Source organism: Phocoena sinus, chromosome 2 (assembly GCF_008692025.1).
Source record: "Phocoena sinus isolate mPhoSin1 chromosome 2, mPhoSin1.pri, whole genome shotgun sequence".
In the NCBI taxonomy this organism is placed as follows: domain Eukaryota; kingdom Metazoa; phylum Chordata; class Mammalia; order Artiodactyla; family Phocoenidae; genus Phocoena; species Phocoena sinus.
In genome coordinates, this window is record NC_045764.1 from 134917603 (window position 1) to 135143996 (window position 226394).

At 41.4% G+C, this 226394-nt stretch overlaps 1 protein-coding gene across 2 annotated transcripts; it reads right to left on the minus strand.

Moving 5' to 3' along the window:
* Positions 1 to 53029: 53029 nt before the first annotated feature.
* Positions 53030 to 189615, minus strand: ARMH4 (armadillo like helical domain containing 4). Of its 2 annotated transcripts, XM_032623828.1 has the most exons (10): positions 178867 to 180202; positions 170008 to 170262; positions 167835 to 168044; positions 156052 to 156064; positions 152610 to 152624; positions 143448 to 143463; positions 142933 to 143146; positions 60963 to 60994; positions 54001 to 54135; positions 53030 to 53757 (listed from the first exon to the last, which is right to left on the minus strand). In XM_032623828.1, the coding sequence occupies exons 1-10, from the start codon at positions 180200 to 180202 to the stop codon at positions 53689 to 53691; spliced, it is 2295 nt and encodes a 764-aa protein (XP_032479719.1). In that variant the 3' UTR covers positions 53030 to 53688. The 2 variants fall into 2 exon arrangements, with proteins under 2 accessions (XP_032479719.1, XP_032479718.1); XM_032623827.1 differs by lacking the exons at positions 143448 to 143463; positions 152610 to 152624; positions 156052 to 156064 and adding an exon at positions 189521 to 189615 and having other exon boundaries at positions 142933 to 143148; positions 178867 to 180259.
* Between the last annotated feature and the right edge of the window lie 36779 nt (positions 189616 to 226394).

The window sequence follows — 226394 nt, forward strand, 5'->3', positions numbered from 1 at the left end:
TAAAGCTCCACAATCAACTTGATGTACCTGCATCTGTGGAATACATGAATAGACAACGAATCATCCCAAATTGAGGAGGTGGACTTTGGGAGGAAGATTTATGATTTTTTCCCCTTTTCCTGTTTTCATGAGTGTGCATGTGTATGCCTCTGTGTGAGATTTTGTCTGTATAGCTTTGCTTCCACCATTTGTCCTAGGGTTCTATCCGTCCGTTTTTTGTTTGTTGGGTTTTTTTCCTTAATAATTATTTTTTTATTTTAATAACTTTATTATATTTTATCTTACTTTATTTTATTTTACTTTATCTCCTTTCTTTTTTCCTTCCTTCCCTCCTTCCTTCCTTCCTCCCTCCCTCACTCCGTCCCTCCCTCCCTCCTTTCTTTCTTTCTTTCTTTCTTTCTACTTCTACTAATTCTTTTTTCTACTTTTTCTGCCTTTTACCCTGAGCCGTGTGGATGAAAGGCTCTTGGTGCTGCAGCCAGGAGTCAGTGCTGTGCCTCTGAGGTGGGAGAGCCAACTTCAGGGCACTGCTCCACAAGAGACCTCCCAGCTACACATAATATCACACGGTGAAAATCTCCCAGAGATCTCCTTCTCAACACCAACACCCAGCTTCACTCAACGACCAGCAAGCTACAGTGCTGGACATCCTATGCCAAACAACTAGCAAGACAGGAACACAACCCCACCCATTAGCAGAGAGGCTGCCTAAAATCATAATAAGTCCACAGACACCCCAAAACACACCACCAGACATGGTCCTGCCCACCACACCAGAGAGACAAGATCCAGCCTCATCCACCAGAACACAGGCACTAGTCCCCTACACCAGGAAGCCTACACAACCCACTGAAACAAACAGCCACTGGGGACAGACACCAAAAACAACGGGAACTACGAACCTGCAGCCTGCAAAAAGGAGACCCCAAACACAGTAAGATAAGCAAAATGAGAAAACAGAGAAACACACAGCAGATGAAGGAGCAAGGCAAAAACCCACCAGACCTAACAAATGAAGAGGAAATAGGCAGTCTACCTGAAAAAGAATTCAGAATAATGATAGTAAAGATGATCCAAAATCTTGGAAACAGAATGGACAAAATGCAAGAAACATTTAACAAGGACCTAGAAGAGCTAAAGATAAAACAAACAATGATGAACAACACAATAAATGAAATTAAAAATACTCTAGATGGGATCAATAGCAGAATAACTGAGGCAGAAGAACGGTTAAGTGACCTGGGAGATAAAATAGTGGAAATAACTACTGCAGAGCAGAATAAAGAAAAAAGAATGAAAAGAACTGAAGACACTCTCAGAGACATCTGGGACAACATTAAATGCACCAACATTCAAATTATAGGGGTTCCAGAAGAAGAAGAGAAAAAGAAACGGACTGAGAAAATATTTGAACAGATTATAGTTGAAAACTTCCCTAATATGGGAAAGGAAATAGTTAACCAAGTCCAGGAAGCACAGAGAGTCCCATACAGGATAAATCCAAGGAAAAATACACCAAGACACATATTAATCAAACTGTCAAAAATTAAATACAAAGAAAATATATTAAAAGCAGCCAGGGAAAAACAACAAATAACACACAAGGGAATCCCCATAAGGTTAACAGCTGATCTTTCAGCAGAAACTCTGCAAACCAGAAGGGACTGGCAGGACATATTTAAAGTGATGAAGGAGAAAAACCTGCAACCAAGATTACTCTACCAGGCAAGGATCTCATTCAGATTTGATGGAGAAATTAAAACATTTACAGACAAGCAAAAGCTGAGAGAGTTCAGCACCACCAAACCAGCTTTACAACAACTGCTAAAGGAACTTCTCTAGGCAAGAAATACAAGAGAAGGAAAACACCTACAACAATGAACCCAAAACAATCAACGAAAATGGGAAAAGGAACATACATATCGATAATTACCTTAAATGTAAGTGGACTAAATGCTCCAACCAAAAGACACAGATTGGCTGAACGGATGCAAAAACAAGACCCATATATTTGCTGTCTACAACAGACCCACTTCAAACCTAGAAACACATACAAACTGAAAGTAAGGGGATGGAAAATGATATTTCATGCAAATGGAAACCAAAAGAAAGCTGGAGTAGCAATTCTCATATCAGACAAAATAGACTTTAAAATAAGGACTATTAAAAGAGACAAAGAAGGACACTACATAATGATCAAGGGACTGATCCAAGAAGATATAACAATTGTAAATATTTATGCACCCAACATAGGAGCACCTCAATACATAAGGCAAATACTAACAGCCATAAAAGGGGAAATCGACAGTAACACATTCATAGTAGGGGACTTTAACACCCCACTTTCACCAATGGACAGATCATCCAAAATGAAAATAAATAAGGAAACACAAGCTTTAAATGATACATTAAACAAGATGGACTTAATTGATATTTATAGGACACTCCATCCAAAAACAACAGAATACACATTTTTCTCAAGTGCTCATGGAACATTCTCCAGGATAGATCATATCTTGGGTCACAAGTCAAGCCTTTGTAAATTTAACAAAATTGAAATTGTTTCCAGTATCTATTCCGACCACAATGCTATGAGACTAGATATCAATTACAGGAAAAGATGTGTAAAAAATACAAACACATGGAGGCTAAACAATACACTACTTAATAATGAAGTGATCACTGAAGAAATCAAAGAGGAAATCAAAAAATACCTAGAAACAAATGACAATGGAGACACAACGACCCAAAATCTATGGGATGGAGCAAAAGCAGTTCTAAGAGGGAAGTTTATAGCAATACAATCCTACCTTAAGAAACAGGAAACATATCAAATAAACAACCTAACCTTGCACCTAAAGCAATTAGAGAAAGAAGTACAAAAAAACCCCAAAGTTAGCAGAAGGAAAGAAATCACAAAAATCAGATCAGAAATAAATGAAAAAGAAATGAAGGAAACAATATCAAAGATCAATAAAACTAAAAGCTGGTTCTTTGAGAAGATAAACAAAATTGATAAACCATTAGCAGATTCATCAAGAAAAAAGGGAGAAGATTCAAATCAATAGAAATGAAAAAGGAGAAGTAACAAATGACACTGCAGAAATACAAAAGAGCATGAGAGATTACTGCAAGCAACTCTATGCCAATAAAATGGACAACCTGGAAGAAATGGACAAATTCTTAGAAATGCACAACCTGCCAAGACTGAATCAGGAAGACATAGAAAATATGAACAGACCAATCACAAGCACTGAAATTGAAACTATGATTAAAAATCTTCCAACAAACAAAAGCCCAGGACCACATGGCTTCACAGGCGAATTCTATCAAACATTTAGAGAAGAGCTAACACCTATCCTTCTCAAACTCTTCCAAAATATAGCAGAGGGAGGAACACTCCCAAATTCTTTCTACGAGGCCACCATCACCTTGATACCAAAACCAGACAAGGATGTCACAAAGAAAGAAAACTACAGGCCAATATCACTGATGAACATAGATGCAAAAATCCTCAACAAAATACTAGCAAACAGAATCCAACAGCACATTAAAAGGATCATACACCATGATCAAGTGGGGTTTGTTCCAGGAATGCAAGGATTCTTCAATATACGCAAAACAATCAATGTGATAAACCATATTAACAAATTGAAGGAGAAAAACCATATGATCATCTCAATAGATGCAGAGAAAGCTTTCTACAAAATTCAACACCCATTTATGATAAAAAAAAAACCCTGCAGAAAGTAGACATAGAGGGAACTTTCCTCAACATAATAAAAGCCATATATAACAAACCCACAGGAAACATCATCCTCAATGGTGAACAACTGAAAGCATTTCCACTAAGATCAGGAACAAGACAAGGTTGCCCACTGTCACCACTCTTATTCAACATAGTTTTGGAAGTTTTAGCCACAGCAATCAGAGAAGAAAAGGAAATAAAAGGAACCCAGATCGGAAAAGAAGAAGTAAAGCAGTCACTATTTGCAGATGACAGGATACTATACAGAGAGAATCCTAAAGATGCTACCAGAAAACTACTAGAGCTAATCAATGAATTTGGTAAAGTAGCAGGATACAAAATTAATGCACAGAAATCTCTAGCATTCCTATATACTAATGATAAAAAATCTGAAAGTGAAATCAAGAAAACACTCCCATTTACCATTAAGAATAAACTATCTAGGAATAAGCCTACCTAAGGAGACAAAAGACCTGTATGCAGAAAATTATAAGAAACTGATGAAAAAAATTAAACATGATACAAACAGATGGAGAGAGATACCATATTCTTGGATTGGAAGAATCAACATTGTGAAAAAGACTCTACTACCCAAAGCAATCTACAGATTCAATGCAATCCCTATCAAAGTACCACGGGTATTTTTCACAGAACTAGAACAAAAAATTTCACAATTTGTATGGAAACACAAAAGACCCCGAATACCCAAAACAATCCTGAGAACGAAAAATGTAGCTGGGGGAATCGGGCTCCGTGACTTCATACTATACTACAAAGCTACAGTAATCAAGACAGTATGGTACCAGCACAAAAACAAAAAGATAGATCAATGGAACAGGATAGAAAGCCCAGAGATAAACCCACGCACATATGGTCACCTTATCTTTGATAAAGGAGGCAGGGATGTACAGTGGAGAAAGGACAGCCTCTTCAATAAGTGGTGCTGGGAAAACTGAACAGGTACATGTAAAAGTATGAGATTAGATCACTCCCTAACACCATACACAAAAATAAGCTCAAAATGGATTAAAGACCTAAATGTAAGGCCAGAAACTATCAAACTCTTAGAGGAAAACATAGGCAGAACACTCTATGACATAAATCACAGCAAGATCCTTTCTGACCCACCTCCTAGAGTAATGGAAATAAAAACAAAAATAAACAAATGGGACCTAATGAAACTTCAAAGCTTTTGCACAGCAAAGGAAACCATAAACAAGACCAAAAAACAAACCTCAGAATGGGAGAAAATATTTGCAAATGAAGCAACTGACAAAGGATTAATCTCCAAAATTTATAAGCAGCTCATGCAGCTCAAAAACAAACAACCCAATCCAAAAATGGGCAGAAGACCTAAACAGACATTTCTCCAAAGAAGATATACAGACTGCCAACAAACACATGAAAGAATGCTCAACTTCATTAATCATTAGAGAAATGCAAATCAAAACTACAATAATATATCATCTCACACCAGTCAGAATGGCCATCATCAAAAAATCTAGAAACAATAAATGCTGGAGAGGGTGTAGAGAAAAGGGAAACCTCTTGCACTGTTGGTGGGAATGTAAATTGATACAGCCACTATGGAGAACAGTATGGAGGTTCCTTAAAAACTACAAATAGAACGACCATATGACCCAGCAATCCCACTACTGGGCATATACCCTGAGAAAACCAAAATTCAAAAAGAGTCATGTACCAAAATGTTCATTGCAGCTCTATTTACAATAGCCCGGAGATGGAAACAACCTAAGTGTCCATCATCGGATGAATGGATAAAGAAGATGTGGCACATATATACAATGGAATATTACTCAGCCATAAAAAGAAACGAAATTGAGCTATTTGTAATGAGGTGGATAGACCTAGAGTCTGTCATACAGAGTGAAGTAGGTCAGAAAGAGAAAGACAAATACCGTATGTTAACACTTATATATGGAATTTAAGAAAAAACAATGTCATGAAGAACCTGGGGTAAGACAGGAATAAAGACACAGACCTACTAGAGGATATGGGGAGGCGGAAAGTTAAGCTGTGACAAAGCGAGAGAGAGGCATGGACATATATGCCCTACCAAACGTAAGGTAGATAGCTAGTGGGAAGCAGCCGCATAGCACAGGGAGATCAGCTCGGTGCTTTGTGACCGCCTGGGGGGATGGGATAGGGAGGGTGGGAGGGAGGGAGACTCAAGAGGGAAGAGATATGGGAACATATGTGTATGTATAACTGATTCACTTTGTTATAAAGCAGAAACTAACACACCATTGTAAAGCAATTATACTCCAATAAGATGTAAAAAAAAAAAAAACACCTTGAGTAGCCCTACCAGCCACCCGAAACAGGAAGTGAGAAAAGGATGAAAGACACTGGCAGGAGAAGTAACTTTATTTAGGGTGGCCTGATTCCTAGAGGGAACTGGGAGATTTACCCTCTTCTAATTCTAGCAGTTCTCCCGGTTGGTAGGCAGATGATCTACAATAGAAGAAATGTAGGAACACCTTGGTTGAAGATAGGGAGTGCTGGGAAGAATTAGGTCGACCATCAAGGAGATGGTCCAGGGTCGCCCACAGCTCCTGACGTGAGCTCAGTCTCACCTCTGCCCTCCTGGTCCTCCACCGTGAACAAGTATATTAATGAACTGGGGGGTCCCTGGAGACATACTGCAGGCCTTTCTGTAGGACCCTGGGCAAGCGCGAAGAGTGGGTCTTCCCTTCAGCTGGCAACTAGTGGGGGTGGAGACGAGGTGGGGCTGCAGTCCCGACACAGACTCAGCTGTGAGACGCCTTGAGCAGATGAGTCAGCTGCATCTCTCTCCCATTCGGAAACACACTCGATTTGCTGGCTGCTGGCACTTGGGCTGGGCCCTGGGCCCCATACTTAGTGAGCTGTGTGTACCAGTCTGGTTTCTCTGTAACTCATAAAAATCTGCATCAAGACTAAATACCATCTCTAGGAAAGCAAATGATTTTTCATAATTCATTGGCTTACTGGTGGGGCATTGAGTCCCAGAAGAACACCAAAGACATCCAGAGGAGAAAGAGGAAATTCCTGGCAGGCTGCATTGTAGAGAACAGAGAAGAGCCACAGAGTAAACAAGTCCCAAGGAGAGAGTCCTGAAATTAACTGGCTGTTCCGTGACACCTCAGGGCAACTGACACTCCTTGGGACTTTTCCTCTCTCCATCAATTCTTCTCCCCGCTCTAGTCTGGCCTCCTCATGTCAGCCAGAGACATGGTTTAAACACGAAAACTAGATTTGATCATGTCCCTTACCTACTTAAACCTCTCAGGGCTCTTGGATAAGAGTACAAGGCTCTCACCGTGTCTATCAGCCCCAATCTCCAGCCTCGGCTTCCAGTGTGCTCCTCTTGCCCATCACTCTTTGTCTAACCACACTGGCCTTCTCCCACAGAAGGTGCTGCCCCAGGATCTTTGCACGTACATCCTGCTCTCTCCAGTTGGGATGCTTCCGCATGTTTGTCAGGTTAATTCCTTTGCCTTGGATATTAGCTCGGTGCTTTGTGACAGCCTGGAAGGGTGGGATGGGGAGAGTGGGAGGGAGGGAGACGCAAGAGGGAAGACATATGGGAACATATGTATATGTATAGCTGATTCACTTTGTTATAAAGCAGAAACTAACACACCATTGTAAAGCAATTATACCCCAATAAAGATGTTTAAAAAAAAAAAAAAAATTCCTTTGCCTTCTTCCTATCTCAGTTCTCCCTGCCTCACATTCTCCTGTTCAAATACCCTCATCCCTCCCTGTGTGTTTCTTTCTCAGCTCTTACCGGTGTTGTACATAATTATCAGTGTATCTGTTTAACATCCGCCTTCCTCCAGGGCCCTGTAAGTTCCATTGGAGCAGAGACTTGAACACAGATGCCTGAACAGCAGATGCCCAGCACAGGTAGATGCTTAAGAAATATTTCTGAGGAAATAATAAAGGAATGAATGGATTGATCGATCCACCAAAAGAGATGGCAGGACTTGTTTCTGGTTGTACAGCTGGAATCCAAACTCAGTCCTGTTTAAGCCAAAGCTCATGCCCTGAACAACTATAGTTTTACTAGCAGTTTAAAAATTCTTTGAGTTTATGACTTCGTTCTCACATTCCAAGGTTCTCCAACAAGAAGAAAAATTATATCATAGAGTTAGTAGAAAAGCATCAAGTGGGCCAAGTGTCCAGGGTTACAAGAGGCTGGAGGTCTGGGTGGCCTATTGGGATGACAAGGAAGGGAGGAGAACCAAATGGAGACCACTTCCTGAGGATGTGGCCTGACTTAGGGCTCTGGGGGTGGCTCTAAGCCCAGGTCAGTCCATGTGGAAGGCCCTGTGGGGCTCTGGTCAGCACAGGAGTGGCTGGGCCCCAGTCTCCCGTCTATAGGAAAGGGAGCCCATTCCTGCCACCTGACCAAACTGTCTAACCTTATCTGACTCCTGGATGCCTGTGATGTACTGGGCATCCCCTGGAGGAAAGCAAAATGTACACAGTCCTAGGCAGCAGCCCCAAGGAACTAGAGAGTCATTAGATCAGTTGTTGATTAAAAAGCAAGAGGAAACTTGGGAATTACCTAGCAGTGCTTCTCTGTAAAAAGAAACCTTCTGTGCTGGTCTGTCTCCCAGGAGAAATTTTAGAAAAAGCTCCACCCATTCCTTCTAGATACACACCTCCCTACCCTCCCTCTGCTGCTGCAACCTGCGTAAAATCTCAGTTTCGATTGCTCTTCTGTTCTTGTTTATATGTTGCAATCCTGCAGCAGGCTACATGCCGGAGGCTGAGGGAACAGAAACACACGGGGCAGTCTTTTTTGCCCACTAAGTAGGAAGAAAAAGGGAAAGAACACATATACTTTCCAGTGCTGTGTGGACTGCTGGATGCTGCTGGGTGATCCAAGTTGCATGAATCCCAAAGGAGAACAGGAGGGAGTTGCTCTGAGTCCACTCCTTGCTCTGGACCTTCTCACTTGGGTGAACGATGTTCTGCAGAAGCCCTGCCATCTTTCTAAGTTAAAACTCAGGATTAACTCCTAGCCTTGTTTGCTTTGGGCGGTATGGATTCTTCCAGCCCCTCCATGGGGATGATGGCTGCTGGACAAGGGAGCCAGTCCAGCCTACAGCTGGTCAGCTGTTCAACTCTTCTCTTGCTCCCCACACGTGGCTTGCTGGCCTCTGACACTGATTTACCCGGGGCAAGACTGGCCAACGCGGATGGAGCACGGATGGAGCCTTGAGCGCCAGTACAGGGCAGGGGGCGTGCCCTCCTCTGGAGCCTTTTGCTCACAGCTCCTCCGCTCAGTGGTCCAGCAGCATCTTCTTGAGAGCAGCCCCTGAGGCTGGAGACTCACTGGACAAAGGGAATGAAGGGACACAGGCTCAGTAGCGCGTCCCTCAGTGCTGCTTCCTAAAAGGCAGAAAAAAGCAAGCTGTCACCAAACAGAAATAAGCCATCTGACTTCTACCAAGCGAGTCAGCCTGTCAGTAGTCAGCATTCACAGAGGACTCACAGCAGACACACAACCCCTGGGCACAACCCGGAAAAAGATAGGCGGCCCATGGCCCATCTTGAGGGTAGTGGGCTGCCCACCCGCTCAACCCCTAGAATTTTCATTCTAGCTCCTCCTTAATAAACAGCATTGTTGTGCAGGAGCCATTGTACTTGAGTATTTACTAGGACAGGCAGATTTGGGGGGAGATCTGTTCTCCTCACTTGGAAGAGTTGAGTCACTTACTTGGTATATGTAAATCTCGGAGACAGAGCCTTGGGAGGAGAGAGGAAGTGAAGGGGTCCCGGTGGGTGGATGGGTCCCACTTTTAACAATCTACTAACCTCCCACAGCCACCAGTGTGTCCAGCTTCTCTGTAAAAGTAACGAGGAGGAGAAGAGCAGAGGGGGACAGAGGCGAGCAAAAGATACACCTTGATTGTGGCTTGAATCTCTCCCCCAGGAAGAGAGATTCTAGAACTTTGGGAAAATCAAAGAAAAATGAAGTAGAAAACAAACTAGAGGAGCAAAACTTTGTACAAACATATTCATCAAAAATGACAATGAAGGGCTTCCCTGGTGGCACAGTGGTTAAGAATCTGCTTGCCAGTGCAGGGAACACGGGTTCGAGCCCTTGTACGGGAAGATCCCACATGCCGCCGAGCAACTAAGCCCGTGTGCCACAACTACTGAGCCTGTGCTCTAGAGCCCGCAAGCCACAACTACTGAGCCCGCTTGCCACAACTACTGAAACCTGCGCACCTAGAGCCCGTGCTCCACAACAAGAGAAGCCACCGCAATGAGAAGCCCGCGCACCACAACGAAGAGTAGCCCCCACTCTCTGCAACTAGAGGAAGCCCGCCCGCAGCAACAAAGACCCAACACAGCCAAAAATAAATAAAATAAATTTTTTTAAAAACGGCAATGAAAATGCAAGACCCCAGTTTAGGAAAAATGAGTTACTGCTATAAGCACAGTGAAGGATTTGAATATGTTTCTCATACTGTGACTATCTCTCATTCCATCTGGACAAATATATTCTTTATATTTGACAGATGATGTTTTCCTATAATTAATTTTTTCACTGACCATCAACAAGTCAAACAAATTTAGACTGTTTTAAAGGTATCATGTTGGTCAGATGTAGTTCGTGATAGAGTTTGAATGTTAGATATTTGATCACAATGCTATTAACTTTTTTTATTAAAATAAGTGAATAAATGCATTAACAATTTATTAATAAAAAAGAAAAGCTCTTGCAGAAAAACTAGAACCTATACTTTTTTTTAATAGATCTTTATTGGAGTATAATTGCTTCACAATACTGTGTTAGTTTCTGTTGCACAGCAAAACGAATCAGTCATATACATGCATATATCCCCATATCCCCTCCCTCTTGAGCCTCCCTCCCACCCTCCCTATCCCACCTCTCTAGGACATCGCAAAGCACCGAGCTGATCCCCCTGTGCTATGCTGCTGCTTCCCATTAGCTAGCTGTTTTACATTTGGTGGAGGACCTATACTTCTACACATGTGAAAACAAATTTTCTAAGTAGCCTAATCAACTTGGAAGTTTGTCATGGAGTCAAGAAGGTTAAAATGGTGATTTTCAAGTTCTTTTCTTCCTATATCTGACCTCACTATACCTAGCCTACCATTTTCCTAGGGGAAAGGAGCCTTCTCTATTCTCACTGGAGGAAGCACTTGTACAGAATTCCACATGTTGGTGCAGAAACACAGCACTGGATGCGTGTGAAAGGCTGCTGGGTTGGGAAGGCAGAGGGGTCTAGAATCACAGGCAACCACAGAAATGAAATTACAGGCCAGGGAGCAGGTCAGGGTTACTGTCTTTGGAGAGGGGTCTTTGTATAGACATTCTCAGCAGGTATGTTGGGATACGAGGGAATCACCAGGCTTCCATGGGTCTCCAGGTATCTCTTAAACTTGTCTTCCATAATGAATAATGTTTCCTGGGGAAAAAAATCACTATTTTAGATTAAGGTGCTATGGCCCCAAGAGGCCTCATCTAGTGCATTAGTTTCCTTTTGCTGATGTAACAAATTATCACAAACCCAGTGGCTTATACCAATATAAACTTATTATTTTACAGTTCTATGTGTCAGGAGTTTGACAAGGATCTCACTGGATTAAAATCAAGATGCCAGCAGAGTTGCATTCCCATCTGGAGGCACCAGGAGAGAATCCATTCCCTTGCTTTTTCCAGCTTCTAGAAGCTGCCCACGCTCCTTGGCTAGTGGTCCCCTCCCTCCATCTTCAAAGCCAGCAATGGCAGTTTGAGTCCTTCTTACATTGCATCACTCTGATCTCCTCTTCCACCTCACTCTTCTACTTTTAAGGACCCTTGTGATTACACTGAGGCCACATGGAAATCCAGGATAATCTCCCTGTCTTAAGGTTCGTTGATGAGCAACCTTAATTCCACCCACAACCTTAACTCCCACTTGCCATGAAACATAACATAACAGGTTTTAGAGATTGAGACATAGGTGTCTTTGGCAGGAAGGAGGGCATTATTCTGGCGACCACACCTAACACGCAGATTTGTTCCCTAGGATAGATAATAATAAATTAAATTACAAAATAAGTTAGCTGTCACCCAGAAGAATGCATGAACTTGAGCTTCTGAAGATGAAGCCAGGTACATTTTAATGAAAAAGTTCATCTCATTGAGTACATAAAGGGCTGCAAGTTCTAATGGGGACCTTATGCTTAGTGTGAGGATGTGAGAAATAAAACAGAGTCAGTCTATAGACCTACTTGCCCTGTTCTTTATTTCATTTTTTAAGGATGCACAAAGATTCTTAACCTGGAGACACTTGAACCACCCACTCCAAAGGCTCTCAGTACCTTGGCAGCCTGGTTTCCTTCCCCCCGGAATGGTATCCTTTTATTTCCTAATCTCTGGGCAGATGAAGAAGAAAAAGGATATAGGACCCGGGCAGGCCTTGAAACTAACATTTGGCAGCAGCAGTAACTATCAATGGGGCTCCAGCAATGCTTCTCAATGTATAGCCCATAGTCTACTTGCATCAGAATCCTCTGACCCTCGGTCTGGGAATGGGATCCAGGGATCTGCATTGTATTTATTTTTTTTTTCATGGAAAGGCATTTTATTTTAGATACAGCAGAGTGTATATATCAATCCAAAACTCCTAATCTATCCCTCCCCCCACCTTCCCCTCTGGTAACCTTAAATTCATTTTCTAAGTCTGTGAGTCTGTTTCTGTTTTGTAAATAAGTTCATTTGTATCATAGGAATCTGCATTTTAAAGAGACCTTTGGAGGTTCTGATGCAAACTAAAGCTTGACAGCCACTATTTTAAAAGTTCCCAGATCTATGTGTAGCCTCTCCCAAACTCTTAGCAGCATCCATAAATTATTTGCCTAATCAATGTTCTATCCCTACTGTGATTCTCAGACATATATTTTCATCAGTTTGTTCTCCCGCCTGGAGAGAAAAGCAGAGAGAGCATAATATTTCAGTGCAGGTCTATGGTCTATAACTGAGAATTTGCCAATATATCTTAAATGTTAACCAAGATGAAAACTGATTGATGCATAATTCATTAGTGGAACCAGCAGACCAAAATGTTTTTCATAATTTAACAAATGACATAAACTATTAAAAATTGTAAAAGAGACAGTGTTGATTTATGCAGATTGATCCTGGCTGTGAATAAATATAGTACAAAAGGAAAATAATATTGTATCTCTCTGCCAAACTACTAATAACAAGCAACTTATCTGGGGAATGGAAAACACATTTCCTCGAAATTGAAAAAATTTAAAACAGTTCTAAAGGGGAAAACAAAGCAGAAGTCTGAGAGCAAATTTCAGATTGGTGTTTTCATTAACAATTAAAATAAATAAATGTTAACAGCAGTCTGAATTATTACCCTAAATTAAAAAGAAGAAAATTTCAGTTTTATTAAGATAATATTTTCATATGTAACAATCTTTTCCTTTCTTCACTTTGAATTTAAAATGTGAATTATTTTTGTAATCCATAATCAACCCACTAGGTGACTTTCTCTGAGAGAAGACAAATAAGTTGTCTTAGTAATTTTTAACTATGTAAGTATTACCAAGTAAATCTATCATGTAAAAATTAAAATAACATTACTACCCACCTCCTAGAGTAATGGAAATAAAAACAAAAATAAACAAATGGGACCTAATGAAACTTCAAAGCTTTTGCACAGCAAAGGAAACCATAAACAAGACGAAAAGACAACCCTCAGAATGGGAGAAAATATTTGCAAATGAATCAATGGACAAAGGACTAATCTCCAAAATATATAAACAGCTCATGCAGCTCAATATTAAAAAGACAAAAAACCCTATCAAAAAATGGGCAGAAGACCTAAATAGACATTTCTCCAAAGAAGACATACAGGTGGCCGAGAGGCACATGAAAAGCTGCTCAGCATCACTAATTATTAGAGAAATGCAAATCAAAACTACAATGATGTATCACCTCAGACAGGTTAGAATGGGCATCATCAGAAAGTCTACAAACAAATGCTGGAGAGGGTGTGGGGAAAAGGGAACCCTCTTGCACTGTTGGTGGGAATGTAAATTGATACAGCCACTATGGAGAACAGTACGGAGGTTCCTTAAAAAACTAAAAATAGAACTACCATATGACCCAGCAATCCCACTACTGGGCATACACCTGGAGAAAACCACACTTCGAAAAGATACCTGTACTCCAATGCTCATTGCAGTATTATTTACGATCGCCAAGACATAGAAGCAGCCTAAATGTCCATCCACAGGTGAATGGATAAAGAAGATGTGGTACATATATACAATGGAATATTACTCAGCCATAGAAAAGAATGAAATAATGCCACTTGCAACAACATGGGTGGACTTAGAGATTATCATACTAACTAAAGTAAGCCAGAGAAAGACAAATATTATATGATATCACTTACATGTGGAATCTAAAAAAAATGATACAAATGAACTTATTTACAAAACAGAAACAGAATCACAGACTTAGAAAACAAACCTGTGGTTACCAAAGGGAAAAGGTAGGGGAGGGGGATAAATTAGGTTGTTGGGATTAACATATACACACTCTATATATAAAACAGATAATCAACAAGGACCTACTGTATAGCACAGGAAACTATACTCAATACTCTGTAATAACCTATATGGGAAAAGAATCTGAAAAAGAATAGAAATATGAATATGTGTAACTATATCACTTTGCTGTACACCAGAAACTAACACAATATTGTAAATCAACTCTACTCCAATATAAAATAAAAAGTTTTTTTAAAAAAGACGACATCAGCTTCAATACCAGGAGCATTCAGATGAAAGCGCTTTCTGAATATAATGCAATGAATTAACAATTAGACTTTTTTTTGCTAGGTAGGAAGGAAGGTTAGTAAATATTTAAATTCCAGTCATCATAAAGGTGAAATAAATCTATAATTATTTTCAATATTGACAGCATGCATTTTAAATTGTTAGTCTGTTTGTTATAAAAGGCAAAGAGCTTTAATAAAGCCAAGGACTTTGACTTATAACCTTGAGATCATGAATGCTTATTAAATATAAAAATACACATTTGTCAGAACGTTTATTATAGAAACTGTCACCCTGACTTCATGATGATTTTCCCACTGACTCTGACTCCATTGATCTGGTTCTAATGAACTCAATGAGTGCAGACCCACTTTAAATTAGGAGCATAGCTACAGGCATCCTTCCATTTAAAATTTTATTTTATGAGTAAAATAAAATGACTCCAACATATTAAATTCAAATCATAATGCAGAGTCTTCATTGTCTTCAACGTTGAAGAGCTCTTTCCAAACACAGACAATCTGACTCCAGAGCTAAAACTCTTAACCACTACACAATGACACAATGATATCTACCTCACTCTTTTTACTTGTTGTGTAATATACCACGGAATGAATTACCAGTTTATTTGACCACTCACCTACTAGTAGTCATTGAAGTGGTTTCTAATACTTTGTAATTCATAATAGTGCTGGAAGTACAGTGTGCCCTTTTTTTTTGCGCTACACGGGCCTCTCACTGCTGTGGTCTCTCCTGCTGCGGAGCACAGGCTCCAGACGCGCAGGCCCAGCGGCCATGGCTCACGGGCCCAGCCACTCCACGGCACGTGGGATCTTCCCGGACCGGGACACGAACCCGTGTCCCCTGCATCGGCAGGCGGACTCTCAACCACGCCACCAGGGAAGCCCCAGTGTGCCCATTTTTCTACATACCTCCTTGTGCTGCTACACAAGTATTTCTCCAGAGCAGTGGTCCTCCAAGTGTGGTCCCCAGACCAGTGTAATTGCCATCAGCTGGAATTTATTAGAACTGCAGTCTCAGGTGTGACCCCATGCATTCTGAATCAGAAACTCTGGGGCTGAAGCCTGGTAATCTGTGTTTTACACTTAAAATTGAGAATCGTCTCACTAGAGATACAGATAGTACAACTGCTGGAACACAGGAAACCCCTTATTTGAATGTCAAAAATTAAACCTCCCCAAAGAAGCAAATGTAAAGATGAAATGTCAAAAACATTAGGATTTTAATCTGACTTTTTGGGAATCTCTTCCCAGAGTTAGGACTCCATTAAACTTATCTTAAAAAGAAAAAAATCAAGACTGGGGCTTCCCTGGTGGCGCAGTGGTTGGGAGTCTGCCTGCCAATGCAGGGGACACGGGTTCAAGCCCTGGTTCGGGAAGATCCCACATGCCATGGAGCAACTAAGCCCATGCACCACAACTACTGAGCCTGCATGCTACAACTACTGAAGCCCACGCCCCTAGAGCCCGTGCTTCGCAGCAAGAGAGGCCACCGCAATGAGAAGCCCATACACGGCAGCAAAGAGTAGCCCCCGCTCACCACAACTGGAGAAAGCCCAAGCACAGCAACGAAGACCCAACACAGCCAAAAATTAATTAATTAATTAATTTTACAAAAATAAATAAATGTAGCGTGGTATCCTGGATGGAATCCTGGAACAGAAAAAGGACATTAGGTAAAAACTAAGGAAACCCGAATGAACGGGTGGAGTTTAGTTAATAGTACTGTACCTGTGTTGGTTCCTTAGTTGTGAAAAACATATCGTGGAAATGTCAGATGTGAAAAATAGGAGAAACTGGATCAGGGGCACATGACAACTCTGTACTACCTTCACAACTTCTCTGTAAATTTAAAACTATTCTAAAATAAAAGTTTATATTTAAAAATAAAAAAATTTTTTAAATCAAGACTAATTTCAGAACTCAAATATGTTATCTAACAAAGCATGGAATTAGAAAAGTAAATTTGAAATTAAAATTTATATTCAAAAATTCATATAATGATAAGAAGATCTAGAAAGATCATATTCTGAGAAGGTCTGACACATGAAGAGACCTAGCCCACAAAAGTTAAACATCTTTTCCAAGTTCACTGGACTGGTTAGAAGCACAGTGATGGTGAGAGCTTTGAACCTTAGCCCTAGACCAGCACACCAGACATTGTGTCACTCAGTATCATGCTTTAATCAAAGAGTCTCCTTAAGAAAGATTTTACCAAAAACTTAGAAAAACTTAATATGTAGATTATCCTGAAAATAATTTAGAAAGGAATAAAAACTGGTGCTTATTCTAGAAGAATGACACCAAAACCAAATGATTCCCATATAAGGAAGATGTTACCCAAAAAGTACCCAAGTAAAGCTAATCATGAACCTCCTCAATGAGATTCTCGCTGTCTTACAATTTTGACAGTTTTTATTGCAAAATTAAATGTTTATTGATGTGTAATATTATAAACTAAAGGAAAATTCTAAAATGTACCTACATCTCTAATACACTTTCTTCACATTTCTGTGCAATCTATCTATTCCCTATACATATACATTTATTTTTATCAAGTTGCAATTCAGGGCACACAAGTGTTCTGCATTTTTTTATCTTAAAATATTTGGTAAGCATTCTTCCATATGTCAATGTTACTACATAATATTCATAGTTGATTTATAGCTGTCCAGTAGCCTATGACATATGCCATAATTTACTTGGACATATTTTTGGATCTGTAACTGGTCTCATATTTGTTTTATATTGTAAACAATGCTACAATAAAGTTCTTACATATATTTTCCTTTCCACTTTTGAATTATTTCCTTTGGCTAAATTCCAAAAAGCAGATTATAGAGTTCTGAGCATGGATATATTTATGGTTCTTGACCTGAAATACCAAAGCCACTCCTCAATGTTCCAGCAGAATTTTCACTGGAACCCCAACAAAAGTTTCACACCAAGTACTCATTCCGGGGGGGTAGGGGGAAATTAAATCAGGTTAGTGTTATGGGTCTAATTTAAATGGGCTAATATTTATAGTTTTCCTTATTTGAAGCCTGGTTTCTTTTAAACTAAAAGAAACTTTTAGACTAAAATGCCAAGTAATATTATAATTTTAGACTAAAAGAAACCAGACTTCAAATAAGGAAAATTACCACTATTAGCCCATTTAAACTAAGCCCCAAACACTAACCTGGATTCACGCTCTCAATTATTTACATTTCACTGGAGCTCAATACCAAGACTCCTTCTTAGCAACGTAAGAAAATATAAATATAAAATGGATATACAATATCTGACTTTAAGAGCTTATAAACTAGTATAAAATTTGATTAATTTACTTGGAAAACCTTCATTTCTCAATTTTTCCACCTGCTAAATGGGAGGAAACATATTTACCTATCTTGGAGAGGGAATGTAAATAAAAATGAGATGAGAGTAAATACTCTTTTACTTTAGAGTAAATTGGTGAGTAAATACTCTTACTTTATTAAAATGCAGACTGATAAGAAGTTCAAGTCTAATTTCTACAAAGAAGACATACAGATGGCCAATAGGCACATGAAAAGATGCTCAACATCAAATTATTAGAGAAATGCAAATCAAAACTACAATGAGGTATCACCTCACTCTGGTCAGAATGGCCATCATTAAAAAGTCTACAAATAGGGCTTCCCTGGTGGCGCAGTGGTTGAGGGTCCGCCTGCCGATGCAGGGGACACGGGTTCGTGCCCCGGTCCGGGAAGATCCCACATGCTGCGGAGCGGCTGGGCCCGTGAGCCATGGCCGCTGAGCCTGAGCGTCTGGAGCCTGTGCTCTGCAACGGGAGAGGCCACAACAGTGAGAGGCCTGTGTACCACAAAAAAAAAAAAAAAAAAAAGTCTACAAATAATAAATGCTGGAGAGGATGTGGAGAAAAGGGAACCCTCCTACACTGTTGGTGGGAATGTAAATTGGTACAACCACTATGGAGAATAGTATGGAGGTTTCTCAGAAAACTAAAAATAAAACTACCATATGATCCAGCAATCTCACTCCTGGGCATATATCCTGAGAAAATTCTAGTTCGAAAAGATACATACACCCCAATATTCATAGAAGCACTATTTACAATAGTCAAGGCCTAGAAGTAACCTAATGTCCATTAACAGATGAATTGATAAAGATGTGGTATATATATATATATATATATATATATATATATATATATATCCAATGGAATACTACTCAGCCATAAAAAAGAATGAAATAATGCAATTTGCAGCAACATGGATGGACCTATAGATTATCATGTTAAGTGAAGTCAGACAGAGAAAGACAAATATCATATGATATCGCTTAAATGCAGAATCTAAAATATGATACAAATGAACTTATTTACAAAACAGAAACAGACCACAGACATAGAAAACAAATTTATGGTTACCAAATGGGAAAGACAGGGACGGATAAATTAGGAGTTTGGGATTGACAGATACACACCACTATATATAAAATAGATAAGCAGGGGCTTCCCTGGTGGCGCAGTGGTTGCGAGTCCGCCTGCCGATGCAGGGGACATGGGTTCGTGCCCCGGTCTGGAAAGATCCCACATGCCGCGGAGTGGCTGGGCCCGTGAGCCATGGCCGCTGAGCCTGCGCGTCCGGAGCCTGTGCTCTGCAATGGGAGAGGCCGCAACAGTGAGAGGCCCGCGTACCATAAATAAATAAATAAATAAAATACAGTATTAAAATAGATAAGCAACAAGGAACTATTGTATAGCACAGGGAACTCTATTCAATATCTTGTAATAACCTATAATGGAAAAGAATGTATATATATATAACTGAATCACTTTGCTATACACCAGAAACTAACACAACATTGTAAATCAACTATACTTCAACGGGGACTTCCCTGGCGGTCCAGTGGTAAAGAATCCACCTTACAATGCAGGGAATATGGGTTCGATCCCTGGTCAGGGAACTAAGATCCTACATGCCACGGGGCAACTAAGCACACGAGTAGCAACTACTGAGCTCACACGCCTCAACTAGAGCCCGCGTGCTGCAAACTACAGAGCCCATGTGCTCTGGAGCCCATGCACCACAACTAGAGAGAGAAAACCCGCATGCCACAACTAGAGAGAAGCCTGCGACCCACAACAGAACATCCCACGTGCCGCAACTAAGACCCGACGCAGCCTAAAATTTTAAAAAGAAGATCAAATATAACCGGAAGCCATGGAATTGCCATCAGTGACAAGATGGTGGTCAGGTTCTGAGGTCAGGTTGCTTCTTTTTTTTTTTTTTTCCCCATAGGAAAAGCCCATTTTTATTACAGAATAACATAAATTTAATGCATATCCAATTTTATAGGGGCTCCTGGTGAGTCAAAATCTTTCATCTGAGAAGAAAGATATGTTTTACACTATGACTCTTGCTTTCTCTTCAAGGAGCCCCCAAAGTATGTTGTCCAGCTTGCGCGAATACTAAAATAAGTCCTGAACTGACTTAAGGAACCATTGCGTAAAATGTATTCTGTATCTTACATCATTGCCTCCATGTTCAAAGCTTAAAAGACGGACTCTTACAACGGATTCACAGACATAGAGAACAGACTTGTGGTTCCCAAGGGAGGCCTATATGGGAGGAATGGAGTGGGAGGTTGGGGCCAGCAGATGCAAACTAGTGTATAAAGAATGGATAAACAGCAAGGTCCTACTGTATTACACAGGGAACTGTATTCAATATCCTAGGATAAACCATATGGAAAAGAATATTTTTTAAAAAACGAATGTATATACATATATGTATAACTGCATCACTTTGCTGCACACATGAAACTAACACAACATTGTAAAATCAACTACACTTCAATAAGAATTAGAAAATGTAAAATTAAACAAGAGGGAATCCTAGGGAAGCTAAGGCTTACGCCCCTGGGAGTTAGGACACCCTGTTTTGCTCTCTTGCTACAGCTCCTGTCCCCACTGTCCTGAGCAGCCAGTTTGGACAGCGTCTGGTGGTGGTGGCAGAGGTGCTGATGGTCAGCGTGGGCATGGATAGCCTCCTTCTCACAGAAGGTCTACCACGTGTATGTCGCCATTGGTATCGTCTCCGGTAAGTGTTTCTCCTGGGCTCACACGTTCTCCAGAGACTTAGTTTCTAGAACAACGGAGGGGAAGGAGGGCATCAACTCCAAAGTGTATTTCTTTCTCCTTTTCTCTTTTTTCTTTAAAATTAATAATGTCCAAGATCAGCGGTTAGGTTGTTTCTTTTTAAAATAGCTGAAGCTGGTTCATATTACTTGCAATCCAAAGAGTCTTAAGTTAGAAAAGGTCTAAATGTAGAAGTCTATCATTAGGGATCATGAAACTATTCCAGCAGTTCTCACAGACTGCAAGGCCAGGAAATGAGTATGGTCCAGCTGGCTGTCAAAAGCTGGGACTTCAAATAGCCAACAGGTGTTACAAATTGAAATGCTGACCTAGACCAAGTTCAGGCCTCCCTCAGAAACAATCTTCCAGAACCAGAAAGGGCCTGGGTTCAGGCTGACAGTCATATATTCTGAAGGGATTTATCTCCAGAGTGAAGTTCATCATTTACTTATTCAACAAATATTTTTTTATGTACCTTGTATGAATCAGACCCTGTGTTAGGTGCTGGTAGTAAAATGGTGAACAAGACAGAAAAACAGCCTCTGTGTTCGTGGAGCCTGTATTCTAGTGAAGGAAACAAAAAAAAATAAGTAGTTGGGAGGGATAAATTGGGAGACTGGGATTGACATATACACACTACTATATGTAAAATAGATAACTAATAAGGACCTACTGTATAGCACAGGGAACTCTACTCAATACTCGGTAGTGGCCTACATGGGAAAGAAGAGTGGATATATGTATATGTAAAACTGAATCACTTTGCTGTATACCTGAGACTAACACAACATTGTAAATCAACTACACTCCAATAAAAATTTTTAAAAATAAGGAAACAAATAAAGAAAGTAAAATTGTGGTTAAGTGCTAAGAAAAAATAAACAAGAAGCTAGGATGGAAAAACAATGGGAGAATCTGTTTTAACTATGATGGTTAGGGAGGCCCTGGCTGAGAAGCTGGAAGTTAAACTAAGAACTGAAGGTTATGAAGGAACAATCCTGTGAAGGTCAGCAAGGAACATTTCAGGCAAAGGGAACAGCATGAGGTAGAAAAGAGCTCGATGTATTCCAGAAACTGGTGCAAGGCCCTGGTTGGATTATAATGAAAGATGGGGTCAAGGTGCATCAGACATAACGAGATAGGCAGAAGCCAGATCATGTAGCAGTTTGTAGATCATGGAAGGAATTTATATTTTATTCTAAATATAAAGAAAGGATATTGAGGGTGTTTAGCTAAAGAGTGACATTTTTAAGCAGATTGGTGTTACATGGAAAGAGATTGGAAGGAAATAGAAGCAGGGAGTTCCGTTAGGAGGCTATAGCAGTGGTCCAGATAAGAGATAATGGTTTGGACAAAGAATGTGGCAGCAGAGATGGAAAGATGTGGAGAGATTCAAGTCAAATTTTGGAGACAAACTATAAGAATATTCTGTAATTAAATAGTAAGTAGCTTTAAAAGCGTGGAGAAGAGAGGATCACCTCAAAGCATTGTGTTGAAGTAGAAAGGAGGCTTAACACCTTCTCATTTTACAGAAAAGGAACAGAGGCCCAAAGGATTGCAATGATTTGTTCCCAGGTACTTGGCTGATCAATAGCAGAGCCAGGGGGCTTCCCTGGTGGCGCAGTGGTTGGGAGTCTGCCTGCCGATGCAGGGGACACGGGTTTGTGCCCCAGTCCGGGAAGATCCCACATGCCGCGGAGCGGCTGGGCCCGTGAGCCATGGCCACTGGGCCTGCACGTCCAGAGCCTGTGCTCCGCGACGGGAGAGGCCACAGCAGAGCCAGGATCCAATCGCAGTGTCGCGGCCTTCAGCCTAGTGGTCTCATTTCCCTCCCTTCTCCCAGAGCAGCCAAAGCACCCTCGGGGCCCCAAGCAGGGGAGTCAGAGCAGGGTGCTTGCAGAATGCCACATTCATGGCACGTATCATCCTCTCCATCCTCATACCTCTGGATGCTCTGGTCGTGGGGAGGCCTAATGGGTCCCTGCCCACCACTGTAGACAAAATCAGATCACTCAGTCTTTGACATGGACATGGAATACAATGATGATGGTGATGACCAACTTTAGTTCCTTTAACTTAACGCTTTGCACATACCAGGTCATTTAAATGCTTACAACCACAATTTGAGATAGATACTATCATTACACTTATTCCCACATCAGTAAAACAAGACACAAAGAAGCTAAATGAGCTGTTCCCTAAGCCCAAGCAGATCACTCATTGTCCCTCGGGCTGTCCAGCTCCCACACCCAGCCCTGAGCTGGGGAGGCTTCAGGCTCCTTGTTGCTCTCACAGCATCTGTTGTGTTTTACTCATATTACCTGCTGTGTAGTGGTGATATTTTCCTTTTTAGCTACATGCCAGGAAGTTTTCAGTGGGTGATTATATGGGAATAATTAGTCTTTATGTAAGCACTGCCTTGCAGGATATGAAGGACATAACTTTCAGGCAGCCAGAGAACCCAGGAGGATGCTTGTAATCACCAGGTTTCATTCTCTCCAGGAGTCATTATGGATTTCAACCACAAATCACTACTTCAATAGGGTTTACACACCTTAGCTTCTTCCCAAAATTATAATAGCAATTTTCTAGGGAAAGATTATGGACGAAGGGGCAGACATCCTGTGGTTCTTTTTCCATGCTGGAGGTTTCTCATCAGGAGTGGAAGGCAGATGTCATTTCCTGGGGAATCAAGGTCGTGGTCTAGCCAGAGCCCTCAGAGCCACGGGACACGGGCTGGGAGGGACCTTACAGAGTCTTAATTTCTTAATTCAGGCTCTTTTGTTTATGTGTAACAGGAGCTGACTTCAAACCACCTAAAGCAGAAAAGGAGATTGGGGTATTTCATGGCCGCAAGAAAGGAAGTGCAAGCAGGCCTCAAGTAGGACTAATGCCTGGAAATGAAAGTTATCAGCATTCTCTCCTCTTGTTCACCAGAAGCTCAGTGGTGAACGTAATTACAAAGGTAACAGCAAATCTTCAACATATGTGTGCACAAACTTCCCCAAAACCCACACTAGCTCACCATCCCCCACTATCACCTCTGCCACTCTTCAAGCCTGGAGAGTGCTCTGGTTGCCTACTGCTGTGTAACAACTACTCCCAAAAGTTAGTGGCTTAAAACATCAATCATCTTATTAAATTTCATGATTTCATGGGTTGGGAGTCCAGGCAGGACTCAGATGAGTAATTCTTCCTTTCCATGTGGTTTCAGTGGAGGTCACTGGTGGTAGCCAGCCAACAGGTGGGCTTGTGTAGGGGCCCGAGTCAGCTCCACTCAAAGGTCTGGCGTCATGGTAGGGTTGGCTGGAAGGCCGACCTCAGCTGAGACTGTCAGCCGAGCACCTACCCATGGCCTCTCTGGCATGGTAAACTTGGAGAAGTCAAATTTCTTACGTGGCAGCTCAGGGCTCCCCAGAAACCCAGGTGAAAGCTGCAAGGCTTCTTTTGATCCAGTCTCAGAAGTCTCCAAACAACACTACTGCCACATTGTATAGTGAAACAAGCCGGCTTGAATTCAAGGAGGAGCGAATTAGACTCCACCTCTCAATAGGATTATTAATTAATTTGTGGCCTTCTTTAATCTCCCACAGACAGGTGGCTAGACAAGCATCCACAATACTTAAATAGTTACTGCTTGCTTAGATCCAAGGGGTAAGATGAATGAGAAGTGGAAACAAACATCTGATCAGTGGTTTAGGGGTACTCAGCAGATGTGCTGTGATGTGTCTTCTCCTCTAGGTGGCTCAGGTGAGAGAACTGGCGCCCATCAATCCTGCTCATTTCACCAGCGGGAAGCAGGTTTGAAGAAATGATGAGGAGGGGCTTCCCTGGTGGCGCAGTGATTAAGAATCTTCCTGCCAATGCAGGGGACATGGGTTCAAACCCTGGTCCAGGAAGATCCCACGTGCCGTGGAACAACTAAGCCCGTGCACCACAACTACTGAGCCCCCATGCTACAACTACTGAAGCCTGTGTGCCTAGAGCCCATGCTCTGCAACAAGAGAAGCCACTGCAATGAGAAGCCCACACACCGCAACGAAGAGTAGCCCCCGCTCGCCGCAACTAGAGAAAGCCTGTGCACAGCAACGAAGACCCGATGCAGCCAAAAATAAATAAATAAAATAAATTTTAAAAAAAGAAGTGATGAGGAAAGGATTATATGTAAAGAGAAGATAAGAATATTATACCTACTTCCTAGGGCTGTGAAGACTGAATAGATTTATATATGCAAAGTGCATAGAACAGTACCTGGCACGTAGTACACTCCCTATTAAAATTCTTCATCATCATCGTCATTATGCTTGATGAGCCACAGGAAAACACTTCCTCACCTTAGCTGGACATCAAAATTTAAGTCCTCAGCGGCTAATTTTTCAGGATTATAATAGAAAGCAAAGGAAGAGAAAGAAATGTGGTTTACAACATTTGACTCTATTTGTATGCAAATTATCAATGGTCATTCATCCAGGATTCTCAAAGTTATTGTTTTATTTTAATGTGTTATCTAAGCTCTCAGGTGCCTGTCCCTACATGAATCACAGAAATGATCATATCACATAAAAAGTTGGTGATGACTGTGACCATTTTGAGACACTGACCACTTTTCTTGCAGTTCCCAGAATCCAGGCTTCCCCTCTACCAGCCATCAACAGCTAGGGCCGGCCTGATGTCAAACCTTATCTCCTTCAGTAAGATGAAGTTTCTGCTTCTAAGAAAGTGAACTTACTGGGCTCCATCTTTAGGTTTTCAAGGCCTCACAACCTCCCAGGTGCCTTGGCATCGATATTCATTTCTATTAAAAAGACCACTGGGGCTTCCCTGGTGGCGCAGTGGTTGAGAGTTCGCCTGCCGATGCAGGGGACACAGGTTCGTGCCCCGGTCTGGGAAGATCGCACATGCCGTGGAGCGGCTGGGCTGAGCCTGCGCGTCCGGAGCCTGTGCTCTGCAATGGGAGAGGCCACAACAGTGAGAGGCCCGCATACCGCAAAAAAAAAAAAAAAAAAAAGGAAAAGAGAAGGAAGAGCAGTACACATTCACTCTTTCTTACCCCTAAGGGCTCTCTTCTGCAGACTCTTCAATGGTCCTGATATTCTGCAGACACCACGTTTGCCCACCATATTGATAGTAACAATCCAATTTTACCTGGGGAGCAAGAAATCAACTAGATGCCCTAGTAAGAAACATGTTTGCCAGGAGGTAGGAGAAAACTTCCACAAAGATTGAGGAGCCTGCCACTCCAATGAAATTTTTAAAGGTGCAATAATCTAGGATATGCTGGCAAATCCTCCTTAAGGTAAGGAAAAACTGTAGCACCTTGTAACCTCTACCACTAAGAAAGAGATAGATTTTTTGGATTTTAGGGGCAACGGATATGGCTCTTGGAAATAATGTTCCAATTCATATACCAAGTGATTAAGAAGCTGCAAATTTTGAGTGGCACCCTGAGTAAAAGAAGACTGCACAAATCCAGAGTGTGGTGTACACTGCCCTGCCACATGGGCCATTTGACCCAATGGGTACAATGGACTGGGGATATCCTTAGAGGATAAGGATGGGGCCTGGAGTCTGACAAGACCCAATAGGAGAATCTACGGTTCTGGAGCAATGCTATTCCTTCTGTGACACAGAAATATTTATCTTTCGAGAAAAAAACAACAACTCCTGGAGAGCTACTGGGCACTGGTAGAAACTGAGTCAGTATGTGACCAGAGTCGCCCCTAATGAACTGGGTGTGATTAGATCCACCGAATCATATGGTCAGCAGTACAGCAACAACCCACTGCTATAGAAACTATACATTCAGGATTGTAGATTCTGAAGGGAAAAATAAATTACATTACAGTTGACCCAGACTCTCAGGGCACCTAACCTTTGTTTTACTGACATCTCTCCCCAGTTCACACCAATAGAAGAGGAAGATTCTCAGGCCGGCTCAGTATATGGGGACAAGCTGTAAATGGGCTACTTCTGCCTAAACCACCCCCCTGAGGAGCGGCCCTGCAAGACAGTGGTGAAAGGAAATCCTCTTGACTAGCAGAATTAGGAATCCAACTCTTGGTGGGTCCCTGTGTGTGGAGGAAGAAGTGGTCTGAAGTAGGCATGTATCTGATATACTTTTGAACAGTGGCAAATAGCTTAGCCAGTTGTTCAGAAACTAGGAAGGGGTGAGACTGAGAGATCAGAGACAAGCAAGTCCAGAGAAAAGGCATGTGGATAAACCTATGGAAGTGTACAGATCTTTGTATTTCTCATTAAGGCCCATTGGAGAGCACCATTTCTGGAGATCCATGCTGGCAGGGATGAGTTCTCTGTGGGGTCAAAAAGACAGCTTCCCTCACCAAGGCTGGTCTGCTATTCACCATTAGAAGCTGACCTGTTGGCAAAAATGCCTGACACAGAGCCCTCTATAAGGCACCATCCACTTAGGAGACTTGAGAGCCTCTTGGTTGCATGGGACCACCTCTACCCTAAAAGTGGCTGTGATTTGCCCATAGTAGAATTGACACATACTCTGGATAAGGGTTTGCCCTCCTACCCACAGTGCCTTTGCTAACCCTACCAACCAAATATTTACAGTATGTCTGATCTATCTGCATGGTATCCTGCACAACATTGCCTCAGATCAAGAACCCCAAACTTATGATAAAGAAGTCAGGCTGGGACTTCCCTGGTGGTGCAGTGGTTAAGAATCCGCCTGCCAATGCAGGGGACACAGGTTCGGTCCCTGGCTCGGGAAGATCCCACATGCTGCGGAGCAACTAAGCCTGTGAGCCACAACTACCGAGCCCACGTGCCACAACTACTGAAGCCCATGTGCCTAGAGCCTGCGCTCCACAGCAAGAGAAGCCACAGCAATGAGAAGCCCGTGCACCGCAACGAAGAGTAGCCCCCGCTCGCTGCAACTAGAGAAAGCCTGCGCACAGCAACGAAGACTTAACACAGCCAAAAATAAATAAATAAATAAGTAAAATTTAAAAAAAAAAGAAGTCAGGCTAATGTGTACATGGCCATGGGATCTTCTGGTCTTACCACCACCTATGACAACGATATAATGGCTTGTTTGAGCTGAGCTAAGGCATCAGCTCAGGGGCACTCTCTTGTGGGGTGGGAGCAATGCCATCCAACATGCTGCTTATGTGTCAAACCGATGGTTGACGTAACAGCTAGAATACACAGGTAGAGGAATTAAGAAATAGAAATCGTGTGGCCTCTTTTATCACATTTGTAACCGAGCAGGACGCTATGAGGCCTTCCCAGAATAGACCCTCACCCATGTCCTCTGCTGGCCTTTTTTTTTTTTTTTTTTTTTTTTTTTTTTTTTGGGTTACGCGGGCCTCTCACTGCTGTGGCCTCTCCCGCCGCGGAGGACAGGCTCCGGACGCGCAGGCCCAGCGGCCATGGCTCACGGGCCCAGCCGCTCCGCGGCACGCGGGATCCCCCCAGACCGGGGCACGAACCCGCGTCCCCCGCATCGGCAGGCGGACTCCCAACCACTGCGCCACCAGGGAAGCCCTCTGCTGGCCTTTTGTCTGTGGAAAAATTTAGCCAAAGAATAAATTTAATCAGAGAAGTGAAAAATGCAGAAAGAAAGGAAAACAGTCAAGCAAGACAAAAGAATAATACTTTAGCCATTAAACAAAGTCAAGGACCTTTAGTTCTTCCTCAAGGACTATAGATAATATTCTAAGCCATGTCCGTTGAGCTGATTTGCAGATACTGAAATCCCCACCAGGTGGAAGAAGTTAACTTCTTCCACAAGCTGCCCACAAGCACCCAGACCCCAGATGGGTTGAAACAGAGGTTGATGAAGCTGATTCCCACTTACCTCACCCCCAGCCCACCAGAAGAATGTCCTCGAGCTGATCACACCCTGCTCCTTGAACACTGTAAGACCCCTCACTACCCCCTCCAGGCTGGGACACAGTTTTGAGGGCATTAGCCCGCTGTGGCCCCCTTTGCCTGGCAAAGCAATAACACTCTTCTTTTCTACTTTACCCAGAACTCTCTCTCTCCATGATTCTATCGACACTGGTGAACAGAGGCTGAGTTTCGGCAACATATTCACAGTGACCCATTTATAGAATTTGCATTTCCTCACCCTGTAAACCTAGGTTCTTCTAAAATGTACATCCTGATTTCCTTCGTTGGAAATGAGGAGATACAGTCAAGTTCCTCTGACTTTGAACCTGAGACTACCTCTTGGTCATTTTAGGCTCCTCCTGCCTGTGGATTAACAGACGAAGAAAGGAGATACTGTACTGGTGGAGATAATTAACCCTGATTACCGTGAAGAGCAAGGATTTCTACCATACTATGGGAGCATGTAGGAGTATGTCTGAAATCTAGAAGATTCACCAGGGAATCTCCTGTAGCGTTAATCAACTATGATATTGTGAATGGACAATTACAAAAACCATGGCTGGACAAGGGTAAATCAGATAAGAGCTCAATTCCTCAGGGATGAATGTCTGGGTTATCCCACCAGGTAAGCAACCTATACCAAAAAAAAAAAAATGATACAAATGAACTTATATACAAAACAGAAATAGACACACAGACATAGAAAACAAAGTTATGGTTACCAAAGAAGAAAGCGGGGTAAGGGATAAATTAGGAGTTTGGGATTAACATATATACACTACAATATATAAAGTAGATAACCAACAAGGGCCTACTGTATAGCAAAGGGACTATACTCAATATTTTATAATAATCTATCAGAGAAAAGAATCTGAAAAAAAATAGGTATATATGTATGTATAACCGAATCAATTTGCTATACACCTGAAACTAACACAGCATTGTAAATCAACTATACTTCAATTAAAAAATAAAAATAAAATAGAAAAAGAAAGAAAATAGTAAATGTCACAAGTCAGGGTTGTAGTTGTTTTTCCAGAGAGCTGGCTGATAAATGTTTATCAACACACTAATGCTTTCTTTCTGTCCTTCTTCACTCTCTCTGTGCCTTACATCTGCTTCCTCCAATTCCATTACCAAATAATCTACTTGCACATGAGCCTTTGTATCAGGCTCTGCTTTCACAAGCGTCTCGGCTAAGACAAATATCTACCTCATAGTGCTGTTAGGAGGTTTAAATAGGATCGTATTATAATAATATGACAATGGCCAAGACTGAACAGCCTAGACCTAGAAAAATGTGCCCACCTTAGATGGTTTTACTTTTCTTATTGTCTCTTAAGGACCATGAGACAAAAATACTTGGAAATTCAACTGCCAGACAGACTGAGGCAAGACAGGTGGGTGTTAGGATAGAAGCAAGAAGGGCTTCCTCCAGTCTGGTGCTTGGACAGGGTGACTTGGAGAGTTTGAGAGACAAATGTTCTGGCAGTGTCCTACAGAGGAAGGCTGGGCTTGCAGCATCTCTGGGCTGTTAGACTGTTCTATCCTTCTGGCTCCTCTGTTAAGTATTATGAAGCTTGAACTCCACCCCGACCCAGGAGTGGCCCAAAGAACCTGAGCTGATTCTTTGGTCCTGATAGAGGGCTAATTTTCAAGCATAGCATGTGACTGACTTTGAAACCCCTTCTGACTCTTTTTCCCTGTTACGTAGGCATATGCCTCAGGAAAATGGCTAGATGCGTATGTGTATATGCATGTGTTTTTAGGCTGAGTAGGCAAGCTATATCCCTAAAGTTTCATTGTCCAAAATGGTAGCCACTAGCCACATGTGACAATTTAAATTTAAACTAATTAAAATGAAATAAAATGTTAAATTCAGTTCCATAGTCAACTAGCCACATTTTAAGGGCTCAGTAGGAAGTAATTACAGGAGAAGTGACATCAAATCATCAAAATGGTGAAGATGATGTGAGTTGATGGATATTTTAACAATCCTTATTAAACCTAGCAGTAATCATCTTTGATATGTATGTGTATTAAATCATAACATTGCACACCTTAAATTCACAAAATGTTGTGCATCAATTATCTCTCAAAGCCAGGGAGAAAAAGAAAAAGAAGTAATCAAGTGCTCAATAACCACACAGAGAGAGAATACTTCCATCATCACAAAATTACCTTGTACGGTGCTATGAAAGAGCTGTAGCACTTGGAACCCAGGTGTAGGGCATCAGGGAACAAACAAAGCTGAATGTATCAATGCGGAAGAGGTCTCTCCTCTCTATTCCCTGCACTTGGAACGCTGTTAACCAACCTCTGAACCCTCTTCTCCCACTGAAGCCCGGGAGAACTGCCCTGGCCCTCGGGACCACCAGCGACACCTTGTGGCAGCAAAAGCAACAACCGTTAAAAAAGATACCCTCTCCCTGGGGACCTGAACTGAGTTTCTGGTTTTCCGTCCTCTGAGCACACATACCCAGAACCAGCCCATTGTGCCTGAGAGAGATTATACATGTATTATCACTTCCCATGAGTGGTGACTATGCTAAATTTTTCACATGTATCTTCTCATCTAATCAGAACAAGAACCTTATGAGGTGAATGTTTTTGGTATTATTCCCATTTTAGAGATGAGGTAGCTGAGGCTCAGGGAGACTGATTAATCTGAAGTCATTAGTGGTGGGACTGGGAAGAAGGCCGCTCTTGTGCTAGTTGATTGGGTTTTCTAGTCATGTAATTTGAGTATTAAAAGGAATGTGAAGGAACAAAAAAGGAATGTGACCATTTTTATCCCCCAAATGGTGCCATTGGATATAGCGTGTACAAATACAGGGCACAGGAGGGATATTGCACGTGTTAATTTTCTTTCTCCAAGCCTTCGTCTTCCGGGGGGTCTGCTTTCTCATTAAACTTTTATTATCCTCAGCAGTAAATCAGTCTTCCCTGTTCACAGATTCCTATCCCCAAATGAATACATTCAAAGACTATACTTCAGCAAGACTGTACATTATAGGAAATAAATTCCATTAAATTTGAAATCATAAATTTGCTACCAAGTTATATTACACCGTATTTATGAGAGTCAAAGCATATCAGTGCTAGGTTCATATGGCAGCCATTTCAGAGCCTTTTTACAAATGTATAACAAAGGAACAAAATTATAGCATTACCTGCAAAGGTTTTTCAAGGTCTCCAACTGACAATTTTTTTTTTTTTTTTTTTTTTTTGCAACTCAGACATTGACTTCTGTTGCATGTCAAGTGTGCTTTTTGTAAGTTTCCACCACCTGTCAATCATTGAGTCCTTAATTAGGGCTCTTCCAAGGAGACTCTGACATCCCAGAGAGTGATGCTTCCACATGGCTCCTTGCCCTCTTTCCCAAATCAAACACCGCGTCAGCAGACACGGTCAAAAGAGAAGCTTGCTACTTCTTGGGAGATATTTTAAAGGGCAGATTTTTTAAGTGTGGGCGGGGGAAGTGGAGTGTGCGTTGGGAATGTTGAGTCGTTGGAAGCAGGGCAGTAGAAGCACGCTGCGCCTGAGAAAATGGCTTCCAGAGCCCCACTCCAGCCAGCAGCCGCTAAATGTTGTTCTGATGATTTTGTGAGGAAAAAATGATAGGTGTTGCCTCCTGGGAAGTTGATGCTCAGCAAAAACAGCCGGACACTGCTGAAAGGGCTTCCAGGCACCAGCTGGGTCTACAGCTACTCAGCTTCCCAACTTTCCTGACGAACCAGCATTTTTGTTTTGGGCAAGGACTGTTCCAAGCAGCCTCTGACTCAGAAAAGCCAATGAGAGCCAAGGGGAGGGATGTGAACAGAAGCAGAGGGCAGGTGGAGCTAGCCAGATCGTGAGAGAGAATTGTCTGTAGTGGGAAGGACGTGGTGCTAGGACTCGATGCAGCCTGCTTTCTTATTTGAATGATTCCCTTGTTTCTGGAGGACACAGTGGTTACTGGAAAAGTCAAAGCAGTGGGTACCACCCCAGAGATGTGTGATCCTCACCCCAACAAGTCTTTTTAGAACGTTAACTCAACCAGCCCTTTCTCTCTCTCTCTCTCTCTCTCTCTCTCCATTTGTGGGAAATAGATGAGTGCCAACCTTCATCCCAGCGCTGTTCAACAACTCCATTTCCTGCATTGCTGTGGCCCTGCTGCTCCCAGGATTGGGAGGGGAGGGACAGGAGTCTTCCTGTCTCGGCATCACTGTGGCTACCACCTCTTTGCCACTGCCTCTGATCTTCAGGCTCACAGATATTTCTCCCCTTGACAGGCTTTTTCCCACCAAATGTGACAATTCTCTCAGTCATTTTAGATGTCCTAGAATCTTATTGGGGTCCTCAAAAAACTAGGGTAACCATATCATTTGTGCCAAATTATTTATGCTTTTGAGGGTGAGGGGCACTATTAATTAGTATGCCAGGACAACAGGCATAAACTGGGAATGTCTCAGACAAACCGACATACATTCATCCTTGACTTAAAAAGTCACTTTGAAGTGTGAGGTTTATAACCACCTCTGTGGGGACGCTAGGAGGGACAATGTATGGGGCACCGCTTTGGGGTGCACACTTTGTCCGCTTTGGTGAGCTTCATTCTGAGCCCAGAAGCTGAGCCTGGTTCATCCGGGTGGCAGGGTGATTCCCTACCTTCCTGGAAATGTCTTCCTCTCCTCCGAGGAAATAGGAGGCCTTCGCCTTCCTGCCTTTGTCCAAGAGCCTATCCCTATCTGGGACCTTTCACCCCAGGGTCCCCTCTCCTTTCTCAGTAGGTCCAGCATCCCCCAGGCAGGTAGCTGTCTGGTGGGCACGATTTCTACTGCTAGAACCGCTGCCCCAGCTGCAGGGTCGCCCTGATTTCCAGATCCAGAAGGGGGCTACAAGATTTGTCACTTCTCGGTGGGAGAGTCAGGCTGGGAGACACAGTACGAGAGAATGGATTTCCAGGAGAGCTTGATGTTTTAAAGAGATGACAGGATCTGATTTTTTAAAACTTATTTTACTGAATTATAGTTATTTGCAACTTAATTAAATTTCCTAATTTCTGCTCTACAGCAAAGTGATTCAGTTATACATATATATTCTTTTTCATATTCTTTTCCATTATGGTCTATCACAGGATATTAAATGTACTTCCCCGTGCTATACCATAGGACTTTGTTGTTTATCCAAGGATCTGATATTTAGATCGGAAGCTTCTGGGTCCTATTTCTGGGAAAGGCAAAGAGCAAGAAGACTGAGTAGAAGAGAGTAAAATTAAAGTTTATACATAAAACAAAACAGCAATTTCTAAAATGAGGGAAATGCCAATCAGTGAAGCACCCGCCCCTAGAAATATACAGGTTTCTTTTCAACTTTTCTGATAATGGAGATGAGAGAGGGTGGGGGTCTAGCAGAGGACTTACCAATTTTTCTTGACATGGGGAATTAAGTCTACAAGCGTTTTTTCCAAAACTTAATGAAGCAAGAATTCAAAATGGAATTTCTTGCCGTGGTTTCAGCTATATAAAAACCATCTAGTCATAGGAGCAAGAACCAGAAGGGAACAAGAAAAGTGAAATATTCAGATTATAGGAGTGAGGGGAGGGTGAAGGTGGCTTTCTCTATTTCCTTTCTTCCTATTATAGCAGCTATAACATTAAGAATAATTCAACTGAATGCAGCGGTCACAGGCCTTACAGCAGACGCTCCTGGCTCCTCCTGGGTAGGAGCTCAGCTGCAGAAGCATATTTCCCAGCCAAGTGAGAGCCAGAGGGTAGGGCTGGGTCTTGGCGAGACACCCTGGCAGTGTGATAGGAACACAACCAGAGCATCCCCAGTATGCGACCAGACACAGACCCACCCACTCCTGCCCACCAAAGCCGAACCAGCTTCCTGTCTCTCTCGGGCCATCACACCAGCCAGGAAGGACTGAACCCGCAGTGACCTATTTCCTTCCAGGACCCAGGCAGAGCCAGAGTGACTTCATCTTACATCGGGAGACAAGGTTGATCAGTCAAAGCCTTCTCTGGCTGAATCTTACCGACGTTGACAAATCTATTTCTTGATCATGCTACATCTTGAGTCAAACTCTAGTCACTATCGGAACGCTGGCCTTGATTCTATTTTGAGGGTGAAGACAGTAGCTGAAATTTCGGTGACCTTTTCCATGTAAACCCAAGTAGAATTTGTGGGCTCGGAAAGGTTTTGTGCACTTCACAGACATCTATGTACTTTAGGTTCTTCAAAAATACAGATAATAAGTAATAGCTAACATTTTTAAGTACTTACTCTGTACCAGGGACCATGCTAAGCAATTCCTTACATGGTCTTATTTACTGGCTCCCTAGGATGTCATGCCCTCCCTGCTTCATCTGCTCCAACTCCTACACAACTACCAACTGATGAGCTCTGGGAAGAAGGGACAATAATTATCCCCACTTTGCAGATGAGGAAAGAGAAGCTTAGATTAAGAAATTTGCCCAGGGTCACATTCAGTACTGGGAACCAGGCCTTTGGACTCCAAAACCTGCACTCATAACCAACATACTTATATGCCTTGAGGGAAATAAATGACCTGTGGTCAATCACCGGCATGTTTAAAGTTTTCTTTTTTAATTGTTTATTCTAAATCTGAAAGGAACCAAGAGATGACTGTTGTACATCTCCTTTCTTTAAAGAGAAAACTGTTGGAACTTCTCTGGTGGTCTAGTGGGTAAGAATCCATGCTCCCACTGCAGGGGGCCTGGGTTCGATCCCTGGTTGGGGAGCTAGATCCCACATGCATGCCACAACTAAGAGCCCGCATGCTGCAACTAAGACCTGGTGCAGCTTAAATAATTTTTTTTTTTTTTAATGTGGAAACTGTCATCTCTGGATCCCTGAATCAGTTCAGGACCAAAAGAATAAGGTATTGTGATTGGATGGGCGAGGTTCTGGGTCTGCTGGTGGCGGGGGTGGAGGAAGATTCCACAGACCCACAGTTTGTCTTATGTTTGTCCATGAGACAAACGTGCTGGGCATCCCCAAGCCATAGCCACCTGAATCTGCAGTTTGGGCCAGTCCCAGACTCTCCATGAACACACCACTTCATCCTTCCTTGGGGAAGCAAAGTGATTGTCTATCCCCACCCCCGGGACTGCTCACCCCAGAGAGCTCGAGTCTATAAATAAAGCTGGTCACCTCCACCAGACAGGCTAAGCCTTCATCTAGCTTGACATATTGAATGTCAGCAAGGATGAAAGAAGGGTGAGGAAGAAGAGAGGGCTGCTGCCACTCCTCTGACTCAGTGCATTACTCACCAACAGTGACTAAGCGGCTACCTGTGCTCTGACAGAAGCCTACCTAGATTATTCTGCAACCAGGAGCCTTCTTGACCTAGAGGGTGAAGCCTCTTGGAATGAGGATTACAGTCCCCAAAAGCAGTGTCCCTTCCTTGCAGCCTAAGTGGTTACCTTTAATGGAATAATAACAATAGCTAACAACAATGGAGCATGTGCTGTGGGCCAGACACCATGCTCCGAGTTTAACCAAGCAGGAACCTATGGGACCTTCCTGGGACAGATCCCACCCCCATATCCTCTGCTGTAGTCCCTCTCTGAAGCACCTAGATAAGAGTATCTCATGCATGTTTCCTGAGTTTTTCAGATGCTAAAAAATACCACCAAATGGAAGAAATTAACTACTTGATGATCATGACCTTCTGGGGCCTAAGGACGGATCATGTGAACCACCGTTACCTCAACGCCAGCCAGTCAGAGAAGTGTGCAGTGCTGATCACGCAACCTGCGACCTCCCTCCCTCACCTCGCCTTTAAAGATGCTTTGCTGAAACCCTTCGAAGAGTTTGGGGTTTGGGGGGGCCATGAGCCACCCATGCTCCTTGCGTGGCCCTGTAATAAACCTTTCTCTGCTCCAAACTCCAACGTTTCAGTATTTTTTGGCCTCATGTGCACCAGGCACGTGAATTTGTGTTCAGTAACACAAGCCCTACATGTACCATCTCATGTAATATTTACAATGACCCTGTGAGGTAAGTGCCCTCACTATTAGCATCCCCATTCTGCAGATGAGAACATTAAGGCTTACTGAAGCTGGACCTGTAATACTGTTTGACTCTCCATACCTGTTCTGCTCCCTGCTCTGCACTGATTTGTCTGGCCTCTGTGACTGCATCAACAGGGCCTTTTCCCCCGTGGTTCCAGTTGAGTTGGACCAATGGCAGGCACTGAACCGAGACAGGAGACCAGCAGAAGGGAGGTATGGGCATTTATCCCCCCTCCTCATTCCTGCTGGACTAGCTTTGGCAGTGGCCCCTGGACCACAGCTCTGGTCCGGTAGTGTGGGCCCCACCCTACTATGCCCCCCCCACCCCAGGTTCAGGTAACTCTGTTCCTTCCTCTTCTCCCTTCTGGCAGGAAGTTGACCATGGCTCCCCCTGCTGTTAGCCCCTGGGGGCTTCACCATCCATCCCTGGTTACCTGAACCTTCCTCAACCTGGGGTTGGTGGAGGGGCAGAGAGGAGGGTGGCTCTCCTTGTTAAACTCTCTTCAGTTCAGTTCTTTGAGTGTACCAGCCGCTTCCTGCCAGGACCCTAGCTGAAGCAGACACTGAATTTCTTGCTCAAGTTAGCACAGCTCAATATGGTAAAGCTGGGATTAGGAATCCTGGCAGTCTGACTCCAGAACCCACATGGTAAATCACTATCTACATTGGTGAAAGCACCAAATAAGGCTACCAATGACAGGAGAAAGAGAGTCCAGATCCTGATTTCAAATCCTTTAGTCCTTTGCCAGATGCTGCCATTTAGACAAATATGGTTCATAGTCAGAGCTATGTACTGGGCCTTGCTTTCTCCCCAGACTATCAAGGTTACCTCAATTTCTCAGAATGGTCAGGGCCACTGAGAACGACCTGTCCAGAGGCCTAAGAACCTAACAGCGGAAGCCTTTCTCTCACCCAGGCCAGGCCCATCCTCCCACTTGTCACCCAGCCGTTAGCCAAACTCGATCACCCCTGTGGGAGCTGGATGAGTTACAGCATACCACCTGCCCCTCTGCGGTCCTCCCCCTGTTCCACACCCTGTGGAAGTCAAGTCCAAATCACCTCCAAGGCTCTGGTGAGTCCCATTGTCTCCCTAGCTCTGAACTCTGCCTGCAGCTGAAATAACTCACTTTATGCCTCCAAGCTCCATCATAGAGCCCAGTTGGTGTTCTGGGTCATGCTAACCTAAACATGAAACTTGTTATAGCTAAAACTGGCCAGACCAGCTAGGTCTCCATCACCTTATGCTTCACTTGCACGACTTCTTTCCATATGTTTTTCTTTTCTTTCATTAATGATTCCTTTGCACCTTATTGCTTAAAGTAAATCACTTGTTAGTTAAAGCTATGTCAGGCACCTGGTGTTTTTCCCCTTTGAATCACTCCCTAACACTCCTTTTCTTTGTAAGCACTGTTCATTCCACAGAGAAGATCACAGTACGATAACGCCGGAGACCACCAGAGCCCATCTCTGAACCTCCCGACACCAGCCTTGATGGTTTTGAAATGTTCCAGGAGCAGAGAAGAATGTACAGCCCACCCCTGCCCCGATCCTTATCAAGAACCCTGTTTTGAGCTTGTAACACTATAAGTTTTACTCACTGAACCCTTTCAGGGAGGACACAGTCTTGAGGGCACTAGCCTGCTGTGGCCTCCTTTGCTTGTCAAAGAGATAAAGCCCCTCTTGTCTCCGTGACTTTGATCTGGTGCCGTTGTACAGGGTCCGAGATTTCGGTAGCACACTTAGTCCTGGGTTTGATTTTCACAAACACTTTTCAAAAGGCATGTGTATATTTAATAGACTTTCCACTGAAGGAACAAACAACTGCAACTAAGCGTTAAACATCCTTGTCTTTAAAAGAACTTTGGACACTCTCCCGCCATGGATTTGTCACTGGCTGCTTCTCCCCACACGGAACCCAACTGTCTAGTGTCCTGCCCTCTTCTCACTGCCTTTTCCTCGTCTTTTCAAGAATAAAAAGCAGGGCAGTTTGATTTTCTTCTTTGCTGCTTTGGTGCCTGCACCCGCTTCAACAGAGAGTAGATTTTCAACGCATTTCCTTTAACAAAGCTCTCTCTCCCTGCATAAGAAAAATTCTAGGAACAGCTGCTAACTCAATAGTCACTGTGTCACACATCAAGGTAGATGGTCACCTCCACAATGCAGCTAGAAACTGCCTCACCTGCACTGTGCAGACAAGAAGTCTGGGGGAAAGATACATATGGTTTCACTTCCAGCAAAGAGAGTCAGTTGTGAAGCATCTAAAGGCACAAAGCACCGTAGGGGGTAAAGAGCCCAGAATTCAGCCTAAAGACTTTTGCAGGGGCCTCTCTTTTCCACTAACTGGGTGTAATCAGGCCAGTGATGTCATCTTTCTGAGCTTTCATTCCTACTAAATTTGAGAACCATCTACTAAAGCAGTGGTTCTCAGAGTGAGGTTCCTAGACCAGCAGCATCACCTGGAAACCTGTTAGACATGCAAATACTCAGACCCCACCCAGACCTACTGAATGAGAAAGTCTGGGAGTGGGGGCCCCTGTGCTTTAAGAAGTCCCCCGGTGATTCTGATACAGGCTCAAGTTTGAGAACTCGTGTTAAATCAACTTTCTACCATCTGATGTAAAAGCATTTTTCTGGACCATAGATTCCTAGCCCTGGATGCACTGTAGAATCTTCAAGAAAGTTTTAAAGATACTGGTGGACAGCACCTAACCCAGACCAATTAAAGCAGAACCTCCGAGGATAGGGCTGGGGCGGGTTAGCTCTAAAAGCTCCGATGTGCAGCCAAGTTTAGAAACACAATGCTAAACTCCAGGTAGCTATTCAAATATGAAGTGTTGTTATTCTGATGTTTTCCGCCCAAGCCTGTGGCCTTTACAGCTAATGGTCTTGTCTTCTAGTCAGGAAGAGGGTCGGGGGAGAGGGAAACAGTCATGTTTGAAAGTGATGGAATACTTTATAGTATCTGAAACTGATCCATGACTGACCACTTCTAAGGCATGTGCCTTAGGCATGAAATAGCAGTTGGCATTTTCTACACGATAATTTTAAAGAAACATGGAGAGGTTTAAATCAGCTGAGTCAAGCATATACTTACCTCAGCATCGTGTTCTTGATTAATAAATCTGGAGGAAAAGAAGCTCCTTTGAAATGAGCCATATTGAAAGAAATATCCTTATAGACCACGCCAAGGTGAGCTCCTGCTTGCCTGTCGTTACAACCATGTCAAAATTGCTGAGTGCAGCTTCTGTCTGTCCCCTCCCACTGCAAGCAAACAAGACGTGTTTGAGAGCTATCTCAAACTTTCCACTCTCTGGCCCTCTTCTCTCTTCCCTCCACTGCCTTTTCTTTCTGGTCACCAACTGGCTGGGGGGCTCAGGCTAGCCACGTCATCTTTCTGAGCTTTCACGTCTTCATCTACTAAATCAGTGAGTCTCAAACTGCAGGCCCCAGACCAACAGAATCAGCATCACCTGGAAACTTGTTAGAAGTGCAGAGGCTCAGGCCCCAGCAGACCTACTGAATCTGAAACTCAGGGGGCGGGACTCAGCTGTCTGTGATTTAAGAAGCCCTCAGGTGATTCTCAAGCATAGATTAAGAACTATTGTTCCCTAACTTCCAGTTATAATTCCTGCTGATAGCTTGTACAGCACTGTGACTCTAGTTAACAATACTACATTGTGTATTTGAAAGTTGCTAAGAGAGTAGATCTGAAAAGTTCTTATCACAAGAAAAAATTGTAACTATGTGTGGTGATGGTTATTAACCAAACTTATTGTGGTGATCATTTTGCAATATGTACATATTGCAAATCATTACCTTGTACAGCTAAAACTAATACAATGTTATTTGTCAATTATAAAAAAAAGAACTATTGTTCTCTACTGGCGGTTGCCAAGGGGGAGGGTGTTGGGGGAGGGGGGGAGTGGTAGGTTGGAGTTAGCAGATGTAAGCTTTTATATATGGAATAGATAAACAACAAGGTCCTACTGTGTAGCACGGAGAACTATATTCAATATCCTATGATAAACCATAATGAAAAAGAATATTTAGAAAAGAATGTATATATATATATATATATATATAACTGAATCACTTTGTTGTACAGCAGTAATTAACACAACATTGTAAATCAACTATACTTCAATTTAAAATTTTTTAACTTTTAAAAAAAAATTATTGTTCTCAAATACTGTTATGACGTTCTTCTCTCACAAACTTCCTTGTATGATATCATTTGATGGCCAGTTTTCTTGCCAGATGTCCAAAGCCCTCACACTCTCTTTACTCCCTTTCCCTGAAACATGCAAAGTTCTTAAGATGTTTGCACCTCTTCCCTCTGCCATGATTGCTCTTCCCAGTGGCTTCTTCACATCTCTCAGGTGACAGCACTCTACAAAATAAGGGCATTATTACCATATATTATTATTATTTTATTTGCATATTTTAATCTCTCTCTTCCCTAAAATGGGAGCTCATGAAGTAGGGACCATATCTATTCGATTTGCTGTATCCCCAGAATTTATCTTACTGTGGCCAGCATGGCCAGAACTGTCCAATAGAACGTTCTGTGATGATGAAAATGTTCTACATCCACTCTGGCCAATTCGGTAGCCACTAGATACATGTGGCTACTTGGGCACTTGAAGAAGGCTAGTATGCCTGAGAAACTGAATTTTAATTTAATTTTTATTAATTTAAATTTAAATAGCCATGTGTGGCTACTCCTGAACATAGTAAACAGCACAGTTCTAGGCACTCAAAAAAAGTGAAAGTGTATTTCTTTTTTTTTTTTTTTTTGTGGTACGCAGGCCTCTCACTGTTATGGTCTCTCCCGTTGCGGAGCACAGGCTCCGGACGCACAGGCTCAGCGGCCATGGCTCAAGGGGCCAGCCACTCCACGGCATGTAGGATCTTCCCAGACCGGGGCACGAACCCGTGTCCCCCGCATCGGCAGGCGGACTCTCAACCACTGCGCCACCAGGGAAGCCCTCATTTTCATTTTTGAATGAATGAATGAAAATGTATTTCATTCATTCATGGATGAATGAATCCCGTATCAAAAGCACTAAGAATGCTATTTTTTTAAATTTGCCACTATTGGTAAAAATATATTCATTGACTTTGACTCATACAACTACCTTGCCTGCCAAAAACTTGCTTTTTACTCTAGGTAAGAACTATCCTTTCCATTCCAATGAAATTATTCTCAAGTTATCACCAGCGATCTAGTAAATACTTTTAGCTGGGAATGGGAAGAAAAAGGTAGAAGCTAGGCATGTTAAATTGGCCTTGAATGTAAGATTGAATTATTCCTTTCATAGGCGCTTTGGGGTGTAGAGACCAAAAGAAATAATCAGTGGTCTCTTTCTACCTCTGATGGACTCTGCGTAGAGCCCTCACAAGGCTGCCTATAAACTCGAGTACAGCTGAGGACAGAGGAAATTGGGTCTGTCCTCTGTCAGAGGAGATATGAATGGAAGGAATACAATCAAAAGTATTTGTATTACAACTCATCTTACAAAGTCACTTAACCTCTCTGAGTCTCAGCTTCCTGCTGTATAAAATGGAGATAATAAAGCCCAACTCACATGACTGTGTCAAACACTTGGCATGCAGAATGCATTTGTTCCCTTCTTTCATGGCCAAAACTTTAACAAGTCCAAGAGAGTTCTCTCTGCTGGAAAGGTTTGTTCTCTCTCAAATATCCCCGCCTTCTGTACTTTTTGAACATGGCCTTCAATGAAGCTTATCCTGACCCTGTTTTTACTGTTCCTTTGTCTTCAAGACTCTTAGGTACATAATTTTACACTTTGGGGAATATTCATCATTATTTTGGTTAGTACTGGATGGTTTGACATACTGTAAAATCCCCTTTATCAGATGTACTGGAATATACCCACAGCCTAAATAAACTTCCTTTTCTTTAAAATAAAGGAGTTAAGCTAAAAATGAGATTCAAGGACTCTTCCAGCTCTAAAATCACTATATCCTCTGGTTACAGAGTTTCTGACAAGGATGCATGTGGCCTAAATATGTCATCTTCATTATTAGAGATATCATAATACTAAATTGGGTTCTGATGTCCTGAAATACTCCTGCAGTTTAATACCAGATCACAGTGTGTTTTCTTGCTTTGTACCCCCAACTCATCTACTCTCTCTCTCACTGTCTTTTTTTAAAATAAATTTATTTATTTATTTATTTTTGGCTGCTTTGGGTCTTTGTTGCTGCACGCAGTCTTTCTCTAGTTGTGGTGAGCAGGGGCTACTCTTCGTTGCAGTTGCGGACTTCTCATTTTGGTGGCTTCTCTTGTTGTGGAGCATGGGCTCTAGGGTGCATGGGCTTCAGTAGTTGTGGCATGCAGGCTCAGTAGTTGTGGCACATGGTCTTAGTTGCTTAGTTGCTCCGCAGCATGTGGGATCTTCCTGGACCAAGGCTCGAACCCATGTCCCCTGCATTGGCAGGCGGATTCTTAACTACTGGGCCATCAGGGAAGTCCCTCTCTCTCACTGTCTTAATCTGGGTTTTCCCCAAAACAGAAACTGAGACAAAGTCCTCGATGAAGTAGTTAGTTTGAAAATGTGATCTCGGGGAACAGGAGTATAGGTGGAGGATAGAAGAGTGAGGGAGGGAAAGGATTAGCCAGGACGCATCATCAGGTTGGCCACTGTTACGGGTGACTAGCTCCCACTCCCACCAGATTTCTGAGGAGCCTTATAAATTGCAACTCCAAACTGTCTGCCTGTGAGAGGAAAAGGAAAGCGTTTTTCCATCCATCCCCATTCGACTGGCCAAGGGTGGCCTCACACGTGTCAACTCCCTCCTACCTGTGAGTTGCACAGGCCTGAGCACTGATCTGGTTCCCATGGTGTGGTGTCAGGACACTCTGGTGTGAGATAAATGAGAGGCTCACAGCACGAGGCTGCTCTCTGTCAGGCTGCACCACACAAAGCTGCCTGAAGCCTGCACAGAACTGGTGACCACAGTGGTGGCATGAGCAAGAGGAGCTGGAGCGTTGCCCAGGAGGTGTCTGACGCCATCCATTTCTTGCACTTTGTTGTGCCCCCCTCCTTTTATATTCCCTGTGTCATAGATAGTCCCCTTCAAGCTGGCCGCCAGCCACAATCTCTGCAAAAACATCGCTGCTGTTGCATCGGATCCCAAGACCATAATAATCTTCTTCCTCTTCCCTCTCCATCACCCATTCAGACTTCTCTCACCCTTGGCCAGCATCTTGGAGGGTCTAGGTTGCTCGCTTGGAGGGTGACCTTGAGTATCAGAATTTCAGCAGAATACACAGGTGAGAGACTCCTGAAACACTCCCATAGAGGCATCTCTTAATCTTTCACAACATTTCCTGTGTTGATAATGGACTGACCTGAGCCTGTCATTTTCTTCATTTTCTTTTTCTAAAGCTTCCAAAGTAGTCTAAAATCCCAGCCACCTCAATTCTTAAAGTTACCAGAGCTCCCATACTGCTTAAGGACCACAACTACCACACAACTCAATACTTTGCCTCTGCCTTCACCCCATCCCAATCCACCATGGGTCTTAATAATTGAGACGCTGCTGGCCAGGTATCACCACTCCACCTCCCACCAACAATGGGGTCCTTATTACCTCCGACCAGTGAGCCCGCTTCAAAATTCCTGTCCCAACTATGGCAGCCTGGGTTCCCCGAAAGCAGAGCCTGAGACAAAGTATTGCGTGCAGATCGAGTGAAACAGGGAAGGAAGAAAGCCAGTACAAGGATGAGTTTTCAAGGTGCACTGCAATGGACAATGGGTGATCCCTCCTAAGGAACATTCTGAGGAGTTTCATGAAATGAGCCTGAGAACCTGCTACATGAACAACAAATGGTGAGAGCATTTATCCATTGGCTTCCATCCCCATTGGTTAAGACCTACCAGGTTAGCCCTCCTGCATTTCCAGGCTGTACATGTGTGAATGCCAAGCAAGGCCCCAGAGTAATCCATTCCATGACATCAGAGCAAACCTGAGGTGCTGGCAGGTTGCACCTGCTCACACTGGTGGACATCTCTGCAGAACTGATGCTGCTGCAGTGGCTGGAATAAGAGCTGGGATTTGGAGTGGTACCAAGGGTGTCTGATACACTCTCTCCAGGATGTCCTTAGGTCCCAGTTTGCCCAGGACCAGCCCAGTTTATGTCTGTTGTCCCATCATAACTATTAATAGTTTCCCCTTTCAGTCTCATATGTGTCCCAGTTTAGACATAAGGATATGCTCACTTAGAGCTCCTTCCCTCCTCTCTCTCCCTCCCTCTCTCTCTCTCTCTCTCTCTCTCTCTCTCTCTCTCACACACACACACACACACACACACACACACACACACACTTTGAAAAACCCAAGGAAGTAATTTCCACTATAATAATAATTGATATAAAAATACTAATTAAATTCAAAAGATTTGACCTGAATGAGCCTTTAATCAATAAGTGTGTTTTTTTCCCAATATTTCTCACAATACTACATATCATCTACACTCATGGGCTTACTGTCTAATTATAAAAGCTTACAATTCTGCTTCAGTGGCAAAGGCAAAGAGAGAAAAGCCTTCTCTAATCCCTTTGGGCACAAGAATATGACATTTGCCCACCAGCATTTGTTTATGGAGGTTTTTCTTCTTTCAACTATGTTTTCATTTATATCATATGGAAGTGTCTTGAGGTAACTGGGCAGTCATTGATAATGACATGCCAAATAAATGTTAAATAAATGTTAATGAGAAAAAAAACCAGCTTGTTCCTTCACATACAACAGGAGGATTTTCACGAGCTCTTTTCTTTGTCTTTAGTCCTTTTAAAACAACCGTGAGAAATTGTAGCTATAGGGAGGCAATAGATAGCATGTAAATTATAAAATTAAAAGTATGTCTATATAACATATCATAACTACATATAAAAAAATATTGGAAAAATATAGACTAAAATGTTAACAATGGTTATCTCTGGTGGTGAGACTGAAGTGATAATTATTTTCTTCTTATGCTTTTCTGCATTTCCTCAATTCTACATTGTTGCCTTGAGCGCTCCAGAACCGAGCCTTGTGTTAATATGGCAACCATGAAAAACTTGCTTTATTTTTCCTATGCTAAAGAAGATATACTACTTGATGATCATCCATGACAACTGTCAAAAGGTCACAGAAACACTCAGCAAGGGACATGGAACCTGCATTGTTCATGAGATTCTTCAGGCTGCATATCCAAATCCCAGCATCATCTTCACATGGTCCAGCCTTGAGAGAAGCTTCTTGGTTTTGTTTTCAAGAAAAACAAGATCCTAGGGGAGCAAGGCAGGGGCGGGTGGGGAATTGGATAAAGGTGGTGGAAATGTACAAACTTCAGTTATAAGATAAATAAATACTGGAGATGTATTGTATAATATAACTATAGTTAACCCTGCTGTGTGGTATATGTGAAAGTTGCTAAGAGAGTAGAGCCTAAAATTTCTCATCCCAAGGAAAAAAAAATTTTGTTAACTATATGAGGAAATGGACGTTAACCGAACTTGGGGTAATCATTTGGCAGTATATGTATGTCAAGTCATTATACTGTACCCCTTAAACATATACAGAGCTGTATGTCAACTATATGTCAATAAAAGTAGAAAAAAAAGATTAGAAAGCAGTTCCATAAGTGTATAAAATTAGTTCTTATGAATAATAAATGATTTCATTGCCTAAAAAAAAGAGAGGGGCTTCCCTGGTGGCGCAGTGGTTGGGAGTCCGCCTGCCGATGCAGGGGACGTGGGTTCGTGCCCCGGTCCGGGAGGATACCACATGCCGCAGAGCGGCTGGGCCCGTGAGCCATGGCTGCTGAGCCTGCGCATCCGGAGCCTGTGCTCCGCAACGGGAGAGGCCACAACAGTGAGAGGCCCGCGTACTGCAAAAAAAAAAAGAGAGAGAGAGAGAGAAAAACAAGATCCTGAGTTTTGGTTTTCATATCAAAGAATAAGAAACTCTCATGTTAGTCTTTACAAGGAAAGGGAGTCAGTCAGATCCCAGATAATAACCATACCTGGGGCGCACCCAAAGTAATGTAATCACCTAAAGGGATTTGGAGGGTTTTCCCAAATGTTTAATTAAGTTTTATTAAATTCAAAGTTCTTTACTTGGAACCTACTATTAAAAGTTACAAAGAATGACCACATATGTACACACATTCTGTAGAAAGTTAAAGCTGCCTACACATTTTTTGCAGCTTGTAGGTTATTTTTCTCAGGTTGCATCTGCTGGGATAACACAGGGTCCGTTTCTCTGGAAGGTGCGACACTGCACTCCAGGATATCTACAGGGCCTCAGAAATGCCAGGACCCTGGTCAGCTTCAACCATTGTCTTTTCTCTCATCCCTAAAATTCTAACAAACCCCCAAGTTCCACTGCTTCCCCACCCTGAACACCTCTGGAACCCATCCTCCCCCTTCCACGTTCACTCCTGCAGCCTTGGTCCAGGACACGGTCATCTCTCACCTGCATTGGTTCACCAGCCCTTGACTCTAACCTTGCCAGTCTAGCCTTCCCAGGAACTCAACCCTGATCATATCACTTCTCAGCAAAATAGCCTTCCATGGGCTTCACTGGTGGTGCAGTGGTTGAGAATCCGCCTGCTGGTGCAGGGGACACGGGTTCAAGCCCTGGTCCGGGAAGATCCCACACCTACTGAGCCCACGTGCCACAACTACTGAAGCCCGCGTGCCTGGAGCCCGTGAGCCGCAACAAGAGAAGCCACCGCGGTGAGAGGCCCGCGCGCCACAGCAAAGAGTAGCCCCCGCTTGCCGCAACTAGGGAAAGCCCGCGTGTAGCAGCGGAGACCCAACAGAGCCCTAAATAAATAAATTAATTAATTAAAAAATACCCTTCCATGACTTTCTAAATACCCTCAGAATAAAGTCCTAATTCCTTGGCATGACCTAGCAGACCCTTCAGGATCAACCTCATATTTTACAGTGTATGTTCCCACACCACCAACCCCAGCCCTCACCTCCCTAGTGTCCCCAGCACTCCAGCCATACTTAACTACTCCATCTCTCACTGCTGGCTTTTGCACACATGGTTCCCCTGGCTGGAGCATTCATCCCATTTTCCCCTTTACCTGACTAACCTCCACTCCACCCTCTAGCCTCAAGTTTGATGCTACCGGCTCTGGAGAAACATCTCTAACCTTGGCAGGGTTAGATGCTACTTTTCTGGATCCCATGTGTCTCTCTGATGAAATGGCCCATTTACTTCCTCTCCCACTAGTCCATAACTCTTTCTGGACTTTTCATGGACTGTGTCTTACTATCCTTGTTCCCCCAGCTCTTCACACACTGCCAGACACAAATAAAGGCATTCAGTAAATACTGATTCCATAAGAAGCAATAACATCACAGGGCTCTTGGTTTACCAAAGATAGACTCTAACCATCCTCACTCCCCTTGACACAGACCTTTGGGATTTGATCAGTTCCATTACAGAACCATTTCAGATCTCTTCTCCTTTCCTTTATCTCTTACACAAAGAAAGAAATAAGGAAAACTGATCATTGGAGATTTTGTTATCAAGATTCCTTTTTGGAAAAGGCTTGAATCAGCTGGTATCCAAATATCTTTCTGTTTTGGAAGACTGTGCTTATATTTTCCAACATGTATATTTTGGTCTATCTGTTCATGAAAATGTCTGAAACTTTACAAACTCTATGGCTGTGCTGTGAGGCATAAAATTGGAGAAACATCTCAACGCAACTGGTTCCTTCATATCACTGTGAATTAGGAAGAAAATATTGAGATGCACAGGACACTGGTTAATAAAAACCCAGTTTTCTGACCTGAAACCAGGTTCAGATTTTTAAGACCAGAGCAACTGACCTCTCTGCCCACCTCAAAGGCAATAAAATCATCCAAGAGAGTGTTCCATTTGCCTTCCATTCTGTTTGCTCTCTGTTCCCTTACCTGTGAAACATGAGAAAAAAAGAGGATTTCCCCCCTGCAGTTAATTCTTCTGTTTCGACTCCTCAGTTCCTCCATCCTTATCCCACAAAAGATTCACTTCTCAGCAAAATCTGTCTTGAACTTTGGACCTGGAGACTACAATCTTAGGGGGAGGATTTATACACTATATTGCAAATTATTAATGGTTATTTGTTTAGTGCTCCTGCTGCTTTTTGAGGAGGGAAAGTTATTAAGATCTTTGCTTTACTCAGTGGACTATTTGAGAGGTTTTTAACCCTAATATTTCATGTGTGTTTTTAAGCAAAGTAAACAAAGGAGTATGTGATCTGTTTCTTTGTTCTTTTGCTGCTTTTGACTGGGGAAAATTTCTTTCTTCCTTCCTTTCTTCTTTTTTCCTTCCTCCTTTTCTCTCTTATCCTACATACACATAATAGAAAGTTGAGCTAATTAATAGGGAGTTAGATACCCAAAATAGGATAATGCCAATGCATTTATACAGCTAACAGTGGCTTACACAATAAATGCCGATGATTCTTTCTACGTGTAGAATTTAAGCCACAGAATTATGTCTCCAGCTATGCTGACTGCCAAAGTTGATAATTATCAAAGCAAATAATTAGATGTCTCTCCTCGGTCCACCCCCAGCTTATCAGTCTAATGGCTGCCTCCCCAAAAGAGGTATGTATGTTATGGGAGGTGCTAAGTGTACAAATAAGGGGCTTTTAGTAAAAGTCAACACTATTATTTTGTTTTCAAATTACTTCCTATTCCTAGAAATTCATATTCAGTCATTCAAACTTGGCATAATTAAGAAAGATACTTAACTGAGCTTAAGCTTATTGAAAGTAACCAAGCTCCTTTCATCTCGCTGAACTTGGATTTCAATTCCCTCCCATCCATGTCCGCTCTACCTAGGGCATGGAGAGGATGGAGACCTATAGCTTCATGTAGATTTATGGCCCCTTCCCCTGCTAATGGTCTACCTCATTTGCATTCTTCTCCTCACTTGTCTTTATCATTTTCCCAGGCAACGGTGCATTCAGAACTTCAGCCTCCTCTAGCACTTTCTAATGTTTTGTGCCATTTTTATGCCTGGTTTGTATTATGATTTTTCTTCCATCTTCTTCTGCCCCTAGTTATTCACTTGTAACTGTACCTTCACATACTCTAAAAAGCAGAGTGGTTCGGTTTCTTTCTTTTGGCCGTGCCGCACAGCTTACGGGATCTTAGGTCCCCATCTAGGGATAAGACCCATGCCCCCAGCAGCGGAAGAGCAGAGTCCTAACCACTGGACCTCCGGGGAACTCCTGAGATTTTTTTCCTTCAGTTTTAAACCTACCTTTGCAGATTTCCTTGTAGTCAGAACAAAGCCTATGTTGCCAAAGGCCACGCAGCTGAAACCTTGTGCCAAATAATATATCCTGTTCCCAAAAGCTGCTTTTTTGGCATCTGGTAGAAACATTATTATTTATATCCACAGAAATCACGATGCCTGTGGATGATTTGATGCTTCTCCCCCACCTTGTGGATGTGACCTCCCTAAGGGGTTTCATTTGGGCTCCACGTGAAGACGGTATCTTCATGGAGAGAAGCACCCGGCATCTCCCTATGACATTTTGACTTTGAAGTCTTAGCCTTTTTTAAAAAAATAAATAATGAAATAACCAGAGTTTCAGTTTAGGAAGGTGAAAAATTCGGGAGATGGATGATGGTGAGAGCTGCACAACGATGTGAATGTACTTAGTGCCACTGAACTGTAAATAGGGTTAAAATAGCATGTTTTATATTATGTGACTTTTACCACAACAAAAAATTTTTTTTAAAAAAAGAAACAGCTTTGATTGACCGTGCTAAAACTACTTTCAATATGTTCTAAAACTGTGCTTTAAAATTTTTCCCCACATTTTTGACCCGTGTAAGAGATACAGGTACTTTAAGAAAATGTTTCTGCAAGACTGCATCTGAGGCAGTTTATGAGCTGAAGCCAAGGCTAAAGCACTGCTAAGGGAATCTGTTTCCCTGGGATACTAATTAACTCCAAATATTGCATATAAATTAAGCCAGCAGCTACTGAAAGAAGCAACTTACAGGAGAGGAAAAACTGAAGAGGCTTAAAAGAAAGGTACTGTCTTCTGATTAGCGAAAGACATCGGGGCACAGAAGGAACCCTTCTCTAGCTGTCCCGGCATTCCACCCTTTCTCTAGAAGCTTCTGCCGTTTTCTCTTTCCTCTTGTTTTCCTTTCTCCACTATGGCAGCTGTGATGGATTGGAGAGCTGACTAGGAAAAGGGTCTCTCCCCAGGGGCCTGCCCTCCCTGTCTCCCTAAATAAGGAAAAGCTGTTCTCTGCATAGAGCTCTCCTAGCTGTGTTCTCAAACTTGCCTGGACAGGAGAATCCCAAGCCCCTGCCCTGGAGATTCTGATTCTGTGGGTCTGAGAAGGGGCCTTGGAATATGTATGCTTAACAAGTATCCCAAGCAATGCTTTGGGGCCACAGAGTTTGGGAAATACTGCCTACACCCCTGAGAATAAGATAACAGACCCTGCCCCTGCAGTGGGACACCTGCCGTTCTGATGGGATCAATTCAGTTCAGAGCAGAAGGTGTTAGCAGTTGAAGCTGCAGCTATCAGCACAGCCAGCTTAAATATTTAAGGTTAGTTGTTAGAACAGAGTTGACTGTACGTCTGTCATCGGTGACTTTATTATACTATAGTTTGAAGGTTCAACCTATTAACCATGGTCTAGTTAAAACTACAGACTAAGAGTAGCCCGAGGTGTTAGTGGCCATGAGTATCATCCACGTGATGCTGCATGAAGCGGCCTTTTGTGTTTTCCCTGCAAACAGCTTGTCAAGAACACAAAGGCAGTAATGCTACGTTGTGCTCACCTCCTCCTAACCTTAGAAACACTTACAGCAAGGAGATGCTCTTGGAAAGGGCAAACGTACCCTATGCAGTATCAGGATGTCTCTACTCATGAAATTACAAATTTCTGCAGAGTCATGATTCTGAGTTCTATTTTTAAAAGCTGACTCTGAGCTTGTGTGTCAATTGCTAATGTCTATTTGACTGTACAGAGCTTTTCATTTCTCTTGATCAATTTCACCCATTTGCTTATATCTCTTGGCAAAAAGAATTAAAATTATTTGATGAAAACATTCCTGTAAGCCAGCTATCCTTCAAGAATGAATTCAAGAAACAGTTCTCTATTAGTTCCCTAGAGGTGATACTTAAATTTATGTGATTATAAGGAAACAGCTGATGTGGGAGAGGAAAAGAATTTGTGTGCATAAGAGAGAAATTAGTAACACATCGTTCATTTACCAAAGACAGAAACTTGTATGACATGTTTCTGGACCAAGAAGCTATTTCCTTAGAACCCTGGTTTTCAAGAAAGACTCTGAAATGTTATTGGTTCCTCCAAAGTATGTGGAGAGGGCATTGAACTGAAGATAGGGGTGTGTGGTTTTGAGTCCATGGGTCTAGTCCTCATTCTTCCTGGGTATAATTTTGGATAATCATTTCACTTCTCTGCTTCAGCTCTGTCTTCAGTCAAATGGGAGAATAAAAACATACCTCCTGGGCTTCCCTGGTGGCGCAGTGGTTGAGAGTCCGCTTGCCGATGCAGGGGACACGGGTTCATGCCCCGGTCCGGGAAGATCCCACATGCCGCGGAGCGGCTGGGCCCGTGAGCCATGGCCGCTGAGCCTGCGCGTCCGGAGCCTGTGCTCCGCAACGGGAGAGGCCACAACAGTGAAAGGCCCGCGTACCGCAAAAAAAAAAAAACAAAAACATACCTCCTACGTCACACAGTGGCTATTAGAAACAACTGTGCAGCTTGCCTTGAACACAGCAGAGCAGGTTCCAATAAATGGGAACAAGTTCTCCATAGTGTAAAGCACCATGGACAGTATTATTAGTAACCTTTATTCTTCCATGCAAACGAGCCAAGTCTTTACCCAAAAACTCTACTTCCTGAAAGTCCCAAAATACCTAGATGCAAAAGACAGGGCAAGGAATTACATTCCAAGGGAAATGAGAAATGATCTAACACAGTCCAGCATCGCCCAAAGTGAGATGCCCTGAGACAGGCTGGTTTTTTCATAAGTTCCGTCATGTGCCAGGACTCTAGCCCCCGAGTCTGCTCCTACCACAGAGTGTGTTTTTCTAATAAAGCCAAATGAGGACCAATGGCAGCCCAATCATTGCACGGCAAAGACCACAGATGCAGAAAAGCAACATCTTGAATAATTCAGAATGGTAGCCACACAAGCACGGAGCCAAATGGCAGAGATAAATGCTCTGGGAGCTTATCTACCCTCCTTTTCCTCTTGATTTCTTTCTCATTTCTTCTTGACAAAGTGAATGATACACAAAAAGGACGTCTCTTAATGATAAACATGTAAGAATCTACTGATAGGTCTTTTGGACTCAATTACACTATTTAAGAAAGCAAGCTTACATTAAGACCGAGAGTCAATTTAATGCATTATTTCTAGTGCATTTTTTCTTTGCCAAGAATAAGAATAAGAGGGGAGGGGAAAAATAATAAAAACCAGGAGACAAGTACACAATGTAAGGTACAAACAAGTCTATATATATCCTAATGTGCTGAGAGGTCTTCTTGAAAAAGATTTCACTCTGAGTTGCAAATGTAGTATGTGCCATGGCCCACAAGCCTAGGGATTCAAGTAGGTAGAGCAATCATCACAAGTTCTTCTTTGTTAAGATTTCTATTTCAGAGTCGAGTGTGCCTTGGCAGCAATACCTGTTATACTTCAGCGCACGTAGCCCAAACCAAGGACAAGACAATGTCGAAAAATACAAAATATTTACCTAACCTAGCAACTCCTACTGAACAACATGTATGCTGCATATTTACGAGTTGTAGCCCGTGGTTGTGGAAAGTTCACTACAGAATAAAAACAAATACTGCATATTACAGCTCATATACAGCATGCCTTTTCTGCTCAGTACACGAAAAATCTACTCCCCAGCAGATAATGAAACTGATGGCCTGACAGCCCCAGCATGGCAGAATGTTGTCCTCTTTTTTTTTTGCCCCCAAATAAAAAATAAAATAATAAGATCGTTGACTCTTCCAATTAAATTCCAGTCCAATTCAAAATTCATCTTCAGAGCTGTCAGCTAAGAGCATTACTCGATCTTGCATGCTGTTGAATTCTCTCTGCTGGGGAAAGAAAACAGAGAAGCATTAAACTCCTTCTGCCGCAGAGCAAAGCTGAGGAACAGGCCCCCTTTAAAAGACACGTGAACAAACCAAGCAGAGGCAGCAGCTGCAGCAGCTAATCAGAACCACTGGGCACATCAGTACCATTCATGCATCATTAGGCCCCGTGTGCTTTATTAAGCAAATTAGAAAAGCGAAGAATGTTCGGAAACTGATTAGGTTTTGCTGTTGTTGATTCCATACCTTTCTTTTATGCCTTTTGAAGCCATTTCGCCTTCGGCGATTCATAACCTTAATGCTGTAGAGCGCTCCCAAGATGAACAAGGCTCCAGCTATCCCAACCCCCACGGGCACCAGCATCCCAGACATATAGCCAGCCTGCACAGGAAAAGAAACACACATTAGGATGCTAAACAGACTGCTGCCCTGGGTTTCTCAGTTCTGCTGGAGGGCAGCAGGTTTTTAGACACTTTGAAATCTCCTGTCTGCTTTGTTATAAAATAGCACCTGGAATAAAGTTACTTTTTAGAGAGAAGGCAACAGAGAGAGAGATGTGACTATTTGGGGATATTTCAAATACGTAGAAGAAGTACTGAATAAATCAGCCAGACCTAGTGGCACCTCCAGCCACTTGCTTATGCACATTTGTCAACACCAGGTTTTGGTGACAGAAATATAATTTGTTTTAAAGATGGATGAAGTAAGCCTCTGAGAATGCCAGGACTATTAAAATGCTATAAATTGGAAATAGCAGCCTGAGTCAAGCTCCAGGGGGAGTTGAAGTGCCCAATGGAACACTGTGCTTCTTAAAGGGCAGAAGGAGGGCCTTGACTTTGGTAGTCCCTCCCTCACAATCTTAGCTGTGTCACAGTAAGAAAGGAAAAAGGAATGTGCTTGTATGGGAGTGAAAAGTGAGAGTTTCTGGAGACAGCAGGGAAGAGAAGGACCTGCAAAGGAAAGAGGAAGTATGTTAGGTGTTGGAGCCCAGGCAAAAAAGACAAGGATGAGGAGAGAGTTGCACATAATGTGGATGGCTTTGTTTATATGAAAGAAAATATCTGCCCAGTGGACAAGGCCAAAGTTGAAGGTTGGGAGGGAATTCTGAGTGTCCCCAGCCCCAAAGAAATAAAGTGGCAGAGAGGGGCACAAAGATCACTGCTAACAACACTGGTACTTCCAAAAGAGCCTGGAGGTTTCAAACGCGTGTGGGTCTCCAACATCCCCAAGGTGTTACTATGGATACTTCAGTCCTAAGAGAGCAGCGTGATCTCCACACATCCCTGGGCTTGAGTAAGTAGCTCAGGACCAGTCCAAGTTCAAGGTAAGGCCATCACCCTAAGGATGCTCCCTGCATCTTGGCCAATAAGACACCTAAGGGATAGAGGTGGATGAATAACCAGAGCCTTTCATAGAGGAACACGACACTGGTTTACCTTCCACGATGGCCCCTTCTAGAAGCCTACCCAGAAAAAAACCATAAACAATTAAAAATTTTAAAAGAAGTGCTGTAATAAGTACTTTTGATAGACATTATTTTATGGGGGAAAAACCATGAGTCTGTTCACTTATTGGACTATTTCTAAAAATTTTAATATAGCAAAAACTATTTCCAGTATCTTTCAGAATGAGGCCCAAACAGAGAAGGACCAAAAATAAAAGTTTTCTAACAAGTGCCGAAGTAAGCAGGCTATGATGCTTTCCCAACATTTCTAGAATTAATCAAAGGGACAAGACCTTACAAAACTGCAGCATCCTCTTGTACAAAGCCAGCTCGTTCACTGGTTTTGTTTTCCAGAATCTTGATTTAGAGCAGAATGTGGAATTTTTTCCATTAATTTGAGAACATAGCATTGTTCCTCAGCATACTAAGTGTTTTTCCCCAAGAAACAAAGCTCAGTCATTTTCCAACAAATTAATATGCTTTACAGAAACCCAAACTTTCTTCTAGATCTACAAAAGGCTTATAAAAGTCTGTAATTTTCCATTGCTCTCACCAGAGCTATGAATTTCTTTTTATATCACCATTCCCAGTGCATGGAAATATACATATATGTTGATGTATGATTATTTTAAGCACAGTAGATTAGATTTTACAGAGCTGTACATTCAAAGCATGATATTTGAACTTTTGGAAGCTCAACTTGATCAACCTCTGAGTGGGTCTCCTCACACTATGTAACTCAACCCCACACCAAAAATATGAATATTACAAAATGTGTCACTTTTTGCATGTTTCTTATTTACACATTGAGGCTTCTCGTTTCGAGAGCTTTAAATCATGTAGACTTCACAAAAATTCAATTAATCTCTCTCCTCTCTTTATTCCTCGTGTGTGTGTGTGCGATCTGCCTGTGCTTTGAAATTACAAGTAAATTACAAGATGGGAATAAAGCAACCTACCCTCTTCTAATATAATTTAACCATCCCTCATACAAAACTGACTAATTGAAAATAAGCTCTGTTTTTAGAATTGCCCATGACTTGTTTCCTGTAGAAATGAAAGCAAATAAGACACGTACATATTAAGTTATAAATTCTGCCTAGCACCTTTTCTCTGTTCAGAATTATTGGACGTGCACATTCCTCCACACGTAACTTGCCGAGAAGAACACAACTGCATCTGTGCATATTCCAACCGAGAATGTATAACCTGAATCTGATCATGAGGAAACGTCCAATAAACCTAAACTGAATATTCTATTTTTTTTAAAGCACTGTATTCTTAAAAAAATATCAGTCATGGAAGACAAAAGATGGTTATGCAAATGGTCCACATTAAAGAAAACCAAAGAATCCTGACAACTAAATGTGTTACATGACCCTAGACTAGATCCTGTAACAGAGGAGAAAAATGAATTTATAAAGGAGATTTGGGGTCTGTTAACCAAAAGACTGAAATCTAGGTGCGAGAACAAAGTATGATATCAATGTTAAATGTACTCAAGCTGATAACTGTATTATGGTTTGCTAACAGAATATTCCCATTCATAGGAAATACACACTGAAGTATTTGATGTAAAAGGACCATGATGTATGCGGCTTTCCTCAAACGGCTCAGAAAAAAGGAGCAGAGGTAGAAATGGGGTAACGTGGGAAGAATAGGTGCGTCTGGAGAAAAGGAACAGGGGTATTCTTTGTACTATCCTTATTCTTGTATCTTTTCTGTAACTTTGAAATTATTTCCAAATAAACAGTTTGAAAATTAAAAAATGGATTGTTAAGATAAAATTTACTAGATATAGCTGTTTTTTTTTTTTTTTTTGGTTGGTTGGTTTTGGTTTGTTTGTTTTGCTTTATATTTATGAGAAAGGTATCCTTCCTTCTCAGGATACTGTATTTGTTCAGAAACACTGGTTTTCAAGAAAACGATAAGAAAACTGTATGGTACACTGTACTGCCTAAAGTCTGCTGAATTCAGTACCCTTATGATGTCTATTCAACAGTGGTTCTCACACCTGAACATGCATCAGAATCACCTTCAAGACTTGTCAAAACACAGATTGTTGGACCCCTTTCCCCGAGTTTCTGATTCAGTAGGTCTAGTGAGGGACCTGAGATTTTGTATTTCTAACAAGCTCCCAGGTAATGCAATGCTACTGGTGCAGACTATACATGAGAATCGCTGTTATGGAGTATAGGCTGGATCATCCATTTTCTGCATTATTTCCTAAAGCTAGAAGAAATAGAACGACCTTGGTGATATAACAACAGGGCTGGCCGTTATTAGACAACTAAAATTTTGATGCATCTTCAATTTTGAGAAACAATATAGATGTTGAAAAAATACATCAATAGGTAGCCAGGTAAGGATTTGTCAAACAAGCATCACTAACTTGGACATTTAAACAGGAAGAAGGTTAATGATGGAATGAGTATAGGGACTGTCCCTTGATAGCCATTCGCCCCTTCTTCTAGAGCAATAGAACCTTCCATCTGGGCTGGGCACAGAATAACGATTACTTCTCCCTTCCTTCTATGCAGCTGGATGTGACCATGTGATAAGCCTCACTAAGGAGACGATACATTAGTGACACGTGCAACTTCCAGAGCATGCTCTTCAAGGGGGGAGCAGAGCCTTTACCCACCGCCCCCCCGTTTAAGAATGGCAGAGTGCCTTTATCTTCCCTCTTAAACAGGGAGGGATATCTTAGCCTCCCTTTTTCTTCCTTCCTTCTGGCTAGAGTATAGACCTAATTGCTATCCAGGACCACGAGATGACCTTGAGAATAAAGGTCACAAATCATGGAGCATCCAACAGAAGGAGCCTGAGCCTTCAATGTTGCTCCTCACTAACCCCTGATTGCTACCTCCAGACTCACAAATGAGAGACAAACAAAGTTCTCTCTTGGTTAAGCCATTGTCGCGGGGGGGGGGGGGGGGGGTGGTTGTCTGTCACTCACAGCTGATCTTAATCCTAACTAATATAGGAAGACTAAACAATAACAAGAAAGAGAACAATTCAGAACTTTTTAGAACACCTACCACCCCTTCTAGAGTCCAGCTAACTAACAGGGAAACCAATATCAGGACCAATCAAATGAAGCTAAACTGAGAAGATGTTCTGGGTTGACTGAAGAGCCAGTTTAATATGTAGTTTAGCTTTCAGTTCTAAGGGACTCTGTGACTTTCAACAAAACGGCAGTAGTTTCACTCTCAAATAGTTTCTGAAGATAATGACTCACGAAACTTTTATAGATGATCGCTAGCTAGCTAGACATATGAAGAGAAAGAGGGAGAGGGGGAAGAGAGGAAGAGAAAGGAAGGAGGGAGAGAGAGAGAGGAAGATATGTGTACATATATTATATATATATATGTGTGTGTGTGTGTGTGTACACATATGACTGTATGTATCAAGTAAGTGTATAATATTTCACTCCCAGAGGGAGGGGACTGATTAGACTGAGTCCCTCCAAGAAAAAATCAAAATATGAAGGCAAGTACAGCAACATGGATGGACCTAGAGATTATCATATTAAGTGAAGTAAGTCAGAGAAAGACGAATAACATATAATATCACTTATATGTGGAATCTAAAAAAAAATGATACAAATGAACTTATTTACAAAACAGAAATAGACTCACAGACGTAGAAAACAAATTTATAGTTACCAAAGGAGGTAGCGGGGGGGAGGGGGAAGGATAAATTAGGAGTTTGGGATTAACATATACATACTACTATATATAAAATAGATAATCAACAAGAACCTACTGTATAGCACAGGGAACTCTACTCAGCATTCTGTAATAACCTATATGGGAAAAGAATCTGAAAAAGAATAGAGATCTACATATATGTATAACTGAATCATTTTGCTGTATTCCTGAAACTAATACAACATTGTAAATTAACTGCAATTTAAAAAATGGTTAAATTTTTTTAAAAAATGAAGACAAGGCATAAAGCAAGTCAACCCGGTGGGAGTTTCAACTATTTTTCTTCCAATTTTTTAAAACTAAGACATAACTGAAAAAATACTACAGAATAAAATGAAAAGAGGGCTGGAAAAACTTCACAATAGTCCAGAAAACTGAGGCCATACATAAAATTATTTCTCTTGGTGAAATGGAGCAGGGAGAGGGTGCCAGGTCTTTGAGACAAGAAGGAATGGTCCACAAGAAGAGAAAATACAGCCTTTCTCCAAAGCTACACAGATTTCTAAATGGAGTGGTGAAGCTATATATACATACAGGTAAGAAACTTTGCAACAGCCAACTTCAAAACAGGCTACATGCCAACATTTGTTTTCTTAAGTCTATTTTTTGTCCATTTTTGTAATTCAGAAGGATATTTTCTATAGAAACAATGATATACGGACTCCTATATAAAACTACCAGAGCCTGTTTACTTTTCATTGCATTATATTTTCCCCTGAAAAATAACAAGTAGGACTATGAATGTAAATATATTCAGTTCTAAACTTTTGCGCTTCTCTTACCCCAAATCTTGCTCAGTCCTCTGATTACAACTCCCTTAGACAACTGGATCCATTGCAGATACCAAAATGGCCTCCACTGATGTCAACAGGCTTAAAATTCTTCAACGTCACTTTTAATATATATGAACATAAAATAATCTCATTCTCAAAAACTATATAGGCTAAATTTTACTGAGAAGCAGAAAAATAATAGTGAGAAGAATTAATATAATTATACAATTTTAATTGCAGTTGAATGTTTTCTTTTATCCTTTAACATTAAACTGTAGCAAAATAAATATTAATCATTCAAATATTGGGGAAATTGACCTCAAATAATAAAAAAAGACATGAGATACCATCAACAGATGTATATTCTAAGAAAGGCGAATTGGAAGTAACTCCTATCTGGCAGTTGAAACGATTTCCATTTAACTAAACCCCCAGTGAAATCTGAGCTGGCTTATAGTAATTGGATCTGACACAGACTACAGCAAGGAGTTCAGAATTCCACCAATATTTTTATGAGTAATTCCAGTTTGAAATTACAAGGTACCAAAAATGAAACCTTAGAGAGTATTGAAAGTTAAAAGAAAATGAAAAATATAAACCTGGAAGGAAGTTAATATTGTCAGTCACAAATGTTGATGGCAGAATTAATGCAAGAGAGGAAAATATTTCTCTATAGTTGGCCATTCCACATAGGTCAGCTCATCACTCAGCAGTGGCACTATGATAGACTACATAAAAGTGGGCCTAAGGAGAGTGCTTAGGTGTTCAGGTGTTTTTAATTCCACCCCCCACTACGGTTTAAGGATGCCCTTTCCGTCACAAAGTTTTATTCTTAAATCAAGTCCATCAATTTATGTCCTTGGGTCACAAAAATCAATGCCTTCCAAAATCCAAGGTATTTCTTCCTCATATAGGAAGATCAGGTTTAAAAGATCCTTGCATTGGGACATGAACTGCGCACTAGAATGGGATTACACTCCTGCAATTCCCTAAAAGGAACTCCACCTTGATATGTAAATGGGGTTACTCAGTTGTACATACCAGGAATTACATTCCATAAGTATGAGTGGCACTCCAAAGAATAAGGCATCCCTTGTATTATACAGACCTTAAAGGGAAGACCTCCTTTCTTGCTGGGCACCTGGAAGTGGCCCTGTATCTTTGCATAGATTACCATAATCAGAATAATGAAATAAAGCTCCATTACTCTCAAGATCTTTTACTTGACAAAGCCATGCCCTCTAGGATAAATCCAAAGGAAGAAAATATTTCTCTTACCTTGTCTTTTAGTTTTTCCATCCAGCTTCTCACTACAGAAAATAAGAAAAGAAAATGTAAATAGCCATCTTTCTACTTATAGTTCATTGTGTTAAACTCATTTGGTAACTTACTTATATTTCATATATTAAGTTAATTTGATACAATGAAGGTATTATTGTATGAAATACAGTGAATGGGTCAACAGTATTAACATAATGACAGCAATAGTCTTATTTTTAGTCTCATTCATTTAAAATACAAAAAAAAAAAAGAGCACAAACATATCCCTCACATATCATTAAAGGAACAGAAAATATTTTTGTTTGCTAAATGTATTTTCTATTATTTTGGGGGAGGTCTGGGAGAAGAGAGAGGAAAACACCTTCAGAATACCAAGTTTACTTCTAACCTGACATTTTCTCCTATTTATTTATTTATATATTTATTTATTTTTTGACCCACTGGGCCCTTGGCAGTGAACGCGTAGAGTCCTCACCAGTGGACTGCCAGGAAATTCACATTTTTCTCCTTACCTTTATTTCTCATCTTTCTCAGTTTTTAAGCTCAGTGGGAATTCTGCACTTGAATCAGTGTCAGAGAGCAAAGGTAGGAATGTGCACTGGGCAGGCCAAGGCTACTCAGCTCTTACTAAAAGTAGTCAATATTTTAGGCTCTGCAGGCTGTACAATCTCTGTCACAACCACTCAACTCTGCTGTTGCACTGAGAAAGCAGCCATAGACAGTAGCACATAAGTAAGTGGGTTTGGCTCTGTTCCAATACACTTTATGTATGGACACCAACATCTGAATTTCATGTGATTTTTTTATGTCACAAATATTTTTCTTTTGATTTTTTTCAACCAAACAAAAAATTGGAAACATTCCAATGGGCCGTATAAGAACAGGCAGCAGGCCAGATGTGGTCACAGCCTGTTGACCCCAGGCATAGACATATTTTACTCAAGAAGCTGGTGTCTCCATTTACTATCTGACTTTAGTAATAACATATCTGACAACAGTGATGACAGCTAACGTGTGTACGGCTTTACTCCTTACAAAGCATGTTCGTATGTACTGCATTATTTGATAGGCAAACCAATGACAAACATGAGAGTCAGGTAAGATGATGCTCAGGGGAAAGAAGAGGAAACTGAGACTCAGAAAAACTAATAGCATTGCCACGGTTAACCAGGGAGGAAAGAGCCACTGGAACTCCAACCACCATCTGATTAACAACCTACAGGAATAAGGCTTCCCAATTACCCATTTCTTTTGGTGATACCACTGCTGTTTTGCTCTCTCAGGTTGAAGATGTGGAGATACCTTTGGCTCTTCTATCTCCTTCAGTCCCCAGCCTCAATCTCTCATGTCAAGACCTTGGCAAGACCTCTCAGATTTGTCCTCCCCTCATCACTCCTTCTGTCTCAAGTGGGATTCAGCCAAAGGCGGTGGTGCTCAATCAGAATAAAATAAGAGTCAAGGGAAGGGCAAAGTCAGAAAGTGCAGGCACCTCAAGAACTAAGCCATGGATCAGTGATTCTGGGAGTGGTTCCATGGAGAAGTAAGGTCAACCACTGATTCACTGAGTGACTCTGGAGAAATTAGCAAACCTCTTGGATGCTCAGTTTCCTCATATGTGAAATGAAGATGGTTATACTTGTCTTACGAGATGGCTGTGAAGATTAGAAATAACATGTGCAAAGTGTCTAGTACAGAACTTAGTGTAGAAAACCAAAATAAGAAATCTGGGATAGGAAGGGGAAAAGAAAGACACGTGAAATATGAGTACTGTGTTAACATGGCTCAACTAAGCCCAAGATATAAAGTTAAAGTCAAGCAAGAGAATGCTTCCAACTCATTCATTCATTCAACAATATTTACAAGGCACAGTGTGTTGGCCAGTCACTGTGCTCAACACCGTATCAGTAGAAGATATGGGGACCTAATTCCAGTGAGAAAAGGTTAGGACATCAGGTCTATGAGACATGGATGACAAGCAGCAACATAGGGACTGAGAGAGTGAGGGACAGAGCAGGAGAGCCAATTACTGGGGCACACAGCAGAACACCAACCTCGGAAGCAAGATGTCTGGAATCAGGGAATCAGCTGGATATTACGTAAAGAGCAAAGCAAAAGAGAGGTGGGAGCAGGAATGCTGGTGTGAGGACATCATGGAGGAGGAGAGCAGGGGCCGGCTGACTACCTGTCGACGGCAGCCCAGGGGTAGATTGGAGAAGAGGGAAAGGAGGCACAGATGGCGCCAAGGTCTGAGGCACTGATAGGTTTTCCAACTGTAGAAAATTCATTGCCAAGAGAAACGTTTTAGCTTAAGCCTTATCGAGCCAGATCTCATTGACAATCTGTCCAGATCTTAGGTGCTTAAAGTAAATTTCCAAGTCCTGCTTTGGGTGCTTCTTAAGGCAGTCATTCTTCACTGGGGGAGGGAAGGCATATTAGCATGGGATGTGCATATGTGCACAGGTAATCTGAAAGAGCACATTCGATGGATCTAGTTCTGTAGTTTATAATAGGAGCTACAGAAAGAGAGCTGGGCAAACTCTACTTGGCTAGTGAGAGGGGTGATACACTAGAGATAGTGAGACAGTGTTTGGGGGGACATGGGTCTAAACAAGGTTGAGAAAAAACTGCTCTTCAGAGTATGTGAGCTTGGCTGTGTTTCTCCAATTAAGAACGTGCGTCCCCAATAAAGATGTTAAAAAAAAAAGAACGTGCGACCACTAAGGATCACACCTTGTGCTTCTCAGGCAACCACCATGGTTCTTGACACGGTATTAAGCAATAAATATTTTTTCCTTCTTTCAGCAAATATATATTGCTTTTCAATGAGTTCACAACTTTTGAGTAAACACGATTTTCTTTCATGAAGATTCTATAAACTATTTTCAGCAAAATGTTCAAGGCGGTGTAAAAATAAATCTAACACAATGATGGTTTTGAAACTTAATAGAAATCAATAAGGGAATACAAAAGCTAGAAGAAAGAATATTGAAAAGATATTTAATAAAAAGAAAAGATGATTCTTTATGAAGAGGAGAACCAAAAACTGCAGTTTCTTTTTTTTTTTAATAGAGAGACATCACACTGATGAAAGGGGTATGAATTGACACAACTTTTTGGAACTGCATGGAGAATTTGCAATTGATATCAAAAGCTTTTTAAAAAGTTTAAATTTTTTATCAAAAGTTCCAGTTGTAGAAGCAATGTACCTTAAACAATTAATCATGGATACACATAAAAAATTTTATTTAAATGCTGTTCACTGAATGGAACAGCAGGAATGGTTTAAACACTTTCAAAAGGAAACAAAACCTTAGGCTCTGCCTACAGAGTGAAATATTATACAAAAATGTAAATTATTTAAAGAAAAATAATGACATGGTGTTCGCATAATATATTACAAATGGAAAAAACATAAAGTATGTATAATGTGAGTCCATTTGTGGATAAAAATGTTATGTGTGTAATTGAAATGATGTACTTCAAAATGTTAACTGAAGTCATCAATGGGTTGTAGAATTATGGATGACTTTTATTCCCTATACAGTACTTTTAGGATTTTCCAAATTATTTCTAATTTTTAGTACTTGTAAAATTTAAAAAACATATCTTACCCCCCAAAACCCCTAAAAAATTCTGTAAACATTTGCAACTGGAGGTTAATGGTAGACTGCCATAGTGGGGAACAGGAGAATGTGAGGCCCTTCCACTTGGTTAATTCCTCAGCCCACAGCTACAGATTCATTCTAATCCTACTGGTTCTGGTTTGTTTTCTTTCTTGAAATTTTACTGATGCAAGGCTGAAAGTGTAGCAATATAATCATGCCTGTGGTCTCCTTCTGTACAGAGAGAGGTAAATGTGGGCAAAAAAGTAGACAGGGATTATTAAAAGCAAAAAAAGTAGACAAGGATCATTAAAAGCAAGTTCTCCATTATGCTCACCAGTGTCCTCTTCTGTACAGGAGTTCCAGGAGCAGAAATTAGCCCTCTCCTAGCTTATCTACTAGAAAACAGGGAGGAGGGGGAGAGTAAAAAAGAAATTGTAGATAAAAGAACATTTCCATGTATCTTGTCAATTATAAGTATGGTTGGTTTTCAAATATACTGTGGATGAAAAGACTCCTAAACTGCTAATTTACAAGGGTATTCTTAATTTTCATTTATTTCCAATAATAAAGTTTTATTAGCTATATTTATCCCAGACACATATAAATTCCCTTTCACAAAAGGGGGAAGGTGTACACCTGACACGGTCCTGCCCACCAGAAAGAAAAGATCAAGCCTCACCCACCAGAACACAGGCACTAGTCCCCTCCACCAGGAAGCCTACACAACCCACTGAACCAACCTTAGCCAATGGGGGCAGACACCAAAACCAACAGGAACTACGAACCTGCAGCCCGCTAAAAGGAGACCCCAAACACTGTAAGTTAAGCAAAATGAAAAGACAGAGAAACACACAGCAGATGAAGGAGCAAGGTAAAAACCCACCAGACCAAACAAATGAAGAGGAAATAGGCAGTCTACCTAAAAAAGAATTCAGAGTAATGATAGTAAAGATGATCCAAAATCTTGGAAATAAAATGGAGAAAATACAAGGAACGTTTAACAAGGACCTAGAAGAACTAAAGCGCAAACAATGATGAACAACACAATAAATGAAATTAAAAATTCTCCAGAAGGAATTAATAGCAGAATAACTGGAGAAAAAGAACAGATAAGTGACCTGGAAGATAAAATAGTGGAAATAACTACTGCAGAGCAGAATGAAGAAAAAAGAATGAAAAGAATTGAGGACAGTTTCAGAGACCTCTGGGACAACATTAAACAAACCATCATTCGAATTATAGGGGTCCCAGAAAAAGATGAGAAAAAGAAAGGAACGGGGAAAATATTTGAAGAGATTATAGTTGAAAACATCCCTAATATGGGAAAGGGAATAGTCAATCAAGTCCAGGAAGTGCAGAGAGTCCCATACAGGATAAATCCAAAGAGAAATATGCCAAGACACATATTAATCAAACTATCAAAGATTAAAAACAAAGAAAAAATATTAAAAGCAGCAAGGGAAAAACAACAAATAACATACAACGGAATCCCCATAAGGTTAATAGCTGATCTTTCAGCAGAAACTCTGAAAGCCAGAAGGGAGTGGCAGGACATATTTAAAGTGATGAAAGGGAAAAACCTACAACCAAGATTACTCTACCCAGCAAGAATTTCATTCAGATTTGACAGAGAAACTAAAACCTTTACAGACAAGCAAAAGCTAAGAGAATTCAGCACCACCAAACCAGCTTTACTAAAGGAAATGCGAAAGGAACTTCTCTAGGCAGGAAACACTAGAGAATGAAAATACCTACAATAACAAACCCGAAACAATTAAGAAAATGGTAATAGGAACATACATATTGATAATTATCTTAAATGTAAATGGATTAAATGCTCCAACCAAAAGACAAAGACTAGCTGAATGGATACAAAAACAAGACCCGTATATATGCTGTCTACAAGAGACCAACTTCAGACCCAGGGACACATACAGACTGAAAGTGAGGGGATGGAAAAAGATATTCCATGCAAATGGAAATCAAAAGAAAGCTGGAGTAGCAATTCTCCTATCAGACAAAATAGACTATAAAATAAAGACTATTACAAGAGACAAAGAAGGACACTACATAACGATCAAGGAATCAATCCAGGAAGAAGACATAACAATTGTAAATATTTATGCACCCAACATAGGAGCACCTCAATACATAAAGCAAATACTAACAGCCATAAAACGGGAAAGCAACAGTAACACAATCATAGTAGGGGACTTTAGCACCCCAGTTTCACCAATGGACAGATCATCCAAAAGGAAAATAAATAAGGAAACACAAGCTTTAAATGATACATTAAACAAGACGGACTTAATTGATATTTATAGGACATTTCATCGAAAAACAACAGAATACACTTTCTTCTCAAGGGCTCATGGAACATTCTCCAGGATAGATCATATCTTGGGTCACAAATCAAGCCTTGGTAAATTTAAGAAAATTGAAATAGTATCAAGCAACAATGCTATGAGACTAGAAATCAATTACAGGAAATAATCTGTAAAACATACTAACACATGGAGGCTAAACAATACACTACTTAATAACCATCAGATCACTGAAGAAATCAAAGAGGAAATTAAAAAATACTCAGAAACAAATGACAGTGAAAACACGATAACCCAAAACCTATGGGAAGCAGCAAAAGCAGTTCTAAGAGGGAAGTTTAGAGCAACAATCTTACCTCAAGGAACAAGGAACATCTCAAATAAACAACCTAATCTTACACCTAAGGCAATTAGAGAAAGAAGAACAAAAAAACCCCAAAGTTAGCAGGAGGAAAGAAATCATAAAGATCAGATCAGAAATCAATGAAAAAGAAATGAAGGAAACAATAGCAAAGATCAATAAAACTAAAAGCTGGTTCTTTGAGAATATAAACAAAATTGATAAACCATTAGCCAGACTCATCAAGAAAAAAAAGGGAGAAGACTCAAATCAACAGAATTAGAAATGAAAAAGGAGAAGCAACAACTGACACTGCAGAAGTACAAAGGATCATGAGAGATTACTACCAGCAACTATATGCCAATAAAATGGACAATCTGGAAGAAATGGACAAATTCTTAGAAGAGCACAACCTTCTGACTGAACCAGGAAGAAATAGAAAATATGAACAAACCAATCACAAGTATTGAAATTGAGACTGTGATTAAAAATCTTCCAACAAAAGCCCAGGACCAGATGGCTTCACAGGAGAATTCTATCAAACATTTACAGAAGAGCTAATACCTATCCTTCTCAAACTCTTCCAAAATATACCAGAAGGAGGAACACTCCCATACTCATTCTATGAGGCCACCATCACCCTGATACCAAAACCAGACAAATATGTCACAAAGAAAGAAAACTACAGGCCAATATCACTGATGAACATAGATGCAAAAATCGTCAACAAAATACTAGCAAACAGAATCCAACAGCACATTAAAAGGATCATAGGGCTTCCCTGGTGGCGCAGTGGTTGAGAGTCCACCTGCCGATGCAGGGGACACGGGTTCGTGCCCCGGTCTGGGAAGAGCCCACATGCCGCGGAGCGGCTGGGCCCATGAGCCATGGCTGCTGAGCCTGCGCGTCTGGAGCCTGTGCTCCGCAACAAGAGTGGCCACAACAGTGAGAGGCCCGCATACAGCAAAAAAAAAAAAATGATCAAGTGGGATTTATCCCAGGAATACAAGGCTCTTCAATATACGCAAATCAATCAATGTGATATACCATATTAACAAATTGAAAGGGAAAAACCGTATGATCATCTCAATAAATGCAAAAAAGCTTTCGACAAAATTCAACACCCATTTATGATAAAAACCCTCAAGAAAGTAGGCTTAGAGGGAACTTACCTCAACATAATAAAGGTCATATATGGCAAACTCACAACCAACATCGTTCTCAATGGTGAAAAACTGAAAACATTTTCACTAAGATCAGGAACAAGACAAGGTTGTCCACTCTCACCACTATTATTCAACATAGTTTTGGAAGTTTTCACCATAGCAATCAGAGAAGAAAAAGAAATAAAAGGAATCCAAATCAGAAAATAAGAAGTAAAGCTGTCACTGCTTGCAGATGACATGATACTATACATAGACAATCCTAAAGATGCTACCTGAAAACTACTAGAACTAATCAATGAATTTGGTAAAGTAGCAGGATACAAAATTAATGCACAGAAATCTCTTGCATTCCTATAAATTAATGATGAAAACTCTGAAGGAGAAATTAAGGAAACACTCCCATTTACCATTGCAACAAAAGGAATAAAATACCTAAGAATAAACCTACCTAAGGAGACAAAAGACCTGTATGCAGAAAACTATAAGACACTGATGAAAGAAGTTAAAGATGATACAAACAGATGGAGAGATATACCATGTTCTTAGATTGGATTAATCAACATTGTGAAAATGACTATACTACCCAAAGCAATCTACAGATTCAATGCAATCCCTATCAAACTACCAATTGCATTTTTCACAGAACTAGCATGAAAAATTTCACGGTATGTATGGAAACACAAGAGACCCCGAATAGCCAAAGCACTCTTGAGAAAGAAAAACAGAGCTGGAGGAATCAGGCTCCCGCACATCAAATTATACTACAAAGCTACAGTAATCAAGACAATATGTTACTGGCACAAAAACAGAAATACAGATCAATGGAACAGGACAGAAAGCCCAGAAATAAACCCACGCACATATGGTCACCTTATCTTTGATAAAGGAGGCAAGAATATACAATGGAGAAAAAACAGCCTCTTCAATAAGTGGTGCTGGGAAAACTGGACAGCTACATGTCAAAGAATGAAATGAGAACACTCCCTAACACCATATACAAAAATAAACTCAAAATGGATTAAAGACCTAAATGTAAAGTCAGACACTATAAAACTCTTAGAGGAAAACACAGGCAGAACACTCTATGACATAAATCACAGCAAGATCCTTTTTGACCCACCTGCTAGAGAAATGGAAATAAAAACAAAAATAAACAAATGGGACCTAATGAAACTTCAAAGCTTTTGCACAGCAAAGGAAACCATAAACAAGACAAAAAGACAACCCTCTGAATGGGAGAAACTTTTTGCAAATGAAGCAACAAAGGATTAATCTCCAAAATTTACAAGCAGATCATGCAGCTCAATATCAAAAAAAAAAACAACTCAATCCAAAAATGGGCAGAAGACCTAAATAGACATTTCTCCAAAGAAGATATACAGATTGCCAACAAACACATGAAAGGATGCTCAACATCACTAATCATTAGAGAATTGCAAATCAAAACTACAATGAGGTATCACCTCACACCAGTCAGAATGGCCATCATTAAAAAATCTACAAACAATAAATGCTGGAGAGGGTGTGGAGAAAGGGGAACCCTCTTGCACTGTTGGTGGGAATGTAAATTAATACAGCCACTATGAAGAACATATGAAGGTTCCTTAAAAAACTAAAAATAGAACTACCATACGACCAAGCAATCCCACTACTGGGCGTATACCCTGAGAAAGCCATAATTCAAAAAGAGTCATGTACCAAAATGTTCATTGTAGCTCTGTTTTCAATAGCCAGGACATGGATGCAACCTAAGTGTCCATCGACAGATGAATGGATAAAGAAGGTGTGGCACATATATACAATGGAATATTACTCAGCCATAAAAAGAAACAAAATTGAGTTATTTGTAGTGAGGTGGATGGACCTAGAGGCTGTCATACAGGGTGAAGTAAGTCAGAAAGAGAAAAACAAATACCGTATGCTAACACATATACATGGGATCTAAAAAAAAAAAAAAATGGTTCTGAAGAACCTAGGGGCAGGACAGGAATAAAGACGCAGATGTAGAGAATGGACTTGAGGACACGGGGAGGGGGAAGGGTAAGCTGGGACGAAGTGAGAGAGTGGTATGGACTAATATATACCTCCAAATGTAAAATAGATAGCTAGTGGGAAGCAGCCGCATAGCACAGGGAGATCAGCTCGGTGCTTTGGGACCACCTAGAGGGGTGGGATAGGGAGGGTGGGAGGGAGATGCAAGAGGGAGGAGATATGGGGATATATGTATATGTATAGCTGATTCACTTTATTGTACAGCAGAAACTAACATAACATTGTAAAGCAATATTACTCCAATAAAGATGTTAAAAAAGAAAAAAAAGTTTAAAAAAAGGGAGGGGAGGTGTATAAAAAAATAAAATTCAAAAATTCAAAAAAAAGTGGGAATGGATGGGAGCCAGAGGATATCAGGATTTGGGAGAGCTAATAATTATTGAGCATCTGGCAAAAAAGCTTGCAAGGTAGGTATTATTATCCCCATTTTACAGATGAAGAAAACGAAGCTTAAGTAAAGTGCTGAGAGCCACGTAGCTAAAAAGTGGCTGAGCTGGAATTTGAACCCAGGCCCTATGGCTCTAAAGCATATACCTGTTCAGCAGGCCAGTGGGTCACTTTGGGGAGGGGTGTGGGCAGGTGGGCCAGGGTGACCATAACAGCACACAGTAGGGCTTTTTCAAGTTCTGGGGCACAGTGTGTATCTGCTCACCTCTGTTAGTCCGGCTCCTTCTTTCTCTATATTCTCCTCCCTGTCTGACAAATGTCCCCTCTCTGCCTCTACATGGGTCTCCCACTATCTCTCACTCTATGCCTCTTTATATCACATTGTAGTCTGTATCTCTCTTTCTTTTCCTCCCTTTTTTCCCTCTCTGTCAGACTCTGTCTATCTGCCTATCTGTATGGCTCTGTTGCTTTCTCTATGTATCTGTCTTTTTCTCTCCCTCAACCTGCCCAGTGTGTTTGTGTTTGTGTGTGTGTCTTTGTATGAGGATAAACTAGATCTCCTAGTTCCTTCTTAGCCGTAGGATTTTTCCAACTCAGTCCTGCGTGCCAGGGTTGCTCTCCATTGGGGAACAACAGAGCTAAGTGGCAGAAATCCTGAAAGTTTAAAACTCAGAATGAGCAATGCTCATGATACTGACTATGGGATCAGAGTACATGGTGACGTAATGGAAAAAGACAGAATACAGAAAGCAGGAGCAGATTCCTAGGGGGATGATAATGAGTTTCACTCTGAATATGTGGAGTTTAAAGTAGCTATACAATATCCATGGGGATGTTTCTGTCGGCAGTTTAAAATTGGGATTGGAGAAACCCAGGCTGAAGACCAAGGTTTGGGATTGACCAGCCTATTGATAGAAGTCAAGAGCAGAGAAAATCCCCCTGGAGTATGGAGTGTATATTAGACAGGGTTCTCCAGAAAAACAAAACCAATACAAGATATATATATATATATATATATATATATAAAGGGATTTATCATAAGGAATTGGCTCATGCAATTATGGAAGCTGACAAGTCCAAGATCTGCAGGGTGAATTGGCACCTAGAGACCCAAGAAAGTTGATGTTTCAGTTCAAGTCCAAACGCAGGAAAAAAACCAGTGGCCCAGCTCAAAGGCAGTCAGGCAGGAGGAATTCTCTCTTGCTCAGGGGAGGGTCAACCTTTTTACGCTCGTCAGGTCTTCAACTGACTGGATGAGGGCCATTCACATTAGGGAAGGCAGTATGCTCTACTCCGTCTACCAATTCAAGTGTTAATCTCATCCCAAAACACTCTTACAAGCACACCCAGAAAAATGACCAAGTGTCTGGACAGCACACGGCCCAGTCAACTTGTCACATAAAATTAACCATCACAGAGGAAGACTGGACAAGACCGAGGGCATAATGCCTAGGAACCCCAACGTTTAAAGGTCACGCAGAAGAGCATGGGCCAGGAGAAGACACAGCAAAGGAATGGTCAGAGGGGCTCAGAAACCTGGACTGTTCGTATGAAACAACCCAACAGACCTAGTTCCAAGTGGTTATGAGGACGTTTACACATTCCGTTGATCAAATCCTTTGTCCAGGTACAGCCAAGCCCACTGGTGCCCCGGCCCACTGCAGAGGTGCCCTGCAGACCACTCCCATCCTGTGCAGGCTGAGGGTGTCCATCCGTCATAGGAGCCTGCATGGGGGTGGCTAGAAGCACCAAGGGGGGACTTCCCTGGTGACGCAGTGGTTAAGAATCTACCTACCGCAGTGGTTAACAATCCACCTGCCAATGCAGGGGACACGGGTTCGAGCCCTGGTCCAGGAAGATCCCACATGCCGTGGAGCAACAAAGTCCATGCGCCACAACTACTGACCCTGTGCTCTAGAGCCCACGAGCCACAACTACTGAGCCCACGTGCCACAACTACTGAAGCCCGCGTGCCTAGAGCCTGTGCTCTGCAACAAGAGAAGCCACTACAATGAGAAGCCTGCACACTGCAACAAAGAGTAGCCCCCGCTCACCACAACTAGAGAAAGCCTGCACAGCAACGAAGACCCAAAGCAGGCAAAAATAAATAAATTAAATTAATAAATTAAAAAAAAAAAGAATCTGCCTACCAATGCAGGGGATACACGTTCGAGCCCTGCTCCAGGAAGATCCCACATGCCGTGGAGCAACTAAGCCCATGCGCCACAACGACTGAGCCTGTGCTCTAGAGCCCTCGAGCCACAACTACTGAGCCCGCGCGGCACAACTACTGAAGCCCGCACACCTACAGCCCGTGCTCCACAACAAGAGAAGCCACCGCAATGAGAAGCCCACGTACCGCATCGAAGAGTAGCCCCCGCTCGCCACAACTAGAGAAAGCCCACGCAGCAATGAAGACATGACACAGCCAAAAATAAATAAATTAAATAAATAAATTCAGAAGCACCAAGGAAATATTGTCCTAGAGGCCATCCTCAATCAATGAGGCCTGTGAGTTGGTGGATATATTAGTTTCCTATTGCTGCTCTCCCAAATTTAACGGCTTAAAACAGCACAGATTTCTGATCTCATATTTCTGGAGGTCAGAAGTCCAAAATCAGTCTCATGGGCTAAAGTCAAGATGTCTGCAGGGCCGGTTCCTTCTGGAAGTTCTAGAGGAGAATATGTTTCCTTGCCTCTTCCAGCTCCTGGAGACTGTGGCCCCTTGGCTCATGGCTCCTTCATCTATCTTCAAAGCCAACAGCATAGCCCCTCAAATCTCTAAGCTCTGCTTCCTTTGTCGTATTTTCTTCTCTGGCTCTGACCCTGCTTCTTCTCTCTTATAAGGAGAAGTATCTCTTATAAGAAGATTATTATGATAATCTCCCTCTCTCTAGGTCCTTAACTCATTCACATCGGCAAAGTTCTCTTTGTACAGTAACATATTCACGGGTTCCACGGGTTAGGATGTGGACCTCTTTGGAAGAACCATTATTCTGCCTACCACATCAGGTAAGTCCCTTCGCTTTCCTCACCCCCGAGGTGTGTTCCACACAGCTTCTCAGAGAATCCCCAGCAGCAAGGAGACCCTGCAACAATCCACTCATGAGCATCACCCCCTTCACTGGCCCCCCACCCTCCCCGTCTCACTTCCTACTCCCTCGCCGTGCTTCCTGAAGTCACCGTCTTGCTCTTAGGGTGAATGCAAGCTAAGACACTAGTCTAATTCTGCCAACCATATAGGCAGGCCCGCACTTTGGCATATCAACTTTATTCATTTTGTACATTAAAACAAACTCTCGGAATAAACAGAAGTAAAAAAGCAAGGAAGACAGGCGAGCTGGCCAAGTTCAAGGAAGAAGCCATCTCCATTCATGTACATTAATTCTAATCGAAGGACTTCAGGCTACCTGAATTTAAAAAATGTACCCCTTCCATATAGCATTGTGCAAGGTGTAGTTTATGGCTAGTTCCACTTACATTCAATTTTGAAACGGTTATAAACACAGTCTCTGTAATAATCAAAATTTCAGCATCATTTACATCTTTCAGTAAAGTGGGAAACCTGATTTTTATCTCAATCAATGAGAAGAGAGATGTATGTTCCACCTATAAAAAATGAAACATCGGTACATAGTCCTTTGTTCAAAGCATATGTGACTAAATTTCAATTATGGTGTTTCTATAGTGTCAAGAAATAAATGGAGGGGACTTCCCTGGTGTCCAGTGGTTAAGGATCCACCTTCCAATACAGGGGACGCGGGTTCGATCCCTGGTGGGGGAACTAAGATCCCATATGTCGTGGGGCAACCAGGCCCGCGCACACAACGAAAGATCCCGCATGCCGCAAATAAGATCCGATGCAGCCAAATAAATAAATAAATATTAAAGGAAGAAAGAAATGGAGACCAGTTCTTTTTCTTCCTTGATATTTAATCATAAGCGCCTCTTCCAGCCCAAGAAATAAAGATTTTTTCCAACTTACATAACACATTTGAGAATAATAAAACTTACCAAGGTTTAAATGTTGTCTGCGTGTTTTTTAAAGAAACTTGAGTTTTTCCAGCTATAGATTATGCTCTAATGATGCTATATTTACCTGCTTTAAAATTACACAGAAACCATATCTATAATTATTTGCTCCTCACATAATTACAGAACAGCAAGCTTCTGATGAATAGAATGACCTACTTCTTTGCATAGGGCTAAGTGAGCAGTAATGGTGCATCTAAGAAGCAATTAATTCCGAAGGCTCTGCCCGATACTTACAGAGAAGGGTGCAAAGAGCCCAGATACCCTAATCTCTACTTTCAAGTAATATTAAGGACGTCTTTAGTTGACAGCAAACTTAGGAATGACACTAGATATCTACTGGGGAGCTGCAAAGAAAACATCTTGTAATCAACTGTACATCTTCTTGGGGTCATTTATTAATGATAACCAAACTGACAAACCGTAAACTGCGTGTATCAACTGTATGATGAGAAGGCTGTCATGAACTTCAACCACATGAAGTACACGGTGCATTAATGAAGAAGAAACTATCCCTCCATGTGTGCTTCTTTCTCTTCCCATAAAAGGCAAGCATGATATACAACATTGCTCACAAAGGGAAAATACAACTTGTCTAGGCCCCTCCTCTACACCCGATTGCGAGGGATAAAAAACAAAAACACTGCACTTTGCCTAAGACACTCTTGAAAATTCTCCTGAGCACTGAGGTTTCTGATCTATGGTTTAACTACTCGACAGCAACAAGGCCACACTCAGGAGACCCGAAATTCTCCCCAGCTCACTCTTACAGCTCTCTGTTCACATCTGCACTACCCAATCTTCAATCCCTTGGTGAAAAAGAAGAGTTTGGTCCTCATACTTTTTTTTTTTTTTTTTTTTGTCCACATCTCACGGCATGTGGGATCTTAGCTCCCCGACCAGAGATCAAACCCACGCCCCCTGCACTGGAAGCGCAGAGTCTTAACCACTAGACTGCCAGGGAAGTCCCCATACTTTATTTTTAATAGAAACTTTACTGCTTCCCAAAGTACAGCATCATCCGGCTTCCAGCGCAAAGTCAAGTCTGTGTGTGTTGCTGGCCAGACGCGCTGAAACTAACATTTACCATCTCAAGGGGTAGGTGAGGCTGTCACCACCATGAAGTCCATCAGGCCTGCGTCTGCAGTCCCATCTATTCTCAATGTTACGTAAAGTGACAGACTGCTTCAGCTTCAAGACAAGATCCCCAGGCACTCCTCCTCTTTACATAATTTTTGGGACTTCCACTGATAATAGCCATGGCTTGATCATAGGATGAGGCAAAGGGAAGGTTGGCTTAGTGACCAGGTAACCCTGAAGTCTCACGTTTGCTGATGATCCTCATGTAAACTTTCTGACACGATTCTACTTAATCACCATGAAGCTCACTGATTTCCTAGTGCCGTGGCTCAGCCAACAGATCAAATCAATACGAAGCGGAGCGCTAACTGAATGAGTACTAAAGTGGTTTTCAAGGTAGCTTTGGGGTTTGTTTCCAAAAGTTCCATTTACCAGTTCATAATGCAACACACCTCACAACGATGGGCAAATACGAAGGTGCACTCTCAAGAAAAATGAAGGCAAATCTTTGGCTAAGGGCACCTGAGTATCGCAGTTAATATAAAAGTTTCCCTGAGCCCTTGATCCTCAGGAAAAAACCTAAAGGCCTCGCCAGACCACTATAAGACAGCAGGAGGACGACCTCCGTCCCCACTTTTCCCCTTCTAAATCCCTTATGCAAACTTTGCACACACTCCCTGGGAGCAGCTGTTCAACATTTTATTAAATGGGGAAACATTTTATTAAAACGGTGGAGTCAATCTCAGTGTCCTTATTCTTTAATCATTTCAAACATACTTCTATTTTGCCAAGTTCTTGAGATGCTAACTGTCCTGTCTGTTATGTCTACTTACTTTCCTTCATGCTGGGATGTTTCCTTGTGTGATCTGTAGCTTCTCGCGGGGACGGATTTTTCAGTGGACACCGTTTTCCCCTAGGAGTCTTGGGCAGCCCGCATTGCAGAAGTGTCACTACAGATGAGCAGTTTCTGTTTGCTTGTGCTCGACACCAGGAGGCTCACCCACCTGGAACAGTGCTGTGCGTTCATTGCTGAGTTGTGGGTTCTTGCATGATGAAGGCAGGCCTGGGGCTTTCGTGTTTCTCTCCCACCAGAGCCCCTTTCGGTTTCCCTGACTTGAGGCGGGTATTATTCCATACCCCTTTTCACCAAAGATGCAGCTTTCCCAGAATGTCTTCTTACCCAGGGGTTTTAGTTCCTGCCCCCTGCCCTACCCCAGCCCAAGGTGATGTCTCCTGGCGCAACACTGGTGTTAAACTCCACCCCTCATCCCAGCAACTACAGGGGGTCTAGTCCCCCCTTAGATGCCACAGCCTCAGCTCAGGGGGCTCCTGCTCCAGCCTTAAGCTGCCGCCCCTGGCAACAACAGCCTTCCCTTCAAGCCCAGTTGCATATTTTACATTTTTGTTTTGCTTTAGGCAGAATTTCTCAGTTTGCAACAGGAGGTGGAAATCTACACTCAGTCCACCGTGCTGCTGGAACTGGAAGTCGGCTACTGGAACTGGAAGTCGAGACTCACCTTCTAACCAGGCATTTTCGCTTTTTTATTTATTGAGGTGGAACTCACAAAAGCTACAAATGACCATTTTAAAGTGTATAATTCAGTGACATTTAGCACATTCCCAATGTTTCATAACCATCACCTCTATCTCATCCCAAAACGTGTTTTATCAACCCAAAAGGAAACCCCATGCCCATTAAGCAGTCACTCTCCATTCTCCCCTCCCCCAGCCCCTGGCAACTACTAATCTACTTCCTGTGTTTATGGATTTACCTATTTTAGATATTTCATGTAAATGGGATCATACCATATGTGACCTTTTGTGTCTGGCTTCTTTCACTTAGCATAATGTTTTCAAGGTTCAACCAGGTTGTAGCATGTACACTAATGGCCAAGAAGCACATGAAAAGATGCTGAACATCATTAGTCATTAGGGAAATGCAAATCGGAGTCCCAGTGAGACACCACTTCACACCACTAGGAAGGCATACTGAAAACAAAACAAAACAAAAATTAAAAGAGAGAATAACCGTGTTGGCAAGAATGTGGAGAAACTGAAACCTCACACACTGCTGGTAGAAGTGGAAAGTATGCAGCCACTGGGTAAAACAATTCATCAGTTCCTCAAAAAATTATACATAAAATTACCATATGACTCAGTAGTTGTACTCATATGTAAATTTCCAAAAGAATTGCAAACAGGCCCTCAAACAAATATTTGTCCACTAATGTTCATGACAGCACTATTCACAATAGCCAAAAGACGGAAACAATCCGAATGCCCATCAGCTGATAAATGCACAAAGTGTGGTATATACATGCAGTGGAATATTACTCAGCCATAAAAATAAATGAAATACGGATACTTGCTACAACACAGATGAACTTTGAAAACATTGTGCTGAGTAAAAGAAGATGGACACACTAAGTGAGAGAAGATGAGGTAAAGAAGCTATGTGGGTCCTCCTGGAAGCTGGGTAGGTGCCACAGAGAAAGGAAAAGGTAGAACTTATAGTCCATCCACACATACTCAACTCATCATGCCTCAGACCCCACATGATAACCACCGGCTACACTCCCTACTAGAGCAAACGCCCAACATACGCACAAGCCAGCCTACCTAAGTGACTAGACAACAGCAGTCTCCTCTCAAAACAATTTCCCACTTAAATTATTTACTTCTCTGGAGTAATCACAAAATGTACCAAGTCAACTGCTAGGCAAGAAACACAGGAATCAGAAGCAAAGTCTTGGGTAGGTTTTTTATTTGATATGTTTTCTTTCAATTAGAAGAAGAAGCCAACATTTACTGAGTATCTAATAGGTACCAGGTACTTTGTCAGAAAACATCTATAAAGCCTTGTATATTTATGAATTACTGCAGTGATGTTCAAAAGGGAGGAAGAGAAATTGAACTGTATTTTTTCAACAGACGTAATTAAATCCCAAAGCTCTGAGCATCAGTTAGACACTAGAAATAAAATCTGATTATCTCGGAGACTTGTTTCCATACAAACACTTTTATGAGTCGCCTAAATACACATGGCCCTGAATTAGCCATCAACCGAAATGGATTTGTTTTTACCTAGTAACAAACAAACCTGGAAGCCATTGACAAGTTTCTTATGAAGAAGCAGCCAGAAACCTTTCGTTTAATAGGCAATATAAGCATCTACATTATTAATGATGTTTATTTTCTTCTTAATGTAGAAGTCTAAAGGCGATCAACGCTGCAGCAAGTAACAAATGTGCACTAAGAGAACCTAACCAAACAACATCCACTTTCTCCATGGCCCAACATCATAGGCAAATAGTTTTCCAAGATTTGTGTGAGGTTTTATGTTCACACAGAGGCATCTGCAATAGGCTTTGGACAGAACTGTAGCTACTACGAACATCTCAACTCTAAGAAAGATGTTTCCACAATTGTAGCGCAGTCTGTGATAGATTAACAAATAGAGATTCAAGACCCACTCACTCACACAGAGCCAAAAAGAAATCAAACAAGAATAACTTGATTGTCTTACTTGACGTTGTTTTCTCCCACCATGTACTTCCTAGGAGGCTGCCATCTTTTTACTTGACGTTGTTTTCTCCCACCATGTACTTCCTAGGAGGCTGCCATCTTTTTTCATCTTAGTGCCACAAAGGCCTCCCTTGTTTCTTTCCAAGTATTATTCTTGAAAGGAAACTGATCACATCACTCCCTGTTTAAAACCCCTTCGAAGCTTCCTCTTGCCTTTGGGGAAAAGTCTAAACGTCTTCACATGGCTTACAAGGTCTGTGTGATTTCAGCTCTTAAGAGTTAAGTGTGTCTCACTGTCAAATCTTCACACTTTAACCTCTGTCTCTACCTCCTCTTTTCCCAACTCACTCCTCTCATTCTTCAGGCTCAGCTTAAAGGGCACTTTTCAGGGAGGTCTGTTCTGACTCCTATACAGGTCCCTCTCCTGGGGCAGCCAGAGCCTCCTGTGGCTCCCATACTGTTACCATCACATGGCACACGGTAATATAACCATAACTGTTCTTGCTTAATGGCTGTCCTTCCTGTTAGTCGATTAAACTCTCTGAGGGAGGGGGTGCCTGTGTTGCTCACTGCTGGAGCTTCAGCACCACACAGCACCTGGCACGCGAGGGACACTGTTGAATTAATGAATCATTTTCCACAGTAACATATTCTCATGAGGACTGGGGCTACTGCTCTCATACACTTGGAGCGAGGTAAAGGATAATTGGGATAATACAATTAAAATGGTTCTACTGGTACCTCCCTGGTGGTCCAGTGGATAAGACTCCACGCTCCCAATGCAGGGAGCCTGGGTTCAATCCCTGGTCGGGGGACTAGATCCCACATGCCGCAACTAAGAAGTCCACATGCCGCAACTAAGAGCCGGTGCAGCCAAAATAAATAAATAGATAAGTAAACAAATGTTTTCAAAAATAAAATAAAAGGGTTCTACTGAATACTATCTGCAGGAGGGGTTCTTAACCATTTCTGTGCAATGGACTCCTTTGTCTGTCAGAGAAGACTATAGACCCCTTCTTGGAATCATGTTTATAAATGCATAAAATAAGATGTATAAAACTCTGAAGAAACTATTATATTTAAATCAAATTAGTTTTTAAATTTGTGACACAACAGTAAATACACCTTTTTACTCTCTCATTCAGTAAGAAGATCAAGGGATGGGTCTAATAACCACCATACTTTCAAAGTAATGATGAGCATAACTGACGTTAAGATATCTGTGACAACCATAATGTTGATATAGAACTATCTGTAATATTTATTGGTGAGAAAGACACAGTTACTGCTAATACTACTACGGCTACTGGCTCCACTCATGATTAGACAAAATACTAAAATTCAGTTAGTGAAAATAAGGATGTAATTTTTACTGTCCAAGTTCACGGACCCCTAGAGATCCTCGTGAAAGCCATGGAATTGCATGCTTAGCTCTCCTGCTGCAGGGAAGTATGGGTTACTCGCCCCCCCACTTCTGGATCCACCACCACAGTGTGCAGTGTGCATGTGTCCCCTGGGCTGCTCTCAGACACTGGCTGGGCATGAGGTGGGTACTGGTGCAGGCTCAGGCCTGTGGGGCAGAGCGGTCCTCTAATGGGCAACTTGGGCTCAAGAACTCACAATCAGCCTGGCCAAAACAGTCTCAGAACTGAGCTGTCATCTGCATCCTTTCCTACCAGTCCTCCTTCCTTCCACCTCTCCCTTCACAGAAGTCAGACCTGCACTGCAATCTGAAAGCTCTCCCAGCCCACCCCTGCTCTCTTCCCTTTATCCTTCCCAGGTGGCCTCCCAGTAAATCTCTTGTACACACAATCCCATCTTGACTCTGCTTCTCAGAGGACCTGAACTAACCATCCCTTTTAATCTAAGAGAAAAAGAAAAGCCTATTTAACTGATTTTATTCAGATCTGATTATTCTGAAGCTATTTGGACACATTGCTTTTATAACACTTCACCAATATCTACTACCTGATTTCAGAAAAGGACTTTATAGAAAGTTTTAAAACCATTTCCCATAAGCTCTTCAGCCTCTAAAGGAAGGGCCATATCAGGTTAAGGCCAAGGACAAGCCTCCCTGAACAGATGACAACAGATCATTAGGAAGCCTGGAACAGGAAGAAGAGGGCTGAGACCTGCAGCCAGCACAAAGACTTTTTTAAACAATATAATCTGAAGTAAACACAATGTCAACCCATCAGAAGATGCTACTTCTCAGAGGCCTGCCTGCCTCTGTCACCACCAACTTCCTGATCTGTAAATCTCACAGTAATGTACCAGGTTCCATAGGGCTTGATTCCACGCCAAAGGTGGACCAATGCTTTTGGAAACGAACCCTGGTGGCAAACTCAGCCTGTTGGTGCTCTCTATAGACCCGAGTCGCCTCTTTGTTCCTAGGGGACGATTTGCATACTGAGATGATCTAGTTCAATTCTGGCCTCAATACATTACACTTAAATTGTACTTTTCTTCCAGAATACTTATGAAAATTGCCTCATGACTCCTCCCTACTCCCTTGTGCAGTAAGAAAGGAACAAGTAGCATTACCTCAATTTTGAAGATGAAGACACTGAATCCACTGAATCCGAAGAGCAATCCTTATGAATGCTCTTCATTAGGACTATGAAGAGTATTGAGAGGTCATCGGTTCCAAAGAGGCCCAAACCTGTTGCTTAGCAGAATCACCTGAGCAACTCAGCAAAGATAGATCCACACGCCCAGCTCAGCAGCTCCAGGACACAGCCCAAGAGTAGTCTGTACTTTTCTTTTAGCCACAACACGCAGCTTTGTGGAGTCTTAGTTCCCTAACCAGGGACTGAGCCCAAGCCCTCGGTAGTGAGAGCTCAGAGTCCTAACTACTGGACCACCAGGGAATTCCCCAAGAGTCTATATTTCTAACAAGTTCCCCAAGGAATTTTTTTTTTAATAACTTGACTAGCACGATTTGTGAACTGGCATTTGGGACTCACAGACTGGTCTTGTCCTTCTCAGGTTTGAGGAATATATGGCAGTGCTAACAAATTATTTTTATTCTAATGGTTACTTAAATACCACAACCCCAAGACTAGAATATAAACCTCTAATCCTGACAGCTCTTTGATATGACTGTAAAACCAAAACAAATTCATAAAGTAAACAGAATCCCAATAAAAATCCAAATCGACACCACCAGTCGCTCTATGGCTACTACACTGACTGCTGCAGGACTGGTCCCTGACAGCATAGCAGGCTCAGGCCGCACATGCCGTAGGAGACGCCATCCCCTCCCCTCTTCTCTCCAAGAACCGTGGCCGGGCTCGCTTGCCTGCCTCAATGTCATGGCCTTCACTGCATGAGAACGTCATCATAAACACAATGCAATCACGTGGCACGCTCAGCTCTGAGGAATCACCCAAATAATCCAAAATATGCTTATCTTAATGGATTCACATTCTCATCCAAATGCAAGCACAAGATTTAAAGTTTCTCATAGTAAACTTGTGGACTTCCCTTTGATAAACATTGATCTCATCCATCTGCCCTCCTTCCGGCAGAGTCAGAATTTCAGTGGATGTGGGTTTCAATTTCTTAGTAACAGTTAACACTATATTGTGTTCACTCTATAGCAGACACACTGTTCTAAGCCTTTTACATGAACTAACTTGTGTACTCCTCATATCAACCATGTAAGGCGGGTACAACCATTACCGCCACTGTGCAGATGAGAGAACTGGGCAAGAAAGAGTAAGTAATTTGCCCAAGATCGCCCAGCTCGTAAGGTTCAGACCTGGGATTTAAACCCAGGAGGTCTGGCTCCAGAGCCTGTGCTCTTCACCACTAATTACGTATACTTTCAAGTAAGGTATCCATATTCCAAGATTAATAGTAGAGTCTGACTTCTCTCTACTCCCAACAAGTAGAAATCTGAGGCATTGGTTCCAGGTTGGCATGAGTCACATTGACTAGGAACTTGGGTGAGAGATGGGAGGTTGCACTGCATAGAGATAGAAACAAAGGGCCTCAGGGACTCACTGGGTCAAAAAGCCAAGCAAAGCCCCCCAGACAGGCATCCATCCAGAAAAGCTGGCTAAAGTAGGAAAATCTGGGCGAATAACAATAGGACGGAAACCAAGGAAACCAGATGAGTGAGCAGGTCTGAAGCAGAACCAAACAGAACTTAGAAATATTCTCTAAGCAGAAAAGGGAAATGTCTGCAGCCTTGAGTGGGACAGGAAGATGCTAAAGTGGCCAATTTAGCTGCAGTAGAATTCTGCAAAGAAGAACCCCAGTCAGCTGAGTATGAACTTATACATGTTGCCCAGGAGGACCGCTCACAAGAGAGGTAAAGGTGACACTGGGATCTCTGGAGAGTTGTCATGAAAGCTCACCGCAGGAAAAACCCAAGGCTCCCTCCTCAAAGCAACTGCATCTTTTATCTTGTCACCTGCCATGTGTCTAAATGAACTTTGCTAACTAATACTTACTTCTCACATTCTAAAAATATAAAGACATCAGGCTGTATCAAGTTGCTATGGACTCAATGACAGATGAAGCAAGAAAATTAAATAGCATGCTTTTCAAAAAACTTATTTGGACATAATTAATAGGAGGCTGCCTTAAAGGAAGACTGGGTTTGTGTGGTGATGATAAAAGATATCCTTGTCATACTGGCCAATATGGCTTTTTCCTGCCCTTCAAATTATCTGAACGTTCACCTTGGCAGTCAGCATTTCATGCCTGTCTGCTCCTGGAGAGATCTTGGCACTTCTTCTAATAGAAGGGCAAAACAACAACAAAAAATCACAAGGAACATGTTGGAAATGAGAAGAACTGAAAGAAAGTAAAAAGAATGTGAAAACCGAACAAGCAAGAGGAGAAACAGAGAGACATATGACATATGGAAGCTAGAGAAGGGAGAGCAAAGTAGCCTTTTGAAGTGACTGATTGACATTGAGTAAGAAGAGAGAAAGTCATTCAAATGCAATTTGGAAATGCTTTGTGCCCATAATTAAACCTTTTACTTCATAGATAAGAAAATCAACCCACTGGACTTTAGAATAGCATTAATAAGCCTCACTGATGAGAGAGAAAGAAACTTAAGGAAAATCAAAGAAAAACTGTGCCACAGAGAAGAGACGATCTTTTACTGCTGCAACATATACGTATTTGTTTCTGAACTACAGAAATGTCATAATCATAGATACTCACATTTCACATTTTTTTCAAAGAGCCTCTCTCCCTCTCTCCCCGTCTGTGTCAGCAGTAAGTTTTAGGTATGATGGTTTCACATCAAAAGTAGCATTTATCTTATGGTACAAAGTAGAAGCAAAGATGTAGACCCAGAAGAACCAAATGCTTTTAATCTGATAAGCCTACATTGATTCTCTGTTTTGACTCAATTTAACAATTTATTAAGATTTTTCTGTGACCAGGCACTTGCTGGAGGATGAATAAAAAGATAACTAAGACACAGTCCCTGCCTTCAGAGAGCTTATATCTCACAGGAACAACCTCGTGAGGATGAATAACACAAGTGGTTAAGCCCCCATGATGGCAAAAATGGCTGTCACAAATAATGAGTGAAGGCATTAATTAAGGAGTGTTTTTACTACTGCAAAAGCTCAGTGAGAGAGCTCAGTTCCTGCTGAGGATTTTCAAGGATGATGACTTAGTAACATGAGGTGCCACAGAGTAAGCTCACCCTTCCAACAGCATAAGCACCTTCACTGTAGCTCTAAAGTAGAAGAAAAACACTTATTTTAAGTCTCAACCCTGATTGTGAATCTGAGTCTGATCCCCTTATGATTCAAAGTTCCCATGGCTTAGAGAGTGAATGATTCTATCCAGAGGTATTTCTGGTAAAGGCTTTTGTATGCATCTAGGTTCTCACACAGAGCATCAAAACAACCAATTCGAACCTGGATTTCACAGTAATTTGTCTACATCTCAGGTCCCACAGCATGACATTCACCTTCTAACTGTAGGCTTCAAGTGCAGCATTTTCCAGATGGTTTTCCTCTCTGTTTTGATTTTTCAACTGGCAAAGTAACTGCCATTAGTATAACCCAGTCCAGCCCTGCAGATGAAGTAACATGGGGAGGAGGGAGACAAAACAGACCCTTCTCCCAAGTCTGTGGAGACGGAAATACAGCTCTTGGGTGCTTTACTTGCGTTCAGTCCAGTCTAAGCAAGTCCAAGAAGGACCATATTCCTCAAAGCCCTGTCTTATAGTACTCAAACCTGTGCCTTCCTCTCTCTCTCTCCGCATTGGACCTGGGTTGAGCCAGTGACAAACAAATCAACCACGTGAGTGCACTCTCCCACAGTGAGCAACCGATCAAGGGAAGAACATAAGGAGACGAGGCACAGACACTGAGACCTGCGGTTACTCCTGGGCAACAGTCCTGGGGGCGAGGGAACAAGCTGCCCAGCTGAGTAACCAGAGAAAGAAGAGCCCAGCTGTTTCCCTGGTCTTGCTTTGTGTTGAGTTTGCTTCTTTCTTTTGTTTTTGTTTCACTGTTGTTTTCTTTTAATTGTGATTAAACACACACAAAACATAAAACTTACCACCTTAACCTTTTCTAAAAGTGCAGTTCAATCGTGTTCCACATATCCAGATTGTTGTGCAATGGATCTCCAGGACTTTTTCATCTTCCAAAACTGAAATCTATATCCATTAAACAACTCCCCATTTTCCTCTCCCTCAGCTCCTGGAATCCACCTGCTCTTGGTTTTTAATGAGAAGGTAAGTTTACTTAGAAGGAGGGAACAGAGCTGGGTAGAGTGGCATTAAGCTCCTCCACTTCATAATAATATCAACATTATGTGACATCATGTCACGAACAGCAATGAAATAGGAATAAAGGACATTAATTAAGGATAATTTTACAAATAAAGGAAAGATTCCTGATTTGTTGTTCTGTGTATACCATGAAGTCAGGCAACATCTCTTTCAGGGATGCAGCTTTGGCTAATCAGACACCCATAAAGGATCCAAGGTTCTTGAATCTAATAATATTTACTCCTATGCTCCTGCCAGTGATCTACAGCAATGCAAAATCTGTGGCAGCTCAGCAAACAAGTAATGCAGTTTGAAGATCAGCACAAAAAGATGATGCTAAAACTAACCACATCCATGTCTAGAGCCAATTGATAACTTCAGAAAACACCAAATTTATCAAACAGCCCCTTCCACAGTAAAAAAAAAAAAAAAAAAAGAGAGACAGAGAGAGAAAGAAAAAAAGAAAGTCATATATTCTCAGCAGCTTCAGACTCCCTGGGATGGGTCTGGCCAGGAAGGCGACAGATGCCACAAAACTTTAACATAGAACCACCCTTACAAGAGGGCTGCACCCATTCTACTGTCCACACATCCTAGCATGCCACTGGTCCAGGCCAAGACTACTAAGTGTTCAAATGATGCCAACATCCAGCTCAGCTAAGATTATAAAGTTAACAGTTCTGCCAAAGAAAACAAATAACTAGACTTTCATTGCCAATATATTCATATAGATAACATTTATGGAATAGATAAAACTCTTCAGCCTCTCCACAACTTTTGATAAAATGGGTCATCATTTGTTACAGCAAATAATCCATGTCCTTTTCAGTCCAGGGCATCACCACTCTGGATTTAAATGCTCTTTCTCTGAATTCAAAAGGTCTATATGCAACTGATGGGACCATACTGTATAGCACAGGGAACTCTACCTAATGCACTGTGGTAACCTAAATGGCAGGGAAGTCCAAAAGGGAGGGGATATCTGTATCTGTATGGCTGATTCATTTTGTTGTGCAGTGGAGGCTAACACAATATTGTAAAGCAAACATACTCCAATAAAAATTAATTTCAAAAAAAGAAAAAAAAAAGGTCTATATGAACTTCCTCCTTTGGCCTCTGGAGGTCCTTCTGGGCTCCATCGTTGGCCTTCAGCCTTCCTTCACTCTGCATCAGGAGACAAGGTGACACTGGCCTATTGCTTCCACCTGAGTTTCATAGAGCATTCTTTAAAAGACATCCTAGGCTTGACTACATAGTTAACAACTCAAAATTAAATACACTAAAAGAAAGAGAAAATTCTAGCATATTCTAAGCCTGAATGTTCAAAACTATTTTCAACTTCTCTATTTTAGTCCAGCCCACTATCAAAGTTCTGATACACTATCTAAAAGTTGTCTGCTCCCCCAACTGCCCTGACCTTACCCCAGGCCTTGGTCATCTCCCACTCAGATTATTCCCAGCATCCAAGGCTCTCCTTCATTTGGACCCACCTGCACTCTTCCACCCTCCCAGATACAAACCAAGCTCCAGCCAGACCAGGCCCTATATCATCTACAACCCTGTCCCCAGCCTCTCTAACTCTCATTTCCTCCATAAAACTTTTGGTCATTCTTATACCAACTAACACCTACTGTATGCTTACTGGTTTCCAGCCCTGTGCTAAATATTTTGCACATATGCCATGCAATTCTCAAAACAACTCTACTGCCATGCCCATTTCACAGAGGAGGGAGCTGAGGAAATGCTAGGTTCCTGGGGGCATTCTACAAACACTTAATGTGAACTGCCCCTTGATTTCAGAGCCTAGCATCTAAGCATTTTCAGACCTGTTGTTGGTTGGTTCACCTGCCTCTCAGCCGCATTTTCGCAGCCAACCACTCCTCTATCTTGAAACAGTCCTTTCCTTTGGCTTCTATGACACCATGCATCCCCTCGCCTTTCAGTTTATTCCTCCTTAGCCTCCTTTGGGGGTTTGACCTACTCTATCTCATCTCTGAATTACTAAAGCTTCCCCAGGTCCCATTCCAGGTCACCATCCTTCTCCCTCTAAACTTGCTCCCTAGGCACTATCATCTACCCCCATGGCATCAGTTACCATCGAATACTGAGGACTACAAAACGGACAGCTCCAGGTCAGCTTCTCCTCTAAGCTCCAGACATGTCTCTCCTTCAGGTGCTTTTCATGTACCTGAAATTTAACTAGTAATCTCTCCCTCTCCCCACACTTACTCTGCCCCTAACTCGGGTCACACCCTGGTCTCCCCCATCTCAGTAATGACACCACCCAACTGCATCAGCCAGAAACATACGGGTCACCCTTACACTTTCCATCCTCCCTCCCAAGATCCAATCACCATGAAGACCTTTTGATTCTACCTCTTAACTCACTCTGAATCCATCCATTTTCCTCCCTGTCCCAGCAAAAGCCAGCTTTCCTCTTGCCCAGTCGATTGCAACAAGCTACTCATTGGCTTCCCTCATCTGCTCTTGCTTCCTCTCTACTACGTTGTCACTCTCTACTACGTTGTCACTCTCTACATAGCGTCCCCTAGCCATCCTGCAGCCAGAGCGACACCTTTAGAATTCAAATAGCACATTAGAACCCTTCCACAGCATCCCACTGCTCGCAGGATAAAATCTCACATCCTTACCCTGGGAAGCAAGGTCTTGCAGAGTTTGGTCCCTATTAGGTTCACTAGCCTCCCTGTACTTCCTCTTAACTCCAGGCACACCTGCTTTCTTTCAGGTCCTCAAATACTTCTTCCTGCCTCCAGCCATTACAATTCAGTTCCCTTTGCCTGAAATGCTCCTTTCTCAGCCCCTGCTCCCCCTTTCCTATGCACCTGAATTCACAAATACATTGCCCCAGGAAGCCTTCTCTGATCCCCCTCAGGTCAGGACCCCTGCTATAAGATCTCTGGCTACCTAATCTCCTTTATAGTACTAATCATAATAGTAATTTAAAGACTGGTGATTGCTTGATTAATGTCTGTTCCCTTCCCCGCACTGAAATGTAGGTATCATGAGGGCAGTCACTGTGTCTGGGAGCATGCTATGTTTATGTTGTCTCTAGCACTGTAGGATTCTTACCTAAGTTTCCATAACTTTGGTTAGTTAAGAATGTTGACATGTTTCACAGGTCACATCAGTCACCATCCTGATGTGACAACCATGCATGTGTCTTCATGTAATGGTTTTCATTTTTCTATGCACACACTGTTATAAATATGTTATCATATCCTAGACTGTAAGCTCTAGAGAGTCATAAAGGTTTGGCTTCTTAGAGCTGGGATGCTAAGAAATTCATACCGAGAATTAATGCCCTCAGTACTTCTCAAAGAATGTTGATCCTACTATCCCCATTTTACAGTTAAGGAAACCGAGACATTAAAAAGCAAAATACCTCAGACGAGGACACTCAGTAATTTTGTTGCGTTGCGTGGGCTATTTTCTGTGGTGCATGGGCTTCTCTCTAGTTGTAGCATGCGGGTTTTCTCTCTCTAGTTGTGATGCTTGGGCTCTAGAGCAGGTAGACTCTGTAGCTTGAGGCACACGGGCTCTCTAGTTGAGGCTGGTGGGCTTAGTTGCCCCCTGGCATGTGGAATCTTAGTTCCCCAGCCAGGAATCGAACCCACGTCCCCTGCATTGGAAGGCGGATTCTTTACCACTGGACCACCAGGGATTCTATCCCCATTTTACAGTTAAGGAAACCAAGACATAAAAAGCAAAATACCTCAGACAAGGACACCCAGTAAGTGGTGGAGCCAGGAATCAAACCCTGATCTGTCGGCCCAGAGCTCATGGTCTGGCAGAGCACATGAGTGATGGCAAAGCTAGGCTGTGACTCTACCTGTAAAGTGGAGGATGGAGCCGAGCAGGTTTGGTGTGAATGATTACATAACCCATTTCACATCTCACACGGAGACTGGCGACACATAGATTCTACAGCATTATCAAGGCCAGTTTCCACTCCTCTCAGTGTCTGTGTTGGCCAACTGAGTGATGAGAAAGGCTTTGAAACCATACTGAAATATGCAATGAAGAGTTAGCTACCTACCAGGTTAATATCTATATGGCTTCCCGACGACATACCATCCAAGGACATTCTTTTTCTTAAAAAAAAAAAAAAAAGAATTTGGGAATGTCACTTCCCAGTCAAGCTACCAAAGCCTGCATTACATACAGTGTGTTGGTGATGGTTTGAACACAAAAATACCACACTGAAAATTAAGATAAAAATATAATTATTCATGCCTCACCACTTAGGTCCTTTGATTTCATCTGGGTTTTGTTCAGGACAACCAAACACACTCATTACTTCCCATCTGTCCTGGGTCAGTCCATGGAGCTACCCTCTCCCTTGGACCTGGATTTCAAGAAATGCACAGACCACGCTGCCACTGCTACATGGAAAAAGTGATGGAAGCCTGCGTGACTTCAGTCAAAATGGTGGCTGTGTCTTCCCGGAGCCCTGAGGATGCTCAGGCCGTGTGCTAATGCATACATCAATGGAGAAGAAAGTAAATAAAGCACTATGAAAAAATATTTCCAGTGCGATCCTCTATGGGGCCATGTTTCCTCTCATATATTAATTCTGATAGAGAAAGCAACAAAATATGTCCCAGGTCAAACACATATACTTACTACTTGGAACAAAACAAGCATCCAGTTAAACTTGTCAATCATTCATTTAAAAAATAGTTTAAGGGCTTATGAAATACATGACGGTGTGCTAAATTCATAGGAGAAAGTGAGGTGAAATAAATAGGGCTCTTCCCTGGGTTTCAGGATCTTATCGTCTTAAAGGGATCATATATGCAAATAACTTGACTATGAGGCAACATAGTTACCTCATATTTAATTAACTAGTAGCAGAGCATCTTTAAAGTGCCATGTTAATAGGAAATATTCCTTACATCCTTGCTCAAAGCTTCAGCCACGGACCAGCATCACAGCATCCTGCGGGAGCTTGTCAAAAATGCAGAATCTGGGCTTCCCTGGTGGCGCAGTGGTTGAGAGTCCGCCTGCCGAGGCAGGGGACACGGGGTCGTGCCCCGGTCCGGGAAGATCCCACATGCCACGGAGTGGCTGGGCCCGTGAGCCATGGCCGCTGAGCCTGCGCGTCCGGAGCCTGTGCTCCGCAACAGGGAGAGGCCACAACAGTGAGAGGCCCGCGTACCGCAAAAAAAAAAAAAAAAAAAAAAAAGCATAATCTCAGTAGCCACCTCACACCTCTTGCATCAGAACCTGCACCCTTTTTTTTTTAACATCTTTATTGGAGTATAAGAATCTGTGCTTTAATCCGATCCCCGATGATTCAAATGCTCCATACAGTTTGGAGAAGCACTGCTTTACATTATTTGGCAATTCAGTCACTGTCCACCAGTAACAACTTGATGGTAGCTGACTTCAAAACAGGGACTCAGACTTCTATAGAATAAATGCTTAACTCACTATTTTTAAAGTGAATCTCTGAGGGCTTTGTTTTAGAATTTAAATGTACAAAATGTGATTCAAAAGCTTAGCAAACTGTATGGCCCTGCATTTTAATATCCTGTGAGTACTCAGACCCTTGCCTGAAACACTAAAGGATTTTAAGATATAGCTCTATTCAGAGAGGTGAGAATATTTTCTTTTTAAACTTCATATGTATGAGGTTGACCTTGCAGAAGCCACTGGAGGAGATGGAAACTTTTGTCCAGATATTCAACCTGATGATAAAAAAACTTTTAGAGGGAATGTCACTGGAGGGAACCGAGATGGGATTCCTCCCAACTTCAGAGCTGCTGAGTCACAGAATCATAAACTGTGAGCATAGAAAAAAAAAACACAAAACCTTAGAGGTTATTCTCTCAGCTCTGCTTCATTCCCAGAGAAAATCAGTCTGCAGTACTTCATATCTACAGTTTCTTTTTCCAATGAGCTCCCAGTGATTTACATTTGTCAGCCAACCCATAAATATTTTTTGATCTTCTGATACCTGCAAAGTGCTGTAGGGACAGAAAGATATACTTGTTCCCTTACAAAGCTATAGCTTCATGAGATGGAATAAAAGCTCCTAACAAAGTTGCAGGAGTTGTGTGCCATGAGATGCACAGTGAAGAGATGCTTAGAGGAGAAAGAGATCCCTTGAGATAGGGGTCAGGGAGGGCTTCACAGCGCTGGAAGGAACCTTAGAGCTCATCAATCCCAGGTCTTTCTTCCTACTAAGGAAACTGAAGTGCAAGGGGTTAGGTGCTTTAGCCAAAGTCATGATGCAAGTCTCTAGAAGAAGTAGAGTGAGAAGCCCAGGCTCCTGACCAACAACTCCTTCCACCGTGCCACACAGCCCCTCGGCACTGTTGGCTCCCTAGAATCAAGCTCGAAGGCAAAGTCTGCTGGCTGTCCACCAAAATCCATCCTCCCCTTCTTCTATAGCCACAGAACCGTATCTGGCATGTGCTGGCCAGCTGCCCTAATTTTCCATTCTTTTGCAGTTAGAGCTGGCCCTGTGACTAAGTTGCTGCCAGTGAAATGTCAGTGAAGGTGACATGTGTGACTTTGGGCCCGGAGGTGCCTCCTTCACACTCTCCTTCTCCTTCCCACCAACTGCATCCCCAACACTGACAGCACCCTAGTGGATGTCAGTGTAGCAACTTAAAAAGGAAGCTGCATCCCTGCATCATCCATGGAGCAGAACAGCCTGCCAACCTGGAATGCTCACTTTGGATTCCATGTGAAAAAAGCAATAAACTTCTCTCTTTTTTAAGCCACTGAATTATCTCGGGATGTTTTTGCTATAACAGTTCAGACTTACCCTAAGCAATATAGTCTATATCTGATATAATATAACCAAAGTAGGGTTCAATGAAATGGTATAAAAGCTGTAATAAGAAGTCTGATACTTTCCTACTTTAATAAGAAGTTTCTTATGGTTACCAAAGGGGAATGGGGGTGAGGGAGGGATAAACTGGGAGCTTGGGATTAGCAGATACAAACTACTATATATTAAATAGATGAACAACTAGGACCTACTGCATAGCACAGGGAATTATATTCAGTGTCCTGTAATAAACCATAATGGAAAAGAATATATACATACACACGTGTGTGTGTGTGTGTGTGTGTGTGTGTGTGTGTATATATATATCTGAATCACTTTGCTATACACCAGAAACTAACACAACACTGTAAATCAGCTATACTTCAATAAAAAAATTTTAAAAACAAAGAAGAAGTATTGCTTTGCATTAGCTCAGTTCCTGGTATACATGGATGGAGATACAGAAAGAGATTTTATTGGGCAGACAGACATGTTATTGGGCACTTACCAGGTACCAGACAATTTGTTAAACAACTTACATGCACATTAGATTAATCTTCACTACAACCCTCTGAGCTTGGTACTCTTATTATCTTCAATTTACACATGAGAAAAAAATGCGGCTTAAAGGGATGAATTAAGTCTATAACTAGTTAGTGCTGAGTAGAATTCAGACCTAAGTATGACTGACTCTACAGCCGGTGCTGTTTCCTAAAATGTTATATTCCGTGTGTATGTGTGTGTGTGTGTCGATAGACAGGGATCAAGTGAATAAAATAAGTGTGGCAGCTAGATGTGGCGACCAGAAACACCGGATCAAGAGACAAGAGGGCTGGATTTTTACAAGTTATAGTTCTGGCCAAGCTATTTAGCTTCTCAGGGCCTAAGTGTCCTCTAGAGTTAAATGTGTTACCTGAACCAGATGATCTTTAAAGAAACAGCTCTAGCAGTCTGCAGCAGACGTACAAAGACCCAGCTATCATTCACGCACTACCACCTATATGAACAGTCTTTCACTCTCAAATCTGAACCGAGCAGAACACCTTGCTGGAGAAATAAGGGTTGAGCAGGTCTGAAAGCACAGGATAGTACAAAAGTTTAAAGAAATATAGGGCTTCCCTGGTGGTGCAGTGGTTGAGAGTCTGCCTGCCGATGCAGGGGACACGGGTTCGTGCCCCGGCCCGGGAAGATCCCACAGGCCGCGGAGCGGCTGGGCCTGTGAGCCATGGCCGCTGAGCCTGCACGTCTGGAGCCTGTGCACCGCAATGGGAGAGGCCACAGCAGTGAGAGGCCCGCGTACCGCAAAATAAATAAATAAAACAACCATGGTACACCCATAAACTCAAATGCGTAAAGTGTCACAGGTCATTGCCCTATCTCTTGTTTAAATCGGGTTCTTCATTTTTCTTCAGAAAAGGAAGATAGTGCTAATAACTGTCCCAGAATGGAAAGGTAGGAAAATCAGCTCTTTTCTACCATTGTTTTTCATTGCAGCCTTGCTCAAAAAGCAGTAAATTGAATCACTTTGCTATGCACTTGAAACTGACATGTCATTGTAAATTAGCTATACTTCAATTTTTTTAAAGCAGTAAATTAAAGAAGTAAGCATAGGAATACTCTATCATAGGCCATAGCATTTAAAGAGAAGAACTGGGAAGAGTCTTAGGGATAAGCCCAAAGGACTCATGCAAGTGGTGACTGATTCCTATAGGAGGAATCTTTAAATGCTGAGTAACGCAGTGGACAGAGGTAGAAAGAGCAGACAGTTTAAAGTGGAGCACATAACCCATCGTAGAGACACAAAGAGAAGGCTCTGTGGGATATAAATGATCAAAACAAGAGAGCTGCATTAGCACAGGTTAAGGCTGGGAGTCTTCAGCAACAGGAGAAGGCTGCATAAAATACTTAAATGACCTTTCTAGCGTTTCAGGTTTCCCAGGGTACGTATAAATCTGGGAGGTCACGCTCTTGGTGGACCCGCTGAATGACACTAGGCCACTTTACCAAACACTTTGTCCCACCCTAGACAGTAAGGTCACTGTAGAAAGGGGGGCAAGATTTCAGAAGCGCCATGGCAAGGATGCTCAATCTCATCACAGGGTGAGCTCTAATTTTAAAGTCAACATTTATAGCCAGGCTTTTACATTAAGTATGCCTTCCCAAGCTCTAGGGAACTGAGATTCAAAATGTCTCTTCAGCTGCTGCCTGTGGAGAGGACTCCAAATAGTCTGTTGGAAATGACTCAACTAATGTTTAGAACACTAATCATCTCAAAAGTACCCTGTAAATGCCAATTCACTCACGAAAAAAATAATGCCACTGAAAACCCTCTGAAGCAATAACTCTCTCTGCATAAGGCATTTATGGGGAGTTAATGACCAACTGGAGTCTATGGACTTTGACTAGAACCAGAAGCTATTAACTCATAGAAAAAATTTTACACTCTCTTGATTTTTCCAAAGGTAGCATCCTTCGATGTGTGTAGAATATAAAACCCCAGAACCTGCGTTATATGTGAGTTCTCTGGTATCTATGAACAGCCTGGTGGACTCCCTTGTGACCACAGCTCTAGATTTCAAGCAATTGGAAAGCTAAGTAACAGGATCTGTCAGGAGGATATTTACAGTTTAAGCCATGTTGTCAACACACAGAAAACAAAGTAAGATTCAGACCAACTGAAACATAAAATGGTCCTAGAATCTGCAAAAGGAAAAACTGCTTTCAACGTCTTTGTATTAAGTTCATTAGATTATAGCCCATTTTAAGCAATATTGAATTCGGTTTTGAATCTTATTTAATACGACCACAATTTCATCTTCAATTTTTCCTGAGCTATATCGCATTCACTCTTTCACTTGTCTGCCTACACTGAAAAGACTGAGTAATTCATCTCCAGAGCCTCCTAAACAGGGTAGTAAAAGCAGAATTGATGAGTCAGCTTTGCAGTTATTTCCTCATAACTCTTTGTCACTAATAGGGAATAGCGTGTTCTTGGCTTTGTACACCCTCCTGCACAAATTTGCCTCTTTATTTTAACTCCAACAAACTCGTGGAAGGCAATTTGGTCCTAATTCTAACAGAAAAATTGACTGCCATCAGCAAAGACTGGTGAAGGTCTGGTAGAGGTATAAAGCTTTTGAAAATATCTTTTCCTTTTAATAACTAATAGTCCTCCAAAAGTGTGGCTTGTTCACTAGAAACTGCAGCATTTGTGAGTCTTAGATCCAGATATTGCCAACAAGGAATAACTGGACAACCATGACATTGATCTTGTAGATTATCCCTATAGAACTGTGTCCGGTAAATCTGTATTAAGAGATGTGAAAATAAGGCAACCAAACGGAGCATTTCTGAGTCAGAATATCATTTTCAAAATACCTTTCTGGGGCTTCCCTGGTGGCGCAGTGGTTGAGAGTCCGCCTGCCGATGCAGGAGACACGGGTTCGTGCCCCGGTCCGGGAAGATCCCACATGCTGCAGAGCGGCTGGGCCCGTGAGCCATGGCCGCTGAGCCTGCGTGTCCGGAGCCTGTGCTCCGCAACGGGAGAGGCCACAACGGTGAGAGGCCCGCATACCGCAAAAAAAACCTCTCTGGCAGAAAAAGGTGACTGCTCTTCAGAGCAATGAAAACCAGGGAGAACAGTATCTCTAGGGCATTTGGGGCTGTCAAGGGACTTTTCACAGAGCTCGTACAGCAAATGTACAAAGGGAAGATGTTTTCAGAGTTCCCAGATTCCCGGACTTCCTCCGTGTGTTTTTCTAATGGTCACAAGCAATAATGGACATGCATCTGTTAGTTTTATTTTCCCTGGCTCTCCCTCTCCAGGTCTTCCCAGCTGGGACCACTGTTGCACCTTGGCCTACCTCAGTTCCCAAGGTAATGGTGGCAGAGACAGCCTGCACCAAGAGCCCATGCTTGAGTCCCTCTGCCCTATTTGATGAGGCTTAGAATTAATTTACATTCCAAATTTCAGGCTGTACTCCCACCCCGAGAGGTTCCTCCATGACTAGCCTGGCCCAGAGCAAGCTTAGAGAAGAATCTAGCTCATCCCTCTCAGCCCTTATTCCCTAGCCCTGTGCTGGCTCAGTCCAGAGGATCCAAATTCTCAATTCTGATTGATTGCCCAGTCTAGGACCAGAGACCTTCCCCAAGCCCCAGCTCACTGGCCAGGCCCTAAAATCCTGCCTGGTTTATGTGAATTCCTCCTCCAAGGCTCGTTCCTGACATCCTACCTCCCAGAATCCAATTCTCATACCTGTAGCCCACCTTTCTGTGTAACACCACACATGAACCACTTCTGGATTCCCCATACTGGCTGCCTTAGAATCAATCATTTCTGAAATCAGGCTGAAACTGTTGATTCCCATCAGACATCATGTCTGGTTCCCCTGCTATCTGCTCCAGAGCCAGAGTCTGGTTTCTTCAAAAGGAGAATGCTTCTAAGAGATGTAGAAGAAAGCAAAGCCATGGCACCTGATAACCACTGAATGTAGAGGCTAGTGAGATTAAAATGGCAAATACGACCAGTTTCAATGTGGTAGGACTTTTCCCAGCTCCTTAAGAATATTCCACAGATCTATCTCTACATCAAAAGTTGGAGGGTGGACGGGGGCAGGGCTGCTGCATTCCATTTTTACTTCAAGTACGTAACTCCCCTTGGTGCTGTGGAGGACCCCAACTGCAGGGCCTTACATGGCAGCTTTAAACTAGGGGGTCGGAGGATGAGCCAGAGGTGGAGGTCCAAGTCAGAAGAACCCAGCTTACACTGGGCCCTCTGCTTATATTATCTCATTTACTCCTCAAAAATGCCCAGTGAGGTCAGACTAGCCACATTTAAAAAAAAAAAACAAACCATTAGGGCTCAGAAAGGTTAATCTGTCCAAAGTCACTCACTTTAATAAGTACAAAGCTGAGCATTGAGCCCAGATCTGTTAGGTTCTAACCCTTGGGCTCTACCCACCAGCCACAGTGTCTTCCTAGGAGAAGCTCAGCCAGAGGCAGGGAGGATGATCAGAAGGCAATGGAAGACAGAGTCAAGAGGAGAAAGAGGCCAGTAGAGCCCAGTGCTGCAGAAAGGCAGTGTAAGATCTGAAAAGGGACGACATATGTGGCAAATGGTATTAATGGAAATAAATGCATGTTAAGTGATAGTTATGTGCTAGGAACTACGCTAAATGCTTTGGCTGTATTAACTCTTTTAAGCCTTACAACAGCCCCCAGGTAGGCTCATTTTATTGATAAACAAACTAAGACACAGAAAATTTAAATAATTTGCCCAAGTTCATACAGCTAGAAGGGAGTGGAGTTTGGACTTGAACCCGGTCAAGTGGGCTCCAGGGTCTGTAGGCTTAGCCCCTCCTGGGAGGTTCCTGAAGACCTCAGCAAGAACAATTTTGGGAGGGGGTTGCAATCCAGCCAATATGCAACTTGGCTATGAAGGGAAGGAGGCAAAGAAACCAGGAGCTCAAGGGAGAATGTGTTCATTTCCTAGGGCTGCCACAACAAAGTGGCTTAAAACAACAGAAATCTCTCTCTCCATTCTGGAGGCTACAAATCCAAAATCAAGGTGTTGATAGGACCATCCCTCCAGAGCCTCAAGGGGAGGATCTTTCCTTGCCTCTGCCAGTTTCTGGTAGACCTAGCTGTTCCTCAGCTTGTGGTAGCATCACTCCAATCTCTGCCTCAGTCTTCGCATGGCTCCTTCCCTGTGGCTCTGTGTCTCCACATGGCATCCTTGTGTGGCTGTGGCTGTGCCCAAATTTCCCTCTTCTTATAGAGACATCAGTCACATTGGATTCAGATCCATCCCAATGACCTCATCTTAACTTGATTAAATCTGTGAAGACCCTATTTCCAAATAAGGTCATATTCACAGGTGTTGGGGGTTAGGACTTCAACATATCTCTTTTTTTAGGGGGAAGGATGCAATTCAACCCATAACAAGAGCCATGGGTCCAAGGGGAGGATTTTTAAAGATAAAGATGGGAAAGATGATGTGTGTGCTCTTTCAAAATAACATTTTATTAAAGATCAGTAGGTAGGTCATGGCTCTTTCCAAACGAGCAGAAAATCTGATTATCTGCATCCCAAGAAAGGCTTGCCATGCCTGGCATATCATTTTTAGTGTTCTGCTTTAATTTAATGAGTTGGAGAAGGACACAGCCTCATAGCTTTTGCCAGGAACATTCTGGTACAAGCCATCTATCACAACCTCCCCAGCTCACGCCTCCCCTGATCAATATGAAAGCAGAATTGATGTCCATGTCAAGCTGCACGGTTAACTCTCAGTCACACAGACTGACAGAGGCAAGCAGTTGTAAAAACACTAAACTAACAAACAGAAACCTTCCACCTGGCTGGAATTTGGTCGGTTTTTTAATTGACATTTTTCTTAGGCAATTTAAAAACTTAGTTCATAATCCCTCAGTGTATATCAAATGGAAGTAGAAGTCCAAGAAAGTAGCCTGAAAATAGCTAGATTAGCAAAAGGAAGCCAATCTGGGAGCAAATGGTCCATGTAGATAATCCATACACTTTTAATCAGAGATTAGCTATACTTAAATAGCAATAGTAGGTTGGTCCAACCATCACAATATTGGCATCAAAATTTTGCTTTAAACAATTCCAGAACAGGATTAGTACTCTATAAAGAAATTGCCACTCATAACATTTATGCATTCATTAACTTTTCCCAAAACATTTGTTTAATACTCACTCCTCCCTGACTAGCTTAGCATAATATCCTAAGCATGAAAATTTAGCTAAACTTTAATTAAAAACACCTACAAAGAATGAGCAGGTAGTAGCTGTCAAAGGGTTTATAATACCAAGAGACACCTCTGATTCTCACTATCTTTGCCCTTTAAGTCCACAACCACTGTATTCACTACAGTACTGGAAGCAAAGAACGACGAATCCGGGCTTCCCTGGTGGCACAGTGGTTAAGAAGCCGCCTGCCAATGCAGGGGACACAGGTTCGAGCCCCGGTCCGGGAAGATCCCACATGCCGTGGAGCTACTGAGCCTGCACTCTGGAGCCCAAGAACCACAACTACTGAGCCCGTGCGCTACAACTACTGAAGCCCACGCACCTAGAGCCCCGTGCTCCGCAACAAGAGAAGCCACTGCAATGAGAAGCCCCCACCACAATGAAAAGTAGCCCCCACTCGCTGCAACTAGAGAAAGCCTGCTCACAGCAACAAAGACCCAACGCAGCAAAGATTAATAAATAAAATTGATTAATTAAAACAAAAAAAGAATGACGACTCCCAACTGAGGAAGCAGACATCAACATTATCAAAGGGCAAGAATGCTCTTAAAACAGACACATGACTATTTATACACATGGATACTGCTCTATTCAAATAAGCAACTCAAAGGCTACCATTTCTTCCAATAATACCAATTATTACTCAAAATTACTTTTTGAGAGAATCCTTTCCTATGATTACCACCAGAGTATGTAAAATATTCTTTTGCATTAATTTATTAATTTTGAAAATTCTTATACAGTGCCTGCCATGTATGTGATACTGTGCTAAGTGTCATAGATTTTGAAAGATTCAGGAGCAATTCAGGGAAAAATCAGACAAACGATACTGTTGATCAAGCAGAGTCATGTCATCTGGGATCCAAAAATGTTTCACAAAAAGTATGTTGCTAGCCAGAGTATAGTTCACTCTTTATGCATCCAGTAGAACCCCTCAATGGTTCAGGAATTTCTTCAGACTAAGTCTGGCTGACACTGGACCTTGGAGGATGAATTTTTAACAAACGATGCCACTGATTTAAGAGAATCTATCTGCATTGCCTTATTTGTGATTGCAGCCATTCTGTTCCCTCAAGGCTCCAGGAGACACCTCCAATCAAGCATTTAGGTTGAGCCCATCAGGCAGCATCACCATTTAGTATCTTCCTCAAAGACTGTCATTTTTCCCAGTTTCCCTTGAGAGATCAAACCAAATGGTGAGTCGCTGTGGTTTCTAGGCAGCACTGCAAGTATTCAGCATACTCTGCACAGAAGTTCTCCTCATATCCCCTCCGTCCTTCAGAATGAGGCTGTTTCTTTACCTAATTTACTCTTCAATGAAGGATGGAAATGAACTAGCTCTAGAGAAATGCAAATCAAAACTACAATGAGGTATCACCTCACACCGGTCAGAAGGGCCATCATCAAAAAATCTACAGACAATAAATGCTGGAGAGGGTGTGGAGAAAAGGGAACCCTGCTACACTGTTGGTGGGAATGGAAACTGGCACAGCCACTATGGAGAACAGTACGGAGCTTCCTTAAAAAACAAAAAATACAGCTACCATATGATCCAGCAATCCCACTCCTGGGCATGTATCTGGAGAAAACCACAATTTGAAAGGATACATGCACCCCAATGTTCATTGCAGCACTATTTACAGTAGCCAGGACATGAAAGCTACCTAAGTATCCATCAACAGAGGAATGGATAAGGAAGATGAGGTACATATATACAATGGAATATTACTCAGCCATAAAAAAGAACAAAATAATGCCATTTGCAGCAATATGGATGGACCTAGAGACCGTTATACTGAATGAAGTAAGTCAGACATAGAAAGACAAATATCATATATCACTTATATGTGGAATCTTAAAAAATGATACAATGAACTTATTTACAAAACAGAAACAGGGGCTTCCCTGGTGGCACAGTGGTTGAGAGTCGCCTGCCGATGCAGGGGACACAGGTTCGCCCTGGTGCAGGAAGATCCCATATGCCGTGGAGCGGCTGGGCCCATGAGCCATGCCCACTGAGCCTGCACGTCCGGAGGCTGTGCTCCACAACGGGAGAGGCCACAACAGTGAGAGGCCCGCATACAGCAAAAAAAAAACAAACAAACAAAAACAGACTCATAGACTTAGAAAACAAACTTATGGTTACCAGGGGATAAGGAGGGTGGGGGGAGGGATAAATTGGGAGATTGGATTGATATATACACACTACTATGTATAAAACAGATAACTAGTAAGAACCTACTGTATAGCACAGGGAACTTGACTCAATACTCTATAATGGCCTATATGGGAAAAGAGTCTTAAAAAAACAGTAGATATATGTATGTGTATAACTGATTCACTTTGCTGTACACTTGAAACTAACACAACATTGTAAATCAACTATATTCCAATGAAAATGTATATAAAAAAAGAAATGAGTCACTCTGCCAGATCTGAGTGACTGGATGACCCATTTGTATAGCAATATGGTTCCGTGTTACCCCCACCTCCTAACACTCGTGTCCTTGGGTGTCCTGATACTCCTCTTGAGCATGGGCAGAACCTGTGATTTGCTTCTAACCAAGAATATGGTAACAGTGATGGATGTCACATCTGTGACTATGTTACATAAAACTGTCATGTATGTCTTGCCCAAAGACCTTCTCCCTTGTTGGCTTCAATGAAGCAAGCTGCTAGGCTGTGAGCTATGGTGAGACCCATGTGGCAAGAAACTGAGGGCATTCCCCAAGCCAATAGCCAACAAAACCCCGAAGCCCTCAGTCATACCACCCACAGGAAATTGAAATCTGCCGACAACCATGTGACCTTGGATGCAGACCTTCTCCAGTTGGGCCTTGAGATGAGACCACAGCCTCAGCTGCTACCTTAAAGCTAAGACCCTGAAGCAGAAGACCTGAACCATGCCTTGCTCTTAACATTACTTCATCTCCACAAGCTTTCTCACCATGTTAGTAGTCTTGCTTGTTCATTGACTTCACATAAAATGACCAGTAATTTGTAAACATTCCCAGGACAGTTCTACAACTGCCAACAGCATATATGTTTAGTGGCCAATCCTGATACTGGTGTCTTAGCACACATAAACATGTTATAATATGCCACAGCCAGGCCCGTGCATTCTCTGCCTTCACAGGTCAGGTGAGAAGGCCTGTCCTTCAGAGTTACCTTCGGGAATAAACAGGGAATCCAAAAAAGGTAAATCCATAGAGACAGAAAACAATCTAGTGGTTTCCAGGGCTAGGGGAAAAGAGGAATGGGGAGTGACTGCTTAATGGGTCTTCTTTTGGGGTGATTAAAATGTCTTGGAACTAGATAGAGGTAATGGTTGCACAACACTGTGAATGTATTAAATGCCACTGAACTGGATGCTTTAAAGTGGTTAATGGTTATTTTATGTTATGTGAACTTTACCACAATAAAAATACGTTTATGTAAAAAACAAAAGTAAACAGGGAGAAGTAGGGACCAAGAAGGCTATGAAAGGTTCAGAGAAATATTTTTTGAAGTGTAAACGCAGGTCAGTCCAGGGACTTCCCTGGTGGCGCAGTGGATAAGAATCCGTGCTCCCAATGCAGGGGGCCTGGGTTCGATCCCTGGTCAGGGAACTATATCCCACATGCATGCCGCAACTAAGAGTTTGCATGCCACCACTAAGGAGCCCACGTGCTGCAACTCAGGAGCTGGCAAGCCACAACTAAGGACGCCGCCTGCCACAACTAAGATCTGGTGCAACCAAATAAGTAAGTAAGTAAGTAAATAAATAAATAAATAAAAATAAAAACAAAGGTAGGTCAGTCCGGTCACTTTTCCACGAGGAAAAAATCAAAAGCAACTGTACTCTATACTATTTCCAAATACTATACTCATGGACTCTAAGAGGTCATTGATGGTAAGATTTACCGTTGACATTAAAAATACACATTCAGGGCTTCCCTGGTGGTTCAGTGGTTAAGAATCCACCTGCCAATGCAGGGGACACGGGTTCGAGCCCTGGTCTGGGAAGATCCCACATGTCGTGGTGCAACTAAGCCCATGCACCACAACTACTGAGCCTGTGCTCTAGAGCCCTCAAGCCACAACTACTGAGCCCATGTGCCACAATTACTGAAGCCCACGTGCCTAGAGCCTGTGCTCCGCAACAAGAGAAGCCACCACAATGAGAAGCCCGTGCACCGCAACAAAGAGTGGCCCCCGCTCACTTCAACTAGAGAAAGCCCACATGCAGTAACAAAGACCCAACGCAGCCAAAAATAAATAAATGAATTTTTTTTTTAAAAAATACACATTGACTGCAAGACTTATCCATGATTTTAGAAGCATTAAAATGCAAAAATCATTGGTATTAGAATCAAAGGAAAATACTATCACAAACAAATTAAACATGGTTGCTACTAATCTAAGCAGATACATTTTACTGGACCAATTTGCAATGTAATTTAGAATACACTGATAGGCTTCCCTGGTGGCGCAGTGGTTGAGAGTCCGCCTGCCGATGCAGGGGACGCGGGTTCGTGCCCCAGACCGGGAAGATCCCACATGCCGCGGAGCGGCTGGGCCCGTGAGCCATGGCCGCTGGGCCTGCGCGTCCGGAGCCTGTGCCCCGCAACGGGAGAGGCCACAACAGTGAGAGGCCCACATACCGCAAAAAAAAAAAAAAAAAAAAGAATACACTGATAAAAAAATTTTTTTAACTTTAATGTCAACTATGGAAAAAAAATGCATAGAACAAAAAGACTGGAAGATAATAGGTCATTTGTTTCCTCTGAGTAGAGGGATTGTGGATGAGTTTTCCCATCTTCTTCAAACACTTCTGAAATGTGGCAAGATAGAGTTTCCTTTCCTTTCATCGTCTTTGTGCCTTCCCATCTTCCCCTGGTAGGAAGGGGGCCTTCTAGCCTCAGGTACCAACGTTATGCATTGAGAAGGGAAAGTGATGGCAATAGAGAGGGTGGTTTATCTAGGTCAATATTTTCCTCTGCAAACTTCATTTAGTCAACAAAAATATATCGAGGGTCTATTACATGGCAGGCATTATTCTAGACACCAGGGAGATGACTGTGAATACAAAAAGCCTCTTGACTATGGAACTTCCAACCACGACCATAGGGTACAGCTGGAGCTCCAGCAGGAGAGTGATAAAGAGGATGGGGTAGGAGACCAAAAGAGAGGGACTTCTGACCATTCATGTGAGGAGCGTCAGCACTGCCTGAATGGAAACCCAAAGGAAATGGTAGCAAAATGTTTGCACCATTCTCTGGCCTCCAATTATTTTGTGGTCTGCTCTAAATAAAGCTGCTCTTTGGTGTACAGAACCAGAAGCCTGCCCAGCTATTCCTGGGCATGATGCCAGGATTGTATACTTTATCCAAAATTTTTGCTTTGAGCATATACTGCTTCACAATCACGGTAAACAAACAAAAATGAATGAAACGGACTACTATTAACCCCTACCTTACTCCTTGTAACCAACCAAGCAGGTGGTTTTAGAAGGGGTCAGGTCATTATCTGCAAAAATAACCACCTTATGAAAATTTCTTATTTTCTTATAAAATAAGAAATCCCAAGAGAAGCTGAAATTTCACCTCAAGTAAAGAAACAAGAGAGAAAGAATAAGTGAAAGAGAGTGTCACATTTCTCTCTGGAAAGTGCTGGCTTTTTCTGAATGCAAATGGATAGTGTGTCATTGAAACATCATTTAAGTGATCTGAATTATTTTTGTTTTCAGGATGATAATGGATGTGGCATAGGGGCTAGAGGACTAAAAGGAAGCAAGACCGTGAGACAAGCAGATACTGAAAAAAGATCTTGTGAAAGCTTTTAGTTCTTTTTATTATTCACATATCTGAAAATGGATATGTCTGCAAATTCATTATAAAAATCAACTTTCCACGTTTGGAAACGACGTGGTGGATTGTCAGTTCACTCCTCCCCCTCCAAGAAAACCTTCAGCTGCTGATGTTTTTGCATTAAAGGATGGATTAATGCTTCTACCTTAAGCTTTGCATACTGATCACTACTGACTGACTGTAGTAATTGCCTACACTGAGGTAGGCAGTAGTCTTGAAAGATGCTCCTCGCTTCTCGGAACCTCACATCACCATGCCTGTCATGATTAGATAGCATCATATTTCAGCCTTGCTCAGCTGAAACTAAGACGTTTCACCAGTTTTAATGATGCCTACCTGACAACCAGTTCCTTTGGGAATGAGCCTAATGATCTGTCATTGACCGACACAGAAGTAGATTTCAGAGAACCAAGGTAAGAGGCAATGACAAGTTGTGTCGAGCAAACTACCCTTGTTTCTCAGCCAGCTGGTAAAAGTGTTACAAGCCAAGTGTTCCAACTCTTGGATTTGAAGTCATACAGCCAAAATAAAGTTATCAACTCTTACAGCTTAAGGGGACTCTAAAGATCTAGTCCAAAGATTCCCTGGCCATCAGGTAAGGATCTACCTGCAGATGTCAAAGCCTTCCCCAGAAGATCAAGCCAGTTGTAACTTCCAAGTTTCTTTTTTCCACAGTTACTGTCATTTCCACTGAGATGAGAAATACTGTAGGTACCACTTCTATCCATGCATGTATGCACGTACATTCATCCATTTATTTCAGTCAATCAAGAACCACTTACTGAGCTGCTAAAATGTGCTATATACTATGATAGGTCTTAGGAATACAAAGATGAATGAGGCAAGATTCGTTGCCTTCAACTAGCTCACAATCCTATAAGGAAGACAGACATTAACAAATAAAATATAACACTATCAGCAAAGAGAAGTACAAGTATAAACAAGGAAGTAATCAACTCATGAAAATTCTCCCAAATAAGATATCTGCATCAGGTATTGCAGAATGAGTAAGCATTCCACAGACCAAAAGAGAAGGGGAGAAAGGAATTCCAGACAGAGAGGCCTGGTTATGCAAAATCTTAGACACATGACAGACCACAGCACGCTAAGGTTAAGAAGCGTTCAGTGTGGCAGGGATGTGAAGTACACAAGGCAGGAGCAGAGGTAGCAGTAGGTAAGGTTATAGGATGGCAGGTTTGAGGTCAAAATGTGCACAGCCTTAAAGCCCATGCAAAAGAGACTCGTATTATCTCATAGGTAAATGAGGTAGCCAACACAGGTTTTAATTTCAGTGGGACTATACTGTCTTATTCAAATTGACTGTTTCTCAGAACCTGGCCTAACACACTCTCAGAATATAAGTATCTGTTCAGTGGGGTTGCTGCTGCTACAACAGACATAATCGGTCTTGCGTTTTAGAAGGATTTCACTGAAAACAGTGTAGAGATGGACCGGAAGTGGAAGAGACTGTAAGGAAGGAGATCAGTAAAGAGGCTCCTGCAATGGTCTGGGCGAGAGAGGATGGCAGCCTAACAAAGGCGGGATGGCAAGAAAGGATGTGTCCAATAGCCACTTAGGAGAAAGAACTAATGGGACTTTGCTACCAACTGGATGTGGGAATTGAGTGAACAGAGAGGAATCTGAGATGACACCCTGATTTCCAACTTAGACAATGAGTGTTCCCAAATGGCTTGTTACCCCTATCAGCTCAAAGAGGAGGAAGAAGTCAACAGGATCCAGATCACAGGTGGAAGGGTTAGACTTGAACAGGGGGTGAGTCACCTCTTCCTTTGAGTCAAAAAGGAAGGCAGACCCAATACACTGGAAGTGAGGACAGAGGAAAATTAAAGGGGCTGGCCTTCCCTGGTGGTCCAGTGGTTAAGACTCCACTCGCCCAGTGCAGGGGGCCTGGGTTCGATCCCTGCTCAGGGAACTAGATCCTGTATGCTGCAACTAAGACACAGCACAGCCAAAAAAACATTAAAAAATATATATATATATATGTTAAAGGGGCTTCTGTGTAGTGACCTCAGATCCATTCAAAGCCCCTTTAGGTAGATGAAAAAACTGAAGCTCGGAGCAATTAAAAGATACCCAAGACCACACCATACTTTAGAAGCAAAGCCAGAGCAATATAAGAGGTTTCCCCAGGGCTCCTCCCATGATATTACAATGTTTCCTTTCACAAATTAACATAATATCAAACACTTTAACTTCCTGAGTATGGAAATGGCAGAGGGCACATGTAAGTAAATTAAGAGAACTTGTGTACAGCTATGCCCTTCACTGTTCTGCTCAGCTCTTGGCAATCTGTTTTATGAACTGTACACTGGAACATTTGTTTTCTTTATTCCAAGGAAAATAGTTGGAAAGATCGATAGATATACTCATACTAGCCTTGAGGCCATAGTTCTTCTAATGTGACAAATAAATGTTTTTTGAATGAATTAAATACAGATGAGTGCAGACCACAGAGTTAAGCTTTCTTTTAAAAAAAGCTTAGTTTTGCAATTTCTTAACTGAAAAAAAGGCAAGAAAAGTTGTTACTGATTCACCAGAACACATTTCCGCTGTCTTTGCAATACAAATTTTTGAGTCTCTTTAAAAGGAGGCATTCAGATTTACTCACTTGTTTTTATTCATCCAAAAGTCATTATCTGGGATTCTTAATAAATTGAATTTAGAGCTTCAAAATGTAATTCATGAGTCACTGGAGATACAGCAAATATTGAACAGAGTAACTTCATGTTCCTTGTCAATATTTCTTTCTTTATTATCTGCTTAAAATGTTCGAGATCTAATGCATGCTCAGTGCTTCCCTCCAGCCAGGTCACATAACTGTTACCAAAGTAGCTCCCAGTTGTGCTTTAGGCTGACTTCAAACCCTAATGGAATGTGAAGCTTTTCATTTAATCCATACACCCCAGTGTGGAGTAAATGTAGAAACAGGGAAAGACGACCACTTCAACATTCAGTTTTACCTTCCAAGTATCAGACACCAATAAAATAATCAAGAGTATCTGTCAAAGTATCTGACATATAAAAGGCACAAAGTTTTCAATATCTCAAGGGAGAGGTAATGACATTAATTAATTAATTAATTTTTTAAAAATTAATTAATTATAAAAAATTAACTCTTTAGATCTGTCAAATTATCTAAGTACCATAAAATCAGGAAGGAAGACATTTTTCTATGTATTTCAGATGGTACTGATGACAAAGGAGATAAAATGAACCACAAGAACCCATGAGAATCTTAGAGTGAAGGAATCCAGGTGTTGGCTTTCTAATTTGTACCTTGATGTATAATATGGGCACCTTCTGAAACACCATTTTATCTCAGAGGCCATCCTGACCCCTCCACTCAGTTAGGTCCCCTTGTCGTCTACTTGTTTTCATCTAGTAGTTGCCCTGTGATTACACTAATCTCTCTATATACTTCTTTTTTTTTTTTTTTTTTGGTATTGCCTCTTTAATTGACTGTCTTTCCCACCCGACAGGAAGCCAGACTGTCTGTACTGTTCATCATGGTAAGTCCAGAGCCTGGCAAGTACCTCAAACACCATAGGCACCTAGCATTTCTTGAATGAATGAATTGGTAAACGAAAGGAAGATGGAATGGAATGGTTTGCTGAATCAACTTTTTTTATGAAAAGATTTGCCCATAGCTGGACACATGTTATTAAAAATAATAAACAGTAATATATTGTAAAGGATTTGAGTTCGAGGTGAAGAAAGCTACATACTCACTTAATTTTAAAAGCTACTAGTACTCCTTTCCTTTTTCCTCTAATAGAATCCTTTTGGCCAGCACTTTCCTGGAGCTTTAGTTGACTGCAGTGACATCTACTGACAAGTCAGAGGAAGAGCCATCTTTTCACATGCTGGTTGCAGGTGGTGCCTGAGACTAGACCCCAGGGCATTCACTCAGGTGTCACCCTGTTGTCCTGCTTAATGATTCTTACAGAATGTTATCTCCATTTTACAGATAGAAGACTTGAGTGCATATTTCATTCACATATCTCACAGCAAACCAGGGACAGAGTCCTCAGTAACGACTCCTGGTTACAACGCCCCTCAATGCAGCCTTGCCGAATGAGGAGGGGGACGACTGTCACACAAATGCCTCCCTAGAGGAAATGAACCGCTAGCGTACCTCCTCTGTATCTGAAAACTACCTCTATGTCTATATTTGTCTTCAAGAAATTCCCACCCTTTTAAGAATTTGCCCCATAAAAATGTGGCAAGTCCAAACTAAATGAATGGTGAGGAAAAAAATCAGGAAACCTAGAATAGTAAAAGGAAACATCTTTATGCCATTTTGCAAAACTAATATAACCCTGTTATTTTTCTAGTGCCTCTTGTTCACTTAAGAAGTCACTCTGGGGACTTCCCTGGTGGTCCAGTGGGTAAGACTCCACGCTCCCAATGCAGGGGGCCTGGGTTTGATCTCTGGTCGGGGAACTAGATCTCGCATGCATGCCACACCTGAGTCCTCTTGCTGCAACTAAGAGTCCGCATGCCACAACTAAGATCCCACGTGCCACAACTAAGACCCAGAGCAGTCAAAATAAATAAATATTTAAAAAAAAAAAAAGGAAGTCACTCTGTGTTAGCTCATCACTAAAGCCAATCTGCTGCTTATGCTATATAAAGAAGAAAAAAGAATACTAGAGACAGAATTGCTTGTGATTACAGCCAAACATATCGCAAGTTATACACTCATATGCTTACAAAATTCCAAATCTTACACAGGACTGTGTTGTCTAAAAAAAAGTAAAAAGTCAAACACCACCCACCCCGAGCTGCTGTCTCCTCATCAGGTCATTCTGTCCTCTGATGCTCACTCTGGTGTGTGCACATCCATGCTCAATGCCTTTGAGCTCTAAAGCAAGTATTATCCTAGTAAGCAATCCACCGTTGCTTCCTTTTAGCCTCCTTGCTTGATCTCAGAAAGGATGAACTTCTGTTTCAGCAGATCAAAGGTAAAGGACACTGGAGATGGAGAAAGTGACCTGGAAACCCCAGATCTAGCTTCTATGCCAACTAGCTCTGCACTTGGAAGAAGTTATGAACTACCCTGAGCCTCAGTTTTCTCAGCAGTAAAGTGGGGATATTAATGACTCTCTGTTTATATCATTGTTAGGACAAAGTGTGTTAAAACGTTTAGTAAACTCTAAGACGGCCATACAAATTTAAGGAACTGTTATCTCTTAAACCTCCAGATTGAATGATTGAGGAGGTTCTATTATACTTTCATATACCTTGATAAACAAGAGGACTGCAGAATTTAAGATTGCAGAGGACTCTGAAATTGACCTTAATTCAAACTTTTGCTTACGATAACTGAGGGGATAGCTCATAAGGACAACCTCCTGCAGGGCAGTAACCCAGGTCTCCTAACTGCCAGCTCATGCTCCTTCCAGGCACCGTCCTCGGCGGTCCCCACCGAGGCCGGTCTCCCATCCCACCCAGCATGGATCGTCTCCTCTATAGAATATTGTCATGTGTCCTGTTCTGCACCCCTCACGTAAAGAAACGTTCCTACCTGATTCCAGACCACTCAGAGGAAACTTGGAAAATAAAACCTATAGGGAAAGATCAAAGAATCACAGATTATTCCACTTAGAGAAGAGAAAGCTGTGGAAGAACTCCATAAGTAGCATGGTTGCAAATGTTCTTCATTTCCACTGAGGACCAAACAAGTGGGGATGGCAGTGATATACTGGTAAATGCTTAACAACCAATTCTCCTGAGAAAAGGGTGTGTGTGTGTGTGTGTGTGTGTGTGCGTGTGTGTGTGCGTGTGTTTATACATTTTATTGATATAAAAGCATGTGTAGCACACAATGTACAAATAGCCATAACAGACATAATATTCTTTATTATAAATCTTACACAGCCAGTTGATTCTTACAGAATCCTTTCATTAGTTTTTTTTAACATCTTTATTGGAGTATAAATGTTTTACAATGGTGTGTTAGTTTCTGCTTTATATAACAAAGTGAATCAGCTATACATATACATATGTCCCCATATCTCCTCCCTCTTGTATCTCCCTCCCATCCTCCCTATCCCATCCCTCTAGGGAGTCACAAAGCACCAAGCTGATCTCCCTGTGCTATGCGGCTGCTTCCCACTACTCATCTATTTTACATTTGGTAGTATATATAAGTCCATGTCACTCTCTAACTTCGTCCCGGCTTACCCTTCCCCCTTCCCGTGAACTCAAGTCCATTCTCTATGTTTAAGTCTTTATTCCTGTCCTGCCCCTAGGTTCTTCAGAACCATTTTTTTCTTTAGATTACATATATATGTGTTAGAATACGATATTTGTTTTTCTCTTTCTGACTTACTTCATTCTGTATGACAGCCTCTAGGTCCATCCACCTCACCACAAATAACTCAATTTCATTTATTTTTATGGCTGAGTATGTTCCATTGTATATATGTGCCACATCTTTTTTATCCATTCATCTGTCGATGGACACTTAGGTTGCTTCCGTGTCCTGGGTATTGTAAATACAGCTGCAATGAACATTGTGGTACATGGCTCTTTTTGAATTATGGTTTTCTCAGGGCATATGCCCAGTAGTGGGTTTTCTGGGTTGTATGGTAGTTCTATTTTTAGTTTTCTGAGGAACCTCCATATTGTTCTCCATAGTGGCTGTATCAATTTACATTCCCACCAACAGTGCAAGAGGGTTCCCCTTTCTCCACACCCTCTCCAGAATTTATTGTTTGTAGATTTTTTTCATGATAGCCATTCTGACTGGTGTGAGGAGATATCTCATTGTAGTTTGGATTTGCATTTCTCTAATGATTAATGATGTTGAGCATACTTTCATGTGTTTGTTGGCAATCTGTATACCTTCTTTGGACAAATGTCTATTTAGGTCTTCTGCCCATTTTTGGATTGGGTTGCTCGTTTTATTGATATTGAGCTGCATGAGCTGCTTGCAAATGTTGGAGATTAATCCTTTGTCAGTTGCTTCATTTGTAAATATCTTCTCCCGTTCTGAGGTTGTCTTTTCATCTTCTTTATGTTTTCCTTTGCTGTGCAAAAGCTTTTAAGTTTCATTAGGTCCCATTTGTTTATTTTTCTTTTTATTTCCATTTCTCTAGGAGGTGGGTCAAAAAGGATCTTGCTGTAATTTATGTCATAGAGTGTTCTGCCTGTGTTTTCCTCTAAGAATTTTATCGTGTCTGGCCTTACATTTAGGTCTTTAATCCATTTTGAATTTATTTTTGTGTATGGTGTTAGGGAGTGTTCTCATTTCATTCTTTTACATATAGCTGTCCAGTTTTCCCATCTATTGAAGAGGCTGTCTTTTCTCCATTGTATATTCTTGCCTCCTTTATCAAAGGTAAGGTGACCATATCTGCATGGGTTTATCTCTGGGCTTTCTGTCCTGTTCCATTGATCTGTATTCTTGTTTTTGTGCCAGTACCATACTGTCTTGATTACTGTAGCTTTGTAGTTTAGTTTGAATCTGGGAGCCTGATTCCTCCAGCTCTGCTTTTCCTTCTCAAGATTGCTTTGGCTATTCAGGGTCTTTTGTGTTTCCATACAAATTGTGAATTTTTTTTGTTGTAGTTCTTTGAAAAATGTCATTGGTAGTTTGATAGGGATTGCATTGAATCTGTAGATTGCTTTGGGTAGTATAGTCATTTTAACAATGTTGATTAATCCAATCCAAGAACTTGGTATATCTCTCCATCTGTTTGTATCATCTTTAATTTCTTTCATCAGTGTCTTGTAGTTTTCTGCATACAGGTCTTTTGTCTCCTTAGGTAGGTTTATTCCTAGGTATTTTATTCTTTTTGTTGCAGTGGTAAATGGGAATGTTTCCTTGACTTCTCTTTCATATTTTTCATCATTAGTGTATAGGAATGCAAGAGATTTCTGTGCATTAATTTTGTATCCTGCTACTTTACCAAATTCATTGATTAGCTCTAGTAGCTTTCTGGTAGCATCTTTAGGATTCTCTATGCATGTATCATGTAATCTGCAAACAGTGACAGCTTTACTTCTTCTTTTCCGATTTGGATTCCTTTTATTTCTTTTTCTTCTCTGATTGCTGTGGCTAAAACTTCCAAAACTATGTTGAATAATAGTGGTGAGAGTGGGCAACCTTGTCTTTTTCCTGATCTTAGTGAAAATGGTTTCAGTTTTTCACCATTGAGAACGATGTTGTCTGTGGGTTTGTCATATATGGCCTTTATTATGTTGAGGTAAGTTCCCTCTATGCCTACTTTCTGGAAGGTTTTTATCATAAATTGGTGTTGAATTTTGTTGAAAGCTTTTTCTGCATCTATTGAGATGATCATATGGTTTTTCTCCTTCAGTTGGTTAATATGGTTTATCACATTGATTGATTTGCATATATTGAAGAATCCTTGCATTCCTGGGATAAATCCCACTTATCATGGTGTATGATCCTTTTAATGTGCTGTTGGATTCTGTTTGCTAGTATTTTGTGAGGATTTTTGCATCTATGTTCATCAGTGATATTGGCCTGTAGTTTTCTTTCTTTGTGACATCTTTGTCTGGTTTTTGTATCAGGGTGATGGTGGCCTCGTGTAATGAGTTTGGGAGTGTTCCTCCCTCTGCTATATTTTGGAAGAGTTTTGAGAAGGATAGGTGTTAGCTCTTCTCTAAATGTTTGATAAAATTCGCCTGTGAACCCATCTGGTCATGGGTTTTGTTTGTTGGAAGATTTTTAATCACAGTCTCAATTTCAGTGCTTGTGATCAGTCTGTTTATATTTTTCTATTTCTTCCTGGTTCAGTCTTGGAAGGTTGTGTTTTTCTAAGAATTTGTCCATTTCTTCCAGGTTGTCCACTTTATTTGGCATATAGTTGCCTGTAATAATCTCTCATAATCCTTTGTATTTCTGCCGTGTCAGTTGTTACTTCTCCTTTTTCATTTCTAATTCTATTGATTTGAGTCTTCTCCCTTTTTTTCTTGATGAGTCTGGCTAATGGTTTATTAATTTTGTTTATCTTCTCAAAGAACCAGCTTTTAGTTTTGTTTATCTTTGCTACTGTTTCCTTCATTTCTTTTTCATTATTTCTGATCTGATCTTTATGATTTTCTTTTCTTCTGCTAGCTTTGGGAATTTTTTGTTGTTCTTTCTCTAATTGCCATAGGTGTAAGGTTACGTGGTTTATATGAGATGCTTCTTGTTTCTTGAGTAGGACTGTATGGTTATAAACTTCCCTCTTAGAACTGCTTTTGCTGCATCCCATAGGTTTTGGGTCATTGTGTTTTCATTGTCTATTTGTTTCTAGGTATATTATGATTTCCTCTTTGATTTCTCAGTGATCTCTTGGTTATTAAGTAGTATATTGTTTAGCCTCCATGTGTTTGTATGTTCTACAGATTTTTTCCTGTAATTGATATCTAGCCTCATAGCATTGTGGTCAGAAAAAATACTTGATATGATTTCAATTTTCTTAAAGTTACCAAGACTTGATCTGTGACCCAAGATATGATCTACCCTGGAGAATGTTCCGTGAGTACTTGAGAAGAAAGTGTATTCTGTTGTTTTTGGATGGAATGTCCTATAAATATCAATTAAGTCCATCTTGTGTAATGTATCATTTAAAGCTTGTGTTTCCTTATTTTATTTTCATTTTGGATGATCTGTCCATTGGTGGAAGTGGGGTTGTTAACATCCCCTACTATGATTGTGTTACTGTCACTTTCCCCTTTTATGGCTGTTAGCATTTGCCTTATATATTGAGGAGCTCCTATGTTGGGTGCATAAATATTTACAATTGCTATATTTTCTTTTTGGATTGATCCGTTGATCATTATGTAGTGTCCTTTGTCTCTTGTAATAGTCTTTATTCTAAAGTCTATTTTGTCTGATATGAGCATTGCTACTCCAGCTTTCTTTTGATTTCCATTTGCATGGAGTACCTTTTTCCATCCCCTCACTTATAGTCTGTATGTGTCCCTAGGTCTGAAGTGGGTCTCTTGTAGACAGCATATATACGGTGTCTTGTTTTTGTACCCATTCAGCCAGTCTATGTCTTTTGGTTGGAGCATTTAATCTATTTACATTTAAGATAATTATCAATATGTATGTTCCTATTACCATTTTTCTTAATTATTTTGGGTTTGTTATTGTAGGTATTTTCATTCTCTAGTGTTTCCTGCCTAGAGAAGTTCCTTTAGCATTTGTTGTAAAGCTGGTTTGGTGGTGCTGAATTCTCTTAACTTTTGCTTGTCTGTAAAGGTTTTTATTTCTCCGTCAAATCTGAATGAGATCCTTGCTAGGTAGAGTAATCTTTGTTGTAGGTTTTTCTCTTTCACCACTTTAAATATGTCCTGCCAGTCCATTCTGGCTTGCAAAGTTTCTGCTGAAAGATCAGCTGAAAAGCTTATTGGGGATTCCCTTGTATGTTATTTGTTGTATTCCCTTGCTGTTTTTAATATTTTTTCTTTGTATTTAATTTTTGATAGTTTGATTAATATGTGTCTTGGCATGTTTCTCCTTGGATATATCCTGTATGGGATTCTATGTGCTTCCTAGACTTGACTGACTATTTCTTTTCCCATATTAGGGAAGTTTTCAACTATAATCTCTTCAAATATTTTCTCAGTCTCTTTCTTTTTCTCTTCTTCTTCTGGGACCCCTATAATTTGAATGTTGGTATGTTTAATGTTGTTCCAGAGGTCTCTAAGACTGTCCTCAATTCTTTTCATTCTTTTTTCTTTTTTTTTTTTTTAAATTAATTAATTTATTTATTTTTTGGCTGCATTGGGTCTTCATTGCTGTGCTTGGGCTTTCTCTAGTGAGGCAAGTGGGGACTACTCTTCTCTGTGGTGAGTGGACTTCTCATTGCGCGGCCTCTCCCATTGCAGAGCATGGGCTGTAGGCACACAGGCTCAGTAGTTGTGGCACATGGGCTCAGCCACTCCACGGCACGTGGGATCCTCCCAGTCCAGGGATCAAACCCGTGTCCCCTGCATTGGCAGGCAGATTCTTAACCACTGCGCCACCAGGGAAGTCCCCATTCTTTTTCCTTTACTCTGCTCTGCAGTAGTATTTCCACTATTTTATCTTCCAGGTCCACTTATCTGTTCTTCTGCCTCAGTTATTCTGCTAATGATTCCTTTTGGAGAATTTTTTAATTTCATTTATTGTGTTGTTCATCATTTTTTGTTTGCTCTTTAGTTCTTCTAGGTCCTTGTTAAACGTTCCTTGTATTTTTCTCCATTTTATTTCCAAGATTTTGGATCATATTTACTATCATTACTCTGAATTTTTTTTTCAGGTAGACTGCCTATTTCTTCTTCATTTGCTTGGTCTGGTGGGTTTTTTACCTTGCTCCTTCATCTTGCTGTGTGTTTCTCTGTCTTCTTATCTTGCTTAACGAACTGTGTTTAGGGTCTCCTTTTTGCAGGCTGCAGGTTCGTAGTTCCGTTGTTTTTGGTGTCTGCCCCCAGTGGTAAGGTTGGTTCTGTGGGTTGTGTAGGCTTCCTGCTGGAGGGGACTAATGCCTGTGTTCTGGTGGATGAGGCTGGATCTTGTCTTTCTGGTGGGCAGGACCGAGTCCAGTGGTATGTTTTGGGATGTGTAATCTTATGATTTTAGGCAGCCTCTCTGCTAATGGGTGGGGTTGTGCTCCTGTCTTGCTAGTTGTTTGGCATAGGGTGTCCAGCACTGTAGCTTGCTGGTCGTTGAGTGGAGCTGGGTCTTAGCATTGTGATGGAGATCTCTGGGAGAGCTTTTGCCATTTGATATTACATGGACCTGGGACGTCTCTGGTGGACCAGTGTCCTGAACTCAGCTCTCCCACCTCAGAGGCACAGGCCTGACACCCGGCCGGAGCACCAAGACCCTGTCAGTCGCATAGCTCAATTTGGTACGAGGGATGCTTGCCAGTGAATTAAGGTGCGAAAGAGACACAAGGCATAAATACCAAAGGTGTTGTGTGTGGTGCCAACTCTCTGGTTCCACCCTTTCATTAGTTTCTGCCAAACTTTTCTAGCTGTAAGTAACCTATGGTTGCAACTCATCTATGATTTGACAAGTGGAGTTGCACCCCATCCCACTAACTCTTTTCTCAATACATTTACTGTCATTAAATCTGATGTGTAATCTACTGTTCAGCTATTCCTCATCCTGATACAAATTATATTCATTAAACTGAAGCCACTCTCAACTTTGGCATTAGACACAACACACTTTTTATCTGCATTATTAAGGTTTTTCTCCATCACTTTAATTCTAGACAATCAACAGAACAGTAAATCAAGCCCTGATTTGTAGCATTTGCCCATTTCTATGGTATAATTATTCCCACCATAGCCAATTCTAAGCTATCAATATGACATCACTGAATGCAGAGTTGGGAAAAGAGACACAGCAGACCACCATTATATAGCACTTCCACCATACAGACACAATAGGTGTAAATAACCTCAAGAGCACAGAGAGAACTAAAATGTAGTAGAATAATTAGGAAACGAGAAGTTTTGAGTATGTTTACTTCTATTTTTAATATAATTTATTTAAGTTGAATTTTACCTTATTAACTAAATTAAATTTATTTAAATGTAAGTTTAATTTATGTAATAATAATTTGATTTTTAATAATGGCTAGATTTAACAATTGGTTTACAAAACTCCTGAAACTTTAACAATTGGCTCTTGCAATTCAGTAAGTGCTAGCTCCAGCATGGGGCTCCCAAAACTGTGAGAGGGATTTGGGTTCATACATTAAGAGCAGCATTTTCATAGAGCAACCATGTGATCCAGCAACCCCACTCCTGGGCATGTATCCAGAAAAGATAAAAACTCTATTTCAAAAAGATACATGCACCCCAATGTTCATAGCTGCACTATTTATAATAGCCAAGACATGGAAGCAACCCAAATGCCCATCAACAGATGATTGGTTCAAGAAGGTGGGATATATATATATACAATGGAATGCTATTCAGCCATTAAAAAGAATGGAATATTGCCATTTGCAGCAACATGGATGGACCCAGAGAATATCATACTAAGTAAAGCCAGTCAGACAGAGAAAGACAAATATTATATATCACTTATATGTGGAATCTAAAAAAATAATACAAATGAATCTATGTACAAAACAGAAACAGACTCACAGACACAGAAGACAAGCTTATGGTTACCAAAGGGGAAAGGGATTGGGGGGGGGGGGGGGGTGGATAAGCTAGCAGTATAGGACTAACAGCTACAAACTACTATATATGAAATAAACAAAAAGGATTTACTGTAAAACACAGGGAACTATATTCAATACCTTATAAAAACCTATAATGGAAAATAATCTGAAAAATACATATATATCTGAATCATTTTGCTGTATACCTGAAACTAACACAATATTGTAAATCAACTATAATTCAATTTTTAAAAAGAGCAGCATTTTCGCAACCAAATACAGATGAGGGTTTAATTCTTGGCTCTGCCACTTGTTGAATGTATGAACTTGATCTTAAATTTCTTCATAGTTAAAATGGAGAAAACATTACTATCTCTTAGGGTTACTGGGAGGATTAAATCAGGTTTTCTGTAAAACAATGAAATTAGAGCATTTTCTCAGGCCATATACAAAAATAAATTCAAAATGGATTAAAGGGGCTTCCCTGGTGGCACAGTGGTTGACAGTCCGCCTGCCGATGCAGGGGACATGGGTTCGTGCCCCAGTCGGGGAAGATCCCACATGCCGTGGAGCAGCTGGGCCCGTGAGCCATGGCCACTGAGCCTGCGCGTCCGGAGCCTGTGCTCCGCAACGGGAGAGGCCGCAACAGTGAGAGGCCCGCGTACCGCAAAAAAAAAAAAAGTCTACAACTGACAAATGTTGGTGAAGATGAGGAGAAAAAGGAACTCTTGTACATTATTGGTGAAAATGTAAATTGGTTCAGCCTCTGTAGAAAACAGTATGGAGAGTCCCCAGAAAACTAAAAATAGAGCTACCATGTGATCCAGCAATTCCACTCCTGGGTATATACAAAGAAAATGAAAACACACACCCCAATGTTCATAGCAGCATTATTTACAATAGCCAAGATATGAAAGCAACCTAAACGCCCATCAACAGATGAATGGATAAAGAAGATATGGTATATATTGATATATAATAATGGGATATTATTCAATCATAAAAAAGAATGAAAGTCTGCTGTTTGCAACAACATGCTTAGACCTATACGGTAGAAAGCTTAGTGAAATAAGTCAGACACAGAAAGACAAATACCATATGTTATTACTTATAAGTGATATCTAAAAAATAAAACAAATGAATGAATATAACAAAACAGAAACACACATAGAGAACAAATTAGTGGTTACTACTGAGGACAGGGAAGGGAGAGGGGCAAGATAGGGGTAGGAGATTAAGAGGTACAAACTACTATGTGTAAAATAAATAAGTTACAAGGATATATTGTAGAGCACAGGGAAACATAGCCATTATTTTATAATAACGTTAAATGGAGTATAATCTATAAAAATATAAAATCAGTATGTTGTACACCTAAAATTAATATAATATTGTAAATCAACATCAATTAAAAATAATAAATTTAAAAAATCAATTTTTCTATGTTAGCATCATAGTCTATACCTGGTACATATGAAACATGCAAGAAGTGTATGTTATTTTTGTTGTTAAAGAATTTTCTAATCATTGAGCAATGTAATCAGTTTCCAGGGAAGATGATCAAATCCTCTTCTCTGAAAGCTTACAGAAATGGAAGAGATATCCATATAGAAATCACTGTGGGAATGAAGCCAGGGATGAGTGACCCCTTAAGTCTTCAAATCATTATCCTTTCTTTTCTAAGAATCACTGCTATCTAGTGTTATGGAAAGGAAAGAAAAGAAAAAGAAGAAAGAAAGAAAGAAAGAAAGAAAGAAAGAAAGAAAGAAAGAAAGAAAGAAAGAAAGAAAGAAAGAAAGAAAGAAGAAAGAAAGAAAGAAAGAAAGAAAGAAAGAAAGAAAGAAAGAAGAAAGAAAGAAAGAAAGAAAGAAAGAAAGAAAGAAAGAAAGAAAGAAAGAAAGAAAGAAAGAAAGAAAGAAAGAAAGAAAGAAAGAAAGAAAGAAAGAAAGAAAGAAAGAAAGAAAGAAAGAAAGAAAGAAAGAAAGAAAGAAAGAAAAGAAAAGAAAGAAAGAAAGGAAGGAAGGAAGGAAGGAAGGAAGGAAGGAAGGAAGGAAGGAAGGAAGGAAGGAAGGAGGGAAGGAAGAAGGAAAGGGGGGGAGGGAGGAATAAGAGAGGAAATAAGAAAGGAAGGAAGAGCAAGAAAGAGACAGAGAGAAAGAAAGAAACAAAGAAAGAAAGAAAGAAAGTCCAATCTTTTCTTCCCTATGCAAGTAGCTCAGTGATATTAAAGGACTAAGTTTATTTTCACTTCAACCCAGATATTTATTTCTTTGGAAAGAAAGAGAGAACAAAGCTTTGGAAAATGGAAGAGGGATAAAAATGGGTGTAGGAGCTAATAAAGCAAGAGAAGCTGGAAAGGAGGAGAGTTAACAAGTGAGACCTGGAACACTCATACACTGTTGGCAGGAATGGAAATTGGTGCAACTGCTATGGAACACAGTATGGATATTCTTCAAAACCTTAAGAATAGAACTACCGGGCTTCCCTGGTGGCGCAGTGGTTGAGAGTCCGCCTGCCAATGCAGGGGACGCGGGTTCGCGTCCTGGTCTGGGAAGATCCCACATGCCGCGGAACGGCTGGGCCCGTGAGCCATGGCCGCTGAGCCTGCGTGTCCGGAGCCTGTGCGCCACAACGGGAGAGACCACAACAGTGAGAGGCCCGCGTACCGCAAAAAAAAAAAAAAAAAAAAAGAAGGATAGAACTACCATATGATCCAGCTATCCCACTTCTGCATATTTATCCAAAGAATACAAAAACACTAATTTGAAAGCTATATTGCATTATTTATAATAGCCAAGATATGGAAACAACCTAAGTGTCCACCAACACATGAATGGATAGAAAAGATGTGATGTATAGATATACAATGGAATATTAGACATAAAAAAGATGAAATCTTGCCATTTGTGACAACATGGATGGACCTTGAGGGTATTATCCTAAGTGAAATAAGTCAGACGGAGAAAGACAAATACTGTTTGATTTCACTCATATGAGGAATATAAAAAGCAAACAAACAGGGCTTCCCTGGCGGCGCAGTGGTTAAGGGTCTGCCTGCCAATGCAGGGGACACAGGTTTGAGCCCTGGTCCAGGAAGATCCCACATGCCGCAGAACAGCTAAGTTCATGCTCCACAGCTACTGAGCCTGTGCTCTAGAGCGAGCCACAACTACTGAAACTGCATGCCACAACTACTGAAGCCCACGTGCCTAAAACCCGTGCTCCACTGAAGCCACTGAAATGAGAAGCCTGCACACCTCGATGAAGAGTAGCCTCCACTTGTCGTAACTAGAGAAAGCCCGCACACAGCAACGAAGATACAACACAGCCAAAAATAAATTAATTAAATAAATAAATTTTAAAAAAATTTTTGTAAAAACAAACAAAATAAATGAACAAACCAAATAAAAACAAACAAGTAGATATAGAGAACAGAGTAGGGGTTACCAGAGGGGAAGGAGTTGGGGGGAAGGCAAAGTGGGTAAAGAGGATGAACTGTATGATGATGCATGGAAACTAAATTTCTGATGGTGAGCATGCTGTAGGGTGTACAGAAGTATAAATACAATGTTGTACACATGCAACTTATGTAATGTTATAAACCAATGTTACTTGGATTAAAAACAAAAAGAAAAAATATGCTACCCAGTAGGATTGAAAGTTGGTCCTAGAGAAGCTGACCAAGAGGGCAAGAGAGCCACCACCGGATAAGAGGAGACTTGGGAAATGAGAACTTGAAAGAGCATCACCTGAGTGCCCAGGAGTCACATGAGAGCGACCACTGCCTGCCTGCAGACCAGCTGCCCTGCCAAGAACACACTGCTGAACCCAGGCTTGAGCCGCTTGATCCTCCTGTCAGGGCCACCTACCAGGACTTTGTTTTGTCTGCATCAAAGCCTCAGCCTGACTGGCCAGCAGCAGTGATGTCTGTCCATGCCGTAACCTTGCTTAGTCCCCTCTGAATACCCTGTGAGCTCTCCACACCATGGCCAATGCCCCAGTCCATTCTTAAGCCCCATGAGGGGCCCACAGAGCGCATGGTAGTGTGTATCTGGTAGGCACACAGAGCAGGGTGTGGGGAGGCTGAAGGAAACAACCTAATGGCCCCTGAGCTAACCCACTCTTAGCCATTAATGACACACTAGTTATAAAAGGTTTTGTTCCCTATAAGGATAAGTAAGATCCAAAGATTTTCAAGAATGACAACCGATGATGCAACAATGTCTCAAAGTGAAAAAAATGAGGTCAAGAGAAAGAGTGGATACACTGGCCTCCAAGAATACTCTGTACGGGTAAAAATTATATCCTAACTTACAAATGGAGAAACAGAGGCTGAGAGAGGTCAAATAATGCCCTCAAGTTCGCCGAGTTAGTAAGTGATACAACCAGGGTTTGAATCCACATCTTTTTTCTTTTTTTTTTAACACCTTTATCGGAGTATAATTGCTTTACAATGGTGTGTTAGTTTCTGCTGTATAACAAAGTGAATCAGCCGTACATATACATATCTCCGTACCTCCTCTTTATGACTCCACTGCTCACATACACACATCTTCTGAAAGCCAAATTCCTCTTGAAACCACATTGGTCTTTAAAATTCCACCCTCTTCTTCTTCATCAGGTTCATTTTTAGTTGTACTATCATTTTAGTTAACAGAAATTTTTAGGAACTAGTACCAATCATACCAATCTTGAGTTGTGTACCATTTAGAGTTAATGAACAGAGATAAGACTACTTTCTTAGCTTCCTGACATTTGCTTTGCTGACGTCCAGAGTACGGTTAAATAAGCCCAGCAATCCCTCCTACGGTAAGATGAAATGGACATTGCCTCTTACATTTCAGCTATCAGTTCTGCCTTGTTTGGATTTGCAGTTCCTCTTGTCTCCTTCATCTTCAGACATTAAAACCATCACCAGGGCAAGACAAAAGCTTAGGAGCTGCTCTGCTCCCTGTCACAACTTCATGTGACCACTGGGAACTACATGGGACCTGGCACTTGTTTAGTGGTCTGAATTTTTTTTTTTTTTTTTTTTTGCCACACTGCTGACTTGTGGGATCTTAGTTCCCCGACCAGGGATCAAACCCAGGCCCATAGCAGTGAGAGCACTGAGTCCTAATCACTGGACCGCCAGGGAATTCCCAGTGGTCTGAATTTTGGAAGGATTGTTCACATCTTCCACACGCCAAGACCTAGGAGACATCACTTCTGCTTCTTTCTATTTTTATTCCCATTTAATACTCTATACCTAGCCTCAACCTAGGACCCTGTACTGTCACTGAGGTTACAGCTACCTTCCTACACAAATGTCCTTCAAAGCACATCTGCTTCATTAGAAGAAAGATGCCCTTCTGTAGCAGTCACTGCTGGTGGCCTATCCAACAGCCACTCACTCCTTTGTTGATAGAACCCCAATTCTATCCAAATATCCCCTCCTTGGTGCAGGATGTGGATTCTGACTCATCTAAGCCAATAGTAAGCTAACTTTTTCTGTAAAGCACCAGACAGTAAATATTTTTGGCTTTGCAGCGCCATAAGGTCTCTGTTGCAACTACTCAACTCTGATGTTGTAGGGCAGCAGTCCCCAACCTTTTAGGCACCAGGGATCGGTTTCGTGGAAGATGATTTTTCCATGGATGGGGGTGGGAAGAGCAGGGGATGGTTCAGGCAGTAATGTCAGCAATGGGGAGCGGCAAATGAAGCTTCACTCGCTCACCCTCCACTCACCTCCTGCTGTGTGGCCCAGTTCCCAACAGGCCGGACTGGTACTGGTCTGCGGCCCGGGGGTTGGGGACCCCTGTTGTAGGGTGAAAGCAACCATAGGCCATAGGTAAAAAAAATGGGTGGGGCTGTGTTCTATTAAAACTTTATTTAAAGAACAGGCATCAGGATGAATTTGATGTATACTCTCTTGACCCCTAGATTAATGCAATGGGACCACTGTAGTTCTATTTCTTTTGCTAGTGATTGGTTTAGACATGAGCACATGATATAACTACAGACAATGAGAGATGAAGGAAGATCTTTGAGCAGCTTTTAGGAGTCTTCCTTCTTTTAAAAGATAGTAAGGAAGAGATGATCCCTCTTTTCTGCTGGCCATTATCACATCAGGATGTGATACCTGGAAATGTCACAGCCATTTTGAGACCATGGAAATTTGGGAGCCATTCTGACCTGTGGAACACCCAGATGTCCCCCTAAGTGTGAACAGGGAACAGTGATATCTACCTATGAAAGCTAAATGATGCAAAGTAAATCAAGTGCTTTGCAATATGAGTACAGAGCAAGCACCCAGCAACAACTGGCGGTAATTTTACTCTACATTTATGTGCCCCTAAAAATGCTACGTAAAAGGTAGATGTTCAATAAAAAATTTGAAGAAGTATGTACTTTGATGTTTTTTCTCCCAAGAGCAAGGCTGGATTTGCCCTGTTCTAATCTGCTCTGACTTGGACTCTCCCGTGATAAATGGCACATTCACGTGGCTCTTTTTTAGGATTCAGCCTGTGATCCTTACCTGAAGGGAGCTGGGGAGTGGCTTCCTTGGCACTTTGCTCTTACGAGCCACAGGGAAGTTCTAAAATTCCAAACTTCTTATAAGCACAAATAATAACCACGGAAATGGTCTGAGTAGCTGGATTCACGGTAAGAAGATCTGTCAGTAAGATTACACACACTAGCCAAGAGTGGCAGGGTCCATCCTCATTCCTCCTCTGCAGTAGGTAACAGCCAGGTGGGTTTTACTTTTGAGGATACTAAGGCAGAGACAGATGAAATGCCCTTGTCGCTATCATTAAGAGTAAAAAAATAATAATAATAAATTAAATAAGTAAACACTTTAAAGCACAGCCAAAACTAACTAGTCTAAGGATCTAGAAAATTCTGTCCTTAATGGAGGACAGAGAGGACCAACCAACTGCAGCTTTAATAAAAGCAGATACTATAAAATTCTAACTCCTTTTTAAAAAGACCCCTAGACCCCTTAATCTCCCAAGTAAGGCTTCCTCAACTTCCCATATAAAAAGTATGCCCATTGGCCCCTTGCCCCTCACAATGTGGTCCACAGACCAGCAGCATAGACATCTCCTGGAAGCAATGCAGCAACTGAGGCCCCTCCTCAGACCTACTGAATCAGAACCTACAGTTTATCAGGATCCCCAGGTGATCTGGATGCACGTTAATAGTCAAGAAGCACCGTACCTGCTTTTTCCTAAGGATTATGCTCAGCTGTATAAAATTATTATTAAGACATTCATGATGCAGAGAAGTGGGATATAAAGTTGCATGAGGCTACTAAGTAGTACAAAAGACTCGCAATTTCCAAGTTCACATCTTAATGCTACTGCCTTTATACTAAATGTCCTGAAAATAGTCATGTTGTGAGTTTTCTTTCCTAACAGCATTCTATAATTATCCTACCTGTTCCAAAAATTAAAATATATAATTAACCTGGGGAAAAATAACGCTTAAAGGCAAAAATATAGGAAAGACACAGAAACCTTACCTACAGCTTGAAGAAGTAATATCTGAAAAGTGAAAAACTCTGATCAATTATTTTTGTTGTCTCTAAGACAGGCAATCACTTTAAATCTCCTCACACTACACTCATTAAACTGAATGGTTAATGGAGTGTTGGGTGGACAACGACTGGGTCATGCTGGAAAAAAAAAAGAATGAATCAGCAAAAGCCACTAGAAATCCTTGTCAGATTTTTAAATAATTCAACTATTGCACTCTCAAGAGCATCTAGGTCTTCAAATTTGTGCTGGGCAGTGGATTCCCTCTTCTTATATATAGTCTTACTGGGAACTCCCAATGTATACAAGCTCCTTGAGAAAATACGGAGGAAAGGACAGAACCCAGGAGTCTTTCTTACCAGGTCCCTTGCCTTCTCTGCCTGTTGAAGTCGACCTAACCATCAAAATCTCATATAAATGAGCTTCTGCTTCACTTTGCATGTATATACCTACACATGTAAAGTTACAATAACCCTATGAGCTAACAGTTATGATGCCCTTTTTTAGAGTTAGGAAAACCAAGGCTCAGAGAAGTAAAAGATTTGTCCAGAGTCAATGGCGGCAAAGAGAAGACTTGAATTCAGGATGTCCTGACCAAATTCTAGGCTTTCGACTGCCGCCCTGCATGTTGTCTCTAATACTTTCCATGGTTCCCCTTGGTTGAAACGACTATTTCAGGACTTCCCTGGTGGTGCAGTGGTTAAGAATCCACCTGCCAAGCAGGGGACATGGGTTTGAGCCCTGGTCCGGGAAGATCCCAGATGCCATGGAGCAACTAAGCCCATGTGTCACAACTACTGAGCCTGCGCTCTAGACCCCCGCAAGCCACAACTACTGAGCCTGTGAGCCACAACTACTGAAGCCCACGCACCTGGAGCCCATGCTCCGCAACAAGAGAAGCCACCGCAACGAGAAGCCCGCACACCGCAACGAAGAGTAGCCCCCGTTCAACACAACTAGAGAAAGTCCACACCCAGCAATGAAAATCCAATGAAGCCTAAATAAATAAATAAATTAATTAATTAATTAATTAAATTACTATTTCACCCTTCTGTACTTTCAGAGCATTTTTTTCCACAGCATATGTCACTTCCTGCCTCACATTATAGAGTTTTCATCCCCATGACTCATATGCTCCTGGAGAGCTGACACTGTGTTCTGCTCATCACTAAGGATCTAGTAATAATTTATAAATAGAAAACTGGGTTTTCCTCAGTTCTCTGGGGTTTGCCTTCCTAGAGGAAGTGTCCCTGGAAGCATACCCCTGAAAATGCAAGTGGTCACCAAGCTGGTTTTGATTCAGCTAAGTTGCAATAACCACCATGACCACGACCAACACCATCTGCCCCACCTTCATCCGCGTGGGGTCACATGACTAGTTTTCACCAATAGAATCTGAGTGGAAGGAAAATGAGTCCATTCCAGGCTGAGGAATTACAAGCAGGCTTCCCTAAGTTCTCTCTTTTTCCTGCCTCCTGGCTGGATGCAGAGGATCCACTGAGGTCACATAGGTCCAAGAAGATAGTGGAGACACGTGGTGGAAGTGTAACTAGTGACAGTGGAACTGTGAAGAGGGGAAGTAATAAATCTACTGTATTAAGGCACTGAGACTGGAATTGTTTGTTACAGCAACTGACCTTCCCTGACAGATACATCCCCATTTATCCAAAGTCTACCATTCAGTTCTTTTAGTTAACATGTATTCTTTTACAATAAAATGCTTTCATTGTAAAAAAAAAAATTAGGGCTACAAGGTATTCTTTGAGATAAGGAAGACATTACTGAATATCCTTTTTTTTTTTTTTGCGGTACGCGGGCCTCTCACTGTTGTGGCCTCTCCCGTTGCGGAGCACAGGCTCCGGACGCGCAGGCTCAGTGGCCATGGCTCACGGGCCCAGCTGCTCCGCAGCATGTGGGATCTTCCCAGACCAGGGCACGAACCCGCGTCCCCTGCATCGGCAGGCGGACTCTCAACCACTGCGCCACCAGGGAAGCCCCCTGAATATCCTTTTAATGGAGTGTTAGAGCCCCTGAGAATTATCTGATTCCCTTTAGGGCTCTGAATCACCTTTGGACTCTTTCACACCTCTTTAAATTGCAGATAACTGATAGCCATACAAATAATTCTTCTCTAGACGAGAAAATTAATTGTCCAGTGGAGAAACAGCCCTCATACCTTGGAAAAAGTCTGTCATGCATCCATTTGTAAATTCATTTTAAGTCTGTTTTTTGTTGTTGTTGTTGTTTAAAAGTTAGAGTTTATTTGACAATACACAAATGATCTGCAAATTTTATGGTTTAGTTGGAGCCAAATTTGAAACAGTCCTTGACTCCACGTAAATTTGTGATTCTTTAATCTTTCCTTTGAACCAGTTGTGGCATCCACCTGGTTCCTTTATTAATTAATAAGCTTTTAAAAGTCTTTGACACATGTTCATTTTATATCAAGAATCATAATTATATCTTCTTTAAAAATATATTTTTGGGGGCTTCTCTGGTGGCACAGTGGTTAAGAATCCGCCTGCCAATGCAGGGGACATGGATTTGAGCCCTGGTCTGGGAAGATCTCATATGCCGCGGAGCAGCTAAGCCCATGCACCACAACTACTGAGCCTGCGCTCTAGAGCCCGCAAGCCACAGCTACTGAGTCCGCGCGCCTACAGCCTGTGCTCCCCAACAAGAGAAGCCACCGCAATGAGAAGCCTGCACACCGCAACAAAGAGTAGCCCCCACTTGCTGCAACTAAAGAAAGCCCAGGCAAAGCAACAAAGACCCAACGCAGCCAAAAATAAAATAAATAAATAATAAATTTATTTTAAAATAAATAAATAAAAATATATCTTTTAACAACTATGAATTATTGACAGTCCCTCAAAGTCTTTAAACCGTGTTCTTAAAGAAAGAGTGTTCTGATATAGTGAAAGGGATTAAGAGAAGACTGAAGCCTCTTTGGATCCCAGAGCAGTCCTGGGTGGCCACTACCAGTGCTGAAAGGAAGGATGGAAAGCGAGGATGATAAGGATGATGACCAGGGAGAAGGAGGAAGAAAATAGAACACAACAAACTTCCCCCGCATCATGATTTTTTCCATGGTTTTCCCCTACCTCCTTTTCATTAGTGGATTAAGTAAATGAGGTGTTTTTAGAACTATCTGTGGTTTCTGTGGCTCAGCCCTGAATAGTAAGGTCTACCTAGCAACAGCTCTTCACTTTAGCTCTGTGTGCATGGCCTCCATCACCCACCTGCTTCCCACATGGCAGGGCTCAGAAGCCCAAGGCCGTGGTCCTGCAGGATGTACAATACTTTACCAAGCTTGTGATAAACAAACCCAGGTGGTAGTTACCCTGGTGCCTGTGGCTGACTTCATATCAAACCTTATGCTGTTGGAAGCTGCCGACATTACTTGGAGCATTTATCCCCAAGGATTCATCAAAGCCATCCTGTTCCAAACAGTTGCTGTCCTCTTTCAAGAGGAGCAGCTTGAAATTCAAATCCCATTATTTGAGAAAGATTTCAGCCCTGCAGGAAAACTTAGAGGTGGAAAGCATAAATCGCAATTCCCTCAGCTGTAAACACTCCTCTGTTTTAAATTCTTTCCCTGGGTCTTGATAATCTGGATGTTTGTAAAGTTTATTTTAAAGATTCTTCACATGAATTGAAACTGGGCATTCTTTGTTGGACACATATCTATATTTTGTGCCAGATTCTGTGAAAAAATCTTTCTGTCCAACAGAAAATCAGAAAAGTTCTTAGTTGGAAAATCAGAACTCCGTGGTCATTAATTCTCAAATGCTGAAATGAAGTGAACTGGCTGACTTCAACCTCACCTGATCACTAAGCTAAGCTTTGAGGATTTAGCATCGTCTTTTTATGATCTCAGTAGAGAGGGGGAAATTACTGAATTGCTCTATTTTCTGAAATGCAAAAGTTAAGTGCATTCCTTCTCTGATCCAAATTAAGGAAGACAAATAAAACTGGGGAGACTACAGATATTCCAGGTTCTTAACACAGCAGACCTATAACATTTGATTAATTCACCTTAATTTAGCATCATGTAACTTCAAATCAAGAGATAAGGACACCGTTTTCACAACTTTCTCTTTTTTTTTTTTTTTTGTGCTGTATGCAGGCCTCTCACTGTTGTGGCCTCTCCCGTTACGGAGCACAGGCTCCAGATGCGCAGGCTCAGCGGCCATGGCTCACGGGCCCAGCCGCTCCGCGGCATGTGGGATCCTCCCGGACCGGGGCACGAACCCCCGTCCCCTGCATCGGCAGGCGGACTCTCAACCACTGCGCCACCAGGGAAGCCCTGGAAGCTTTTTAACATCATCTTTGTTTACTTTCCTCTGTATTTTTCAAAGAGGACAATTTATACTCAGTTTCTTCATTTCTGAAATTTTTTTTGCAGTCCTCTCTGTATTTCTTGTTTAATTCCCAGAAGAGCCTACTAGATGTTTTCATATGTTACTAATTCCCCAATGGAGCCTATGAGTGCACTGTGATTACAAAGAAATTAGTTCAAAGTACTCTCCTCAGATATAATGTGCCTTATTAATGTTTTTATTAACTGTAGCTGATGAAGAGATTATTTTCTGGCTTAGTTCCAAGAATCCTTTTTTAGCTCTCCAAAGGAAAAGTGACTGCTGAACTTTCACATAAGAAATTCATTCCTAATGAATGAAATGTGATTTTTTTTCCAATTCTCTAATTCAATGTAGTTTAATCATGAAAATACAGATAAGGGCTTCAACTTCTGGAAAGCATTAAGTCTATTATCTCACACAGATCATTAACAGAAATAAAGATGAATAATGTGAAGCTGAGATATTTGGCTTTAGTTCCAGAAGGCTCTTCCTAAATCAACAAGTCCAAATTTACTTTTCTTTTAAACCTTTGATACAAGAACCTATAATCCAGGGCCTTTTAAAGGGCCTTAAAGACATGAAAAGAGAAAAATTTTGTTCAGGCCAGAACCCTAAAACATTTTAAATACTATAATTATAAGTTTCTTCCAGCCAGAAGTGAGATACAAAAAGACAACTCAATTCTCTGACTTGGAGAAGCAATGATCCAGTGGTAAAGCGAATCAGGTTTAATAAATTTCTCACTTCCGTGTAGGTGATGCCATGGCTGTTTTTATTCTTTGGTAGAAGCTATCAAAGGCCTAATCGCTATTAAGGCACCTAATTAGCTGTTTGGAAGTTTTTTAAATGATTGATCCCTATGAGAATGCAATCATTTGATTCTCATCTGATTCAGATTCGAAGGTAATGAAGGTAGCTGGCCCAGCATTTTCAAGGTCTGCTCATTAAACGGTGTAGAATCACTCCAAGCTCATTCTAAAAAACCATTCTAAAATGTTAGGTTGCTGCCCACAAAAAAGAAAAGGTAGTTACTCAACTCAGTGCAGGTGTTAGCTAATGCCATGATGGCAATCTTTTTGCAGCATATAAGTGTATCAGATAAACACGTTGCACACAATGTTATGTTAATCAATACAGCTGGAAAAAATAAAATAAAACATTAGATTATGTTCCGGGGAAAAAAACCTAGCCTCAAAATGTTATCTATGGCCAATGACCTGAAGGCATGCTATAATTAGTTCATTACTAAAGGCTTTGTAGATGTAAAAACTATTTTGAAGTAAGTAGAGAGAACCAGAGAAAGTTGAGATCCCATGATGTCCTACCTGTCATGTGATATTTAAGTTTCATCTCAGTTATAAGCATTATGGAGAACCCTCAGCACCTGATCAGTTACCATTTTTTCCACAAATCCAACTAACTCCATTTAACATGCCCCCTCCCGTCCCGTCCCCTTCAGGTCCAGCATGGCTACCAGCTGGAAGAGAACCCCCTTTTAATCAATCAACAGTACTCAATGCTGAGTACTAGATATTGTGCACTTCCAAAAAAGTCCTAAGCAAAATGAGATAGTGGAGTGGAAATGAGCCCTACTGCCAAGAACGGCTGGGGGAGTTTCACAGGGAAGGACTGAGTGAGAGTTAGGGTTGCCAGGAAAGGCTTCAGCGAGAGCCGGGGCGGGGGGTGGGGGCAGACAGACAGAAAATGGAGAAGACCATCCCAGGAAAAAAGAATAATGGTAGAAAAAAAAAGCCAGGTCCGGAAATGTCTGATGCATGTTCTGGTGACAGTGATTACAGCCCGCGGAAGGCAGAGGTCTTGGACAAAGCAGTCGAGAGAAACGAGGAGGGAAGATAGACCCCAGACAGATCTTGGAGGTCCTTGAATATATCAGGGGTGTATAAAAGAGACAAATACACTTATAAGAAATGCTTCCTACCCATGAACTGTTGAATCCCTGAGTTACCTGATGGAAATCTCTGATTCCTTGATTTTATATTCAATCTCTCCTTCACTTCTGCTGTGGTGTATTTTTAATTCGCACCACCAATCCTCTGAATTTCAAAAATAGCTCTGGCTTCCTAAGGCCAGTTTGAGAGGTTGGCAGTTCTTTGAGATCACACAGAACCTACTACCACAGTACTGGAGAGACCCAGCTGCACAAAGATCAATGTTTTAACAACCAAGACTGATTTCCCTTCCTCCACACAGGAACATCCCCAGGGAAGCTTTATGCAGAGGGGAGTTAGCTGCAGACGGAGCTGTGGCTGCCACTGTGCTCTCCACTAACTCCATTCTACTAGTTTTCCTCATTAGCGTTTGAGACTTAGAGTTGACTCCTCACTAGTTTTCTCAAAAGAAATCTTTGGAGGAGAATAAGGGAATTTGCAGTGTCCCACAGCTGACTTGGTCAAAGGGAACTCTGTGTGTGTGTGTGTGTGTGTGTGTGTGTGTGTGTGTGTGTGTGTGTGTGTTAATGATCTGAGTTCTACCACTCTTGGAATTAATGAATTTCAAAGCCTCAATTCCAGTCTGCCTGAAATTCTTGGTTCAAAAGTTCTACATATAGCTGTGAAAAATCATTAACTGTCAGTCCTAAAAAGAAAATTTAACACAACCCACAAAACCATCCATTCCATCAATCCTTTCCTCCTTCCAAATGACTTAACATTTCCTATGCTGAAGAAACATAAAAGTTTGACTGTAGCCATTACACATAACTGCTCATCAGAAGTGTCATGAACACCAAAATGAAAGAAAAAAACCCAGAATACATTACACTCTTTTTAGGCCAGAACCTGGTTTTGTTTAGCCTTGGCCAGCTATCTTTTTGATGTTTGGTTCAAGACAGGTGTCCTCAGAACATATCTACGAGCACGGATGGAAGTGGGCAGCAGGAAGGAAGTCTATTCACTTTTATGTATTTAACCTACTTATAACCTACCCCAGGCTAAAAAGAGGATTTATGGCTTCTAACAAAAATACCTACAATATAACAGGTTAAAAATAAATAAATGGAAAACTCAGGAAATAAATGCATTTAAAACCTAAAATCCTGAGTTTGTCAGATTTTTCACCACAGGCATGGGGACAGATTTTCTCCCCTAGAAATCCCCAACTACTGCTAAGCTGCAAGTAACCAACGGCTCAAATGGAAAGATCTATGAAGAAATGATTTCTTGGACTTGGAAGGCATCCTGCTCTACAGACCTAACATCCCTTAAGCACTCATTCTCCTGAGGTGGGGAGAGGCAGGGATCACAATCTCTAATTTAAACTTTGGCATCAGTGTGTCCTGCCTAATGTGGAAAAAGGAGGTCTACACCCGAGTTCTGCTCCTCTTGTCTCAGAAAAATAATTCAGTTCTTTCCAAAGCAAGAGTAAATGGCATTACTCTTAAACCCAGAAACCCTGGGTACCATCTGAGGACAGGAAGGAACTCCAAGTAACTCCAAGGCAGGTGCCTACTCAAGGAAACTCACATCCGGAGATGCTCACTCATTCCAGATGCAGAGGTCAGGGTACAGACCTCCATGGTACAGATTTAGAAGTCTGTCACATTGAGGCAGGAGGCAGACAGGCCCCAGGTAAGACGTTTACAGCTGGCCTCCTGTTCACATTTCATGAAGCAGGAAAAAGTGGGCTTCAGGCCAGACACTCACAACTAGCTTCCTGTTTACATTTCCTGAGATAGGAGATAGGTGGGCTCCAGGTTAGGCATTTACAGTCAGCCTCCTGTTTGCACTCCAAAATGGAAGTAACAACTGAAACAGGGTAGAAAGCCAGGCTTTGTCTCTTGTGGACACCTTAAGGTAACAGTTGTGGCAGGAGCACAGAGGAGCTAGACCTTGTTTGAGTAAAGGATCAAGAGGCCATATACTTCCCATCCTTGGGGCAAGGGAGACACTACACATGCACAGAAAGGCTCCTTGCAGGTCAAAAGTCAGGGGACAATGCCAGGCCACAGTGAGTCTTGCTTCTCCCAGATGCCTTCACGTCAAGATCCATCTTGTGCGCACCTAAGGGGAGGGTCCTGAGACAAATTAGCCAGGGGGGCCAAAACAAGATGATTGGCCAGAAGGAGGACAAAGACCTGGAAAACTGCCCTTTTATAAAGAATTTATTTCCCAAAGGCGCGACTCTCTCTCTGAGTCCGCCCGTGCATCTTTCCGCGTGTACTTTGCTTTTCCAATAAACTTTTCACTTTTCTCTTTACCTTTTGCCTCCTCACATGAATTCATTCTTGACAAGGCAGGCAAGAACTAGGGACCCAGGCCCTAGCCACTGCCCCCTGTGGTCTAGTGGTTAGGACTCCCGGTCCGGGAACTAAGACCTTGCTGCCAGCTACCGCTCGTGCTGCATGCTGCAAGCTGCCACTTACTGCTACGTGCATCCGAAATCAACGTGACCGTGGGCTTTCTGGAAAAACTAAACCATGGATATCGACTTTAATCTCAATAGGACTGTAAAAAGCTGGATTTTTTTTTTTAAGGCACACTAATCCAATACACAAAAGATCATTACAAGCAATGTAAATCTTTACTAATGGAGGTTCAATTCATAGAGCACAGAACACTTCTGACAATCCTCCTTCTCCAGCCCCTTCACAAACAGAAGCTGCCTCAGCCCAAGGGAACAACCAGCAGACCCAGTCTAGGGCAGCTGTGCTCCATGGGTGGGACCCAGGTATCAGTACCTTGTGTCGCTCTCCAGGGGGCTCCAGCCAAGAGTGAGAACCACTGGTGCGGGGGCTTTAGCCAATCTGCCACTCACATCGCGCTGGTTACGTCGGATTAAGGTTTCTTTCCTTCTCCTTCCTTACACATATTTAACCACGTTAGCCTGGCAACTTCCTGAGCAACCTCATAATACACAGCTTAACACGTTATATGCCAAAAATACACTCACATTTGTTGCAGTGAAGAGTTGTTTGAAGTCTCACACTTCCCACTGTCTTTTATGGAGCATCTTTTTCTTGCTGTCACAGCCCGTGTTGCACTATATTTAAGTGTTCAGTCTTAGCTACATGTTAAGTGTTCTAAAAGAACAAGAAGGATGATGGGGAGAAGAAAGAGAAGAGCTGACACGTTTGAGGACAAAGGCTCTGACTTTCTCACAGACCAATGCTCAGTTTCTCTAAGGCCGAACCCCCTCACCTTTGCCTACAGTTCATTCTACCTGTTACCAATTCAAAACACATTCTCTTTCTTTCATATTAAAATCATCCTAAATCACCAGGTAATGAACCTGATAAATAATAATAAATCCATGATAACATCTTATGGGTTATCCTAACCAGACAGCAGATCTGCATTTTTGTAAGGCCTTCTCAAGATATATTATTGCAATCCAAGGGAAGGCTCTTAATATTGAAGAGTAGGCACCATGTTAAAATGGGGAGGGGGATATAAATTAGAGATCACACAAGCACTCCCGAAGTCACACCCCAAAGATGGCTGCCCACTCAAAGAAACCCCCGGTTGTAAATGATGATTCAATTCCCCACTGTGTAATCGCTCAGCCACTGGCCTCACATCTATAGAACCATTCTCTGCCCCATGGCAATCTATCTCTTTACAGGTCAACCTCTCACTCTTTCCACAACGTACAGCACACACTTAGTAGGTGCTCTATGAATGTCTGGTGAAAAACTAGAAACATAAATGCTCTTCATTCTTCTGCTTTCCACAAACATCTCTGTACTGTTAATTGAATACTTATCATGTTTTTTAAAGACCTCCAGAGAAAAATATTCCACTTCCTAAATCAGGAACCCCTCCCAATGTTAGATGCAGGCTTTTGAAAAAAACGTGAAGACAGCTATAGTAATTCTGCACTTAACTAATTGATGGCTCTTGGAAGCCTTATCTATTCAGAACATCAACCAAACCATAAAGTGGCCAAAAAATGGTCTCTTCTTGGAACAATACCACCACCCTCGGGCCCTCATCCAGAACTCATGAATTCAAAACACATTTAAGATAAATATATTAGTTTAACAAGATTAGTCACAGGATTCTTGGAAGATAAAAGAAACATGGATAAGAACCAGCCACAAGAGAAGTAAACAGAAAAACACAGAAATCATAGATAGGTATAGTGACTGACACACGCCCCCCCCAGCCGATCAGTGGTGAGGATTCTACTGGGGGATTCTTGGAAAGTCTTCCTCTCTCCTGAGGAAGAAACACAGTAAAAAGGCAGTCCTCTTCTTTGTCTGCACAGTGTCTTGTCTAGGGGTGACATCTGAAACTGCTTCAGCCACTGCAACTGTGCGGAGGAGAGCCTGGGGCCAAAGTGAACATCCCAAGGAGGACAGTGCAGCAAGGTGGAAAAACATGAGTCACCGATGACAGCTGAGCTGCTGAGTCAACTGACCCAGAAGCTCCATCTCTGGACTTCTTGTTTTCAGAGAAAATATATTTCTTTACTCTTTAAGTCAACTTAAGGTTTCTGCTACGTATAGCTAAAGGCATCCTGGCAGATACAGAATGCACAGAGGAAAGAATCACCAGACATTAACTACATTGCAAATGTTTAAACATTAAAATGGATATGTTGAGCTTCCCTGGTGGCACAGTGGTTGAGAGTCCATCTGCCGATACAGGGGACACGGGTTCGTGCCCCGGTCGGGGACGATCCCACATGCCGCGGAGCAGCTGGGCCCGTGAGCCATGGCCGCTGAGCCTGCGCGTCCGGAGCTTGTGCTCCACAACGGGAGAGGCCACAACGGTGAGAGGCCCACGTACCGCAAAAGAAAAAAAAAAAAAAAAAGATATGTTGACTCAACTTTGTCCATATTGATTTTATACTTTTAAAAGAATAATCGTGTGATTTATTATAGTGAAAGGATAAGAAGTAGTGTGGGGGGTCACAGTACCTGCTCTCTGTACAGGTTCTTACCAATAAATTTGAAAATAAACTTGTTAAAAAAAAAAAAGAAAAGAAACTTGTTAGATCAGAAAAGAAATTGATTCTGCATATGTAAATAAAGAGCTTCCTATATGCTACTAGCACTTTACCAATCAATGCACCTCAGTCATAACATGGAACTTTCACTCCTGATTCTCTGTCCTCTATAGTTCAGTCCACAAATCACACCTCCCAACAGCAAGATCAAGAAATTGGGCTCTCTCTCTCCAGAGCTTTACAGGCAATGTGTATGTGACAATACAGAAAACAGAAGTGCACAGAATTAAGCCATGGATCTACTGCTTTGCCTCAGAAAGTCATCTAAGTTTTCTGCTCTTGTTACTTCACAAAAAATGAAACGATAATCTATTCAAAGAGTATGTATTATTTTTAGCCAATCCCAACTACCCACTTCAATCTGTTCATTTTTAAAGGTTTCTATGGGTTTTAGCATTTGCTTTGGAATACCATTCATATTGTAAAATAGGATGTGATAGTCTATAAATAAAAATAACCCACTTAAAAATAGGAATGAATAAGATGACCAATTAAAGTATAATTATATTAAACTGGAATACTTTTTAAAGGTCTCAATCTTTGCATTTTTAGTGATTCATTAAGAAAAAACTATAGCTAAGTTTACAACACTCACACTCAGACTACAGCTACCACGCAAGCTCTACTTCTAAAAGGAAGCTGCTCATGAAATACTTATTGAAATCTGTATTAGTTTCCTATTTCTGCTGTAACAAATTACCACAAACTTAGGAGCTCAAAACAACACAAATTTATTACCTTACAGTTCTGGAGGTTAAAAGTCTAAAATGGGTCTTGAGGGACTAAAAATCAAGGTGTCAGCTGGGTTGTGTTTCTTCTAGAGGCTCAAGGGGAGAATCCATCTCCTTGCCTTTTCCAGCTTTGGAAGCTGCCAGAATTCCTTGCTCATGGCCACATCACTCTGACCTCTGCTTCTGTCATCACATCTCCTTCTCCGACTCTGACTTGATACGTCTCGCTTATAAGGACACTCGTGATCACACTGGGCCTTTGCAGAAAATCCAGGATAACCTCTCCCTCCCAGGATCCTTAACCTAATCATATCAGCAAGAGCCGTTATTCTTGGTACCACAAAATCCATCACAAATAGGGGTTTCCCTCTATTGCACATGACCTGAGAACATTTAGGAAACTGTATCAATGAACATCGATCCAGAAGTTGTCACTCATTTTGAGTTACTAGGAAATACTCCTGTCCCTCCAAGAAAAAGTTGGTGAGCTAATAAAATCCTAGACCCAGACACTACTACTCCAACCCAGTCTTCCCACAGTGGAAAAAAACGAAGGGCTTGAAAGATTTGTTCCTTATTTTGGTTCCCAAGAAAACTACAATGCTAAAAACATGTTGGCAAACTGAAGATATCAGGAAAAGAAGTGAAAGTAAAAGGTAGGAGACAACCAGGAAAATGGTAAATTTTATTAAAAGGAAAAATCTGATATGAAATAAAAATTCAGGACTTGGGGAAATCACTTTAAAAAGCATAGCAAATCACTAAATTGGTATCACTAATTTAAGAAACCTTAGCCATGCATGGAGGCTGGAATCAGGAGGCAGAACAGGGGGACAATAGGGCTATTTTTCCTGTGCCTCATACCCTACACACCTTAAAATGTAACTGCTATTAGCCAAAAACTGGGGAAAACCCAAATGTTCATCAAAAGGTGACTAGATAAACAAAATGTGGTATATCCATACTATTGAATACTACCCAGCTATAAAAAGGGAACAAATTACTCATACAGACCACAACATGGTTGAATCTCAAAATCATTATGCTAAGTGAGAGAAGCCAGGTACATAAAGGTATGTATTATATGATTCCGCTTATATAAAATTCTAGAAAATGCACTCTAACCTGTAGTAATATAAGCAGATCGGTAGTTACCAGGGATTGGGGACTGAGAGAGAGACAGACTGCAAAGGATGAGGAATCACTGGGGGGACAAAAGGGAAGTGATGGAAATACTCTGCATTTTCAGTGAGATGGAGGCCACATGAGTGTAGCCTCCATCTTGACAACTGTCAAGACTCGTCGAATTGCATACTCTGAGTGCAGTTTATCGTATATAATTTATACCTCAATAAAGTCAATTTTTTAAAAATTTGACTCTTCTTCAATGGTAAATTTGTGTTGAAAAAGGCTAGAGCCCAAATGATCATGTTACCCTTGAATTGTAACCGCTACAGATTTTTCTAAGATTCATAGCCTCTCCAATTGCTTATAATTATCATAAATGGTAAGCCAACTTCCTAAGTGGGGAAAATTGGCTTCCTGGACCACAATCCAGGAATAGATGCCATATGGCCTCCATAGAGTACCTCTGTACAAAAGCAGCCCTCTCTCCAGCAAAGGGGTACAGTCCCTAAATATTCACCCAATCCATACTTAAAAGACTGTTCAACTGTCCATGATCCTTCCATATTACAAATCCACTACCTGAGGAGTCACTCGATGTGTAGATTTTTGTCTTTGTGTTTAACCTCTATAATAAGTTACATTGGTATTTTGTATTTTATTTTATTGATCTCAACCAGCTCATGTAGAACAGGTGCATTTCAGACTAAATATTTATTCACATGTTCCCAGGCCAGTGTTTGTGTTTGTTTTATAATATTTTGATAATATTTTGATATATTTATAAGCTTTTAGCAGTTTCATTTGATATGTTTTTTTTTTGTTTTGGGGTTTTTTTTTTGCAGTATACGGGCCTCTCACTGTTGTGGTCTCTCCCGTTGCGGAGCACAGGCTCCGGACGCGCAGGCTCAGCGGCCATGGCTCACGGGCCCAGCCGCTCTGCCGCACGTGGGATCTTCCCAGACCGGGGCACGAACCCATGTCTCCTGCATCGGCAGGCGGACTCTCAACCACTGCGCCACCAGGGAAGCCCTCATTTGATATGTTTTTAAAGTAACTACTGCCCAATTACATGCCGGATTTGTTCAGGAAATAATTTAGTAAATACAGCGCTGTATGCACATGTATGATACCTTCTGCCTGTCCAGTGGAAGTCCATCCTTTATCACCTCCTCTGCTTACCATAAGCATATTCCACAGGAAATCCCAGGTACATTTCAACTACAACCTTTATGTCAACCTAGAGGGTGATAATCCCAGAATAATTTCTCAGTCGCAGACTTCTTCCCTGAATTCAGGACTCAAAATCGAAGTCCATCCTGGACAGCCCACAGGCTCCTCGTATTCAATGTGCCCGAACTAGCTCATCATCTCCCCAATATGCCAAGTGCACGTCACTCTCTCTATTCCCTCTCTTCATCAGAGATATCACTCTCCACCTGTTCGCCCAGGCTAAAAACCTAGAAATCATCCTCAACTCTCTTTCTATTTTTCTTCATCCTCCCAAATCAGTTAGTACCCGTGACAAAAAGCTCTCAGGTTGGCTCCTTTTTCTTCATCCCACTTCCTCTGCCTTAGTTCACGCCTTCGCTCTTCACATGGACATTTCATTGGTCTCATAAGCAGCCTTTCTCTCTCCCCAGTCTCACGCTCCTCCCCTGTTCCTCCACTGCACTATCACTAGAACGGTTTTCATTAAGGACAAGGGAAAACCTCTTGGCAGTCACCACTCTTCGTGATGCATCCTTGCTTACCCTACCTTTCCAGCCTTGTCTGCTGTTGTATCTCCTAGAGCTTCTTTTTACCCACTTACAATGTTCTTTGCCAACCCATCTGTATTATGCCATGCTCTTTCATCCCTCCAGTGCCTCTGTGTATGTTCTGTCTTTGACCTCTTTCTCCTGCAAGCTATCTCCTATTTATATATCCTTCAAGTGACAGCTCTGAACTCTCCAAGCTACTCTAAATGGCCCCCTTCTACATTTCTGTTCTGGCCTCCTATAACCCTACTTTTATTATAGAATTCACCCACCCTGCACTGAAGCCTTTACAAGTGGGCTCTGCTCTAATCAATAAAAGGCACTGCCTTGTTTTTCTCTGTGTTTCCAATGCCTTGCAAAGGAACATAGTAGGTGTTCCATGTTTTGGATAAATTAATTAACCAAATCTAAAGGACAGCTCGTGAAAGAATTCTATAATGGAAGAGAAGATGACATTGAAGATCCTTATGTATGTTTCCTTAGTTTTAGAGATTAGGAAAAGGATTCCCCCTTTGACTGCCAAAGTTTAAAGGTTTACCAACTTCAGTCTGAGCTTTGAAGAAAGCGAGAGAGCTTGTTTTAAACTACACAATCGTGTGATAAACAGATGACGCGACCTTCCCACTCCATACTCATTTTAATGCACTTACCCTTCCTCATCACTAATCTGAAAGAGTTTTCATGGGAGGAGAGGAGAACAATCTTTAAGAAATCATATGTAATAAGATTCTGAATTGGAAGTTTCAACCGAGGCACCAGGATACACTAGTATGATATTCCAGAGCGAAGTCGAAGACCAACACCCCAATTTCCAATGAAATACTCCAAACGCTGGTTATATGACTCTTCAATCTAACCTCTGCTGTACTTAAGGTATAAATGGGCCTTTTAAAGACTAAAAGAGTTTCAGGGAGGAGATTTCTTTGGAGAAGAGGTCACTTCCCCTCAGGTCAAGAGAGTGAGGCCTCAAAGAATCACCCAGGGCTTAATAGCATCTCTCCAGAAAAAGGTAAGAGGAGACAGACAGAGGAACGTCCCTGCTGACAGGAAGAGAGTGTCAGAGTTAGGGTCAACCTGCATCCACGGAGACTCTCACCGAACATCCAGGCCAGGCGCAAGAGAGAGTAAGCTTGGGGTTGTCTGGACACTAACTGCTGAAACAAGATTGTGTTTGATGATGAAATGCAACCACGAGAATGAGGAGAGAAGTCATGGGACGGCTGCAAGCTCACCCAGAAGTGAAGGAAGGATTTCCCCGGGGAGGAAATTCTAAAAGGACAGAGGATGACAAAATCCATTTGTTTTCCGACTCCAGTCCGTTCACGCTGCTTGCGCAGCTGACTGGTTACACACAATTCCTCCCCATTTGGAAGTCCTCCCAAAGCCGACAGCTGTCCTCCAGCTGGGAAGGAAAGATGGAATTCCTTCCAAAAATTAGGTAACCGTGCTCTTCGTGGGCAGATGGAGACTGTTTGGAGGCTGACTATTGAAGAGTATAAATATAAACATAGTGAAGAAAGAACTGAGAACCTTTTCCCAGCTGAAACACCCATAGACAGAAGATCCATTTTGTTCCATAATCTATGCCAATGAAGGAAAGCTGTCACCTAAGAAAACTAAAATGAGGGGAGATGGGAGGGAAAGAAACACACATGACTCTTACCCAGGCCCTGACTCTGCTGTTCCCACTCGATGGTGTCTGGCACCTGGTAGGTGGCTCCCTCCAAAGAGACCACGTTTCCCTGCTCTAAGCCAGGTTCCTGAGACGTGATGCCAGGGAGAGTAAACCCAGGCAGCTCGGTGTCACCACCCAAGGTCTCATCCAGGGAGTCTGCATCTTTATCCTCCTCATCTTCTTCATCCTCATCTTCTTCTCCCTCTAGGCAAAAAGAAAGCAAAGGGAACATGAAGAAATACAGTGAGTGCATACAAATGAATCTTTTGAAATGACCCAAACACTACAAAACAATCATGATTGGCCTTTTCACACAAATTTTATAGCTAAAGTTGAGCAATATGGGCTTTGCGGGATTACATGCCCACCGTATCCTCACATTTTAAACTTTCAAAACCACAGCTACGTCAGATGATTACCATGCATCATGTTTATTGGGAGTCAAAGTTCAGGTAATACGGATTTTTGTTACAGCCATATTTATACCTACAAGGGTAGGAAACATCCTCTTCCTGTTTTCTGGAGATCATTAAAGATTTATCTGTTAGAAAGCACACTGAAATACTAACAGAATTTAAAAGGAGTGTTCCAATCTCTTTCTATCTCATAATACTAAACGAGAGAATTATTATGTTGGCACAGTTTTCTTTCTGTTCTTCCTCCACATGAGTGAGTAGAACTCACAACAGTGTTAAGTGGTAGGTCCATAAATCCACACCTGTACTGTGTTCCTTACAGAGGAGTGACCCAAGAGACGGGAAACCATTACATCAACGTTCTCCATACAATTCTAAAGGGGATTGGGAAATGAAATATTGATCAAGGACAGTCAGAAAAGCAACACATGAAAAAAATCATTATCATTACCATCATCATAAGAGTTAAATTCACAGCGTGTCATCTGTCATGCTTCAAAAAGTGTTGGATTAGGAAACATAAGGCCCCCAATTTCATTTTATTTCATTAATTTTAATTTTCTAGGAATACTTTGAGCCCCCACCCACATCCTGAAGGCACCTCTGAAGCCCCGGACAAGGGCCCACAAAATCCACTGAAGGCCTTTTCCTTGGTCTCCCCGTTGGCTCTGAACACAGTGGTGACTGCAACAGGGAACGCTCTTTAGATGGTAAAGAGGAGAGGGAGGTGTAAAGCCACCCAAGAATTCTGAGACTTTCCTTTTCCTCTTCCAGACAATTTTCTCCACATACATCCCTTTTCATCTATCATTTACAGGTTTTCTTAACTTAAAAAAATATTACCTCTAATCTTTCTCATTCTTATATATCCTTTAACTTTGTGGGCCTTAATACCTGTCACTGTTCAAAAAATTCAACAAATATTTATCAAACACCTAGTTCCAGGCACTAGGGATAGAGCAATGATGTCTCTGCCTTGATGGAGCTGATATGTCCCTCAGGAGATGTACAGCAAACAAAGAGATATACAAATAGATGTACAATACATTACACTCTTATTAAAACCAGCAAGAAGATAGAAAATGCCTGGTACTACTATTATAGATGGAGAGATCAAGGAAAGTTTTTCTGATAAGGTAAAGTTTGAACAGAGATCATAACAAAATAATGAATTCTCTTGTTTCATTTAGGTCATTAAACATTCCAAGCAGAGGAGAACAGGGGGAACAGCAAGACCAAAACCTTGAGGCAGATGTCTGCTTGCTGTGTTCTAAGAATGGCAAAGAAGACTGGGCTGGGGGGCAGGAGGGACAGAGAGAATACAGGAAACGACGGGGAAGGGGTAGGCAGGGGCCACATCTAACATATATTTATAAAGAATGACTCTGCTGTAGGGCAGAGTATAGGCTATATCAGAGCAAGAGACAAAGCAGGGAGACCCAATAGGAGGCTATTTCAAAACCCAGGGGAAAGGGAGAGCAGTGGTCAAATCTGGGATGTAATTTGAAGATAGAGGCTCGCTGATAATTACAATGTGCGATGTGGGAGGAAGACCCCACTTTACTGAAAACAGGAACGAAAGAATAAAAAGCAAAATCAAGAATTTTATTTGAGATATATTAATTGTGTGGTGGCTTGTGCCTATGACATACAAATGGAAATGTTGGAAGTCTAAGGAAGGTCAAAGCTAGAAATAAAAACCTAGGAATCATCGACCTATAAATTATATTTAAAGCCTTGGCACTGGCTGAGATCACCAAGAGAATGAGAGTGGAAGAAAGCGAAGTGGTCCAGCCCAAGCCCTGGACAATCGAACATTTAGAGGTTGGCCAGCAGAGGGAGATCCAGCAAAGGAGACAGAAAAATGACCACAGGTGGGAGAAAAACTAAGATTGAAGGACTGAGTAGCAAACTGAGACTCTGGCTTTGACATTTGGGAAGTCATTAGTGACCTTGACAAAACTCGTTTCCTTGGAATGGGCGGGTAGATTTGGTGGTGGGAATACGTGAAAGTTACCATATTTCTTTTCTTAGTCAAATAAAAAACTGGAAAGGAGAAGAGAAATGGTGGTGGTTTGAGGCAACAGGAAAAAGTGTGGAATAGTCAACTTGAAGAGTGTGTGAGTGAATTCTTGGAGAAAATGAGGTAGGACTGCCAGGCCATCCTATGAGTCCACATAAGATATGATGTCATAAATTTAAAGTAAGGCATGTTAAGTTGATTGTGTGTTTTTCTTCAGCCACATTCAGCTGCTTGGGTGCAGGAATGGGTGGAGGGGTAGAGTAGGCAGAGACGTTTAACCAGAGCCAAGTTTTGCTAGGAGACCTCAATTGGGGAGGGGGGAGGAAGAAGCAGTTGATTGTGTCCGGGCATCTAACATACAGCATGGTGACTATGATTAACAACACAGTATCATATACTTGAAAGTTATTAAGACAGGACATCTTAAATGTTATCACCATACCAAAAACAATGGTAATTACGTGAGGGGATGGAAGTGTTAACTAACCTTACTGTGGTAATCATTTTGCAATATATATATATATATATATATATATATATATATAGCAAAATGATTACCATGTGTGTATGTATGTGTGTGTATCAAACCAGTACCTTAAACTTACATATGTTATATGTCAATAAAATCTCCATAAAGCTGGATGGTGCATAGAGAAAAAGTAACAGGGTCAGATTATGGAGAAAACTATCAAGGATCATCAAGACTATTTGACAATTTTGCTGACCTTCCTCCTATAGACAGAAATTTGTCATAGGCTAAAAAGAACACTTTATTATTTTTAAAATGTTATAACATCACTTTTAGTTATGTTTTCTCTCCACAAACCTAAGAGGGTTGTACTAGATGGAATAATTGTGACAATATGATATTGATCCCCTAAGAACCACAAAGGCGAAGCAAGAGCTCTGAGCCATAGATTTCCAGCTCTCATCATTGAACCATTGTCCTCTGACCCAGCGGTCCCCAACCTTTTTGGCACCAGGGACTGCTTTCATGGAAGACAATATTTCCACAGATCGCAGGGGTTGAGGGGGGATGGTTCAGGCAGTAATGCGAGCAATGGGGAGCGATGGGGAGTGGTGGGGAGCTATGGGGAGCGATGGGGAGCTATGGGGAGCAATGGGAAGCGATGGGGAGCTATGGGGAGTGATGGGGAGCTATGGGGAGTGATGGGGAACAATGGGGAGCGATGGGGAGCTATGGGGAACAATGGGGAGCAATGGGGAGCGATGGGGAGCGGCAGATGAAGTTTGGCTGGCTCGCCCGCTGCTTACCTCCTGCTGTGCAGCCCGGTTCCTAACAGGCCATGGGCCGGTACTGGTCCACGGCCCTGGAGTTGGGGACCCTTGCTCTGACCACCACCAACCACCAAGGACAACTTCTATTTGGTCCTCAATGTGTTCAGTTAGTTTCTCCTCTTTAAAATATAGAGCTAACTACATGATCCAGCAACCCCACTTCTAAGTACATATCTAAAGGAAATGAAGTAATTGCCCTGAAGGAACATCTGCAGCCCCACATTCACAGCAGCATTATTTACGATAGCCAAGGTATGGAAACAACCTAAGTGGCCATCAATGGATGAATGGATAAAGATGTGGTATATACTTATAAATATTTATATGTGTTATTCATATTATATAATTTATATTATACCCATAAATAGGTGTAATATAATATAAGTATATTATAACATTAATGGAATATTATTCAGCCTTTAAAAAAAAAAGGAATCCTGTCATTTGCAACATGGATGAACGTGGAGGGAATTATGCTAAGTGAAATAAATCAGACAGAGAAAGACAAATACTACATGGTATCACTTATATGTGGAATCAAACAAAAAAAAGTCTAACTCATAGAAACAAAGAATAGAAAAGTGATTGCCAGGGTCTGCCATTACAGGTGGAAATAGGGAGAAGTTGGCAAAAGGATACAAACTTTCAGTTATAAGATGAATAAAGTTTGAGGATCTAATGTATAACATGGTGACTACAGCTGAAAACACCATATTTTACAACTGAAATTTGCTGTGAGAATAGAATTTAAATGTTCTCACCAAAAATAAAAAAGGTAAATATGTGAGATGATGAATGTGTTAATCTGATGGTGGAAATCCTTTCACAATGCATGTGTATATCAACTCACCAGCGTACACGTTAAATATCTTGCAATTTAATTTGTCAATTATACCTCAGTAAAGCTGAGGGGAGGAATACAGAGCTATAAAAATAATGAAAGGGACCTCAAAAGTCATCTTTCCCCATCCTTTTGCATCCTGAGAAGAGGGCAGCATCTATGCAAGTCTACGCAAACAAAATGTTTGCTGCCTTCACAATGGGATTTGGAGGACCTTGCTCAGGTCAACGTGTCTCATGTCTCACAATCTCTCCCACACTCACGCCCCATGGTAAAGCCTTCCTTCTCCTCCCTGCCCTGAAATGCCCGACATGAGATGTCTAACTCCAAGTCAGACAATAAAACTGAGGAATACTCTCTCCAGAAACACATGATTGAGTAATATACAATTATTCAATTGTATATTGAGAAAGGGAAAGGAAGGACCCTGTCTGCCGTGTGGGGTGAAAGAGCAAAGTCTTCTCCTTGTCCCAGCAACACTGACCTTCAACACAAAGAACTGTATAAGGTTTACTAGTTATCACTTTTAATACCTGAGCAAGCCTGGGGAGACAGCTATAGAAAAAGGAAGTTTCAGAAACTGTGCAGAGAAAATAGGAGGGAGACAAGCCTTACAGGAGTGAGAGTTCTCCTTTAGTCTAGCTTTATTCCCTCATTATCTTTTTCTGCCAGGGAATTTTCTTATTTTTTAGGAGGCTACAACCATTTTGTAGCTGTTAAACATCTTTAGTAGAATGTCACCTGTACCCTGCTGCAATTTCCAGTGGAATGTTGACTACTATTACAGATCGGTAACAAAAACAGGTATGATAACCTTTCTAATATTAGCAAAATAATGTATTTTACAGAAGCTTGGCCCAGAAAGGTGAAAAACTATTGGATAAAGGAAGGACAATCTTGTCCTCTGCTGTATCACCAGTGACTAACCCAGTGCCTGGCAGTCTGCAGCTCTCAGTATTTGTTGAATGAATGGATTGATGGAGGAATGCGCAGTCAGTGAGCCAGATCCAGGTTTTTAACAACTGGATCTAAGGAAACACAGAATAGCATTTAATAAGCAATTAGTAACACATTCCTCCGAGTAATCTTGCGACAAGCACAAAGGCAACATATCAAATGGACAGATACAAAACAACCCAGAGCTGTATGCATGCTTCTTCCACTAATAAAAACTAAAGAGAAAGTCATCTGTATTTAGCCAGTCTTTCCATAGTTGCATCTAAGAGAAATAATAATGTTACGAACACCTCTGAACATAAAGGACAATCACACGAAATAATCATTCAGCAAATAAAACTGTGCCAAAAACGGTAACAGGATCCCCGACTCAAAGAACTGAAACTAAACGAAGAACTCATTCAAATAACACTACCAGGTTATATGTTAAAGGCTATAGGGTAATGATTTCTGAATTTTGTGATTTGGGGTTAAGATAAACCCAAATTTCATTTTCATTTATCTGAATCCCAAGTAAGCATGTGGATCAACATAAAACACACACGCACAATTATGCCATACAAAGATAGCACAGAAAAAGAAAAAATGAACCTTTAAAAATGCTCTTGGTTTACCGTTGATAACAGATACACCTCATATATCAACATCTGGCGACAGTGATCAGAGACTGAAGTTATATTTGTCCTGAGAATCCCTAAAGAACACTGCAACCCAGGAAGAGAAGGTTCAGAGAGTTCAGCCTAAGAAGTTTCTTCTAGTCATGTCCCCTGGAATGGAAAGTACATCCTCGTAACTGATGCTTCTTCTTCCCAGGTTGACTGGACACCGCTTACTTCATAAAACCAAACAATAACGCTGATGCTAACAGCAATCAAAGGGGCAGTCATGACGGTTTCCGAGTAACCACCTCCCGTGAGAGGCAAAATCCTCCCACCACTTCGCACTGCTCTCACTCCCAAACACCTGACACGGATTACATAAAATCCCCGGTCGCTCGTGCTGAACCCGCATCTGCTCGAGGCATCCCACTGAATTCAGGATGCACAGTCAGGCCATGACTAAAGCTACTTGCCGTGGAGTTAATGGATTTTCCCGTAGTACTCTTACCAAGATCAAGTCACTGGCTAGCATGTCCAATGTCAAGAATTCTGACACCTAACAATAGTGAGAAAACTGACTTAGGTGTCAGCCAAAGCGCCTACACAGGTGTTTGGACATTAGGCAGCTCAGCCTGCAACAGGGGCTAGAACATGGTTTGATTTCTGATTGATGGGCTTGAGGTGAACTGAAACAGTTAAAATTAAAACCGTAAAACATTAAATAGAGATGCCAGGTTACGTGTCACATGGCCAAGAGATGCTTGATCATATTAAGTAGTGTGGCAACAGCTCAAACAGAGAAATGGCCTGTTGCAAGTGGCAGGAAGAAAAAAAATATATGTCTAGACAGTACCATCTCTAAGCCAATTTCATGTGTCTGGCCACTCTCTGACAGAATCTCTTCACAGCTGTTTCACAGCCCATACCAGTACCTTGTACTTACATGGGGCTTTTCTTCTGAGGAAGTCAAAATGCTTTGCAGGCATTATTCTCCAAATGTACACAGTTGGCTAAGGAGAGCAAGTTTTATAAGCTCGGTATTACTTAACAGCCTACTTCACTGGTGATATAACTGTCTCGGGTGCTCAAATATCACAGCAGAGGCTCAAATGGGTTTGTTAAACCCCAAATTTTGACTCTCTAGGTCAGGCCTATTTTCTTTATTTACTGCAAACATTTCTGCCTAAGGTTACCAAAACCAAGAGTTTCCATTTTGTTCGGGACCAGGGCCATGATCTTCCCAAAAAAATCAATAGAAGATATGGGAGAAAGCTTGCCCTGTGGTCTGGGCCCGAGTAATCTGGTTCTGCTACAAAGTCCAGTTACCATTTAATAGGCAGTTCCCACCAAAGATGCTCAGTTTCTCTCAATCCATTTTTATCACAGTTTAGACATTTTAAGATTTCCAGAAGATAGAGACATAGCTAGCATTCCCAGAGTATTGCTAATGAGTCCAAGGGGAACCCTTGGTTGAGAATATGTCATCCCAACAATATGAGTAGGAAGGACCCCACCTGTAACACTTGTTCCCCAACATGACCTCTCTATCCTTGACTTATAGGGAGAACAGGCTCCTGCCTATACTCTGTCTCTTTAGAATAGCAATGATTAATTTGAATCCTTGTCTTTGCCTATTTATTCATTAGGTTTCAGGGTCAAACCTCTCTTTTTCTTTCCTTTACAAAGTTTAAAATTAAATCTAAGGTACACAAATTAGGACACGTGAAGAAGAGGAAAGATACCATGAAAAGAAACAGGGTGAATTCTCTGGGAAGAGGCTAAGCATGAGTCTTTCTCTCATTTCCCCTGTAAATGGAATGGCTGTGACACATCCAAGTGGCAGACTTTTAAAAGAAGAAACACTTGTTGGCAAGTGTTTTCCTGGAAATCCCTATACAATATAATCAAGAGCCACTGTAGCAAAATGGTTTCCACATATAAAGAGCGACTGAAGTACTAGGGATGGTACTGCCTTAATTTTCCAGATTTATTTTTAACTTTGGCTTCAAATCGGATGCAAAACTTAAAGGCCAGAGTAAAAAAAATTAAACTTGTTTTGAGGAGATGAAGCAATTCTCCAGCAGATGGCTCCCTGAGATCGAAAGGGATTGAGAAACCCCAGAAACTACTGAAATAATGACCAAAAAATTCAGCAGCTCACAATGTTAAATTTCATTACATTTCTTAAATCTTAAATATTTCTGCCAACTAAGCGCTTCTACATTTTTATCATGTAATATTAGATATATACAAGAGAATATGTATATAATATTTCTGTTATTAAGCATAATAATGAAATCACCTCCAGAGAACTCATCATTCAGCTAAAGAACTGGAATATTACTACTGTGGCATCTGTTTGCACATTCCTCTATCATCTTAACCACCTACTTCCCCTGAACGCCATAAAAAATTACTGAACGATGAATCACCTTGCTGTACAGCTGAAACATTGTAAATCAACTATACTTCAATTAGAAGCATGTAATGGGGAAAAAATTACTGAATGTTATATTCTGGGACATTTTTTTCCACTCAAAATTATGACTTTAGGTTTCACACATCTAACAAAACACTGGTTTGTTAATTTCACCAATTTATGGTATTCCATTTTGCAAGCATGTCACAATTCATTTATTTAGCTTCATGTGAATAAACTTTTGGGTTATTTAGCTGTTGCCAATTTTTTTGCTGTTATGCATAGTACTGTTATGAACGTTCATATATGATCTCTAGTGGATCTATTCACTGGCTTCTCTAAGGCATATTCCTAAAAGTGGACTCGCTTGGTCAAAAGGAATAGAGGTGTTGAACATGCTAAATGATGTCTAGATAGATTTCCTTAGCTCCACATCCTCACCAACCTTTGCTACTGTCAAACTTTTTCTTTTCAATCTAGTGTGTATAAAATGATGGGTCAGGGCTTCCCTGGTGGCGCAGTGGTTGAGAGTCCGCCTGCCGATGCAGGGGACACGGGTTCGTGTCCCGGTCCGGGAAGATCCCACATGCCGTGGAGTGGCTAGGCCCGTGAGCCATGGCCGCTGAGCCTGCGCGTCCAGAGCCTGTGCTCCGCAATGGGAGAGGCCACAACAGTGAGAGGCCCGCGTACCAAAAAAAAAAAAAAAAAAAAAAAAAAAATCAATCAGTATAGTGTAAAGCAACTACATGCCAACAATAAAAAAAATCAATTAGTATAATTCACCGTATTAACAGAAAAACCATATCATCATCTCAATTCCGAAACACAGATTCGGAAAAACCATTTGACAAAATCCAATATCCATTAACGACCATTAAAACAAAACGAAAAAGTTTCAGCAAACTAGAAAAAGGCAGAAACTTTCTCAATCTGAAAGAGGACATCTATAAAAATCCCAGAGCTAACACCATATTTGGTTCCCTTGTATTTACTGTCATTATTGATATATTTGAATTTGTTCCTTTATTTGTTCCCACTTTTTCTATTCTTTTCCTTCTTGTTGTCTCACTTGCTGTCTCTTGGTGCTACTCTCTCTATAATGTCTTCAAACTGATCTTCCTGTTCACTAACTCTCTCTTATTGCATATTTAACCATTTAATTATCAAAGGTTTTTCCCCAACAATTCTATTTTTTATTTCTAAATGCTTTATTCGGTTCCTTTTTTTTTTTTTTTTTTTCATTTTTGGCTGCATTGGGTCTTCGTTGCTGCCCACAGGCTTTCTCTAGTTGTGGTGAGAGGGGGCTACTCTTCGTTGTGGTGCTCGGTCTTCTCGTTGCTGTGGCTTCTCTCGTTGCGGAGCGCGTGCTTCAGTAGTTGTGGCGCATGGGCTTAGTTGCTCCGCGGCATGTGGGATCTTCCCGGACCAGGGCTCAAACCCATGTGCCCTGCATTGGCAGGTGGATTCTTAACCACTGTGACACGAGGGAAGCCCTATTTGGTTCTTTTAAAAAATCTGCTGGGTCATTTTTGTTAGTTTCTTATTACTTGCTCATTTTTGTGATTTCATCTTTTCTTTCCTTCAACCTTTTATGCCATGGTTATTTTATATTCTACTCTGATCATTTTAGTATCTAAGGTCCTGGATAAGGAGTATGCCAATCAACTGTTTGACTTTTCTGCTGACTCTCAATCATGGCTGTTTGTTTTCTTGTTAGTTTCTTGACCTTTTATTATGAGACCCTATTTGCCTGATTTTAATCTGTGAGTAAACTATGCATCTCAATTGGGCATGTTCTTTTCCAGAGAGCATTTACAGCTGTTTTGTAGGGAGTCAGGGTGTGATATAAACCTGGAACTACTTTATTCCCCTTTTAAAGATACAGACTTAATGTGGAAATTTCAATCTGGGTCCCTCTTCTTGCTACAAGTCCAAATGTAGACTCCTAATATTACTACTGTCCTAGAGTGCCTTTACCTTTCCAATTTGTTTTCTCCTTACAGCTCACTTGTTGGGTTTCAGCTCACTTTGGGATGGATTGAGCTAAAAAGTACAGTCTTTGAAGATTTTTCTGACTGCTTGCAATTTCATTAATGTACTAAAGCATGTGTTTCACTCAAGATCTAGGCATTTCGCTATGGTTGGGTCTGTCAGAGTCTTCATCAGAAGCTGAAATCCAAACAATGAGCCTTCCAAAAGCAACCATATCATCTACATTTGTCCAATAAGTTGAGTAAGAGCACTTATTGGCTTTTCAAATTCCAAATTTCAAACACTCATAGAGCATCTGTAATCTGGGGTGCATTTTTAAATTAGATAAAATCTCAAATGTTATTGTTTATTAAATATTCTGTTTTAAACATTTGTTTCTTTAATTCTCTCTTTTCAAAATCTCCTCACAGTGATTTTTTAAAACCTCCTATATTAATCTATACAAATTTCTTGAAAACATTTTACTAAAGTTCAAACTTCCCAATAACTCTATAATAGTAAATATAATCATTAGAAACTTCCTCCATTCTGTCCTTAACAATATTCAAGGGGTTTCCCTGGTGGCGCAGTGGTTGAGAGTCCGCCTGCCGATGCAGGGGACGCGGGTTCGTGCCCCGGTCCAGGAGGATCCCACGTGCCGCAGAGCGGCTGGGCCCATGAGCCATGGCCGCTGAGCCTGCGCGTCTGGAGCCTGTGCTCCGCAGTGGGAGAGGCCACAGCAGTGAGAGGCCCGCGTACCGCAAAAAAAAAAAAAAAAAAAAAAACAATATTCAAAAGGTACATACGTGAGAAAATTTAAAAGCTTGAGACAAGATAATCTGCACACTTCGAACACCCCTTGAAAGATATTTTAGATTCAACCCACATTTCAGATAGATGTTTAAAATTTTTGTTTAATTTAATATTACTTTCTTTAAATTAGAGGATTCTGCTCTTGATAATGTAATCTCCTATATCTTGTTAGCAAGCTAAAAATATCAGTCTATATAACTAACCTCACATTTACTGGTCATTACATAATTCCTTTTCAGCCTTGACCTCATATAATTGGTGTTCTCCATTATCTTCTATAAATCCTGCCCCAAATTAAACTGAGTTATCTTAATAGAGAGAGCCCTAGAGCAATAATTATAAGTTCTCAAGTCTAGCTCCTGTTCATTAAACAACTCACTTTGGATTCAGATGACAGACTCTTATGTATTTCCCTTTGGAAAATGAGACTACAGCAATATTGCTCTATTTCTCAAGGGTGCTGTAAAGAGAAACATAAAAGCTTTATTATTATTGTATCTATAAATTCTGAGCCATCCAGAATAAAGCCTTTCTCTGCAGTAACTTAGTAGTCTTAAAGGAATATTTGCTTTAAGCAAACATAGGCAAAACTTGTGTTTAAGAATCCACATACACTCAAAAGATAAATCATGGGTTGGTTAGGCTGATTATTGATTTTGCAAAAAATACCTATGAAAGTAGATATTCCCTTTAAAACATGACTCAAGTAATTCAAAATGAGGTTTACATATTAATTAGCGGAAATGTGTTTTATCATACCTGTGTATATTCTTGAAACCAGAGATCCTGTCTTATTCTTCTTTGTGCCCTACCCCCCCAGGATCAAGCATTGTGCTTTGCAAAAAATAAGCCCTCAATATATGGTGATTGAACAGAAATAAACTGAACAGAACTTTAATTCATTATCTTCCTCCTCAAAATAAGTAGTAATGCCTTTATAGGACTCCAATATAATTTTTATTAATTTATATTATGTATTCACTTCAAATGAGTATAATATCAACTTTTTAAGGAAAATCCACCTACATGCTTTTGTCACCCTGGGGAGAGGGGTGGCCCACGGGGGGAAACGATCTTTGTACAAAGTAACTCCAATAACGTTTCTAGAGAAGGATCTCCCTCCTCCCCCCTTACCTTTTCTTCCTTCCCTCTCACTCTGGCTTCTCAAAGTGGGTTTAAAGAATCATTTAAGTTTACTGAGTTGCCTTACCTGACTAAGTGCAGGTATCAGTATGGATTCCAATAAGAAGGAAATGAAATAATGTTCAACCCCACAGTGGGATGCAAGAAATCTGAGCAAATTCCTACCAGAAATAGATTTCTAGCAGAAGGTAGTTGGGAGCCACTGCTTTGTTCACATAAAAAGTGCTCAACTTCAGGCCCAAAATAAGCACTGGATTTAAAACAATAACAAGTAGGGCGAGTCAAATCAAAACACATCAATTGAAGAAGATAATGGTCCTAAAACCATCCACTACATCGCTGATCATCACTTGCCCAACACCTGGTACCTACAGACACTAGGGACACAAGGGCAGAAAGCTCTGACCCTGCCCTTAAAGAGGTTCGGAGAATTCAGTTAAGAGCACAAACTGATGATCAATGGCTGGGAAGACAGATTCATTTCGGTTGTGATACTAATAAAAATGAAATAGGATAGGTAAACACTAGAACTGATTTCTGACACTTTAAAAAATCAGAATATTTCATATAAAAATGGGAATTTTCAGCTTACCTCGGAAGAAATCTGAGATCTAGCATCACTGAACTCACATTCTCCTCCTGGCAACCATATGAACAGAATCTGTCTGGATCAGAGGGAGTGTGTGCTCTCTACTGAAACACACCACTCCCTACTGTCTTAGGCCTTCCTCTTTGCTCACTTACACTATCTGCCTAGCCCCTGACCCACTGGTTGCATGCAGAGGATGTGAATATTTCACTATAACAATGAATACATAAAAGTACTTGATCACAATACATAATTTTAATTGATAAATGATATTAAAAGTTCATATTTATTATGTATTTACTCTATGTCATGCATTATTTACTATACACAAGCTCTCATTTTACTTCATAATAGGAGACAGGAACACCAATATCTCTGCTTTACACAGATGGAAAAACTGAAGCCTAAAGAAATTAAATAGTTTGGTCAATATCACAGTGCTTATTCATGATGAAGCTAACACTTAAACTCAGGCATGTCCATTTGAGACCATAACCACAGCTATTTTTTTACTGTACTACTCATCAATGCAGGCTGGGTGGTCTGAGAAGCTTCATAAAGAAGAGATATACAGAAGACCAAAAAGCACATGAAAAGATGCTCAACGTCGCTACTTATTAGAGAAATGCAAATCAAAACTACAATGAGGTATCACCCCACACCGGTCAGAATGGCCATCATCAAAAAGTCTACAAATAATAAATGCCGAAGAGGGTGTGAGAAAAGGGAACCCTCCTACACTGTTGGTGGGAATGTAAACTGGTACAGTCACTATGAAGAACAGTATGGAGTTTCCTTAAAAAACTAAAAATAGGGCTTCCCTGGTGGCGCAGTGGTTGAGAGTCCGCCTGACGATGCAGGGGACACGGGTTCGTGCCCCGGTCTGGGAGGATCCCACATGCCGTGGAGCAGCTGGGCCCGTGACCCATGGCCACTGAGCCTGCGTGTCCGGAGCCTGTACTCCACAGTGGGAGAGGCCACAACAGTGAGAGGCCCACGTACCGCAAGAAAGAAAAAAAAAAAAAAAACTAAAAATAGAGCTACTATATGATCCAGCTACCCCACTCCTGGGCATACATCCAGAGAAAACCATAATTCGGAAAGATACATGCACCTCAGTGCTCACTGCAGCACTATTTACAAGAGCCAAGACATGGAAGCAACCTAAATGTCCATAGACAGATGAATGGATAAAGAAGATGTGATATATATATATATATATATATATATACACAATGGAATATCACTCAGCCATAAAAAAAGAATGAAATAATGCCATTTGCAGCAACATGGATGGACCTAGAGATTATCATACTAAGTGAAGTAAATCAGACAGAGAAAAACTAATATATGATATCACTTATATGTGGAATCTTAAAAAATGATACCAAAAAATGATACAAATGAACTTATTTACAAAACAGAAACAAACTCATAGATTTAGAAAACAAACTTATGGTTACCAAAGGGGAAAGGTGGGAGGGAGGGATAAATTAGGAGTTTGGGATTAGATTAACATATACACACTCTATATATAAATAGATAACCAACAAGGACCTACTGTATAGCACAGAGAGCTCTACTCGGTACTCTGCAATAACCTATATGGCAAAAGAGTCTGAAAAAGAATAGATATATGTATAACTGAATCACTTTGCTGTACACCTGAAAGTAAAATAACATTGTAAATCAACTATACTCCAATATAAAACAGAAAGAAAGAAGGAAGGAAGGAAGGAAGGAAGGAAGGAAGGAAAGAAAGAAAGAAAGAAAGAAAGAAAGAAAGAAAGAAAGAAAGAAAGAAAGAAAGAAAGAAAGAAAGAAAGAAAGAAAAAGAAAGAAAAAGAAAGAAAAGGAAAGAAAGACGACTTTGAGCTGAATGGTTTCTGTCTCTCCTTCCTGTCCTCTTTTAACTTTAACTTCATAGCCCTGTTTATAGAGTAGCATAGCACTGAGTATTATTTGCTATAGAACATGACAGAATGACTCTATATAGGTATATTTCTTGTATAGTGAGAACAATGTGATATTGCCCAGATGTGAATCATGACAGGCTTTTAACAGAGATGGGATATCCTCTAAAGAGTGGGATGTACATGGTGTCAATCATGATGGCTATCTGGCTGTCAGTTGCCTAGGGATTGGAGGTGTGTCCTTCAACCTGGAAAGCAGGACAGACAATATGTAAGTGGAGTTGGGGATTCCCTACTTGGCCATGGGCCCTAGAGGAAATTTACATCTTTGTCTTGGCTATTCCACATGGGGGCAGGGATGGGAAGGAGAAAATAAGTTATCCTCAGAACAGGAAACAAGCCAAGAGTTGTGAAGCCAGAAAGCCTAGCAAGGTGCCTGAAAAACTGTTCCAGAGCTTTGGGTACCAAATATTAAAAACCTTTTCAGACCACGGAATGAGTCGAGGCCTGGGAGCCCTGGAAGCTCCTTAGCTAAGGTACAATCAGAGAGAAATGTGTACCTCATAAGCCTAATTCATTTTGTTTCTTTTATTTTCTTGGTTCATTTGTTTTGTGTTCCCTTAGGTTGGAGCCAAGTATTTTTTTAATTTCTACTAATTTTAGTTGAAACAAATGAGAGGGTTTTCATCTATGCTTGAGCTGGAGTTTTAACAGGAAGTAGGGCTCCTCAGAGAGCACGTGAGGCAGATACCTTGAGAAAACCCAGAGGGAGCAATGTTGGGCCCCCACTGCGCAGCATGCAGGATATTAGTTCCCCAACCCGTGTCCCCTGCTGTGGAAGCCCTGAGTCTTAACACTGGACTGCCAGGGAAGTCCCTCTTTATATTGTTTCTATAGAAGTTTCCACAGAATATTTTGTCTGGAGATGTCAAACAATTAGAAGGAGACTTCCCTGGTGGCGCAGTGGTTAAGAATTCACCTGCCAATGCAGGGGACACGGGTTTGATCCCTGGTCCGGGAAGACCCCAAATGCCACAGAGCAACTAAGCCCGTGCGCCACAACTACTGAGCCTGTGCTCTACAACCCTCGAGCACAACTACTGAGCCCAAGTGCCACAACTACTGAAGCCGGCACGCCTAGAGTCTGTGCTCTGCAACAAGAGAAGCCACCACGATGAGAAGCCCGCGCACTGCAGCAAAGAGTAAGTCCCGCTCACCACAACTAGAGAAAGCCCGCGCGCAGCACCAAAGACCCAACACAGCCAAAATTAATTAATTAATTAATTTTTAAAAAAACAATAAGAAGGAGGTAGAATGGCTAAAGAAGAAGAAACACAGGTAAATGTAGGCAGAATCAATGTAAATCTTTCAAGACAAATTTAATATTTCCAAGTGTGAACACTTTTAAAATCTTGTAAGGCCATTCACATTGATGCATTATATTTTTCTTCTAATCTTTTCCTTTGGGGATATGTGTGCATTTTAATAATAAAAGGTAGTCTGATGCCAAAACAATTTCATGGTTATGAGCACAGCCTGATAAAGTGCAGTTGGTAATATTCTTACATTATTTTATACATTGTTAAGGTTTTTAATTATTTGCACTCCGATGCAATAAAATTCTCAATGATTATACCAGTAAAAGGATAGTTATGTCTAGCCTCATATTGAAAAATCATGTTTGAAAAATCATGCTTTTAAAAATGCCTTGAGGGGCTTCCTTGGTGGCGCAGTGGTTAAGAATCCGCCTGCCAATGCAGGAGACACGGGTTCGAGCCCTGGTCCCGGAAGATCCCACATGCCGCGGAGCAACTAAGCCCGTGTACCACAAGTACTGAGCCCGCGTGCCACAACTACTGAAGCCTGCACGCCTACAACCCGTGCTCCACAACAAGAGAAGCCACAGCAATGAGAAGCCCATGCAAGGGAGAGTAGCCCCCACTTGCCACAACTAGAGAAAGCCTGCACACAGGAACAAAGACCCAATGCAGCCAAAAATAAATAAATAAAATGAATAAATTTATTTTTTTTAAATGCCTTGATTTTCTGCAAACATCTAAAATGTCTTTGAAATCTCCACATCCTATTGTGCATGCTTGCTTTGACAACTGCAAAAACCACCACACATGGAAAGCCCTGCTTGGACCACTCCTCACAGGGATTGTCAGTCCTGGAGTATGAGCCCAGATGAAACACTCAGAACCAATCATCTTGCCTAGGATTCTGAACAATTCCCTCAAGAGAGACCTGGTAGTTTCCTATAAATCATATATTTGTTTGGCCTGAGGCTGAGCACCTGGTTGCTGCATCTAAAAACTATTCTTAAGAAATAATTTAAAAAAAAAAAAAGAAATAATTTACCTCAATAATAATGTAGGGGGACTTCCCTGGCAGCACAGTGGTTAAGAATCCGCCTGCCAATGCAGGCGACACGGGTTTGATCCCTGGTCTGGGAAGATCCCACATGCCGCGGAGCAACTAAGCCCGTATAGCACAACTACTGAGCCTGTGCTCTAGAGCCCGCAAGCCACAACTACTGAGCCCACGTGCCACAACTACTGAAGCCCACGCACCTAGGGCCCGTGCTCCCCAACAAGAGAAGCCACCGCAATGAGAAGCCCGTGCACTGTAACGAAGAGTAGCCCCCGCTCGCCACAACTAGAGAAAGCCTGTGCACAGCAACGAAGACCCAACGCTGCCAAAAATAAATAAATAAATTTATTTTAAAAAATAATAATAATGTAGTACCTTTGCATGGTGATGTACGGTAACTAGGCTTATCATGGTGATAATTCTGAAATGTATAGAAATATCACATCCCTATGTTGTGCACTAGGAACTAACCTAGCCCTAGCCGGTCAATTATACTTCAAAAAGAAACGAACAAACAAACTCATAGAAAAACAGATCAGATTTGTGGTTACCAGAGGCAGAAGGTAAGAGGATAGAAAACTGGATGAAGGCTGACAAAAGATGCAAACTTCCAGTTATAAGATAAGTAAGTAGTAAGGATGTAATGTACAGTATAATTAGCACTGCCGTATGTTATACATGGAAGTTGTTAAGAGAGTAAATCATTTCATGGTATATGTAAGTCAAATCATCATCCTGCACACCTTAAATTTACAGTTCTGTATGTCAATTATATCCCAATAAAACTGGAAGAATAAAAAAGAAAGAATTCATCTAACCAAAAAGCTAAAAATTATAGAAACATGCTTGATCACATGCCTATAAAATAATTGAATGGTAGTGTGGTATGTGTGATATCTAAAGGATGATTCACCAAACTTTAAAATGTTTTCCATACTTTTCGATATCCTATGACTTATTTTTTTATAAATATCAAAAGAACAACACACACACACATACGACTCCCAAGAAGGGGCTCCCCTGGTGGGGCAGTGGTTAGGAATCGCCTGCCAATGTAGGGCACACGGGTTCGAGCCCTGGTCTGGGAAGATCCCACATGTCACGGAGCAACTAGACCTGTGCACCACAACTACCGAGCCTGCGCTCTAGAGCCCGTGAGCCACAACTACTGAGCCCACGTGCCACAACTACTGAGCCCATGCGCCACAACTACTGAGCCCACGCACCTAGAGCCCGTGCTTCGCAACAAGAGAAGCCACCACAATGAGAAGCCCGAGCACCGCAGTGAAGAGTAGCCCTGGCTTGTCGCAACTAGAGAAAGCCCATGCGCAGCAATGAAGACCCAATGCAGCCAAAAATAAATAAATTAATTTATTTTTAAAAAAAGACTCCCCAGCATAAATATCAATTTTTTATTTCTCTAAGCTGGGGCTAAGTTCTCTCTCCTATCTCTCACAGTCCTTTTTCTGTAATTGTTTTGTGATACTTTCCCACCTTCTACCTTGTGTGCCTGTTATTTATGTATTTATCATAACTTCTACTAAAATTTACACAAGATCTACTCTCACTTCTTTTTATTATCTGAATGACCAAATACTTGCTAAGTGTACACATAAATGAATGAATAAACAAAACCACTGAATATGTACAAAGCTAAATCCTTTTGTCATCATGAGCCATTATATAAAATTTCCTAAGTGTCTAAGAGTGAGCTTTACTAAGCAGTGTAACTTTCTGGTGCTGGGCAACAAAGATGCAGGAAAGAAATGGGAAGAATCGGCTCTATAACAATGCTTACTTAATTGTGACTACACCAATAAATAAATTCCCCATGATAAGAAAGCACACCAGAAAACTTAGAGTGAATGTCAGTTATCTTTCTTCAACAGCAGAATTTGTAGCAAAGCTTTATGGTAATACATCATAATATTGATTCTAAATATTTTTGAAATACCACTGGCTATGTGAGCATTAGCAACAGACATGCGATGACCACTGCGAGAGCTGAGTAATTTTCTGGACTAGCCTATAGAATATACAGGTACTTAAGAACAGAGACCTATCATAAATGCCAGAGAAAGTATGATGATTTCAGGACAAGCCACCACAGTGACTTACCATAAGGGGTAATCAATGACTGAAATCATTGTTATTGAGGCAAAATTAAATCCAAAGCATTTTCAAGAACAAAAGCCAAAACTTGTATCCATTCTTAACATACTCAGAGTAAAAATTAGAGTGAACATCCTTAACTTCATACTACAGTATCATAAGTAATGGACAGTTCAAATTTACAACACTCTACTGGATCTTTAATATTATGTCCACATAGCAGCTCCCAAAGGTAAGTCACATAAACTTGGCTTCATAAACATGGACTTGAGATGAGATCTTTAACTACACTTTCTCATTCATCCATTCTAGCTGCCTTCTGAGTTGAAACATTATATGAGAATTGAGAAAATAATAAGAAAATATTCTCTGAAAAGGAGTGCGTATTGGGAAGACCAAAAAAAATTGATTTTGTGAATTAAAGTGCAGTTGAAGAGCAAACACTTCTCTCATAAAAATTACATGGGCTCTTAAGAATCCTCAATGGAACTATTAAAGAAAAATACCTGAGGCTTCTCCACAAAGCCACTTAAAGCATGCATTTCCCAATTCATTTCTGATTGACCAATAAAAGACAGAAACTAAGCACCTTTTTTTCAGTACCAATTAGGAGATCACACAGCCAAAAAATATCACTCAGTCATCTGAACAAAGGCATACTTTTCAAACACGGCTTTCTCCTGAAATCCCTATCTATTGAAATTCCTGTTATTGTAGAGAGAATCCTAGAACAGAGACAGAACTGAGAATTCCAGATAAGAAAGGAGAGATAATATCACTGTCTTTCAGCAGAGGAAATGAAGAGATGATGAAAATGTATGTAGGACATGCTCTCAGAGGACTGTGGAAAAAACATCCATGAAATTAAACACACAGATGTGCACGCACACACACTCACGAAGGGAGGAAAATTGATGTCACTGAAATAGATTAAACAACAAATGACAGAAAAATGACAGCCTTCTGCCCCATGTGTGCTACCTCGCTGGGAAAAGATGTCAAAAATACAATCTTTCAAAACCTAAATATAAGGACATCCAAAATGGTCTTCGAAAAACAAGGAAAAAATGGTCAGAAAAGAGAAAATTGAAGTCAAATGATATATTTGGTCTTATTTTTTAAAAATCAAGACATTAAAAAAATTAAACATGACTTTCCTGTTGGATACTAAGAATTAAAAAACTCTTTATATGTTAAAAAGGTAATATGCTATGTGTTTATATATAACGTGTCGTATGTGAAAAAAAAAAAAAAAGGTAATTCCCTGGCGTGTCAATAACCCTGTAATAAACCCTGTAATAAATAGGCACTTTGAAACAGATGAGGAAATGGGAGTTGTCTGGAATAACGACACGGGATTTTACAGCCCCACCACTCAGTCTATTATGCCTACAGAAACACATTTAATAGGACCAGTCAGATGGAGAATTCACATTCTCCAGACCAAAGACACTGGTGTTTCTTCTTGTCTTGCAGAAAAGCAATACATTAACCCAGGCTCATCTTGAGAGAGTCCAAGCAAATTCACCCTGTTCCCAAGTCTGTCCGGTCAGCACCATGGGGAGCACCAAGTGGTTTCCCACCTCTCACAGCTGGAAGGCCCGGCTATTGACTTCCAAACTTCAAGGGAGAAAGTGCTGGGGATGTGAAGAAGGATTACCAACACCTTAATCACAAGATCTGAGACACCTCCGTTTTTGTTCTCTTACCTCCCACACATTCTTAGGAACCTAGTACCTGGTACAAAGAGACCCACAGTAGATTTTTTTTTCTGAGTATTGAACTGTTAAAGCCATAACCTTCCACCCTACAGAATTATTGCTACAATGTTACAGCACAGATGAATTTCCATCTTCTGTGGAAATATAGGAAAGGCAGAAATAAGTCTGATTTGTTTAGAGTAAATAGATATCTTCATTTGGACTTCTAAAATTCAGAAAGCAGAATTACATTCAGTAAGAAATATTGAAGGCCTTAGTCCATTTGATATTAGTATTAAAATATTTTAAAGACAGTTAACCCAAATGAAAGAACTCCAAGTAAGTTTTCATAAGCAATCAGAAATTTTAAGTTGCCGTTTTGGAGCAGAGGAAGATATTAACATTCAACCAAAAAGGACATCAACCTAAACAAACATCATGTCCAAAAATAAGATTATGCAACACTGTTAATCAACTATACTCCAATAACAATTAATTTAAAAAGAACAAAAATTAGCTTATGTACATATATATGTACCTGTATATATATACACATATATACATATACATGTACTTTGCCATTACCCAATTTTTGAATTAAAAGTTAGAACACTTTGTCATGTTTATATTTCAAAGATGCTGAATACAGCCCTAGTAGAGTTATGCCTGAGATAAGTATAATGCATTTTTTATCATCCTCAAAGCATTTATTCCCTAAAAAAAAAAAAAAATACAGACAAGTAAAGTGTATCAGGCAAGGTGACAGATAAACCATTATCCCTTCAAAAATCAAACTGCATTTTTGCTGACAAGGTAAAAGGCACACTGAAATAGACACAAGGCAGTACGCAATTATAGAAGCAGGCTTTCTTCAATGCCTGAGAAATATAAACCACACCAAACTTCTCCAACTCTACCAATGCACATCTCTCAAGTGGGCGTTCCAGAGGCAGAGCAAGTCTGCCTTCAGAGCCAGCTGGAAAACTCCTCAGAAGCAGACCTCCTATTACAAGTTGAATTGTGTTCCCCCAGAAAATATGTTTAAGTCCTAAACCACAGAACTTGTGAATCTGACCTTATTTGGAAATAGAGTTCCGGCAGATGTAATCAAGCTCAGATGTAATTATGGGGGTGAGTCCTAATCCAATGGCTGATGTCCTCATAAGACAAGGGAAATTTGGGCACAGAGACACACAGAGGGAAGAGGTGAAGATGGAGGCAGAGACTGCAGTGATGCTGCCACAAGCCAAGGAATGCCTGAGGCACCAGAAGCTGGAAGAGGCAAGGGACGATCCTCAATCAGAGGCTTTGCAGGGAGCGCAGCCCTGCCTACAACTTGATTTCAGACTTCTAGGCTCCAAAATTGCAAGAGAACAAATGTCTGCTGTTTTAAATCACCCAGTTTTTGAGACTTTGTTATGACAGCCCTAGAAAATTAATACACTCCCTTAGTCATTATGTTGTAGAAACATGAAGGAGAAGACAACAAGACAGGGTACCACGCAGATACAAATTTTAGGCTCATCTGGGACACTGACTATCCCTTAAAAAATAAACATTCAGAAATTTCCACAAATATTCTTGCTCCTTGGGTGTGTGGTGTCTAAAAGGGGCAGGTCTCTTGTCCATATCTCACTGAGACAAATACCCTATTCTCTGGAGAACGGACATTTATCAACACATCAGACACAGAGATTCAAACTTGAAAGGTAGATAACTTGACATCACACAACCTCGTTCTAAGTAAGAATAAACTATCTTCCCCTGGGTCCAATGCTATGGAAGAATTAAAATGTTTCATCCAGTCAAAGCCTCAGGCTGCACTTATATTCCTGGACAAAGTGGAAAAACATGCACTGAAAATGGAGCCCTCCAATACATCCAGGAATCTAACGATTTATCAATTTAAATAAGTGTAGTCACTCCTGCTTTAAGAGGACTAGATAGACCAGCATAAAACTAATTGTGACATTATTAACATATACTAATTAAATATAAATTGTACTCCCTGGTATTTAGGAGAAGAGGTGTGCTCATTCAAAATCTTGTCTTAAGCCCAACAACATAGCGGAAAGAATATTTTTAAACCAAAAATGTCTTTTCATAAGCCTTGACAAGGATCATAACTTCGATCAAAACTGACAAAATATATTCTCAAAAAGAAGCTGGAATTGAGCTGTGTAGACAAAAAGCACTAAAACTCTAGGACATCTTAGGCAAGTTAAGAAAATTCTCACACATCTCAATATAACTGCCATCATCTACTAAATTTAGAAAAGTATTGCAGTTTCACAAGTATGGATTATTCACAAACACAATTTTTTTCCTCTGATTAAATGAGCCCTGCCGGGTAAAGCTGTCATCTCTAATTCAGGTTAATTTGGGGAAACCTGGTCTTTCCAGATGGCATCAAGGAGAGCAGACAGCTAATATGAGACTACATTCCAAGTTTTTATCTTAATGTGGAGAGCAAGAGCTGCTGGCCTCTGAGCTCGCTTTGATCCATTTCTTAAACCAGTACTCCATGGAATTCACATTCCTCCTAAAATGTCACATTTCTCCGCCAGAAAACTACCAGCATTACCCTGAAAGTCTGCAATACAGCCTGCTGCAAACCTGGCTGAACCACCTTCTCTGTTACAGAGTAGACAAAATATAACAGCACATCCTATGTCTTTACTGAATCCAACACGTGGCTAATTTAGTGCCCAAAAGCTTACCTGTCTTCCCGATTAGTTTAAGAAACAGCACTACAAATCTCTGGGCATCTTGCAATCCAGCCAGGAGCTGTTCACCTGCCAAAATGCTGATTAATTCAACGACCTTTCATTATATTTCCCGACTTCTCATTTGTGGATGTGCAGCTGTGCTCCAAGCATCTTTTTTCATGCTCAAAGCCAATGTCTTGGAAAGTAAAATTCGGCAAGAATTTCTCAGCCTTAACAGGTGAGGAGACTGTCTATCTCCAAAAAGTGGAACATCTAACCCAGAGACGTAATTAAGGGAGAATGACCCAGTGTTAACGACCAGAGCAGTGTTACGAAAATACAATTCACATTAAGACTTCCACCCAAGAAAATCTGGTGGGGAAACTCAGGTTTCCCATTAAACCAGTTTTCTCAATTCAGCCTGCACACTGAAATCATCTCAGGCAACTCTTGAAAATTGTTGATGCCAGATTCCATCCCAACTGAATCAGAATCGCTGGGAGAAGGACTCGGTCATTAGGATCCTTTAAAAGCTCCCCAAGGTGATTCTAATGTTCAACTGTAATTGAGAACTACTGATGTAGAGCAGGGGTCAGCAAGCTTTTTCGGTAAAGGGCCATCTCATAAATATTTTAGGCTCTGTGGGCAATTAGTCCCTGTCACAACTACTCAACTCTGCTGCTCTGGCACAAAAGTAGACACAGACAATACACAAATGAACAAGTGTGGCTGTTAATTAGGAACACTGATATTTGGATTTTATAAAAACGTCTACATGTCACGAAATACTATTCTTCTTTTGAGTTTTTTCAATCGTTTGAAAATGTAAAGACCAATTTTAGCTCGCCATACAAAAACAGACGTCAGGCCGGATTTGGCTGGGCCATGGTCTACTGACCCCTGATCTACACTACACACAGAATATACTTATCCTGGATCTTTTCTCAAAGACAACAGTTGCTCAGTGACTCACTGAATCTGTCCCAGAAAAGATCCCCTTCAAAGCATGGATACCTTCAGATTCGAGTTGGTCCAGACCATAGGAGGCAGCTGTATTAACATAGCTAATGGATGGAGCAGCAGTTCTCTCGGAAGATGCCTCAGGATCCGCAAGCGCTGGGGAAGTGCTAGGTGCTTCCTCCATTATCCCAGGGGGTGTCACTGGAGAACCCACAATTGGTGTGAACAACTCTTCATTCGGCCCTGTGACTGTGTCCATTAGGTCTGCCAAACACAAGAGACATGACCCAAAGATGATCAGTATGGGGAATATATACATATGCTTTTACTTCTTAAGCAAGAAATGACGAATGAAGCCAGTATTCTTATATACAGTAAGTTTGGCACTTAGACCAGCTCCTCCTTCCCACATTGTACCAACCCAGCCACCGGAGGCAAATACTTTATCTTCCAGGAAAATATATTATCTCAAATCAGAACTTTGTCTTCAAATGTTAATCTCCCGTTTATTCTATTCACAATATTATGGATTTTGTGGGATTTTATATAACCTATTACCAAAGGTAGAAAATTTAACAAAAATTTATTTAAATATACCCCAAGGATGACTTTTAAAAATCAAGTCAAAGAGTAAAAGCTTAGATCTGTGTCTGCAATATGCTCAATTTTAAAACAGCCAAATTTAGCCCCAGATATTCCCAAATCTAGAAACTCTAGAATAGTAGTAGTTTGCAAGCTTGGTGGATCATCAGAATCTCTTGAGGTAATTTTTTAAATGTCAGTTTTCATGCTTTCTACATATCCCAATGTACCGAATCAGAACCTCCTTGGTGATGAAGCCTGAGAAATTATTTGTGAAAGCTCCCAGGATATGGATCCACAGATTCTCATATACATTGCTGTTTGCAGTATAAATGGAAGCAACCACTTTGGAAAGCAGTTAGGCATTGCCTCCTAAAGTGAAATATTCATATGCCCTATTGTCCAGCAATTCAGTTCCTAGGTATATACCCAAGAGAATCTCCTACACACGTGCAATGGGGAATACGTAAAAGAATATTCATGGCAGCCGTGTTCACAATAGCCAAACCTGGAAATGACCCAAATGCAAATCACTAGAAAAGACTGGATGAAGATTGGGTGAATAAACTGTGATACATTTTCATAATGGAATACTGCAAGCAGTCAAAGCAAAAGAACTGCAGTAAGTAAATATAGGCCTTAGAATATTAAGTAAAAAAAAACAAAGTCCCAAAAAGTCTATCCACAGCACAATACTGTTTTGATAAAGTAAAAAATCTAAAAGTTTTAAGTGTATAATATCAGGAGTACATACAAACATGATAAAACTAAAAGAAAAGGAAGTCAAGGAAATGAACACAAGATTCAGGTTAATGGTTAACAGAGGAGGATGGGGTTTAGATGGGAAGGGTCATGGGGTTACCTGTAGATTACTGACAAGATCCTAAGGGTTTTTTTTGCAGGGGAGGCCGGCAGGCAGGATTAGAAGGTATTTATTACATTGTTAAAGATAACTCAGTTAATAAATAAAAGTAGGATTTACTTAGACCAACGATGAGACAGAGACATGAAGTCCAAAAATAATAACTAAATAATAATAATAATTTTTGTATTCTCAGGTGATTCTGATGATCACCCAGATTCCAAAACTTCACTGTCCTTAAGATGTCAGAGCATCTGAGGGCCTCCTACATAGAAAGTACTTTTTATACATTATTCAAAATCCTTAAAATAACCCATAAGACATGTAGGCATTATTTAAAGAGGAACAAACCAAGGCTTGGAGACATTAAGAAACTTTCTTGAAGCCACAGTGCTAGTGAGGGCCAAAGCTGGGATTCAAACCCACGTCTTTGTTGGTTTCACCCCCAGGTCCTTGCTGGTTTCACCCTGCTGGCACCTAGCAGCCAGACATGTCAAACTAGGAGAGAGTTCTCAGGAGACTTGGCCTTCGTGGGCCTCAGAGATGAGCCACCAGGAGATTTTACTTGGGAACTAATCCCTTGTCCTTTAGCTGTGCCACACCTCTCCAAACAAGAAAGAGTTCACCTACCATTTCTGCTGAAAAAATATACTTCCAGGTGAGGGGTGTGTGTGTGTGTGTGCACCTTGGGGACAGGGCCATCTGCCTCACTCATTCTATTCCTCATCAACTCAGAAAAGATCCACCCCCAAAACACTGAGCACAATTCTCTCCCTTACAGACCTTCTACAGCGGGAGTAATTTCGAAAGACAGAGGAACGGGTGTCGTTGAAACCACAGTGGCCAGAGGCTCCCATCTTCTCGACAGCTGAGTAACACCAGGAGCATCAGCTGTGGCAGAGGGCAACTCTTTCCCTCCCTCAGTCTCGACATCTCCTCTGGTAACCTCGAGGGTAGAAACCTGCTGCTCTTGCATCACTGAAGATAAAGTGGCTTCTGCTTCTTGAACAGCTGTTGTCATCTCTTGAGTGATGATGCCTTAGAAGGGAGGAAACAACATTTTTAAATACACTGAATCCCTATACCTGAAAAAGTCACTATATAATTAATAATTAAAAACAAAAAAGCAGACAGCCATTTCAGGGAATGAGAAGGGAGAGAAACAAACTGCCAGGAAATAAATGTTTTCAGTGTCGCTGTTTTCAGGAGTCATGAATCAATCTAAGACAGAGATAAAGATGTTAATATAAAAAACAACAGAATAACATTTAAAACAAAACAGGAAAATCAACAGCTGAGCTCCCTTTTATGAATATCAACATAATCAATTTGTTCAGAAACAAATTATACAAAACTAAGTTCAAAAATGCTCAGAAGCAGGGACTTCCCTGGTGGCACAGTGGTTAAGAATCCACCTGCCAATGCAGGGGACATGGGTTCGAGTCCTGGTCCGGGAAGATCCCACATGCCGTGGAGCAACTAAGCCCATGAGCCACAGCTACTGAGCCTGTGCTCTAGAGCCCACAAGCCACAACTAATGAGCCCACGTGCCACAACTACTGAAGCCTGCACACCTAGAGTCCGTGCTCCACAACAGGAGAAGCCACGGCAATGAGAAGCCCATGCACCACAATGAAGAGCAGCCCCTGCTCACCGCAACTAGAGAAAGTCTGTGCACAGCAACAAAGACCCAATGCAGCCAAAAATAAATAAATAAATAATTTTTTAAAAATTGTCAGAAGCACTTGTGTATATTAATTTTCACATTTGCATTCCTGAGGGGGAACAGGAACTTGACATTTTGAATTAAAGGAATACTAATTACAATAACTAATGTTTACTGAGTTCTCATTACGTGCCATACACACAGTGCTAAGTGCATGATGGGCATTATCTTTTTTTTTTTCATTTATTTCTGCTCTGATCTTTATGATTTCTTTCCTTCTGCTAATTTTGGGTTTTGTTTGTTCTTCTTTCTCTAGTTCCTTTGGGTGTAAGGTTAGATCGTTTATTTGAGATTTTTCTTGTTCCTTGAGGTAGGCTTGTATAGCTATAAACTTCCCTCTTAGAACTGCTTTTGCTGCATCCCATAGGTTTTGGATCATCATGTTTTCATTGTCATTTGCCTCTAGGTATTTTTTAATTTCCTCTTTGATTTCTTCAGTGATCTCTTGGTTGTTTAGTAATGTATTGTTTAGCCTCCATGTGTTTGTGTTTTTTACGTATTTTTCCCCTGTAACTCATTTCTAATCTCATAGCATTGTGGTGAGAAAAGATGCTTGATATGATTTCAATTTTCTTAAATTTACTGAGGCTTGATTTGTGACCCAAGATGTGATCTATCCTGGAGAATGTTCCATGTGCACTTGAGAAGAAAGTGTAATCTGCTGTTTTTGGATGGAATGCCCTATAAATATCAATTAAATCTCTCTGGTCTATTGTGTCATTTAAATCTTCTGTTTCCTTATTTATTTTCATTTTGGATGATCTGTCCATTGGTGTAAGTGAGGTGTTAAAGTTCCCCACTATTATTGTGTTACTATCGATTTCCTCTTTTATAGCTGTTAGCAGTTGCCTTATGTATTCAGGTGCTCCTATGTTGGGTGCATATATATTTATAATTGTTATATCTTCTTCTTGGATTGATCCCCTGATCATTATGTAGTCCTTCTTTGTCTCTTGTAACATTCTTTATTTTAAAGTCTATTTTATCTGATATGAGTATTGCTACTCCAGTTTTCTTTTGATTTCCATTTTCATGGAATATCTTTTTCCATCCCCTCACTTTCCGTCTGTATGTGCCCCTAGGTCTGAAGTGGTTCTCTTGTAGACAGCATATATTTGGGTCTTGTTTTTGTATCCATTCAGCAAGCCTGTGTCTTTTGGTTGGAGCATTTAATCCATTCATGTTTAAGGTAATTATCGATATGTATGTTCCTATGACCATTTTCTTAATTATTTTGGGTTTGTTTGTGTAGATCCTTTTCTTCTCTTATGTTTCCCACTTAAGAGAAATTCCTTTAGCATTTGTTGTAGAGTTGGTTTGGTGGTGCTGAATTCTCTTAGCTTTTGCTTGTCTGTAAAGCTTTTGATTTCTCCATCGAATCTGAATGAGATCCTTGCTGGGTAGAGTAATCTTGATTGTAGATTCTTCCCCTTCATCACTTTAAGTATATCATGCCACTCCCTTCCGGCTTGTAGAGTTTCTGCTGAGAAATCAGCTGTTAACCTTATGGGAGTTCCCTTGTATGTTATTTGTCGTTTTTCCCTTGCTGCTTTCAATAATTTCTTTTTGTCTTTAATTTTTGCCAATTTGATTACTATGTGTCTCGGTGTGTTTCTCCTTGGGTTTATCTTGTATGGGACTCACTGCGCTTCCTGGACTTGGGTGGCTATTTCCTTTCCCATGTTAGAGAAGTTTTCGACTATAATCTCTTCAAATATTTTCTCTGGTCCTTTCTCTCTCTCTTCTCCTTCTGGGACCCCTATAATGCGAATGCTGTTGTGTTTAATATTGTTCCAGAGGTCTCTTAGGATGTCTTCATTTCTTTTCATTCTTTTTTCTTTATTCTATTCCACAGCAGTGAATTCCATCATTCTGTCTTCCAGGTCACTTATCCGTTCTTCTGCCTCAGTTATTCTACTATTGATTCCTTCTAGTGTAGTTTTCATTTCAGTTATTGTATTGTTCAACTCTGTTTGTTTGTTCTTTAATTCTTCTAGGTCTTTGTTAAACATTTCTTGCATCTTCTTGATCTTTGCCTCCATTCTTTTTCCGAGGTCCTGGATCATCTTCACTATCATTATTCTGAATTCTTTTTCTGGAAGGTTGCCTATCTCCACTTCATTTAGTTGTTTTTCTGGGGTTTCATCTTTTTCCTTCATCTGGTACACAGCCCTCTGCCTTTTCATCTTGTCTATCTTTCTGTGAATGTGGTTTTTGTTCCACAGGCTGCAGGATTGTAGTTCTTCTTGCATCTCGGGCATTATCTTATTTTATCCTCCCATATGTACTAAGGGGAGGTAGGTACTAATATTCTATGGAAGCCATATATCATAGTGGCCAAGAACACAGGCTCTAGACCCAATTTGCCTGGGTCTCAATTCGGACTCAGCCACCTACTATCTGCATGACCTTGAACGAATTACTTAATTTCTCTGGGCCTTGAGCTTCCTCAGTGGTAAAATGGAAATAATAAGAGTATCTATCTCATAGCATTTTTACAAAGATTAAATTAGATAACACATGTAAAATAGTACACGCCCAGTGCTTCGTAAGTATTCAATAAATATCAGCTATTATTACCTCATTTTACAAACAACTTAGGTGTAGAAAGGCTAAGGAACCTGACTAAGGTTACATAGCTAGGGCTCTTAACCACTGTGCTAACTGTGCTTATCCCATCAACAGACGAATGGATAAACACACAGACACACAGACATACACACACATACACAGAGGAATATTATTCAGCCATGAGAAAGGAAATCCTGCCATTGCCTAAGGAAAAACTTGGAGTAGCCTCTGTAGAAGATCTGCACTTGCTTTTAAATCATAAAACAGAATGAAACAGACCTGTGGGGTATGATGTATCTATCAGAGGTCCACTTTCTTTACAACATTATAATCCACTCAAATACATTATTAAAGACTATTTATAAGGGTTAATATTTGCCCCCTTCCTAGGGAGGGGCTATGCTGGAAATTTCAAATACTGAGCCACTGTGAAAACTTAATTTCTAGAAGACTCTGTTATCTCTCTTTTTTTAAATACTAATCCTAGATACTTAGCACATTACCAAGTCTGGGAAATTATGCAATGAGAAATAACATTCTAGAAATAGGTGAAAAGGTTTTCTCAAAGTTTTTATTAATGACTTCATTGTTCTTCCTATTACTAAAAATATTTTTCCTCAGAAACAATTTATTTGCTTTAAAATAGTGTTTGGGTGTTTTTTGGTACAAGCAGTTCCATTTCTTGGTCTCCAAACAGTTTGGACTATTTTTTCTTTGAACTGGAGATTTCTACATTTGATGGATTGATATGCCTGGTTATAAGACAACCTTACTTGTGCTTCATATTCATATTTGCTCTTTGTGCCATTAAGTTTTTTTCTGAAATAAGATCACACATCTCTTGAGAGATAGGATTCATTGCCCTTTTTGTATCTTTAGCACCTAAGACAATGCTATGTTTGCCATAAAAAGATAATATATAGTTTTATCATTTTAAGCAGTATGCATTCTCCATGTTGCCCTCATTTTTGAAAGCATGATGAACACTTTTGAGAAAAAATATGTCAAAATAAATGTTCACTCTATGCTCATAGTTTCACGAAACAGCAAGAAATATCAAAAGGGCATGGTATGGCCTTCCCTGGTGGGACAGTGGTTAAGAATCCTCCTGCCAATGCAGGCGAAATGGGTTTGAGCCCGGGTTCAAACCCTGGTCCGGGAAGATCTACATGTCGTGGAGCAACTAAGTCCATGCACCACAACTACTTAGCCTGTGCTCTAGAGCCCGCGAGCCACAACTACTGAGCCCACGTGCCACAACTACTAAAGCCCGCGCACCTAGAGCCTGTGCTCCACAGCAAGAGAAGCCACTGCAATGAGAAGCCCACACACCACAATGAAGAGTAGCCCCCGCTCACCGCAACTAGAGAAAGCCCATGCGCGGCAACGAAGACCCAATGCAGCCAAAAATAAATAAATAAATTTTTTCAAAAATGGGCATGGTATAATACTTTGAATAAGTGACTGCTGTTAGAGAAAGAAGAGTGAGAGCTAGAAATAGTAATGGGAATTTTTTAAATAACATTCAGGATTTCTCCACATCTCTTATTCTTCCCAATTCCTGTAGAGAAAATATATATAATTATTATAGATTGCTTTTAAAACCTGATCTTCAAGTGAAACAGCTGAAGAACCAGCTGAATCAGAGAACTGACTATAATCTCAGGATCCTCATCTGTTCATAATACCCAAAAATGCCAAGAAATTATTTCATTCCCTGAAGAAGAGAATGTCTTAAGTAGTCCCTGGGCCCTAAAATGATTGGCATTTGAGGTGTTTACTTCTTTTTTTTTTTTTTTTTGAGATTTAAGGCATTTTAATGGAGTAAAAATTAAGAGTTAAAATTCAGGACACCCAGGGATAAAAGTCCATCTTCCAAGTATTGGAAGCCACCCCCAGTTCCTTGGCTGAATTTCCATCATCAGCTATTAACATATATCCACCCCATTCCCTCTTTCTTTTCCAATGATGAGTAAAACATACAACCTGCACCCCCATCACATTTACAGAATTCCTGTATAAAATTTCTCTAGAGCCTAACCTGCAGGAGTCAACAAATCTGAATACAGCCAGTAGGTTTGCTGAAAGTTCACTACAAGAACATGGTAGGATAATGCAATGGGTTGGTCATGACAGTTCATCAGTCACAGTTACCAGCCCTGCAGGGGCTGAGCCGAGACCTTAGACACCCCTCTTAGACAAATAAGGAAGGAAAGCCCTTAGATTTAATTTTGTCTTCCCCATTTCCAGATGGAGACACAGATTGGAAAAATTTTAATCAAGCTCAGTTGTGAAACCAGCTGACCACATCAGTGTGACTAAACCTTCTTGATTGATTAAAATGTCTTAATGGGCAGAACAGTTCCAAAGTCCCTCTGCCAATGCAACCAGGTGCCACTGGCTTCGTTCAGAAACTAATGACTCCAGTTTCTCCAGCTCCTTCAGAAGCTCCTGGGATAAGACACAATCCAGGATATTTCTGAAGCACTCTTTTGACAATGTCACTCTCTGGGGGGAGAAAAGGTGAAAGTTATCACCCTCCTGGGAGCTCCACAGACTGTAGTTGTCACATATCCCTCCCTCCTTGAGGTCACTAGGATCAGCATTTGTCCTGGGCAGGGCCTTTGAGGTCACTTAATGATCTTGAGAAGGAGACTCAAGGAGGAAATCCAAACCTGTTCTGCAAAAGTGACCTTTCTTAAAACTAGATTGTGTGGGATTGAGTGGTTTACTTCTCAGAAATACTTGTAATCACCAGAAAATGGGTAGAAAAGCTTTTTGGCTATTCTCTTACTACTACTGTGAATAATCTCAATTTTTCACATTATTTTTAACTCTACAAAACAGCAAAAAAAGTAAAGTTGAAAGGAATTATTTGACCGTTCCTCTCTCTACCAAGAATTTTTAGAAGCTTTTTGATTAATTTGGACAATGCAGGCAGTCAGATTAGATAATTCTAGTCTGAATGGTTCTCTATCTTCATTTAGTCATTCAATGAACAGATATTTACTGAGCACCTACTATGTGCCATATATTGTGCTGGGAATTGCCTGTTAAAAGACTGTAGTTAAGTGAGGCAAGTATGACTAAGTAAGGAGTATATCCAATAATCAAAAAAAAAAACAATCAACTACCAAATTCATTTTACTTTTTTAGGCTGTATTAATGGAAGCTAATGCAAGTCTAATACATAAGAATCATGGATTCAACTGTGCAGTGAATAATCTGGAACTACATGATTTAATGCTCCAGGAATATCTTAACGTGTAATGGAGAACTGAAATAAACTTCTTGTTTGGTCATATTTAATATCTGCATGGTCATGTGGACCCAACTCTCTTAATAGAATTTAAAAACCAACTTACAAAACATTTTCTGGAAGCTTCTACGAAAACTTCCAGTATACTAAGTCTTACAGTCTTTAAAAAATGAATTGGAGGGCTTCCCTGGTTGCGCAGTGGTTGAGAGTCCACCTGCCGATGCAGGGGACACGGGTTCGTGCCCCGGTCTGGGAAGATCCCACGTGCCGCGGAGCGGCTGGGCCCGTGAGCCATGGCCGCTGAGCCTGCGCATCCGGAGCCTGTGCTCCGCAACGGGAGAGGCCACAACAGTGAGAGGTCTGTGTACCGCAAAAAAAAAAAAAAATTAATTGGACATGTAAAATTAAACCTTTTATCATTTTAATTCAATCTCCATAACACTTTCTAAAACATATTATTAATTCGATATTTTCCATTCGCTGGAGTAACAGCTGTACATATTCCAAAACAATATGGAATGAGCATACGCACATTACACTAAGTCTTTCCCTCCCTATTCTGTTATCTGACCAACTACACACAATAAAAGAAAAACATCATCCATCAGCAACAAATGCAAGGATTGTCAGCTCATAGCATTCACAGATGTAGAAGCCACGAGGAAGTAGAAAGTGCAGAATCAAGCCAGCAGAGAGGATTTATCTGTACTGGTATTCTTTCCCCCCTTATTTCTAGAAGAATTTCTTTTTAGGAAAACAAAGTCAGAGAACTCATATGGTTAATACTATGAAATAAATATTTACCTAAGGCTTTTTGGTAAGAAATATCAGGAATGTGAGTACTTTTTACAACAATGTATAAATAAGTATCCAACATTGTTGAGTATATCATTTAAACATATAGCTAATTTTTTCACATTTTCCTGTAAATATACACATTTTCATAATAAAAGGTTTAAAAACTATTAATCTATATCAGGGTTTCTCAGATATATATATATACACACATATATATATATTTTTTGGCTCAGATATATCTTGGTTGCTGTGCACTGTAGGATGTTTAGCAGCATCTTGGCCTCTACCCCCTAGATGCTCTCTACTGTGATGGCCAAAAATGTCTCAAGAAATAGGTAATGGAGATTAAGCGGTACAAACTTCCAGGTGCAAAATAAATGAGTCACAGGTATGAAATGTACGGTGTGGGGAATATAGTCAATAAATATGTAACATCTTTGTATGGTGACAGCTGGTAACTAGACTTATCATGGTGATCATTTTGTAATGTATAGAAATACCGAATCACTATGTTGTTCAACTAACTAACTAGGAACTAACACAGTGTTTTAGGCCAATTATATTTCAAAAACAAACACACTCATAGAAAAAGAGATCAGATTTGTGGTTACTAGAGGCAGGGGTAGGGGGAGGGGAAACTGGATGAAGGCAGTCAAAAGGTACAAACCTCCAGGTGTAAGATAAATAAGTACTAGTGATGTACAATATGATAAATATAATTAACACTGCCATATGTTATATATGAAAGTTGAGAGAGTAAATCCTAAGAGTTCTCATTACAAGAAAATAAAATGTTTTTCTATTTTTTTAATTTTGTATCTATATGAGTTGATGGAAGTTCACTAAATTTATTGTGATAATCATTTCATGTTGTATATAGGTCAAATCATTATGCCACACAACTTAAACTTACACAGTGCCATATGTCAATTACATTTCAATAAAACTGGAAAAAATGTCTCCAAACATTGCCAAATGATTGGCGCGGGGGCGGGCAGAAGGCATGATGCAAATTATTCCTATTTGAATACCACAGGTCTATATGCAGGGGTTATATTTGGATGTAATTTTTATGAAAAATGCATTTTTTATTTATTTATTTTTGCTTTTCATTAAAACTTAGATAACTTACTTCTAAATTGTCACTTTAAAAAAAAAACATAAAACATCTAAAACATTACAACGTTATGTGTCAACTATATGTCAATTAAAAATAATAAAACCAAACAGAAACATTCCAAGTTAAACAAAGCTTATTTTTTTCCTTTTTTTTCTTTCTTTCTTTTACCTTTAAATGTATTTCCCAATGGCTGATATACCTCAGATTCATATTCTGAGATGGAAACAGTGGTCTCTAAGAACAGCATGGCATTGTTCTCCTTGGTGGATTCCATGAAGTCTGCAGTATTTTGGACCAGGTTTTCCACAGAGACTTTCATATCTTCCACTGGACTTGTGGGAGTAAAGGAACTTTGATCGGTGAAGGCAGATGATCTCTCATCCCCACGTGCTATTAGCAGGGCTGTTCCCCTGTGTGCTTCCCCTTCAGGCAGCCTCAGAGCCACATCTGCAGCCTCTGTCAAAGTTTCGCCCCCTTTCATGCCTTCCATACCATTACTGGTTGCTTGGGTTGTCTGAGATGTTTCCATTCTCACCTGAGTCTCTGTATTGTCGCCAAGCTTTGGGGTCTTTATCTGGCTTACACTCTCTAATTTGGTGTCATCCCACTCAACACTTACAACAGAGACAGCTGGAACAGCTATGGTGACACTCACTGTGACTTCTGGGGCTCCCAGCAGGCTGTCAGTTTCTGGCTCAACACTCAGGGTGGACTCGGAGGTTGCGAGCCAGTGCTTGGTGGCAGTAGCCTGGGTATTATCAGCTGTCATCTGGGAAGGCTCAGCGCCTGCTGTGGGCTCAGCACCAGGAAAAGAAGTTGTCTTATGCTCTGGGTCTGCTTCAAATTTCTCAGTCCTTGGACGGGTGGTTAGCATCTCTTTAGCATTCACATAGGATAAAGGTGAATGTCCCAGACCAACTCCTGCCTGATTTTCAGTTGCAAACAATTGATCATCCACATAGTGCAGAAAACCTTGTGTTGCTTCGGTGGTCCCTTCCACAATGGGCTGAATGATGGTACTACGGGAGGATTCCTCCTTCTCATCAATATTCAGAGAAGCAGTTGGAGTGATAGGGTTGGTTAACATGGCCTTGGAAAGTCTGCTTTCGGGAGACATTCTCTCTGGCTGGCTGGAACCAAACACTTCTTCCCCTGCTGAGATCACTGGCTCAGTAGCAGTGTAAACGCCAGGGCTATCAGGCTGCGTGAGCCCAGCTCCTATAGGAGGGGTTTCTTTGTTACTAGGGAATACTTTATTTAATGACATTGTTGATGGTCCTGCTAACACTATCATTGGTTCTTCAGAGACCAGAGTGTACTTTGAAGTAATGGAGTTATTTTCTAGGTCATCTGTGTTCAGCCTCTCAGACTGCCCTTCTTCTTCATGAACAGGTGCTATCTCCCTTCTTTCCACATTGGGGAAGGCCAGACATTGTGTGGCAAAGCTGAGAAGTAGAAGGCTACAGAAAGCCAGCCAAATGTGCAGTACAACTGGTCTGCTCATAGTGGAAGAGAAACATGCACATAAACTGGTAGAGTTGACAATTCCAGTAACTGAGTCCTGCAGAAAAATAAAGCATACCAAACTGTCATATAAATATGTTGTAAATAAGCCCCTTTAAATTAAACCATAAGTAAAATAATCTCCTTGACTCCCAGCTCAGAGACAGTACATAGGAGAGGAATGTTCTATTTCTTTGTACCTTTGAGACGTGGATAACCCAGTTCATTTTTCCCTGCTGAATTTTCAGCTGACTTAACTTGAAGTTCTCTAGCAAAGGGTACACGTAGTTACTAAGTTCATTGTTTTTTAAATACCTACTTGAAATAAACTACCCTGGAAGTCACATTTGTAATATTCTCCCCAATTCTGCTATTAATCATGGAGTCAAATGACTACAGAAATAGCAACACATCCAGGAAATAAAAAGTAAATTTTAACATTTATTTACATTACTTTCACAGAACCTTTTAAGTATGTTTTAAAACGTATTAAATATCATCATAAAATACTGAATACCAGTTTCATTCAAGAGTTTTTAAAGTATATAAATGACTTTCAAATAAAATTTATCTTTAAAATACTTAAATTGTTTTCTCTGCAACAACTATAAAAATTATAGGTAAAACCTTCATGTCTCAAAAAAAAAGATTAGAAAAGGTAAACTAGTTAAACAATGTAAACAAGTGTGTTTTTGAAAAAAACTTTTTTAAGAGAACCAAAACACATTTTAAATTAGCAGTCTGTACTGAATGCACATTATTGTAAGATTAAGATTTATTGTATTATTTTACAAACTGCTCACACTCTCATGACAACTAAAATTATATCAAAACTGCTAATTTCCCCCCAAACTTAAGGGCTTTAGGTCTTATCTATCCCATCACCAGAAAGTTCTTAGATACTGTGGGTTTTCTAGAAAATTAAACCTAGGAATGAAAATTCTAAATATAAATATAAAGACCTTATCTTTATAAAAGTTATACTTTTCCTTTCTTCCACGTCTGATCATTAAACTATCTGGGTTAAGCATGTGATGTGCACACATCAAGTATAAAAATTGACATTTTCGGGCTTCCCTGGTGGCGCAGTGGTTGAGAGTCCGCCTGCCGATGCAGGGGACACAGGTTCATGCCCTGGTCCGGGAAGATCCCACATGCCACGGAGCGGCTGGGTTCGTGAGCCATGGCCGCCGAGCCTGCGCGTCTGGAGCCTGTGCTCCACAATGGGAGAGGCCACAACAGTGAGAGGCCCGCGTACCGCAAAAAAAAAAAAAAAAAAAAATTGACATTTTCATAGGGTCTTCTTCCCCTTAAGGAGTCTGAAGCTTCCACGTTACCCCATTCAGTCTTACAGGTCCTTTTGAGATAGAGAAAAGGTCACGTGCTCAGGGCATAATCTAGACAGCTGAAGAGAAAAAGAAGGTTGAATTTTTCTACATGAGGAAAGAGGAATCCATGAATTCGGAGCTGAGGCATCTTGCTCAACTACCAGCGTCACATGATTGAATTATCTTGGAAGCAGCTCCTCCAGCCCCAGTCAGGCCTTCAGATGACTGCAGCCCCAGCTGCTATCTTGACTGCAACTTCTTGAGAGACCCTGAGTCAGAACAACCCAGCTAAGCTACTCCCAACTTCCTAACACACAGACATGGGATGAAATAATAAATATTTACTGCCACCAAGTCAGGGGTAATTTTTTACAAAGAAATCTTGAATCCACAGTTCTTTGGGAGAATACAGGAATGGGAAGATGTCATGAGATGCCATGTGCAGAAAAGGAACACATATCAGGGATCATAAATTTAGAAGCAGAAGAAAACTGAAGCCAGAGATGACTAGTAGAAATGTAAGCCACCCCACCCAAGAATCCTCAGAGATGGTGAAAGGGATGCTAAATATCCTCATATGTAGGATGAGAGGTTGAAGCAATTGTATTTAAATATTAAATTACATACAGGTAGCTAGCATTATTTTAAAAGGAGAGAATATAAGAAAGATATTTGAAAAAAGAGGGAATAGCATGTGAACATTCTGGACATTAGTTATTCCCATACTTTGGATGAGCCATAAAGCATCCCAGTTCACAGCCAGGTAACAGAATTAGAAGCAGTATTTGGCCTGCTGCCTCTATTTTCCTTCCTTAAAACAAAAACGTATGATAGCTGTAAAGCAAGAGTGCCCACAGTTGATGAAACTACACCTTTGATTTCTGAAAATACAAGCTGAACTATAAACTACATAGTCAAAGATACATAAAAGCTAGAGAACTCTCTGGTTCATTTCTGATCTGTTCAGAGATCTGCCCTTTCCTATACAAGTATTTCTCCCATTCAGTGAAATCTTACTAAACACCCCAGGAGTTGGAGAGTGTGGCCTAAAAGTTGGGTCTCCATGACCCCATCCTTCTGGATAAAAACCTGAAAAAAACAGGCCATCATGAGTGGCAGTAGAGTTTAGAGGGGCATAGACAGGCATGAGAAAAATGAATCCTAGTTTTTTGGGGTTTTTTTTGCAGTACGCGGGCCTCGCACTGCTGTGGCCTCTCCCGTTGCGGAGCACAGGCTCCGGACGTGCAGGCTCAGTGGCCATGGCTCACGGGCCTAGCCGCTCCGCAGCATGTGGGATCTTCCCGGACCGGGGCACAAACCCGTGTCCCCTGCATCGGCAGGCGGACTCTCAACCACTGTGCCACCAGCGAAGCCCAATCCTAGCTTTATTGTTGTTAAAACGTGCTATGTGATACTGGACAAATAGCCGCAGTTTCTCCTTTGACAGAATGAGGAGTTAAACAAAATAATCTTTGAACTCCTTTCTATCTCCATGATTCCATTTTCATATTTTATCTATAGAACACAAAATAAAAACACAAATGCTTTCATTTTCCCACAATTTTGCCATCAAGTAGGCAAGGCACCCAAATGATTACACGAATGCTTCACATTTTATTTATATGTTCTGGAGTCATGTGAACTGAGAGGAGAATTTTATGAACAAATCAGATTTGGAGGGTAGTGGGGACAAACAATAAAGATGTAATACAACCTCTACTGCCTTTCCAAAACAGGTTTTTCCTTCAAGGTTTCATTTTCGTCTACATCTTGAGCTTTAGAATTTTGGGGTGAAGGAATTCTGCCATTGTTCTAAAAGACTTTCCTTCTGGGCTTCCCTGGTGGCGCAGTGGTTGAGAGTCCCCCTGCCGATGCAGGGGACACAGGTTCGTGCCCCGGTCCGGGAGGATCCCACATGCCGCGGGGCGGCTGGGCCCGTGAGCCATGGCCGCTGAGCCTGCGCGTCCGGAGCCTGTGCTCCGCAATGGGAGAGGCCACAACAGTGAGAGGCCCGCGTACCACCAAAAAAAAAAAAAAAAAAAAAGACTTTACTTCTGTAATTGTCAGCCACCTGCTTTCTAAATCCAATTACGACAGAAAAAGTGGGGTGAATTGCAAGCCTATATTCTATGTCTGCATATTGCAGCCATATGCTCCTTCTCCCCACTATTCAAAGTGACGCCCGAACTTTAAAAGAAGCAGAAAAGACAGCCTGTAGGAACAGCAGCAGGGAATATGTCTGCAATTCAGATGAATTGGTAGATGACCTTCAAGTTCCAGGTCTTTCTCTGTCTTTCCAAGCACAGAGCAGGTTCACATAGCCACTCCCATGAGTGTGGTGTCCTTTGCTGGGAGTTGCATGATGTTAGAGAATAAATAAGGAAAGACTGACCCTTGTCAATTCAATGACAATATTTCAACCTAAACAACCATCTGCAATCACATTTTGAAGGCTCTAGGACTTTTCTTTTTTCCTCAACATTGTCTCCTGTCCCTGGCAAAGTGCCTGGCACAGAGGAAATGTTTAGTAAATACTGGCTGATGTCTATAGCCCTGCTTTGCTGGAGGAGGGGGAGGGAGGGGAGATTTCATTGCTTATTAGAAATTGGGTCTTAATTATCTTAAATTAACTCAAATATCAGAATATTCAACAAGCAAAACATGTCTCTAACTTCTCCTTTACACTGTGACTTTCGAGGCTCCTTTCTTTTCACTATATCCTTCAGTGCAAATTAATTCAGATAAATGAACTCTCACCCAGTTGCTAACTGATAGTGGACATTAGCTTCTAAGAGCTTAAAAAGCATCTCCTTCTGAGCAAGTCACAGCACTATGTCATTCGCTATCAAGGTATCCTAATGGCTTGGCAGTCCTCTGAACAATTTACTGCATTTCTGCCACCAGTGAGCAGATAAGCTGTTCTGTCAAGCCTTATCTTGGACAATCTTAAATAGATACAGTCCAGAATCTGTTTCTTTGTCAAGTCTAGGCATATTCAAGTTTCAAAGACAAATGAAAGGCAACATAAAAAAATATCGCCTTAGCCGTCTTGTTAGACTTAATAATCAGGTTTTTTCAAACACGTGGTCAATATTTTTCCAACTAAAATGTATGCTGCCATTGTTCAGCGTGTCACCAAAATGCAGACACAAAAGGGAAACAGTGTTCAATCATTCTCTTCAGTGACAAAGCTGCTTTTTTCAAAGCAAGTTGAGCTTCACGTATAATATATAAGGAACATGAGCATTGCCCTAAGGGTACTCAAGACACAGGAGGCCTGTAGAGTATGCCAAAAAACTAGTGACAATCTGCCTGATATTCTCCTTTTGGGGGGATAAACACAAATACCTTAAACAGCTGATGTGGAGTTTGGGGAAGAAAGCTGCCTTAGATTTTCTTTGTCTACTGGATGGTACTTGGATGCCACCTCAAACACACCATCTTCATCTAAACTGTGGTGTCATCTTGAACTCTTCTCTCCTATATATTCCAGATTCACAACCTCTGTGGATCCTTCCCTCATAATATCTCTTGGAATTGTCCCTTCTTGGGGACACTGGATTGTCATTATTTTAACTGCCTCTAACTGATGATCCTGATCAGACTCTCTCCTCTCCAATCCATTTTATACAGTCCAGATGGTTTACTCTTAAGAAAAAAGATGACAATAATCAATCAAAAATGGCTACCATTCAGGGGATGCCAAGTGTTTTAACTGTCTTATGTAAATTATGTTATTTAATCCTTTACAACAACCTAATGAGATAGGTACTACCATTAACCTTTCCTTTTTTTTTTTTGGTGAGAAAACTACCTTCTCACCGAGGTTAATTAACTTGCCTGGGTGATCGTGTCTGTCAGATATCAAGTTTCCTGCCTTTGCCACTGCAACCCTCTGCCTTCCCAAAACACATCATTTAATGACCCCAAACATACAATTGCCAAACTCCACACCTATAATGCAACCCCACACCACCAGTGCCCGGTACAAACACCATCGCTAGTTGCGTATATTGCCCTCTTATGTGCCTTACTCATTTCAGCTTCCCAAATTTTGCTCATGCCATTGCACTAGCCCAAATGCTCCCTCCTTCTTCCTTACCCCAGGTATCCAAACCCTGGTCCCATAGGTCACGTCCTGTTTACTAATTGCTGTCACAAAACTGCCTGGCCCGTTCTCTTCCCACCCTTCTCCTAGCTTCTCCAGCACAAACCGTCATGTCTGTAAGCCTTATCACCTCAAATAAAATTATGTTCTTTGCATGCAAACACTAGTCTTTCAGCTTCCTTTGCCATATAATTGCTAATAATGGTAGACACATAGGAGAGGTGTTCGATAAATATTCAGTGGCGTAAAGTGAATATAAATAACCATTTAAAAATGTGAAAAAAAAATGGGCGTCGCTGGTGGCGCAGTGGTTGGGAGTCCGCCAGCCGATGCAGGGGACACGGGTTCCTGACCCAGTCTGGGAAGATCCCACATGCCGCGGAGCGGCTGGGCCCGTGAGCCATGGCCGCTGGGCCTGCGCGTCCGGAGCCTGTGCTCCGCAACAGGGGAGGCCACAATGGTGAGAGGCCCGCGTACCGCAAAAAAACAAAAAAAAAACAAAAAAAATGCGAAGAAGAATGTTCAGAATCTCTATTTTATACTGTACGATGTTCAATGACACTTCACAGTCTATCCATGTCTAACTGTACGTTTTGTTCATCACCTAGTCAATTTTGGCTACTTATCCAGTGTGTGATTTTAATAATAGTAATAATTTCTGTATTCTCATTTCTGCTATATTTTAGGTTTTCAGAGTGTATTTCATTTAAAAAAGAGAGAGAGAGAGAGAGAGAGAGAGAGGTCACCAGGAACAAGGGACAAGTTTCAGAGCTTCAGGTTAACTTGCTTGCCAATTCCCCTTCACCTTTCAAAATCCAATTCATAATTCTTTGATTGACAATGGGAAAAGAAAACTCTGCTGTCTTCGTTTGTGTCTTAATAATCTTTCCATTTTGTGTTTTTCCTGATCCTCAATGATAATTTCGTCACTGTCTTACCTTTTCTTTTTTTAATCCTTAAGGCTCTCATTGCCAAGCCTAACTCATTTGTCTGAAGCAGAGCTTAGCAAGACTCTGACCCTATTAACCCAGCTGTGGCACACAGCATTAAGGTACCCCATTTGTGATTCACTACTATTCACTGCTATTGACTACTGCTACTTGGCCTGATATATTGGCTTTAAGATGATCTGACCCCAGTCATCTTTCGCTATAAATTAAGTGGCTGGAATGACAGATGATCCTCTCAGTGGCATGTTCAACCACAGTGGAAGGAGGGAGAATAGAGTAACCACAAAGAAAAATCATAGTCCCACAGGAGAAAAGTGGCATCGTGCTGACAGGGAAGAGGATAAGTAGGCTGGGGTCAAGACGATTACTCTGGCAACCACCAGCAAAGTGCTTTGCCATTCCTGCAGACCACAACTAAATTCTACGTATCAAGCCCACAAGCTTTATTCTCTACAATTTAGTGATGGAGACAAATGAAGATATCTGTGTTTATCACTCCCAGTGGATAATCCTACCCCTGGTAAAAGAAGCTGGACTTAAAGCTGGCTTCGAGTTCCAACTCTACCTTGGACAAATCACTGAAACTCAGTTTCTTCTTTGCAAAATGGAGATAATAGCGCTCATTCTGTTCTCTTCAAAGGTGAAAGACCAACAAAAGTGATAATAGACATAAAAATGGTTTGAAGAAAAAATGTTTAAGTATCATACAATTTAAGACATATTATTGTGGTATTGCCATTCATTCCCCTCAAAATACAGAAACATGAGCAGTCTGAAACATCCATAACATCCTTTTTCTCCTAAGCTATTTCCATGGAGCTTCCCCTTTCAGCTTTTCATGTTGACCAGATGACCTGGGAATCGTCTGTTTGCAGAATTCCATCCTAATCAATCTTGGTCAACAAGCTCCTGTCCATCCATCATCCAGTTCTTTTCAATGACCCAATGGGACACTTCATTTCTGTTCTCTGTAGTTCACAAACCTCATTTGCTTGACAAAATCTCTAAATACTAGCTGGCATTTAAGGAGAAAGTAATCCCCAGGTAGACATTTCATGGAATAAGCATAATCTCTAACATTTCAAGCTGAAACTTGATTCAGATACTTTTCTTATAATCACCAAGTAAACACAATATGAAAAAACAGGACTGACTACACATCTTAATTAGAGAATGAGTGAGCTTTCATTCTACAGAGATTAAACGCAGGTTCTCTCTGAATAGCCAGCTTCCCTATGTGAGAATAAACAAATTCAATGAACAAAAATACAATTCGTTACACAAGTTTTCAGGCAAACACCTGCTGAATAAAAAGTGAAATACACCTTTAGTTGACGAGTAGAAATTTTCCATAGCAGGTAAGCCCATCGTCCACATTTTGATCCCATACTTATATTTATCATCAAACCATTTCCATAAAACCAAATTATGATATTGAAAGGTCTAGCAGGAAATGCTGAATATAATGTTAAGAAGCCTCCCATGAAAACAAAGACATCCACATCTCCCTAATTGGCTCTGTTGCTGTAGCTACCTTAGACCTGCTGAGTCTTGGGAGTTTTGTGAATAAATACAACCAATATCAAGTCTGCTGCATAAGTGCTTAGTTCATAGTATGACAAATATAACAACTCTACCTTATTCATAAGAGTAAGTCAGACTACCCTTAAATCTACTGTGTGTAAATGTTCTGATACTGTGAAATCTCACCCAGCTTTGAGTTTCTTTCAGTAGATGCTACAGTGGGATTCTGCCGGCAAGTGAACAGAAAGTGGGTCAGTGACTGACTCTGTAGGTGTTTAAACAAGACTCCTTGGAGCCCAACAGCATCACTTGTGATGAAGGAAATTCACAAAAAGGAGGGGAGACATGCAAATTATGGCCACACACTTTGCTCCCTAAGGAAAAAAAATCCTTCAGAGTTCTATGGATGGTTTTGGGAGCCACTCCCTCTTCCCCTTAAGTTTCAAACTAAAACTTCCATAGAAAGAAAGCAGACTCTTTAAAGCAGCCTCTCTCCTCTCCTCCACAGCAGCTCTACACTGAAATGAGGTGCCAAGAGCCTGGCAGATCCCCGGCATCAGCTTGGGAAGGCAAAGATTTCTTACCTTTGAGAACTCCAAACTCTTGAAGGCTCTATATTTTGTGCGCCCGGCCGATTTTTCGCCAGCCAGGCTCTGCATGTTGGGAATGTACACAGGTCGGGTTCTGTCAGTGACCGGGACGCACATGCGACATCTGGGCACCTCCAGGTATCACCTTGCAACCATTCTGGAGTCTAACCCTCAGGCCCTCTTTCCAATTAAGTGACCTTTCCAAGGAGCATGCTCCTGCCGTGTCGTGGGGGACCGGTCAGGGTCTGAGCAAGGAGGTTCCGTGACATCCTTGCGCTAAACACTCAACTGTTTTCTGCAAAGTAACACAACACATTCCGGTGGCCACCACAGCCCCCATTAGCTCCTCGGCTGCTCGCACTGACTGGCATCGGGGTCATTGCAATCGATGCTTTAAAAGGAGCAAATCTTAGTCTGCGGGAACTTCTCTACCACCGCTGTGAGACTGAGAGGGGAGGGAGAGAAGAAAGAAAAGCCCACACAAAAGCAGCCAGCCCTGCAAGCTCCGCCAGCACAAAAGGCCCGCTCGCTGGTGTGGAGCCGTGAGGCTGGGCTGGAGCGAGGAGACAGGCCAGTCCTCCGAGGCCTGCACGCCTCGCCCCACGCTCCCGGAGTTGCCCCCGTGCCCCCCGCGCCGGGGAACCGCGTTCTGGCGGGGGCGCAGGGCGCACACCTGGCGCGCCCCGGGCTGCCGCGCTCCCCGGGCTGCACAGCTACCGGGGCGGCCCCGAGCCGCCAGGGGCTCCGGCTCCATCTCTGCCCGGGCGCACGGTCTGCAGCCGCGGTCGCCCGAGTGGCAGAAGCCTGGCCCGTGCTCACCTGTGCGCCTTCAGCCGCGCAGCGCGCAGAGGAGAGCTCTGGCGCCCGCGCTCGGCATCCCCGCGGCGGCCCCTGCAGCGGTGGCGACTCCCTCCGCTGTCTGGGACGCCAGGGGGAGGGCGCTTCGCTTTGTTGCTTATTCATGAGGCCGCGACTGAGGCTGGGGATTGGGTGGCGGGAAGATGTGCCCGCCCCGGCTCGGCGAGCACGGACAAGAGGGCCGTCGCCCCGCGCCCCTCAGCGCCCACTTCCCCGCCTCCGCTCCCGCGATGGGGACGAGGCGTGGGGCCGCGCGGGTCCTACCAGCGTCCGGGCTCCTGCGACCCCTTCGGAGCCTCCCTGCCCTCCTGCCCCGCTTCGAAACCTGGGCTTCTGCGGCAGCTCTGCCTTAGTGCCTACAGAGAAGAGACCAGGGCACCGTTTTCTCTAGAAGAGCCCTAATTTCTCTGGTCCGTGACTGGGGCGAGGGGCGTAAGTTGGAGGCCGCCGGTTGTTCCGTGTGAAAACTGTACGGCTTAGCCCTCAGCCGTGACCCTAAGTAGGACCCACTAAAGTAGCCCTACACCAAGTGTTCCCTTCTCAATCAGAGAAGTCGAAAATAAGGAGTAATAAGAAGGACTGTTTCTTGAGCCCTTACTCCTGCCGGGCACAATGCTAGGTGCTTCACTCATTACCTGCTTTTAATCTACTCAACAACCCTCAAATATAGATATTGGTAATCCGCTCAACTTAACAAAGGAGGAAGTTGAGGTTGAAGGCTGTGCAAGTTGCCCAAGGTTTTATGACTAAGGTGGCCACCGGGAATTCATGACCTTCGTTCTTGAGTTTCTCAAGGACTCAGTTTCCTTTATCTGATCCTCCTAATTTTGGATAGAATCTAAAGGCCCATTCTAGAAGAACCCCACAGCACTTTACATTTGCAATGCACTTTCCACATACATCATCTCTTGTACTTATTAACTCCCTTCTTTATAATAGCTTAGTCTGCTTTGTAGCTATTTGTAAACATCTTGAAGTCACAGCAAGGTCTTGTTCACCTTCGACCTCCACATCTAACACAATGCACAACTATGCACTATCTGTCCTACTCCACCTCTCTTTAAAATATGTTTGTATTTCCAGAAAGGTAGTCAAATAGGTGTCAAATGCATGTGATTGGACTGAATCTGTAAGATCCGTTTTTGATGTGTATTCAGTGTAATACAATATAATACACTATACTGTGACCAGGCCTTCTACATAGATTCAAGACCCACCAGATGGATAAGCCACACATCCAGCTGAACCAAGATGTGTTTCAACATTTTATTTTCTGCTTCTGCTGTTTCTGTGCCCCCCTCCCTGGGGGCTGGGAGGCCAGCGCTTGTGGTTCAGTGCAGAGCCTGGGGTCCCTCAGCCCCGCTGGCTCTTCCCTTTGCACAGTGTGCTGCAGAGCCTCCTCCACCCTCCTTACCTCCACTGCCCACACTCCAGCTGGGCCAGGGCTGGAGGGGCCTTGTGATGAGTTCCAGGAGTTGCCCTCGTGCCTGGGAATGCAGGGACATGGACCCGGGGTGCCAGAAGTCTGAAGCTTCCCATCTACTTCTTTAAGGCCACTGCAAGTGAAAGATGTAAAATGTAATAACGTTTGGGCTTCCCTGGTGGCGCAGTGGTTGAGAGTCCGCCTGCCCCTGCAGGGAATGCGGGTTCGTGCCCCGCACCGGGAAGATCCCACATGCCGCGAGACAGCTAGGCCCGTGAGCCATGGCCGCTGAGCCTGCGCGTCCGGAGCCTGTGCTCCGCAACGGGAGAGGCCGCAGCAGTGAGAAGGCTGCGTACCGAAAAAAAAAAAAAAAAAAAAAAGGGCATCTATAACTCTAGAAAAGATATGAATTGCCTTTTACAATATCAGACAAAAGAATTTAGCTCCATCCTTGTCTCTTTTTTTTACATGCCTAATGATAAATAAATCGATGACGTTAATAGATTCCTAATATTAAATAATGAGCATGAGATATTTATTATTGACATATGGTGTATATACCTACTGCCTATGTTGCAAAGAAAAATTTACTCCTTTCTGCCTCTACCAAGGACAGAATTAAAGAAAATGGCTTTACCGGGAACGGCAAAGCTCAGGTCCAAGTAACCACTCTTGTCAGAGAAAGTTCTTAGAGATGGGAATAGATTAGTGAAAGAGGTTATATATTCCCTTTTGTTCTAGGTTTCTAAAAAAGGACGAATTTTATGCTGGCTGGGTTGGGGGTTTCTGGCGAAACCCCATTAGCTCACTCAACAAGGAAATTATAGGAATAGTTTTAAGTGTGGGAAAACTACCAAATATATTAACTATGGCTAACCACATTGTTGTTTATTATCTGCTTTCCAACAAATGTTGCTTATTTTACATTTTAAAAATATGATTTGGGTATATTAATATCACACTCAGGATACATTACATCAATCTGCAGCACACTGACAGCAAAAGCAGAGAACAGGATATGATGAAGGGGGCATCAATACCGTTACAATGAAGATGTTCTTGAGATTCATAATCAGAACAATGCCAACAATTTGAACATTGGTTTACTAAGCTTTAAATATGGCATGGACATCAGTGCAAAAAAAAAGATTTTCCTTCAGTAGAGCACTCAACCTCAGGCTAAATTCCTTGTCCTTATACATTTTGGCTAATTCTTCTGGCTAACCTGTCTACGAAACAGCAGAATTGAGTCTGTGTTTCATAGTCATTAAGCAATAAGCAGCACATCACTTAATGTGGGCTATGCATTTATTTTGACACTGAGTTTAGCTCCATGGTTAATCAATCAACAAGGGTTTTTGTTTTATAAGAATGTGGTTTATGTGAAGATACCTAAATCGGGCTTAACTTTCCTCACAGATCTTCAGTTAGCTGAGAGAAAAAGTTTATACACACAACATTATGAATAATACATAATATAAAATTTCCTCATATGCTTCTAAAAGTGGCACTGATTTTTATCATCTTCTTTCATGATACCACCACAGAGAGGAACTCTGAGAAAGCCTACGCGGAAAGTCCATGTCCTGATACAGTTAGTACATGTGCTATGTAACCATTTCCCCTCTCCCTCTAAAATTGTAAGTTCTCTGAATTAAGACAGTGTGTTTTATATAGTCTCACATGTCCCAAAACACCTAGGCAGTGCCTTACTATTCAGAAAGTATTTGTGGACTATTTAATTACGGCCATAAGCCCATTACCAAAATAAACAGGGTAACGCCCATCATTTTACAACTATGAAGCAAGAACTAAATACTACTAACCAAAAAGGAAGTTTGACCAGCTTCAGAATGAAATATATTAATCTCATACAAATTGGGAAGATATATTCCATTGTAAGTGGCTTTGAGACTTAGGATTTAATTATTTTTTACATTCTGTGTGGAAGGGTTATTCTGTGCCTGTATATGTCTTGTCTGAAACCAGAGAACTTGGCCAATTGCTACATCAAGTCCCCTTCCTACTACAAGTCTGCAATCCTTTTCATTGGTAAAGTTCACATTCATTTAAAGAGAAGTTGCACATGAAAACAAGATATACCCTGAGAATAAGATTAAAAAGAAGAAAAAACTGCTTCAAGCTGAATCTAGAACTCATATTCTATCCAGGCCCAAATCCCTTGAAATAGCCAGAGTAGTAGGTTTTGTTTTATTTATTCTTCGTTATGACCTACTATATAAAGGAGACATAAAAGATGCATTTTGCAGAATGAGTTCAAAGCAGTTCTTCCATAACTGGTGTACAGAAATAACCAAAGGGAAAAAAATTTTCTTCAGAATCAGAGTGATTGAAAATATGTCGCATACAGAAAAAATTATTTACTTTTGGACTGGTCTAAAGTGTGAGGAATCACCACTAAAGAAGAAATAAATTGGTCCCCAAAAGATTCCCAGTAAAGATAAATGGGATGATCATGTGATGCTCTTTCTTTTCTCTTTTTACTTTTAGGAGCTTTCTATAAGTGGTTTTCAGGCCTAGTGACATGTTTTGTTTTCATTCCATTTCTCTCTTTGTAAAAGGCATTTTAAGGCACTTACCATTGCCAGCTAATGTTCATTTTATGACATTTTTCTCCACAGTCATCTTCCATAGATGAGCATTTTTCACTCAGATCATATTCTGCTTAGTTCATCAAAAATATAAAACTTCTTTTTTTCCCTGTCAGACTTCATTTTTCCTGTAAACTCTATTTCTCTGGTATTCTTTTATATATCATACCTCTCTGCTTGTTTCCTAGATTCCATGCTGCTGCTTTTGAAATGTATTGTCTTCTCCAGTGTGTATATTGTTCCTTGTTTCAAAGATGCAAGCCTGGGCACTTTGGCCCAATCCTTTTTTATGTCAGCACCTTGAATCCCAGTTTACTGCTGCGTTTGAAGCTGCCTCGAGGACTAGAACCAAATCCCAGGTGATGCAATGCCCTGTTCATTCATGAGCAGTTTTACAGACCCATTCCTTTGCCCAAGGCACAATCTCAGCAATTGGCTCTACGTGGGAGGGGGAAATGTGGCAGGAAGGGCATCATAAGCAGAAGATAAAAAAAAAAAAAAAAAAAAAAGATACGGGAGGGCTTCCCTGGTGGCGCAGCAGTTGAGAGTCCGCCTGCCGATGCAGGAGACACGGGTTCGTGCCCCAGTCCGGGAAGATCCCACATGCCGCGGAGCGGCTGGGCCCGTGAGCCATGGCCACTGAGCCTGCGCGTCCAGAGCCTGTGCTCCACAACGGGAGAGGCCACAGCAGTGAGAGGCCCGCGTACCGCAAAAAAAAAAGGACACTGAAACCGCAAGAGGTTGCCCGATACCTGGGGAAAGCCCATGCAGGAATCCTCGCCTCTGGATTTGTAGCCCAGGGCTCTTCCTCTCCTATACAGGCTATCTTTAGTGGCATGGTCCTGTTTCAAAGTGGGAGAAACACGTTCAATGGCTTAATCGAAGATTTAGCTTTGCAGTGAAGCATCATAATATATGTTGACACCTCTGTGCCTGGGCTCCTGTTCTTTCCTCTGACTTGAACACTTTTGTCACCTTTCTTCTTTGGCTGTTACTCTTCTTCAGGACTCAACTGGAGCATCGCCTCCAGGAAGCTATCTCTGATAACCCAGGCTGGGCTGAGTGCCCTTCCTCAGGCCCCCATCATACCTGGGCACACCTCTGTCGTAGCACTCAGGTTCAGAATAGCTACTTCTCAGGCACCCAGTCTCTGCATTGGTGCTGTGCAAAGTCTGCTTCCTGCATCCCACTCCAGCCTCTATCACTTTCCAGGTTGTATTCTCCCCTTACCCTGTATCATACCCTTGCCTATATTCCCCCTCAGTCTGTACCACTCCCCCACCTGTATGCCTCTCAGCTTTTGTCCTCCCAGCCTATATCCTTCCCAACCTACATACCCTCAACATATTCCCCTGCCAACTAGTAGCCATCCCAGCCTGTATCCCTCCCAACTTGCATCCCCTCCCACCTGAATGTGCCCTAGTTGCATCTTCCCCACCAGACTGTATCTTCTCACCATATCCCTCCAGCCTATATCCCTCTGTGAAAGGAAGAATTCTATCAATAAAACAGCTCCAAAGATGCCTGGTCCCTGATATGCACACACCTTCTCCCAGTTATTCAATCAAACTCTAATTTAGGTGCTGCTGTAAAGGGATTTTGCAAATGTAATTAAGGTCCCAAATTAGTTGACTTTAAAATAGAGAGATTATCTGGGTAGGCCTGATCTAATCACATGAGCCCCTTAAATCTGAGTCTAAAGGTTGGAGACAGAGAAATGAGAGATGTGAAGCATGAGAGGGCATGTGGAGAGGGCCTGATGGCAAGGATCTACGGGTGCCTTCCAGTTGCTGAGAGTGGCCTCCAAGAATAGTGGAGCAAGCCAGCAAGAATAGTGGGGTCTCTGTTCTACAGCCACAAGGAACTGAATTCTTCCAACAATGATGTGAGCTTGAAAGAGGCCCCTGAGCTCCAGAAAGGAATACAGCCCAGCCGACACCTTGATTTTAACCTTGTGATACCCCGAGTGGAGAACTCAGCCTCACCATGACTGGACTTCTAATAAATGGCTGTTGCTTTAAGCCACTAAATTTGTGATAATTTGTTACACAGCTGTAGAAAAGTAACACAAGCAAGCCCTGCCTCTGTCTCCCCAGTGTGTATCCCCTCAGCCTATACGCCCCAAGCCTGAATTTCCCCAGGATGTATCTCCCCAGCTTGAATCATTCTGCAGCCTGTTTTGCACCCCTGCCCCAGCATGGATCCCCCTGGCCTGCGTTACTCCCAGCTGGTACCATTCCCCAGCCTGAATGCTCCCCGCCCACATACACACAGCCTGTCACATGCAATGCCCTCATCAATGCAGACACACACACACGCACACACACACACTGGTGTCACTACCAGCACCGATTCCTATGCACAGCACAGCACCCTAAGTGATTCAACCCAAGGAACACACCAGTCAAATCCACAGTCCACATTACCATACAGAGATTTTGTCTCCTTTCCAAGACCAGTGAGCAGGGCTGGGCATCCCAAAAGCAAAACTGTAGTCTCTCCTCCTTTGCTCCCTTGAGTCTCAAGCTGGTCGTGAGTAGACTGTCGGCCCCACTTCCTAAGCTCTGAGCTCTGCACTAGTTTCTCCAGCACTCTAGAATCGGAGGGCCCCTACAGGTGGCCAAAGGTACTCCATTTCCAAAGGAAATGAACTGGGCCTCAAACCCACTGGCCAAAATCCTTTCATCCCTCCTCTCTAAGGATCTGAAAATCCCTTTCCTTCAGGAGTATTGCTGACATTCCTTCTTTCCCTGCATTTTTCACCTCTGTTCCAGGGCCAAGCATTGTTTCCTCTCCTTCTGGACTTTTTTTCCATTTGTGCTATCCCACAACTTACATTTGCAAGATGGTGCTTTTCTCAGTCATGTATTCCTCCATAATATATCCTTGTACCTAAACCAGAACTCTCTCTGAGGTGGTTGGGATGAGTGGCATAAGTTGCTAATACTTACCTTCAAAAAGCAAACATTAGGTGAAGAAGATGGAATATCAGCATAAAAGGATAAATACCTTTATAGATAATAACCCTACGAGGTACAGTTATACTCTTATTTCACAGATGAGGAAATTGAGGCTCAGAGAGGTTAAGTAAGTTGTCAAAGATCACACAGCAAGCAAGCAGCAGAGCTGAGATACCAACTCAGGAAGTCTGGCTCCAGAGCCCATCCTCTTGCCTGCTCCACTGAACAGTTACTAGGTGTGAGGATCACTGTGCTAAATAGAGTGTGTGTACGATTTATGTGACAAAGGAGAAGGAGAGAAAGCAGAGAGAACTGTGTGCTAAAGTGATAGGGAAATTTTCCACAGAGAAAGTGGGGCTTGAGCTAGCATGACAGGAAAATTAGGACTCAGGGTTACAAGGGTAGGGTGTTCAAGTCGGGGGAATGGGATGAACTAGGCATAGGAGTGAGAACATGCATCTTCTGGTACCATAATTTGCATAGGGAAATCATGGGAAATAAAGCTGGAGACAAGATTGTTGCTGCCTTCAATGTCAAGGCAAGGAATCTGGCCTTAGTTACAAGGCAAAAGGGAAGGATTCTAAGCAAGTGATTCGTGAGAAGGGAAGGGCAGCTGAATATGGTGACTGACTGGACTTGGGAGATGAAAAGAATTTAAAAATTTTTTCCAAGGTTTAGTGCTTGCGTGTCTAGAATAATTTTAGTTTTAATAATAGAAATTGATTAAATTCTATTTGGAATTGAAATGTACCTCCTTATAATAGTTACACATATGATTGGTCTTTAAATTCTGCTGGGATGAAGTTGCATTTACCCTCTCCATAAAGCAATCCAGGAAAATTTTGTATAGGACCAGACATATATGAGGAATTAACAGTATCATCAGAATCCTGTAGATGCTCCTTTCCTTATAGAAAAAGTCAAAAACTCCAGCTACGCTATGGGCATTTTGGCAATGACCCAGTTGCCTTCCGGGGTAGTATCGCCTAAATAGAATGACTGAGGAATTCAGTTCTAGGGGTTTATTTCTTGCTCTGTATGTATATCTAGCTGGTGAGAAGTGGGTTTCTGTTGACCATGAGATCAAAGCAGGTTTAATTTGAGGGTATAGAAAATATTGCTGGTCTACAGGTACAGATTGCAGGTCATCACTGTATACTCTCCAGCTTTTTTGAGATACTTCAGTGTTGTACAAATGAAACGGTTTGCAGGGCAGAAGTTGAGACACAGATGTAGAGAACAAACTTATGGACACCAAGGGGGGAAAGCGGCGGGGGGTGGGGATGGTGGTGTGCTGAATTGGGCGATTGGGATTGAAATGTATACACTGATGTGTATTAAATTGATGACTAATAAGAACCTGCAGTATAAAAGAACAAACAAGCAAACAAACAAAACAACTAATACTAAACTCTCTTTGAGTTAATTTGTATGGAAATCTGTTAATATAAATGTTTCAGACTTTACATGAAATTTCTAAAAATCTTATATGTTCTGGTATAATGTTATAAGTCATAATTCTAGTTATTACTTTAAAATATATATCTCAGAAATAACTAAATTTCCTTGTCAATTGCATTATTATGAACTTTCATCAAATCTTTAACTGTGGTCATTTTTAAGTCTTTTGTCATTTACAGACAGTTCTGGGTGTACTCTGATGCTTTTGCAAATATGTTCCTATAAAAGGGTTCCCATAAAAGGGTTTCATCTTCAAGGAATTCATGGAAAAGACTCTGACAAGTACAGGTTTCTGGTAACTGACTATACTGCTGAACTGAATGAATAAGCATTTTCAGAACTCTAATGGAAAACTGATGAACTCATAAAAGTGCTAACAAAAGATCAAGATAAAAAAAATTAATTACATGGGACTGAGTGAACTGATGGGGATGATTATAATTTTTGTGACTTTCTGTCTGAATTAAAAAAAAAAAAATCCCGGGCTTCCCTGGTGGCACAGTGGTTGAGAGTCCACCTGCCGATGCAGGAGACACAGGTTCGTGCCCCGGTCCGGGAAGATCCCACATGCCGCGGAGCAGCTGGGCCCGTGAGCCATGGCCGCTGAGCCTGCGCGTCCGGAGCCTGTGCTCCACAATGGGAGAGGCCACAGCAGTGAGAGGCCCGCGTACTGAAAAAAAAAAAAAAAAAAAATCCCACAAGGACTCAGAGGCAAAAAATACACAAATCAATTTTCGCTGCAAAGTAAAGGAGCTGTTACAGTAGAGGATTACTGGACTGAATGTCAATATTAGGACATAGTATGAGTGTGAAAAAAAAAAAAGTTTGTTGAACTTAACTCATCATGGGACTAATAGGATTTTAGAATTTCTGAGAATGTCACACCACAGAAGTTTTCATATGTAATTTGAATATGTCCATTGAGGCAGATATGCATCCAGGTGCAGGGACTTATGTATTTGGAGTGGATCGGAGAAAGGGTAGAAATGAGAAGGAAAGTGTAGGAGATGTACAAGCCCTGTACAAAGTAGCTCAATACTTCTTTAAAAAGAAGACAGCATTGAGGAAACTCAATCTTAAGGAAATTTACATAAGGCATTTTGAAAGATAAGAAGGGGTTTTTTGGGGGGGGAGGAGTTGGTGGTTTTTGTCTCATTATCTAATTCTATTTAGAGATTATATGCAGATAAAATGTTCAACTAAATTGAAATTTTCCCCACACCAAAATACATTTTTTATAATATAATAATAAACTACTCATGGAACATTAAAAAAAATACTTCAGTGTTTTTAGGAGTTTTTAGATACTTCACTGTTTTTAGGAGTTTAGTTGCAGTGAACACGCAACTTAAAAGACGTACGTTTTCATGCACAGAGTGAATTAGCAGTAAACAAGAACGGGAAGAACATGAGAAAAGAATACCTCTTGTTGGCGCTGGGACACACTGTGAATACTCAACAAACCAGGAGAGGAGCCAGGTGTGCTCCCATACTACACAGGAGAGTGAACTGGGAGGAAAGGGAGCAGTGGAGACCTGCAGCTGTCATGCCTCTCCCCCCAGCAACCTGCAGGACAGTCCAGACCTGCAAGATAAAGCCAGAAAGCAGAAACTCTAGAGCCAGCTCAGTTGAATCCTAGTCTTGCCATCTACCAGCTGCATTTTCGGTGGACAAGTTACCGTACCTCTCTGTGTCATATTCTTATCCCGCCCCCGAAAAAATGTTAAAATAATGTGTTACATTAAATGCCATCTGCAAAATACCTCTTAGCAAAGCACCCAAAACATTGAAGAGGCCCATAACCGTTAATTCCTTTTCTCTTCCCCTCAGTGGGCAGCAGGAAGGAAGCAGCGGAGGTAGTGGGATTTTCCACCAGGCATGTGGGCAGGGCCCAGGACCAGAATCCAAGACAAGGCAAGTCCTGGAGAATAAGGCTGGGGCTGGGTGCCAGTATGTTGGGGACACAACTCCACAGCTGGCATACAGCTTGCTGGGATCGACCTGCAGAGTCTGTTCACGGACGTTCATGGGAAGGTGAATGAAGTCAGAAGTGGGCCCCAGGGAAGGCACCAAACACCTGGAGATGGCGTGGAAAACAAAGGGAATTTAAACGGAAAGTATGTGTGCGGAGGGAGGGAATGGGAGTGAGGAGGGATTGGGGAATAGAGTGGGGCTTACAAAGTGCTGAAGGTTGAGTGTTTTCAATTAAAAAGACAAAAAACTAAAATCTGAGCCAAGGTAGGAAAACCTTTGTCCTGAGACCAAGATTCAGGGATGTTTCTCCCCTGAGAAAACTGGTGACAAAAGGACAGGGGTTTGGTGACAGAACAAAGACCCGGTTATCGAACTGGGGTAGAAAATGGGAGCAAGGTTAGAGCTGGGTTACAAGATCAGATCAGGAGGAACAGTTGAGACCTGGTGCTGAGTCACTGTGACCTGGTGCTGAGTCAGCAGAAGACGGACCCTCTGATTGGTCCCCAGGCTTGGGGGCACAGATGGGAGTCCAGAGCACTTGCTGTGAGCCGGGACAGACTGTGAGAGCAGGAACTTGAGCTTGGTACTAAAAGGGCAAAGATTCGATGGAATGTTGCAGTCAGGTTCTCTCCAGGCAATAGCAAACGCCAAATTCTTTTCACTGTTTTTGCCTCTCACTCACCTGGGGGGAACCTGTTAAAAATGCCGGTGGTCAGCCCTCCTCAGACTTAACGAATTAGGATCTTTATTGGTAGGGACAAATCAGCTGGATCAGGTGAATCTGATGCACACTAAAGTTGGAAACCCAGAGGTTTAGATTCTAAACTTTAGGAGGACAATCTTCCTTACCTTGATTCTGAATTCTTGTATTTGTCTCTCCCCTCACTGTCTCTACAAAGTAACCAGCTTCTAATAACTATATGTAGTTCAGACTGAGGTAGGTTCAAATAGGTTCTTTTTGGTGTGGTAAAATATATATAACATAAAATACGCCATTTTAACAATTTTTAAGTGTAAAATTCAGTAGTATCAATTATGCTGTACAACCATCACCACTATTTATTATCTTTTTCATCACTCCTAACAGAAACCCTGTACCCATTAAGCAATGACTCTCCATTTTCCCCTGCCCCAACTCAGCTCTGGTGACTCTTATCCACTTTCTGCCTCCACAGTTTTGCCTCCTCTAGATATTTCATGTAAGTGGAATCATACAGTATTTGTATCTGGCTTCATTCACTTGGCGTAATGTTTTCAAGGTTCATACGTGTTGTAATATGTATCAGAACTTCATTTCTTTCTATGGCTGAATAATATTCCATTGTATAATATGTATATACCACATTTTGTTTACCCATTCATCTGTTGATGGGCACCTGGGTTGTTTCCACCTTTTGGCTACTGTGAATAATTCTTTTTTATTTTATTTTATTTTATTGAAGTATAGTTGATTTACAATGTTGTGTTAATTTCTGCTGTACAGCAAAGTGATTCAGTTATACATATATATATATGTACATTCTTTTTCGTATTCTTTTTCATTATGGTTTATCACAGGATATTGAATATAGTTCCCTGTGTTATACAGTAGGTCCTTGTTGTTTATCCATTCTGTATATAGTAGTTTGCATTTGCTAATCCCAAACTCACAATCCATCCCTCCCCCACTCCCCTCCCCCTTGGCAACCACAAGTCTGTTCTCTATGTCTGTCTGTTTCTGTTTCATAGATAAGTTCATTGGTGTCCTATTTTAGATTCTACATATAAGTGATGTCATATGGCATTTGTCTTTCTCTGACTTACTTCACTTAGTATGATAATCTCTAGGTCCACCCATGTTGCTGCAAATGGCATTATTTCATTCTTTTTTATGGCTGAATAATATTCCATTGTATATATATATACACCACATCTTTATCCATTCATCTGTCAATGGGCATTTAGGTTGCTTCCGTGTCTTGGCTATTGTAAATAGTGCTGCAATGAACATTGGGGTGTATGTAACTTCTTTTTTAACATCTTTACTGGAGTACAATTGCTTTATAATGTTCTGTTAGTTTCTGCTATATAACAAAGTGAATCAGCTATATGCATACGAATATCCCCATATCCCCTCCCTCTTGCGTCTCCCTCCCACCTTCCCTATCCCACCCCTCTAGGTGGCGGCTACTGTGAATAATTCTTCAATGAGCATTAACATGTAAGTATCTGTTTGAGTCACTCTTTTCAGTAATTTTGAGTATATACCAAGGAGTGGAATTGCTGGGTTATATGCTAATTCTGTGTTTAAAGTTTTGAGGAGCTGCCAAACTGTTTTCCACAGAAGCTGCACCATTTTACATTCCCATTAGCAATGTACTACGGTTCCGCTTTCTCCACATCCTCAATGGCATTTGCTGTTTTCCATTTGTTTAATTATGATCATCATAGTAGGTGTGCAGTTATATTTCATCGTAGTTTTTATTTGCATTTCCGCAGTGACTGATGATGTTGACATCTTTTCATGTGTTTACTAGCCATTTGTATACCTTCTCAGAAGAAATGTGTATGCAACTCCTTTGCCCATTTTTAAATTGGGTTGTTTGTCATTTTGTTGTTGAGTTGTAGGATTTGTTTATATATTCTGGATTTTAAACCCTTATCAGATATACGATTTGCAAATATTTTCTCAAATTCTGTAGGTTGTCTTTCTCACTTTCTTGATTTTTTTTTTTTTTTTTTTTGGCTGCACTGGGTCTTTGTTGCTGTGTGTGGGCTGTCTCCAGTTGCGGTGAGCGGGGGCCACTCTTCACTGCAGTGGTGGGCCTCTCATTGTGGTGGCTTCTCTTGTTGCGGAGCACAGGTTCCAGGCACGTGGGCTTCAGTATTTGTGGCTCACGGGCTCTAGAGTGCAGGCTCAGTAGTTGTGGCACACGGGCTCAGGTGGTCCGCGGCATGTGGGATCTTCCTGGACCAGGGCTTGAACCCGTGTCTCCTGCATTGGCAGGTGGATTCTTAACGACTGCACCACCACGGAAGTCCTCTTGATGTCTTTTGATGCAGTTTTCAATTTTGATGAAGTGCAATATATCTACCTTTTATTGTTGTTGCTTGTGCTTTTGGTGTCAAATTAAGAATTCATTGCCAAATCCAAGGTCATGAAGGTTTATCTCTATGTTTTCTTCTAAGAGTTTTATAGGCTTTGCCCTTATATTTATGTTATTGATCCAATTTGCATTAATTTTTACATATGGTATGAGGTGGGGTGGTTCAACCTCATTCTTTTGCGTGTAGAGATCCAGCTGACCCAGAACCGTTTATTGAAGACACTATTCTTTCCCTATTGAATAGACTTGGCACATTTGTCAAAGATTTATTGGTCATATTATTACTGTTTAATGGGTATAGAGTTTCAGATTTGCTAGATGAAAAGAGTTCTGAAGATGGATGGTGGTGACGGTTGCCCAACAATGTGAATGTACTTAATGTCACTGAACTGAATACTTAAAATGGTTAAGATGATACATTTTATATGACATATATTTTACTACAATTTTTAAAAATCAATTGGCCATAGATGAATGGGTTTATTTCTGAACTCTCAATGCTATCCCACTAGTCTATCTATCCTTATGCCAAGAGCACACTGTTTTGATTACTCTCACTTTTAATAAGCTTTGAAATTGGAACATGTGAACTACTGCAATTTTGTTCTTCTTTTTCAGAATTATTTTGGCTTTTTGGGTCCCTTGCAATTGCATATGAATCTAAGGACCGTCTTTTCCATTTCTGCAAACAACACTTTTGGAATTTTGATGGGGATTGTATTGAATCTGTAAATAGGGATATTGCCATCTTAATGATATTAAGTTTTCTAATCCACGGATACAGAATGTCTTTCCATTTATTCAGGTCTTCTTTCTTTCTACAGTCTTCTTCTTTCTCTCTACAATATTTTGTAGTTTTCAGTTTGGGTAGGTTCTTAAACTATAAAGTTTTTCTTCCCTTGCTTCAGTATGACACTCTTTAGATCAAATAAGAAAGGAATAAAACTTACAGGAAGGCAGTCAGTATTTCCTTCATTTTGTTCACACCCACCCATGAGAAGAAAAGACTTATAGATCACTCAGTATTAAATGAGCATTTAGTGACAATTCTTTCTATTTTGAGCCCTGAACTAGGTGCTGGTTTCCATAAGTTTAAAATAGTATGAGTATCAGGTTGAAATCCAAACACTGATGGTATAATGGGAAATACTATAAAGCAGCCTTGGACAGAAAGCTGAGGGAATATAAACAAAGCAGAACTACGGGTTCTGCAGAGGGGGTTTGAGTTAGGAGAGGTTTCAGATAGAGGCTTTGAATGTGAAGTGGAATTTTGCCAGCCAGAAAAGGGGAAGGAGGAAGACAACATTTGGGGAAGAGAATGTGAATCACAGCATGAGGCAAGGCAAGTTCAGGAAATGCTAAGCCTGGTTACTGAGGGTTGTATGTGGCGGGAGAGGGGAAGAAACATGGGGCTAACAGGGAGGTAGACATGCCTCACTCACCTGTGGTTAGTCAACCAGCTTGCTCATTTGAACGAGTGTAAAAAAAATCTTGAGGTACATTATCTGTTGATGTATTCCTTTCAAAAAAAGATGATGCATTTTAAAAGTGAGACATAGAATAAAAGCTGTTGAGTAGATAATAGTATTTTTATCAATGTTAATTTCGTGATTTTGATACTTGTACTATGTTAGGAGAGAGAATGTTCTTAGGAGGTACACACTGAAGTATTTAGGGGAAAGGGGGCACCATGAATGCAACTTACTTTCAAATGGTTCAGAAAAAATAATATGTTTGTATATAGATAGAGAGAAAATCATAAAGTAAAAGTGGTAAAATGCTAACAGGTAGAGAATCACAGTGAAGGATGTAGAATAGCTTTTGTACTACTCTTGCAACTCTCTTACAAGTCTGAAATTCATTAAAATAAAATCCCCCCAAAAGTAATGATGTCTCTCTTCTCTATAATACAAACCGAGTTCTGAAAAAAAAAAGAACAATTTTTGTTTAAAATGTTTTTATACACATAAAAAATGTCTGAAAAGACACCAAACTACCTATCAATGACTACTACTAAAGAGTAGGAATGGGTTGAGAAAAGGATTTAAATTTAGTTTATACCTTTCAGTATTGTTTGAATATTTTATCAAGAGCATGTATTAATTTTATAATTAAAAATAAAACCACAGAAGACATCAAAAAAAACCCTGGGGGGGTAATAATTAATGACTGAGGGACTTCCCTGGTGGCGCAGTGGTTAAGAATCTGCCTGCCAGTGCAGGGGACACGGGTTCAAGCCCTGGTCCATGAAGATCCCACATGCTGCAGAGAAAGTAAGACTGTGTGCCACAATTACTGAGCCTGTGCTCTAAGAGCCCGCGAGCCACAACTACTGAAGCCCACGTGCACCTAGAGCTCGTGCTCCGCAACAAGAGAAGCCACCGCAATGAGAAGCCCACGCACCGCAATGAAGAGTAGCCACCGCTCTCTGCAACTAGAGAAAGCCCACGCACAACAACGAAGACCCAACACAGCCAAAAATATTAAAAAAAAAAAAAAAAAAAAGCGTGTCATGTGAATGTTTAAAAACAAAAAATTAATGACCGAGGAACACTTCTCCATTGTATGATAATAGGGAGGGGGTGGTAATAAAAGATATTTTTTTAATAAAGAAAAATATATATCTTACATAAATACATAAAAATCAACAAATAGATGTGAACATATAAACAACTGTTGGTACTTAATGAGAAAGATTTTTATGTCCCTGAGAAGCTTTTCTTCAGAAACTGAGAGGTCAAAAATCTTACCACGTTGTTCTCCCTGTCCAATGCTCCATTGGCAAGGAAAATCAAAGAAACTCTCTTAATAATTTAAGCAAAAAGCCTACATTTTAATACTACTGCCTACATTTTGCCGAAGCCAAGGTTGTTTTTGTTAAGGATGACTTCTATGGGCTGACAAAGAAAAAACAAAACTTACTGCCTGTTGTAGTTTCCTTAGCCCACCCACATGATCAAACTGAATTAAGCACTCATTAAAATCGAGCACTTAAAAGAGAGAGGGATTTCCCTGGTGGCGCAGTGGTTGGGAGTCCACCTGCTGGTGCAGGGTACACAGGTTCGAGCCCTGGCCCTGGAGGATCCCTCATGCCACGGAGCAGCCGGCCCGTGCGCCACAGCTGCTGAGCCTGCGTGCTACGGCTGCTGGGGCCCGCGTGCCTGGAACCCGTGCTCCGCAACAAAAAGAGAGGCCACCGCAATGGCAGGTTTGCGCCCGGCGACGAGGAGTGGCCCCCACTCGCTCCCTCTGCAACTAGGGAGGGCCTGCTCGCAGCAGCGAGAACCCAACACAGCCAAAAATAAATAATTTTTTTTAAAAAGAAAGAGAAGTTTCATTTAGGATACGTATAGATGAAAAGGGAAATATAAAAATGACACCAATAAAGCCAGTACTCAATTTCCTGCTTCTGGTCCCAGAATAGAAAGAACACCAAGTCATGCTTTCCCCAGGGTTAGAAGTGGCTGAAAACAGAAGTGATGTTGATGAAGCGCCCTAAACCAAGGCATGGATTTACCCCATCTCTCCAGTTCAAGAGAGGGCCAGAGGAGTCAGGTAAAGTCTTAGGTCATCATCCTATGAGGAATATCAAATGCCACGCTCAGAAGCTTCAGATGATCAGGGCTCGGACCTTTTATATGCTTTTATACTGTTGTCTCCCAACTAATTTCTCCCACTGCTGTACACCACTGTTATGGTCCCTCAGCCTCAAGGGTATTGGTGCAAGAAGCAGAGTCTTATCTGTTAATACTCTGGGTTGTTAATTCCCAAAACTCAGCAGAGGAGAGGGTGGCTTGATTGATCTATCTTACTTGTGATCCTTTTAATAAATGAGGACATTCTTCTGACGGGGTTCTTTTGTATCCAAGTACAATGTTATCTTTTTTGACTCTTGATATATTTTGAACTAAACTATGCTCAGTGTATAAACTCTGGACATGAATGTGACCTAGGTTTTTCTTCTTTAATAAAAGAAAAACTTATAGAAGAAAACCCCCAATCACAGGTTGAAAACTACCTCACTTTTTAAAATTCTAAATCCCAAATTTAATGATCACAGATTTACCTTTTAAGATATATACTCTACAGCTTGACATTCATCTATTTATTCAAAAATTATTTAATATCACTATGGTGCTGAATAAAACATATTCCCTGCCTTTAAGAATCATATACTCTAATAAACAATTTTTTTTTTATTTTTAAAAAGAGGACAAAAAGAAATCACCTAAATATATCATATCATCCTATCAGATAATAGATTATTTTGGGCAAGTTTGCTGAGTGACACACACACACAAAATAATACAAACTGGCTCACAAAGAATTGTCTTGTATTGGTGGCAATAAATTCAACTTCATGTTGCACTACACTGAAGGTAGGCATCTAGCCATTTTGTATTTTATTCTTCCCTGAGATAACTTTATTTTAAAAGCCTTTAATTTGTCTTAACGTGTATTCTGAACCAGAATAAATATTGGATAGTATTCTCACTGAAATATTACAAAGCAACAGAAACCAGTTTTGAGTAATCGCAACAAAAGGAAGCTCATGTGTTTATCTTCCTTAAGTTAGCCAGCTAACCATTCTTTTAAAAATCTGGATTTCTCTATTCTTTCTTTTCAAAAATATATATCCCAGGTGGGTCAGAAATTTAAACATAAGTGTGTGACACCATAAATGTATTATGGGAGTATTTTCTAAATATTATAGTTGTTCCAGAAGCCATAAAAAATGATAAAATAGTTCATATAAAAATTACAATTTTAAGGGTGAAAATTACTTTAAATAGAGTTGAAAGAAAAACTAAGAAAAATATTTGCAGCAAACATAAAAAGGACTGATTTATTTAATAAACAAAGAGCTCTTATAAAAATAAAAGCAGTGATTAAATCAAGGAGGAACTGGGAGATGGGTAGGCTATTTCCATTACCTGTCCTCTATTCTTTGATAAAGACAATTGACTTTTTCTCAATCTTATGTAAATTACTGTGCAATCACAATTGCAAGGCAAGGTCCTTAGCTTTAACCTTTCCAACAAGGTTGCTTAACTTAAGCTCTTCCTATATAGAAATTCTGGTGTTGCTACTAGTAAAGAAGATATCGACTCAGTAGAATAATGGGCAAAGAACAAATAGGCGATATAAAATAACCACATGAGAAGATCTTCAATACCAATCACTGTTATAGAAAATTACATTAAAATAATCATGCGATACCATTTTCCATCTATCAAATAGGCAAAGGCTAAAAAGACAGATTATACCTTGTGCTTGAAAAGGTGAATGGGCAATCTTCCTTACAATTGGTGGGAGTGTAATTGGTACAACTTTTGGAGATGCATTACAGATACATAAAGGATATATCTATCTGTATAGACATATATTGATACGGACCTTGAGCAATTCCACTTATAGAAATTTATCCTATAGATATACTTGTCCATGTTCACAAACATTAAATATTTATTTTCAAGGATGTTCATTGTAGCTTTTGATAATAGTGGAAAACTAAAAATAACCTAAATGTCACCAAAAGGGCTCTGCAAAAAAAAAAAAAAATCCATGAAAAACTATTAAACTATAGTTATTAAAAAGAGAGAGGTGAGAGTATATTACAGACTTAATTAGATTTCTGAGGTATATTATGTGAAAAATAAGTTTTAGAACCAATGATCACATTTGTATAAAACAATGTGTATATATCCACACATATGTGGGGGGAAAGGGCACATTTTGCTTGATATATTTCTGTACAATATGAATATTTGCCAAGAAAAAATGTTAATAAAAGATGTTTTTATCCTATGGACTTAAAGTGGTTGAATATTGTCAAAAACTACAAAGCATGTTTGTATTTTTCCAGAAGAATTAAATTACAATGGGGGGGACAGTTGTTTATGTGTTTAAAGCAAAACATCTGCCAACGGTATTTAGTTTGACATTTTTTTCATGTCCTGCTTACCAAACTAGAAACAAACACTGAATCATAATTAAGATATAATTAGAGGGCTTCCCTGGTGGCGCAGTGGTTGAGAGTTCACCTGCCGATGCAGGGGACACGGGTTCGTGCCCCGGTCTGGGAAGATCCCACATGCCGCGGAGCGGCTGGGCATGCCGTGAGCCATGGCCACTGAGCCTGCGCATCCGGAGCCTGTGCTCCGCAACGGGAGAGGCCACAATAGTGAGAGGTCCGTGTACCACAAAAAAAAAAAAAAAAAAAGATATAATTAGAAAGAAGTGCTACCCCAGAATGATATGCTTAATGATGTATTTGCACTGTGGTGTACGTTGATGTGTAAATGCAAAAGAAGACTACAGCCGGGAAGAAGTGTGTAGGTTTAAGCAACATGATACCCACTGAAATAACCCACTTCTAGTTAAGTTTTCTTCCCCACTGCCTTCTCTCATACGCAAGAGGGAATAATAATCCAAAAATCAAAGTATTTATCTCTGGGAAGTCTGAAACTAGTTGCTGATTGTGTTTATAAACCAGCTGGCAGCAGTCGGAACAAAGGTCAGAATGAAGAAAGGATCAAGACAACTTGCTCCCTTAGAGCTTACTAGGATAAACCTCTTAGTAATTTCCTTCTTTGTAGGCATTTTACTGTGCAGGAGTAATTTAGAGCAACAACTCTGGACCTCTCCTCTGAAGGTAAGTTGGCTTGCCTTCTTGACCTATTATAAATGAAGGGAAAAAATTACAGGCTCTGTTTTATTAATTCATTATATCCTTCATTCATTCATTGTTCTATGTATCATTGATTTATTTAAAAAAATTTATCTAATACTTTGTATGTTCAGTTCAGGGAATACAAAGTTAAAAAGCCATTCCGGGGGAATTCCCTAGTGGTCCAGTGGTTAGTACTCCGTGCTTTCACTGCCAAGGGCCTGGGTTCAATCCCCGGTTGGGGAACTAAGATCCTGCAAGCCGCTTGGCACGGCCAAAGAAAAAAACCATCCCTAGACTCAAAGTAGATACTAAAGGTAGATAAAAGAGAAAATTAGAAAACAACATAATAAAAGGTTCATACAGAAATGGAACCCCAAGTAGGGGCACCTAAGACCCAGGGGAGACTTCCCAGCAAAAAGGATGTTTGAACCAAGTCCTGAAGGATGAAGACCATCCAGAGAAGAGGGAGCAGTGTACAGCCACAGCAGTGAATTGAAAAAAACACAGCACATTTAGGGAAGTGCTCATAGCTCAGGGTGGTTATTAGAGTTCTAAGAGGGGAATGGTGGGAAGAGAAGGCCAGGGATTGGTGAGCTGGGGTCAGGTCCTGAAGGATTGTGTTCACCATATAAGAAATCTAGAATTTGTCCTAATGGTTATGGGTTTTAAGCAGGAGGATGACATGATCAGGGTTGGGTTTTAGGAAGATCTCTTGGGCAGCAGTGTAAGTAATGTGAAGGAGCAGGACAATGTTTAAGATAGAAAACTTACAGTAACATAGGAAAGAGATGATGAGTGGTTTGGGTCTTTAAAGAACATACTAAATGACATATGAGAACACCAGTCCTCTGGTTGGATCCTGAGGCCCTGGGAAGAACTCTGGAGGACAGTGCTGAGGCAGTTTATGGAAGCGTTTGACAGTGATGGTCGGGCCTTTGGAGGCAAGGCCTAAGACAAGGAGTGGTACTTGTTATACAAGATGGGCCACTCGTTTAAGGCCATGGAGGTTACTTCCCTGGAGGACATTTCTTCTCTCTGCCCACCAAAGAGTCTGAGATTTTTTTTTTTTTACTCCTTCCCAGGGAAATCCCTCAAGGTCCTGAAGATCTTGTCCATTCTGAAACAGACCCAGGGCAGTAAATGACTGAGGCTGAAGGAATTTGCATCCATTGGGTTGATCTGGCAGTCCAAATGCCCCAAGAAAGCCAAACTATCATCCATGGTGCCATCATTCTGACCAAGCCACCTTAATTCCTGTGGGATGAGGCAACTGAAGGGAGAACAAAATCAATAAGCACTTTGCTCTTGCCAGGTGACATTCTCTTTGCAAGGTGACAGGGTGCAGGGTCTCATTAGGGGCGCATCTTGTTCTTGTTCCTAAAATAACTGACACTATCTCTCTGCTCTTGTGCCTAAAACACTGCTGCTAATGGTGGATGTGGATAACTGCTGTACCTCTGCTAAAAGCTGCACTTCTATGGGCAACTTTGCTAAAGCCATCTTTGATGCCATCTCCAAGTCCTGCAGCTATCAGACCCTGAACTCTGCGAAGAGACCATATTCATCAAATTTACCTCTCAGAGATTTACTGATCATAAAGACTCAAGTGACAGTGCAAAGAACCCACAGAATCCTCCTGAGGCTACCATGTTCGGTTCTTATAGTACAAGCAAAAGTAAAGAAAGAGTGAGAGAGAAAGATGATGAAGATCTGATTAATCTGAACTACTACTACTCGTGGTAGTAAGGATAGAGAGGAGGTAAGACTGAGATATACAAGAAGGAGAAATCAGAGGACTTCATGACTGATTGAAAGTGGGAAGTAAGAGGGAGGGAGAAGTTGAGAATGACTACTTTGGGTTTTGGCTCCTGGAAGGTCTTTCAGAATGATAAGAAAAGTAGGATATGGGGCCACCTTTCAAGGGATTACAAATAGTTAAGTTTTGGGACATACAGAATTTAAGTCGGTTGAGGGACATCCACAGAGATCAGTAGATAGTTGGCTAATACAGCTTTTAAATTCAGGCAATAGAACTGGGCTGAAGGTACAGATTGTTAGAGAGTGGGTGGGGTGGGTGGACATGAGTATAAGATGGTAAATGAAGCTGTGGAGGAGAATGAGATGACTCAGGGAGAGTGTGTAGAGGTGAGAAGAGAAGTGAGCCAAACATAACGATTCTCTAGCCAAATGGTAGAGAATATGTATTAAGTGGTAGATAGAATAACAGAAGACTCCAAAGAAATACCCATAAAATATGTTAAAAACCAAAACAGGGCATCACTGTAGAAGCTAAGAGAAGAGAAAGTTTCAAGAAGAATTGTTAGTTGTGCCTACGATTTATTTAAAGCTAAAGCTTTTAAGTACTAGGACCCCCGATTCTCTTTTTGTTTGTTTTTGTTTTTTGGCCACTCCACTGGCTTGTGGGATCTTAGTTGCTCTCCGACCAGGGGTTGAACCTGGGCCCTCAGCAATGAAAGCACCGAGTTCTAAGCACTGGACCACCAAGGAACTCCCTAGGACCCCTGATTCTAATTTGTTTCTATGGAAAGCACCCTTGGCTTTATAATGATCCACTTTTTGATGCAGTTCCCAAGAATGTGTTCTGGGAAAAACAGGAGCCTACACAGACTCATTTTTTTAATTGATAAATTCCCTCTGTTTATTGATAAACTAATAAATTACACATGTTTATATTTGTGCATTCTGTACATGTTTATATAAGTTATAAATGGAGGGAAATCTTAAGTCTTAAAAGTATTAACAGAATTTTGAATACACAATAAAATGCCAAATTCCAAAAAAAACAAAAACAGTTTGAAAACTTGCAGAGAAGTTATGTATAATAGGTTAAAAATTGAGATGTGTCCTTTGGATTTAGCAACCAAAGAAGTCACCGATGTGTTAAGCAATAGCAATCTTGGTCAAGTGGCAAAGTCTAGAATGCAATGAGTTAAGAAAGGGAAGGGAAAAGAAGGTATAAGGTTGTTGCTAGAGAAGAAGATAGGTTGAGGGAGGGTTTTCTTTTTTGGAAAGATGCTGATGGGAAAGAGAAGGAGGCAGGCAATTGAGGATGCATGGCCACCGAATAGGTTGGGGAATGAGGTCTACAGCCCAACTGGAGGGATTAGCTTTGGATAAAAGAAGGGAAGCCTCTTCCCTTGTGATAAGAAGAAAGCCATGCAGATATATTTCTAAGAGACATCCACCACCCACCAAAATTTTTTGATACAAAGCTTTTTGGTGCTGGAGTTCCAAATCAGATAGAGAGTAGGCATTTACAATGTTGTAAGAGGTGACAAGCAAACCCTCTCCCTGGGTCACCCCATTCCACAGCTTTGATAACTGCCACATCTCACATGTTCAGTAATGTCAAAAGTAGAGTGAAAACCAAGCCCTTAGTGCTGCTTAGTTGAGGTATAATTTACATACCATAAAATTCACCAGTTTTAAGTGTACACTTAAATGATTTTTCGTAAATTTACCAAATTATGCAAGCATCACTGTTACCAAACCAAACTTGGGTCAGCTTGCCCATGCACAGTAAAGCCAATCTACTGACACTGGGATTGTGGTGAAGCAAAGTGCCTTGTTTATTGCAAGGCCAACCAAGGAGTATGGACAGCTAATGCTCAAAAGACTCAAACTCTCCAATGGATTTGAGGGAAGGGTTTTTAAAGGCAAGGTGAGCAAGAGAGCTGCAGGATGCACAATCAACTCATGCACAATTCTCTGACTGGTTGATGGTGAGGTAACAGGGTGATGTCACAGGGATTAACATCATCATAGGCTCCAGCCAGTCTGGGGGCTATGTGTTCATGGTCATCAGGCAGTTAGCTTCTTCCATCCGGTGGGGGCGTAAGTATCTGTAAAACAACTCAGGTATGTGTGTCAGACACTGTTATCTATGTCCTTCAGGGAGGAACTAAAGATTCTGTGACTCTACTGTATGGCTGATCTATTGTTCAAATTGTTACCAGTTCTTCTGGCCCAACTGCTATCTTTCGTTACTACATGTTCACACTACTCTAATCATTAACTCTTGAGCCAGCCTTTTGTGACTCAGAGGAGGCCTGGGAAACTAAAGCTTTTCTACAAACAAGAGGCAGGCAGAGGACAGGGGTGGTGGTGGGGGGGTCTGTCCTGGGAAGGCACCATAGAATCCTCCTTGGTTACATCACCATAATCCAGTGTTATAATATTTCCATCACCCCAGTAAAATCCCTAATGCCCATTTTCAGCTAATCCCCATTCCCTCCCCAGCCCTAGGCAACTACAAATCTATTTTTCATGTCTATAGATTTGCTTTTTCCAGACATTTCATATAAATCATACAAAATGTGGGTTTTTGGCTGGCTTCCTTCACTCAGCATAATTGACTTTTAGGCTCATACATATTGTAGCATGTATCAGCAGTTCATTCCTTTTTATTGCTGAGTAGTATTCCTTTGTGTGGCCATACCACATTTTGTTTATCTATTCACCAGCTGAACATTTGCTGCTTTGCTTTTGCTTCCCCCTTTGCCCCTGAATGACAGAGCATAGGCTGACAGTGTTCTCTTTGTTCTTTCAATATGCCTATTCACAATTTTAGAGAGTGTGGCATATCAATTTTCCTCAGGGTGTGAAGCTAGGCTTTGCCAATTTTTTGGTGAAGGATAAAGCGATTTTTTGGGAACTGCTGAGGATAAAGACGTTATGATTAGACCAACGCCTTACAAATATTTCCAAACCACAGACAATTGTGACAGGATGTACACCTGCCACAATCCACAAGAGGATACCTCACACACTCCGAAACTGCTGCCATTACAATACGACAGCACAAAACAATAATGACAATAACAGTGATGGCCACCACAATAAAACCTCCCAGGAAATAATGGGAAGAATGATGCTATTTGGGGGGAATCCAAGGAGAAAAATTACATCAGTTATGCCAAAATAGGAATAAAAATATTGTCCTAATATAAACATTGTCCTATATGCACTGATGTCTGTGGACAATAAGCAACCTTCTCAGAACATACTTTGAGAGCTGTATGTACAGCCTAAATGGTGCACTTGAAGGTAAGAATTATCACTAAATGAATACACATTCCAAGAAGTGATTCAATCATTTTGTATTTTTTAGTTTTTTTTTAAACTTCTACTTTTTAATACACAAAAGTATACAAACCAGTATAAAAAAGCCCCCGAGTAGCTATCACCCAGGCCCAACAACCACCAAACCATGGCAAATCTGCCCCATCCACAAGTTAATTCTGCCCCCCCATATTATTTTACAGCAAATTTCAGGCATCATATAATTTTATCCATAAATATTTCATCATGCAACTCTACAAGAGAATTTTTTTGGAATAACATAACCACAATACCATGATCACATCTAAAATACTATAATAATTGCTTAAGATAAATTTTCCAGTCATTGTTCCTGTAATGTGAATTTATAACTTAAAGCAACAAGCCTAGATGGCAAAACAACCTCTATCAGATAAAGACTTGAAGAAGAGGGGCTCCATGCACGTCTTGATAGAATACACATGGTAACATTTCTTCACATTGCCAAGTGATCTTGTCGGGCTGGGTTTTAAAGGACAGAAGGGAATGCAAAAATAAGCTTGGAAAACGTATGCCATATGGACATTAAAGAATTACTCTCCTCTTTTGGGTATGAAATGACTAATTAACTATTTGCAGCTAAAATGTGTGGGCTCTTTTTCAGAAAATGGAATATCTTTCCCTCACTGAGCATATTGATTAGAGACATAATCTAGACTGTCTGGGAATAGTTTCTCTGTAGCAGAACAAATCACACCCTTCAATACACTGTTTAATTTTAGATATATCTTGACACATTTATTTAAATATTTTGGCTCTGGATTTTCTTTTCCTTTAGGCGTGCCTGATGTCCGCATTTAAAATTTAGCTGTCATTTTTCTCAAAAGGTTGTGTGGGGCAATAGGAAAAGCAATTCCAATTTGTCACATATGAGCAGTATGATCTTATACAAGTTACTTAACCTCTCTGAGCAAGATTTTTTTTCCATTTGTTGGCCAATAAGGATTTTTGAGGATTAAATGAGATAATGAATTTAGGATTATGCCTGCATCAAGAAATCAGAGCTATTGTTAAAAAAAGAGGAATTTTCTATAATAAAAATGTATAATTTATCAAAAGTTCCCCTATGAGAGCTTTTCTTTAGCAGTATTATTTCTTACTGATTATTCAACAAAATCATAATGTTACTATGCATGGATCAGATAGCCAAGAAATAATTTACATTGCCTCGAACATTAACAAGAGCTTAGAGTAATAGAACTGTAGCTGATAGACACTCTCTTAAATCATTCTATTTTGAATCTATTTTTTAAAATTAGGTCAATTCAACCATCTTTATCTATTCTAACCTCTCAGAATAAAATATCAAACTTTTCTGTTTGAAACTAACACAAAAATAATGGGAAAGACCAAAAAAGTCTAATTCTCTCATCTTAGAGACAATATCAAAAATTCTACATCCTTAGGTTCTATTCCAAACCTGACCCTGGCCTGAAGTATGCATGTGAGGAAACCAGAAAACTTCCATTTTTGTCCATCCATTTGTAGGCACAGAATGAAAATCATTTATAGTAGAATATTAATGAAATAGGTTGCTAGTTCAGCAAATACTTCTATGCTCAATGTACGGCTTATGAAAATCTGTATTAAATGTTTAAGTCAACTTTCTCTGCTTTTACAAGTTTAAATATGCTGTGGGTAACTGATTCTGTGATTGATGGTTTAGGATCTTGCCATACCTCATATTTAGCAATAAATCTTCATTATGTAGTTCCTCAGAAATGAAGAGTGTAATAAATCAGCCCAAACGTGTCCTGACCTTAACACAGTTCCTGGTCCTATTCTCTAGTGAATTACTTCCCTTTAGTAAAAGGGGACACAACACTGTAATTCCAGCTCATTGTAAGCTCTGATTCATTACTTGAAGTTTTATTACAATGTGTCATGAGTATTCATGAAATGTGGCATGAAATATTCTTTGAGAGGTCGGCTTCAAAAGCACTATTGTGGTCAATCATGTAGATGGATAGCTACATACTGAGTCTAAAGCAGTTTTCTATTGTCATTTGCCAACCAGCTACAAGGTGAGCTGGGAGCAGTTCAGCTGGCCACTTTTCCATGTCACTGTCATCCATTTAAAAAACTAGTGAGTGCCTACTCCATAGTCAGTCCTACGCCAGATGCCGGTCTACAGAGGCCCTGCTCTCCGGGTGAAGGCACAGTAAATCAGCAATCGCGTTACAGTAATAAGTGTTAGTCACTTATCAAATATTTACCCAGAACCTACTATATGCCAGGTGCTCTGTTAGGCCACTAGGGAAACAACAGTAAACTAAGCAGACAAAAATATTTTAATGTGCTGTAATGTGCACAGGATGCCACGGAGACCCAGATAAGAGGATCTAAATAGACTAATAGCACAGGGGTCAGGGAAAGCTTTTCAGAGGAGGTGATACTTCAGCAGAGTTTGGAAAGATAAAGAAGAAAAGACATTAGATAAAGAAGGCATTCTAGGCACATTATGGGAGGTGTGAAGTAGCAAGATACATTTGGGAGACCACTGGCAGGTTGATATAGCTGCTGCCTTATCTGAAAACAGCAGAATATCATTGAAAGACTAAGCAAAGAGTGTCATGATTGTATTTGCATGTGAGAGTGCTCACTCTGCCTGCAATATAGAAAATGGACTGTGGAGAGGATGGAGAGACCAATTAAGCAGCTGGTGCCATAATCCTGATTGCACAGTAGGAATGGAGAAGACAAGGTTTATACTAAACTTATAACAGGACTTTGCAACTGATTACGATAGTAAAAGACTGAATGAGAGGGGCCTAGGAGACTTCTAGGTTTCTGGCTATAAATGCAACTACTTGAGTCATTAGTGCTGATGAAAACTCTTCTTCATCAACGGAAAATTGGAGAGCTTGTATAGTGCACTCAAGAAGCCTAAGATTAGGTCACCTTCCCAGCCACTCTGGACCCAAAATTGGTTTCTGAGTTAAAGAAGGTGAGTTATTCCTGGAGACATAAGTGATTGTTAGTTTTGAGGAGGGCTTTGATGACTAAGAATGAACAGTTTGTTAACATGGTCAAGAGCTAGTTATCATTTTCATTTTGGTGACATAACCTGCAGAAGTAGTTGAAAAAGAGGTTAAAAATAAAGCTACAGGGACTTCCCTGGTGGCGCAGTGGTTGGGTATCCACCTGCCAGTGCAGGGGACACAAGTTCGAGCCCTGGTCCGGGAAGATCCCACATGCCATGGAGCAACTAAGCCTGTGCGCCACAACTACTGAGCCTGCGCTCCAGAGCCCTTGAGCCACAACTACGGAAGCCCGCGCACCTAGAGCCCACTCCGCAACAAGAGAAGCCACCGCAATGAGAAGCCCGCTCACCGCAACTAGAGAAAGCCTGCACGCAGCAATGAAGACCCAACGCAGCCAAAAATAAATAAATTTAGAAAAAAAATAAAGCTACATTATGAGAGCTGCAATTATGATTACATCTTGTACTTCAGAAAGGATTAATTAGGAGGCACTAAAAAAATTAGAACTATAAACCTCTCTGACCATGTAACTTTAGTTGACTAAATCGGAGTGTTCTTTTTCTAGCCCAGTGCTTGAGAAAACAGCTCTAAACTGTGATCAATGCCTTATTACAATTTTACTGTCATTAAATATAAAATTACATCTTTTCCCATATGGATAACATTTTTTTTTTTCCTGCGGTACGCGGGCCTCTCACTGCTGCGGCCTCTCCCGTTGCGGAGCACAGGCTCCGGACGCGCAGGCCCAACGGCCACGGCCCACGGGCCCAGCCGCTCCGCAGCACGTGGGATCCTCCCGGACAGGGGCACGAACCCACGTCCCCTGCACCGGCAGGCGGACCCCCAACCACTGCGCCACCAGGGAAGCCCATGGATAACATTTTAAAGGTAATTTGTCACATATACATTATTATTCCCTAATTAACGGTCATCATTTCTCTCATGGACTCTTGCAATAGCTTGCAAATTGGTTTCTCACCACAGGTCTCTGTCCCCTCCATTTCACCCTGGTCTATCCCACTTCAGAATAAGTGAACACAAACTGATCAAACTGAACACAAACCTGACATTGTATTTCCCTTACATATTTTGAATGGTGACTAATAATTATAAAGCCCAAACTCCCCAGCATATTAGTAAAGGGCTTAAGATTTGGACCCATCATTTCTTGTCAATAGACAGCATATTACTACACCTCACCAACTTTCTTAGACTCACGCCATGTGCAGTTATCTCAACCTGGAATGCCCTCCCTGTAGCTCTAGATTGGAAAACTGCCACTAAGCATCTGGAGAGTTCACATATTATGTCCTCCATTATGTATGCCCATTCCCACCTCTCCTGAAAAAATTTCAAGTTGCTCCCTGGTCTCTACCTCTAACTACCATGTTCATCCAAGCATTAGCTTTTATCAATAGTTTTAAAAGTTTGTTTTTGTCTGTAAATGTGACTATAAGCCCCTGAGGCTAGAAATTTTCTTTTACATTTGTACCTCCAGTGCCTAACAGAGCATCTGCTTGAACTCAAGAATGGATAAATGAACATCTCCCTGAAGCTGCCCTTCACCATTCCCTAGGCAGTTAACTGGTCCCTTCCTCTGTCTTCCTTTAATACTTACCATATTATCTCCAGTATGGTACAGTACTTATTACTTTATATGTCTATCTCTCCAATATAGTCTATGAGCTGAGACCATTTTTTATTCTTATAGTTTCTGAACCTAGCACGTAATAGGCCCTCAGTAGGTACTTATTAAAAGAACGAAAACCTTGAAAGCATGCTCCTCAAACTTGTGGGTTGCAATATATTTAATATGTTTAATGTCAGACTCTTGATTCAAAAAGATTTGGATTGAGGGAAGACTTCTGCCATGTCTGCTGCAAACAGTGGGGTGTTTCTCCAGGACCTTGCTTCAGACATATGTCTTACATTTCATCCCTAGCCTGAGCAAAGGAAATCTCCTTGAGGACTGGGAAGCAACAGTGGCCTCACTGCAAGATGAATCTAACTGTTGGGTCTACAGCGAGATGCTGTTGTCATCCTCCTCTGGACATCCATGGAAAATTGACCCAGGTAACGCGACCATGTGGGGATGACTGACAATGAGGTGAAAAGACAAACCACCTTCCTGTCCCGCAAGCCAGTATGTCAGAAGAACCCCCATCGGTAAACGTTACTGTACACATCACACACTTTGCCAAGGTTACTGCTCACGAGCCCCCCACCCTCACCCCCACCCCAGGCTATGTTGTGTGGAATGGAATAGGCTGGCTTTTGGACATACAAGTCCAACTAGCAGGATTAACTGTTTTTTGTTTGGAAAGTCATATAATTGGCCCACCCCTAATAGCACCCGAAATAACATGGGGTGCCAGACCTGTACTGTGACTGCTGACTTCTGGCTAGGCCGCCAGAATGTTTCTTTAAAAGCTCAGCCTTCCCCTCTCCATGCAGGTGCCTCCGGGTTTGTGACAACCCGGGGGGCACTTACCTTCCTTATAACTGGACAGGACACTGCTGCCATTGACTCTCCATTGACCTGGTAAACAGCTGGCTCCAAGATTTGCCTATATCCTGGCAAATGACTGTTCTTAGCATACTGGGTATCTTACTCTCGATAGCCCTTGGCTGCTGCTGTCTGGATTCTATTTGTGGTATCTGGCTGCAGTGCCCCTCTATATACCCAACCCAGGGATATCTTGGAAGAGGGCTGGACCAAGACTGTAAGGGTCGTGCAGGGTATGTAAGGGTGGAGGGTATGGTCAGGCCCGCCGAAATGGTTGTTCTCTTGCTCCCTGTATATCCCCCGCTTGACCAGTCCCTGCTTCACCTACACCCTACTCCCCTGACTGGCCTTCCCTCTTAATCATAGAGCCTAATCAGTAAATGCCTAGTACTTGCCCCTAGCCCCCGCTAGTGATTGTTCTTATCTTTAGAGCAGAACATCTCCACCAAGATAACTGGGCTTCCCTGGTGGCACAGTGGTTAAGAGTCTGCCTGCCGATGCAGGGGATGCAGGTTCGTGCCCTGGTCCATAAGGATCCCACATGCCGCGGAACGGCTGGGCCCGTGAGCCATGGCCCCTGAGCCTGCGCGTCCGGAGCCTGTGCTCCGCAACGGGAGAGGCCACAACAGTGAGAGGCCCGCGTACCGCATTAAAAAAAAAAAAAAAAAAGCCTGTTCTCCACCAAGATAACTTATCAAAGGGGTGGTGAGGGGCGTGCTCCTCTGCTGGTTTCCCTGGTAACAGATGAGCCAACCTGATGTCAATTTCCCCTATAACTGGTAAACACCACTTCCCCACCCCAGGGAACAAAGACTGCTGCCATGTCTTGCATGTCCTGCCCATTGCAGTCTGCTGCACGTGTTGGGGTGTTGCTCCAGTACCTTGTTCAGACATGTAAGATCCCCCCCATCCATTAAACCATCGATGTCTCTGTTGCTGACTCGGGCTCTTTCTTGGGTCTTGAGGCTGGGTAAGTACAGAACCTGCAGGCCTGTGGAGTGCAGCCCAACAACAGTGAACTCAGGTGATCTGTCAATTAGTAGGCGTCAATCCCATTTGTGGAAAGTGAAAGTAAGTATGTGTGAGATGGAAAAGATTCAGAAAAGGATGAACGTGTTTATGGAGCACAAAAGAATAGTTACCAAGGTATAGTTGGATTGCCAGATATATTAGAAAGTTACTGGGATTTGTGATTCTGTATTTAGATGAGGATCAATATTCTAATAATGTGCTTCATCTGAAGCAGCCACTGAATAGGGAAGAATTTTGAGTCACTGGGATTGGTATCTTGATCAGGATATATGGTAAGAGGTCAGATAAACTTATGAATCATTTGTCTTAGTAAAAATAGGTTTAAATGAGTAAATGGGGATTAAATTAGGCAGTAAGAATGAGGAATGCTAGGGGCTGATGGATGGAAAGTGGGGACAATGGAATATCGGAGTCCCATGTGATAGGAGAGCTTATACATGGGGAGTGAACCTGTGAATGAGCTGGAAGTAGACAATGTTGGGGTTGCTGGATGTGGTCTCTGATTATTGATTTTATAGGTCACATTCATGGTGAAACCTAAGTGTGGTATGTATCCCATTTTTAGAAATGTTAAGTTGGAAAACAAAGCAAAATTTGTACTACAGCTGTAGCATTGTCTAACCATGTAATTTTCTTTTTCTTTTTTTTCTTTTTTTTTTTTTGTGGTACGCAGGCCTCTCACCGCTGCGGCCTCTCCCGCCGTGGAGCACAGGCTCCGGACGCGCAGGCCCAGCGGCCACGGCCCACGGGCCCAGCCGCTCCGCAGCACGTGGGATCCTCCCGGACAGGGGCACGAACCCACGTCCCCTGCACCGGCAGGCGGACCCCCAACCACTGCGCCACCAGGGAAGCCCTAACCATGTAATTTTGTGATATCATTCCTTCCAAACCTTTGTTCACATTATTTGTTAAATAAACCACATCAGCAAGTTTTTTTTAATGAGGATTAATAAAGCAAATATATGTAAAAAAGCAAATTGGATTTTAAAAATATGATATGGAATGGCTGGAAAGATGAAACAAAACTTGCTAGATTAAATTTAACAGAAAGCGGGGACTCCCTGGTGGTCCAGTGGTTAAGACTCCACACTTCCACTGCAGGGGGCGCAAGTTCGATCCCTAGTTGGGGAACTGATATCCTGAATGGCATGCGGCGCAGCCAAAGGGAAGAAAAACAATTTAACAGAAAGAGGTCTAACGCTCCAAATTTAGGTAGACATTAGGTTTTCATTTGCCAGGTGAGAGAGAACTGAATCAACAGTATGATATGACTGAAAATAAAACAAAGAAACCTACTGCTACATATTAGTAGAGAATGCAGCTGGAGCAAGAGAGTTGAGCCTTATCATACCATGAGCTCTTCAGACATATCTTCGATATTGTGTAATTTATGGGCCCATACCAAAATAGAGGAACTCCAGAAGTAGGTAAATGGGCTCATAAGTGGCCTAAAAACCATGAAAATGAGGGATAGAGAGGAATAGGAATGACTAGCTTTGGGGGAAAAAAAGGTAGGAAAAGCAGGGGAGAATACTCAGTATTAGCCAAAGGGATGAAGATTCCAGTTCAACTTAGTTTAGGTTATTAGTGTTTATACATCTACCTCATTTTGCAAGTGAGGAAGGCATTATGTTAAGTGAAATAAGTCAGACAGGAAAAGACAAATACTTTATGATCTCACTTATATGTGGAATGTAAGGAAAACAAAACAAAAACACCAAACTCAAAGAAAAAGAGGCAGAGCGGGGGGCAGGAGGGATTGCAGGAAGATGGTTAAAAGCTATAAACTTCCAGTTATAAGATACGTAAGTACTAGGGATGTGATGTACAACATGATGACTGTAGTTAACACTGCTGTAAGAATACAGGAAAGTTGTTAAAAGAGAAAATCCTGGGACTTCCCTGGTGGTGCAGTGGTTAAGAATCCGCGTGCCAATGCAGGGGACACAGGTTCGAGCCCTGGTCCAGGAAGATCCCACATGCCGCGGAGCAACTAAGCCCGTGCGCCACCGCTACTGAGCCTGCACTCTAGAGCTCGTGAGCCACAACTACTGAGCCCATGTGCCACAGCTACTGAAGCCCGTGCGCCTAGGGCCCGTGCTCCGCAACAAGAGAAGCCAGCGCAACAAGCAGCCCACGCACCGCAACGAAGAGTAGCCCCTGCTCGCCGCAAGTAGAGAACGCCTGCATGCAGCAACGAAGACCCAACACAGCCAAAAATAAATAAATTTAATAAATTTAAAAAACAAAGCAAAACAAAAAAGAGTAAATCCTGAGAGTGCTCATCACAAGAATTTGCTTTCTCTTCTTTCCTTTTTATTGTATCCATATGAAATGATGGATGTTAACTAAACCTATTGTGGTAATCTTTTCACAATATATGTAAGTCAATCCATCATGCTGCTTACTTTAAATTTATACAGCGATATGCGTCAATTATTTCTCAATAAAACTGGAGAGGAAAAAAAGATTCAGGTTTCCTAAGGAACCAGGATAAATCTTGATACTAGTTACAATTATCTACGCAGGCTGACTGATTGGCGAAGAAGTCATCATTCCATCCGAAGGAGAATCAGCAACCACCAGGGCAAAAAAACAAACAACAAAGGAGGAAACTGAAGCCCAGAGAGTTTAATGGAGTTGCCTGAGGTCAGTAGGCTAACTAACAGACTTAGGACTTAAACTCAGGTTCATATACCAAGCTGCTGGAAATTGGGTTTCTTTAAAGTGATTCTTATCCTTGGGACTTCCCTGGCAGTCCAGTGGTTAAGACTCCACCCTTCCAATGCAGGGGGCGAGGGTTCAAAAAGATCTGGGAACTAAGATCCCACATGCCGCACAGTGTGGCCAAAGGAAATAAAAAAGTGATTCTTATCCTTACAGCATTTTTTTTCTTTTCTGTTTTTTTTTTTTTAAACCTCTAAGTGTATTAGCAAATGCATTTTCAGTATCTTGTAGATCCCAACCAGTCATGAGTTCTCTGTTCACCCCTGGAACCATTTGAGGAGATAATTCTCATCAGAGATGAACAGGAAAGTCTTGTATTAGGTTGGAGTTTAGACTTGAAAAACTCTTATATCACTTCATATACTAGGATTGTAAAATTCTACGATAAGATATAATTACTTGAATTAATATATAACTACATTATAACCATGCAGTATAGTTTTGGTCCTGGAGTCGGACTGTCTGGGTTCGAATTCCTGCTCTGCCACTTACCATTTTGAGAGGCCTTGGGCACATGATTTAACCTCTTTCGCCTTCAGTATCCTCATTTGTAAGATGGAGATAATAATACTTAGTTCATAAAGTTATTGTGAGAAATGAATGGGATTATATACAGCAAAGAGCTAGCAAACAGAACTCAACAAATATTAGCTCTAGGTATACGCAGGGGAGTAAGATTATTAAAGGAGAGTGTATACAGTAAGAAGAAAAGAGGTCTGAGGGCAGAGCTGTGGAGCACATTTAGCTGTTGTGCTGGGTTGCACAGTATTCTCTCCATTTCTTGGCCACTGGGAACCTTAAAATATGATCTTTTTTGGAAACAGAGTCTTTGTAGATATAATCAAGTTAAAATGAGATCATAGTGGATTAGGATTGGGGCCCTAAGCCAATGACTGGTTTTCTTTTCTTTTCTTTTTTGGCCGCACGGCCCCGCATGCGGAACTTCCCCAACCAGGGACTGAACCCACGCCCCCTGCAGTGGAAGACGGAGTCTTAACCAGGAAGTCCTGGTTTTCTAATAAGAGGGAAATTTGGACACAGAGAGCTATGCAGAAAGAAAATGTGAAAACGCTGGGAAGAGAACGTCCTATGAAAGCACAGAGACACAAGACCAGGTGACAACAGAGACAAGAGATTGGAGTGATGCATCCACAAACAAAGGAAGACCAAGGGTTGCCAGCAACCACCAGAAGCTAGAAAGAAGAAAGGAAGTATCCCCCTAGAGCCTTCACAGAGAGCATGACCTTGCTGACACCTTAGTCTCAAACTTCTAGCCTCCACAACTATGAGGGTACATTTCTATTGCTTTCAGCCACTCTGTTTGTGGTACTTGGTTATGGCATCCCTAGGAAACTAATATAGCTGGTGAGCAGTCAGGGAAAACACAGAATGGATAATAATACTTTATAGTTTCAAAATACAATGTCAATTGATCCTCACAACTACCTTGAAAAGTAGCAGGACAGTTTATATATAAGTAAATGGATGATCAAAAGTATTAGAGACTTGACAGAAGGTCGCAGAAACAGAATTTGAGAGATGAGTCCTGTTCCAACACTCTGATCCTAGTTAGCAAAATGCTTCATCCTTTCTCAACCTTTCTGAAGTTTCCTTCCCCATTCACAACTCCAACATCGTCCTCTTACCTCCGGCAACTCAATTTCAGGAAGGCCACTGATCAGTGAATTCTACTAATGTCACATTTACCAAGCTTATGCATTGTATAGCTTTAACTCTTATTATAGAAGGACCTTATCCTTCGGTGGGGAGGTTCAGGCACGTACAGTAGGTAAGAAAGACACAGTGGGGAAAAACAGGTCATTCCCCTTTCTACAGTCATAGAGACAAGGCAGCAACCTACGCCACTGACTCCAGTTTTCACGGGCAATTTCAGCAGAAAGAAAACAGACCTAAACTAACTTTTCTCAGGTTACACAGTTCCTCAGTTTTAGAGTAAACAGGAACCCGATTCAATGTTCCTTCCATTAAACCACCTTGATTGTTCCTCCACAGACAGATTTGTAGATGATACTAACTGCTTTCTTCTAGATTAAAATTAACTTTCAGCAGAATGACCACCAAATAAAAATTTGTCTGTACGTGTTCTTTTCTAAGGCATCAGTAGTACAGGCTTTGAAATCAGAAAGTCTTGGGGTCCAATCCTGGCTTGGCGGTGGGGCACTGGGAACATTACTTCGGTTCAAACACGTAAGGAGGTAACACCTACTTCCGATATTTCTTGCGAAGAATAAATGATAGGCAAAACACCTGGCACA

Bases quoted from the DNA above. Each gene is read 5' to 3' on its own strand.
- ARMH4 (XM_032623828.1), bottom strand. From the start codon at position 180,202: ATGAGCAGACCAGTTGTACTGCACATTTGGCTGGCTTTCTGTAGCCTT. The intron at 170,263-178,866 runs GTAAAAGAAAGA...CTCCCTTCTAAG, and splicing joins ATTGGGAAATACATTTAAAG to GCATCATCACTCAAGAGATG. The intron at 54,136-60,962 runs GTAAGAGAAATA...TTTCCTGTGCAG, and splicing joins TGGAAAAACTAAAAGACAAG to GCTGGCTATATGTCTGGGAT.